The sequence below is a fragment of the Phacochoerus africanus genome, chromosome 1 (assembly GCF_016906955.1).
Source record: "Phacochoerus africanus isolate WHEZ1 chromosome 1, ROS_Pafr_v1, whole genome shotgun sequence".
Lineage (NCBI taxonomy): Eukaryota > Metazoa > Chordata > Mammalia > Artiodactyla > Suidae > Phacochoerus > Phacochoerus africanus.
The window spans coordinates 58,791,761-59,080,118 of NC_062544.1; the positions used below are offsets into that span (position 1 = coordinate 58,791,761).

Genomic DNA, 288,358 nt, shown 5'->3' on the forward strand with positions numbered 1-288,358 from the left:
GCTTTGACCAGTGGATTTGTTTATTTACTGAAGATAAATTTTACTTGTTGCCACCTTGTTTGTGCCAAATGTATTTGTTACACCTGTTAATTACATACTATATGAACTAATGAACTACTAATATAATATACACATTGTTATTTCTATAAAAAGACATTTGAATTGTTTGAAAAAGAAATTGATTCACTCATTGCACTGAAATATTATGATCAAATTAGGTGTGAGACAATTGTTAACGATCGTCAGGGAAAATCATAAACCTCTAAGCACATTTTTCACATAGTTTCACAAATGTCACTAGTTTACTAGTTCTTCTCCAAATTGAGACAGGACTACTTCCCATTTCAGCAGAAACTAGTCAGAGCAGTCATTGCCACATTCCCAGAAATATTTACGGAAGGTCGAAATAAGAGTGGGGATTGAAACCAAGTCCCCTAAAACTGAGTTCTTCTGCAAAGTTTATGATTATCCTCTCCACCCACAATGTTATTCCACTTCTTGTTCAACATCTGTTCTCCTGAAGATGGAGGAGTAGCAAAGAAAAGGGGGGGGGGTGGCAATTGAAACCAAGTGGGAACTTGAGGGGCCCTCCTGGGTACAAAAATCTTTCCGTGTCCCTCATTTCTTATTTGTAGGGGAAAGGCTTCAGCCTCCTAGAACTTCCCTGAGTTCAAAAGGGCAGATTCAAATTGTGAATAATTAGGGAAGTGAGGGAATGCAGAAACAGGAGAAGGAGTCCAACAACAGTGCAATGGTAAAGCTGAGTCCTAGTTCCTCCTCCAGGAATGTACATAACAATATATCTTTGAGTTGTTGTGCAGGAACTAAAGTCCCCACCCAGGTGGAAGATAGTAACTGAGACCCCAAACTGGGTTAAACAAGAAGGCCGAAGATTGAGCTTCCTGGATCACCATGCTGTTATCTCACCACCAACTGACTGGAAGAAAATCTTACCCCCTACAGCTCTGACTCCAAATTTTGCTCATAAAAACCCTTCCCTGAAAACCAGTGGGGATTTTGGGTTTTTTGAGCAGGAGCCACCTGTTGTCCTTGGTTGGCCTTGCAATACATCTTTTTCCTTTCCACACACTGATGTTTGACAAGAGATGCAGCCTTTGAGCAGTGTCTCCAAACCTGGCCCCACGAGGTTAGAGAAGGTGGGTATCTGGGGAAGAAGGAACAAAGCTGTTTACCCTCTGGAGTGACTTTGAAAAGTCAGCTTTCTGCCAGAAGGATAGTATTAAGTAAGCTGTCTTCACTACAGGCATTTATGTCAACACTTCATGGCAGACAAACATTCCCTACATGAGTTTTTATTTGCCCTTCATTTGGTAAAAAAAAATTTTTTTTTCGGTTGTCAGATTGTCAGTTTTCCTGAACTTAGATATATTTCCCCCTCCTCTCTTGTGTTCACATAAATTTTGGCTCACTGTTGTGCTGTTATCGTCCTTTTTGGTCATCAAGACGATAATTCATAGTTCATCACTGTGTTTCACATTCTCAAATGAACTGAGAAAGAAGAATCCAAAAGTGTATTTCACTATGTTGAAAGTTAACATTGTTCAGAAATTTTACATTTCATCACTTGGAAAATTTAACCAAAAATTTAGTCAAGATAATAAAAAAGAATGTTGGACGTGTGTACTTAACACATAACTCCAGACCAAGACTTCATCAACTTGAATAGTCTCATTTCTTCAAACGATTAGTCATAAGGCATCACTTTCAGTCTTTCTCTGATTAACTCTGAAAAGAGAAACCAGTGTCACTACACTTTTCCCTCAACTTTCTAGGTAGATGTTTTGCAATTACAGGAAATATTTGTTTACAAAGTAGTTAAGGGTTGACAGTGATGAAAAATAAGAATCCATTATGAATGCCCCAGACCATTAGGAATTGCTAAGACAATAACAGAGGGTGAAGAGTCCTGAGTACTTTCATCAAAAGAAAAGTCTCAATGTTCTGAAAGGTAAGTAAGTGGAAAGAACCTCAGGCAGGAGAGAGAAATACAGCTCACAAGTAGGAAAGCTACCCAGGAAAAAGCAGTTTCGGGAAGGGCTGCGTTGCTCTGAGAGAAGGGCAAATCTTAACAGCCTTCCAATTAGCAATGGCTCCTAAAAGAGCCAAGTGAGCAGGTGTGTATATTCTGGGCTCACTATCCTATATCCTTATTGTCATCATTTTCTTTTTCACGAAAAGAAACATGAACTTTATTTAAACTTCCCCGAAAACTGAAAACATACTGCTATTCAGAGTATAAAACACTATATTTAAATTTTCTGTTTCTAGGTACCCTTAATATGAGCTAAATAAATTCAAGACTGTGCTGGCTTGGTAAAATCCATTTCACTATTTCAGTTATCTACACAATCGTACAAGTGTATAACGTGGTCGTCTATTAACATTTTTTAAAAATGTACTCCTTAGGATTATTCCCCCTCATTGCTAATAAGGGCTGGGCACCTCGCTATGTCTGTTTAATTATTACACCCTCATTTAGTAGGGAACTGAGACTTTTGAGATGTTCAATAACTTCCCAGGACCACACGGCCGTTTTAGGGAGAATGCAGATCTGTATGGTTCTAAACCCATCCTCTTAACTGTTCTACTGATCTGCCCCAAAGAACACAATCTAGAGAGGATCTATACCTTGGATTGAGCCAAACTCTAAAAGTTAGTTTGGACCTAGAGAGACTCTCAAAACCAGTAAGAGAAAGCGGAATTCCGTCTCAGAGAAAGAGAGTCCATCAACTATTCTGACTCCCAGGCGAGACCATCCTCCTGCACGGAGCAGGTAGTCTCTTCAGTTGTCCCTCTGCTGAATTCCCATTGCCTTCTGAGTGCTCACGGTAAAGGTGAGGAATGACCTGTTTATTCCTCAGTGCCCTTCCCTAAGTCAGGAGTTCCCGAAAAAAACAAACACACAACAAACAAAACAAAGAGACAAAACAAATTTGATGTCTTGTCCACTTCTATATCACTGTCATAGTACCCGGTGCATGACTGGTACTCAATAAGTATTGAGAAAACAAATGCATAGGTGAGTATTTGTAGTATCGGTTGTGAAGTAGGAGTCACAGAATCATAACCAATAGGGAACTGCATTGGAGGTCTGGCCGTTCAACACCTCGTGAACGTTTGCTGAATAAAGAAAGCTTGAAAATTAAGCAAATTCCTTGCTGCCGTAGTTTAGGCTCATTTTCTCTTGTTAAGCCCCGTAAACATCAAGACTGGCTAGGCACTGATTTTTCAGAGGAACCTTCACATACATGAAGAACATAACCAAATTATGTGCAAATCTCAAAATCCTTTTTTTTTTTTTTTTACTGCTGCATCATCTTCCAGCCCCAGCCACCGTGTTAAGGAGAATGCAGGTCTGTATGGTTCTAAACCCATCCTCTTACCTGTTCTAGCCCCAGCTACCTGAATGGTTTTTCAGTGTCTCTCCCGTTTCTTCTGTCCCTGCTTAGTTTAAGATCTCAGATTAGAAAGTGGAATGCTAGCAAATGCCTGTCAGCGCACTAACTCTTTTGAGAGTCCTATGGTAATTACTACAATCTGAAAAAAATACTTCTGTACCTTTCACAGGGGCAAATGCACTATTGTTGATATTATTTTAGTGACACAAATAGAGAACAATCTTTCATTTTTTTTAAGGGGCAAGGTAGCTTCTGGTGTAAAGATTTTGCATATGAAAGTAAATGGGTTGATATCGAGTTTAAAAAGAATTTTGACATGCGTCAACCTGATGTCAAAATGTCCTCTCATTCTTATTTCAATTCATGAAAGCAAGTCATAGTCTTAAACGCATTTTTGTCCCTCTTTCTTCCTCTTTGGCCCCTTCCCTTTTTTTGTTACAGACAATACACAGTTGGCTCAGGTCTGATTGGCTACAACTATTCCTGTCTGGTTATCTTGCTGTGGTTACTGTGCTTTACTATGTCAAAGAAGCAATATTTTAACCATTGCAGGCAGCTTCTTGATTTACCAGCATGCTTGCTGAATAACAACAAAAGGTGTTCAGGTAGGAAACTTTAGAGAGATTAGGTTTTCCTGTTTACGTAGTTTAGACAACAGTTCTGTCTTGACACACTGGCTTTTATTTGTGCGATAAAAATTCATTTGGGTTTAGCTACTTTGAAACAGATGTATGCCATGAGACTGAGTTCATACGTATAGTATTTGATCTTGTTTTCCAGGGATTAAAACCAATAAATATCAAGCCAATTTTGAAATTAAAAGGAGCCCGTATACTTCACTTCTGCTTAGTCTTTGAAGGCCAGTGAATCCTCAACCCTTTATTTCTATAGACTCGCTATTTTTTGAGCCGTTAGCCAGCATCTACCTCAGCACTTTGGGCCAGAACGATGTTGCTGTCAGTTTTTGCTTACGGATACAAATTGTTCTTGAACAAACTGCGGGAACAAAGAGTTTGTTTAATCTGACACTCTGCTTGTGGTTTATAGGTGTTAAAAACATTCTCCCCAATAAGGGAACACCCCAAATGTAATTAGCACTTTGGCAATTATATAATAAAAATGAATGGATGGATGGTTTATCTGGGTAATTCTAGAACTTATAAAGACTAGACTTATAAAGGCCAAAAGCTTATCTAGTGCCATTTTGAGTTATATTTCCATTTCTTAAATAGATAATATTTTATCTATCTACTGTGCATCAGTGTTCAGCGAAAAAGTGATAGCCAAGCAGTGTTTTACGTGATACTAAAAAAGAAAACAAAACAAAACAACCTTGCCAGATAATTTGACCCAGTCCTGCAAACAGCTTTTTAATTCAGGGATTAAAAAAATTCATTCACCTATGAGTCATCATTCTAGAAAGATGAATTAAGCTGGTCACTTAAGAGGAGGTAAGAGTTGACTAAAGGAGAATCTGGTTCTTAAGAATGACTCTTAATGAACCATTAAGAACACAGCAGGAGGAAAAAGAGGAACACTGAGAAGACGTTGCCATCTCAACAGCAGAGTAGAAGAGGCTTTTGTAGCTTCTGTCATTTTGCTCCTGTTTGATTGAAGAGGCAATTCCATAATGGTTTTAATTCATCCTCCCTCTCAATAAACGTTTCAGAGAAGCCCTATATAATTGGAAAGATGTGCCAGTGTTGGTAAGTGATTCGCAATCATGCAACCCATTCCCATCCAAGTAGGTCAGGCCAGTATCCTATAAAGCATAATTCTACTTGTGTAAAGAGCTCAGGTCTTGCAGTAAAAATCTATGTAGGAGCCCATTGTGGCGCAGCGGAAGCAATTCCGACCAGGAACCATGAGGTTTTGGGTTGCATCCCTGGCCTTGTTCAGTGGATTAAGGATCCACTGTTGCCTGTGCGCTGTGGTGTAAGTCGCAGACGCGGCTCCGATCTGATCTGGCATTGCTGTGGCTGTGGCATAGGTTGGCAGCTGTGGCTCCAATTTGACCCCTAGCCTGGGAACCTCCATACGCCGCGGGTGTGGCCCTAAAAGGCAAAACAAAAACAAAACCCACAGAATCTATGTAAATTTGAAAACAAAGAGGAATAAAGTTTGGGTTATATAGCTAGCTCTTCTTTCAAAGGGATGCAGTGTGAGTTGCAATCCATCCAATCAATTGGGTAGAGTGACAAACCCAGCCATTCAGGCTTCAAGCCAAGACAGAAGCAGATAGACAAAAATGGTACCAGTAAATATTACCTTTAAAGAAAAATAGCTTTAGTGTGGCACCAAATACTTCAGAAGGCTGGTAAATTAGATAACCCGGAGGGATTTTAATTAGGTACTACCAATACAGAAAATATTTCCTAGATCAACACGTTAAAAAAAAATGAAAAAACCTGAGATGATTTTGAGAACAATGTATTTTATGAGTGCTAATAATTCCTTTAGAACCAAAAACACTGATACATGAATTTCATATTATTTACTATAATTCACAAAATCTAAATGACATTAATTTTAAGGCTCATTCCAATTTCAGAGATGTTAACTTGTGGGGAAAAAAAAAGTTAATTGTATGAATACTGTCTTTTGCTCAGGAAGCACTTTTGTCACCCTAGTTCTTGTAAATTTATGTCTTCCATATGTGTAAATACCAGGAGTTCTTTTGTGGTTTGACGGGTTAAGGATCCAGCATAGTCACCGCAATGGCTCAGGTTGGTACCATAATGCAGGTTTGATCCCTGGCCCAGGAACTTCCAAATGCTGCCGGCGTGGCCAAAAAATTTTTGTAAAAAATAGAATTGTATTGTTCGGAGAACATGATTTTGCTTATTCTTGTCCTTAGTTCCGAAAGAATGCCCTACTACATCATGTGTATTCCTATATACCAGGCTATGAAGTTACTAGACAGGGAGCACTCCAGTTCAAAGCACATGGCTTGTGTGTGCACCACATCTGATGTCTTACTGTGGGATGTCCTTCCTCATCCATGGATCACCTTCTATTCCCCGGCAATACCATTTGGCTGCATTTCCGGGAACCAGCAACAGGTTTAGAACTGCAAATTCTCAAATAACCTTAATGCTCTTAAGGTGTTGGGGAAGAGTCAGAGTGGGACTTTGTCTCCCTGGTATCTACTCTACCTTTCAAGGCTAATGCTTTGTCGGGGAGGAGTGGTCCTGGATACCTACTGCATAGGGGCTGTTCAGTTTGGCTGGAAAGAGAAGTTATGATGGTTGAGAGGCTATGGTTCTTCCAGTTGCCTTGGTGATGGCTCCTATCATCTTATTCAGACAGGCTTGGGGATTCTTGCTGTACCTGATGTTTCCCACAGATGGAGAGAGTTATTTGCCAAGGAAGACAAAATGCTTTCACCTAGTAGGCATCTGAAGCCCTCAGAACATCAACTTTTACAGATTTGCCTTAGCAAACCATGAGTAAACTGTATGCTACCCATCAACATGATTGTGAGAAAAACTAATGCAGGGACAAGAAAAATGAAGTGAGGAAGACTATTGTGTCCTAATCTTTGACTAGAACTTTGCTTTATGAAGGAAACTTCTCAGAAAAGAAGGAAGCAGAGAGCAGATGTTTCATGTTTGGGATGTCTGGGTGTCTTAGTACGTTTTAATTTGCCATAACAATACATGGTTTGGGTGATAATAACTGGATTATTAGTGTACATATTTGTTTAGGGTAGCTAATTTGTTTAGCGTTGGCATTGAAATCAAAGCCAAACCTGTTCTGCATTTCAGATGGAGAAAGCTAGCAACCTATATCTTGCTCAATGTTTGAAATGGTTAAAGCATTGCCCTGGACTATAAAACCAGGACTGTGGCTTGGAAACAATCTTTGATATTATCTGAAAATCTTCAAAACAAAATGCAAGTGTGGCCCTATTTTTTTTCTCTAGCTGATCTGCCATACGTGTGTTTTAGGTGTCTGTCTGATTGATTGTGCTCAGATGTGGCTAAGTGGTGGGGAGGAAAAAATACTGTTTCTTAACTCTGCGGATAAAAAGACTTGAAATTACGTGCGCTTCACATAGTTTGGTAACCTGCCCCACATTCTACATCATGATGGGGATGGATGCTGCTAATTTGGTGTTTATGTCTTTGGGGGAAAACAAGCTTTGAAAAAAGTGCTGTTATAGACAGGTGACAACTGTGAGCTATAGGAAGAGAAACTGATGAGACTGCTCAAGGAAGACCTCAAGGCTTTAATCAGCTGTGGTGCCTACTATTATGAGCAACCGATTTGGGGACACTCAAATCATGTCCTCTCTGACCACTATTGAGATAACAATCTTCACGACTATATGCTTTTTTTTTTTTTTTTCTGCTGAAAGCAGCGTAACTGAGAGGTACCACATAAATACCAATGAGCTAAGAAAGGCCTCTCAAACATTCATACCAAAGCCATCGTACGGCAATTAAGAAGAGGAAGACCTTGTTAGAAGCACATCAAAGGCTCATGTTTTATCTTGAAACATATGCATAGTTTATTCCTTCTGAGCTCGAGCCTCAGAACAGGATTGCTGGGTTGAAGACTTTCAGATTTTTAACTCTAATAAATATTGTGAGATTACCTTCCAAAAAGCATTTGTTCACATTCACGTTTCTACCAGGATGTAGTAGAGTCAATACAATGTTTTAAATATTGCTATTCAAGGTGTGATCCGTGGACCAGCCGCCTTGGCATCACCTACAAGCTTGTTAGAAGTGCAGAAACTTAGCCTCACTCAAGACTGACTCAATCAGAACCTGCATTTTTAATAAGATCCCTGGGTGATTCACACATAATTTACCATGTGAAAAAATCACTGTTTTTAATCACTTGCAATCTGTGTTAAATTGAGAGGGCTGATATTTATCAAATATCTTCTCTGGAAGGATAATTAAGAAATCACTAACGCTGATTGACTCCTGGGTGGAGCATTGTGGGACTGGCAGATGGAGGTGGAAACTTGCTTTCAACATACATTCTTATAAGCTGTGAACTTTTCCATGCATGCATGATCTGTTTTTGTTTTTTTTTTTAAATTATGAGCAGCTTCTTACAAATATAACGATTACTTTCCACCCACAAATCTCCAGGGAGATGGCAGCCGTGTGCATCCAGGCATTCTCATCAGATTACCGCTGACTCTGTCATGTTAATATGCTCTGGTTTAAGAAGCATGGCAGAAAAGGAAAACCTTCCAAGCCACACAACTCGCTTTTTGAGGATATGAAAATCTAATGATGTCAGTGAGGGTTTATCTGATGGGGGAACATTTGACAGGGCAGACTGAGTGAGTCAGTGTCATAGGGCACCTTTGAATTTTTCCTGTAACATCCCCATAGTTTGAGCTGTGATCACCATCCCAGTGTTCATTTTGCAATAACATGCAAATCTCCAACACCAGAAAATTACATTGAAGATGTTACCGCTGATCCAACTGCTTGAAATACAAGAGTTCTCGGGTTTCTTGTTAATCAGATAGCTGGCCATTAGGTTTGGGACATCTCAGTTTTAGAGTTCACACTGGATCTGCTGCCCCCTCTCCCCGGGTGGGGTCAAGGGTCAAGGACTAGAGGAGGTGCAAGCATCCTCACCCTGTTTGTCCCCAGAAGTTGTCCCAGACAAGAATCCCCTTCTCCTGCAACGAGCCATTGTACAGAGTACAAGTTGCTCTTAGGAAATGTTTCATGCTGGCTAAACTGAAAGGACATGGAAGTGCCGAACAAGTTCCGAAGATTAAAATATGTGAATCTTTTAAATCTAGTTTCTCCAGATGTCGCCACCTAAGTGGCTTTATAGTAAGAACACTAGCTTGACCTTCTCTGCCCTTGAACCCACCTACTCTCTCAGGACCACCAGCCTCCTGAAAAATGTTGCCCAAATATTCTGGGGAACATTTGGGAGGGTGGAGGTGGCTCCTACCTGTGTTCATAAGCAAATGAGGAGAGCCACCAAAAATCTGCCATCCTCTACTTTTTATAGATTTTGGCCCCTTCCTCTGAGCATTACCACAATAGTCAGAAATTCTTTTTCCCTTCTTTTTTTCTTTTTGCAGTTTATTTTCTTTCTCCTAGTGGGCATCTGTCTCCAGCTGCATCTGGGGCACCGGCACCCTAGCATGTGTGGAGGGGATCCAGGCTGCAGGGTTTCTTCTGGATGGAAGGAAAGAACTTTGTCTTCTTTTGATGTCATTCTTTTTTAGAGGCACTGTGTCACAGGGTTTTAGTGAAACAGCCCTTTTAGTACTTACTTTCAGTCCACAGTGTCTTAAGTCCATGGCTGTCACATTATTACTGAATCTAGCTGCTCTAGCTCCTTCTATGCTCAAGATTTTATCTTCTGCAAAGAGTCTTCTGAGTCCCATAAGCCCCAAGTTTACGTTGGGGTTCCTGCTCCACCCCCAGCAGAAACTCTAGGTACCTGATAAATAATGGTTTATTGCCTAGACCTCTCTGAGCCCTAAGACCAGAATAAGAGGGTCCCCTTGCTGAGTAGAAACCACCTCCTTATCTCTCGAGGTGCTTCCTGGGGCAGGAGGCCAGCCAGCTATCAGTCTCTGGCTCCATGGCAAGGCCAGCCCTACCTAATCCTCAGCCACTTCTCTTGCCCTCTCTACCCTGGAAATGCAGATCTGTTCCACCCTGTTTGGGAAAGAGCAGCCCCATCGCCTGGTGGGGGAAGTTCAAGGAGGGGAGACTGCCCTCCATCCTCAGGGCCTACGATGCCTCAGAGCTGCTGTTGTGTATGGCTCAACGGAGGGGATGCTTGGTGTCCGTGGGTGGGTGTGCTGGGACCGAGGTGGGGAACCAGAGGGTGGGAGGAGAACGGGGGTGGGGGTGCCTTCGCCCAGAGGACCCCTCGCATCTGTAACAAGGCTTTTCAAAAGCTGTATTTTATTTTCATAAAGTATCATTTTATTTCTCCAAAGAATCACGGTGCTGTGATGCGGGCAGTGAAAGGGGATGGGGTGATGGGAGCGCGCCATGGTAAACACATCTCCTGACCATATTCTTCTGTCTCTGGGAATTTCTGTGAAGGGAGCGGGGTGCCTTACAAAGCAGTCAGTTTGGAGAGAGATCCACCAGCTGTGGTTTTCCGGATCGATGGTGTGAGCACAAGTGATATGTGGGTTGTTAGTAATCACCACTTTGGTAACCTTGCCTGTTCCCAGTCCTAGGGGGAGGGGTGGCTACAGGAAGCCATGCTGGCTTTTCCATTTCAATTTCATCTTGCAGGTAAAACTGAGAGTTAGGTTAAGAGGTGCAGCTAAGCAACCTCCTCATCACAGGAACAGTTGCCAGGACAGATGAAGGGAGGCGTTTGTGTCTCTTCAAGGCTCAGCCTAGTCTCTCTCAAGCATATTGTTTCTTACTCTCCTGTGTCTAGCATGGATGGGAGATGCAGGTGATGAGAAAATGGGCTGCAGAGAGGGCTGTACCTCTGAGCTTGGTCTAGCTGTGCACTCCTAGCCCCCCCATAGGGTGGGATGTCGGAAGGCCAGGAATGGCAGAAGAAAGCTGGAGAACCCTGGTCACTGACTGCCTTCCTTCTTCAGATTATTTTATTTTTTCATCCACCTGGTTTGAGTGTCCAGGTGTGCTGGGAGGGGCCAAGTCAAGGCTGTTGTGCACGGTTGGGCGGTTTGGGCACTGAGAAAATGCAGCCACTTGAGAGGAGGGTGGGGACTGGACTCTATTAGCCCTGAGCTAGATTTGTCTTGCCCCGCCAGGGTGCTCTATCAGCCTGCGGTGCCTTGTGGAGAGTCACACGGAGGTGAAGGTGCCGTTTGAGCTGGTGGTGGCCCTGGGCATGAGGTTTCATTTAAACCATGAAGCCTTGGGTTTGACAGCCTCTACTTCTGCTGCCACTACCAACCCTCTAACTTGCTTGGAGCGGCCCCATTGGGAAACTGCTGGTGGAACTGATAGGCCACACACAAGGCCCATGGATGTAATCATTTGGCTTATACAGAGTTGGTCCACACAGCCTTTTAAACTATTGGAGTTGATGGTCAATATTTACAACTTAAGAGATTTTGCATAAGGAGCAGAATTTCTTGCCTCCCACTGTACTGTCAGGTACCACTGGATCACAAACAATTAGCGTGTGGACAGTTCTTACAGCACTGTGGTTTTTCCAGCACTGAGGATGAGGGTTAATTGCCATTTATCACAGTACTAGAGCTCTGTTTCCTTGTAGTAAAATTAAAAGAAAAGTGAAATCTATCTTTTGCTGTCTTGAAAAAGCAGGAAAAATAAGGATTTTTATAAAAAATCTGACCTGCTCTGTATTTTAAAAATTGCTGCCATGTCCTTCCCGAATTTGTGTCTGTAGCCAGTGAAATGAAATCGTCTCATAAGCATGCAGTCGAGGAAACTGGAGAAATTCACCAAGAGCCCAGGTTCCTTCATTTGGCTATTAAATGAAACTACTAGGCTGATAGAAGCAGCTTGGTTTATCACGACCCCCCTGCCGTTGAGGGCTTAGCTTGGGAGGTGTGTTCTGGGGGCTTATTTGTCACTTTGTTTCTAGTCTAAAGGGTTTGTCAGGACAGAGGGTTTAAACCCTTCCTACTGAGCCAGGGCACTGGCTGGTGAGTGGACCACGTGTGGTCAGGTCAAGGGCCAGACAGAGGGATATTGTGATCAAACATACGGAAAGATCGGAACGGGAGGGAGGAAGGACAGCGAAGCTGGGAACCAGGGTCAGACAAGCCAGGTGGCCCCCAAAGTGTCAGGTATGTAGAGCAATGGCATCATATGTCATAAGCCATGGTGCTGATGGCAAAGGGGTCCGTGGGGAGGCAATGCTCAAAGGGCAGAGGGTTGAAGAGACCAGTCCTTAACTGAGGAGAATTACTGGGAATTTTACACAGGCGGTTCCACCCATGATGCCTCTACCTGACCCTCATAGGACAGAAAAGCAACCCGTTGAAGGGTCAAGGGCAAAGACTCTGGAAAAAGATCCCATTCCTCCAGGGAGCCATCCTCACCTCTTGCTGGCTGTGCAGGTTAGGTGAGCTCCTTACCCCTTTCATGTCTCAGCTTCCTTTGCTTTAGAAAGAGGATAGTACTATACCTGCCTTATAAGGTTGCCTGTAGTTGAGAATTAACTGAGTTAATTCTTAGAAAGTACTTAGAATAGTGGCTGGCCCACGTCAAACACCCAGCAGTATTTATTACAACCTACTTGCTACCTGTTCCACCTCCCTTAGGAAAAGGCAATATTTAGAAACATGCTTATCAGCTTGGAGGAAGTGGCCCTCTGAAATAACAGCAGCATATTTTTAGGGTAGCAACATTCAGAAGTTGCGAAGTTCTTCTGGAGCACGAAAACCTAAGAGATGTCTTCCAGTCCAGTGCACTCTTCCTGCAGACACTTTTGCAAGGAGCACCGTGGCAAAGGCACTCCCCGATTTAGAGGAACTTGACCATGAAAGGGGCTCAAACGGCGGCGACACGGGTGGGAGAAGAGTCGGCCCTCGCCTTCGGGAGTGCATGGCGCAGTCTGCCGAACCAGAGCAGAAGGATGTTGTGGTTTCAGCCTGGTTTGTGGGGGCACAGTGGGGTGAGGCTGCTTCAGACAGTGTTCGGAGTCGCTGTCTCCCTGCGGTTAGCATGAAGTGAGCAAAGACACAACAGCGTTTGCTTGGAGCTCAAGTGCTGGGGTGCTGCTCTGAGCCCTGTGCGGCCCTTCTGGGGCTTTGAACTGCGGCCACGAGACACTGGTGGCATCTCTTTCCAGATTTGTTTTGACACACTCTTGAAAACAAAATTTCACTCTGTCCTTCTGCTAAGAGTCCAACTGTGAATGTGCTTTTAGATTTGTTTGATGCTAGCTTAACAGAATCTTTGGTGATGCCTTGAGTCACAGGAGATGCCTGCTAAGTCTGTGTCAGAGAACATGGCAGAAAAGCCATTGAAGGAGGAAGGAGCTCTTCCAACAGGCAACACACATTTTTTGAATTGTCAAACATGCCAGCAAAATAGGAGAAGAGATAGAGTGAATTTCAAAAAGTGTTGAGGGGCAGAGTTAAGACAACTTTTGTCTTTTTTTTTTTTTTTTTTTTTTGGTCTTTGGAGGGTCACACCCACGGCACATGGAGGTTCCCAGGCTAGGGGTTGAATTGGAGCTGCAGCAGCCGGCCTATACCACAGCCACAGCAACACCAGATCCGAGCTGCATCTGTGACCTACACCAGAGCTCGTAGCAATGCCGGATCCTTAACCCACTGAGAAAGGCCAGGGATCGAAACTGAAACCTCATGGTTCCTAGTTGGATTCGTTTCTGCTGTGCCACAACGGGAACTCCACAGCTTTTGTTTAGACTAGAAAAGGGTAGGCAGCGGGGAGGGGAGCCCAGATACTGGGGCGGGGTGACCGGGCTGACCTGTTTAGGGTTAGACCAAGCTCCCAGTCCTGAAAGAAACTGAGAAGGCAAGGACACAGCCCCAGTTCCAAGAGTGGGAGACTAAGAACCACAGGTGTTGCCATTAGTACAGATGGGAGGTTGGTGGGAGGAGCTCAGGAGAACTTCAGAAATGGATGGGGCTACACAGTCATCCAGCCGACTGCTGCGTCCACTGTCTGTATCCCCTCTGCTCCCATTGAATCTTTCCTTAGGGAGCCCCAAGCTGGCAGGTGTGGTTGGAGTATGGTACTGGATGCCATGGGTAGGAAATCTAGTGAGATTTCGGGGTGCTCAAACAGTGGGATGGGTCTGGTCAAAGTGCTAAAGAAAGATGAGAGCCATTCGTGACAAAGACCAAGCTGAAAGGGCCCTTTGGGGTGGTGGAAATTGGGGTAGAAGAGCAGAGGAGCTGCTCCAGTAGATGTAGAAACAGAACAGGACAAAGGGGTAAAGTTCTAGGTCCCTGTCATAGCCACCAGCTTCCCTGTCATCTGGGACGTTGAATCTGGCAGAATACTTCTGGCAACAGGGAGCTTGCAGCTTCTCCGGGTCAGCTGAAATCCACCATGCTGGAGTGTTCACCACCAGTGATGGTTCGTCCTCAAGCAACATAGAAAAGCACTTCATCTGGACGGCTCTTCAAATGGTTGCAGATGCTTTCTTTGTCCCTTATTTTGGAAACTTCTCTACTCAAGGCTAAGGCTAAGGGGTTTTTTGAGTTACCTCCCCTCTGAATATATATGTCAGTTCCTCTGCAGATACACATTGTGCATATGTTCAAGTGTGTGGCCATGAACTACACCCAGAATTGCAGGTGAGTTCTACCCACCACAGGTCAGAGAAAAATCAGCACCGCCCTACCTTCCTACATTGATGCTCTGAGGACACTAGATTCTTTATGGGGTCACATCACCCAGCAAATTAGGTTCCATTTATTTTTAGTAAAACCATTTGTTTTTATTTTTAAACACTGCTAAGTCATACTTCCTCTCTCCTGGTCTTGTGCAATTGGATATTTGTACTCAAGTTGAGCAAATTGGGAAAGAAGATGATTTGGGGGTGGGGGGGTTCGTATTGGATTCCTAGCCTATGCCTATAATTTACCAGTTGCATGACTTTGGGCAAGTTATGCAATCTTTCTAGTTGTCATTTTCACTTTGTGTAAATGGGAATCTTAAGAGCACTTACTTCACAGAGTTGTGAGACTAATGCCTGTAAAGCTCTCAGCACAATGTCCTGAAAGTACCACGAATAACCCTGTGAAATGCCACACTGACATCAGAGGAGAGCAGCTACGATTAGATTCAGATCCTTCGCAAAGATGCAGTAGCAAAGATGCATAGTAATATTCAGTGCAAAAAAGGCAAAGAAAAGAGGAGATGGGAATGAACAGTGGGAGATGCTGAAGAGGGTGGCAATTTGGCGGGTGAGCTTATTGAGGATGGAGAGAAAGTGGGCATATGGCTGGCAGGCATGTCCAATGGGCCAAGGTTACATTGGGAGGACATGACTCTGGAAGAAGCTCTTTCAGGCAGTCCATGCTGACACTTCCTTGACCTATGATTTCGAAGAAAAGGTGGCCTCCTTTTGGGCTTCCCCATGAATTAACCTAAAATATCAATAGTCTTTGCTAGAGTTCCTGTCGGGGTGCAGTGGAAACGAATCCGACTAGGTACCATGAGGTTTCGGGTTCAATCCCTGGCCTCGCTCAGTGAGTTAAGGATCTGGCATTGCTGTGAGCTGTGGCCAGCAGCAACATCTCCGATTGGACCCCTAGCCTGGGAACCTCCAGGAGCCGCTAGTGTGGCCCTAAAAAAGAACAAAAGACAAAAAAAAAATCTTCTTTAAAGAGGAAGAAATGAATCTTTGAAATAAGTGGACGTTGATAGCCAGGCAGATAGGAGGAGGAGATCTAGTCAGGGGAAGTAAGAGAAAAGAAATTCATGGCAATGTAGTGAACTTTCCAGCTTAGATGCAGGAACCATGGCAAGTAGTAAAGGAGGCATTTTTTTTTTTTTTTTTTGCTTATACCATATAGGAATGGACATTCTGCTTTTCTTGACCATCTTTTATTCAGGTAATCTCTTTGTTGACATTTTATTGACACATCACTAGTGTTATATTTATTTTAGAAGAAAAACAGCATCAGCTTCCCTTTCTTCTCATTGGAAAAATATCCTATACTATTCTTTTTTGGACAGTTTTAGAATGCAATCTGGGTGATCCCCAAATCTTGTAATCTAACATATACCCAAAGCGCAACTGCATCCATCAGAACCATTGCCTGGCAGAAGGGTTGGCCCAGCTGTTCATCATGGGACATGATGGCCTCTTGAGGACTGGCTTTTCAAGACTGGTATTCAAGTTGAAGGTGCAGCCTTCTTTGGGAGATTTAAAATCAGATTAACTCTTCAGTTTTAAATTAGATGAGGACTTCAGGGGAGCACAGGTGCTACCTCAGGGGACGGTAGATGGTTTGAGGCCCCAGAAGTTTTTCAGGAGGGACAGCGAGGAGCCATCCTCTCCTGGGGCCCTGGGACAGGGACAGCTATGCTGCCATGTAAGTGGATGGTACACAGGTACTGGATGGTGCACAATGGCTCTGAAATCCTAGGCTGCATTAAGAGAGGTATCTTGACGGTGTATCCAGAGGAGAACAACTAGGATAAGAGACTTCAGACCCAGCTCACAAAAGCACCAGCAGGAGGACATGGTAACAGGTAGGGCAAAAGAATGATCTGAAGATGGCTGGGCGTTCACTGGACTTCTAAGACTTGAAAGGCCCTCGGGGAGTTGAGCTTCTAGGGCATTCTTTCTCTCTCTGGCAGAATCCCATGCAGCCTCTGGTTTCAGTGTGAAATTCCACCCTGGCCAACTCCAGAACCTGCAGTGCCAGAGTTCTATCTGTCTCTGGGTCATGCTCCACCACCAGCTAAACTCAATCTGATGATGATTAAGAGACAGACATGGTGGCCAATACCTGCCAGGGAGACCTTTGGTGTGGTGGTTGCCCTCCTCCTGTTTAGATGAGTTCACAGGCCTAGGAGGGAAATTCTGTAGTTTCCTTCTTTGGCAGCACTGTGCAAGAACATTACTACAGCAAGGAATTACAAGGAAATACAAGGAATTATTACAGAGCTGTTCTTTCCTCTTTTCATTTTATTCCCATTGCAATGTAGTGTTGCCTTGTCTTACTCAGTCCTTAATAAAATGTGGGTTGGTTCACTGCCTGTGTCCTTACCATGATATCTGATTTATTTGAATTCTTTTTTGTCTCTTTATCTTTTCTAGGGCCGATCCCATGGCATATGGAGGTTCCCAGGCTAAGGGTCCAATCGGAGCTGTAGCCACCAGCCTACACCACAGCTCACGGCAACGCCCGATCCCTAACCCACTGAGCAAGACCAAGGATCAAACCCGAAACCTCGTGGTTCCTAGTTGGATTCGTTAACCACTGAGCCAAGATAGGAACTCCTTATTTATTTGAATTCTATTTTCAGGTGTCCTCTGCTCCCCTCTCTAGAATAACTAGAATTACATGAGAATCAGCTAAGCTGAAACTGTGAAATCACTGGCTGAGTTTCTTCTCCATCTCCTAAGCCTCTTACTTCATGCAACTTAGAACCTAGTGGAGTGACAGGCAAAACAAAACAAAACAAAAGGTAAGCATGCAATTTGTCAGAAGTTGATAAGTGCAAAAGAACAAAAACATTAAAGTTGGGCTGAGATATGTGGGCATGATGGATTATTTCTATTTTGAATTATGTATTGAAGGAAGACCTTAGTAACAAAGTATTATTTGCACACAGACCTGAAGGAAGTTGGGGGGCAAGCCATGCAGATATTTGCAAGAAAAGAATTCCAGGCAGTGAGAAAAGCAAGTGCAAAGGCCCTGAGGTAGGGGGTGGGTCTTGCATGTTCCAGGATCAACAGTGCAGATTTGTCACATAAGCAGAATGGGCTGGGGGAGAAGAGCAGGAAATGAGAGCAGAGGTAGCAAGCATAGGATCAAGGAGAGGACCTGGACCAGACTCTGCCTGAGATGGATACCAGCTAAGGGTGGGAGCAGAGGGTGACATGAAGGCCACCCTCTCTCTGACTTGGACATGTAGTTTGTTGTGCTGATGAGCCATCCATGTGACAATAAACTGGCCAGGAAGAGAGAAGTTTGGTTTTCTGAGGAAGATGGGAATAGACATTTCAACTTTGGCCCCACAGAGTCACAGAAACAGAGGGCTCATCTGGATTGACTGTGGTCAGGGAAGGCTGAGTAGAAGAGGAGGGGCCAGCAAAGGGCACCCAGAGGGGTGTTTTGAAGAGGCCCAGCCACTGAGGATACATTACTGCTTACTTACAACAACAACAAACAGCTACAAAACAAAAATACCACTTTCAGTATCACTGAATTTGAGTCATTAATCTATACAAGAAACATATATATTCTCTTAAGAACGAATTCTGAAATAGATGACAGGCTCAGGACTGCAGCAGGAGGGGATAATACGGCCTTCTCCTTGGCTGGTGAAACACACACACCTCAGATTGTGCAGAGCAGGGATTACAAACTGTATGCAGCCACGCTGCCCTGATGTGGAGCTTTGGGGGGCTTTTCACTGCATCTGCTAATGAAGACACTTCTCACAGGGACTGTTCACGACTGATGTGTAGATTTATTTTCGAATGTATTGTTCTGGTGCCTTCTGTTTTAAGAATCGCTTTAACATGCATTCCTCCTTACTTTGAATTTTTGCTCTGAAATTTAAGGTTTATTGCAGGCTATTCTCTGAGTTAAGGAAGACTCCCTTTTCAGTGACCTCATGGCCCAGCAGGGGTCATTTTTATACTCACAACAATAATATACCCAGAAAATGTCATGTCTACATTTGACATTTGGAAGATTCATTGCCACTCTCATTCTCATTTCTTTTCCTCGGTAAGTCTTGAAGGGGAACTCTCTCCATCACTTCCTTGGATGTGCTCACTCCTCTGCAGAACTACTTTAATATCCTGAGAGAAGAGATTCAAGAAAAGTTACTAAGTGACTTAGAATTAATGATCATCTAATGTGTGGTGACGATTAAACAGTAAGTCGGTTTTATTTTTATTTTCTTCCTTTGAGAAAATTGTTCTCTCTGTAGTCTGAACCCTTCCCTGCAACTCACTGGTTTCATCCTTGGAAAGATATTGAAGATCTTGGAGTCTCCATTTCCTCATCTAATAATGGAGTTGTCACATCAGATTAAATAACATTTGTAAAAGCAATTACACAGAGCTTGACACAGAATGGGCAGGGCAAACATTAAATAATCAATGAAAAAATAATATTCACCTTATATGTTAAAGGAAAATTCCAATGCCAAATTAATTATGTCTACAAATTTATAGAATTTTAGAAGGGCAGTTCATTTTGGGGAGGTGCTGATTTTCTCATTTCTTCTTTTTTTTTTTGCATTTTCTAGGGCTGTACCCGTGGCATATGGAGGTTCCCAGGCTAGGGGTCTAATTGGAGCTGTAGCCGCCAGCCTATGCCACAGCCACAGGAACATGGGATCTGCTTCATGTTTTTTAATACTAGGGAGAGAAGGATCTATTTTTTTGTCCACTTAAAATACCCAGCTATGTTACATTTTAAATCACAGATATTTTTAAATAAATTGGAAATATTATCACAATGTAGAAAGGGTACAAACACATGAAAATGGAGAATTATGTTTGTGCAATTTCTAGTTTTTTTTTCCTTTTTTTAAGGGGAGTACTTTAAGAGTATAGGTTTCTTTTCTTCAGAGCTGAGTTCCAAAGGTTTCAATTTGACTTCAGTCATTTTACACACAAAGACATGAGTTAGTTCACTCTCTGAACCAACTCCTGCCATGTGACACACACATCGCTGTATCAGTCACTGCCAGGAATCCTAGTGAATCATTTTCTTGAGGGAGGTTGTTCTTTGAAAATACAGATCTTCTACAGCTCAAAGGTCAATCTTTTTTTTTTTTTTTTTGTCTTTTTGACTTTTCTAGAGCTGCACCTGCGGCATATGGAGGTTCCCAGGCTAGGGGTCTAATCGGGGCTGTAGCCACCAGCCTACACCACAGCTCACGGCAACGTTGGATCCCCAACCCACTGAGCAAGGCCAGGGATCGAACCCGCAACCTCATGGTTCCTAGTCGGATTCGTTAACCACTGAGCCACGACAGGAACTCCCCAAAGGTCAATCTTGAGTGAACTAAGTGAAAGAGAAGAGCTGCTTGCCATTGACCTTTCTGGTCCTACCCCTCACAGCTCTTAATAACTCACCTTCTTTGCATAGTGTATTTATAATTAATTGCTAATGCTGACTCTCGGGTGTTAACTTGGGGATTAAGGGATGAGATGACCTGTGGTCATTTGACACTCCATAGCATGGGGGGAAATTATAAGCTCCAGATATTTAAATCTGCCTTGGCTAAATTAATAGCTGAAATCAAGAGCCATAATTGTTAGTAGCAGTTAGTGAAGAAAAGCCTGTGAGAGCCTAGAAATGTTTGACATGGTTGTTTGAAAACACAAAACACTGAAGCAGCCATTGTATTTTGTTATAAACATACAGGGGATGGAAAAGTCAGATACCTTGAAAACTTTACCGTGGGATAAAAGTCCTTTCAAGTCACATTTTTATTTACAGGCAGTTCTTATTTGTTTCTAAGACATTCTCCTGTGACATTTGGATTGTAAAACTAAAAGATTTACCATTATCTCCTGAATGGAAAGAATGGAACCCTTCATTTTAAAGATATACGCTCAACCTCTAGGCGTATTAAAGGAAATTCACATTTATTCAGCATATGCTCACAAGAATAGTTTCTTTGTTGGGCTGGTATGGAAAAATCCAATGTGCCCCTACATGTGTAAAGCTATTTATCAGAGGAAATTGACTTTCCTCACTAACCATCCAGTTACTGTGTCCTCATTGGTCTTATCATTTAGCCAAGGCATTAAAAAAAAAAAAAAAAGTAGGGGAGTTTCCATCGTGGCTCAGTGGTTAACAAATCCCACTAGGAACCATGAGGTTGCGAGTTCGATCCCTGGTCTTGCTCAGTGGGTTAAGGATCTGGTGTTGCCGTGAGCTGCAGTGTAGGTCACAGACGTGGCTTGGATCCCACGTTGCTGTGGCTGTGGTCTAGGCTGGTGGCTACAGCTCGGATTAGACCCCTAGCCTGGGAACCTCCATATGCAGTGGGTGTGGCCCTAGAAAATTAAAAAAAAAAAGAAATTAGGAGCATTCCTTGAAAATAACCTCTCTGTAAAAGGGCTGTGAAAGGAGAAGTTGAATAATTGAGTGTAAACTGATTTACTATAAAATTCAACTCAAAATCTAGATCTCCCATGGGAACTGACCACACAGGGCTTCTTGTGGTCGATGTTTGGACCCTCTGTCATTGCAGCACTGCACCAGTGAAAGCCTCCTTTCTTTCCAAAGAGCAGACACCTGCTTCAAGAGATGAAATGCCAGCTTTTCAGTACATCCAGGTATAATTTTGCCTGGCTCAGAAATATTTCCTATGCACTGCAACCACCAACAGTCCAGCAGTAATAATAATTATTACCATGTATTGAATGCTTTCTCTCTGCCAACCACAGAGCTATGCACTTTATATGGATTAAGTCATTCAATCCACCCAAAGACCCTGTGAGGCTTGTTTAATAATTACTGCTGTTTTTCAGATGGAGAAACCAAGGCACCATGAGGTCGCATGGTTAGTAGTTGTGAACCCAATCAGTGTGGGTCCTGAGCCCACTCTCCTAACCACAAAGCCAGGCCACCCCCCAGCAGGAGCAAAAATAAAACATATCGAAGCAATTCTGCATCCTCGATTTTTTTTTTTTTGCAAATATGTATTTTAAAATGTTTACTGCTTCCCAACACAAACCTTGTAAACCCAGAGCTGTTAGGCAACAACCTTCACTTCCCACTGTTTATAACAGCAAACAACATTTTAACCTGAAAAACCACACTCTAGTTTTTGCTCTACTTATCTTGACAGATCTTCAAATAACATCGCTGTGGTTAAAGTTCATTTTAAAAATGTGATCTATTTACTTGTACATGGATATCTGGAGCAAAAAAATGATGACAGGACAGGACCAGGTCGCACTGGTAACTGAGGCCTCAGAGATTTTTTTTTTCTTTCTTGGCCTTTCTTTCTTTTCTTGATTTGCTTAGTGAAAATGAGACTAGAGCACCTTACTGGAAAGGGGACCTCTTTCATTTGTGAACGTCAGAACTTAGGCTTTTCAGGTCAAAGGCTCAGTCTCCTGGGGTCACGGTCAGACAAATGCATCTGGATGATGGTGGGTGATTTTCCTCTAGAGCGACAGGGAGGAGAGGTGAGGGACGAGGACAGGGAGGGTTGAAGAAGCTGACTTGGCAGAGGCACTCAGGCAGTGAAGGAACGGACTGTCGGACTGACAGACAGACGGACTGACCTACTCCCATTCTGCTGTTAGAGTGTTGGGCGGTACCAGTGCTATGAAGCCAGTTCGTGTGACACCCTCCAGCTGGGGGGTCTCAGCCAGAGGGGGCTGTGCACCAGGGAGGTTTGGGGAATGTGGAGAGGCTGTTTTGGTCATCAGTGCATTCAGGTGCTCCTGGAATATAGCAGGCCTCTCTCCAGAACATTAGACATCCTGCCATGCCTATGTCGAGCCCGTGTTGTTAAAATGCCAGGAGTGCTTCAGCCGAGGTGCATATTGGAAGATGAAACTCCCTCCAAGATGAGGGAAATATGAAAACTAAAAAGAGCCCCGTGGACTCCAGCTTTCCCTGCAAGTTGGAATACATCTTCAGGAGACTGACCTTTGAAGGCATTCAGTCATCTGTTGGCTGGCTTCTTTTTTCAGGAAAAATGCCAAGAAGAATCTTCTCTGCAGGTCAATCATACGTAGTCATTCTGGCCAGAAAGAATATTCCCCCAATTGTCCTGCCTTTGTAGGGAGTTCTCGTCCCATTATAGGAATAACGGTGGCATTGTTTTTGGTTCCTAGTTGTTCTTGGTAATATAAGACGAGTCCTTTTATATGTACTTCTGGTTTAAAATAAGAGGGTTGTTCTTTGAGATGTGGAACAGAATGTGTTGGATGAAATGCAGTCTTAAGTGATGGGCTCTGGAATCCACCCCACATGGATGATGTTTGCCTGGAGGAAAGCAAAAGTGGGGAGACCCCCCCCACCGCATGTGATACCCACTCACCCACCTCTGTCCACCCCTTTGTCTAGTTCTATCCCTACTAATTCCAGGGTCACACTGACTTATCCCCCTCCCCATCCCAAGTGGGGAAGAAAGCTGGTCTTTATTTATTTATTTATTTGTGTTTTTGCCTTTTCTGGGGCTGTTCCTATGGCACATGGAGGTTCCCAGGCTAGGGGTCTAATTGGAGCTGTAGCCACTGGTCTACACCAGAGCCACAGCAACACCAGATCTGAGCCGCATCTGCAACCTACACCCCAGCTCACGGCAATGCCGGATCCTTAACCCACTGAGCAAGGCCAGGGATCGAACCCACAACCTCATGGTTCCTAGTCGGATTCGTTAACCACTGCACCACGACGGGAACTCCAAAAGCTGGTCTTTATGAGTGAAAGTATGGAGTAGAAGATGCCAGGAAGGAACCTGTAACAAATGGGTCTCTGTGAGACTAGTAAATGTTTGTGGGACATATGAGTACAATGCCTTGGAGTATTAATAACATTTCTGCATATTTTGGGTTTGTGTAGATAAAGAGTCACAGATAATTTAAAAATGAGGAATGTTAAAGGTTGAGATTTACTGATAATGATACACTTAAGAGGCAAAGAAACACTTAAGGGTGAAGAAATTAACATTGCAACATGCCCCTCTCAGAAGCCTCAGCCACTCTCCATTGTTTTTCAAATGGAATCTAAACTTCCCTGTGTGACATCTGGGTTCTTTGCTCTCTGGCCTGATCTTCCTAATTCATCACAGTCACTTTGAGCCCTTCAGAGCCTGTTCTCCAGAGTGCTGGGCTGCACCACCAAGCAGCCCTGCTCCTATGCCTGTGCCCAGGCCTTTCCTTCTACCCAGGATGCAGCCTCCTCTCCACCTAAAAAACACATAGGACTTCTCTCCCCTCCCTGACTTTCTTAAACCCCAGCCATCTTCGAAGTCTTAGCTTCTGGCACAATAAAGTCCAACATTTTTGAATTTCTGTTATTTTGTGCTTGGGTGGTTTACCTTCTGTCATTCTATGGTAAATCCTGTGTGGTAAATATTATATTGCAAACAGAAATGGAATTCGCTTGGGAGCAGCAACTGAGTTTGGTGCTAGTGTTTCTGTCTCCCCTGGAAAAGTATACTGGTAGCCTCAACTGTAAGTGCTCCGTGTTGAGTAGTTATCCTCACAGCCATCATTTCAGGAGCACTTGTCATGTGTCAGATACCAGGCCAAGTGATTTAGAGGCACCATCTCCTTCAGTTTCCCCTGCTCCCCTCCACCAGCCCTTTGACTAGGAATGGATGTTAATCCCATGTAACAGATGATAAAGTCAAGATCAAGGGAAAGTTAAGGTCAGGTATCTAATGAGGGGTGGACCCGAGATTCAGTCCCATGACTTTCTGATTCCATAGACTGTGTTCTTTTTTTTTGTCTTTTGTCTTTTTTGTTGTTGTTGTTGTTGTTGCTATTTCTTGGGCCACTCCCACGGCACATGGAGGTTCCCAGGCTAGGGGTTGAATCGGAGCTGTAGCCACCGGCCTACGCCAGAGCCACAGCAACGCGGGATCCGAGCTGTGTCTGCAACCTACACCACAGCTCACGGCAACGCCGGATCATTAACCCACTGAGCAAGGGCAGGGACCGAACCCGCAACCTCATGGTTCCTAGTCGGATTCGTTAACCACTGCGCCACGACGGGAACTCCCCATAGACTATGTTCTTAATGCTATCATCGCACCTCACTATTGGAAGTGCTGAGTGTCTGCTAGCTGGTTAGAAATCAATTTCAGTTATTACCATAGAAGTAATAAAATAGTAAAAGGGTCATCAAGTTAGAATAGACAAATTTAGGTATAAAATAGTTAAGTCTGGATAGTCTCATTTCTAGGCATAAGAAGACTGCTGAGAAGTCAAGAGAAATGCATCTTAGGTCACCAGCATTTTATCAAAGTGAAAGTGCTTTTATCTTAAACTCGGCAAACTCTTTGTAGTCTAATAAGCAACTAACAGGAGCCAAACAGGGAGACTTGATGCTGTTAAGGGTTTGCATTATGTGAGAGGGTTGCAGCGAACTGCCACACTCTGCAAGGGTCACCGCCGCCTTCTGTAGCCTTGCTGCTGGGGACGCAGGGCTTGCTTGGTGGATGTATGTTCAGGGTGTGTAGCTGAGACGTGCATGGTCATGGTTGGTGTGAGCTATGAGATGAAGCTCTTCCTCTCTTCCTTCCTTTCTTCTGCTGGCTTGGTCCAGTCTCTATGGGCTTTGTCCTCAGTTTCCCCAGCTCAAATGGCTTCTCTGATGAAACTGGCATCCATGCTTTCATAAGCACTGTCACTGCAAGCACGACCCAGATGATGTATGCTGTGATTTGAGGACGGTGAAATGTCGGCCCTTGGCTGGGACCACGGTCTCCTTGGTTCTCTTTGGTTGGGGGTGCGGGAGTATGAAGACTATTCTCCATACTCTTCAGTCCTAGGCTAGGGTCACTAGATGGCTGGAATAATGCAGGACACAAATACGCCCACCCAGCCATAGACCTCTAGCCTTCTGTGGTAGACCCAAGTCCTCAGTCCAGTGGGGCAGCTCCATGCATGGAGAGTACCCTCCCTAGGACTGATGGTCCTACTCACAGTACTGACCCTGATATCCGCATACAGATAGTCTTATCTGCCATGGTATCAATGGAGCCACCTCGGCCCTGCCTGATCTTACTGCTCTTTGGGTATCGCGGGCCGGCCTTTCTGGCCTAATGCTGTTACCAGCTTAGTGTCCCCAGACCCTGTTCTAGTCCAGTGCAGCTTCTTCCCTCCTTCTGCTCCTCCACATTTGAGATATCCCATCGAGCCCTGAACCTGAACTCAACTGAATTGGGACTATATTAGGACTTTTGGGTAATACTCACAGGAATTTTGTAGTCTGGATAACTCCGAATCAAGTCTTGAATAAAAGGATGCTTCAGAAGAACAGCAACTTCAATGGGCTCCAGGTTCTTGGAACCTAGGTCCTGAAATACTTTTATGAAATTCTTCAAAGGAAAAAAAAGGAATGAAGTTAATTAACTTTACACTCCTGATGATGTTAAAAATGGTTTTATTAAGAATGTATGTGTACGGTTTCCTTTGCTGTGCAGAAACTTTTACGTTTAATTAGGTCCCATTTGTTTATTTTTGCGTGTATTGTCATTACTCTAGGAGGTGGATCTGAGGAGATATTGCTGTGGGTTTATGTCAGAGAGTTGTTTGGCCAATGTCTTCCTCTAAGGGTTTATAGTATCTGGTCTTATATTTAGGTCTTTAATCAATTTTGAATTTATTTTTGTGTATGGTGTTAGGAAGTGTTCTAATTTCATCCTTTGACATGTAGCTGTCCAGTTTGCCCAGCTCCCCTTATTGAAGGGACTGTCTTTTCTCCATTGCATATTCTTGTCTCAGACTTTGAAAAACTTGTGGTTTTCAAAGGAGACAGGTTGGGGGCTGAGGGGGATGGGCTGGGGGTTTGGGATGGAACTGCTATAAAATTTGGTTGTGATGATCATTGTACAACTATAAATGTAATAAAATTCAGTGAGAAAAAAAAGAATGTATGTGTATGGATAACTGAAGCACTTTGCTGTACAGTAGAAATTAATACAGTGTTGTAAATCAACTATACTTCCATAAAATAAACTTTTTAAAAGCAGTTTGTTTACTCAAGGAATCACCATAATTTCTATACAATGATACATTTGGGGAGAAATGCCATGAATGCTCAAAACTGAGGGAAGCTTTTCTTAGGTAGGAGCTGCCCCTTTTCTAAAATAATCTAACCAACCTCTGAATATATGCTGTCTGTCTTTGGGTAGCTGGCAAATCTGTTTGTGTCCTGTGGGTCGTTTCCCCCTCGGAACACTTTGAGCAGTGTTTCCATGGAAATCATTTCCGTGTTGGCATTTTCAGGGATGTCTTCTTCCTTTTCCTCCCCTTCCTCTTGTAATTCCCTTTCTTCACTTATAAAATTGTCCTCAGGCTCAGGATACTCCTCAGTAGGGCTCATATCAATAAAAGAGGAGGTCTGTGCAATTAAAAGAAGAGAATATGAAGTCTTTCCAGCACGAGAGGTATTTAGAAAATACCAATTTTGTCCCTCGCTTTTTAAGCCCTGCAGTGATAGTGCCACCAACTAGCTAAATAAACTCTAGGAGGAGAAAAATGCTAGCTGTTCTGGAAATCACCTCAAACTCTCAGACCTGTTCCGCAGCAAGTTGACAGAAGCCTCAGTGTGGACTGTGTCTTATTCTTCTTTATACAGGCTTCTGCTTACGACCCCCTCCCTTGCTCCCATTCCTCGTACTCCCAATAAAAGGACATGGAAATGAATTCATGTAATCTCCATCAGACTTCTACACCATAATGTAGATTTTTAACAGGACTTGCTTTGGAAAGTGCCTGCAGTCAAGAGATTACAACAATTACTCAAGTTGACAGATTCTAAGAGCTTCTAGAACATTTGTTTGGCTACTGGAGGTTAAACCTGACTAAACGTTCAGAAGATAAAATAGAAAATAAACTGAATACAAACAGATTGGGATTCTTATTGCTGCTCTTTGAAACTTGGCCAGGAGCCATGAACTTAAGACACTGGCTTTCTGAGTGTGGGAAAGAGTATATGGTTTCCGATGTAATTTCTTCTCTATTAAAAGCCTGAAAAATATGTCTACCATTTGATGTAGTAATTATTGATCTAGGAATTTATTCTAAAGAAATATCATGCACACAAAGACTTTTGTATATGGATGTTCATTCACCCTTACAGCAAAAATAGAAAACCTATGATTCCAAAAATGGTGACATAAATTACAGTATCAGTCCGCCTTAGGATACCACACTTCCGTGAACATTTTGGTTTGGAAGGCTATCCAGCGCCAAGAGAAAATATTCATGGGATAAGTGCAAAAAGGAAACAGAACACAAAGTTATAAACCCTCCAGGGTCCTCACTGTCTTATGTATTTATACTTATTAATGAAAGAAAAAGAAACAGATGCATTAAAGAATCGACAGTGGTTACCTCCGACTAGTGAAATGGGTCATTTGTTTTTCACTTTGTTTTGTACTTTCCAAATTCTCAACAGTAGATTTGTATTTATTATATTTACTGCAAATACAAATTAAAGGCTTTCCTTTACAGAGCAAATTTTGATTCCATCAAGAAACTTTGAGCCAATTTTGGATTTTACTACAAAAGCATTTTTTTTTGGATTGAGAGTCCCTAGTTCTTAATTCAGCTGAGTAAGACTTTATCAAAGACCTAGTAGAGCATTGTGTGAGGAACCGGTGAAAATATAGAGATGAAAAAGAAAATCGTCTTTGCTCTCAGAAGTTTAGGGTCTTCTGGAATCCCCTCTAGACCCCAGTGCCAGTCCATTTCTGGAGGACAGTTACCTTTTCTGCAACAAGAACAGGCGTTTTGATTGGTTGGAAGACATGAGACCCAGTGGCCACACTGAGGGCCCTGTAGACCCCTTCCATACCATCTGGATGGCAAGCAAAATAAAGAAGCATCTCTGTGTAGTCGAGCCGGGGTGGATCTTTGTCGTGGTCTGCAAATAGCCTAAAGAAAAACTGTCACACACAAAGAATTTCAGACAGAGAGAAAACACGTCCACTCGGGTAGTCAGTAGGTGGACAGGCAATGAAGAATCCTTTTGGGAGCTTTGGAATAAGGTCACTTTCTGAGGACTGAATGATTAAAACCAATGTACAAGGAGTAGTCTTAACTGAAGCGTATGCTAAGTTGAAAAAACATATATAAAAAGGAGGGTTAAAAAATGCAGATATTAAAGAAAATCATATGCTAATCAACAGTACCAACAGACTTGGGAACAAATGTGCTAAATAAGGTGGCGGGATGGCATGTAAAGTAGGAAAAGGGAGCCATGAGAACAAGGTCCTCTCTATCTGTCCTCAGCTCCATCCTGACAAACTGGCCCCGGCTCCCAACCATGAAGCCTCTGGTCCATTCCTCTCTGTGGGGACTGTGCAGAGCGGAGGGCACGACGCCCAAAGCCACTGGGACTGGAGCCATTAAGTGATGTGACTTCTCCAGGGTGGACTCATCACTGAACAGCAGATCGCTTGGCAAGTCCCTCCCGTCTCCTGAATGACTGATTGCCAGTCAGATCTATTCTTGAGGAGTTGGTACCTGGGAATCTCAGATCCTCTGCAGCCCTTCAAAGTCGAGGCCATACCCTGGGACCCACAGGCCACACTTAAGCACCTATGCGGGCCTGTTTAGGGAGGCGACTGACACTTCTCAAATGTGCATTCAGTGACCTGGAGAATCTTTTCACTTTTTTTTTTTTTTTTTGTCTTTTTAGGGCCACACTCGTGGCAATGCTGGATCCTTAACCCACTGAATGAGGCCAGGGATGGAACCTGAGTCCTCATGGATACTAGTCAGATTCGTTACAGCTGAGCCACAGTGGGCATGCCTGGAGAATCTTTTGAAAATGTAGATTCTTATTAAGTAGATGGTCCTGGAGCCACCTAGTGTCCTGTATGTTTAACAAGCTCCTACTGATCCTGGTCTACACTTTGAGAAGCAAGTGCCTAGACCCAGAGACACCGTGTGAGTCTCTCTTACCAGCAATCCTTACAACTATGAGCAAATTTCAGTAGATGTCCATGAAATAACAGTTGGAAAAGTAAATTTCTGATTTTGGACAAATCTAAAAAAATGTAAATAAAATAACTTTGATAGGAAAATACATAAAGTCTGTTACACTATGAATCAGAAAAGAATCTTAGAGGCCAGTGGGCTCTGCAGGTTCCTGCATTCAGCCACACTTTTACTGAGTGTCTGCTGTAAATGGGCACAGAGTTGGGCTAGATGCTTCAAAATGCTCGTTGATGGTAAGGCAGCCTTAGATTTTTCAGGCGTCATGACCCAGCTGGTGGCTTCCTTTAGGACCTTGTATTTTCTTCTTCTTCCCACTTGCCTTTGAGTTGCCGCAGGGATTTCCAGCAGGACTACGAACAGATAACCAGGGCATTGTCCTTTCATGCTTATCTTCCATTTCCTTTACACAAATCCTTGAATTTTAGTATTATTTCCATTGAAATGCTCTTAAAAATGCTATGAAGGTGTGCAACCCATTATTTCCATTAACAAAGAGGCTGAATCTGATATACTGAAGGATGACGTGCACAAATCAAATAAGCAGATGTGTGGACTCTTTCTGTAACGACACAGGCTTTATTTTATTTTATTTGTCTTTTTAGGGGTGCACCTGTGGCATATGGGAGTTCCCAGGTTAGGGGTTGAATCAGAGCTGCAAATGTTGGCCTATGCCACAGCTGCAGCAACGCCAGATCCTAGCTGCTTCTGCAAACTACGCTGCAGCTTATAGCAATATAGGCTCTTTAACCCACTTAGTGAGGCCAGGGATTGAATTGAACCTGCATCCTATGGACACTAATCGGGTTCTTTTTTTGCTTTTTAGGGCTGCACCTTCAGGACATGTACATTCCCAGGCTAGGGGGCAAATTGGAGCTATAGTTGCCGGCCTAGGCCACAGCCATAGCAATGCAGGATCCTAGCTGCATCTTCGACTTACACCACAGCTCATGGAAATGCTGGATCCCCGACCCGCTGAGCGAGGGCCAGGGATCGCACCTGCATCCTCATGGGTACTAGTTGGGTTCATGACCACCAAGCCACAAGGGGAGCTCCTGAATTGACTTTCTTGATTTTTGGGAAATGACTACTGGGACATTCAGAGGGAGATGCCCAAACAGACAGCTGCCTCCAGCAGCCTAGCGTTTGGAAGAGAGGTCTGGGTTGGAAATTGACATTTGGAATTTGTATTTCAAACCATGAGCCTGGCTTCAACAAGTATTAACAGCCTGATGTAATAGAAAGATTTCACATGGACAGAAACTGTGGCAAAGAGATTAAGACAAAAGGGCAGTTTAATTTCATCATATTCAAATGCACATCATATTCAAATGCACAGGTTAAAGCATTTGAATATGATGAAATTAAACTGCCCTTTTAAAGGGAATCTCTAAGGATTTTAAAAATACTGAAATAGTTGCTCTTGGTGTTGTGTGGAAAGCTGGGAAAAAGGACATGGTTGAACCTTGTCAGGTATACGGAAGTGCGTTGTCACTGTCAGGGGACAATGATGCGATTATAACCCAACCCTGTCTCAGGGTGCCTTTTGTGGATGCAACTGGACCTTTTACATGCTGCCTGGGATTCTGAGGCCATCCGAGCCCATGGACAGTGGTAATGGCCTGTCTCTGGGAGCTCTGCCGACACTGGATTGTAGAGAATGTAGGCGACAAAGCAGGGGAGCTGCGTGGAGTTAGGGTGTAGGGCAACACCTCTCTTAGGAGGATGCAGAGGCCCCAGGAGGGGAAGGCCCCTGCTCAAGGTCCTGCAGCGAATCATGTCAGAAATGGGAACAGAGCCCAAGTTCAAAATCACGGGGTGATTTTTCTCCAGATTTCGTCTTTACTATCCTAATTACAGACCAAAAAGGAAACTTCTTGTGTTGTTTGGTTTTCCCTTTGTGCTCCTTTAGTTAGCATGTTAACCATTAAGAGTTGTTTCACCATGTAGCGTGGTAGAGTTGGCTTCTGTTTAGTGACGTGTCCATATGTGCCCGTCACTGTTCCACAAGTACCACACGAGAGTTCCCGTTGTGGCTCAGTGGTAAAGAACCAGACTAGTATCCATGAGGACTCAGGTTTGACCCCTGGCCTCGCTCAGTGGCTTAAGGATCTGGTGTTGCTGTGAGCTGTGATTTAGGTTGCAGAAACAGCTTGGATCTGGTGTGGCTGTGGCTGTGGCTGGCAGCTACAGCTCCAATTTGACCACTAGCTTGGGAACTTCCATATGCTCTGAGTGTGGCCCTAAAAATAGAATAGAATAGAATAGAATAGAATAGAATAGAATAGAATAGAATAAGGAATTCCTATCGTGGCTCAGTGGTTAACAAACCCAACTAGTATCCATGAGGACTTAGGTTCGATCCCCAGCCTTGCTCAGTGGGTTAAGGCTCTAGTGTTGTGAGCTGTGCTGTAGGTTGCAGACGTGGTTCAGATCCCACATTGCTGTGGCTGTGGCACAGGCCGGCAGCTATAGCTTCGATTCAACTCCTAGCCTGGGAACTTCCACATGCCCTAAAAAAAAAAAAAAAAAGACAAGAAAAAAGATAAATAAAATAAAATAATAAAAGTACCACACATATAAATTCACTCTGGACAACAACCCCATCAGAGACGGATAAACATCAGCACTGGCAGAGAAAGATTAAGTAACTCTGACGAGACCTCATAGCTTGTCAGACGTGGCATGTGTGCATTTAATCCCAGTTGAAGAGCATTGAGACTTATGTAACAGGGAGCATCCAGTCCTTGAGGCAGAGAGGGATGGAGAACACCACTCTCTTCTGTCCCCTGGGCATCTCTCTCTCGCGCGCGCACACACGCGCACACACGCGCGCGCGCGCACACACACACACACACACACACACACACACACACACACACAGCGCTCTCAGCTATCCTTTGCCCCACAAGAGCGCTTCTTTCACAGGCTTCACGGTCCTGCCTCCCCCCTCACTTTGTTCCTTTCCTCCGGGTCATTTTCCAGCACTTTGTGCAGCAGTAAATGGGAGCCTTCCCCAGTGCCTGAAGGCCCTTCCCAGCTACACTGCCTCTCAGGCCTCAGGGCTGACCATTCCCCGCTGCCTCCAGCCTTTAGGAGCTTCGTGAGCAACTGAAAGGCTCTGCTCTGACTGGACATTCCTAAACACTGCTGGTTGAAAAGGCAAGTGCCTTTCACTTGACATCCTATTTGGACCACTGACTTCTTCCCGAGGAAGAAAGGATCAATTTACGTTGTTGGCAGATCTGTTCACAAAAATCACATAGAGACACCTTCCAAAGCTTTACAGGAGAACTGATCTCAGCCTTCCAATTTCACATTATAGAATAACCGACAACAACCAATACAAAAAAGCACCCCTGCAACTGGCTGCCTCGTGTCTTGGACCTAATGGGTAACTCTCAGACCCTTTTCTTTTATCTGCTCTTCTGCTAGCATCTAGCAGACGTGCTCCAAGAACAGGCGTCCAGTTGAAGGAACTGCTCACTTTCAGGTTATACCTGGAGTCATGTTCAATTTTGCCTTGCAATTTTGCACTGATGGCTGGCTGGAAACTGATCAGTCAGTACACAGTTTGCTGTGATGTCTTAATCTACCGTTTGACTCTTCTCATATGAGTTTGGCTTTGTTAGGTGTAGTTTTATATTTTAAACATTTATCTTGAAGTCAGAGTGGTTTGCAGATTTTAAAGTCTTGCCTTCTACTGTGGCCTCAGGGATAAGAAGGTAACAATAATAACACAACGATATTTTTGATCATCATAATAATCTGATGGGTGGTGGGCAATATTGGATGCAAACTCTTGGAATATCACACAAGTTAGTAAAAAAAAAATCAAAGGGAAATGAGCAAAGACATATATTGGTGAAAGGTGGTTATTATCAAAAGCTTTTACAATTGGAAGGGCATTTAGAGAAAAATGTCTTCAGTAATAGATTATTTGCCAGATGAGAAAAGTGAAACCCAGTGAGCTTACAGATCTTGTCCAAGATCACGTGGAGAGTTAAAGGGACTTGGTCAAAGACGGTGGCCTCTGACTCATCTCTAGACTCCTCTATGCTGTCACATCAGTGAGGATTACACTCTGCACTTTGGGGAGATGGTAAAGGAACATGGGGTAGGGTTGGGCTCTAAAACTTAATGACACAAGTGGAAGAAAAGACACAGAAATTGATCAGTAGTTTGGTACTACATTTTAAAAAAGATCTCAGGAATTACCTCTATAAGATGCTCTTGCCTATTGAATGGCAGAGGTTCAAGAGGATTTGCTGGAATTTTTATATCTTTGTCTCCCGTAAACCACAGACCAGCCTAGACAAAAAACAGAAATGAGAATCATTAAAGTTCGGCTGAGATATAATTATTCCTCTAAAAGCCACAAAAATTACATTCGTCTTTGCAGGTGTCTACGGCAGTGGTCCCCAAAGTAGGGTGAGGAGACCGTAGGGGTGCAGGGGAAAACACTAGAGCTTCCATTTGCATATATATCTATCTTTCTTTTTTGGGCCACACCCGAGGCATATGGAAGTTCCCAGACCAGGGGTTGAATTGAAGCTGTAGTTGCCAGCTTACACCACAGTCACAGCAACGAGGGATCCAGGCTGCATCTGTGACCTACACCACAGCTCATGGCAACGCCAGATCCTTAACCCACTGAGCGAGGCCAGGGATCAAACCTGCGTCCTCATGGACACTAGTCAGATTAGTTCTGCTGAGCCATGACAGGAACTCCCATTTGCATATATTTCATTTCATCCTTTTGTAATTTTTATTTTTAAAAATTTGATAATATCTAGAATGCATTTGGGGAGGAGTACACATGAATACTTTATAAGCGAAAACCCACACACTGGAGGGCTAACTATATTTTGACTGTCGGAGCGTGAAGAGAAGCTTGGAGGTCCCTGCCCATAATGCTGCTTGCATAGCAGCACTTTGGCGGGGTCTGCACCCTCCACCAGCTCACACTGCACACATCCTGGTCCTGCTGCTCTCTGTTCTTGGAGCCTAGTGCGGTGCGGGAGTTGGAAATCTTTGTTGAGTGACGGACTGACACAAGAGTTCAGTGGCCTCTTTTTTTTTTTTTTGGTCTTTCTGTCTTTTTACGGCCCTGCCCATGGTATATGTAGGTTCCCAGTCTAGGGGTCCAATCAGAACTGTAGTCGCCGGCCTGCGCCACGGCCAGGGCAACGCGGGATCCAAGCCGCTTCTGTGACCTACACCACAGCTCACGGCAACACTGGATCCTTAACCCTCTGAGCGAGGCCAGGGATTGAACCTTTATCCTCATGGATGCTAGTCACGTTCACTAACCACTGAGTCATGATGGGAACTCCTCAGTGGCCTATTTTTTAATGACAACCCTCATTCTCAGCCCATGTCTGATGATACCAGTTACTAAATCCCACTCAGCGATGCCTCTCCCTCTCTCCCTTCATTCTGAGCGCACTGTTGCCCACTGCTACAGAGCCTCATTGTCTCCATCACAAGCCACTTGAGTAACCTTGAAGCTGTATTCTCCAGTCTCCCTCTTATTTATGTCCGCTTGTATGATGCAACTATATCAATTTTCTCAAAACTTTGATCTTGTCATATTATTTTCTGCTCAGAACCATTTCCTACTCTTTTTCTTTTGCTCACATCATTACTCTTACTTGGGGTGACTTCCTGTCCACCAGTGTGAACATACTTATCTTTCCTGACCTGGTTTTGATCACATCTCCTCAGGGAGGCCCTCCTTGATTTCTCCTTTAAACTCCATTTGACTTGTTTATACCTCACATTTGCCATTCAGTCCAGTCCTTTGGGCGTTCTCATTTGTGTCTGCTGTTGAACATCAGATAATTTCCCCTGGGTTCAAAGAATGTGTCTTGCCAAGCTTGACTTTCATCCATGGCAAGCACTTCATAGACATCAGCATTCTGTGCCTAGGTCTTGCTCCCTTACCATCTTCCAGAGTGACAACCTGACCTTGGCACTGCCAAGAACGGTTGGCTGGCCTCACCTGACTCTGGCCTATGTTCTGTGCCTCCTTTCATCCCAACAATCACCTGTGCTCTGAGAGAACGATGAAATGGCACTGGGCAGCTTGTAAGGGGATGCAGCCCCCGGAGGTGAGGACTGGGTTTTTTTCATTTAAAGTAGAGCAGCGCTGGTGGCAGACACTTGCCATGAGAAACCTGTAAGGGAGAAGACCCAGAAGGAGCTAAGGTCTGGCATGGGCTTGGGCTTTGAGTGTAAGTGCATGTGCACTGACCAGGAAGAGCCCTTGGCCAATGGCTAATTTATGGATGGTTAAGTACCACTCTATGGCGAATAGGAGATAGGAACACAGATAAGATTTATGTGTCAGGCCATGACAGAGCAACAAGGCTCAGAATTACCCTCCTTCCTTAAACAATAAGGAGAGTGAACAACAGGAAACACAAGACAGTAATTCCTGAAATAAGGAGAGCATATGAGGAGCCTAACTGTTGTTCAAGCTACAGTGCTTGGAAAGGTATCCAAATGGAATCTGGAAGTCTTGCTGAGTTGAGAAGATAGATGTGGAGTTGAGGAGGACTAGAGTTTTCAGGGCAGAATAACTAGAGATGCACTGAAAGAGGGGAGGAGCCCAAGTGATCTACTGAAAGATCTCCTTAAGTCTTGACTGAAAGTCAACCTGTGGATGTGTGTACGGAAACTACCTGAAGGTGGACAAAGAATCACAGAAAGGATTAAACTGAACAATTCCTGAGACTCGCACAGGGCTGGGACTATGCTACCACCAGGGAAAATGTTACCACCAGGCAGCGTGAGATGACCTCCTGATACACAAGGCATGGGTGGAGCCCCCAGGAGGATATTGCCTTAGTAGTGAGGCCAGATTAGCCCTGCACTAGAGGCTGCTCTGGACCCATCCTTACCAATCTTGATGTAACCTTGAAAGAATAAAACTGATTGCAAATAACATTACTGCTTGCTGGACAATATTTAAAGGTACATAAAATTGGGCACCCAATAATATAAAATTTATAACATCTGGCATTCTATATAAAAGCATGCAAAAAAGAAGCCAGAAAATATAACCCACATGTCAGAAGAAATATCAATCTAACTAACACAGATTTATAAGGAGTGCCCATTGTAGCGCAGCAGAAATGAATCTGACGAGTATCCATGAGGATATGGGTTCAATCTCTGGCCTAAATCAGTGGGTTGGAGATCTGGCATTGCCATGAGCTGTGGTGTAGTTTGCAGATGAGGCTAAGATCCCACATTGCTGTGGCTATGGTGTAGGCTGGCAGCCGCAGCTCTGATTCGATCCCTAGCATGGGTACTTCCATATGCTGCAGGTATGGCCCTAAAAAAAAAAAAAAAAAAGAAAGAGGAAGAAGCTAACATAGATTTATACAGATGATAGAATGAACTGGCAAGGATATTCCTTTAGCTATTCTAAATCTATTTCATTTGTTCAAGGAGATAGAGAAAAATGCATATACTGAAGAGAGAAATGAAGGATACAAAAAAGACCCAACTTAAACTTCGAGACAAAAAAATATAATATTTGAAATAAGACCACACTAGATTGTATTAATAACAGATTGGATTCTGTAAAGGAAATGACTGGTTAACTGGAGGACACAGAAGTAGAAATGAGTCCAAAATGAAGGACAGAGGGAAGAAAAACACTGGAAAAAAAATGAATCCAGCATTAGCTACCTGTGGGACACACATGTGACTGGATTTTAAGAAGGGATAGAAAAAATATTTGGGGGAAAAAACCCCCAAACTTTCCAAATTTGACAAAAACTACAATCTCACAGTCAAGAAGCTCAGTGAACCCCAAGCAAAAGAAATATGAAAAAAAAAATAACACAGTGAGGAATACAGTAATCAAATTGCTGAAAACTGATGATAAGGAGGAACTATTAAAAGAAACTAAAGGAAATAAAGAAAAGAGATGGGATTCCTACTCCTCTCCAGTTTCTCAACAACTGCTCATTCCACAGCCAGTTGTTTCAGTGCACAGGAATTTTCCCTGTTTCTTTAAACTAAGAGGTCATTCATATTAGTTTCTTTTTTTAAATAGATGATATTTTATAGATTAGGAAACTGCCTCAAAGTGTTTCACAAACAAGAGGACCATATGGGAAAGAAAAAAGAACCTAACGAGAGAAGAGCTTATGTTTTTGAAAATAGCCATCTGTGAAAATTTCAGCCTTGTAAAAGGTTAAACGTGAACTGTAGGGTTGGGTTTAAAATGATAGAGCAAAAAGGTTCAGTCAACCACATCCTGCCCTGCTGGATAATCAGGTGATTTCTCCTGAAAATGTGGAAATGTCCTTTGTACACGTTTGTTAAAATATGGCCAGAGAACTTCAAGTGAGTTTACTTTTCTTTGGAGACTAAGTGCCGTGCCATTTGGATCTGAGCGCATCTGACTCATTAAGCCTATAATCATGCGCATTCTCACTGCCAGAGGATGAGTCGTGAGTTCAACATCAAAGAATTCTGCCTGAGTGTGACTAAACATCCACAGGCGACAGGGGCCAGCGTGTGACGGCTGCTGCAGGACTGGAACAAAGGCAGATGCACGTTTCTGCTCACATTGCTCAGCTGAGGCACACAGCCCCACCAGCTTCGCAAACATTGTACCTGATTCCCTTTAAGAAGCTGGGGGACTCGGCACACTCTTAAGTGGTAGTTGCGGTGAACTTGCAATTAGTCAAAAGAAAAGAAAAAAGGACAAAATAAAAAGCAGAGTAGAGAACCCTGCCCTCCCCTTTTCCTCAGAGAACTTCATTTCAGCAGTGCAGTTGTACTATTTTACTCTACTAAGGTGGCATTTTCAACAAATCATAATTGTTTGCCCTAGCCACCGTTTTGATATTCCCATCAAAGAACTCCGTGTGTGGAGTTCCTGACGTGGCTCAGCGGAAATGAATCTGACTAGTATCCATGAGGTCCCGGGTTCATTCCCTGGCCTTGTTCAGTGGGTTGGGAATTTGGTGTTGCCATGAGCTGTGGTGTAGGTCGCAGACACGGCTCGGTTCGGATCTGGCATTGCTGTGGCTGTGGTGTAGATTGGCAGCTGCAGCCCTGATTTGACCCCTAGCCTGGGAATTTCCATTTGCTGTGGGTACAGCCCTTAAAAAAAAAAGGAAAAAAAAGAAAAAAAAAGTTAAAAACAAAACAAACAGAAACCCCTCTGTGAATGATCTGGCCAGTGCTGGAAATCTGTAGTCACGTTGGGAGGTCAAGTGGGCCTTTCCAAATGGTCTCCTTGTCCCAGGCTCCTACGCAGTGGACATTGGGTCTTTTTTCTTTTCTTTTGACTAATTGCAAGTTCATCACAACTACCGCTTAGGAGTGTGCTGATTCCCCCAGCTTCTTAAAGGGAATCAGAGCTCAGAAATTCTCCTGCTCCCAAAACCCAGGTGCTGTTCTCTTAGGTATTTCTGATTTTCTATTTAATGCATTAGCCAACTTTCTCTAAGAAATTCACACTTTTGGTGAGGGAGATTTTCTGGTTTTGCTCAGCACCTTGGTACACGTTACTAACACCTAAGTTTGTCTCCTGTTTGTGCAAAAAGATGTTTAAATTGATATCCTGTGTTAATTGGCACATACCATAAACAGTGCAGGTTGGTACTTTCACAGGTGCCCAGTTTTTAAAAATCTGAAGCCAAGAAGATAATAGAGTCAGATGTGCTCTGCTATTTACGTTTTTAAACAAAATCATCTTTACAAGTTTTAAGTCCAGGTCCAGGGCAGTGTACGAATTCACAAATTGCTCTCACTTGGGAAGTAAATCAGAGCCCAATCAGCTAAGCACCCTTCTTGTTCACCTTGAAGGTCCTCAATGTATAAAGGACATTTCCTCTGGCTCAACTGTCGGAGCATGGGAACTGCAGGGCTGTCTCTGAGCATGTCTTCCTTTAATCAAGGAAGAAAAGAGAAATAAGAAGGGATGTCATCTCTCAATGGTGAAATATATATGAGAAACGGGAACATAGAGATGATCGCCCTGTTTCAAAATTGGCACCTCATACATGTTGCTACTTTTCGTGTCTACCAGCAACATGAGATGATCAGCACTGGCGCGAATTCAATTAGTAGACAGAACGTCAAGTTGCCCAGGTCCTTCTTAGTTATAGCATTTCCCTCCCACTCCTTCCTTACTCAAACTTCTTAAAAATGAATCGAGGGGATTCCCTTCATGGCTCAGCGGTTCACGAACCCAACTAGCATCCATGAGGATGTGGTTTCCATCCCTGGTCTTGCTTAGTGGGTTGAGGATCTGGCGGTGCCATGAGCTGTGATGTAGGTCTCAGATGCAGCTCGGATCCCGAGTTGCTGGGGCTGTGGCAGAGGCCAGTGGCTACAGCTTCAATTCGACCCCTAGCCTGGGAACCTCCATATGCCACAGGTGCGGCCCTAGAAAGACAAAAAGACAAAAAAAAAAAAAGAAAGAAAGAAAAAAAAAGAATTGACGGTTCTCATCTTCACCTCCTATTCATTTCACTAACCCTCTGCAATCTGGCTTCTGTATTCCACCCAAATTGTTCTGGTGAAGGTCACCAGGTACATCCTACCCGCAAGTCCAATGGTCGGGTTACGTTACTGGACTATCCATCTGTTTACACATCTCCCTCGGGTGATCTCGTCCATTCATAAATTCAACATCCGCCTATATGATGGCGACTTTCTTCTGCATCTGCCATATCAGATGGGACGTTTCTGTCTGCATTTCCCACAGATATTTCAAACTCAACTTGTCAAAAGCCATCTCATCATGCACCATGTTCATGACCAAAAGAAAAAGAAAAAAAAAAAAAACAACAACCCTGTCCCTTTCCCCGTGTTCATTGTAACTGTTGTGGCTACTCTGAGAGTACTGGGTATTGGGTTTATTAAAAGCTCTGCAGGCGACTTTAACGTACAGCCAAGGTTGAGAACCACTGGGTGAGAGCTCAGGAGGACATGAGGTTCCTGTGACTTCTTTCAGAATCCTTTGCTCTCCAAGCAGTTCTGACTTTTTCAGACCCTTCCATGGGGTGGAAGGCAGACTTCTGCCTGAGACTTGGACAGTGCCTGTGCTGCTTCTGGGTGCTAGACAGGGACCATGAGAGCCGGCCATGTGACATTAGGGAGTAACATATGGCTTAGGTCACAAGTACACTGGTAGGATGTATGCCGCCGGGTGCTGGTAGTGACCTGCAGATACTGCTCGAAAGTGACTGTGCCCAATTGCTCCTCATCCACGGCCTTGAACTGCTGCAGGGTCTCCAGGAGCTCCTCCTCCAGAGGGATGGGCCATGGCAGCGCAGCCACTAATAAGAATTTCCGCCAGTCCACCAACTCCGAGTTGATTACCAGTAATGACGCTAACTCCTGCAGCTGGAAGAAAACAGGAAAAGCCACTGGAACATCTGTATGCCTCCCTCCTGTCACTCTATCTGCTCACGCTTCTCAGTGAGGGGTTCTGATGAAGGAAGCAAGATTCGAGCTTGGCAGATAGAGCCACTTCTGATTTTTGTGCCCTCAGAATCTACCAACCTGTCCACACCAGATAGAACCTAGAGAGTGTTTCGATGCTTGCTTGCTTGCTTGACATTTGCGGTTTTTTGCTGACTATTATACAATGAATTAACACTGGTGACTACAGGACATTTTGTATTTTTCAACAAAGGAATAAAGATGACAGTTATGAATGTGGGAGGGCTCTACAGCTTGTAGGGAAATACTCCTTGTGTTTTCTGATGCATTTTTCAGGAGCAGGATATAATGAAAAGCAAGCACTGCCAGAATCATCGGCTATTACTAGCTAGGATCACTCCATCTGATAGTAATAGATACAAACTCACAGGCTGAGCCTCAGGGTCTCTATGACATTTTGTTGACTGTCAGCATCATCACTCATTTTCAAATCCTGAGCATGAACGTGCCATGTGTCTTACCTTGCAGTTCATTCATTAAGGTTTTTACTGGCTGCCTACTAAGACACTATGCAAGTATTGGTGATTTTAAAATTACTGATTTACTGATCAAAGAAGGATTCGCAAAACTTGAAACCCACACAAAATCAAAGCTTACTTCAGGTTGAGTGAGGTGCATCCAACTACTAGGAAAGTTGTTTGTTCCAAGGTTCAAGGTTACCAAGTCCAGCAGAATGTCAGCAAATGCTTTATTTCCTATGACGCCTACAACACAGTGAGAAGCATTTTTTGGTTTTATAATGTGAAAGGGCCTTGTTTCTTTGGCTAAAATAGAATAAATAATGAATATCTGTATAATCACTTTAGTCATTTAAACTCTCACCCTTAGAGAAACAGAAGACATTTTGAAAATACAAAAATGTTTCAAATTTCCTGATGCTCTCCCATTAGTTTCTCAGCTAAGTCACATGTCTTTTTTTTTTTTTGGGGGGGCTGAGTAATAAATCATTCAAGATTAGGCGAAAATACTGAAACTTTATGTTTTAGTTTGAAATCTTCTTTAACCTTTTTTTTTGATTGGGTTGAATTTTCAAAAAATTCTCCGAGGGTTCCAATTATACAGTAGGGCTCAAAAGTAAAATGCTTTGGTAGATGTGGGATGAAGATGTGTCAAATGCATGCACGTAACCACTGATATCAAGGTAGCATACTTATCCTACTTTCTTTTTATTTCACCGCATCTGCAGCATACCGACGTTCCTGGGCTGGGGACTGAACCTGCGCTACAGCAGCAACTCGAGCCACTGCAGTGACAATGCTGGATACTTAACCTTCTGAAGCACATGGAAACTCCCTCATTTTGCTTTTCTAGGTCAGAATAAATTTGTTTTTTGTAAACCTAGGGAAATTTGAATGATTCCATTACTGGGTTGGAAGTGCTAATATAATCAGCCAGTAGGCTCAAATATTCTGACATATTTTATAAAAGATCACTAAACTTTTAAGCACTTCTTGCTCTTCAACACTAATCTATTTTACCTTGTCCAAAAGAGATTGCTATTTAGGCTGCTGCTAATTGCATGCACATGCATTAAAAAAAAAAAAAAAAGAACTTTAGGCACAATAAATGAATCTAACTCCCACAGCAGAGATACCTTCTAGAGCTAGAAGACACTGCAACGTGTATTCGGGTATCTTTCAGGTCCAGAGTCTATAGCTATTCTTCTTTGTTCAGGAATAAAATGAGTAAAACCTACACGTAGAATCTCAAATGGTTCTTCTCATAGCTAAGTTTTTAGTGTTTCTAAAGTCCAACATAAACTTTGCCATTTCCTCTAACCCTTGGGAAAGCACAATAATCCTTTTAAAATTTCAAACGGTCAAACCAAATATACACGTTTAAGAGCTGGAAGGTAATGTTTCATGTAGCAAGAGCAGAACATTCCTTTCTTTGATATGATTGGTCATCCAGCAGGTTGTTCAGAAATAAATGCTCTGTCCTTTTTGATCAAACCTGAGCATCCAGTTTGAGAGCGATGAGGACACTTTCCTAGGTAGTGGAATTTTTGGCAAAATGATCTTTATGTGACACCATAGTGGTTTTCAGGTAAGTTAGAAATAAATCAGTCATGTTCCTCAAGATCAAATCATAAATAAACTCAACTGAAACCACGGAGAGGCTCAAAGCATTTAAAAATTCTGGTAGATATGTAAAATATGTCTACTGTCTCTAATAGCTAGGGTACAAGCAAAGCATTATAAGAAACTACTGTCACTTTACAGAGAAATTGTTTATCTGGGGACTTTAGTATGAAATGCGAAAATTATTTTAAGACTCGGCCTTGTTACTTAAATGACCAAGGCCTGTAATAATATGGCCTTCACGTAGAATGCAGTAACAGAAAGAGGTACGCTTACACATTTTATGGATCAAAAAAAAAAGTTCTCTTTCAATTCGGTCTTAAGTTAGTTATAATACAACTGTCATTTGGAATTACCCAGAAAATATAGTTAATTGTAAGCCGGGTTTAAAGGAACTCAAATCATAATTATAGTCTGGAAATCCTTAGGAATAACTCTCAGAAAGATGATGTCAAAATAGTACTACTGCTTGGAAGTACACACCTCCCCCAAAGAACGTGAACGAATGTGTGACTATAGAAGCAGAATTAGAAAGAGAGGACAATCACACTTTGACATTTTTGCTTTGTATGTCTGGAAGATGCCAAAAGCCTTTTGTGTTTGATGTGAAAACTGGTGACTTCTACTTTTAAATTTCAGGGTTTTGACAATAGGTTTTTTTGGCTACGATCCACGGTGAGGTCAACACTTGTCACGTTAGTAATCACTTTCGTCAGGGCTTTCTGAGCGGGATGAGCAATCCGAATTAGGTCTTGTGTCACCAGGTGAAGATGGTGTTCTTGTATTCCACAAACGAATGGCTTTCCTGGGGTCAAAGTTCTTAATGTCTGGAGAATTCAACTGAATTATCAGGAGATCCGTCATGTCATCAGCCTTGACCTTGGCGTGCACTTGGGAGTTGGTGCGCTTCATCTGACTGAAGCCGCGTTCTGCCTCAGCAGAACTGGCGGGGAGGCTCAGCACCAGGTCCACCAGGGTCAGGATGTTTGGATACTTGTGCAAATAAACAGAATTCACAAAATCCCAGGTCAGTTTTCGGATATTCTGAAATCTAGGAGGAAAAATGAAAAATGTAAATGTTGGCGACTCCTCAGTGTTACCAGATATGTGTTACGTGTCAACGGGGGCTGCTCAGGCTCACCTAGCGTAAATCTCTAATTTCAACATGCTCCATTCTGTGTCCACTTCATCAATTTTCACCTGAGCAGCTTCCAATATTGGTTCGTAATGTGCAGTCAGGATGGACACCTCTTTTTCTCCAAATTCTGCCATCAACACACAAAAGGGAAAGTCACATTTCTGAAAGACGCTCGTATGGACGATCAAGGAAGCAGAGGCTCTGAGCCCGTGCTTATAGGTTACCTTGCTTTATCTTTGCAGGCCACAGTTTAAAGCTTCCAATCGTGGTTGCCTTCACCACATCTTGGCTAGCATCTCTGAAACAGCCTTGCAGCCTCTCGATAAGATGTGTTAAAACCATGTTTCTCACGTCAGAAATGTTTCCCCTTCCTCCGAGGCAGTTACCATGAAAATGTGTGACGGATTCCACCCGACGTTCTTTTGGCCCTGGTCTGGGTGGGAAAACAAATCCCCCCCAACAGACAATTAAATGCAAAAGCACCTGGCAAATGATTTCCCAAGTTGAACTGTCTAGTTCGACAGACCCTCCGCATCCCTGACTCCTCACCTTGTTTGATATATTCTGAGCATTTCCAGCGTGGACTCTAAGGTGGCAAATATATCAGCAATTGAAGAATTTCTGTTCTGAATGATGTGGGACAGAAGGCTTAGGACGTTAATGACATCCACCAAGAAGTGGACAAATTTAACAATGTCTGCTTGGAGAAGGACATCTAGAAGTTCTTTGGCTTTCTGATGACTCGTGTCACTTCCGCCTTCATCTGTCTGTAACCAAGGGTTGGGAATAAAAGAGGGGTTTCTCTTTCTCACAACTATGATGTCAAATTGCTCCATAAAAGGATTTTCTTTATTCTGAAAAACTAAAATAGTAAGGCGTTTCAAAATTACTTACCGAGAGCAGGTGCTGGACAATTGCTGGATACCCTTTGAGAAAGTTCTGGAGGGCAGCCTGTAATCCCCGAAGCCACCTCCGGCCATCTACTGGAGACGGCGTCCCAGATCGAAGGGGAAGGCTTTTGAAGGCAGTTATCAGAGAACTTGTGGGAACGGGAGAATTGTGATGGAAGCGGTGAAGGCTGTGGAGAAGGCTCGTGACGTCGTTGTACAGGGGAACGCTCTGGAACACCGCCTTGTAAGACAGCTCAAGACGATGGGCAAAGCAATAGACGGCCAGCACACGTGGCTGGAGGTCTCTTAAAAGCAGGGCCACCCTGCGATTCTTCTCTCCCTCCGGGCCAGGGGCACCGTCACTTCCGAAACCAACCAGTTTCTTTGCCCAGTCTTGGTTTGCCAGCCGAAGTTGAAGATTTCTCTCCAGGGTTTTCTCGATGGCCTTTTTGATCCCCGGGGGGTCCTTCTCTTCCACCGTCTGTACCCCAACGATTTGGCAGTGCACCTGCCCTGCGCGTGCAAACTGCACGTACACAAGTTCAGCCTCCTCAACTGAACTGTCTGTCATCCCGTCCCTGATGATGGAGAAGAACTTACTCGTTTGTAATTTCTCTCTCAGAGTTCTCCGTTCTACTTCAGCGATAAAATATGTAAATGTTCTGGCTGATGTGTTAGTTCTGAATACCGGCCCAAGATCCACGCCCTTCATATCATCCAACGTGCACATCCAGATGAAATCTTCGAGGGGCCGTCCGGTCTTGGCGATGGCGTGGCAGGATCGGAACAAGTTCTCCACCCTCCCCAGGGTGACCTTGCTCATGGCCCTCACCATCAGCTCCGTGGGAGCTCTGCTCTCTGGAGAACCGCTTGTCGCTTCCGTGAGCGAAGCCTTGGCGTGAGCCTTGCTGAGATGATGCGCGTTGAGAAATTCAGCCCTGAAGTTGTCGGTGCCGTAAAAAAAGCTCACTTGATTTCCCTTTGACCTCACTCCATGCTTACGACACAGGCCGCAGAACATGATATTCAGTATCTCATCATATGCAAGCCATGGGTATTTTTTAAGCCAGATTTTCAAAAATTGATTGTTCTTCTTTGGAAGGTAGTGGTCAAGCCTCCGAGGCCTTTTCTGCTTTTTGGTGACTCGACACCCGCCTTCTGGAGGATCCCTGTCTTTAAAATAACTCAGTGTTGTTATTTTAAGTAATCACCCCTACTGACCTGCAGTGTTGCTTAATCCCTGTCCCTCCACGTTTGCTCTTCAATTCCGGGAAAATTCTAGCGAATGCCTACTACTTATCAGGTCAGTGCTTTATATCTCTTAATCCTCAGGTTCCAGTATCTCGATTTTATAGCTAAAAAAGTGGACCAATTCCTAGGAACGATCACCATTTTGTGGATTAAAAAAAAAAAACCCTAGGGCACAGAGAGGTTAATTAACGTGTCCAGTGTCACAGCGGCCATCCGTGGGGAGTGGGGGTTCACCAGTAGGCAGTCTCACCCAGCCCCCCATATTTACACACTTCACAGGACAGGTTTCTCCTGTGGCAAAGGCTGCCATGGTCTCCTCTCCTCTAGAATCTGTTACTCTGCTCAGGAGAGGGACCCTGCCTTTGGCTGTCATTTCCTTCCCATGGTGAGAAGAAAGAGTCACAGGCGGGCCGTGCAGGGCACTGTATCTGCTGGGTTTGCTCTGACACCTCATCCCTCCCACCTCAGCCCCACCTTTAGTGGCGGTGGCAGAATCAACTTGCTACCAACAGGTGGTCCTTTTTGGGTGTTTTTGTAAAGGGATGCCTCACGCCTCATCTTTTGCTTTTCCCTAAAGATCTCAGTTTTGATTCTCATTGGATTATGTGTCAGAGAGAGGAATATTGATTTATCTGGATGGATGAAAGGACAAAATAATTACACTTACACAAAACGACATCCTAAAATCCCAGTTTCTCCCTGAAGGCAGGGAGCCTAGACCATCAATTTCCCTTCTCCTACAGCTTCGGTGAGACTCCTCATCAGTAGATGACACAGTACCTATTTCACAGCACAGTGCAACTGGGAATGTGTGTTTGTGCAACGTTATATTAAAGCAGCTCATCTGGACACACACACTTGGTGTTTCGCTTCACTTCACTGCTTTAGGGTCTCAGACTTTCACTCCTTGACTGGATTTTAAGCTCTTCTTTTTTTTTTTTTTTGCTGTTTCTTGGGCTGCTCTCTCGGCATATGGAGGTTCCCAGGCTAGGGGTTGAATTGGAGCTGTAGCCCCCGGCCTATGCCAGAGCCACAGCAACACAGGATCTGAGCCGCGTCTGCAACCTACACCACAGCTCATGGCAACGCCTGATTGTTAACCCACTGAGAAAGGGCAGGGTCCGAACCCGCAACCTCACGGTTCCTAGTCGGATTTGTTAACCACTGCGCCACGATGGGAACTCCGATTTTAAGCTCTTCTGACAGAACCACACTTGCTTATCTGCTCCATCATGTGTGGGATGACCTCTGGTCACTAGGTGGTTGTTTAAGAAAATAAATCTCCTTTCTGAATTGATTTTCTTTTTTTTTTCATTTTAGGCCCACACTTGTGGCATATGGAAGTTCCCAGGCTAGGGGTTGAATTGGAGCTGTAGCTGCCGGCCTACACCACAGCCACAGCAATGCCAGATCCGAGGTGCATCTGCGACCTACACTGCAACTTATGGCAATTCGAGATCCCTGACCCACTGAACAAGGCCAGGGATCAAACCTACAACCTCATGGACACTGTGTCAGGTTCTTAACCCACTGAGCCACAACAGGAACTCCTGAATTGATTTTCTTGATTTTGTATCTCTCAAAATCTTTGAATTGAAAATTTTGCTATTAGTTAATCTGCCTCTGCTTTTCTTAGCCTACTTGCATCTAACTTTCAGCTTGCCTTTTACTTAGTCCTTTTATAGTTGTTGTTAAAACAAAGCCCTGTTTTGTTTTTTTCGCAACTCCTAAGTATTGCTGTTTTCATTTAAACCAAGCCTCCTTGTGGTTGGTACCTACTGCCTCCATCGTCTCACCTCCACTTTGGGTAATTTTCTTTTCTTTCTTTTTTTTTTTTCCTTTTTTTGGTCTTTGTAGGGCCTCATCTGTGGCATATGGAGGTTTCCAGGCTAGGGGTCTAATCAGAGCTGTAGCCGCTGGCCTACACCACAGCCACAGCCAGCACCAGATCCGAGGCATGTCCTTGACCTACACCATAGCTCACAGATCCTTAACCCACTGGATGAGGCCAGGGATCGAACCTGCAACATCATGGTTCCTAGTAGGATTCATTAACCACTGAGCCATGACGGGAACTCCTCGTTGGGTAATTTTCAAGCCTCTCAGCACCAGGCCTTTTGGGCCATGCCTGGTGCCCATACTTCACGCAGGAACTCTGGTGGATCCATGAACAGATGCATGACCAAAGCAGACTCTTGTTGCTAAAGGAGAGCTTTCACTACTGATCTAGCTAGCTTTTATGTTTTTAGTTTTATGGGAAGAATTGTCCAAAGAATGCTCCCTTGAATTCTGAGCACACACTTTCATTTGCCTAAGGTGAATTCTCTGGCTTCATAAGAATATGTTTCCTCCTGAAGAGACAAGAGACACATAAAACTGCCCAGCCTTACTAGGTCCAAAGGCTTCTAGATCTGCTATTGCATTTCTGTGATCTGAACCCGAGCCAGCAGGAGGAGTCTACCCGCTGAGAGAACCACAGGGTGCCTGGAGGCCACACTCCTTTTTGCTCTAATTCCTAGATTTTGCCACCTAGCGAGAGATATACCTGTTACTAACATCGATCTCTATTAGACCTTTTCTAAGAACTCTTTCTGCATTTCTTGATTTGTATAAAGATCAGATTAATTTAATTTCTTTTTTCAGATCAAATTGGGGGCTTTTTTTTTTACCTGCAAATAAATAGTATCATAGTTTGAAAATTTTCTCAGAGATACTGAGCCTAGGAAAACCTACAGAACTTTCTAATTACTCTTTTCAGGCAATGACCCAGGTGCCTCACCCCTGCCCCTCGGTTAGTTGAGGTTTTGGGTGGAGATGGTAGCACCTGATACTCTGAGATACAAACACAGAATATCCTCCCTCTAATCCAATCTCCACATCCTTTGGCCCTTAACGCCTTTGATGATTCTCTCCTGGAAGTCCTTTGGGTGCCACTTGAGACTTAACAACTTGGCCACAAGATCTTTGTGGCCCTCATTTCCTGCTGCCCACCCTGACTGTCTGTTGCCTGTTCCCTAAATATGTCATGCAACCATAAAACCCCAATGTCAATTCCAATTTCCCCCATGCCTGGAATCCCCTGCCTCTGCTGCTCTTCCTGGAAGGTTCTGTCCGAAAGTTTCCCATGGGCTAAACCGTGTGCTGATCTCCACGGGCAGCAACAACTACTTCCTCCTTGAATTCCTGTAAAAACCATATTGCTGGGTGATCTAGTTTGGCCACTATAGCCTAAAGTTCCTGAATCTGTTCCCTCTGTCTCTGATACCAGTTACTGAGTCTAAACATCGCTAAGAGGGGTTTGAAGGAGGGATTTTTGTCAGCTTTTAGAGCAAAGTTACAGGCCATGAAACAACTACACACTGCTTCTCTTGAAGAAGGAGTGAAGGTATAGAATTTTCTGGACTGTGTTTTCTCCAGCTAGCTTCTCAGCAGAAGCCCAATAGCTAAGAACTGAATCTCTACAGACATTACATGGAGTACTGATGAGCTTACAGGGAAAAGGAGTTCTTATGGTTTAAGTGGGGAGATTGGAACTAAAGTGTTCTGGTTTCAACAGACTCCAAATTGCTTCCATTGGTGAAGGGCTGTCTTGCTGATGTGCTTGGTACTTGATGTTTGGGACAAGATGTACCCGCCCGGAGATGACTGTGGTACACACACAAAATGCTTTTGTTTTGGATGCTTACAGTCCCCAGGGAGCTATGTAGCTCATGGTTCAAGTTCCACGAGGTGTTGTGGTTTTTTTCTGGGATTGTTCTAGGGTAACACTGCAGGTGCCTCTTAGGATATGGGTAGCTTCAGGATACAGAGCTAACGTTTTGGATAATAATAAGCATGGTTCGTATCAATATTGTACAGTGTTACTTATGACATTATAATGTAATATGGCTGTTAATTATGTAATTAAGGGATGATGGTTTATATCACACTAAAATTGCACATTCTATGTGCCAGGCACTTTTAAAGCCCTTCAATTTTTAAAGCCTGTAATTGCTTTGATGCTTCAAACAACCTCATGAAATATCCCATTTTCCAGATGAGAAAAATGTGACAAAAAGAGATTAAATAACTTGCTCAAGATTATATCCCAGTCTTTGACAAGAGGTGGGTTTGAAAAGAGCCATCTGACTCTCCTCCCCATGGATGGGTCGTCTTCCTCATCCAGCCACGGGCAAGAAGTGAATAAACACAGAAATGCTAGATGGGGGCTGACCCCATGTCAATATCGGCTATTGCAATTCAGAAAATACTCCCTAAATCCCTTATGGGCTGGGGAGTATGCTCATGAGAATGACTCCTGGGAGAGTTAGGTGCAAAGAACGTCTTGGTGATTCAGGCTGTCTCTTACTTAAGCTGCTCCTAAAATTCCAAAGTATAGATCTTTGCTGGGTGGCAAGAAAAATGCTAGCATGACACGTTGTTTTATTACATTTTGCACGATCTTGTATGATTATCACCTGCAAGGTCATTTTTTTCTGGCACATTCGTGACAATCAACAAATAGTATTTCATGTCTAATCACTACCTTTACCAAAAGAGATTTAGAGTGATCACAAGTGGTAGGAGAGGAGTGATGAATATGAACATGGTCGAATATGATGCATTTTCAATTTTACACGATTTTCAGTAAGGACTGTCTTAATGAAGCTTAATTTTCATGTGGGTTAACCAATGCTCAGCAAAACTCTTAAGCTTTAGTTCTTTCCATTAGTGCCCTGATACTAGTTACTCAAAAGCATTATCCAGTCACTTGTTTTAATGAAAGATTATCCATTTCCCTCAATAATTTTATTCATGTAGCAAGGTTAAAAGTTACAAAATGTAACTTAATGACATTACCACTGGTAAAATAGCTAAAATATCTTGCTGTAGCTATAGCAACATGTTGGCTGTATGTGCAAATATGTGTTTTTCCCTAGAAAAAATTCACTTACTCATCATATTTTAATATATTTTAGTGAAGTTTGCATTTTAGGTATCATAAGTTGCATAGGCATATATGAAATACTATAAGAAAATGCTCATATTTCTTGGCTTAGAAAGAGCAGCAATTTTCAAGGTCAAGCAGGAAGTTTTGTAGGATTACACATTTAGAAATGTACCATTTTCAGCCAGTTGCTCTCCACTTTCGAAACTGTTATCACTTCAACTAAGACTGCCTTTTGAAATTATAGATTTCTAGGGTAATTACCAAAAATTGTTTTCCAATTCTTGGAAGAAATATGACAAAATCTTCATGTGAAAGATGGATTGGTGTGTATTCTTTAAGGCAGTGAACAACAATCACAAGAACGAGGAAGAAAGACCAAAGCCAGAGGATGTTGTTGGGGCCAGGGGAATGGGGAGAAGGATGGGAGGTAATTTTGGGGCTTCCTCGGGGAGGAGCAATGCCCACGTTCACTGCCTGACATCTAAGATGTCATCAGAGAACCTCTAATTCTGTGACTCTGGGATGCAGAAAATGGAATGATTATGATGATGCCTTCCCTTTATACATTAGCCAATTCCCAACAATGAATACTACTTCTATGGATAGACTGCACAATACTGTGCTAAGTATTTCACAAAAGGCACCATATGCAATATATACTCTTTTTTTTTTTCAAATAGTATAATTGAGCTAATAACAAAGAAAAGGGTTTAAACTCTCTGCCTGTAGATTGTAACTCATTTTGAACCATCAAGATCCTCCAATTGCATTATTATCATATAACTTTGTAAGTTCTGTATTAATTACAACTGTGCTTCTTAAATCTGGGTTAATCCTCCAGCTTGGGTGGGCAAAGGTGGTTCCCTGGACAGAGAGGCCTCCTCCTTTCCTACAGTTTATGCAGTTGGGGAAGGAGAAGCAGAGCAGTCCCCAACCTTCCCTTGAACATCCATACTCAGGCCTCCTATCTACTCATTTTCTAGCAGCTGTTCCCCCAACTTCAAATATCCCCTGTGTCCTTGCTGTCAAATCACTCTTTCCTTCTTTTAATTCCTCCCTCCAAGGTATTTTTCCACAATATTTTCCTGACAACCTCATGGCACACCGATTCTCCTTTGTATTCTTGAGCACTTTGATCAAGTTCAGATTCTATTCCAGAAAGAACCTAAATGAAAGTCTATATCTTCTTCTTCTTTGCCTGCTTTTTCAAATTACACTCGAACTCCCTAGGGCAAGTGGTTTTCCTTTTACATCTACTTTTCAATATGTATATATATATATAACTATCTCCCTCCTCCTCTCCTTCCCTTTCTTTCTTTCCCCTTCCTTCCTCTTCCTACCATACTTTGAAAACTGTTGTATTCTACTATACCCTGAAAATAGATAAATGTATCAGTTGTCATCTTTTAGTCCCAATGGTTTCTAGGGCTACTCTTCTAAGACACACACATGTCAAGTTATAGCTGATATTTGCAATTTATTTTTAAACTTTTAGTTGAAATGTATATTCCAATTTTGAGGCTGGACCTACGGATGTACTGAGCCTATCGTCATGAATACCAAAGATCTCTTTTGAAAGGGTTATGTGTGGCCGATCATTTTCCACCTACTCAAATGCTCCCAAAACACTTTGAATTTTGACTTGCTTCCAGTCACCCTAGTTTAGGATTACAGCAAATTATATTTCATGTTTTGAATTTTTATAGCTTTCTTATTATCTGTAAAAAAATAGTATGGATAAAAGAAGAGCAAAAGCATCTCTGAAGAAGGAAATATGTAATAAAAAGATATTGTGATGCCCATGCAATGGAAAAGAGGATGGAATCTGCCTGACTGAAGGACTGGTGGGATCTCATGCTCTGGCTTTATAATCTGGGATTTTTCTGTACCTGCTGATGGCGTTTTTTGTTTGTTTGCTTGTTTTTTTACCTGCTGCTTCCTTCCCAAATGCTGTCAACCTGAGTTGGTTACACCCACCACTGTAGTGTGTGTCTTTCTGTCTTGGAGGTATAGACCCACCCAAGCTGATAAACTGAACTGACAAGTGCCAAGGTAAGGGTCTATCCAGGGACATATGGTTACCCCTATTTTACCCATTGGGCTTAGCAAGGAAGTCTTCAGGCTTAAAGCCAAGTTTAGACTATTGAGATCTCATGTGGTTTTCTGGAAATTCTGAATTTTTAAAAATCAAGTGAAATACAACCATTATGAAAGTGGAATTGTGTTAGAACTAGACTATTGGTAGCTGATAATTCTCTAGGGAAACCTAATGATTTTTTTTCCAGTAAGTAGAAGATGTTGGAAGATAAACCTCTCTATGAGAGGCAACTTAGTTCAGTGAGAAGAGGCACGACCTTTGAACCTGAAGAGTCCTGAGTGATATGTGACCGTAGGCAAGTTCTCATGTGCTCCGTGACTCTATCCTGACCTACAAAGTGGAGATGATTACTCCACATGTTCTGTCTGAATTACTTGTGCTATCAATTGATGGAATTCATTGATGAATATCTGTGAGTGGAAAGATCCTGATTTTTTTAAAAAAAGCCTATGCAGATGCTACAGAGCCATAATGATAAAATACAAAGGGAATAAAGAATTTGTGTGCAGAAAATAACAGGTACACTTACACGTGAACAGATTTAATCAATTAAGCAAATAGGTGTTAGTAAGTGTTCTGCTCCTGGTCAATGAGATATTGAAGGAAAAGGAAAATATAAAAGCGAAATTCTCTACTCTCTGGTCTCCCTGGACCAGTGCAGGAGAGAGAAACACAAACTCATAATCTCAGTAAAAAACCTAAACTAGAAGTATGCACGGAGACTGTCTCTCAATGCGAGATGGAGTAATTCTAAAATTTACAAAGCAGCCTGCGGTGGGGGTGGGGAGCAGGAGAGGAGAATGACCAGGACTAAGGACCACCATCCTGCCAAAGTAATAACCACTGGTTTTCTTGAGTTAATTCAGGTCTATGTTGTATGATGCGAACATGAGATGGACTAGAATGAAGCAAGAGCTTATATTAATGCCACACAACAGTGCTGTTTGCCATCTTGGTTAATCTTAACCTTTTTTTTTGTGCTCTTTTCATAACAACTACTTCTCCTACCTTTAGGTGCTATATCTAAGAACTGATCTCGAAGGTTGTCAAGCTGCTCGATGGTCAGGGTGCCATTCTGCTCCTTTTCTACAGGTGGAGGACGAACAGGAGGAGGCGGGTCTGGAAAGACCTTGATATTGCCGTTAATGGAGAAGTCTTCTTGATCCAAATAAAGCTCATTCTGAATTTTGGTAGATGTTTCAATGTGATAGCGAGCTACCTCAGTTAATTTTTCCACACTGAAAGTGGAAAAAGGAACAGGGTGATCCCCACTAAAGATACTGTCAGATTATTAGACATACACACGGAGTTAACACATAACATAACTAAGTTAGAAAATCAATTAGCATGTTTAAAAGTTCTAATTTAATCAGTATGGAGATACCTTAGAAATCTATACATAGAACTACCGTATCACCCCGCAATCCTACTCTTGGGCATATATCTGGACAAAACTTTCCTTAAAAAAGACACATGCACCTGCATGTTCATTGCAGCACTATTCACAATAGCCAAGACAGGGAAACAACCCAAATGTCCTTCGATAGACGACTGGATTAGGAAGATGTGACATATATACACAATGGAATACTACTCAGCCATAAAAAAGAATGAAATAATGCCATCTGCAGCAACATGGATGGAGCTAGAGACTCACATACTGAGTGAAGTAAGTCAGAAAGAGAAAGACAAATACTATATGATATCACTTGTATTTGGAATCTAATATAAGGCACAAATGAACCTTGCCACAGAAAAGAAAATCACAGACTTGGAGAATAGACTTGTGGTTGCCAAGGGGGGAGGGGGAGGGAGTGGGGTGGTTGGAGAGCTTGGGGTTAACAGATACAAACTATTGCCTTTGGAATGACTTAGCAATGAGATCCTGCTGTGTAGCACTGGGAACTATGCCTAGTCACTTATGATGGAACCTGATAATGTGCAAAAATAGAATGTGTACATGTATGTGTAACTGGGTCACCATGCTGTACAGTAGGAAAAAAAAATTGTATTGGGGAAATAACTATTAAAAAATAAACAGAATAATAATAACAAAAATTTTCTAATTTCTCCTCAAGTCCATTTGTAAAAAGGTAAATAAATGTAAATTAGGAACAAAATATATGCTTTCATTACAAGGCTAATAGTCACACATTTTATATAAAGCTGAACAAAAAGAGATTTTACTAAGATGGTTTCACTAGTATTAGAACATATTTTACTATAATAAGCAAGATTTTTTCAAGAGATAAATATATCATTCTAAGTATTAACTGAAATAAGGTTATATAACAGAAAAACCTGTAAAATATGGTTGTTAGAATAACACATGTATTTGGAATCAGGACAAATTATATGTAAAGTCAGTCAAATTTGATAATGGGTTTCTAGAAAAGTGGCTTTTCTCTGACTTTACATCAAAGAGCTTGATGCTACCCAGGATACACCTGACAGAATGGACTGACGAGGTAGTCCATTGACAGTGCTTTGCTACCTTCTTGGAGAATAACAGTGCCCAGCTACATCGTGTGGTATGAGCAGCAGTAGTTTAGAACCACTGTGCTATGGTGGGGAGACGCATGGAAGCTGAGCTCCCATTCCAGACCCCTCTCCAGCCAGGGGTCCTTGGGTGTGTGACTCAAGCTGACTTCCTCATCTTTGCAATAGAGCCAGCAACACACAACTGCATACCTATGGTTATTAATGTGAAATCACACAGGGCATGGATTGAGGCTCTACTGGGGATTATAGTAATGGCCCTAATTAAAGGGCACTTTAAAGGCCAGAGAAGTTTTATACATGATCTTAAATACAATATCATTGTGTTATAGAAAGAATCTTCTTTACATCTTGCAATCAAGTTTGAACATGGCAGAGAAAAATGCCTATTTAATCTGCTCATATAGTTTAGGGATGCCAAATATTCATACACTACAAACCTTAAAAAATAGTATTAGTTGTTTTCTTTCAAGAGACTATCTTGATGTCCACTCCAATATTCTGTATTTGTGAATGTCCACATAGTATGTTTGATCTAGGTAGTTTTGCTTGATGGTGTTTGTGTGCAGAGGAGAGGGGCACTGGGTAGCTGTTGAGTTCACAACCCTGAGTGAGGAGGGACCCAGCCACAACCAGAATATCAAAATAAGTGCGCCATCTAGTGGAAGGTAACCAAGAGTAACCTCAAAAAGGGCTAGGGAAAAAAAATGCCAGGAAAATGAAAAGTGGAATTATAAATTCAAAGGATCTCCCCTTTTCTTTTTTTTTCTTTCTTTTTTCTTTTTTTTCTTATCGCTGGAGAATTTTTGCAAGAACCAGAACAGAAAGCATAACTGAACGGTTCTAGGTTTTAACTTCCTGTGGCCACATTCAGATGTCAGAGAGATAGATACACGCAAAATAGATCTGAGAAACATGAGTCTCTCTGATAAAAAAAAAGAAGCATTTAAACTCGACCACCACATAGATGGGCACTGCGAATCCTAAGGAAGGAAGGAAGATATGTTTTCGCTTGCAAGTGGCAGGCAGAGAACAGAACTGAGCATCACGGCTCCACGATGCTGATGAGTAACTGACCTGGCTCTTCCAGGAGTCAAATCATTTTAGGCATTACTGCAGCGAGGGCACCAGGCTGAGGGGTGTGTGTGCATGTGTGTGATTGCGTTTCCCTCTAGGGCAACAGATATAAAAAACTAGGCTGAGGATTTTAGAACAGAACTTTCATTATGAGACCAGGATGGAGAAAACAAACCACAAGGACCTTCTTCAAGCTGCCTCTGAGAATACTTGTCATTTGCATCCTAGGTTATGCAGCAGCTTCCAAATTTTCAGTCAATGTTTATTGCTAACTGTAGTGTAGCACAGAATCTAGGTCTAGTAGAAACCTCTAAAATAGTCTGGTTGGAGTGTTTTCTTTCGTAGATGAGGCCCTGTGGGGCCCAAAGCAATTATGCGTGCTGTCATTTGCGGACAAGGACAGAATCCCCATCTGTCTCCTGACTCTCTGATGAGAGCTCCTTCTGCCCTGTTGACCTGCCTCTTTCAGGGGAGAATGAAGAGGATGAGACTCACTGCCCGTCACTAGCAAAGAGAGTCTGGAAAGCCTTTGGAACCCGACAGACGAGCAGAACTGGCTGTCACAAGAGAAGCAGCCTCATGGGTCAGACATTCCAGTGAATGACTTCATCTCTCATTAACTGGCCCTGGCTAACAATACATCTTGCAGTAGCAAGATGTGGTACATTATACTAGTCCTAAAAATTCTTTTTTAGTTACCAATAATCTCACCTTGCAAACCAAGGTCCTCATTGAGCAGTGTGAAAACCAAACTCATAAATCATGTGCAAAACCAGACATTGCAGCAGCACCCTTTGATACACGATTTACTAAAAAGACTCAATACAAATGCAGATATGGTTTGCCAAAAGGTCAACATTTCTATCTGTGAATATAATTCACATTTGTAAACACCTTAAAAAATCTTCGTCAACTTTGGTCTTCGGGAATTAACAAAGTAAACATTTTTAAAAAGTTAAGTCACATGTCCTTTACCTGGCCATTTCATTCAAGTACCTCTCACCGAGCCACTTTTCCATGAGTTTGTATACATCAACCGCCTTCGTTACTAAATCTTCCAGGAAAGCCAACGCTTTTGTCTTTATCAGCTCAAGTCGGAACTGTGTGGCTCTCTCTATTTAGAGAGGGAAATAAGGATTTTTAAAATTGTATTATAAGTCATGCATTTTCTGATGAACCAAATTCAACTTTGAACCAATTATGCTTTAATTGGTGAAGTGTTAGGCACACATTTAACACACCAACACGGATAACTAATACCCTATCCCTCTCAGAAGCAAAACAAGTTGTGGTAGAGTCACTTGCCAGTTTATTTAAACTAAAATTATAACTCCGCTCCACATGTATTGCACTTTAGAGCAATATACCCTTTGGTAAATTGGAATGGTAAAGCACAAACAGATCATTTCTGAATTTCAAAGAGGGGAATGCTACTGAGTCTCTTGATTTCCCTTCTTACAACCTTGGGAAGGTGATGCTATTGTATTTCTTAGCACTGCGGAGAGGAGCGTGAAGCCCATGGTCCCAGGGCTCATTGCTATTCTGGGCACACAGCGAGGTCTGCAGATTTTCCTCTAAAACACGTCTGATCTTTCCGCTCTGCTTTTTCTAGTGCCACGTTTGGGCACAGATTTATGTCTCACCTTGGCTACAGCAGTGGCTTCCATCCTGTTCGCTTTCAGTTCCCTTCCCCACCTCAAATCCAAATCCACCTCCACCCACCCTAGAGTAACCTGTCTCACCTGCACGTGTGCTCACAGTTGCTTTCTGCTCAGAAGTCTTTGCTAGCTCCCAGAAGCCGTAAGAGGGGGAATGCAACTTTCTTGGCAGGGCCTCTGTCACCCTCAGCCTGCCTAATCACTCACCCCTTCCCAGGATGTGCCTCCGACTCCAGACCGGCTCCTTGATGGTCACCGAGTTCTTCTCCCATCCCTGCCCCATTCCCCACGTCCTTCCAGTTCAGCTCGAGCATGAATTCACCTGCTAGAAAGCCCCCCCTTTTTTTTGTCTTTTTGCTATTTCTTTGGGCCGCTCCCATGGCATATGGAGGTTCCCAGGCTAGGGGTCGAATCAGAGCTGTAGCCCCCGGACTACGCCAGAGCCACAGCAACGCGGGATCCGAGCTGCGTCTGCAACCTATACCACAGCTCACGGCAACACCTGATCGTTAACCCACTGAGCAAGGGCAGGGACCGAACCCGCAACCGCATGGTTCCTAGTTGGATTCGTTAACCACTGCGCCACGACAGGAACTCCTAGAAAGCCTTTCTTGACTCTTTCTATGTTCCCTTTGTCCTGTCTGCCCACATCCAATGTCACAACATAGCATAAGTGCTTGTTTGTATTTCTCTTCCTCTAGATTGGGTTTTAGTTTTGTCTGCGTGTTTTGGTTTGTGTATTTATGAGTATATTTATTTCAGCTACTATAGGACCTGACACATAGTGGAAACTCAGTAAACATTTACTGTGTGAACAAATGAAGTTAGCTACACTAGGAACCATGTACAGAATGAACTGAAGAGTGAAGTAGGCTTGGCTACTGAAAGCAGATGTGGCAAGGGGCAATGGGGACAAGTAAGTCCGTAAGATGAAACCCAGTATCAAGAATTTGAAACAAAGTAGCTTGTGTGGAAGGAACAGAAAGAAAATGTTGGTAGTTTGGCTAGGGAAGTATTAGAGCAGCATATTGAATTGTTATACAAATTTTTGATGTGCTGTTTCAATTTTCAGCAGCAAATAAATGTGTGCATAGAGGATCTTACTAAAACTTGAGGCTTTTGAGTACTTTTAAAAAATGGGGAAGTCTGACTTCCTGTGTTCAACATCCTTCAGATTTTGCTCTTGGGATTATGAAAGCAGGTGGTAGGAGGATGGAGAGAGGGGGCAAAAGGGGAGACTCAAGGGATGGATAGTATCCTCAGTGGTTAATTGTCATTGAGTAGTTCATGGGTTCGAGTTTACCCAAAGCTGCCGTTTTCTGGTTTTGTCCTCTAGCATATGGACCACGGTTTCTTTCCAATTAGGATACTTTGTCTCAGTTTTTTTATCTTTTCAAATTCCATTTTGAATTGTATTATAAGACAGCAGGAAGAGCCAGAAGGAGACTATGTCTTGTAAAATTTTTGCTCTCTATAGAGAAAGAAGTCCTTGAACACTGTTGATCCATGACTGGCTCTTCCACAGTCACTTTCAGGATTTGTGAGCCATTAGTCAGGACTTATTTTCCTGATGAGAGGCCTAAATTATTATAATAGAGAACCAGCTCCTTAGGCAGCCCCAAGCCTTCTTTCAGCCTGTAAAATCATACCAACTCTAAAATATTCCTTTTGTTTCTATTCTCTGAGATTCGAATGACTGCTGGTGCTCTCTGAGACTCTTCTCAAATTCCCTTTTTGCGATCCCAGCAGCCAATCATACAACAGCCAGATCTAGTCTTTATATGGTCATATGAAAATAGCCAACTGAGTGTTATACCTTTTAGTTGGTTGGCTTTGTGTCCTCGTAGACACAGTTTGAGCCAGTTATGGGCTGTTTGCCTCCTGGTCTCTTTTCTACCAAAAAATATCATCTGGAGTTCCCTTCATGGCTCAGTGGTTAGCAAATCCAACTAGCATCCATGAGGACATAGATTCGATCCCTGGCCTTGCTCAATGGATTAAGGATCCTACATTGCTGTGAGTTGCGGTGTAGATTGCAGATGCTGCTTGGATCCCACGTTGCTGTGGCTGTGGCGTAGGCCGGTGGCTACAGCTCCAATTGGACCCCTAGCCTAAGAACCTCTACATGCTGCCGGTGTGGCCCTAAAAAGACCAAAAAAAAAAAAAAAGAAAGAAAAGTATCATCCTAGTCCTTTCCAATTGCTACCTTCAAATTTCAGGGCAGCGAGATGTTCTTCCTTTATTCTGAGCCTCAGTTCGTTTTTTATTTCCATTTCGGCAATCTCCTCTACTGTTATTACAGGAGCAGATTCTGCCATAGGCGGGGATTTACCTGAAAGGGCAAGGAAATGTGTTGAGTTACGCGCCAACGTACAGGTATGCACAGGGAGACTTGGATAAAACGAGTACAAAGTGGAGTGTGCAGAGCTCTACATGTGTAGCGACTTGGAAAGAAGAGACCCTGGTCCAGACAGTGTGAGTGAAGAAATATTGGTAATCTTTCCTTGAGAATTCTCCAGGCGGTATCTGGCTGGGCACACTATAAAAACACCCCATTCGTATAGCATCATGGAAAAATGAGGCGGGTAGCTAATGCGGGCACGGTGACATGAGGGTGCAACTCAGAATCTGGGGACAGGAATGAGCGATCCCCAGCATTCCGTTAGCCACCTGGAGAAGCACTGCTCCAAAGGGATACCTGCACTGACCCAGTGTTTCCCAGGTCCTCATCTAGGAAAGGCCAGAGAACAACCTCAGATATGGCGCAAATGCAGCTGATGGTCAAGCATTTCTCATCTACTTCATTAACTTTTAACTAGTACTTAACTACAAGTGCTTACTGATTACATAAGAGAATTGGAAAATAAGAGTTTGTCAGTGTTTGTCTGAGAATTTGCCCATAGGAAATAGCGGTGTGATTCTTTTGCAGGCCCAGCTTACACGATTCTACTTAGTTTGAAACATCTTTCTCAAAGGTCTGATCTCTAGGGATGCAAATTTTGGGAAGAAGATACAAACTTTATATAAACAAAGAACTTATAAGAACATGTGTTCACTGCAATTGTGGAGGCAAGAGTAAGTTACCGAGGAGAGAGCTGTTAACCTCTCTGGGTTTCTGCTTTAACATTTGTAAAATTAAGAGATGGGACCCAGTCGATTATTTCATTAAAGTAAATGGAAGCATTACCTTCCAATGCTGTTTATTTCCTTTATGTTTACCATCTGAGATGGACCAAATTCACCTGTTTTTTTTTGTTTTTTTTTTATTGTGGTGCTACTCTTTCCTCTGCTTTAGGAGCCACCACTGCTCCCACACGCATCCTCAGGGCTTTGTCTGAACCCTACTCTGGCTGCTGGCGTGGACTGCATCTGGGAAGAATTTCCTCCCCTCCTTAGATGGTGACCGTGCTCTCCAGGGATCTGTACCTCCCGTGCTAAAGAATAATGATCGGTCCCTTGTCTGTCTCTGTTGTTAGACTCCAGCTCTGTCAGGGCAGGGACCACAGGGTTTTTTTGAAGTTCACCACGGTGGGTCGACACCCATTTTCATGGTGAGTGTAGCTAATAAACACATCATGAGCAATTGATTCATGGAGTGACTTTTGCTCATATGCTTGCATCTCTTCCTCACTGGCTTCAGGTCACAGCTATGAGCAGAAACATTCAGAGGGAGGGTAATGTTTGCGGTAGAGCTCACCCCTAGGGTTCTTTGGAGGTCTCCCCCAACCTAAGGTTTCTTTCCTCTAGATGTTCCTGGCTGCCTCCGAGGCAGAGTTTCAGGCAGGAAGCCTCCAGGAGATAAAGCCTTGTTTGAATTAAACCTGAAACCTGAATTTAAACCTTGACTTAAACCTGAAACTCACCTACATAGAATTAGCTTTTAACCTTCCCCTGGCTACACTGCAGCTGATGTCAGGCCCCCTTGCACACACTGTTCAGATGACATAGTATCATTTTAGAGATTTTTTTTTTATATATGTGTAAAACTGTCTTTTGGTTTAATTTATCCTGGATACACCTGGCTATTTGGATAAACAAATTCGAAGGGACTGGTATGCAGTATGATTTGCCAGCTAACAATGTGGCTCACAGAAGCCAGCGTCTCTAAGTATAGCCTAATGAGCAGCGTTCTAGTAGCTCAGAGGCTTTTGTGCCTGGTTAAGTGCTTGCTTTCTACCAAGGAGAGGTTTAGGCAACCAGCGTTCTGGATATCAAAGACATGAATACCTTTTCCTTTTTTGTCCTCTCTTTTTTTCTTGGGTGGCTCCTTTTTCACTTTTTTATTTGCAGCCGTCTGAGGAGGTTTTTCTTTTGTGTCTGCAGGCTGGTTTTCCTTTTCTTCTTCCATGAGCCTCTGATGAATTTCAGCAGCCACCTGGTTGTATAAGAGCAATATTTCAGTTAGTGCAACATTTATGAAAGATGATAACCATTCGGATTTAGCATCAACCAATTCTACTGAAACCTCATTCCACTGTGAACAATCATGCTACGTACTCAATCTTTACGGAACACACTTTGATGTTTTGCTTAAATGGAAACCCGTCTCTGTCCCAAGACATGATGTCCCCAAGGCATTTCCTTTTACTCTCAGACACTATGAATTTAATACTATTTTTCCAATTTCCTATTATCTCTTGGCCTTCAGTCTGGGGCATTCCACCACATCAGTGTTTCTCAATCTTTTTTTTTTCTTTTTTTTCTTTATTGGTTGTTTTTAAGTCAGTTTCTCCTAATCACATTCTGCGTCAGGAAACATTAATACTGCAGAGGTGTACCTGCCTGTGCATTTTATGTCTGCCTGTGCTTTATACATAAAATTGGTAAGAATGTTTCATGCCTTCCAACCAAGTTTGGGGAGTACATGCCCTGTATTAATTGGGCTCACAGACACTTGAATCCTGGGCTTCCCTTTTATTCTAACATCCCCCCCAGGAAGGTGCCGTGTTTAGGAGGATGACCTGTCCCACAAGCTAAATGCATTACTGGTTCTTAACTTCCTCTCCTTGGGGGACTTTCAGTTTCTCCCCATCTCAGCAACCCCATCCTTTCACTCTCAAAGGTTTCCTGGTAGGAGAGATTAGCTGTGTGGTCACTACACAATAGCTGATGAATGGGGGTCAGGGGTGGGGGACATGCTGCTGGGATCCCTCCTTCTGGCCTGTGAGGCTGCCTCTGTGCTACAGGCAGCAGGAATACCTAGTCTTAGGGCTCCAGCTGGGCCTACAGTTAGAAAGGCTGGACCTGCTGAAATAAGTCCAGCTTCCCCTCCCCCTGCTGCAAGAGGTGAAGGGTGTGTAGGGGTATAAATCTGAGAAAGGAGGGCTGAGATAAGACTCTCCAAAGGAAGAAAGAAAACACACAACACACCATGGGGGGAGTAGCTACATATAGTTGAAAACTTAAAATCTCAATCAGGCAACTGGTGAGGAATTGGAGGTCCATAGTCAGTTATTTATTTATTAGAGCATTTACTGTGTCCAAGTCTGAGGTTATTTCTGGGGAGAACTAGATGAGGGGTCTGGAGGAGAAAGAGGAAGTTGGATAGAGGTGAACAGAAAGGTGAATAGGGGAGTTCCCATTGTGGCTCAGTGATAACGAATCCCACTAGTGTCCATGAGGATGTGGGTTTGGTCCCTGGCCTCGCTCAGTGGGTTAAGGATCCGGAGTTGTGGTGAGCTGTGGTGCAGGTTGCAGATGATGCTCGATCCTGTGTTGCTGTGGCTGTGGTGTAGGCCAGCAGCCACAGCTCTGATTTGACCCGTAGCCTGGGAACTTCCTTAAAAAACCAAAAAAAAGCTTGCAGTGTGTTGGGGGTGAGGGGCTTCGATGTACCAGCCAATTCCCACCCTCCCCAGCCTATCACACTTCCTACCCCGTGGCTTAGCATGTCACTGTCGCCAGCGGTTAACTTAGCTGAGCATGAAGTCTCATCACCAATCTCCAAGTGGAGGCCATGCTCCCGAGAGCTGAGCCAGCCCTGCTGCTTGGTTTTCTGCAAAGCTTTTAGCATCTGTGCTAGGCTCATAGAAGATATCTAGGAAATGCCCATGTTCTTTTAAAATAATCATGTGCCACAGAATACACCCACAGCTCCTTCAGTATCAGCAGGATCTTGGAGGGATATAGAAAAGTTTCAGAGAGCAAGCCAGTTTCGCCCGCGTGCGCATGTGTGTGTGTGTGTGTGTGTGTGTGTGTGTGTTTACCAGGTGCACTTTTGATAAAAATGGATTTCATGGCATATGCTGTACTTTGAAATTCCCGGTAAAGCTGAAAGCAGACTTATTAACATTCTCCCCTAAATTGCAAGCAATTCATTTTTTAATCTGTTCCTGCGAAAGCACAGTAAGTTAGCAATTTCCTTTAAAATTGGATTTTTCTCCGGTGTAAACAACCTTGTGATGATGATGATGATGATGATGATGATGATAATTATTATCCTCCACTTTTCTGGCCCACTTCCCTCAAATGTCTCTGAGTCTCTTTCCAAAATTAACATAATTCACTGTACACCCAGCAACCTAGCTTGTAAGGCTGAAGAAACTCTAGAAATCAGGTTTTGACATTGTGGGTATTAAACAGGACTTGTTTTCTGTGAAATCTTTGCAAACCTGCTAATTAGAAGAAAGTTTTGCTAAAAACTGACATAATATATGAAGTGGCTAGCTCTTGGTAAAAGGCCTGTGTAGAAAACAGCTCATGTTAAACTGCTCTCGTTTCAATTGCCCTGATCTCAGCTAGTCCTGTTCTCCCTATAACCATTCACTGAATCAGGCCTGTCTCGTGTAAAACTTAAAGTTCTGCTGAGATCATGTAACATCAAAGTCAATTCAGGAACATAAAATCAGGATTCAAATGTAACTATTAGGAATATTAATTACTAAATAATCCTTCCTCCTATGCTTTCTAAATGGTTTTTAAAAGTCTACAAGCAAAGTGATATAATTCTGGATACATTTCTTTCTTTTTTTTTTTGTCTTTTTGCCTTTTCTAGGGCCGCACCACGGCATATGGAGGTTCCCAGGCCAGGGGTCTAATTGGAGCTGTAGCTGCCAGCCTACACCACAGCCACAGCAACACCAGATCCGAGCCAAATCTGTGACCTACACCACAGCTCACAGCAATGCTGGATCCTTAACCCACTGAGCAAGGCCAGGGATCAAACCCGAAACCTCACAGTTCCTAGTCGCATTCGTTAGCCACTGAGCCACAATGGGAACTCCTGAATACATTTCTTAACATAAAGATCTATTATATTTAGTTTCTAAAAACTTGTATATGTACTATTTCACTGGATCTTTTCAACCATTCAAGGAAGGAAGGATAGGTAGAATTTCTCCCTTGTTACATATAAGGTATTGAAGACTCGAGAGAGGTTGAGTGATTTTCCTCAAATCACACTGCCTAATCAAGAGATGTAGCCAATGTCCCTTGTGCTGTATGATAGTTTCTTTCTAATAATCTAATATTTAAAATCTCATTTCCCCAGGTGACTTTTTTTTCTTGCCTTTTTAGGGCTCTATCTGTGGCATATGGAGGTTCCCAGGCTAGGGGGAGAATCAGAGCTGCAGCTGCTGGCCTACGCCACAGCCACATCGATGCAGGATACAAACAGCATCTGCGACCTACACCACAGCTCACAGCAATGCCAGATCCTTAACCCACTGAGTGAGACCAGGGATTGATCTCGCATCCTCATGGATACTAGTTGGGCTTGTTATCTCTGAGCCACAGTGGGAACTTCCTTCCCAGGTACTTTTTAATGGGACTTATAAGACTGGTAAATTCTGTTTATGTTCAAGTAAGAGTAAGAATAGTAATTCACTTTTTTTTTTTTTTTTTTTTTTAGAACTTCTAGATCTGGTTTCCTACTCTCTGGTGCTTAGTAGTTGTGTGTGTGTGTGTTTTCCAGCTCTACCCAGAGCATACAGAAGTTGCTAGGCCAGGGATCAAATCCATCTGTGACCCATGCCGCAGTGACGGCAACACCAGATCCTTAACCCACTGCACCACAGAGGGAATTCCCTGTAGTGATCCTCATTGCCATTGCCATCACCATTAATATGAACATCCCTGTCACCAGTACAGTAGCAGCAGCATCTCAACAATGTACTGAGGACCGAGTATTATGTTAGATGTGGGCATTACGCTAGGTGCAGTGTATACAAAACATTTTAGAATCTAATTAAGTATTCCGGAAAACACTAATGAGATAAAAAGTAGAAATGGTAACCTAGATACTAAAAGCCAAGAGTGGGAGAGACAATAACTGCTATGAGGATTGGAAGCGCACGTCATCATGGAAGGCTAGTGTTTCGGGCAGGTAGGAACTAGGTCTGAAGACTTAAAGAAAGTAGGATTGAAGCAATTGGAAGGAGGAGCTGATTTTAAGAAGGGAAAATGACATCAGCCAAGGCATTGAGATTGGCAAAGCCCTTGGAATGTGTAGAAAGCAATATCTAGTCAGTTTATAAGAGGGTTTGACAAGTTGGTACCAGTTAAGATTTGGAGCTCAAGTCAAGGGTTCAGGATTCCACGCTGGCTACTGGAGGTCATCTCACGACCCCATTCTCCTCTCAGGCCAATAATGGAAAATCATCTCTGTATGCTTATAAGCATCATAGGCTTTAACGAAACAATCCTTTTCCTTTATCTGGATTATTCTGTCCTTTTAAATTTAATGTAGATATTTTTGGGGTATAAAACTACCATCCTATTTTGTGCCTTTTATTCGTGTTGCTCGACATGAATCTTTTTCTGTCTTCCTATTCTTTTCTTATTTTGGATTGAGTAGTTAAAATTATTTCATTTTTTTCTTACATTAATTTGGAAGTAACACCCACTAATTCACTTAATGGTTACTCTAGGAATAATACCATGAATTATTGACTATAATATTCAGACTCAGATGACTTAATAATTCATGATGTAATTCCTAGGGTAGTTACTAAGAGAATAGTAATGGAATGTGTTGTTTCCAAACTTACAAGGGGGAGAAAAAGAGCAAGAAATAAAAGATATAGAAAGGATTAAAGCATATATAATATATAAATGATATCTAAAAGTATAATTCCCCAAAAGCATTATAGATAAAGACTATCCCATAATGAGAAAATGTTCAATTCACCAGAAAGATTTAACAATTTAAAATTTGTTTATATTCAATTTCATGGCCTCAAACATACAAAAAGCAAAAACTGATAAAACTGTAGAGAGAAATGAATAAATACACTCTCACAGTAATTTTATCATACCTCTTTTAACAATTCAAGGAGAAATTTCATGAGGACAAAGAAGATTTATGTATTTATTTTTATATATTTTAAGGTATAGATAGATAATAAGTAAGATTATATGCATAAAACAGTATATATTTATAATGTTAAAATATAAGATATAATGCATATGTATTTTAAGAACACACAGAAAACATTTCCAAAATTTACCATGGAGCAAATTTCAAAAAATTTCAATGAGGAGTTCCCATTGCGGTGCAGCGGAAGCAAATCCAACTAGTATATTTGAGGACGCAGGTTCCATCCCTGGCCTCTCTCAGTGGGTTAAGGATCTGGCATTGCCATGAGCTGTGATGTAGATTGCAGGCACAACTTAGATCCTGGTTGCTGTGGCTGTGGTGTAGGCCAGCACCTGCAGCTCTGATTCGACCCCTAGCCTGGGAACTTCCATATACTGTGAGTGCGGCCCTAAAAAGGAAAAATAAATAAATAATTCAATGACAGTGTGATCTCTGATTAAAATATAAGTAAGCTTAAAATCACTATACAATTTTAGAAATTAAAAATATACTTCTAAAATGCTTTGAAGTGGATGATAATGAAAGTAACATCATTTCAATACTTCTGAGATGGAGTTAAAGCAAGTCACAGAGGGAACTTTATAGCAACAAATGCATATATTAAAAAAGACTGGAAATTCACAAACTATCATCCATCTCAAAGCTCTAGAGAAGAATGACAGAAGAAACCCAGTGAAAATAAGCAGGAACCAAAAAAATTAAGGGAAAATCCCACAGTAAAGTAAATCAATGAGGTTTAAAGTTAGTTCTATGAGTGATAAGCAATGCCATCCTGCTGTGTAGCACTGGGAACTATATCTAGTCAGTTGTGATGGAGCATGATAATGTGAGAAAAAAGAATGTATACCTGAATGTGTGACTGGGTCACTTTGCTGTACAGTAGAAAATTGATAGAACATTGTAAACTAGGTATAATGGAAAAAATCAAAATCGCTATAAAAATTTTTGAATGGATAAGCAATGAGGTCCTACTGTATAGCACAGGGAACTATATACAGTCTCTTGGGATAGAACCTGATGAAGATAAGAGGGGGAATGTACATATATGTATGACTGGGTCACTTTGCTGAACTGCAGAATTAGTGCAACATTGTAAATCAATTATACTTCAATAAAAAATTTAAAAAATTAGTTCTGTAAAATGACAGATGTGATGAATAAACTTCTGGCTAAGCTAAGTAAGGAAGGCCAAAAAGCACCAAAACTCAATATCAGAATCTGCAAAGGGGGGCAACAAATATATACAGTAAATATTAAGACAAAAATAAGAGGATATTTTAAGCAACTGCATGTCAATAAATTTGATTAGAAACAGAAAATAAAAGTTATGGAAACCAACCCAAGTAGGAACAGAAAATAGTAAGTGGTCATACTGGGCCCCATTCTTTTTTTTTTTTTTTGTCTTTTTAGGGTCTCACTCAGGGTGCATGGATTCCCAGGCTAGGAGTCAAATCAGAGCTGTAGCCTATGACCTACACCACAGCCACAGCAACGCCAGATCCGAACTGTGTCTGCAACCTGCACCACAGCTCATGGTAACGCCAGATCCTTAACCCACTGAGCGAGGCCAGGGATCGAACCCATATCTCATGGATACTGGTCGGGGACGTTAACTGCTGAGCCACCACGGGAATTCCCTGGGCCCTATTCTTAAATGGCAGAGTCGGCTAGGGTGGAGAAGCAGATACCTCTCTAGATAGGGGTGCTACTTCACTTGACCACAGCCCTATTTCTCCCCATTGCTTATTCTTGACCTACATTTGACTGACATTTCCTGCTTGGCCCTTCAGAGCCCTGTACTTGGAACCCTGGTCCAGCAGAGAAAATAATCCAAATATTGATTCACTCCTTTCTTGACCCCAGTGAACTCTTTTACCTGCTATTTCCAAAAAACAAACAAACAAAAACAACAACAACAAAAAAAACCCAAAACAAAAACCCAAAACCTTCTTGGAGGTATACATTTATGATGTGAATACTGTGCACATTTTCTACTCATAGCATATTACCAACTTTGGAGTTTAATGAATGGGTATTATTGAAAGGAAATGTAGTAACAGGCATTGCTTACCATGTGAGATACTGCTAAGGAAGCCTGCTGCCATGTGTCCATCACCACCTTCTCATCAGCCTCAAAGTTCAACTCGACATTTTCCAGTGAGTAATCAATGTTGCCCTTCAGCATGGCTTTTATTTTGGGTTTGGATAGAGCTGACTCTGGAGAAATGGACCTTCGAGGAACTAGGGGAATCCTTGGGAAAACGAAAAAAAAAAAAAAAAAAAGGGAAATTTAAAGATTTGATTTAACAGGATTCTATTTTTATGACCATGTTACTTTGTGAATTTTGTCGTCTTGCTTTAATTGCAACTTTCAAAGTTTTCTTGGAAGAACTCTTCACATGGAGACAAGACTATGAAAGGTCTGTATTCAAAGTTTGATGGCCTAGAAAGTCTTACGAACAAGAGAGAACTAGAGACAAGCAATGATAAAACATAATGTTTAGGTTTAATTCTCAGTCATTGTGAAGAGGGGGATCAAACAATGGTAATTGTGAAGAAATGCAATTTTGAAATGTATCCAGGGCACAAACTTCTGACAAGAAATACATGTCATGAAAAAGCAAACCGAATAGAACTGGGAATCACTTCTTTCAGATGATCAGTGCTTGGCTTTCAGAAGTAGAGAGTTAATAAGGAGGGTATGATAGATGTGAGGTCTGCCAGGAGCTGTCCTGTAGAGGCAAGGAGAGCTCCAGTGGCGTCCCCAGCCTCGTGTATGAATGATGAAGGCTGTTTTCTGTTTTGTAAAGTGCTGTGGGAACAGAGAGTTAAGCTCTCTCTCCTCCTACTCTCAACTATATGGCTGCTCCTTTGCAGAGATTTTAGAGCTGACCCTGGGAATGTTCTATCCCTGAAGGATCCTGAGATCTCAGAAGCTAGCTGCAGGGAGAGATCCACGGAGCGGAACGGGATCCCGCTCAGTGACAGAACGTAGGAAGAGCTTTCAGTCTGGGCAAGGAATGGGCCGAGAGGAGCTCCAAGATGCCTTTGCTGAAACTTGAGAAGGAGCAAGCATTTGGCTTAGCAGACTCAAGTTGCTGGGGAACAGAGTGGTGACACAGTAATCTGGCTGTGAACCCCTGCAAACAATTGGTGTGACCTTGTTTTGAAGCATCAGATGAGGTTTTCTGAACTTGGCTTTTTGATGCTTACAGTGCTTGGATTTCTGACAGTGCACGGTGCCTATTAAGGCAATGTGTTGAGGGTTTACTACTCAGGATCCGTCTGCCCACAAGGACAGTTGGCATTTTAATAAGTAAGTAATGCTCAGTCTCAGTCACTGAGATACTTGAGATTCATGTGCTTAATAGGTTAAGGTAAAGGCTGTGTGATCATCTCTAGATGTTTAACATGGGACAGCAGGCATTTCCTAATACCTTGCTTTGGATGTCAGCAGTGGTGGTGTATCATTTAGAAAAGGAATCTGGGTTTAGAATTCATTTACTAGGGAAAATTCTGGTCTAGCTATCTCTCTATGGGTAGGTATGAACTCGGGTATGGCACCTGACTTTCTGAGTCTCCATTCCTCCTAGAATAATACAAGTATAATAATAATAGTTGTAGTACTATCATTATTACAAATTACTGATTATTAGTGAATCCCATCATTATTATCATTATTGAGTTGTTGGAAGAATAAAATAGATAAGCTATGTGAAAATGCTTAACACTGTACTCGCCTCCCTATACATGTTAAAGAGATTGGTTGATTGGTTGGTTGGCTGATGCATCGATTGGCTGAGAGTTCCAGGAGAGTTTGCAGTGATTCGAGGTTGAGATTGGTGCAGAACTGTTTTGCAGAAAATAAGAACTGGCTGTTCTTTTGCCTGTTTCATTCCACTACCCAACATGAATAGCCTTCCCGTTATCCCCAACTTGCGATTTTGTGCTAAGAACAGAATGTACTCCTGCTATAGACATTGAAACTTGGCCTCTTTTGATGGCTCTGATGGTTCATATGCTTTGGGAATTTTGTATTGTGTTTAATTCCAAAGTTCTCTTTCAGCAGTTTGCTGAGTTAAACATTTCTCTTGTATTTGTATCAAGAAGAGAGTACAGACTTTCCTTCTTGTGTTTTCTTGCTTATACATGGTCCAGACAGGGACATGACGGGACCAGCTGGAAGAAGCCTAGAGAGAAATGGGCCTCAGATCACTGTGGAATCCTACTGTGTTCATTCCTTTTTTTTTTTTTTTTTTTGGGAATAAGGGAATGTAAAACAAGCAAAACAAGAAAATGTGATGCAATTAAAACAGTGTATGTAAGGACAGTGTGTTGTCACATGATGCAATAATACAATAGTCACCACTTATTAAGAATTATTGGGACTAAGTCTCAAGCTTTCTGGCTCCCAGATGGGGAGCTATATGTTTGAAGGATTTCATTTCTGTAATCTTCTCAACCCTACTTTAGAGATAAGGGAAGGAAAGCTTAAGAGAGTTGGGGTGACTTTTCCAAACAAATACACTATTTTAGATTACTTACATATAACTAGTAAATAATAGACTGAGGATTGAAACTGAATCTATCTGACTCTAACACCTATTTACATTTAATTTGTGCAATTCCTGCTAGCTGCATTGACTGAGCAAACTACTAAAATAAAGTATGTACACTACTTTCAGTCTATAATATGTAACTCATCTCCTTGGAGATTTAAATTTAAGGTTCAGTGCCTGTATATTAATATTTTAAATCTAACATCTTTCTTTCTTCCCCCTCTTTACATCTGTGGTTTCTCATTTTCTCATGACCTGCTTACTGGTCACTAAAAATATTACTTTAATTCTTGGTTCTATTTTATTAATTTATTTTTAATTAGTCCATTTAATTTTTAAGGATTTGAGATTTTATTACTTTATTTTAAAAATTCTTACTCTTTGCTCTCTTTAAAGGTTTTATCCTTGGGAACCATATCACAAGAGTGACCATCACTTCCCCCTGCCCCCTATTTCTTAAAGATAATTTTCTATCTAGTCATTGCTTCTCAAGGTTTGGAGTTTTACCCCTCCCCTGCCCTACCCATTGGGTTTATAAAAGAAATGATTTACTGGTAGTTTGGGGTTAATAGATGCAAACAATTACATTTAGAATGGATAAGCAATGAGGTCCTACTTTATAAGGGAACTATATCCCATCACCTGTGATAGAACATGATGGAAGATAATATAAGAAAGGGAATGTATTTATATATGTATACATATATATATATATACACACATTCTGGGTCACTTTCCTGTACAGAAGAAATTGGTGCGACATTGTAAATCAACTATACTTCAATACAAAAATTTAAAAATTATTTACAAACTTTTGTCTTGCACAGGAGTGTTTGGCTAAAAATATAATTTTCTTCCACCCTTACCACCAAGTTTATTTTCTTGCTGGCGGGAATCTAATGTTGGACCATTAATAAGTTTCAGTTTCACAAAGTCATAAACATATATGACTGAGTCTTTATGGTTTCTCAATTTCCTGACCTGTAAAAGAAGATTCATAATGCCTTCTATTTTCGTTTATATAAGTCATACACACACACACACACACAGAACAGCTTGGGATCTTTCATAAAAGTGATGGAGGGTCATGATCCCTTGTCAGAAACTCTTGTGGTCAAAAGTGTTCAGAATTCAGAATCTATATGTGTATACTCCCCGAGATCCCCTGCAGTCTATTGGAAGAACTCCATAACAAAACATACTATATCTCCTGCAGAAAAAATGAGTTAATATTCACTATAAGTGGGATAAATAATGCATATCAATTGTCTTAAGTCAAAATTAGAAAAAAAGTTTTAGTTTTTAGAGCTTTTTGTGGATTTTGGATTAGCAGATACAGGAGTGTGGTTTTTATTAGTGGTATTCAATTTAAAATCATAAAACTTTAAGTTCAGACCAATTACAGTGCAACATGATAGCCTGCCTTACCTAAGCTGGAATTCCAGAGTATCTTTATTATCCAGTTGGACCAATGGGACGCGAGTAAATCTCTTAGTGTCATCTGTCGGGATTTTACATTCCATTCCCCTGTAATAATCTTGAAGGAGTCTCTTTGTGTCCTGGAAACGGTTCAGTTCTGCCTTTAATAGCAAATGGGAATGTTAATACCCAAAAAAGAACAAGCTGATCTGTACATGTTTTCCATATAAGCTCTGTAAGTACTATTTTAAAACATTTAGGTTGAAGTCAGTTTTCTGGAAATTAAGAAAGAGAATTGGCTTCAAGTATATGTCTAAAATTTCATAAAAACTAAAGAAAATTGGAAAGTTTACATTTTCTGTCCTTATTGAGCATGATTCCACTTAATAAAAAGATGACATTCAATGCCTTTTTTTTTTTCTTGTGTCTTTTGTCTTTTTAGGGCTGTACCCTCAGCATATGTAGAATCCCAGGCTAGGGGTCTAATGGTTGCTGCCGGCCTATGCCAGAGCCACAGCAACACCAGATCTGAGCTGCATCTGCAACCTACACGACAGCTCCCAGCAACACCAGATCCTTAACCCACTGAGTGAGGCCAGGGATCGAACCCACAACCTCACGGTTTCTAGTTGGATTCATTTTCACTGTGCCACCACGGGAACTCCCCTCCATGCCTCTTTATATTGTGGCAGAAGATTACATGATGTCTGAAGTGGTGTATCTTATTCTTTATTATTATTATTATTTTGCTTTTTAGGGCCAAACTTGGGGCATTTGGAAGCTCCCAGCCTAAGAGTCTAATTGGAGGTGCAGCTGCCAATTTATACCACAGCCACAGCAATACAGGATCTGAGCCGCATCTGTGACCTATACCATAGCTCACGGCAACATGGATTCTTAACCCACTGAGTGAGGCCAGGGACTGAACTCACGTCCTCATGGATACTAGAAAGATTCATTACCACTGAGCCACAACAGGAACTGTCTTATTCATTATTTTGACATTAGGAATTTTCCTGTCCTATACTCAATCAACCAATACAATAACAAACATTTGAGTGTCTTCTGTCATAGACAACACATTGGTTGATTTGGGAGATACAAAAAATATTATACATACAAATACATAATACAGAGACAAAAAAATGCAATACAAAATAAGACTAGGTTTTGGTCCTATGGGATTATGTAATGTAGTTGTGTAATGTAATAACAAATGGTGAGGTAGAGTGAAAATAAAAAGCTCTCTTTTCACAGTTTCTATTCTTGCTCAGCATTGAAAAGAAGGGAGATCACTCCTCCATGCTCACAGCGAAACCCCTTTGCTGGCTTTGCAGTAGGCATCTTGAGGGAAACAGAGAAGCACAGAGGAGCATCAGTTATTCGTAAGTGACTCCCTACCAGCCAGGTTGCTTCCATTTGCAGTAACAATGACATGCGTGCACAGTGAGACCCTGTGACCTGCTCTCCCAATAGGTGTCAGGTCAGTTGCCATAACTGTGGTTCTCTCCGGTGGAGTAAACATGACCTCCATCCTTTGCCTAAGTTAGTGGGGCTACTTAAACCAGTATCTGAGGCTTTAAAGATGAAAGCTTTTATGCAGATCTATCCCAGGACAGTTAGTTATAGAAAGCATCTTTTCTAAAAAGAACAAAACTGAGCTGGTGTTCAAAGCCCTGTGCTGAACATAACCCAGGATATTTATGAAGAGACCCCTATATTCATCAAACAATTAATGTTGCCATTTACTTAATAAAACATTAAGAATAGTCTTAAACTGATAATATTTTCAGTTTGGAATAAATAAATGTCTGCTGTGCATGGTAGTCTATGACAGAAGACAAGGGCAGTTTCAATAAATTTGGAGCTTTCTGTCTTTTTTGGGGGAGGGGTTGTTTATAGCATGTGGAAATTTCTGGGCCAGGGATCAAACCGGCACCACAGCAATGACCCAAGCCACTGAAGTGACAACATCTACTCCTTAACCTGCTGCACCACAAGAGAACTTCTCAATAGGTTTGTTTTTGATATGGAAAAGGGTACGCCAAATTGCTCCCGCAAGGCTATTCTCTAGCTAAACTTTTCTACCTAAAAGACTGAAACAGGAAAATATTCATTTGGTTAATCTGAATCTGTGTTATAAATAAAATTACCAATCATATATTGTCTTAAATTATAGAACATGTTTTAAGCATTTGGCTTTTAAACACAGATATATGTTTAGGTAACTTTTCAAACTAGCATTTTGAAATGATTAGGAAAATGAAACATTTTTCTCTCTCCCTGCAGACACACCAAACTAGCTCTTAAATATTCATATATGAACTAATCATGTAGCTTGATAATACATATTTACAACTTCATGTTTAGATTTGATAAAACAGTAGAGAGAAAATGATTCTTGCAAACTATACTCAAGAGAGTCTGCACAATACCACATTCACAATATGTAGCATGCAAATATAAACCCAATTTGTACAAATTGGGTATTGATAAATAACTTTGGGGAATTGAAGAGAAGGTTTGTGAGGCTATAAAAAGTTATTAGTCATCAAGTCATAGCATTGCATTATTTGGTAAAGATATTTAGAAGTCAGAAAATTATCTTGACTTAAAGAACTGAACTCTTTAATTATAATTAAGTTTATTACAACCTATTTTATACAATTGGTATTTGAGACAGTACTGGTATCTATACCTTAGGCTAACCCTGTTATATGATTTTATGTAAAATTTTAATTTATTTGGGGGGACCTAATTTGATTCATTGTATAGCTAACTATGAATAAGATGCCACTATATATCCAGTGCTCTCATATAAGCAGAACTGATCAAGATTCCGCTCACATTTATAACAAGTAAATAATGCTTTCTTACTGTTTCTCTTATCACAGATTCTCACTTTTGAAAGAAATCTTAGAAATCATCTAGCATAGCATTTTACGAAATTTATTTTGTAGAAACTTTGTCCTGTAGGCTGTTAATGAGCACCACGCTGAGGATAAAACAGACAAAAACTTTGCAAAGTCAAATAGTTTCAGAAATGCTGGGTTAACACACTGAAAGAGTTTCTTTATTGCAGAGCATCTTAATGTCTTAATATATCAATACACTTGTTGGTCTCCCAGGGTGAGAGAAGGGGAGTAGCGTTTTACAAAGTCTTTTGATTGCAAGTCTTTGTTTTATGAAACATCTTGTAGGACTGATGTTCCATGGAACCCCCTTTGGGACCACTTATTTAGGCACAAACCCTTTATTAAACTGAAATCTACTACTCTCCTGTACTTTACAGCTTTGATTTTTTTTTATAGGATCCTGTCAATCAGTACAGAACAAGACTTTTTCTGCTCTATATGGCTAGCCTTTACCTAAGTGAACAATGAAAAGAAAACTCAGGTCATCGTCTCTAAAGAAGACAACAGATAGCTGAAAAACACATGAAAAGATGCTCAACATCACTAATTATTAGAGAAATGCAAATCAAAACTATTCTGAGGTACCACCTTACACCAGTCAGAATGGCCATCATGAAAAAATCCACAAACAAATACTAGAGAGGGTGTGGAGAAAAGAGAACACTCTTACACTGCCAGTGGGAATGTAAATTGGTGCAACCCCTATGGAAAACAGTATGGAGGTTCCCCCCCAAAAAAATTAAAAATAGAACTACCATATGATCCAGAAATCCCACTCCTGGGCATCTATCCTGAGAAAACCATAATTTGAAAAGATACATGCACCTCAGTGTTCATTGTAGCACTATTTACAACAGCCAAGACATGCAAGCGACCTAAATGTCATTGACAGATGAATGGATAAAGAAGATGTGATATGTATATACAATGAAGTACTACTCAGCCATAAAAAAGAATGAAATAATGCCATTTACAGCAATATGGATGGACCTAGAAATGATCATACTAAGTGAAGTTAGACAGTGAAAGACAAACATAATATGCTATCACTTAAATGTTGAATCCAAAAAAAAGGATACAAATGAACTTATCTGCAAAACAGAAACAGACTCATAGACTTTGAAAAACTAATGGTTACCAAAGGGTACAGGTGGGGGGTGAAGGGTTGGACTTGGAGTTTGGGATTGGCATATACACACTGAGATATATGGAATAATTGGCCAATGGGGACCTGCTGAATAGCACAGAGAACTCTACCCAATATCTTGTGATAATCTATGTGGGAAAAGAAGCTGAAAGAGAATGGATATATGTACATGTATAGCTGGATCACTTTGTTGTACAGCAGAAATTATCACAAACTTGTAAATCAACTATACTTCAATAAAACTTTAAAAAATAAAAAAGAAAAGAAAGCTTAGGGTTTTGTCTAAGTCTAACCCAGATCAGGGGTTAAACTTCCTTGGTCCAAATCCCAGCTCTCCCACTTACTAGCGTGTGGCCCTGGGTAAACCACTGCATCTGTGTTTACCTGTTTCCTCATCTCCCAAATGAGGATTTGATAGAATTTACAGCCTAGGGTTGTTGGGAGGTTTAATGTGTTGTACATGAAGAGTCCTTAGAACAGTGCCTGACGAGTACAGAGTAAGAACTTAATATTAAGAACTTCATAAATATTAGCCTTTGTTTGCAGCCCTTTCTTTATCCTCTTTTTTCCTAGTTGGTTGTACATGTGGGTTCTGTTTCTCAGGGTGAGGGCCTGAAATATCAGTACTATGGGGTGTAGAGTTATATGGTTTCCAAAAGAGGCCCATATTGCCTGGACTAATGAGAACGATTCACGAAAACTCTCTAATCCCTTTGCCTTCACTATTGGATTTCAGTGATTTCTACCATAAGGTTTTTGACACACCTGTTCCAGCGGTCAATCTCTGCTTGTCCAAACTGATATTGAGGATGTTACCCAGGTGGATTTAAGCTGCTGGGTGTCTCACCTTGACCCTCTGCACAACCCATGCTTTGTAGCTCCCACCCGGATCCCAGAGCTAGCAATTAAAGAGGCTGCTCCCACCTCCCAGGTCTCTGCCTCCTGTGATCCAGCCTGTCCCTCAACCAGGGCTTTGCCCCTTTGAAGGCTGGAAATACATTGACCCCACCCCTGCAATTTTTGCTGTACAGAGAAGTGACTCAGTTACACACACACACACACACACACACAGACACACTCACATATACGTACATACATATAAATACACATTCATGATTTTCAATCATGGTCTATCCCAGGAAATTGGATATAGCTCCCTGTGCTACACAGTAGGACCTCATTGCTCATCCATTTTAAAGGTAAGAGTTTGCATCTACTAACCCCAGACTCTCAGTCTGTCCCACTCCCTCCCCCTGCTCCCTTGGCAACCACAAGTCTGTTCTCCATGTCTATGAGTCTGTTTCTGTTGTGTAGAAAGGTTCATTTGTGCCCTATTTGAGATTCCACGTATAAGTGATATCCTATGGTATTTGCCTTTCTCTTCCTGACTTACTTCATGTAGTAGGATAATCCCTAGTTGCATCCACGTTGTTGTGAATGGCATTATTTCATTCTTTTTATGGCTGAGTAGTACTCCATTGTATATGTATACCACATTTTCTTATGGTGATGAACTTTGTTGAGCAAGGATTTATTGAACACCTACTATAAGCTAGCTCTGGTGATTGTCAGCTAAATACTCTCATTTTCTGCAGTAACGCCTCCTGAAAGCTGATCAGTTCAAGACCAGAAATGTAACATTTTCTACTCTATCCTTACTGCTTTTTTCTTAGGAGAAAATACTCATGTAGACACAGCTGAGCTAAGACAACCTTCATATTCCCTCAGTGTGACTAAACTACAGACAGATTTCTTCCTAACTCCAGGCTTCTGAACCCCCATTTTCTTAGAGTATTTACTTTAGGAAACTTGTCTTTGCAAGTTCCTTCTCTGTCTCTTTGAGATGTAAATCTTTTCAAAATCTTCCTGTGGGTTTTAGAAACCAGAAGGGTCTCTCTCAAGGACCCAGGAAGCTTCTCTTTGAAATGTAAGCATATGAAGTGAAAATAAATGGCACCCTTATGTCCAGGTCTTCTGGGAGGAGAGGAGCCTGATTTAGGAAGACGCCCTGCTCCAAGTTGTAAAACTACCTGTGTTAAGAAGAGAAAGTTTACCTTTCCTTTAGGTGAGACCAACCAAGAGAGCATGACACCCACCCCGCCCCTGGAGAGTTTAGAAACTCTCCAGCCCTTATTCTTGGCAGAGCTGGGTATTCAGACTTGGTTCGTGATTTCTCCCCTATTGTTACCGGTATCTTGGGATAAAATCAATGTCTGTCTCTTTAACTTGTCCAGTGCAATTCTTTATTGTAACAGGCTGCAAAAATAAGTTGATTGGGTTGTTCTGACAAACGGTCTGTTTTTCCAACCTGGACACAAATTTTCAGGAATCAAGTGCCCACTGAGTCTGATCAGCCCAAGCTTTCATCAGGGCTGTCTTCCCAGGTCACTTTGGCTGTCCATGACCCTCTCTGCTGCCCCCTCCATATCTCAAGGCCACCTGGAAACAGCTGGTGAGCTGTTGCTTGGGATGCTCTCAGTTCTGGTGCTTGCTTGGTGGGGACCAACATAGTTTATTTCAGCTAACTTCCTTGGAAGGCTGGAGCTCAGGCTGGGCAGAGTTCTGGGGGTAAAAGGAGCCCTGAATGGTCCCTCACACTCCCAGAGGAGCGGTTCCAGGAGTGGCTGTAGGGGGAAGAGTCTGTGTCATCGTGACCGGCCGCTCTTACCTGCATTAGGGAGAAGAAATGGTTCATTGCTATTCCTGTTGAGTCCTGCAACCAGCTCTCATTAATGATGTCCAGACGCTCCTGCTCCGCCTCTTCCTTGCGGGCATCACAGATGTCCCACAGGCGGTCCCGTAGATCCTGAACAGAGAGAAACAGCGCTGGGAGGCTTTAGCCTCACAGCTCAGAGGACCTCCGTGAAGTAAAACTAAAATCCTTTGCCTATCCGAAAAATGTTCCTGAAGAAAATGTAGACCTAAAGCACTCATGTATTTTCTTTCTTTGCTCAACAAATACTCACTTTGCTTCTACTCTAGGTCAAGTCCTCCCTTCCTAAGACCCCCTACGCCCATGTCTACCACAAACCCACTGCAGTTCATGTCATTCGTGCCTATGTTTCATGTCTTCCAATCCTTCCTCACAAGATTTGTTTGGTCCCAAAAGATTGTTCAGGGAGTTTTTGAAGAAATGGGGATCTGGGTGGTGAGAGAAATACACAGCTTTATTGAATAAAAGGGCATAGGCTTGTTAATTGATCATGAGTGGAACATGTCTTTCACCAAGAAATGGTGTCTGAGCTTGACGGGATTGTCTGAAAATAAGCTTTGTACTACAAAGCTAGCAGTTAAACAAACAAACAAACAAACAAACTTTTAAACATCCAGCCCTGCCACTTACCAGATTCTGAGCCATAATGATTAGAATACCTTTGTATGTGTGTCAATGTGTCAGAATAAAAATTAACTACACTTACATTGACTCATCTAATGCTTCACCAAAACCTTAGGCATTATTATTATCTTCATTTCGCAGATGAGGATACTGAGTCACAGAGAAGTTATTTTTCCTAGAGCCACCCAGTGAGTGGGCAGCAGAGCCAGGATGTGAGCCTGTGGTCTTGACTTAATAGACACCACTAGATTAGGGCTTAGTTCCTTTATTTATAAAATGGGAATATTACTTACCCTTTGGAGGTGTTACAGTTAGCCTAAGCATGTAAAACAATTAGCACAGTATTTAGCACACAATCATTCCTCAACGATGAAAACTATCATAATCTTATTCATAGCAATAAAATATCTGTTTAATAAAAATCCCATGAATATGAGTTCCCACTGTGGCACAGTGGTTTAAAAATCTGCCTGCAGTGGCTCAGGTTGCTGAGGAGGCTTGAGTTTGATCCTAGGCCTGGCTCAGTGGGTTCAAAGTTCTGGCATTGCTGTAGTTGTGGTGTAGGTTGAAGCTGTGGCTCAGATTCGACCTCTGACACAGGAACTTCCATATGCTGCAAGTGTGGCTGTAAAAAAATAAAAATCCCATTAATAAAATAGAGGTAGTCCAGTAAAACTTGACAGTTTTCATAATCATCATAATTTGCTGAATTTACTATGTGTTGGGCATTGTGATTACCTCACTAATCACCATTAATAACCAAGAGGTAAGTTTGTGAGAAGAAATGTGATGCCCAGAGAGGTTAAATCATTGCCTATGGTTTCAGTGTGGTAGAGACAGGAATTTGAACATATGTAGTTTGATTCCAGTGCCTGTAGTAGACTGTATTTCTGCGATGCTGTGTTAATGGAACACTTCGTGTTTTGGTTTGTTGTCTTGTGGGGGCTGTGCAGGAAAGGAAAACATCCCAGCCATTTGTATAGCTGTATGCTAAGTATCAGAACTATACACCATTATTTTAGAGCTGATCTTGAGAGCGCCACGGTCTTTCCACATATGCTGTCTCAGACATTCAGTGAGTACCGGCTTGTGCTTATCAAATATTTATACATTTTAAAAAGATGAGGGGGGAATGCAGCAGAGGAGAAACTACAGAAGCAGGAGCCTGGGGCTTTGTTTCTAGTTCTCATTCTGCTCCTAACCCACTGTGAGGGCCTAGCAAGGGCCAGTGTCTCTGTGGCTTGGTTTCCTAACAGTAAAATGAGGACGACACAATAGCAGAACCTCTCCATTAACTTCTTAGGATTGAACTGAAGCCAAGAACAAGGACCGTGCCCAGGAATAAAGAGGTTAACTATTGGCAAATGGGATTATGGATTTGTCATGTTAAATTTTGCTTCTTTTAAATATCCAATTGAAATACGATAAACAGGTGGTGCTTTTAGAATGAGCAAAAAAATCCACATAAGATATTTTAAAAATCTAAAAACCTTCCCATTCTACCAAAAAGCACCTGACCATTATGGGGAAGGGGTTTACAGGAGGGCTGGCATTAAGAATAGGGAAGAGGAGTTCCCATCGTGGCACAGTGGAAACAAATCCAACTAGGAACCATGATGTTGCAGGTTCGACCCCTGGCCTTGCTCAGTGCATTAAGGATCTGGGGTTGCTGTGAGCTGTAGTGTAGGTTGCAGATGCGGCTTGGATACTGTGTTGCTGTGGTTGTGGTGTGGGCCGGCAGCTGTAGCTCTGATTTGACCCCTGGCCTGGGAACCTCCATATGCCGTGGGTATGGCCCTAAAAAGCAAAAGAAAAAAAATAGGGGATAAAGAGACAGAAAAGGCAGATATATTTAAGGATTCCTGTTTGGGGAATGTCTAAGAACAGGTAAAATTCTTCAGTTTCCTAGGACATTTGTTAATGCAATATCTCCTAGATTAAACCTGCCAGCACCCGCCTCATCCACGTCACCATAACCCCTTTGCTTCATTTCAACAGCTTCGCAGCTGGATGAATGCTCTTCAGCTATTCTGTTTGTTTGTTTTATTTTGTTTTACTGACAGATTCTTTTTAAACTAGAAGCAAGCCTTCAACTCTCATTCAGGTGGACACCAATAGCCTGATAATGACCTCCAAGGCATCGGGTAATCTGGTCCCCTAGGACCTCTCTGACTTCATCACCAACCACTCTGGCCTGTGCTGACTCTGCTCCAGCCACACCAGGCTCTTTGCTGTTCCTCACACAGACCAAGCATCCTTCCCCCTTCAGTGCCTTTGCTCTTCCCTATGCCTGATACACTCTTCCTTCCCCGATCTGCATGGCTCAAGCAATCACTCCTGTCCTGAGTTTGCTCAAATATCACCTTCTTGGAGTTCCTGTCGTGGCTCAGAGGAAAACGAATATGACTAGCATCCATAAGGACGCCTAGCTCAGTGGGTTAAGGATCCAGCGTTGCCGTGAACTGTGGTGTAGGTCACAGATGTGGCTTGGATCCCGCTTTGCTGTGGCTGTGGGCCAGCGGCTACAGCTCCGATTCGACCCCTAGCCTGGGAACCTCCATATGCCATTGGTGCAGCCCTGAAAAAGACAAAAAAATAAAAAAATAAAAAATCACCATCTCCTTGGGCCTTTCCACAATCACCATATAAAGTAGGCCGGTGTTCTTTTCCCACCAGCCCTACCTTCCTTCTTCACATGCTCTTATTGCCAATGACATCCTCACGATATGTTTACCTCTTTATTGCTTATTTTTTGGCTTCTGGCTTCCAAAACATTAACATCATGAGGTAGAGTCTTTTTGTTCACTGTTGCACCCAGAAGCTTGAGCAGTGCTAGGACCATGATAGATGCTCAGTAAATATTGACAGAACAGATAAATGGGGCATGGGATAGAGATGGCAATTTTTTGGTTGTACAAATAAATATTGAGATTATAATCAGATTTGGCTACTAGTAGCCTACACTTAAGGTTAGTGAATGGCAAGGGAAAGAATTCCCCTGACAGGATAGGGGGCTCTGCAAATCTACGCCAGAAAGATAAAAGGTTAAGAGACTGAAGTCAGCTTCTAGAACATCAGAGGACCTTTTATTTTCTCTTTAATTTTTTCCTTTTTATAGCCATACCTGTGGTGTAAGGAAGTTCCTGGGCTAGGGGTCGAATCGGAGCTGTCACTGCCAGCCTACACCACAGCCACAGCAAGGTGGAATCTGAGATGCATCTGTGATGTACACCACAGCTCACAGCAACACTGGATCCTTAACCCACCGAGTGAGGCCAGGGATCTAACTTGCATCCTCACGGAGATTATGCTGGGTTCTTAACCCATTTGGGGAACTCCAGAGGACCTTTTCTAAAGCATCAGGGTAATATACTCCATTTATGAATTTATGAAAATAATCCAGGCACTCTGCTTGCTGGAGATAACAAAGATGTCTGTACAAGACCTGGTACCTTCCCTCAAGGGATCTATTCAATGGAGGCAACACCTTAGACTTTCTGTGATGTTCCCTCATTCCCTTGCTCCCTGACATCAACCAACCATAAAGCTGCCTCAAAGATACTTAATACCAGCCCTGGACACCCTTACATGACCCAACAAAGGGGTAAGGAGTCCACATAACAGGTGCCTAGAATGCTCTTGTGCTGGCCTTGGCTCCTCCTTCCAGAACATGGGCATTGGAATAGGGTGGCATCGGCCACCACATTCCCATTTGGAACTCAAAGTGCAGAAGAGCCATTGCTATTGAAAGTTGGCAGGTAAGTGTTCAAACCATTTCCCTCCTCATCCTCCCACCCCAAGAGATAAGAAGGGGATGGATTAGGCTTTTTCACTACAAGATATGAGAGTGTGGCGACCCTGGCCCAGCAGGTTACAGATTCCCTTACATTCACTCTTTGGTGCAGTTCCGCCTTCGTTTCCTCATCTTCCCACAGGTCATCAGGAAGAGAGTTGAAATCAGCCTGCCACTGAGACACAAAATTTTGCTTGTGGTCCGGACGCCTTAGAAAGTGCTGGAAACCTGTTCTGTAAGGGATTTGGAGAATGAGATGGAGCTTCCACGTCACATCTGACAACAACGCAGTTGTAACTTTGGAAACATGACTTACCTGGTATCATATAAGTAAGCAAGCACGGTGTGCTGGCCTTCTCTCAGGTGCCTGAGTACTGTTTTGATGGAATTTATATAGGAATTTTCTATCAGTTTCCAGTAAGGTACTAAAAATAAGGGTATTTCCTGTTAAATGGTAAAGCACAAAAATCATAATTTCAAAGTGAAAATTCTTCTGAATAATTGAGTCAAAAGGGCACTACAAAGCGAGAAGATCAAGACGGAACTGCAGCTACTGAAAGCATTTCTGTGAAACTTTTCTCCTCCTTCCTCCTGCTCCCCCAGCTAAATCCTATTCCAAATCATTCTTCATGTCCCAGCCCAGACACAATTCTTCCAGAAATCCTGCCCTGATCCAACAAGCCTGTAAGGACATCCTCTGAAGTTCTGAAGTTCCATTTTTGCACCCTGTACTTCTCCCATTAGAGTATTGATGACATTAATTGTAATTGCTTATTTATTTGTCTATGTTCACCTCTAGAATAGCAGTCTCATAAAACCAGGAAGAACGGTTGTCTAATTCACCACTATTCAGTTTTTCCTATAATTCCCATAGGGTCTGGGACACGGTAGGTGTTCAAGAAATATTTATTGAATGAATGAATTGAATGGTCACAGATGTCACACTTTGCCTCACTGAGTGAGGCCAGGGATCATGCCGGTGCCCTCATGGATACTAGTCAGATTCGTTTCCACTGAGCCATGACGGGAACTCCAAAATCTGGGCTAACTTCCTCTCTAAGAAATGCTAAGAGATCCAGAGAAGAATAGCCATTCTCTCTGTGGACCTCACTCATGCATCAAGCATGGCATTTCAAGGCAACCCCCTCCAGGGTCACACAACCTGGGTTAGTGGAAAATTCTTTCTCATTGAGCAGAACTCTGCCTTCCTGCAGTTTCCATGTATAAGCCCTAGCTGTGCCCCTTGGAGAGGAAGAGGCTACATTCGTGCCGTCTTCCCTATGACAGCCTGCTAAGTATTTGAAGACATTAGTGAGGAGAGGTAGGCTGGAATTCAGGATGAAACTTGCTTATTTTCATATTCCCAGCATCTAGTACAGCATTGGCAAAGAACAGGTACTCAACAAATGTGAATATGGGTGTGTGTAGACTCATTTGAACCTGATTTTATCATCGGTTACATTTTTAGATGGAATGGCTCCATCAAATTCTAAAGACCCATGATTTTACATCCAACCATCTTCAAGTATTCATTTATCTAAATTAAAAATTTACAATTCCTGGAGTTCCCGTCATGGCTCAGTGGAAACAAACCAGACTAGTATCCAGGAGGATACAGGTTCAATCCCTGGCCTCGCTTGGTGGCTTAAGGATCCGGTGTTGCCATGAGCTGTGTGTAGGTTGCAGATGTGGCTCGGATCTGGTGTTACTTGGCTGTAGTGTAGGCCAGCAGCTACACCTCCTATTCAACTCCTGGCCTGGGAACTTTCATATGCTGTGGGTGTGGCCCTAAAAAGACCAAAAAAAAAAAATTACAATTCCTTTAATGCTCCTCTGACATTAATACCTTTAAAAAACAAACAAACAAACAAACAAAAAACAAACAAACCTAGATTCCCCCTCTGGTTTCAAGTTTTTCATGATCTCTCTACAAAATGTATATCCAGAGTGATGCCAAAGATCATTTTAGTAAGCCCTCTACTAAGCCTCCATCCCCGTGACTTCAAGCCATTAATTTACACCCTGTGTGTGGGGAATTACCACTGAAGAATGGACCTTATTGACTTAACATCCTACTGTCAGCTCTCATTTATCTGCAAGAATTTCACTGAGAAATACTATTTTGAATTCAAGATATACTCTGTTTATGGTACTTTCCTGCCCCGACTTTGCTAACAAGGAAAAGAAAGAGGCCAGTTCAGCAAGGCTTAGCCTAGGGGACCTGTCTGAGCTCTGAGGGATCGTTTTGTATTTTGTAAGTGCTCAGAAGGCATGTGTTTAATCATTTCCTTCAGATTTTGTCAGGGATTAATGTCTAGATTACTGGTCTTAAATGCTACTAAATCCCATCCACCTTCTATTAAACATTTAGGCATTTGCCCACATCTGGGCTTCCAGATTCTCCTGGATCCTCTGTGATTTCTATGATTTATTGATGACTTCATATCTGTAGGTTTTTTCAGTCTCTGGGATATAATGTTTCTGTGTCTGGGGATTCGAACTTTATGCGATGTGACTAGATGTTCAGACCTATCCTTTCCAATTAAATAGTCTTCCGTTCTTTGGAGAAGACTGAGCATAAAAGGAAATTGGTAGCCAAAGCAAATATACTCCAAAGCTTCAGAAGCTGGAAAGCAAAGATCTCTCACATGATTGCCTCCTTGGTTTTCTCTGCACCTTCCCTGGTGGCCAGAAAAGGGAGAAGGTCCCAGGCTCTCCTCGAACTTGGCTGCTGACTCCACCTGAGAGAGCCAGGTATGGAAGCAATTTCTCTATCTCTCTTTCCCTCTGTCTCCTCCCAAAGGCCTACTGAGGTAAGGTACATCTGGGGCCCCTGGAGGGCCTGGACCTGGGATTACCAGGTAAGGTATAGGATGCCTGTATACACACACACACATATAATGTGTACATAATATATATACATTTTTTCATTGATTATCTGAAATTCGAATTTATTTAACTAGGTACCTGCCTTCCCCCTCCCTTGCCATGTAAGCTCTGCAGCTCAAGTGTGAGAAGCTTAGAGGAAAAGGGCTAGAGTAGAGCCTGTGGTTTGCTTTGTTTCCAGGTTCTAGGCTCCTTCTAGTTGTAGCAAAAGGTGTTCTCTATATGGTTTCACTTGTGTAACTAGCGATCCAGGCTGTGTACCTTCCCATCGTCCCTCCAAACCAATTTCTCATCCTACTCAGCGCCCTGGGAGGCTAACTTACTGAACTACTTCAGGAAACTCCCTTGCCCTCCACCTTCTGGGCAAGAGATGTGAGAGCAGGGAGGGCATGAGGTCTGGTTATGTGCTTCCCTGCTCCTCTATGCTGGGCCATTGTGGGTGGCTGGATCCTCTGGGAAGGCCACAGCCCCTGGCAGATAGCCCTCTCCATACACAGGCACACAGGCTTTCTTGAGGTCCCAGAATCTGCTCCAGGTTGGTCCTCGCCTTCTCAAGACTAGGGGCCATAATAGTTCCTGGCTATCCCTTGTTTGGGGGTAATAACCTCATCCTTGTAGGTTTCGTTATTTATTGCCCATCTGTATATGGATACATAGTCCTTTATTGAAATATATATATATATACACACATATATATTCAACTCCCCTTAAGTTGTCATCTGTTTTCTGCCAGGTCCTGACTGCTAGAAGATCTGCAATGGAAGCTGGTACCCTATCTCAGCGTGAATCTTTATTTTTCACTCATGTTCTCTATTTTCCTCTTGTCCTCTATGAATTTATTTCTCTCAAGCGCTTCAAGGTTTGGAGTTAAGGATTAGATTTTAATATTTTTGCCCCTCACTCTACAAGTCCTGCCAAATAATATCATTTTAATTTCAACTCCTTCCCAAGAAATACTTCTGTATTCTGTATTTTATATCTATATAAATTATATATATATATATAATTTTTTAAAGTAGCTGCTCTTTGGCTGAGTGCTATTAATTACACACACCCATAATTACATCATGTAATGGTCTCACTTTTAAATATTTTCTGTTCTAATTTCACCCTCAGTGCTAATGAATTCATCAGAACCCTGTCAAGAATCGCTAATATCCTCTTCACTGCATTCGATTCTGTATTGAATACAGGGAATTATCCCACATGTTCCTATCCTTGCCCAAAGAGCTTATAATTTAATCAGGGAGATAAGTGAGACATTACCCTAGGAACATACAATGATAACTGCAATTCATGATTGGGTCTCAAATGCCTGGCACAGATGGTCAGGGCTGAGAGTTTATAAGAATAAGAAACCACAGAGGACTGAAATTGAGAAGATACTGTCTTTTTTTTTTTTTTTTTTTAAATCTTTGTCTTTTAAAAAGTTTGAAAGAAAGACTGTTTTGTGTGAGGTTTCCAAGGTGATTTTATCTATTTAAGCAGCCAGATTGGCCTGGGGGCATCCGAGCTTTGCAGCTGTCAGAGAAGAAGGAACTGAATGGAACTTCCAAGGCTCACCTGGGCATCTCCTTGCCTGACACTTGGGGACCCATTTAAAGAGCTCAGACCAGACAGCTCTCTGTTCCTTTATTCGTTTAGTTAGCATCAAAATTTTCCTTCTGGAGTTCCCGTCGTGGCGCAGTGGTTAACGAATACGACTAGGAACCATGAGGTTGTGGGTTCGGTCCCTGCCCTTGCTCAAGTGGGTTAAGGATCCGGCGTTGCCGTGAGCTGCGGTGTAGGTTGCAGACGCGGCTCGGATCCCGCGTTGCTGTGGCTCTGGTGGAGGCCGGCGGCTACAGCTCCGATTGGACCCCTAGCCTGGGAACCTTCATATGCCGCGGGAGCGGCTCAAGAAATAGCAAGAAGACAAAACAAAAACAAAAAAACAAAACAAAACAAAATTTTCCTTCTATTGCAAAAAGGTCAGGGGTTAAACCTTCATTTGAAAGCATTATGATGTGGGTATGAGGACCTGGCTGGAGGGCTGTAATTTGCTGAATATGTGTTCTCGGGGAGTCATTCTTCCAGGAACCTGCATCTCTGCTTGTCCTTGGGGACAAAAATTGGTCCTCACAAAACCCATTTGTTCCTCTGACTGCAGCACTCAACAGCTGCTCAAAGCATGACTCAGAAACTCCAGGGAATAGAGAAAGCATGGGACGTGCCTCAATGAATATTCTCAAAAGATCATCTCAGATATATATGTGTGTGTGTGTGTATTTATATGTAAAACAAGCTATGAAAGGCCTTTTGGATGGTGCAAATGATGGTGTAAATCACTACAAAGAGGACAAAGAATAGATTCTATTAGCTGGACTCGAAACTGCCATACCTCAGGAATTGGTTCATTCACGAACACCCACTCTTCTGATCCTGGCTTAGATGGGGGTGGCACTACAGGAACAGGTGACACATCTGTGGAGTCAGCGGGTGATTTCTTTACTGGCGCCTTCCCACCTGGCGATTTTCCTCTAGGAGAACCTTAAACATGCATAGTAAACCATTCCATTACAAGGAGATGAATGGGACCAGATTCTGGTGGATGAATAAATCTATGACTGCCAGTGAATTCAGGCAATTCATTAACTACTTTTTAAGCAACTTTGGGCAACCTTATCAAATAATAAAAAAAATCTCATTCTCTACACTCCCCAAATTAACCAAAGAATACCCATAGCAGCTTATTTTTATTTTTTTATTTTGCTTTTTAGGGCTGCACCTGAAGCATATGGAGGTTCCCAGGCTAGGAGTGGAGTCAGAGCTACAGCTGCCAGCCTACACCACAGCTCACAGCAACGCCAGATCCTTAACCCACTGAGTGAGGCCAGGGATCAAACCACAACCTCATGGTTCCTAGCGGGATTCATTTTCACTGTGCCACGACGGGAACTCCCCAATAGTAGTTTTTTTGTTGTTGTTGTTGTTTTTTAAAGCAATACTTCTCTTGTCAAATTAGCTATGGAACTTGATATTTTATGTTCATCTCTGTCCTTGCTTCCACAAGGAACACATGATTTTTTACAAAGTTTAGACTCCAGATAAAAGGGTATTTCATTTCCTACTGCAAAGACTGGCAAATGAAACTTTCACCCTGAATGAGAAAGAGCGTAGCTATAACAGGAGCGGTGCTCTTGGGTGTTCCTTGAAACCCAGGGAAGGAGCAGGGAGAAAGGACCCTATTGTAAGAGTCAGCTGGAGGCAGTAAGGGCTGGAGGGGAGGGGAGGGGTGTTGGAGCTCCTGCACATCCCCACATATATCCCCACATTCCCTGGATGAGACACAGGGTTTCTGAGTGGGCAGCTATGTTTCTTGCTACAGTCAGGGTGTGTATGGATGAAGGCAACCGCTTTGCTATGAGTTTGACTGAATTAAGGCATGAGAGACAGAGAGAAGGGGTGGGGGGAGAAGAAGAGAGAAAGGAAAGAGAGAGGAGGGAGGAGGAAGAAGTGGAAGAGAGGGAGGTGGGGAAAGAGGATGAGAAAGAGGCTTCATTTCAGTTCAGAATCCAGAGGGGACATGTGCTCCACTATCCGGAGGATATCGAGAGGGGAATCCAGACCAGTGAAGTGGTACCCTTATGGTCTGAAAGATCTTGCGACCAATCAAAGTACCTAAACTCAGGAAGCACCAATATTTCCTCAGAGATCCCCTTGTGGCTCAGCGAGTTAAGGATCAGACATTGTCTCTATGAGGATGCGGGTTTGATCTCTGGCCTCACTCAGTGGGTTAAGGATCCAGTGTTGCTGCAAGCTGCAGCGTGGGTCCCGGAGGCACCTCGGATCTGGTATTGCCATGGCTGTGGAGCAGGCCCCAGCTGCAGCTCTGGCCCAGGAACTTCCATATGCCCCAGGTTCTCCCGGAAAAAGAAAAGAAGAAGAAAGCACCAATATCTCCTTAAAGGATCAAAGTTATTATAGTTTAGAAATTCATTCAGTTTAAATCCCCTTACTCTCAGATTACTTATGAAGCTTTCAGATACAGTTTATAGATGCTTATGGAATTTGCAGCACTTTCTTTCCTCCAAATATATTTCTTTTTATGAGTATTAATGAATGATAATGCTGTTTAGAAAAGTAAATAATCTTCCACATTTAGACCAGTTAAAACATATGTATTATAAGTAGGGGGAGAATTCTCAATTATGCCTTGTGGACAGCTTAGGTGACTTCTACTTATACATTTAAACAGTTTTGTTGTCTACTGTTTAATGCTGTTTAAAGCTGTATCCAGATTTTTATTTTTATTTTATTTTATTTTTTGTTATTATTATTTTTTAAATATTTTTTCCCCAATACAATTTTTTTCTACTGTACAGCATGGTGACCCAGTTACACACACATGTACACATTCTATTTTTGCACATTATCATGCTCCATCATAAGTGACTAGACACAGAACTTCTTTGTTCAGGCAATAAACCAAAAATGTTCATAATTTGATATATTTTTCTACGCAATAATTTTTTATTCTCTGACCTGAATCTCTGGTGAAATAAAAGTGATAACTCTATAGCCACTTCAAAATGAATTATCCTAAGGAGGATTTCTAGGGAGATGTTGTAATTATAAATGTGAGATTGGAATGAAATTCTCCTTTTCTTACCTATCATGACCATTCAGTGAAAACTAAGAGAGCCAGAGAATAAATTTGGAGTGTATGCTTTGGTTTCATTTAATTTTATATAATTTTTAACAATGAAAATGCTAAGGGAAAAAGATTTGAATGAATAAAAATGTATCCATGTCACAGTGAGGGAAAATAGATGTCACTTTTGAATAAAATCTATCAACATCTCTTTTCTTTGTCTTTTTTTTTTTTTAGGGCCACACCTGCAGCATATGGGGAGGTTCCCAGGCTAGGGGTTGAATCATAGCTGTAGCTGCCGGTCTATGCCACAGCCACAGCAATGTGGGATCTGAGCCACGTCTTCAACCTATACCACAGCTCATGGCAACACCAGATCCTTAACCCACTAAGCAAGGCCAGGGGTCGAACCTACGTCCTCATGGATACTAGTCAGATTCGTTTCTGCTGAGCCACGATGGGAATTCCTCTATCAATATCTTAAATGTCACAAACCTATTCAACCATATGAAGGCTTCAGTTTCTAATAAGATATTTGTTTTCATTTGGAAGTTGGATTTTTGAGTCCTCAGTGTCCTTATTCTTCATGCATAAAAAGAATGGAGGATAATCTATGCTTAGCACATGGTAGTGATATATTTTAGCCATTTTTTTTTTTGGTCCAGATATAAGAACCTAATGGTATCACACAGAAGCACATGGAACTAGAGCAAGTACAAATAAAATAAGGTCAAAAGAAAAAGTGCAATTTTAGGACATGGGGTTGATTTAATGATGTTATCTGTCAAAGCTGAAACGACCAAACTACAGGTTTCAGCAAAGAAAATAACATAGGAACTCAGTAAAGATAAGAATAAAGTTCATCAATTGATGAGAGGACATTAAGAAAACTACAGCACTTTCAAATTAAGTTGGCCCTTAAGAGTATAGGAAGAGAAGATGAGAAGATTGTAGGAAGGAGGAAAAGATATGGAATGTCCTCTGATTTTTTTTTAAAGAAAGGCATTATTATTACTTTTCAGTCCTAAAATATTTCCTACTAGTATCTGATTTAATTAAGAGCTTCACTAGGTAGATGCTAGAATATTGGTTAACAATGATGGCTTTCTTCCTGCTTTGATTCAGAAAAACAAACAAAATCAACTCCACATCCAGCCAAAGAACAAAAAACGGGCTCTTTGTTATTAACACATGGTGGTAATGGCCACCTGGCTGCAAACAGTGACAAAGGAAGTAGTGACTCAGGATGCCTTGGATAAGATGAAAATTTTAGCTCTGAAGCAACGTGGCCAGGAAGAAAAGGGAGTCAGTGTCAAGTAAGAAGCCAGTGATGGAACATGAATCAGCTCATTCTTTAAATCTCTACTGAGAAGCTATTTGGGGAATATTTCCTCTGCTCTGTGTCCTAGCATTCATGTTGTTACTCTCTGGGGAGCTGGAGATGGGAAATGTGGACAACCATAAAGTAATGAGGACTGATGATCTGGGATTACCTATCGGAACTGATTTTAGTATAACTATATACTAAAGAACAATTTTAGTATGATTATACAGTGGAAAGCTTTGGGAAGTCCTTAAGCAAACTTTGCTATAGATTCCCCATTCTACCCACAGTCTTTAATAATTCGGTCTGGAGCCAATAAGTTACATTCCATATGTATTCACTCTGAGCAAGATCCTGTTCCATCTACTTTTTGTGTATTTACTTATTCCTTGCAATAGCCACAGAGGAGTTACTTTTTTTTTGGTTTTTTAGGGCCACAGGGTGGCATATGGAAGTTTCTAGGCTAGGGGTTGAATTGGAGCTGCAGTTGTCCACCTATGCCACAGCCACAGCAACGCCAGATCCGAGCCTCATCTGTAACCTACACTGTAGCTCACAGCAATGCCAGATCCTTAACCTACTGAGTGGGGCCAGAAATCAAACCTGTATCCTCATGGATAGTAATTGGGTTCATTACCTGCTAAGCCACAATGGGAACTCAAGAGAAGTTACCTTTATTACTTTTATGGCCTCGTTTTACATATGAGGGAGCTGAGGCCTGCTAATGTCAAGTGACCTGCCCTAAGTCACTCAGATGGTAAATGGCAGAGTGAGAATTTCATCCAGGCAGGCTGGCTCCAGAGCCCATGCACTTGACGGTCACACTTTATTGACTTAGTGTCTATTGATGATTCATATTCAAAAGTGTTCATTAGATTGATACTTGGAAATCTGTATGCTTAAGAGTAGTTCTTTTAATACTATTGACTTGGCTCATAAGTTCATTTTAAGACTGTATTCCATGCACATTGCATTGCAATTAAATTACAATTTAATTTTTCTACTCAGGATGACAAATTTATTAAAAACTATTGTCTGAGAAATCACTTTATTGAAAGACTTATACTTAAGAGTACAAAATAATATTATTTAATTCATTTAAATCAGGTAATGGTATTAAGGCAAAATCAAGGGGAGCGATAGTGCTGAGAGTTAACACAGCGGGTAGATTACAAAGTGTGAAGATGCTCTAGCTTTTCCTTTTCATAGGTTAATGATTACTATTAACAAAACACTACCTTATCTATTTTGACTCTCAGTTCCCTCATTTTGAAGCAGGAAATGATCATTTCTACTTCAGAGGTGATTATGAGGATTTAGTGAGATTATAGATGAAAACTATCTTGTATAGTGCCTGGCACAGGGTGGGTACTATGTAGTGTGTTGTTAAAATTATAAATTATATTATTTTATTATGATTATAAATTATATTATAAAATTGTTGAGTTTTGCTATCTGAACCATGATTGTAAATTAATCATCAACTTCTTGATGCCTAGCATCAATTTTCAGATGAAAGACATTTTGCATTTGCTATAAAATCTACTCAGACCTTGTACATGGTACCACATACTGTCAAGGCTCTAGGTGATAAAAAAATGTACCTTAGAAATTAATCTTAGAATATCTCTGGGCTTTTTATATCTATTTCAAAGTATTGTTATATACCTGTTGTGCTCTAAATTATTATCCAACTTAAATATTTTGGGGAAGAGGGTGTATTATAAATAATGCATTGGAAATAGCAATGTTTCAGATAGTCCAATGGCTAGCATAGTGCAATAAGCCTTTGGTTCCAGAACTATACTAGTTCTTCTTCAACTTTAGTGATCAGCGGAATTCCATAGAGGGCTTATTAAAACACAAACTGCTGGGGCCCTCCAGGAGTTTCGGATTCAGTAGGTCTGGGGTAGGACCAAGTATTTGTATTTCTAATAAGTTCCCAGGTGATGCAGGTACTGCTGGTTCAGGACTGCACTTTAAGAGCCACTGCTTTAGTAGTTGCATCTAGGTATTTCAATTTCATTTCACTTTCATCTTTTTTTTTCTCTGTTCTTCCAAGTCCTTCCAATTAAATATCTTTAACATATATAACATTGACATTGCATCTATTGCTAAGTGGCCTGATAGCACCTAAAATGTAAGTCACATCAGAAGGCTAGCACTAGAACAGCACCAATGCTAATATACGGGCAGGCCAACAGAACTGAAGAGGACATGATTTCCAAACATTTGTTCCACAGAATTCTAGTCCTAAGGTCCACTCCCCCAAGAGAGGATGCTGCAGCCACAATGTCTGGGGATGTTCCACAGTCTCCCATGGCCTTAGAGAGACACATGGAAAGATCTATAGATATGTATCTCCTGTAATTAGAAATATTTTAATTTGGTATAACACAGCATTTTCTGAAGTTGATTGATTAAAGAAAACTCTCCGTTTAGCTCCTAATTAACACCTTCTAGGTAAGGTCACAGAGTTGAAAAGCCCTTATTTAATGAAGGAATAAAATGGGATAGTGGCAAATGTTGAAGATAGTAAGAAATATTTAAAGTATAAATAAATAGAGTTGTAAATGGCATTTCAGTGTCAATATTTTTGGGGAGAAAGGATGGGATTGAACTAATATGCAAAGAAAAATAGAAATGAGTCAAAGATGTCAACAGCAGGAAATAATAAGTTTGAAAGAAGAGAAAAGGAGATGGTTATTCAAACCATAAGACATGCTTTTAAAATAATTGGCACCAAAGAGCCTATGAAGTAAACAGACAACCGATCAATGGTGTTCACCACAATGGTGTTCCAAATATTAAGAATTAAAATCATTTAGACTTCCTCTTGATGAAGGAAATTCTGCTATACACGCCAAAACAACAACAGCATGTTTATGTAACAGAAAGACTTTTAAAACTTGATTGAAAGTTCACCAATTTCCACTAGTTTTAAACACAACAGAAAATGAATTTATGGAAATAGAAACAATAATAAAAGCAAAAAAATGCTTTAAAGTCCTTTCAGTTACTTAAATTGAGCTAACCGCATGACTTCAATGAACATATATTTCACTGATTGATCTTGTTTTTGCTCATGGTTTATTGGAGTGCGTATACTTTTATCTAAGGACACTCTTAAAACATGCACATTATTATGTAACTTGATGATTCGGTACCCTAATATGCATGGTTATATTTAATTCCTATTTTTGATGATTCTATGTTGATTTTTCCTTTGCTTTTGCTGATCACAATAAGAAAGCAACACATGCATAATGTAAATGTGAAAATTATTCTCCTGCTTGTAAACAGGTGAGAACAGAACATAAATTATAGCCAAAATTTTAGCTAAAATTTTCAACTCAGTGTTAACTCACCAAATGACACTAGTTATATAAAACTATAAGGTCATATAATAAGAGAATAGTGAGATTCTTTGAGAATCATGGTTCTGTATCTTTGGAATGCCAACATAAAGATCCTTTTTAGCCATCGTTTCGTGAACATTGCACACTCTAGGACTGCTACTTTAATTGGTTATTTATAATGAAAAATTAAACAAGGTATATACTTCATGACAGCTCTATTTCCACGGACCCTGGAAAAGTCAACTGTATGTGTCCATAATTGCATTCCAATCCTCTCTTAATTGGCTGCTATTTGCAGCTTCAACATACAATATACCATTCAATTTAATACGCTTTTTTTAGAGCCTGGTATTTTCTTCTACCAACTATCAATTATTTAAAGAACTTTTATCCCCCTTATTTCAGAGAAATAGTTAAAATGAAAATAGGAAAAAAAAAACAAAAACCACCGTAAATGAATTCTGGGTCAGGAAAAATACAATCTGACGCAGAAGGTCAAAACCAGGAGAGGAATTAGAAAGCACTGATGTCCTTGCCCAGATACTAAAATCTGAGATATTAATTTGGTTTTGAACTTCTAGACAGCCAAAATAGAAAAGGAATTGCTATCACCTCGAGGTGCTAATTATCTAGCCGCTCAGAGCAAGAACGATTTTCCAGTCCCTGGAAAATTCTGAATGAAATTTCCCACCTAGGATTTCACATAGGGGCCACTGAATGATGTAATGGGCATAATATCCCTTCAGAAAATAAAATATCCTGTTATTATTGGTATAAAGAAAGCTTCACCTCCACTGCTATGTTAGATTGAGAGCTTTACATCAAAGTGCTTATCAGTGAAAGCAATTCCATGGGTGGGGGGCAAGAAAATATAGTTTAGTACGTAGATTTCTGATGGCATAGCTTAACTCAAGGATAGCACCTATACTATCTATAATGAATTCTGTATATTAGATATTTTCTAAATGATTCCCCACAAGCTTCAGTTTTCTCAAGAGGACTTTTGCTAAGAGCCAGGCTGCAGGAAGACTGAGGTTCTGTTTTTTTTTTTTTTTTTTGTCAAGGGCTGATGTACAAATATCCGAGAGGAGTAGTCAATGCATATTACTACACAAATCTAGCTATTTTCAACTGAGAGTTATACAGTGCAGAATTATATTTAATCACATCTATCTTGATCTGTACCTTTTCTTTTGGGTGAAGTTTCACTTTTCTTCCCTTTTCCTTCCTGAGGAGATTCTCGATTACCATGGGGGGGTTCTAAACAAAATTCAATACATAAATATCTTTGATGAGTTTCTTCAATACCCTGGGCTATGATTTTAAGCAATCAAATGTTATTTCTCAAACAGTTGTATTTGTGACCTGCGTTAAATGGCTCAGGCCTTTACTGTGAGTTAAAATCGATCTGAAGGCAGGCTACGGATTGAAACTTCTCGAATCACAACCCTGATAGTACTCTTCTATTCTGTCACACTGAGAGGTTGAGTCCTCAGTTTACTATCAACATTTGGGAGTAAATTTGATTGTAAACTCTTTAATGCAAAATAGCTGAGGAGTGTTAACAGTTAGTCATAAGTCCATTTGACGCAGATGGCTCCATTTGGATATAATTTACTGGAATGATCCTTATACAATGAGACAACTGGATCTGTAATAAAAATGATACCCAATCACCTTGGAGAAGCATTAAATAACCACATTGTTTTGATCTGGTGCATCCTTGAACTTCTCTTGAACCCATGTTTGGTTGCCTTGGGACTTCTACATTCTATTGTGCATTGACTTCAACTTGTAATGCAGGAGTTCCCGTGGTGACTCAGTGGTTAACGAATCCGACTGGGAGTCATGAGGTTGCAGGTTCGATCCCTGGCCTTGCTCAGTGGGTTAAGGATCCGGCATTGCCGTGAGCTGTGGTATAGGTTGCAGACGTGGCTTGGATCCCACGTTGCTGTGGCTCTGGCATAGACCGGCAGCTACAGCTCTGATTCAACCTCTAGCCTGGGAACCTCCATATGCCATGGGAGCAGCCCTAGAAATGGCAAAAAGACAAACAAACAAACAAAAAAAACAAAAAACTTGTAAAGGATGGTTTGGGTGTGTGTATATATATATGTTGGATTCCCCAGAATCTAGTTAAAAACACAGTGGAAAGGGGAAAATGGGAAACTGATAACCTAAGGGTCAATAAGATGTCCCAAATAATAGTTAGTTCTTTGAAAATATCATTACATCCCACATAATTCACCAAATAAATTCAATCTCTTTGTCCTGGGCTATATTTGTTTGTTTGTTTTCCTTCATTGGAAGAATACACATATGGGGTAATTTAAACGCCTGTGATGGAAAGACTGTCTGACCTATTCTTTGTATTTAGAAGTGATAGTTATAAGAATGCGTAAATGCATAGCTCACATCACTTACATTTAAACATCTCAGATCCAAAAACCAAGATTCCATTGAAATAAGTGAAGGAAAGAATCAATCTTGAAACTTTGTTAACCTCTATAAAAAGAACTTTTAAACATCCAAATAGTCCAACACCAAACTCATTCATAAATAAATAAATAAATAAAATCTTTTCGTTGCCTTTTTTTTTTTTTTAGAAATAAGCTTAATAAAAAGTCTAGATATACTCTTAGTTGTTTTAATGACAATATTCTGGGTAAACAACTATTTTTTTAATGGTAGTTTTTAATGGAATGATCTTTTTCTGCTTTTTTCTATTTTTTGGCTGTGCCCCAGGGATTGAGCTTGAGCCACAGCAGTGACACTGCCGAATCCTAAGCTGCTAGGTCACCAGCAGCTCTAAACTGTAGCAAAAGGCAACAGAAAAGGTAAAAACAGACACCTAAGACATCTGAACTTATAAAGTATTGTGAGCAAGCCCAATTTCTGCTGGGGGTAGTATGTACTCTGACTATTTTTAAAAATTGTTTCCAAAAATTTATTCTGAAATGTCAAAATATATTCTTTTTTTTTGTCTTTTTAGGGCCACACCCATGGCATATGGAGGTTCCCAGGCTAGGGGTCAAATCAGAGCTGTAGCTGCCAGCCTACGCCACAATTCACAGCAACGCTGGATCCTTAACCCAGTGAGTGAGGCCAGGGACCGAACCCTCGTCCTCATGGACGCTAGTCGGGCTTGTTAACCACAAGACACAACGGGAACTCTCTTTTTTTTTTTTTTAAATACATCCTTAAATAGCAGCATGAATAGCGCTATTATACTTTGCCATACTCAGAACTTCAGTTTTAAATTGCATTCTGCCATTTATTATTATTTTTTAAAATATTTATTTATTTATTTTTGTCTTTCGTCTTTTTAGGGCCACACCCATGGCATATGGAGGTTCCCAGGCTAGGGGTCCAATCGGAGCTGTAGCTGCCGGCCTACACCACAGCCATAGCAACACCAGATCCGAGCCATGTCTGCGACCTACACCACAGCTCATGCAACACTGGATCCTTTACCCACTAAGCGAGGCCAGGGATCGATCCCAAAACCTCATGTTTCCAAGTCGGATTCGTTTCTGCTGTGCCACAACAGGAACTCCCCAATTCTGCCATTTAAATTAAATTTGACATTAGTACTTGGTCATTAACCCTTTAATGGAACATAACTGAAGCTTTCCAAATTTAATCTCAACTGCATCTGAAGCAGATATAAAATGCAGAACTGTAGAACATTAATAAACAGAAACCACAATTATAGAGTTTGGAGACCAGAATGGGGAGCTCTTAGGCCCTAAGAGGATAGCATTGTCTATACAGGGGGAAGAAAGACTCTTTTTTTCTTGGCAAGAACTCAGCCAGTGAAAAGCACCATTTACTTTGTCCCCCCAACTTCCTTTTCACTCTATAAAAGCATTCCCCTTCCCTGGCCATACAGGGACTTGTACATGGCTCCTCATGATTGCAGACCCTGCAGTACAATTCTCTGCTATTTTATTTTATTTTATTTTTTGCTTTTTAGGGTCGCACTTGCAGTATATGGAAGTTCCCAGGCTAGGGGTTGAATCAGAGCTGTAGTTGCCAGCCTACCCGACAACCACAGCAATACAGCATCTGAGCCACGTCTGTGATCTACAGCGAAGCTCACAGCAATGCCAGATCCCTAAGCCGCTGAGTCAGGCCAGGGATGGAACCTGCATCCTCATGGATACTAGTCAGGTTCATTACTGCTGAGCCACAAAGGGAACTTCCAATTCTCTTCTAATTCTAAATAAACTTATCTTTTTGGAAGAAATATCTGACAGTCTGTTTCAGGTCAAAGACCCAGATACAATGTACAACTATATTTGCACAAAATGACTGTTAGTACTCAGTATACTGTGCCTCCTTCTTTACCCTAGTTCTCCTCTTTTTGTTTTTTTTAGTAAAAAATTTTTCTCTTCTTTTTTCTCTGCTTTTAAAGAAGATGATTGGATATTTGCATTGGACTTGTTCAGAAGCCTCAGGGTTTCAATTCTTAAAATGTGTTCTTTGGAAAAAAATTGTTATTCATGCAAAAATAACTAATCCAAGCTCCCTAAAATAACTAGTCCAAGCTTCCCTAAGCTGTAAGGGCAGCGCAGCCTGCTCTGTTGCCCCATCAGTGGCTCCCTGTGCCAAGATCACCTTCCAATATGTGCTGCAGATGGAAGGCAGTAATTGGGCTTCTGGGTGGGGATTAACTCTGCACATTTTAAAAGATCAGGCACTAGCCCTGCCCTTGGTGGGAAAAAAGAGACGGATACAATCACTCTTTGAAGCAACAATAGCTTTATTATTCCTCCAGTGCATAGCATTCAAGAACACAATTTTAAATTCACAGGCAAACTTAAGAAACTTAAAGACTGAACTGTGTTGTAACCAGAAAAGCTAAAGATTTGTTTCAGGGAATGGCTCAAATACACAGACACTCCTGATGTTGAGGCCAAGGAGAGAAAAGGGAGGGGAGGCCAAAGCCTAGTTGGGTAATTCCAGGCTCCCTTTGAGCCTCTGTGAAAACTGTTTTCCCAGTTCTAAACAGCATTTTATTTGCTTTTGTTTTTGTTTGTTATCTTTTTAGGGCTGCACCCACGACATATGAAAGTTACCAGGCTAGGGGTCAAATCAGAGCTGTAGCTGCAGGCCTACACCTCAGCTACAGAATCTCGGGATCCAAGCTGAGTCTGTCATCTACACCACAGTGCACGGCAATGCCAGATCCTTAACTCACTGATCGAGGCCAGGATAGAACCCAAGTCCTCATGGATAACAGTCGGGTTCATACCTGCTGAACCACCAGGGGAACTCCTAAACAGCATTTTTAAGTTTTGCATTTGTCCTCCAGACCTCTGACTTTTTTTTTTTTTTTTGTATATCTGTCTTTTCTAGGGCTGCACCCTTGGCATACGGAGGTTCCCAGGCTAGGGGTCTAATGGAAGCTATAGCTGCCAGCCAACACCACAGCCACAGCAACACGGGATCGGAGCTGTGTCTTCAACCTTCACCACAGCTTACGGCAACGCCAGATCCTTAACCCACTGAGCGAGGTCAGGTATCGAACCCGCAACTTTGTGGGTTCCTAGTCGGATTCGTTAACCACTGAGCCAAGACGGGAACTCCCCTGATTTTTTTTTTTTTAAACAGGAAAAGTGTGTATGTTTAGTTAATTGTTTTAAGGTTTATTGTTCATACGATAATTTTTTTTTTTTTTTAGAATTTGTACATTTTGCCTTTAGTTAAGCCCAGTTTTATTGGAATACAATGGTCTTTAATGGACCAAATATATGACAGTAAAGTTTTCAAATGTATTTGTTTAATATAAATAAATTTAATTAAAAATTCAGACCCATCTCGAATCTCCATGAAGCAGAAAGATTATGGAGTTTAGAAATGCATTCTAAATCAAGAACACCTAGGTAGTCTTGTGTAACTGCACAACCAGCTACTTACAAAGCTAAAACCGGACCCTACAGCCACATTTGTTTCCTATATATAGCACCAAACTGAACCTGGCATTCTTCCGCTATCACACATTTCAACAATTGAGCATTTTACCTTTGTCATTATATTGTCTGCTACCTAATGGTCCTTAGTGGTTAAGGGTCTAGAAAGAACAAGCTAAAATGCAGTTTCTACACAAACTCCATCTGTGTCTGTTATATACTATAAATGTACACGGTTACTGAGGTGTCAGGTGCTTGTTTCCAGCTGATGATAATCACACAGCACTGAAGATTAACAGTTACATGCAAATTCTAGTCTCCAATGAATTCTATTGATTTGTACCATTCTTCTTATGGACAGCTGGGTATGCTAAATCTCATTTTCTTAAGATGGTCTCACTCTTCACATAAATTCAAATCTACTGCTCAGCCAAGAGACGTCTGTCCTCTTGATCTGCTCTAAGCTCCTTCTGCTTATGCTCTGTGCCTCCCTCCTCTCATCTGTGGTCTTGTTCTAATCAGCAGATCTGGGTGTGAGGACTCTGGCTTCCCACCCACACAGTCAAGTACCTGTGCTTTGTGCCAGCCCTGCTCTCAGCCACTACCGCTTTCCCCTCCATCTGAGCTTTCCTGTGATTGAAGGCACTCTAAGCCTGAATCTAGACATATGGACTGCTACTGTAATTAAGAATTCTTTTCTAAGTGAAAATAAGAAACGAGCAAACAGGATTATAAATCATTCGGTCAATCACCTGATGTGGGTTTTCCTTTTGCAGTGGGAGTTTTGGACCGCTCATGCGGAGGATGGGCTTCCTTCTCTTTTTCTGGTTCGGAAGGAGGAGGGGCAGGTGGTGTGGGAGGTGTAGCCTCAGGCAGAGAAAATTCTTCTTTTTTCTCAGCTTCCTTTTCTTCTGATTTTTTTTTCGCTTCAAAAGGATAATAATAAGGGCCTTTATTAGCGAATCCAGACAACTACTATTTCACTTGAACAAAGATAAACCTAAATTAATATAAAATTGCTTTTACTCAGTTAAGGCTAAATTCATGTTTTAGGGCTTTCCTTTCAACCATCCAGTCCCTAAAGCTAAGATCTGAAGTCTTCTCTGCTGAGTTAGAAATGCTTTTTCCCCTGCCTCTGATGGTGATGATGATGATGACAATGACGATGATGATGATGATGATGATAATGATGTTGATGATGACAATGATGATGACAATGATAATGATGATGACGATGATGATGATGATGCTGCTGACAATGATGATGAAAATGATAATGATGATGATGATGATGATGATGATGCTGATGACAATGATGATGACAATGATAATGATGATGATGATGATGATGATGTTGATGATGATGATGATGATTATGATGATGATGTTTGTGTGTGTATGTAGTTGGTAGAAAGGCTTGTTAAGGGGGTGCCAAATGTAAAACTAACAGTCTAGAAGTAGCTGATATATTGGAATAGGAAAATAAAGAATTATTTCAAAACTTTCAGTGGAACAACAAGGTGAAAAAAGCATAAAGACAAGGTGAAGAGCAATGTGACAGAAGAGGTGGTGGTACGGAGGAAATGACAGGGAAAAGAAATGTGGGACACCAACTTGTAGGAGCACATACACATGAGCCATTTAGAATGGTGCTCAGGGCTCAATTCAGTCCTAGCGATTCACTCCTTCATGCAACAATTATTTATTGAATCTGAATTGTGTTGCGAAGGAAAAGAAGAGCTATAGCGACAAGGTAAAACTACTACCAATACTGTCAATAATAATAATAATAATAATAATAATATAAACAACACCAGGCAGAGTTCTGGTTGCCAGAGATACAAAGGTAAAACAAAAGAGAAAAATCACTGCCTTGTGAAACTTGTGTTTTTAGTGGTGGGAGACTCACTGTAAATATGATCATCAAATTAATTCATGTAAGAAGTTGGAGGGTGGTAAGTGTTATAAGAAAATAAATAGAACAGAGCAAAGGGGATCAGGAGTGCCATGGGGCAGGTTTTAAACAGAGTGTTTTGTAGGGTAGGGCCACTGATAAGGTGACATCCAGCCAAGACTTGAAGAGATTCAGGGAGTGAGTGTTCTGGGGTCGGAGTGAGGCTGATTCCTGATTATCTAGTCTCCCATTTTTGTTTTGGCCCTTTGTCTTTCAGGGCTCAGGCTCACCCTTCCTGGAATACCCTCCCTGCCCTCCCCCACTTCCCAGGGCTCCATCCTAGAAACGGCCGCAACTTGACTACTGTACCACTGACAACCAATACTTGCACCCTTGTATGGCTATTTTCTTTCATACAGACTCCCTTTGCCCTTGGATTATTCTTTTCAATTCAGCAAGCCAAGGAGGCTTCTTTCTGCAACTGAACAGGGGCCTGTGGGGCTCCGGGGCACAAAAAGCCTTTGTGTCCCTCATTTCTTGACTTTAGGAAATGTGCCTCCTTAAGCCTCCATAGACTTCCCTAAGTTCCCACGTTCAGACAGGTTCAAACAGTTGCTGGTCAGGGAAGGAAAGGGATGCAAAGACAGGGGAGGAACAGTCAAGCAACAGCAGTGCAGCCTTGGGGCAGATCCTGGATCCCCAAGGAATACACATAATAATACAGGCATCTTACACACCTAACAGAAAAGTTATATTCCTTATGCTTCTTTTAGAAATGAATATTTTAAAGTGGAACATCTTAGAGTCCTTCCTTGTCCTTCTTCCTGACTTAAGTGCACCCTAAATACAATCACTTGTAAGCTAAAGATTAGGAACCCTGAGCATAATTGCCTGTGGGTTAAAGATTACTAGCACATAACCTTTTTCAGGAACTTTCCTAGTTTGTTCTAATCCCTGATCAATACGCCCTTTTCGAAAGTACTGTTATTCCAGGCAATAATCCAGGAGACCACCACCAGGATGGTGCCAAGATCTCCTGACTCCAGCTTTGATGACTAAGACTCACCCCCCAAAGAAAGAAGAATGTATGTTCACCCCAAATGTGATTGCTATTTGAAAACCAAACCTGTTTTTCTCCTTTTTACTGTAAAACTTCCTGCAATTCTTCCCAATGGAGAGCACAGTCTTTAAGGCATTAGCCGGCTGTGGCCTCTTTTGCCTGGCAAAGCAATAAAAGCTATCTTTTTCTCCTTCATCTAAAACTCTGTCTCTGCATTTCTATTCGGCACCAGCAGACAGAGGCCAAGTTTCGGCAACAATCCTATTTGATGTTTTTCCGAAGTGGAAATTAAGGTTTTTTTTTCTGATTATAAAAGTAATACATAATTATTAGTAGTATTTATTTATTTACTTATTTTTGTCTTTTTGCCATTTCTAGGGCAGCTCCCTTGGCATATGGAGGTTCCCAGGCTAGGGATCGAATCAGAGCTGTAGCCGCCGGTCTATGCCAGAGCCACAGCAACGGGGGATCCAAGCCATGTCTGCGACCTGCACCACAGCTCACGGCAACGCCAGATCCTTAACCCACTGAGCAAGGCCAGGGATCGAACCCGCAGCCTCATGATTCCTAGTCAGATTCGTTAACCACTGAGCCATGACGGGAACTCCCGCAGTATTTTTTTAAATCCAACAATTTAGACAAGTAAGCAGAAAGGGAAATTTCCCGTTGTCTCTTTGTTCTTTTCCCTCTTGCACCCTAAAGGGTTGTATTATCAAAGAGAAAACCACAGGCCTAAAATGGTGTTGCTGCTGTTAAAGAAAGCCCATGATACCAAACCTGGACTTGCTATCTGCTTCAACAGCAGTTCCTCTTTTCTCCAGAAACATAATCTTAATCAACCAGTTTGGAACCTTCTGGTCAGCACCAATGAGGTAATCTATCATGTGGGGCCTCTCTTGATCCCTTTCCCCTCCCACCCCACCCCCACAACTGCACCCCAAAAGAAGAAAAGACACTCTGCAAGGTAAAGACCCCCGTAGTTCCCTTCCTCGAAAAAAGAAGATGTTCTGGGCCCAAATAACTTTTTTTTTGGCCTTTTCCTTTTTTAAAATTTTTTATTTTTTTTGTCTTTTTGTCTTTTTAGGGCTGCGCCAGCGGCATATGGAGGTTCCCAGGCTAGGGGTCGAATCAGAGCTGTAGCCGCTGGCCTACGCCACAGCCACAGCAATGCAGGATCCGAGCCACATCTGTGACCTACGCCACAGCTCACGGCAACGCCGGATCCTTAACCCACTGAGCAAGGCCAGGAATTGAACCCGCAACCTCACGGTTCCTAGTCGGATTCCTTTTTGCTGCCTCACAAGGGGAACTCCTTCTCTTGCTTTTGTTAATGACATCCCTGGCCCACCCTCCTGTCCATCAAAGCCTCCCCTTTGTACTGCTCCTTGGAGAGACAGGATGGGGGGTTTGATGGGATGGTGGCCAGTTTAGGAACAGCTGACTAAGCCAGTTAGAGCTTCAAATGTACTGGGCTGAATTTTGTTTTTCAGGAGGACACACTGTCAGACTCTTCTCTGTGCCCATTTTCTACTTAACAGTATGCTAGGATCATTTTGAAACAGCAGGCTATACCTAGAAGTACTGTATGCTTTTTTAAATTTTATTTTTAACTTAATCAGGATGTGTAATACACAGTACTAGGTTAGGCAAATGTTTGTTATTTTAATTATAAAATATTTGTTAAAACAATTTCCTGATTGGAATGTAAGTCTGAAACAAGTGGCAGTTGAGCTTGTTAATATAGTGTGATTAGAATGTAAAAGCTTTAGGAAAATGTTGATGTGAGTCTGACAGCTGGCAGAGGCACTGATTCTGATCTGTAGATGTTTGACACTACAGCTTTGAATCCGTTTGTTTTTGCCTCCCAAAATTAAGACTGAGATTTCTGTGGGAGGTTTCCTCTCTCCTCTCAGCCTAATGTCTGTCAAATAACACGTTAAGCCTCTTGTATAATATAGGGTTGGTTTTTGTTTTGTCTGAAAGCTTCGCATAGGTGTTCTGGGAAATAGACACTTAGATGGGAAGCTTGTCTTTCTGAGTGTGAGCTCCTGGGTCCCCAAGGTGACTGCGGCTTATACGTATGTGCTACTTTGGTGTCAGTTCACTGAAGTGTTACAGCAGTTAGGTCATCAATCTAAGGATGGGAGACAGCATACTCACAAGGCAGTTTTAGAATCTTTGTGAGATTATTAGTTTTGGTGATGTTTTATTATACCAAAAAACTGTAGTTAGCATCGTAGTTGGGGTGACTGATAAACAAAAGGGAAATATTTATTTCTGAAATCACTTCTCCAAGGTAAGATCTCAACTGAAGTCTGGCATTGGCCATGTATAAGCCTAAGATCTTGTTCAGTAATAAATTCCGATAATACTATGAAAAGTTAATGGGCAATTACTATTGGTTGAATAAAGGGGGAAGGAGGTCAGGACGGCTTAATGAGGGTAAAATACACCCCAGAAGTAGACTAATAAATAGTCAATAGTAAATTCATACCAAAACAAGAAGATTTGGGGGAAATACTCTGCCTAGTATTTTCAACCTATAAAGATATTTCACTCAATGTTTCCTTCTAATGTTGAGGTCAACAGATTTAAATCTTTACCCTTCTCTAGAAATCCTTAGTTTTAACTCTTTTTTTTTTTTTTCCAAATGAAAACAAACTTTTAGCAAGGTAACCTCTTTTGATTAGATTAAATTAAAATGAAGAGAGCAAAATCTTTTATTTAGAAACATTTCCATTGGAAAGCTAAAATCAGAGGTAGAAGACACTGGTAGATGGGATAACCCAAAAAGAAGAGAGAAATTTGCAATCACACATTCATTTCCTCCTCAACTCACTAAAACCACACATTTTTGTTATGTAAGCTCAAAATTATAAAGAACTGTAATTACCTTTATTCTCTTTTTTCATTATTTCTGCCATAAACATTTCCTTTACTTTTTGGCATAGGGACTGTTCATCTACTTCAGCGTTGATTTTTATCAAAATGTCTTCTGGCTCTGTAAACCATTGCTCCAATGAAGGCCAGTGGTCCCAGAAGCCTATAATTCTGCAAAATTCAAATATTATATGACTAGCACATACTGAGTGAAATATTAGAGTAACATTAAGCATGATTTATCTAATTACATGATGAAAAAGTAAGCTGCCAATATAGTTAAATCTGAAAAGTCAACTTCAAGAAATCTACAGGCGATGAAATATGATCCACTTTAAATGAGAAATCGTTAATGCCGTCAAGCCATATATTTTGAGATACATGAAAGAGTAAAAGAAGATTTGAAAGTTCTACCATTTCAGGAAATCTTTGGTGTGGGTTCACTTCTCTAAGTGGAAAGCTAAGGAAACAACCTCTACACCTCATAGTAGACAAATTCTGAGCACCCTTTTGATGGTAGCTACAGTCTGGGCCACTGAGGTCATCTCTACAGTTGAAGAGAATTTTGAGTAAATGTAGATGATTCTGACTTACTTGCTTTACTCAAATATACTCTTGGAATGATTTTTGAAACTCTCCTATCTTCTGAAAGTAGATAGGCTTAATGTAGCTCAAATTCCTCTTCCCTGGCTTACTTCATATTTTCTGAGTTCTCAAAGTTTCAGTAAACGAAGTTTTCTTTTCCAGTGAACAAAGTGCTTACAACATAAATAAGGCCTTTTTTTTTTTGTCTTTTGTTGTTGTTATTGTTGTTATTGTTGTTGTTGCTATTTCTTGGGCCGCTCCCGCGGCATATGGAGGTTCCCAGGCTAGGGGTTGAATCGGAGCTGTAGCCACCGGCCTACGCCAGAGCCACAGCAACGCGGGATCCAAGCCGCGTCTACAACCTACACCACAGCTCACGGCAACGCCAGATCCTTAACCCACTGAGCAAGGGCAGGGACCGAACCCGCAACCTCATGGTTCCTAGTCGGATTCGTTAACCACAGCGCCACGACGGGAACTCCCAGGCCTTTTTTTTTAAAGGATGACTTCATTTTAGTAAAACAGAAGCACTAAACCACTATAATCTGATGTATATATAATTTATATACATAATTTATAATCAGATTATATAATCTATATAATCTGAGGTAAATAATCTATATAATCTATAATCTGATGTAGAAACACTATAATCTGATGTATATAATCTATATAATCTATAATCTGATGCCTAGCTCTTTGAAAGTCCATGATCTTCACTGGCATTTGTTGAATGGGGGCTGAATTTGGATTCCATATAACAAACTTGTAAATTCATGTAGCTATAAAGGGAAGTGTTGCCTGATTTAATTCTTTTCTTCTCAAACTAAGATGACTTGTGCTCTCAGCATAAAAACTAGCACAGGAGTTCCCTGGTGGCTTAGTGGTTAAGGACCTGGCATTGTCATTGCTACAGCTCCGATCACTGATGTAGCATGGGTTTGATCCCTGGTCTGGGATGGCTCAGGAATGGCCAAGAAAAAAAAAAAAAAAATCTCACCTTTGGAGTTCCCGTTGTGGTTCAGTGGATTAAGGATCTGACACAGTGTCCATGAGGATGCAGTGTCAATCCCTGGCCTCACTGAGTGGGTTAAAGATCCAGTGTTGCCACAAGCTGTGACACTGGTCACAGATGCGGCTAGGATCCAGTGTTGCTGTGGCTCTGGTGCAGGCTGGAGCTGCAGCTCTGATCCCCCCTCTAGTCTGGGAACTTCCATATGCTAGAGGTGCAGCTGTAAAAAGGGGGGAAAAACATCAGCACATAAATATTTCACTCAACATCAAAGCTACTTAGTTTTCTTTTACCTGTAAAAGACTGAATGCTAGGAAATACATTTTTTTTCCCCCTGGATCTGATGATTCTAGAGTGACTAGCTGTCAGTCTATTCAAAGGATAAGAAACAAGAAGCAGGACATTGAGCTTTAAACTAACCTGTGCTGTATTTGGTCTCTTAAATTCTGGTCTTCATCCATATCTTGGTTTTCATCAGCTACACGCTGACTGATATTTTCATGAGGAGTTTCACTTAAAAATGCTTCAGCTATGATATGGAAATGACTTCATTAGATAATCTGCTCAAGAGTCAAAATTGCAGTGCCACTGCTAAAATGTACTGATTCAAGAAAGCCAAACAGATATGGTCCTACCATTGGTCTGATATTAATTAAAATGCTTAACAAGATGTGGAAAAAGTACAGTTTGGGGATCAGGATTCAAATTTACCTTGGCAATTGGGGAAAATGGGGTGAAGTACAACACTATAGAGAGGAACTATAATTTCAAGCTAAAAGGATCCCCTATGAATTGATTAGGAGGAGATGAGAATTAAAAATGATGGTTCATTATGAATAACAAACTAGGAAACAATTAGAAAATCAACACTATGATGTAAAACTAAGAATGAAATAACAGAATGGCCATAAAATCAACTATGCATGCAAGTTATTTGCCAATAGTTTATTATAATAAGATAAAATAATTTCTTTCTAACTTGATTTTTCCCCATAGAACAGACATAAAAGAGACAAATGGAGTTCCCTTCGTGGTGCAGTGGTTAACGAACCTGACTAGGAACCATGAGGTTGAGGGTTCGATCCCTGGCCTTGCTCAGTGGGTTAAGGATCTGGTGTTGCCGTGAGCTGTGGTGTAGGTCACAGAGGAGGCTCGGATCCTGCGTTGCTGTAGCTCTGGTGTAGGCCGGTGGCTAGCTTCAATTGGACCCCTAGCCTGGGAACTTCCATGTGCTGCGGGAGCAGCCCTAGAAAAGGCAAAAAGACAAAAAAAAAAAAAGAGAGAGACCAAAACCAAAAACAATCTCAACTCCTCTGTCTGAGTCTTATTCAGGATTAATGTACAAAGTCCAGAAACTCACAAATTCAGGATAAATGGAAAATCGTAAAGAGGAAAAGAAAGACTTGACCTGGATTAAAAAGAATTAGAATTAATCAATACAAGAGGACATTGAAGAGTGAGTTAATAGTGTTCAAGAAAATGAAGGACCTTCACAAGATATGACAATCAATTGTTCTCCATCTACATTCACAGTAGAAAAAGAGGAAATTAATTTAGGACACAGAATATGCTTCTAGGTTATTTATAAAACCCAAAGACCACTGACAGTAATGGGTGATTGATGACAACTGTGGGAGTGCATCTCAGGAGATGTCATCATGCACAATCCCATGGCCACTATCTCATGTCTGTCAAGGACTCCAGCACAGGGATCAGCATCCTGTCTCCTCAAACCATACCCAAGCATTGGCCCCTTCCCCTCCTCTCTGCCTCCGGCCCTCACTACCATGGCCACATCCTGGATTCTGGATCCCTTGCAATGGCTCCATCTCTGCTATTTTAGTGACTTACACTCCTTTTATTTGTCTTCCCAGCACTCCTGTATAGCTGATGAACCTCTAAGGCATCATCCAGCCCCCCAAATTCCTATATCCTTTCCCCCAAATTGACCAGCATTATCGTGACTTCACTTTATTTCATGGCAAATCTGAGTTGCATGGTTGAACAGTTCAACTTCTCTCCTTCATCTGACAACTTCAGTTTGTGTCCTTCAGCTACACCAGCCTTAGATGACATTCAAATCTCTTTCTGGGGCTACACTTACACTGTAGACTTCTTTGAAGATAAATACACAATCTTTTGAGTTGTAACCTCACTAACTCTCTGGCTCAAAAATCAGGTGAACTCTTTATATTCACACTTTGCTAAAGTAGAGAGAGACAGAGACACATAGAGAGAGAGAGAGACAGAGAGAGACACACAGAGAGAAAGGATGCTAATAATGATGAGAAATATCCTGTTGCCATGGCACTTTCTTTCAGAGACAAGCTTCTTGAGAGCTATCTCCACTCACACTCCACCTCCTCTCCTCTCATTCACACCTCCTTCCAGTGCAGTCCATGCTTCCCTGTCTCCTACTCCATTGAAACAGCTCTTATTCTGGTTTCCAAAGATGTCAAAGCCAATAGACATGTTTCAGTGCTTATCTTATTTGATATCTCTGTCACATTTACGAGTAATATTTAGCACATAGTTCTTGAATGTTTTTACACATATAGTCAGTCCTCCATCCATGGATTCGACCAAACATGAATTGAAAATACTTGGGGAAAAAATTCCAGAACGTTCCAGAAAGCAAAACTTGATTTTGCCATGTGCTGACAAGTATTTACATGGTATCTACATTGTGTTTGCAACTATTTACGTAACATTTACATTGTATTAGTCATTATAAGCAATCTAGAGATGATTTAAAGCATAAGAGAGGAGGTGCATAGGTTACATACAGACACTACACAATTTCATGTCAGGGACTCGAGCATCCACAGATTTTGGTTCTGCAGGGATCTGGAACTAATCCCCTCTGAAAACTGAGGGATGACTGTTTTACATTGTTTTATATTCACAACAAAACTTGTGAAGTAGGATTGTGATTCTATAACTGGCCCAAATTACATAGTTCATAAACCACAGAGAAAGCATTCGATTCCAGTCAATCTGATTCCAGGCTCTGAACTTCTTTTTAACTGTTAAATTGTTTATTGAACCATAACTGCCAAAAAGAACGCACACATGAATATATAGCTCAGTGGCCTCACCAAATGAATGCAGCATCCAGATCGAGAAACAAACATTACCACCTCATGTTTCTGTTCAGTCACTATACACGACAAAAGTTAGCCAGTAGCCAGGCAGAGCTTGAACTCAAAACCTCTCGGTATCTCTTATCATTTTATGAACACTGCTGTTCCCTCTCAGGCTGACCAATGGCTCAAGGCTCTGGCCAAGAACCAGGCAGCTACTTACTCTTCCATTCTGACAGAGGCTTTTATGCTCCTACATTGACTATTTCCTCTCCTTAGGTCTCCTGGTCTCCTGCCTGCTGACTTTGAGTCTGGTCCATTCCTCTCTACCTAGCTTTGGCTGGACTGATGTTCAGCCTCTGAGCACCCCCCGACTTTGGCTGTAAGATGCTTCCCAGTGATGATGTTCTTTAGGCTTCTTCACAGACCCCAAGCACTGCAGGGCCACATGCTATAGCCAACCCTAGTGACTGGGCTCCCACACCCCAGCCAGACCTCAGGACCCCACTGGTCTGACACCCTTATTTTGAAAATCTGTCCTCCCTTGGTTTATGCGATATTAATCTCCCTGGCTTTCTTCTTTTCTTTCTAGCTGCTGCTTTTAAACACTTCTTCCTTTGCTCTCCCTGTTAATCTGAAGGTTTCTTGGCTGTCATCCTGGATATTTTTTTAAATGTTTTTTTCTTCCTAGATGATTTGTCTTACCTTCGAATCCTTAACTTTAGTGCATGCTTCTCTCCTGACATCTAGGACCATTTATAGAACTGGTCTCTGAACATCATAGCTTAAAAGTCCCATAGGTGCTAGGTACTTCAAGTTCAACATGACCCTAAAGAATTTCCATGTTCTCTAAGTGAATGGTATCATCATTCGAAAAGTTGTGCAACTCCAAAACTTGAAGTCATCCTGTTCTCTCTGTACTAACACATCCCCCAAACCAACAGTTCTATGGTTGTCCCCTCAAATACCACTTGGAGCTGACTCTTCCTACTCACTTCTCTAGCTGTCTTCATGCCTCTGCTGCTTTTCAGATGGTAATAGTCTTAACAACTCATTTCATTGCTTGCAGTCTCACTCCTCCACACTCCAGTTAGAGTGACCACTATGAAGAGTATATCCAAGTGCATTAAATCTCAGCTTTAATAGGATTTAGTGACTTCACACCGCTTTAGGATTAAGTTCAAACACCTCAACCCAGGAAAAGACTCTTCAGCTGATCCCTGCCTGCCCTCCAGGCTCATTTCTGCCACTCCTCCACCCCTGCTGCCTCTCAGTCCTACTGATAATCCTGCTGTTCTCTAGATGGACCATGCTCACTTGCCCAGCCTTGCACATGCATTTCCCTCCACCTTCCTCCTGATCTTCACCTGGTAAATATTTTCCCATGCTGGGCTCACCTACTGTAGCTCATAAATGATGATATTACAATAATCAGCTTATTTTTGTTTCTTCTCCCTCTATATTGTCAACTATGTGAGGATAGGGACTTGCCCTTCATTTCTCTATCATCAGTTCCTGGCATATTATAAATGCTAGATCAATATTTACTAGGGGCACCATTTTAGCTCCCATCACTCTATACCAATGTTATCCAAAAGAACTTTCTGAGATGATGGAAATGTTCTATTTCAGTTCTGTCCAGTATGGTAGCCACCAGACACACACGTACATGAAATGTGGCCAGTGTAACCAAGGAGATGATTTTTTTTTTTTTGGTCTTTTTAGGGCTGCACCCATGGCATATGGAGGTTCCCAGGCTTAGGGGTCCAATAGGAGCTATGGCTGCCAGCCTAGCCAGAGCCACGGCAACACCAGATCCGAGCTGTGTCTGTGACCTATATATACTACAGCTCACAGCAACGCCAGATCCTTAACCCACCGAGCGAGGCCAGGGATCAAACCCACAACCCCACGGTTCCTAGTTGGATTGGTTTCTGCTGGGCCACGATGGGAACTCCCTGAATTTTTAACTTATCAATTCTAAATTGCTTAAATAGCCACATGTGGCTATTGGCTGCTATGTTGGACATAACTCGATTCTGTAATTCCTTGGTTCCTTATCTACAATTTCCACTAAACTCTTTGAAGACAGGATCCATTTCTTTATCATTCTATCACCAGTGCCCATCACAGTGTCTAGCATTTAGCAAGCAGGCAATATATAGTAAGGGAAAGTTTGGATGAACAAGATACCTAGAGGGATACAAGTTTCATCTGTCTAAAAGAGTTTGGGTGGGGTCTTGCTCAAGATGAGGAAAGTAAGTTGGCAAAATGATCTTTCAATGGCCATTCAAGTTTTATATTCTAAGATCTTACCCGTGGAGTTTGGAGTTTGGGGTGTGCCAGACTCCTGGCATGTGGATGCTATCACCAACCCACAAGCTCTCTGAACTCCCTCTTTAGAGTTTTCATGGTGGTTTCATCATGTAGGCATGATTGACTAAATCATTGAGTGCTGGTGAGCAGTCTTCAGCACCTTCCCCTCCCTAGAGATTGCTCCCACCCATGCAGCTTATGAACTTCATTAGGGCGACACACAAAGATGTACTATGTAGCCACAAGAAGCTCCTTCACGCATGTGAGTCTCTAAAAGGGCACCTGTGTGCCAGAGGAGCTGCCAAGTGGATGGAAGGGGTCAGTGAGGTGCCTGTAGTAGGGATGGAATTCTCCACCAACTCTGGGCTGGGCATAGGCTACAGTGCTAAAACTGAGAGAGCCGTGGGCAAACGAGCTATCCTGGATAATTCTTGTTTTCGGAGGGGGCTGTACCTGCAGCACATAGAAGTTCCCAGGCTAGGGGTCGAATCATTACAGCTGCAGCTGCCGGCCTATGCCACAGCCACAGCAATGCTGGATCCTTAACCTGCTGAGCGGGGCCAGGGATCAAACCCGCATCCTTGTGTATATTAGTCGGGTTCATTACCACTGAGCCACAGTAGGAAATCCATGTGCTGGATAATCCTTTGGAAATCCAAAATGGGTTCTTTATTACCCACTGGTAATTGTAAATTGGAATAGTCACCATTTCAGTCAAAGAAAAATGAACAGTTTTGAATTATCAAAAGAATGTTTTAAAAAAGGGACAAAATGTATCCAACTTACCCATGATGTCATTCATGCGATTCAGTGAGGTATTATCTGAAATATCTAATAACATGACAAAATCAAATGCAGAAGGGGGAAGAGGCACTTCTCTGGAAGCTGTAGGATCAACAGCCAACGTGGATATTTGTGACTTCTTTCCCTCCAGTTCTATGAGGTTTCTGTTGAAGCCTGTGAGAGCTTCTTCCAGAAGCTTTGCTTGGTTTAATGTCATTGGAAAGCCATCAAGGATCCAGCCTTTGTATATAGGTATTTGACTAAATTAGGAAAAGCCAAACCATCAACATTTTGATTACAATGAATCTTGCCTTTATCTTTCAATTCCATAGTAACCTCCTTCTGCATGAATTTTACTTTTTTTTATCGTTAAAATTAGGTTTGCTAATGTACCACAATCACTCCCTTGTTCAACTTCCTTCTGTGGGTCCTTGCTATGGTCCAAATCTATTCCAGAAGCCACAACATGGTATTTAAAATGAACTGGCCTGGGAGTCTGGGGTTAATAGATACAAACTATTGCATTTGGAGTGAGTAAGCAATGAGATCCTGCTATATAGCACAAGGAACTGTATCTAGTCACTTATGATGGAACATGATGGAGGATAATGTGAGAAAAAGAATGTGTGAGTCACTTTGCTGTATAGTAGAAATTGAAAGAACACTGTAAACAAACTATAACGGAAAAAAATCATTATACAAAAATAAAATAAAATAAAATGAACTGGCCACAACTTACGTCCCTATAACTTCTTCTCTCTGAAAGTTTTGAACCACCTCACTTTGAACACACCAATCACCTCACTGTTAAAGTGAGTATAAATTGCACTTTCTGTGTTCATAGGCTGTTCTTCTTTGGAGCCTCAATTTCCTCACCTACACAGCAGGATAATGTAACATACATCACAAGGTGCCTGTGAGGATGAACTGAAACGATGCATTTTAAGAACCCAGCACAGAGTTAGCATGTGGTGGATACCCCCTACTAACTTGGAGAGTTCTTCCTACCGCACCCAATTGAGTCATAACAGCCTGATCTGAACTCCTCCAGACCCTCATTTAATTCACCATACAATTGAAAATTCTTATATTTCTTGACTTAGAAAAAATTCAATTAGATTATATGTTGCTGAAGGGCAAGTACCATTTCTTTAGGTTTTGTATTTAGCGCAGCATCCTCTACACAGAATTGGTGCTCCAAGAGTTATGATTTTAGTTCTTTGAATTGGAAAACAACTTTAACTTTGCTCTTCCAAAACCCTTAAATTATGCAAAATTGATATTTTTATTTTTGCATGAAAAGTTATGATTTCATTGCTTTTTCTGTTAGCATGCATATGAAACAATTAGAATCCCCTTTCCAAAGGTTTGTCAGTCTGCTTTGGTGCCTGTACATGACAGTTGGCAAGGAAGGAGTGTGTGTGGGGGGGCGGGCAGAAACTGAAGTTCAGAGAGATTTTTATTACTTGCTCAAAGTCACAAAACTGCAAATGACCCCAATGCCAGTGATCCTTCCACAGTATCAAGCTATCTTCAGGTCACTGTCTCTATTTCTCCCATTAGTCTACAAGGAGCAGCGAAAGCCTGCATTTTGCTTTTATAACTTGTCCAGAGCTTGGTAAAGTATTCTGTACAGAATGGGTTTGTTGCTCTTAGATGGAGAAGAGAGATTTCTCGAGAACTTTGCCAGCTCTGGGGGATCCCCTTCTCCCATCTCTGGTCTCAGCAGCTACTTCAGATGGGGGAGGAGGTCAGGGCCACACTTGCCCAGCTGTAGCATAAAGACACCAGATGACTGGGATTGAGGGGACCTGGGCTTTGGCTCTGGCTATGTCACTAACTAGATACATGACCGGCTTACCTCACTGAGCTGCCATGTGCCTTCCTTTCCTTGTTCAAAAAGGATGCCTTTGGACTAAGTGAAAAGATGGCAAACTGATGACAGTTCTCTATGAGGGCCTCAGGGTCAAAAGGGATGATGGCAGTGGTGGCGGTGGTGGGAGGGGAGAGGGATCCTGAGTGTGGGGTGTAAATGCTCCAACTTCACTGAAACCAAAGCTAAAATCTGCTTTATAGCTGATATTTTTCATGTATGGCTTTCTTTGAATAAGGAGTCCCCCAGCTGGAACATGCTTTACACCAGTTCTGAAAAAGGTTGCAACTATTAGAGTGAGATCCTGCCCAGCTCTGAGGAAAGCATCCCTGTGGCCCAGGTTTTTCGGTGTTGTGTTCAAAGACAATCAGCCCAGGATACATCACAACTGAGAGGCAACTGAAATCTTTAATGAGGTCTCTTAGGAAAACTCTAAAGGGGGGAGTCCATGCCAGACTCACAGTAAACCGTCTCTAAAAGCTCCTCGCCTCACATCTCTCGGTCTGAATGTTTCCCACACAGCACAGCTACCCAATTTCCTCACCTGCCTTAAGCTCTGCAAAACTCTTTCCCAGTAGCCTTGTTGATTCCCTTTTCCATCCTGCTTAGCCTCATTTCTTTAGGACATGGACCAACCTATGCCCTATGGCCTCTTTTAATTTCTCTCTTCTCTGTATAGTAAAAGAGAGCGGAGGAGAATCCTTTATTCGTAGAAAGGAGGAAAGGAGAGGCTACAAAATTACAGCTCATTTAAATTTTTCCTTTACCCTCCGTTGCACATCATCTCTGTGCTCTGCATATATGTTATTCCTTGACTGGGCAAACTTTGCTTTCTCATCACCTTCCTCCCCAGCATTGCCCAGCCTTTGGCTCTCAGGGTGGGGGTGGGGGGGTCACTCCATCTTCCCGAAACACAAAATGAGGAAGCACGCTGGCCTGTGGCCATGCAGTTAGGGTTCTCCTCTCATAATCTGTTCCTTGGCTTTTCCAAGCATGTAATTTCTCCTTGAATTCCTCACAGAGAATAGAAATCAACCTGAATTCACTTCTGGGTGAAGGAAGTCAGGGTTGGTGGAAGGTAAGAAAGTGAGATATGGGTGTGTAAATCACACGCTATCTGTATCTTGCTGTATATTTTTTCAAATAGGTGAGTGAGTGGTATTCACTAGACATTAAAAATAAAAATTACTTCTATATCATTTTTATGCCCCTCTATCTGATAAAGAACCTATTAAACAGATACAAGAAAGAAAAGCCCGATACATACTTAATAGCATTTACCACAATGCTGACTAGCAATGTATCAGATATGCTCTTTCCTTTCTTCAGCAGCTTTTCTGATTTTGCGCCAAGCTGTGCACGCGTAGTGAGCTGTGAAAACAAGCAATGCATAGTAGAGAAAGGCTAATTTAACTATGTACAATTTCCTGGGATAGACCATGATGGAAAATAATATGAAAAAAGGATGTGAATGTGTATATATATATATATATATATATACACACACATATATGTATATATATGAATATATATATATATATATATATATATATACACATATATGTATATATATGACTGAGTCACGTTGCTGTACAGCAGAAATTGGCTCCGTGTAAATCAAATATACTTTAATAAAATATTTTTTAAAAATTAAAAAAATACTTGTAGCCTTTCTGCTATTTTATATTTCAAATGCACAGAGTAAAAATTATAAGTCCCCCTTTATCACTATGTCTAAACCTTCTTCTCTCCCCATAGATCATCGTGTTTGCAGTTTGGTGTATATTCTTCCAAAACCTTTGCCATCTTTAAGCAGTTTTGAGATCTAAAGTATAATATTTTTTTCTTGTTGAAATACATAATAAAAGGAATCAAATATACTTTTATTTATTTACCCTATTTTTAGTTAATAAAATCCCACTTGATTAACCTGACCATTCTATTTGATGACCAAAAAAGTTTCCATCTACACAGTAAAGCAATACTATATTTGGAAATGTTAATTTCCATTAGAAGCAATAGTCTGTCTATTGTTGGAAACATTTTTTCAAGGACTAGTGAAAAATTCTGCAATGTCACCAATAAGTCTAAGGATAAATTCTGGGAAATCTTTAAAGGTAAAGAGATTGTGAAAAGAAGGTCACAAATTAAGGGATAAAGAAAAACACAGAGATATCAATTTGGGATAACTCTAAAATTTTTAAAAGCATGTGTTTACTTTCTTACCTGGCAAAACTGAAAGCAATTTCCACTGCTTCAGATATAAAGACTATTAAGAATACAAAAATATCAAGTAAACACATGATTAGCTAATATTTCACCATCAGATTTATTATAAACCCAAGAGCACACTGCCGCTTCATTTCATTTGAAGATACACCAAAAGTCTATGAATCATAACACAAAAATTAGATTATAGTACTTACTTCAGAAAGACTAGTACTTGCTATAACTTCTTCGGCTTTTGGTGTTTTTTTGGTACCTGGCAATAGGAAAAGTGAGAACATATTCTGGTATTTACAAGCAACAGCCCTGTTAGTATTTGACTGACTACGGTTTTGGACATGTGGGTTATTGGATCCAGCTCTGCCTGAGATTCTCAGAGGACGGAAGTACAAGTGTCAGCAGAGCTTGGCATTTATCTTCATTCCACAACATTAAGGTCCTGGCCATCGTGTGGCTTGGTGTTTTCTACTTCCTTCCTTCCAATATGACTCACTCATTACAAGGTCATTAGAAATACTTGAATACAGCTTGGGTTTTCTTTTCGGAAAACAGGCCAAGATCTCAAGAGCAGTTGCTAAGATGTCAATTCACGACATTTTTACTTTCCTGGATTATCACGTTAGAGGTAATAAACGTGTCTGAAAGTGGAGGATTTCAGAAGACAGAGAGTTTTTGAGTTAAAATTCTAATGGAAAAAAAAGTTCTCAGAGTCCGTTTGTAATTAACTGAACTTTCATTGTAGAATATGTCACAAAATACTTATGATAGTTTAAAAAAATCAATTAAAATTAGCTTGCAAGAAATAACTGAAACAAGGGGCAAGCTATATCTTTTTAAAGATGGGACACTTGACTCCTCTGAGAGAGTTGCCTGTTCATGATAAATGCACACATTGTCTAGTGGTGATGGATAGGAGCAACCAAATTTTATGCTAGACTATAAGGCCAGGTATTGAAAATGGCAAAGCCTTGCTAGCACAAAGAGGAAAGATATTGAAGACTTAAGACTGTTTTCTTTCGGTGGTTCTACCAAGGAGCTGAAGCACTAAAACCCAGATCCTAAGGGAGATAATTTTTGTTGGTTTGGGAAGCTTGGTTGTATTTGCTTTTCCCAAGGCTAGAAACAGACGTACTATCTAAGGGACCACTGTTCTGGTGGGTGGAAGAGACAGACCCACAGCCTCCGTCAGCATAGTGAACACAGCAGCAGCATGCAGAGAGCACCCCGAACTGCATGGGTAAGAAGAAACAATAAACCACTGGCTCCCTACAAGGCCAGGAAGAGTGACGGTGATTTAGCCTGGCTGTTTCTAAAACCACAACAAACCTGAGCAACTACTTGAAGGGATGTGAGTAGATTCCTTTGAAATTCTCATCTCTCGCCCCCAGTTGCAGTTAGGGACGGGTGTGATTATCTTGCTTTCTCTGTCACGTGACCATGTAGACACTGTGTAAACCGTCCCCTCTTTCTTTCCTTGAAAGCTTGGTGCTCACATCCCTGTGCTCTATCTGGCCCTCTTATGTAAATGATGGGTGAGGTGTTTTGATATCTTACTTAGTCTGGCTTCATCTTCTGTTTCTGGTGTTCCTTCAGCTGACAATACATTGTGCAGATTCTTTGGGGAGAAAACACATGTGCACACACACACACACAGAGAAATGTTAAAGTTGCCACATTTTAACAACATTCTTAATTTTATTTCTATAAGTAAGGTAAAAAATAGACTATTTTGTCCAAAACATTAATGATATTAAGAACTCAAAGTGTTCTGCATACGAACAAAATTGGATGATAACTGCACTTGGAGAAACACAAAGTAACCTGTGGTGTAATATGTCTTTCAATGGGCCTTCAGTTTCTACATAAAATACAGCAACTGCTATTTTGAAAAAATAATGGGGGCTGAGAAAGAGGTAGATTTTATGGAAAACCATCTTAGAAAGAACAATCGTAAGGTGTCAGTCTTAGCTATAAGGCATATAAAGAAAAAAAATGTCCATTTTCTATCACCCTAGAGGCAGCCCACAACGAAGACAAATTCTCCCAGTTATTTTCAGAATTCAACGGTAAAATGGCCTTATTTTGCAGCCTATATGAGTGGCCTGGATTTGTTTGTCTGCGAATGTATTCCATTTCAGAGATAGCAGGAGGTGGGGAAAAGAGTACTGATTTTAGAATCTGGGATCCTAATCAAGGTCTAGCCATCGACAAGCTTCCAATCCCAAGCCAATCAGTTCATGCTAAGGATCTCTACGAAGAGGGGTTTGGATCACATCACGATTCTCAAGGTGGGGCCATAGTGTCCCAGTTCCTACTCTAGAATCTTTGTGCAATAATGTAGCCAGACACCACACTCATGGGAATAGGATGCACGTAAACCATACAGAGACCTTCTCCCAGTCATCTGCCCCTAAAACTGAGATGTATGAGTCTGTAACAGAGGTCTGCAAACTACAGTCCACAGACCAAATTGGACAGGTGGCTGTTTTCACATGGTGTTTGGGCATTGTTCCATGGAGCATTGTGAGGACCATGCCAGGCATTCCCCCCACCCTTGGCTCCTGTCTGCTCCTCTTCAGCACCCACCTTGGCTGCTGCCTGGGACTCGTGTCGGGTGGCATCTACATGGTGGGGATGTGCTGTTGGCTACTGCCAGGCTCTCAGTCGTGGAATTCCACTCTGGAAGTCGGTGGCTTGGTGAACTTGTCCTAAACACCCACTCTACCCCTCTCTAACCCCTCATGCTTTAGCCCCCCGCCTCCCTGAGACCCCAGCCTTAACAGCTGGTGGGTCTTTCCTCAGGTGAGGAAAGATCAGCCCACCACCCTGGATGACCCACCCAGGCAAACTGGAGTGTGTGTGTCTGGTGGAGGGGTGGGGATTGGAATTTTCTCTCTTGTTATGTAAGTACCCATATGTAATATCCTTGATGTTGCCTCTGGGCCCATAAAACTTAAAATATTTACTCTCTGGCCCTTCACAGAAAAGTTTACCAACTTCTGGATCTCTTACATGCCATCCAGCTGTCAATCTTTAATACACAAGGTGCAGAAAAGAAAACTGAAATCATACTTGCCTGGCTCCTATCACCAGACTCCTGCCTAACTGGTGAAGCCTTTTCTTCAGCTGCTTTTTGAAGCTGTAGGGCCCCACTGACCTTTTCATTGTTGTGAAATGCCTGGATAGCTTCTTGGACAAGAGTGTCAATAGAAAGTACTTCAATAGGAAAGTCTAAAACACAAAAGACAATTTTCTTAACAGCTTTTCATTTAGGACATTGACATCATTGTCCTGTGCTGGCTTCACCCTTAGAACACTCTCTACTCTCTTTAGGGTCCCTTAAAAATGTCTTTGGAAGCAAGCATTTTCTTTTTCTTTTCTTTTTTTTTTTTTTAACACTGTGGTAAAATTCACCATAAAATGAAGCATTTTAACTATTCTAAGGGACACAATTCAATAATATTTAGGTCATTCACAATTTTGGCCAACCATTACCACTATCTTTTTCCAGGAAAGTTCCATCACCCCAAAGGAAATCTTGTACTTATTAAGAAGTCACTCCCTATTTCTCCAACCCTGATCCTGGCAACAACTAATGTGCTTTCTGTCTGTGGATTTGCCTGTTCTAAATAGTTCATAACCAGACTTCTTTCACTTCACATAATGTTTCCAAAGTTCATCCATGTTGCAGCACATGAGAGAACTTTTCTCCTTTTATGGCTGAATATTGTTGCTTTGTATAGATAGACCACATTTTGTTATCAATTCATCACATTTGGATCATTTCCACCTTTAGTCTATTATTAATAGTGTTGGTATGAATCGTACTATACAAAGCGTTTTTCCGAACACTTGTTTTCAGTCTTTTCAGGTATGTACTAGTGGTGGGACTGCTGGGGTCATATGGTAATTATTCGTTTAACTTATTGAGGAATCACTAACTACCTTTCATAGTGGCTACATCATTCTATATTCCTCCAGCAATGTATTACATACAACTTCTCTATTTATCATCACCAACACTTGTTATTTTCCATTAAAAAAAATTTATACCCCTCCTAGTGGGTATGTCGCCGCATCTCATTGTACTTTTATTAGGCTGCTTCCCAAGGCGGTCTTTTTAGCATCTCAACAATGACCTACCCTTCTCTATTTCGAACTTTAACAAGACAGATGGGTCTCAGGGCAAATTTTGAGTTTCCCAGTGAAAACAGTAATAGGTAAATATCATTGAAGAAAAACTAATTAAACAGAAAGAAACCTGTTATTTTACTTATAAATGAAAGCGCTTCTACAGAAAAAGCCAACAGATCATTAAAAAGGGAGAACTCAATCGATGTGAAGAATTAAAACATTTAGAATTTTAAGTGGATTTCTTTTGTATTTGTGACAAGCTACTATTTGCCTATCTCATCTATTGGTAAAGTAAATAAAATCTATGATGAAAAGGATAAGACTTTTTAAGTATAAAGAGATGCATAGCAGTGCATCATCATCACATAGCATGTTTATGTATCCCACTTCCCCTGGGACCATGCCAGTTTGTGACTCTATACCCTAAAAGTGTCTGTCTTGGGCAATAAATTACATGATCATTCTATTATAAAGTTCTTGATGACATAATTTCCCAAAATATTAGCAGACCCTTGTGTATGTTTTCTACAGGCATAGCTGTTTATAGATAATCCGTGTAAACAGAATCCAATAAATAAAAAAAAAGAAATTTTACATTTTTGTAGAAACTTTAGAGCAGTAGTTTTTCCACTAAATGTTTTCCCCAACAAGCACCCTTTTATAGCAAATGAAGGTAACTCAGATGCTGTTGATTCAACTTGAGGAGGAAGAGAATGTTCAATTAATCTGTGAATTACATGGCCCAATATACGATTATTGGAAGGTGGTATATTATCAACCATTTCTTCTGGTAAGGCCCATTCTCCAACCATGTTCTGCAAAAATAATAATGAAAGAAACAAAGTAGAAATATTATTATGAGACTGATACACTACCTATTGCACTAACGAGGCACCCTAGAAATATTATTAAAAAGTGGAATTTACACATGCAGGGACTATGAAAATTGAAAGTAAATACAAATTATAGCAAAAGCAAGTCAATACTCTAAAATGATTATATTACATAAATGAGTAATATGAACAACACTTTTATATTAGAATGAAAAATGAGCTTCCTACTTAAAAGTAAAAAAGAAAAAACTCTAAAATAGTTAACAGTTTATGAAAGTAGTTATATTGAGTTAATTAAGACAAACTGTAATCCAAGTTGAGCATTAAAACACTAAAGTTGATATTATCATTAGTAGATAGATAAAAGACAGTGACAGTTATTCAGCTATTCTAAGTAAGTACTAAGCTTATTTTAAAATATTTTAAAGAGAGAGAATGAGAATTTTCATGCCCAGTATGTTGTTCTCTAAGTCTAGTATGTTTGGCTCCCAGTTTCTCCAACTTTCTTCCTTAAATGATCAATCGGTGGGAAAGAAAAAAACACACTGTACAGACCACATTCTCTGACTTCTGTGTAATAAAACTAGAAACCAATTTTACTTTTAAATATTAAAAACATTCCTTTTGAATGATTCTTGGATTAAATAAGAAATAAAAACTGTAAGTGTCTATAAATAATACATTAAAACAAAAGAGTAAAATAATTTGTTAAAAACATAGAATGGGATCAAACTGTACGCAGAGGAAAATTCACAGTCCTTTAGTCCAAAATGCTTTGCTCTAAAATAAAAGAAGAAGGAGTTCCCGTTGTGGCGCAGTGGTTAACGAATCCGACTAGGAACCATGAGGTTGCGGGTTCGGTCCCTGCCCTTGCTCAGTGGGTTAATGATCCGGCGTTGCCGTGAGCTGTGGTGTAAGTTGCAGACGCGGCTCGGATCCCGCGTTGCTGTGGCTCTGGCGTAGGCCGGTGGCTACAGCTCCGATTCAACCCCTAGCCTGGGAACCTCCATATGCCGCGGGAGCGGCCCAAGAAATAGCAACAACAACAATAACAACAACAAAAGACAAAAAAAAAAAAAGAAAGAAATATAAAAATAAAAGAAGAAGAAAAATAAATGAACTAAAAAGGGAAAAAAATTTAAAATAAATTAAAAAGAACAAGGAGGAAGAAACTCATAACAATGGAAGATGATATATTAGAGAGCAAAACTATTGAGATACTTCTATTGATATATTTATATAACTTATCCATACTAATCATAATGAAGTTTCTACTGGAGTTCTCATCATGGCTCAGCAGAAACAAATCTGGCTACTATCCATGAGGACGCAGGTTTGATCCCTAGCCTTGCTCGGTGGGTTAAGGATCTGGCATTGCCATGAGCTGTGGTGTAGTCAGCAGACGTGGCCAGATCTGGTGTTGCTGTGGCTGTGGTGTAGGCAAGTAGCTACAGTTCCGATTTGACCCCTAGCCTGGGAACCTCCATATGCTGTGAGTGCAGCCCTAAAAAGACCAAAAAAAAAAAAAAAAAGAAAGGAAAGAAAAAAATTGCTACCAGTTCTGAACAAAGGTAAAGAATAGCAAGTATCAATTCTGTAACATAATAGGAAATAAGGTAACAACAGATTTTTAAGGAGACTTAAAAACCCTTAAGAAAATATTACATTTATATTATATAACTGATTCACTTTGCTGTACACATGAAACTAATATAATATTGTAAGTGAACTACAGTCCAATAAAATTTTTTAAAAAAGAAAATATTACGTAAAACTCTATTATAATACATTTGAATTTATTAATATGGTAAAAATGTGTATTCTAAGAAAATACAAATAATCAACATTAATTTAAATGGAATCTGTAAAGATGAAAGTAATGAAAATGTTGTCAAAGAACTATACCTAGGAAACTTGAAGACACTGATTTAACAGAAAAAATTTTATTCCTTAATTAAATACAAATTTGAATGCTGTTTAAAGATCTCTGGGAAAAAACCTACATGTCTATTGACAGATGAATGGATTAAGAAGATGTGGTACATATACACAATGATATACTACCCAGCCATAAAAAAGAGAGAAATAATGTCATTTTCAGTGACATGGATGCAACTAGAGATTCTCATATTAAGTAAGTCAGAAAGAGAAAGACAAATACCCATATGACATCACTTATATGTGGAATCTAAAATAGGGGAACCTATCTACAAAACAGAAACAGACTCACAGACATGGAGAACAGATTTGCGGTTGCCAAGGGGAAGGGAGGAGGGAGTGGGATGGACTGGGAGTTTGGGGTTAGTAGATGCAAACTATTATATTTAGAATGGATAAGCAAGGTGGTCCTACTGTATAGCACAGGGAACTATATCCAGTCTTTTGGGATAGAACATGATAAAAGATATTATGAGAAAAAGAATATATATATATATATATATGACTGGGTCACTATGCTATATATTAGAAATTGGCACAATACTGTAAATCAACTATACTTTAATAAATAAAAGTTTTCTGAAATCTGGAAGAAGACAGAAAGCTTTCCAGTTCACTTGGCAAGACTCACATAACCCTGATACCAAAAAGATGTCAAAGATAATTGACAAAAACAGCATCCAAAAAGAAAGTGACAAGCCAACCTTATTTGGAAATATATTGCAAGAGTCATGCATACAATATTGAAAAAAATCATTACTATGTTGAGACTGACATTAATTGACATTTATTACACACTCACTATATTCACTGTTATTTTCATGAATTACGTCGAATGAGTTTCACAAAACTGTTACTTAAATATTATTATCTTCCCAATTTTGCAGAAGAAAAATCTGACAACTACAGAGGCTGAGTTATTTGTCCATAGTCACAATAAATAATAACGGTAGAGCCTAAATTAGAATCCAGACAGATTCTAGAACATGTGCTCATAACTCTATGCTATATTGAAGTTGTCTCTCCATGACCGAAAAAGAATTATTTCACAAATACAACAAAGGTTAAATATTAGAAAACCTATGATTATATCACCTTAGTACATTAAAGCTAAAAAATAAAAAGATATGATCATTTTGAGCAAGAAGCATCTGATAAAAATCAAAATTCACTTCTGATAGGAAAAAATGTAAATGAAACAAATTTCTTAATATGCTATGAATTGAAGATGACTTGCCTAACATTTTTACTTATTTTGCCAATGTACAATGCATTTTTTCCAATAAAGGCAGGAATAAGAAAAAGATGCTTATCATTAACATGAATAGTCACGTTACTCTGGAAGTTCCAGCCAGTGCTAATAGGGTAAAGAAAGAAGTCATAGGTTCCCTAGAAATAACAGAGGCTGCTGTAGAGCAGAGGGAGCTGCTGCAAGCTGAACTTCCAGTGCTCTGTGGTGGTGACAATTTTGGGAATATTCTCATCAGATCTTGCTGTGATGGTTCTGATCATTTTCTTTGGAAGTTTAACCTTAAGCCTGGTTCTCAAATCTACCTACCGATGTACTCAACTACCCAACATGTTTTGCATACTTTTTTCTGCTTACTCATCATGTCAACTTTTTTGCTTACAATTAAAAACTTTGATAAAATCATTGGAACTGACAAGACATATAGGGGGAGCTGACACATAGAAAGCCTCATAATTCTACTGAGGAGTATACAAAAAATGTCTTAAATAATGGGAAAGTCAAAAAGATCCAAAATAACAAGCTTTTTTTCTTTTTTTTTGTCTTCCCCTGTGGCATGCAGAAGTTCCTGGGCCAGGAATCTAACCCTCACCCCACAGCAGTGACAATGCTGGATCCTTAACCTGCTGAGCCACGAAGGAACTCTATTATAAGCCATTTAATTCTTCCCTAAATTAATCCGATTTAGTGTAATGAAACAAAAGTGCTAGTGTCACTTTTTTTAATAGGGTGATATCACAAATGGTTCTAAAATTGAAGCTGAAGAAACATAACAAATAAAAATATTCATTTAAAAACTTTAAAAGGATAATAATAAGGGAGTGCTCCCTTACCAGACATTAAAGCACTTAAAAACATAATGAAAAGAAAGAGTTGCAGAAAAAAGAGTATTCAGTGGAAAAAAAAATAAATTCTAGAAATAGATCTAAGTACATGAAGAATTTAGTACCTAATAAGCTTTCTATGTCATATTAGCAGTTTAAGAACAGATTCTTTTATGTTAGTATTGTTTGGGTTGGTCCCAGAATTTCTGATATGACAACACAAGAGATAAATACTTTTTGGAACAAATAAACAAACTAAAAAGTATTTATAATAGGTTTTTCTTTTCAATTAGTAGAATTTATTAGTATATACATAGTTATATTTAACTGTCACTTCTATACAAACTATCTTTTATTTGCAAAATTTATTTTGTTTTAGTCTAACGCCATTGGTTTTTTAACTGTGCATAATAATTACATGCGTTGTTCAAAATTAGGCAAATACTGGGTTGATTTGCATAATTATTGAGTGCATTATAATTGATTACTTATTTCTGCTTTCATTCATTGAAACCATTTATACTTGTTTTTTCTTTTAGGGCCACATTCGCAGCATATGGAAGTTCCCATGGTAGGGGTCAAATCCGAGCTGCAGCTGCCAGACTACACCACAGCCCAAGGCAATGCTGGATCTCCAACCCACTGAGCAAGGCCCGGGATCGAATCCGCGTCCTCATAGATACTAGTCAGATTCATTAACCGCTGAGCCAAGACGGGAATTCCAGAAACCATTTACACTTCTAACTAGACAAGTGATCGTTATATCATGTGACCAATCAGAAAATAATACAATAAAAACAGAAATAAGAGAAACTGTATTATTTTAAAATAAAAAAGGCTGTAAGTTCAAGACCAAGTTTAAGTGGAAAGTTTCCAGTATTCTAATGATTTTGTGATATACAGTCATTTAATCTGGTCTGAAGGAAACAGTCTAGGACTTATATCAATTGACCTAGGTTCCCATAATAGTTCTCCTACATGTTTTGTACCCTGTCAATTCCCCCCTCTTCATATGATAATATCTATCTCACTGGGTGTTGTCAAGATTGAATGAAATGCTTGTGTGAGTAGCCTATGTATAAATGTTTGACTAGAAGTTCTCAGGCTGCTGCTGGAGGCAAGAGAGAGTGCCCTATATGAGGGCTGACAGCCTCCACACTTCTACCCAACAAGAGAAACCACATCCAGCTGGCGTCACAATCAGAAAGGCATGCTCCCTCACAAGGGGTCAGAATAAACGGCCTTCCGTTACTGAATTAGCTGTAGAATGTGGCCAAACACAATGGAATAGAATGTTGACCACGGTGAGAACTGAATGCTAAGGTCAGGGGAAGGACTGAAACCTGACCAGTGGAGATAAGCAGGTCGAGGATTTGGTAGAATACATTTTACAGAATAAAAACTGCACTTAAAAAGGCCAAATAAAGACCAAAAGTTAAAGGGTTAGTAAAGGGAAACTTGTCACGTTCATTCAACTACGATGAACTAGAGATTATACTAGTTCATTAGTGAAGAGGAGCCAGAACTTTTTACCAGATCACTATTTCATATGCTTTTTATATATAATTACATAAATTGTGTGATAAAGTTCTAAAATATGTAATTCTTACTCCTTCAGATATTGTTAGAAATAGACATGTGACTATTAGTTTCAAAGTCTAATAGAATGGGCAACACCAGGTTAAGTACCAACTGGTCTAAACTCTTGCTTTAGTAAGACCCTTTTCCGTGTAGAAGTGCTCCATGACACCAGCACTTGCCATGCATATGTAACAACTAGTTATTATCTATTTATTTTAATATTAATATTTTACTATGCCTGCATCTGTATGCATTTTTGAGAATGTATAAATGCAAGACTCAAGATCCACCATCACGTAGAGAGTCCACCTGTCCTTGTGAATTCTTGCCTGCCTGCACACAGAGATCATGAAATACAACAAAGAGTAAACAGCCTCTGCTCTTGGCCACGATCTGTTCACCAGCACTGTTTTTATTAATTTACCTACACTGAATTTTCTGGAGACTGACTCTTGAATCCCTAAGACCATGGTATCCACCCATCTCCCCATCTTCATAGACTATGTGGACCTGACACTCTGCTTTCCAGGCTGGACCCACTACACTCACATGCTTCCCTATATTGTCTTGTAGGCACCTCATGGTTACCTAGCCTTCTGATTCTGCTTGCTTCCAGTATGTCATATTCTTTTTGTTGTGTATGGCCCGATGTGTCAGTATATTTGGTCCCCTTGGACCATGGCTAAGGCACCATGAGCACTTACAGACAGCATCTGCTTGGAAACGATGAGCTTGAATGTGGGCTGAAGTGAACACTTTAAGGGCAAGCCTAAGATCTTCCACGTGTTAAGTCCACTAGATTCCTCCTCGACTGTAACACTGCCCAAGTGTGCTGCACTGTTTTTTCGACAGATTCTGTTTATTTCTCTGCACATGATCATCCTTGGACCAAGGTAAATGCACCCCATTCTCATTTCTTGCCACTTCTAAAGACCAAACTGGGAATACGGCTCCCCCATCTACCCCCCTCCTTTTTTTTTTTTTTGGTCTTTTTGCCTTTTCTAGGACTGCTCCCACGGGATATGGAGGTTCCCAGGCTAGGGGTCTAATTGGAGCTGTAGCTGCTGACCTATGCCAGAGCCACAGCAACGTGGGATCCAAGCCGCATCTGCGACCTACACCACAGCTCAAGGCAATGCCGGATCCTTAACCCACTGAGCAAGGCCAGGGATCGAACATGCAACCTCTTGGTTCCTAGTCAGATTCGTTAACCACTGAGCCACAATGGGAACTCCCCTCATCTACCCTTTTAAAGAGGGAGGAGACATGCTCCTCCTTGATTAACTTAAATAAACAGAATCTGGGCCTTGGGAGATATCCATCAGTCCATAAAACCTGAGTGCCATTAGCACAACATTCAACAAAAAACAACATTGAGTTATGCCAATGATACTTAGCAGTGACATTTGAGTGTGGCTTTTGTAGAGTGGTGGTATTGATTTGAAAGTACGCACAATCTAGAATTTGTCCTCATAGATTGCTAGAATTTATCAATATCTGCATGGCCTGTAGTGCCCCAGATATTTCCAGTTTGGTGGACTCCAAATGTCTCATAATTCAATTATTGATGTGCTCAGAACAAAAAAACAGGGAGTTCTCATGGTGGTGCAGTGGATTAATGATCCAGCTCATCTCTGTGGCTTTGCTGCTTCAATCCCCAGCCCAGCACAGTGGGTTAAGGACCTGGTGTTGAACCAGCTACAGTCGGTTGCAGATGTAGCTTGGATCAAAAAAAGAAGACAAAAACAAAAACAAAACAGACAAATGCCTTTTCTCTTAAGACAGAGAAAAACCTCCTACAAGATACAACAGATCGTTTTTGATATCTGCTCCCTGGGCTTTCCTGAAATGCAGTCTTTTTACTTATATATAATAAAACCTAACAAGAGATTATCTTGATACAGTGACCAAAGGACTTAGAGTGAAAGCTTCTGATAAACCGACTTCAAGAAATAACACAGGTAGCAATTCCACAAAATGAGGCTTTGCCTTTTTTTAGAATACAGATTACCAAGACATTCAAGCTGCGTTAATTCTGTTTCTATGATGGGTGGATTGCTCTTGGCACAGCACTCTGCAGGCAGGGAGGAAGAGATAAACATCTGTGATCCAAAAATACAACTAGGGCTCCTACTGGCAGCCTACAATGGTTGTTGTAGCCATTATAGCCCTCAAGTTCCAGGGATATTATACTTAACATTCATGGTCACGGACCTTCCTTTAGCCATTTAAAGCTTCTGCGCCAACCAGTTCACCACATTTTCCCATTTTTATTGGTCTGAACCTCTGGGAGCACTCCTCAACCTGCCCAGCTTCTCTTATTGAGTGATAACCTCTTGTACTACATCTTCTAAGACTTTTTCCAAGACCTTCCATAAGAATACATTTTTGCACTGTTACCTAGTACTTGTGTACAGGTATATATAGAATAGGAAAAAAATTTTTGTGAAATGCTTATCCTCACTGCTGGGTGACATGCTTTATTTTCTATTGCATTGCATACTGTATTTCTCTTATTTGTTGTGTTTCCATTTAAAAAAATAAATAATAAATAATGATTGTGATCCATAAATTAATTTCATATTCTAGCCTCTATCCACTGTTTGAAATACAAAAAATAAAGAATATTTTATTCAACAAGACATCAGGAATCCTCAGTTCTGATTTCATGTCTTTAAGTTATCATCTTGGATTCATCTCATCGATAAATCTGCAAATAGGAAGAGTAAATGCCTAACTTTAACTTAAAGCAGAGACTTACAGAGTAGATATTTACTTATCAAGCATATTTTTAAAATAATATGATTCTCAGAAATTTCTCAGAATTGGTAATAATTAAAGAGCCAGATCACTCACATTTGTAGATCTTATTTGTGTGTTTTGAGATATTAATTTTGGGTTGCTTATTTTATAGCATCTTAGAAAATAGTTTTTTCTTTTTTCTTTCTTTTTTTTGTCTTTTTTTGCCATTTCTTGGGCCACTCTGGTGGCATATGGAGGTTCCCAGGTTAGGGGTCGAATCTGAGCTGTAGCTGCCAGCCTACGCCAGAGCCACAGCAACGCAGGATCCGAGCTGCGTCTGCGACCTACACCACAGCTCACGGCAACGCTGGATCATTAACCCACTGAGCATGGGCAGGGGTCAAACCCACAACCTCATGGTTCCTAGTCGGATTCGTTAACCACTGCGCCACGACGGGAACTCCAAAATAGTTTTTCGTACAATTCCTGGTTTTGATTTTTTTCCCATAATTTAAGTCTTTAAAAACTATTATCAATTCTTACTATTACTCCAAATGCAATAAAATTTAGGTCTCTTGGAAGACAGACCAACTTATTAAATTGTATCCAAGAAAAAGTTTCATGAATGGGAGATGAGGTGATTTCTTAACTCACATCCAAAACGTCAGGAAATGATGTCTAAAGCAGGTATAACTCAACTTCCCATTTATAATATTCTAATTCACCAAGCAATCAACATATTTCTCCTTAAAGTTCTTTGGACATACCCAAGATGATATCTTCAGCAGTTACTGAAAAATTCTGATGGGGCAAGGGACTCATAGTTAGGACATCCAAAATACATCCTCAGCTTACTTTGGCTTACATGCTTGAAATTAAATGAAATCATGGAGAAAATGCAAAGATAGGGAAAGTATATGTACAAGCTCACAGTTCACAGAATTAGGTCACTATTGAGTTAATACCTTTAAACCTATTGGCATCTACTCATATTTCACAATTCAGTAGAAACTCATTCCTTCTAATGAACCCTCCCCCATAGCCTCCCATGCTTATCCTAACTTAACAGCACACTCTGGAATGGTTTTTCTCTCATCTCCACTAAAGAGTGAGCACCAAGAGGGGAGGATCTCTACCTTCATCACATTATATCCACAATTCTTAAAACAGTGCTGGCACATACTAGGCATTCAATATTTATTTACTGAATTAGTCAATCAGTAGTATAAGCTCAATATAGTAAACTGAATAATAATGAATGAATGAATGAATGAATACAACACTTTAGTAACTTTAAGTATAAAGAGGATTTAGTTACCCAAATAAGATTGGTAGACACAACCCAACTCCACATCTGGGAACAAGGTCAGAGACTGTTATCCTCACAGAGAGCAATGAGCAAGAATCATGAGTATGAAATTAGCTAACCCTGGAAGCATTTCTAGAAGTAACAGCTTGTTACTGTTACTACATCAAGGCATCCTTTTTTAATGGCAGCAAAATGCATCTCAGTTACATTGGACTAAATTATAAATAATTTATAAATTGGGACTTTACATAAGAAGTTCTGCCAGGGGTTGTAATAGGATCCCCGCGGGGTAAGGAGCAGCCTTTGTGAATGGATAGATGAGGTCTGCTCTATGGTGAGCTGTTTGTGACCTGGTCAATTTCATATTCCTAACTGGCCATTTGTCTTGGGTCTCCTAAATTAGACTGACCCAATGGTGTACCCAAGACTGGCAGGTATTAAAAATAAGCTTCAGGCATTCCAGCTGTTTGTGGCAACTGCCCTGGGCCTCCTCACTTAGCTTTGTTCTGTCCCAGTACTGCCTTGCTTCCAAACTGCTGGCTTCATTCTCATTTTCCAGTCTGGTTCTCACCCAATCTCAGCTTTGATCATTGGCCTATACTTCTGCCTCTTCCTGTTTCTGGCTACTTCAGGTAAATTAACTTGAGCACCTTAGTTCCAGCTCTGAACTTAACCCCTGCACTAGTTCTCCTGGCTGACCTTCTGTTGGGGGGCTGTTCCATCTCCTGCTAGGGAGAGGGAATCAGATGTTATAAAAACATATCCATTATTACGGCAACATGGAAAGTCTAGTAGCTATATTCCAGTTACCATGCCTGGGGAATCTAGCACTCAGAAAAATACCATACTCCACAGGGAAGACCTGAGATAAAACTTGGTAGCTTTCACAGCCTCTGTTCTTTGCCTTCCCTTCCCAGACTTTGACTCCTCCAACCACCCAACCAACACAAGAGTGGCCGGATATCCAGCCTGATGGGGAGTGGAGCTCCCGTAACCTGGCAGCCCTACAGGGCTTCCTGACCACTGTGTGGGTCCTGATGTTGAGGCAGGTTCCGGGGGAAAGGATGGGTGCGCCCCTGTGCCACCTTTGACAGGAGGAAGAGAGGGGGACCCTTAGCAGATGTGACTCAGTTCTGACTTCTCATCAGGAGCTGTTGTGGAACAGGCTCCGTGTCAGGGCGCTGGCCTGTTTCAGCGCTGGCCCTGCGGAGTGAATCTGGCAGCCTTCCTAAGTCACTGACCTCCAGACAGGTCAGAGTAGGGTCAGCTGGCTGGCCACACCCTCCTGCCAGACAGTCTGGCCTTCAGGTCCCAGAAGAGGCAGGGCCCTGGTGATGTACGGTGCTCACACACTGGCAGGCTGGGTGCATCTCTGTATAGAATGTATGCCTTCGCGCCCCTCTGTGCCAGAGTGCTCAGTCTGGACCACATCTTCTCACCCATGGTAACGAGGGAAAGGCAAACGTTAAAGCTACTTCACCTGCCATGCTCAGTAGAAGACTGTTCTGGCTAGAAGCAGAATTGTGAGTAGCCAATGCTTTTCTATCAGTGGATCCTATGGTCAATTCTGGCTCACCGGGAAATCTGAAGAACTAGTCCTCATCCATTAACAGCTTTGACACAGAAGCCTGATCACTTCGATCCCAGCAGTAGCCTTCCCCAGTCTACCCTGACTTAATGCCACAGAAACAGACATGCTTGATTCTAGTCTGTCACAAAAGATGATGCAGGACAACAGCCTCCAGCTGCTGTATGATTACTTTTGGAGGGAAATTCAAATTGGTCATCGGCTAGAATGTGGCAAAGATCACTGTCAAAGCCTACCAGCTCACATTTGAGGGAGCCTGGCACCTCCCCAGGCAATCCAGTAACTCTAGCTTCTAACAAGTCCACAAGCTCAGAAAATTCAGTACTCGTGAGTGGTGGCAGGCTTCTTTTTCCCAAACTCTGATCTACCGATTAGTTTTAAGTCAGGCAGCCAGAGTTGCCAAGCTGATATTTTGTCTTACAGGTTTGATTACCAGGGGTAACTGAGACTAAGCCACTCTGAAAGATGCTCTGTCCTGAAAGCTTTTGTTTCAGTGTTTCTGAAATTCAAGGACAAATCAGAGGCAAACAATGGGTAGCAGCTTCTGCTGAGCATTCCCATTTGATACACTCAAAGTGACTCACTGATATACCATCAGTGGAAGAGTAGCTTATTTGCCCCCAAATGACAGATTCCTACCCTGCTTCTGGTTCTCTGTTCTGGCAACCCACATGGCACACTGGGAGTTACAGCAGCTATGTGGCTAGCCCAGCTTTTCAAAACACAATTGCCTGGGTCTAAAACAAATTCAGATTAAGGCTACTGCATTTCTCCTGACCCTCAAAGTCAGGACTTTCTCCCATGTCCCCCTTGGGACAGCAGCACCCTAGACTTTACATCAGATCTCTTCTTGTGCCACGGCCACCAAATAATTCTGGTGCTAGAGGGAATCTTTAGGAAAACAGTAATCGTCATTCCTTAGTTGCACAAATTAGCCTTTGTCCAACATCAGGAGGTAGCGGTCTCCCTCAAGATCAATTTCATACAAATTTCTATGGTCTTGGTATTCAAAGAGCTTTTTCTATATCCAGATTCACCTGTCTGCTGCCATTGCCCAACCAGGGACAGTCAGACAGGCTTGGTTAGAATTTCTCTGATGTTACAAAACATGGAGACACTATGCCTTGACCATCTTGTCACTGCAAAATTCACACAATTTTTCCACGCAGAATACCCTTTCTCAGAGTAATGATCATTGTCACTCCCTCCATTTTCTTTGTTTCACTGCTAAGGTTGATACTTCAAAGAGCTATAGACTACCCTGGACTAGCTTAGAAATGGCACCGACCAAAGTAGGAAAGACCACTTATTCTGGGTCCAACGTACTAACAAATATAGCTGACAAACCCTGGGTAGTGGACAGGATTGGTGGGGTGAAGAGTCTTTCAGATGAGAGTTTCTCTAGTTCTCAGCCCAACGCATCTGCCCAACACCAAAATCCAAAGACTTTCTTGGATCTGTTCGTGTGTCTTGAGCTTACCAACCCCACTGTGTTCTTGCTACATTTATCTACCAAGACACAGGTTTAATGTTCAGATCCTTAGAGCTGGCTCTAAGATACTAGATGGGAAATCTGAGCAATTGATTGAAAAGCAGCCGGGCATGATGCATAGAAGCCGGCTCCTACAGCTGTCAAGTAGGTTAAGGAGGAACCAGAAAATCAGTGGCAGGGAGCCCAGAGGAGACTCGCGTATCCTCCGTCTTGCCCGGCCCCAAACAAGAGGGAGCCTGGGAGAGGAGTGGATTCTCCCTAGTCTACATGATTTAGAGCAAATACAAGTGAGTGGTAGACATTCCCCCTAGTCTTGTTCCTATCAGTCATCCAGGACGCTTCTCTTTGGCTATATCCTTCTCACTCCTCTTTCCATTCTACTTCTATGTGGGTGCCATTTCTTTAGCTTTGCAAACCATTTCTCAATTCAGGTCTAATGCCTTGAACCTGATGTCTTAATTCAACTATCCCTACCATGGTTTTCTAATGAACTTAGATTGTCTCACATTTGAAGAAATTTTTTTTTTGTCTTTTTGCCTTCTCTAGGGCCGCTCCTGCAGCATATAGAGGTTCCCAGGCTAGGGGTCTAATTGGAGCTGTAACCGCTGGCCTACGCCAGAGCCACAGCAACTCAGGATCTGAGCTGCATCTGCAACCTACACCACAGCTCATGGCAATGCCGGATCCCCAACCCACTGGGCAAGGCCAGGGATCAAACCCGCAACCTCATGGTTCATTTGTTAACCACTGAGCCATGACGGGAACTCCACATTCGAGAAATTTGAAGCCAAATATCCTTCCTATGACCCAAGCTTCCCTTTCCTTACACAGAAAACATACCCCATAGGCACAGTCCCAGCCCTCTGCCAAGCCTGTTCCAGCACTCTGAAGTCTCTGACCCGCAACTGTTAGAAAGTTTCGTTTCTTGGGAACCACAGACCTAGGGCAACTATAGCTCCATTTGAGAACAAATACATAATATTTTGCTTTGTAAGTTAGTATCGTTATGCTTGATTATCATTCTTATTCTAGGGAATAACTGTCATCCCACCAAGACACAGTCAGACAATAAAGCCTAGCCTCAGAAAGCCAGCCAGAGTGCCTTACCATTACAGCAGGAATTTAAAGAGTTGTAGGTAAAACTCTAAGCAAAAGGAGAGGAAAATTATAGTTATGAAATGCATAAACCTGAACTTAGACAAACCTGGAAACATTCCTTTCAGTACCAAACTTCTTTCTTAGCTCCTGTTTTGGAGGCTGATCATGGCCCTTGTGACCTGTCTTGGGAAATGTGTTACTGTAGCAGCTGCCTCTGAGGTCTCCATCCATGCCTTTACCCCACATGATAATGTGGGGCATCAGGTACATGGGCAGGCAGAATTGCTAAAGCCGAATCGCCTGGTCGAAAAACTCAACCACTATCATGTAAGTAAACTGTGTAGCCTACCTACTTAAAAGTCACATATATCCCTGCATATCTGAAAATAAAAGATATAATCATCATATCTTTATAGTCAAAAGGTGAGTCATTAAGACATTCTCAGCAGGGCACACAAAAGAGGCCATGAAACAAGCAATTTCATTTGAAATTAAGGGTTCTGTACTTAGAGTTTGTACTTGGAGACATTGAAATATGTTTCTCCAAAATTCACATGGTGTGACCCCAACACAACCCCCATTGTGATGCTATTTGGAGGTGAGGTTCTAGGGAGATAGTGAGGTTTGGATGAGTTATAAGCGTGAAGGCCCATGATGGGATTAGTGTCCTTTTAAGAAGAAGAGGGACCAACATTCTCCCTCTCTCTTCTTCACGTGAGGACATGACAAGAAGGTGGCTGTCTATAATTCAGGGAGAGAGTCCTTACCAGGGAACTGCATCAGCTGGGATCTTGATCTTGGATTCCCTAGAACTGTGAGAAATAAATTCCTATTGTTTAAGCCACCCAATCTAGACTGTTTTCTTAAGGCAGCCTAAGTTAATAATATACTGGATATCTTTAAGTATACACATACAATGACAACAATAATAATAAAGAGGAATGATCTATTCACAAGACTTTAAGACTCGTCTACTAAAATCTATCACTATGCTTGAGTCAGTTATCCAGTGGCATTACTTGAGCGGTACAGGCTCCAAAGTGATCTGCCCATAGGGAACTGATTAAATACTAAATCATGAAGATTTGGATTATTTACTGGGAAGCCAGGGAGTAAGGCAAGAGCTAAGCTGGAGATGTCAGATGTCAAATCTAAAAAGGCACTGGATCAACACCAAAGGCTGGAATTGGAGAGTAAGAACAAAACAGTGTCTGGAGCCTTTGGGTCAAACAAGTCAGATGAGACTTACATACGAAGACATACGACCCTGTGGCCCATTTAGTCCCACATATACCTATTTCCCAGTGGAAAAAGATCCAGTAATAGTAAATGTCATAGTATAAATAACTCTGGGGATGGGTATGTATACATCTGCTTTAGTGACAAGAGTATGAATGTTAAACCATACATATACAATTACAATTACAATGTATACAGGTTAATGGAGAATCACAAGCCAAAAGTGCTATTAATAAAAACATGCATTACAGCACACTCTGTAGGGTTAACCCAACAACCACAACAAACTCAAGTGACTATTAACCTAGCTGTTTTCATTAAAAACAAAAATAGCAGCAATTAAAAACTATGACTAGTCTTAGACAACACGGACGATGTGCTAGACACAAAACATCCTTCCTCCAAACTGTAGGAATTACAGCTATGCCGTGCTTGTGGGTATGCACAGGAGAGCCCTGCAAACTGCCAGTGCTTTGTAACAGAGACTTCTTAGAAAAATCTGCTTCTGCAGGAAACCATGGCCATGAGCTAATTTTAGTTTATGAATACCCAATTTTAGTAACTCAAACTTATTCAGTAGATAACTGCTAATAAGCAGCTTATGTAAATATGAAATGTTATGGAACTGTGAGTCATTTGCCAGTAAGAACCATGAAAAGTACTTGCATCTGGGGGAGTCTGGGGTTTACCAGGAGGAGTTCACAGCATAAGCAAGAACCACTGGCTGCTATGTGGGGGCTGTGCTGTCAGTTGAGTTGTAGCAGCTGGGCTCCTGGCTTAGCTGGATGCCCATGGTCCATAGAATTTGGGGGTTCTTCCCTACTCTCTACTAAATAACTTGTTATCCTACAGCAGTTGCCTGGGAATCCCAGTAGGGTCTGGCTGCTTCATGATGCTGATCCTGCCTCCTTCTTAGGAGAGACAACTGACACTTTTGGCCACATCGTTCCTGGACCAGAGCTCTCTCACATGTAGCCATTCTATAAAGAGAGTATAATGACGGGGAAACAATGTGAAAAAAGAAGAATCAAATTTTTGGCAGCTCTCTATGACATGCATATGAACAAAAATTTGTTTTTATGCTAATTTCTAGGTGTAACATTTAAAATTTTTAAACATGATAGCTTAGTCTAACAGAGCTTTAGAAGTATGAGCTCAGGAGTTCCTGTTGTGGTGCAGTGGGTTAATGATCTGGCTTATCTCTGTGGCATTGCCGGTTTGATTTCTGGCCCAGTGCAGTGAGTTAAGGATCTGGCATTGTTGCAGCTGTGGTGTAGGTCACAGATGCAGCTTGGATTCAAAAATATGAGCTCAAAACCAGGAAATATCAGTTCTATTAAGGATGGTGGCTCTGAACATTAATAAGGTATGATAAGGATGTAAATGTTTTAAAGATTAATTTCTAAAGTATGTGTTTGAAGGATTAAAAATCCTGAGCAGTTAGCAATGACAAATGTGGGCAACTATTCTACAGTTAAGTCAGATGTGTAGTTAAGCCAGATTTGTTGACCGTCTGCCTCCTGTGAAAGCCTCCTTGAGCCATATAACATATTTTACAAGTTGAAATATCCATTTTTTACTTATGTGCAGGAGCATTTAACAAATATCTGAAGAGACAAAGGCTTTAATAGTAGGGAATGATAATAGGATAGTTTGCAATCTACCCTAATACCTGTACATGGTATATTTTCCATCACAGAATCAAAAAGAACACAGCATATAAACACATTATAAGAAAGCCTAGGAGTTTCCATCATGGCACAGCAGAAACGAATCCAACTAGGAACCGTGAGGTTGTGGATTCAATCCCTGGCCTCGCTCAGTGGGTTAAGGATCCAGCGATGCTGTGAGCTGTGGTGTGGGTTTCAGACACGGCTTGGATCTGGCATTGCTTGCTGTGGCTGTGGTGTAGGCCGGCAGCTACAGCTCCAATTAGACCCCTAGCCCAGGAACCCCCATATGCCGTGGGTACTGCCCTAAAAAGACAAAAGAAAAAAAAAAGAAAGCCTAAGGTAATATTCATTTCTAGGAAAACAGCAAAGGCCATAAACAAAATAAATTGCATTACCAGATGTTCACACACTCCTAACAAATGTTTACAATTTCCTGCAAAAGAAACATACTGGCTGCTTCAGGATGTGGGTGAGACAAGCATGTTTTTGTGGTAACAATTTCCCAAACAAGAAAAAAATTAAAAAGACAAATCTTTGCTAAGCTGCAGACAACCAGGTCTCCTGATATATGAAAGCGACAAGAATATAGTAGATAGAGATGGTTAAGAAACAACTTAGAAATAAATATTTCATGAATCAGCAAAAGCTGTCAAAGAAAATGACTTGTAACTCACAATAGAAAGAAATATCTTCACAAAGTTTGATATTGTCAAAGCCTCTTATTATGTAGCATGGTTCTTTAGACTGACCTACTAGATCTGGTATATTTACAGTTACATAAAATAAATATGCACATATATCTTGTAAGGTTCTGGTCAATCCTTAATAAATAATAATTATTTTAGTGATACAAATATAGATTCATCCAATTAAAATATGGTGTACATTTAATCTCATTTTCTTTCCTTATCTTTTTATCATAAGCTCATCTTCTTTCAATATTTACACATTAGTGTTATTTTACCCTTTGCCCCAAAGTTCATTGTCATCCATTCATTTTCTTTGTGCATCCTTTCAACAAACACTTGTTGAGTATTTGCTAAATACCAACAAATGATTGGGACCAATCATCTTTTCTTTTTTTCAGGTTGCACTTGCTACCCTTCCGGAACTCTCTCAATAACATTTCTAATAATAAAAAGCCTCATCCTTTACTTCATTGCTAAGGAATTACCTGGGACTCCTCTCCAATCACTATTCATTTCACATCTTTCCTACTAAAGGTGAAATGAAGTGGGATAGGGATGGCAGAGTGGTGAGGAAAGAAAGGAATACATATTATTTGCATCCAAAATGCAGTGCACTTGACTAAGTGTTTAATGCATATTATCTTAAGTTTCATAACAGTAAAATAACACAGTCATATTATTATCCCCATTTCATAAATTGTAAGACCAATTCTCTTAGCACTTAAAATACTGGTCTTAAGTTCTCACAGTTAGCAGTTAGCATATTCCAGTAATGGGACCTTGGTCTGTTTATCCCTAGTTTTTAGCGATTCTTCTTCTTCTTTTTTTTTTTTTGTCTTTTGTCTTTTTAGGGCCACACCCTTGGTGCATGGAAGTTCCCAGGCTAGGGCTTGAATAGGAGTTGTAGCCACTGGCCAACACCACAGCCATAGCAATGCGAGATCTGAGCTGTGTTCACGACTTACACCACAGCTCACGGGCAACGCCAGATCCTTAACCCACTGAGCAAGGCCAGGGATGAACCCACGTCCTCATGAATACTAGGCAGGTCTGTTAACCTCTGAGCCACAACAGGAACTCCCTCAGTGGCTCTTCTAAGAAGCACGGTTGGCACCCCATACTTTTTAAAAATTGTTGAATAAAATTTTGTTTGCATCTATGCTACTCAGAAAATTCGAACTTCCTTCTCTTCCATTTGCCTCCAAAAACAAGATGCTATTTAGATAAATTACTAGAGAAATACATTAAACCAGGGGTTCTAAAGCAAAGGTAGCAGCTTACACAAAGAAAATTGCTAATTGAGAAATTAAAACCTGTTTAAAATTCTGAAATCTACCTACCCAGACAATGTACTACATTTGGCTTTTTTCAGACCACTCTTTAATATTCCTGGAAGTAGCAGATAATAGATTATGAATAGGTTAGGCCTTTAAAAGTTAGCACTATAAATATAAATTAAACCAAGGGCAGATGCAAATATAAAATGCCCAGTTTTATTAATATGGATGAAAAATAATATCACAAAATTAATGCTAAAGAAACATTTATTCTTTGCCTTCTAATTATTTCATATATACCTTATATTCTTCATAATCATTGTTATCTAGCAAGTCCCTTTTCTCCAGTTCTATGAGCTGTTCTGTAGAGGGTTTAGCTGATAGATGCTTAAGAGAGGCTTGCTCATATATGGGCTTTCCATTAAAAAACAATTCCTTCCAATCGTGCATCAACTTATATGGAATCAGGCTATATAGCAAGGGAAAAAAAAAGGTAGAGATGAATCAGTGGTTAGTTAAATATACATCTTAAATCTCAGTCTATTACTATATTCATTCCCTGTGGTCTAGTGTTTAAGGTTAGAGGCTCCACTTACTATGACATTCCTAAAGCCAGGAAAATGGCAGAAGCTTAGTAGGTATGAATAGATGAATAAAAGCCACTGGTTCTTCAAACTTTCTTGGATTGTGCACTAAAAGCAAAAAAAAAAAAAAAAAAAAAAAAAATCCCAAGACCTAAAAATAATGAGCACTATCACAAAACTTTGGTCCTTTGATTTCCAGCTGTGATACTGAATGGCTCGGTAATGTTTGGAAATCATTTAAATGCTCCAGTACCAGTCTCCACCTATGCAAAATGAACAGACCTTCCAAGGTCCCTTTAAGATGACAGTTGATTTATATATTTGCAGATAACTTGTGACAGAAAAATCTAATGTATGGTGGTCTTATTGGCACTGCACATCTGATAACCTTTACAATTATTTTTTAGTAACTTTTCTATTTAAGTCAGATGAATGACTTGGAAGTAACAGGATGCAGAGATGGGAAAACAGTTCCAAGAGGAACAAAATGTGCAAAGGAAGGAAAGCACTTGACATGATTCAGATGCAGTTCTCTAAAAATAGTAGGGCTGCAGCTTGAAATTACAACCTAAAAAGCAGCATTTCATTTTATTCTGATAAACCTTGAAGACAGTACACTAAATGAAATAAGCCAGACACAAAAGGATAAATTTTGTATGACTCCACTTACATGAGGGACTTAAAACAGACAAATTCGTAGAGACAAAAAGCAGACTAGAGGTTACCAGGGGCTGGAAGGCAAGGGAAGGGGGAATTATTTAATAGATACAGCATTTCAGATTGAGATGATTGAAAAAGTTCTGGAGAGGGATGGTGGGGTGGTTGCAAAATAGTGTGACTGTACCTAACGCCACTGAACTTACACATGGTTAAAAACCATGAAAATAGTTTAAATGATGAATCTCACATTATGTATGTTTCTCCATGATGAAGTAGTATTTCAATTAAATGTAAACTTCACATATAATTATGTTTTCTTTTAATAAAATATTTATACTTGCTAAAAATTATTTTATAAAACTATGGAAGTTTAGAAGTTAATACGCTCTGGCATAGAAAAATTATAAAATCAGAATTATTGAAATGGCATTGACTCCTGCAGTGAAGTAAACAATGAACAGCTTGTATATTGTCCAAAACTTGATGTTGCAATTACTGAATTAATATCCTATGATCCGAATATTGAGAATTTTGTTAGAAAGCAATCCTAACAAAGGTCAGTTCATGTAAGTAAGCTGATACCAAAAATATTCTTGGGCTTTAGAAAAAAAATAACATCTTGTTTAGGGAAGTACATAGGAGATTAACATGAGTTTATTTGGCTGTTAGTAGTGCAGTCTAAAAAGATCTTATTAACATATGTAATTGTATTCTGTCTCAAATAAAAGACATTTAAAAGTTAATGATATCAATACTTTTGGAACTTTAAAATTCTATGTGCTTTTTCATTAAAATAAAAATGCCTTCATATAACCAATATATTTTCTGTATTAATTTTCATGAGGCAGGATTTACAGAGTAATAAAAGACAGACTAGGGTATGCTTCTGTGAAATATTCCAATAATCAAAATAAAAAATCCTCAGTGTACTAAGTTGTGCTGTGTAACTTGATTTTTAAGACACCTATTCCACATACAAATAATATTTTTTGGGCGAAAAGGAAACTCTAGGTTGCCTCAAGGACAGGTGGTTACATCTGGTTCCCTTCATGCTGGCCCCCAGCCAGAGCTCTTGGGACTATTTCCACAACCTCTCCCAACAGAGGCGCTCACAGAAATGCGATTCGATGAAACTTTTCCCACAGTCTTCTTTGCAGGCAGGCTCTTTGTCATTCTCTGACTGGCAGCTGTGTGACCTTCTGTCTTTGCAGGCACATGGCATTCTCCCTATGTGTCTCCACTTCTTATAAGGACACCAGTCATATTTAATTAAGGTCCCTCCCTACACAAGCGGACCTCATCTTAACCAATCAATCGGCAATGACTATTTCCAAATAAGCTTATACTCTGAGGTTAAGGGAGTAGAACTTTAACATATACTTTCTTTTTGGGGAGACACAATTTCAACCTCTCTATAGGAATGTACATATTGCCTTTTGAGACAATTCGAATTTCCAAATAAAAGCCCACTTAAAATGTATGATATCAACACCTCTAGAATTTTAATTTTACATATTCAGTTTTTACATTCAGTTTGAGCTCTCCCTGGTTCTTTTTTTTTTTTCGTCTTTTTGCCTTTTCTAGGGCCACTCCCTCGGCATATGGAGGTTCCCAGGTTAGGAGTCTAATTGGAGGTGTAGCCGCCGGCCTACACCGCAGCCATAGCAATGCCAGATCTGAACCGCGTCTTTGACCTACACCACAGCTCACAGCAACGCTGGATCCTTAACCCAATGAGCAAGGCCAGGGATCGAACCCTCAACCTCATGGTTCCTAGTCGGATTCGTTAACCACTGTGCCACGAGGGGAACTCCCCTGAGCTCTCCCTGGTTTTTGGTATGACTCCTTTTTCACTGAGTAACATTTTTGGATTCTGTTGTATGACTCCAGATCTTGTGTAAACCTTCTGTTTTAGCCAGGTTTTGTCATTGCTCAGGCAGGGGAGAGAGAAGGAGCCATTCTGTTACTGACAGGTCCAGAGGTCCCCACTTGGCCTTCCTTGCCACCAGGGGGAGGGCATCCTCTCTACTGCTGGGAGAAGGTGGCAATTCTGGCTTCCCGTGTTGGTCTCCACTGAGGTGACGGCTGGGCAGTGGTGAAAGTCCTGACCCTCCCTAGGCTCCTGTAACACCCACTCCCGTGGGGAGGGGAGGAGTGGCCAATACATTGCTTTCTACTTGGCCTCTGGGAAACCACACTGGTGGGGGTGATGGAGTCCCACATTACTGCTTTGTGAGGGTGGAAGGTAGGCTCCCTCCTTGGTCTTTTCTTGCATGGGTGGGAGGGGGGCTATATTTTTGTGTGTGTGGTATTTGGAGAAGGGCAGTTATTTTTATTATTATTATTTGTCTTTTTAGCGCCACATCCACTGCATATGGAAGTTCCCAGCCTAGGGGTTGAAACAGAGCTAGAGCTGCCAGCCACAGCCATGGCAACAGGGGATCCAAGCGGCATCTGCAACCTACTAAGAAGCTTGCAGCAATGCGGGATCCTTAACCCACTGAGCGAGGCCAGGGATCAAACCCGCAACCTCAGGGATACTAGTCGGGTTCTCAATATGCTAAGCTATGATGGAACTCCTGATTACTGTTTAAAAGCTTTCCATCCTGCTAGGGTGCTCCTTAACTTGTTCTTTGACTGGAGATAGACAGTGGGTTTTCACTGAGGCTATTTTTTTGTCGGCACCATTGGGATTTCTGGCAACAGAGGCATTCTGTTGCCAGAGTATTCAGTTCCAATTTGGGACGAGTGAGGCAAAAAGACCATCCAGGGAGCTCACTCCTGTGTCGTTCTGCAAGTCCTGAGGTCACCAGCCAGTCTGACTTCTTCTGTTCACCTTCAGAGTCTTCTTAGGTTTGATTCATATACAATGTCCAGGGCTTTTCATTGGGGGAGGAGCAGGGAAGAATGCATCTACTCCCTTTTCCCAGAGCAGAATGGGATTGGCATTTACATCTTAATTTTGAATTATGAGCCTTTATTTGTTAGGGAAATCAATCTGTACTTTGTTCCCCTGTGAACCATCTTATACCATGTTTTTACATTTACTACATTGACCGTTTGCAATTTTGTCTACTTTCTACCATTAGAACATGCTGTTATCACCTTTCCTTTTTAACCTTTTGTCATTTACCTTCCTCATTATTTTGTTCTTATGATTGCTAAACTTTCTAATTTCTATTAATCTAAAAAGTACTGTTAAACATTTTTTCTTTAATTTCTTTCACTCTGCAGTGTTATTTATTTTCTTTTTCTCAAATGTACCCTTAGAGCTTTATCTTCAAAATGGCCTCATCATGGTGTCATTTCGTTTAGCAGTTTCTATATGGCAGTCGGGGAGAGAGCTATGGAGAAAGCACCCATCAAGTCCAAGGTGATTAGATGCTTTTCCTCCCTTCTGTCTGACCCTGAGGATCACCTGACTTTCCTTCTTTTCACTGTGGGTTCTCAATCAGATCTCAGTCTAGGTAACATTAGAGGTGCACAAATTGAAGTGGGGTGCCTTATGCTTGACCTCGTGGAACTGCTTTCACTGAGATCCACTGTGATGCAATTCTCCACCTTTCAGCAAAGGACATCACAAGAAATAGGTCCCCGAAGCCACATCCATATTTGCTTTAGAGTCATTGCTGCGGTCATTCTCTACTAGAGCTACTGTGCTACTCAGGTGTACCTCATGTGAGGCCACATGAGAAAACTATTATTATGAACTGAGGACCAAGAAGACTTTTGTATCTGTAAAGAATTAGAATGGAACAGGACATCATCAAAGTGTTTCCCTTTTTGTTCCGTCCACCTGGAAGTGCCAATAAAATTTGCAGCTCCATTGTAGTAACTGGCAAATATACTGCTACATGTATAACTGTGTTTAAATAATCCTAGCTTTCTACTTCATTTGGATTTTCCTCTGTTCTTATTTTGGCCTGTTCATAATATTTTTTGCATTATTGAATGTTTCCTTACAAATAGGTTGACTTCTTTTAGAAGGAAAGTGCAATGAAAATAGATTTAACAATTAGTAAAATAATCTTTAAGTAATTCCAGTCTTCTAGGAGGTTCCTAAGGTTTGAAATAGATTATTATAATTTATTGTCTGTAAATTATAGAGGCTTTAGATACAAAGTTTAAATGTTAAAGACATACAAACACACCTTAAATAAGGCTAGCCAGTGGGTGAATTATGTCAGTAATCAAGGTATCCTGGACTCCACTTCCTGGTCTTCCTTTTATAAAATATTGTTGCCTCTTTTACTTATCAACTTAGCATCTATCTACAGTCTTATCCTTTTCTCATTCTCTGTGGTGCCTTTATTGTATTAACTATTCAAAACTAATACTTACTTATTTGTCAACATTCGATAGTCTGCCACTTTAGTGGACAAATCAAGTATTTGATCCAAAATTTCTGCACATATTGAATAATGCTTTTTGTAACGAGCTTGCACTCTTTCCGCAGCAATCTGCTCATGCATTTCCTTCTCTCTGAGAGCTTGTTCTTCATAATCAATCTTGGCTTGTTTGGCCAAAGCCTAAGAAGGCAAAGACATATTTTTAAGTCACCATCACTGTGCAATGATTCAAGTAAAAAACAATGTCATCATTTCAATAGCAAAAAAAAAAAAAAAAATTCTAAAAAGGATGAAATCTCCTCTATAGCAGGAATAAAAATAAATCATGAGAGAGTACTTTCTCCTGAATACATTAAGTACAGAATATGATGACAAAGACAGTATTGAAAACACCAGCAAAACACAGTACAGAGAAAAGTGTACTCTCCGGATGTACAATAAATTGGATCTTAAGTATTTAAAAATAAGTCCTAAGTTCTAGGCTCACAGAGAACCAGGTAAGCTTGTGCAGGACCCAAGACGCTCCTTTGTGCCCATTTGCAGAAGCCTTAACCCGACACACCTGCTCTGGCCCCCGCCCTTTGTCTTTTAGTGGGAGACTACTGATTTATACTTAGGAAATTGTTTGCAGAGTCCCCAAGTATTCTGGCTTAAGCCTATCACACATTTGCCAGCAAATGTTAAATGTGTTTAGACAACAAAACCTTCTGCTGTTAGGGCCTTAAGAAGTGGGTAACATCCATTCTGCAGAAAGGAAGGAAATACTGAAACAGTTTGGCATCACCATCTGCCTGGTTTGCACTATTATTTTGTTTAGGGAATGCTTTCTTCGTGCAAAGTGCAAAGGTCAAACTCAGCATGGCCAAATGTCTCTTTTCAAATAGTTGTGCCAGCTCCTTGAAAATTCTATCCTGGGTGAACATGCTCCAGAAACAAGACTTGCCTCCTGGAATTTACCAGCAAGGGTAAAATGGAGGTCACCTTGGGTCTGGAGGAGTTGTGGTCAAATACAAGCCTCAGCCTGTCAAGAAGTCAAGTACTTGCTGCGGTGCCTCCTTGGCCCAATCGGAGCCTCCCTATGTCTCCACTGCCTCAATATGAAGCGAGGATAGTGAAGACTTGGCATTAACAGAAAAACTGTCAGAGAGAATCCCTCTTATCATGAAACTATTCACTAGTGACTAAATGAACGATGCCGGGCTGCTAGCGTCCACTGAACTGAGCGGAAGGTCCATTTCTTCTGTTACTTTTTTTTTTTTTTTAATTTTGTTTTCTTTGTGCTGCAAGGGGAGTTAGGCTGAGTGACTTCTAAGGTCAATACTGTACTTTTGGCTGGTTCAGGATTATACAATTATTGTATTGTTTTGGAGGCCCTGTTTTCATGCACAAAGTATAGAGTTTAAATACAGTGCTTTATGGCTTGCTTCTTAAAGTGTGAAGAGTTCAGAGGGAAGAGGAATCTAAAGAGTAGAAGCAGTTAGAGGAGAATTTACATAAAACATAGGATGGGTTTGGGGCCTGGGTTTACCAGAGTTCCTGTAAAGCATGTGGGGATATTTAGGATGCGATGAAATCAACACCTTGAAGTGAGCCTTGACTTGCAGATGCAGGAATATAGCAGCCTTCTCCCTGCTCTTCACACCAGGACCTTCTTCTCTCTTTCTAGCCATTCAGGCTGCTACTTCTACCCACTCTGTGCCCCCTGCTAAACCCACCACAATTTCCGGTCCCATTACAGCAAAGTGAGTTGCAGCCCTAAATAAAGAAAGAAAGAAAAAGGAAAAAGGAAGTCTGTGGGAGGCAGTAAATCTCAGCGGTGATGAGCCTGGACTCTGGAGTCTGAGTGCCGCTGTGTTTCCGGCTACACCACCGACAAGCTGTGTGACTCTGAGCTTTCCGAGTTTCATTTTCCTGACATGTCAGATGTAGAAAAGGAAGGACACGGTCCACTGCAAGTGGCCGTTATAAACATGCATGTAAGCATCACAGCCCCGTGCTGGACTCAAAGTGAATGCTCACCAATTCCTTACTGCAACGAATTATTGCTAATAATAGTAGGTGGCAGTGAAATTTTGAAACTGGGAACTGTTTTAATGAATATAGAATAGATGTCCAATTGCTCTCAAAGATCAGCAGGTTTAACCTAAAAACAAAACAAAAACTCCAGATGGGGAAAAACACTAAGTTCTCTCTCTCTCTTTCTCCTTCCTGTCCCTCCCCTCCTCTTCCTCTCTCTTTCTTTCAATGTACCAGACATTGGCCCAAGCCCTGGGGAAACAGCGATGGGCAGAAGCAAACACAGCCCTGGTCCTCAGGGGCCTTACACCCGGAGGGAGAGGTGGTCAAAAAAGCACACAAATACAGGTATAGTTACACACCCCGACAAGAGTCACTAGGAAGAGACGGGGCATGGGTGTGACACAATAGGAGGCTGGACTGGACCTAGACGAGGAGTGGCATGGGCATGGTATGGGCAGGAGCTCTGCAGGATGGGTGTCACCTGGGGCAAGGCATGCGGGAAGAAGCCAAAGGCGGGAAAAATGACTTGTTCGGGGATGTGAGAGCAGAATAGTGTGGCCAGAGTCAAGGGGATGGAAGGGACAGTTTATGAGCAGAGATCTGGAAGCCAGGGATGGGTTTCTGAGTAAGAGGGCAGTGATCAAATCTGAGACTCTGGCTGCAGAGTGGAGAATGGTTGGGGAGACGAGAGTAGGGTGGACATTTTGGATAAGTTATATAGATATAGATAGATATGGATATGGATATGGATATAGATAGATGTCTACCTTTCCCCTTTCATCATTTTAACAGCTAGACAGAAGCCCTCGTTCCCTCCTGCTTCAGGGACTTTCTGCAGGATGCAAAAGCAGAAACTAGTGGAGGCTCCTGCTTCACATTAAAAGGCTAAATTCAAAGGCAAATTGGCCCAGGTCACTTAAAAACAGAAGGGAAGGTTTGACCAAAGAGGAAGAGATGGGCAGCCCACTCACTAGCAGCTCGTGGGGAGCAGCAAAGCCGCAAAGGGGGCATACAGGGACGGATGACAAAGGCGGGACTTGTGCCACAGACGGAGTGTGTGGCTGGAAGCTGGGCTGCCTGATGCCTGGAGTGTCTCCCTGATGACTTGGGTCTATGAACTGGGCCCCCAGCGGCTGGGGGGAGAGGTGGGCTATCAGAGATCAGCACAGGTTGATTTAAAAGACAAAGAACGTTAGGTGCTTGCACACCGCACCTGTGGTTGCCACTAAAAATGGATGAAGGAGACCAAAGCGGCAGTGGTAGCAGAGACTAGGTGGTGGTTAGACATGGAGAAAAATGGACAAACTGAAGAGCTATTTAGTACATGAAACTGATAGAACTTTGTGATGTTTTGCATCTGGAGGAACGAGGGTAAAGCTGGCATCAAGTGGACGCTGAGGTTTTGGACAAGTCCAGCTGAATACATGGTGATGCCATTTGTTGAAATACAGAAAGTTGAGAAAGTCCAGTTTATTCATAAGGGTTTTAAATCTGGCTTAACATGTTGAATTTATACTTTCTCTGAGATCTAGGAGCAGCGATATCAAGACGGCAGTTGAACGTATGGATCCACACTCAGAGGCAGAGTCATAAGCATTTGAGATGCCCAGCTCTTGCAGTAATTACATCCCCCTGGTTGTAGGTAAGACGGTTTTCTGAGGAAATAACATAGAGGAGAAGAGAAGGAGCCCTAGGACTAAGCTTTAAGGAACCCTGACATTAAATGCTTTGGTGTTTGAGGAAAATAAGCCTACAAAGAAGGCGGAGAAGGAGCAGCCAGGGGAGGAGGAAACCAGGAGAGTCTTTTCCACAGCAGAACTCAGCAGAAAGCAGCAAGCCAATACTGTTAATATTAATAATAATATGAAATATTATTCTTAGCTTGTGAGGATCATGGACAAACCTTAAAAATCTCAATTAATTTAAGATTACTTCTAGAATGTTCTCCCTTCTCCCAGCACAAGCAATAATCAAAGCTACAAGAATAATAACAATGAAAAATTCACAGCAATTTAAAAAATGTCTTTCTTTAAAAAAAATAAAGCAGCAGAATCACAATGCTGTAGGTAGTAAGATTTATTTATTTGGCGCCTACTTAGGCACCAGCCACTCCTGCTGGAGGAGGTGATACATTCAAATTGAAACCAAGCCTCCTCGAAGGAAGAGGTGGGGGGGATGCTGGAGAAGCTGATCCCTCAGCTTTGAGAAAAGGTAATCATATAAGAGGCAGGGATGCATTTTTTTTCAGGGACTTCGGAGCCTCACAACTCTGGCCTCTGAAGCTCTAGCGGATGGAGCGTCCCAATCTCTGAAGTCAGCGCGAGCCCAGCTGAAGCAAGAACAGGTCGTGTTTCTGATCACAGTGAGACCAGTCCTACTGTAGAGACCAGTGCCCTGCTATTCTGCACTGAATTAACCGGATTTGCAAAGCAAACATATTTAGCAAGTAGGCACTTATTTCTACTGTAGGCAAATGCCACTCAGTCCACTCCAAGTTTACTCTTGTAAAAAAGGAGGGGTGAAACAATTATTCAGCTAATTCAGCTCTTGAGGACACTTGAGATCCTGCTGCTCAAATCCATGGGGTTTGGCTCCCTGTCCTACTCCTAACGTTTCGGCTATGTCTGTTCTGCGAAGGTAAAAGCACCATTTTCCAGACTCTGGAGATGACAGTACTTTCCAAATGACATTTTCTGAAAATTGCATAATTTTAGCAAAAGCTGTATTTCATTTTCTGGACTATCACAGTGGAAACTATGAAGCTGATAAATAAAGCATTGCCTTGCTATTTGCTGTAAGCTTTTCTCTTCTCCTCAGCCTGGTTTTATGAATTTTTTATGACAGTAAAGACAGGCCATCTAAAATGCCACTCACATGAGTTTTATATTTCTTCAATCAAACCTGGACTAATGGATTGAATAAATTTGAAACAACCCCAATAGGAAATAGACAAGGACTGATCCCTATACATCCCATGATAAAACAAATGTATTGTGGTGAAGGGACATATATAAAGATAAGGGAAAATGTTAATGTATTAAATAATTAAAAGATTGGTTATTTTGATCTTTAGAACCATAAGAGGCCCAGACACAATGATGTTATGGTGGCCCAGAGAGCATACCTGGCCCCACATCTTGTCTTCTAGAAATAGAATGACCACAGTACTCTAGATAAATGGCTTATTCTAGTTCTAAGGAAGGAATAATACAATATGGGCCAGGGAAATGTTGTTTTATCAGAAAGCAAGGAATTGCTTACTAAAGACTAATGGTGTCTAATTAAAAGGGGGAAGCTTAAAATTCTTCTCACTATTCACCTAGAACACTATTCTCCGAGTCACCTAGAATAAGGAACACCAATAACATTCCAGGAAACTTAGTGGACTTAAAAGAAAAGTCTTTTATGCATCTAGAAAAAAGAGTAATGACTCAAGGAAACAAAAATTAGATTACCATTAATCTTTCTTAGAGCAACACTTTATACCTGAGGAAAGTAGAATAATGTAATTAAGATGTTCCAGGAAAGAACATGTGAACTCAGTATTTTCCATACAGCAAACCAAATATAAAAGGTACATGCTTTTCTCAATGTACAAGCATTCAGGGAATATTGTTTCCATGGGTCCTTCTTGAGGAATATACTGGAGAGTTTCAGATACACAAAGCCAGAGATGTGGACCTAAGGACTAGCGGTGAAAATTAAATGTGTGTAGAATCAAGACAAAAGGGAGAGGGTACAGTATGCAGACGCTACGCGCATTGTCAGGACAGTTGCTCAAAAGTAGAGGCCATGAAGGATCACACAAAAAATTAACGCGTTAAATGCTTGGCAACAAAATGCAGCCTTGCTTACCCTGACTTGGTAGAAAGGATCAAAAGTAACCTTAGAAAGATTTTTAAGGGAGGTCTTGTTTACCGCTTCTCGATCGAGAGCATCCTGGAAATCTTTGAGCCGTCTTTCCTCATACTGTTTTTCTCTGAAAATTCTGTTTTGCCATAGAACTTCCTTTTCATGACGGACATGCATGAGCTGCACGGCGATCCTGCGCTCCTGCTGGGACTGCCGCATCAGCCGGCTGACCAGCTGCTCCTCCCGATAGGCCTCCTGGAAACACCAGCAGAGCCAAGTCTTCGTTAGGGCAACAGATACCCACATTCCCCACCCAGCTAAGAAGCCTTTACATCAATCATGTGTAAAAGGCATAGTATTCACCAGCATCAATTTCTGCCACTTGATTTAAATTTGAACACAGCAGAAATCAAGCTATAGAAACGAAAACTTCAAAAAGGTGTTGTAATTCTGATATCCAGAAGCATAGGGTCTTGCAAATCAGTTTTTCAAAGTGAATTATCACTTCCTTTAAAATAGGACCAAATATAAACTGGGCAATTGTGTTCAAGGTTTTATAAACAAAGGGTGTAATTCTCAATTTATAAGCATGTTTTCAGGATTTGGAATTGTGCTATATGTCCTCTTAACATAAACACTAGCTGTAAAAACATGTGGGTGTTGTCTGGCTGAAGCCAGCAGATCTAATCAGTTCCCAGTGGGGGCATCTCAATACCCAGGTGATAGAATGGGGAGCTTGGAGAAGAGGCTAAAGAAAAGTGCCCTCCTGCTTATCTTAAAAAACAGAGCAACTATAATCTGAGAGAGAAATGAGATGCCTTCTCTTGGCTTCCCTGGATATTTTAAGAGAACAGAATGGGAATCAGTAAGTAAACAATGGAAGAAGCGTTAAACTGGGGGATGAGGGGCCCTGGCCACTGCAGCCCTAGTTGCACCATTAATTGCCTGTGTGGCTGTGGGCAAGCGATTTGCTTTTGCCCGGCCGATCTCTGGACAGGTGAAATGAGGGGTTTAGGTGGAAGAGGATCTCCAAGACATCGTCAGCCTCTCTCACTCTGTCTAAACAGAGACATCATGTGGAAGGAGGGGGTATTAAAGTTCTCAAGAGGAAGACTTGGAGGAATTTGTAAACGTTAAGAGTCGTCCATTTAACACTCCCCAATCCAATTGCTTAGGAAGAAAATGTGGCATCATTAGCGATACTGTTTCAGATTATGGGAGAAACACTGTAAATATATTTTCAGAATCAAGACACAATAACAATAGTGCTCTGTGGTAAAGGCCAAAACCTGAACCTGGGAATTAGATGAAAATGTGGATGAAATAACAGTTCAATTGAAAATAGACATGAAATTTTTTCTGTTAGTAACATATATCAGATAAAAAATAAAATCATAAACAACTTCAAAAGATATGTCTCATCTAGTTATAACAGTCTCGAGGCTTTAATGTTAATCATTTGTTTCCTCTGAGATCCAGTAACAGAGGTGAAGCCGAATGTAAAAGTGGCCACAAGTCCTTTGGTTTTCTTCACCCACAGCCTTGCAATGCTACCCTGCAGATATTCCCAACAAAAGCAATATAATCTATTTCTCCACTCCTTAAATATGGGTATGGGGGGGACCTGTGACCTGAATTGACCAATGGGATTGTAGCCAAAACAAAACACTTTGGGTCTGACTTTCTTAATTCTCTTGTGACCTTTGCCACTGCCACATTTTCTGCTCAGCTAGAAAATGAAAAACTGTAGAGAGGCAGAGACACCAGCCTTCTCAGCCAGAGTTGATGAAATTCTCGCCTCATCTGGCTTCAGCCGACTCACCAACTGACCTAGACACCTGCGGGAAGCCAGGTGGGACCAGCAAAAGGCACAGAGCTGAGCCCAGCCCAAACGGTTTACCATATTTTGGGGTGCTTTGGGATACACAAGGCACAGTCACAACCATATTTTTTAAAAGTACAGCCTTGATTTACCATTCCAACTGAGTTCTATATTTAGTATGGGGTATATTCTACATTTGGCTGTGTTTATACAGCAAGGCAATCTGGCTGCTGAGATTAGAGCCGGTCGTTCTTATCCTTATGAAGAAATGGACAAGTAGGATATGTTTTGGTGAGTGCTTAGATGACAACACATTGTGATTAAATAGGAAAAGAAAAGGAAATTACAGTGGAATGGCTGAGTCAGTACTATGTTTATGAAGTTTCAGTATGAAGAACCATCAAGTGTATTAAGGCCCGCACCCGCAAGTTTAGTGGAAAAAATATTTATGTTTTTGTTCCATTGTACAACAATTTCATGTTTAGAAATAGACTTTTCCCCAAAGTTTTATTAGAATTTAGGATCTATTTTCTCAGAGAAAGAAAAATATGTTATGGTTAGGTGCTCAGGGCAGCCTACAGATGTCTGTTTAACCCATAATATAGATGAAATAAAATAGAAATGATGAATATATGCACTGAATAAAACAGAAAATAATAGAAGTTACAGTTCTCTTTTAATTATATTTAATCTTATTTGGGAAAGACTTACACAGATACATAATCCCAAACATGCTCAATGTGATCGCCAAGACCTCTGCCTCGCCCATGAGTTGGAGCTAAGAGCTTACTCTGGTCTATACCACTGCTTAATTCTCCAAAGATGCCCAAGCAGCTCTCCTGGAAGAACAGGGCACTGCAGGAATGACCTGGAATCTTCAAGCATCTTTTAGTTAAAAGACAGGGGAGGGGCCTGTTGTCCGAATGCCAGTTCCAAGGACATGATCCAGAAAAGATTCTGGGAAGGTAGAGATACTTGGAGCAAATCCCAAGAACTAGCCAAGATGCTGGCCAAAGGATCACAGTACCAGTTGGGAGCCAAAAATGAGTTGGCAGTCTGAAAATCTCCATTGAAATGCCTATGGAATACTTGAAACTCAGCAAGCCCTAAACTAAACTTATTAACTCCCCTTTCAGACCTGGTCCTCCCCTGTATTTCCCTATCTCCGTTGATGACCCTATAAACCCATGACTCTGTGACCTAAAATGTCAGGGCCATCCTAAGTTCATTCCTCTTGTCACTCCTAATACAACTCTTGAAAGAGTAGTCTATTTTGCCTCCTATTTTTATTTTTCTTTTTATGGCCAGGGATTGAACCTGCATCCTCACAGAGACCACATTGGGTCCTTAACTCGTTGAGCCACAATGGGAACTCCCTATCTATGTTTTTAAAGCACTGCCTGCCTACTCCATTCTGTCTCCACTGACACTACCCCTCCACGGCACATCAGCCTCTTACCAGGCCTTCCCCCCAACCCCTCTCCAATCCTCTGAGAATATGAAAGTGATCTTTCTAACTTTATATCTCATCATTTCATCCACATAGTACATTTCTTTATGGATAATTAGGCAAGACAGCAACCTGAGCCCAGGTCTCTGGGTCTCTCTTCACAAGCCCAACTAAAACAAGGGTCTAGAAACTCCAGGAGGAAACCATGGCAACCTGGAAGCAAGAGCAGACATTATGAGGCATTTCTGATAGATCCGGCACAAATGGCACCAGAATAAGAATATCCAGCAGTGACATGAGATGATGTTATGCTCCTGAAAAGCAGCAGGTACTGAGGGAAGCAGAGGAAATCCTTGCCCCGACGAAGCCCATTTTCCCTTTGGAGGAGAGGAGGATGGACGGAAAAGCAACCCTGTGGCACATTCCACCTCTGTGGAGCAGGGGCCCTTGGGGTCTGCAGCACAGGGAGGTGGGGACACTCCATTTAATGGGAAGGAGGCATCTGGAGAAGAGGTCCCTTTGCTCAGGGCCCCAGGCTGGTTCCAGGGATGGCAGTGTTCCAGACACAGAGAAAAAGCAGCACAGAGATAGTGTTCCCTTGCTGGAAATAGCCAGAGCATTGACTCCCTTTAATGGTCCTTAGGATGCTGGATCCCTGAACAGATCTCCAGCTAGAGCCTAAAAAATTGAAGCTACGAGCATCTTGGTGGAAAGTGAGGAAAGCCGGAAAGAATTCATTCACTCTATTTTCTGGGTACATATCAGGCCTGGAGTATAAGCAGAAAAATAGAAAGAAAAAGCCTAGCAGCCAACACACATGGATGTTTTGTAATATAAATGGAAGGATGTTCAAAAGTCCATTGCTAGTTAAGGCAACTTGAAATAGACAGTTACTTTAAAATCTACCTTTTAATCATCTAAGTTTCATAATTTGTCATTCTTCTAATTAAAAGAGTGACTCTCAAGCTGACTGAGTAAGGAGACATGTGAATCTGAAGAAAGAAATAGCCTTTGGGCACAAAGAAGTGACAGTTATTCTTTGATTTTTCACTAAGAAAGGAGTGACCCCAGGATAAACAGTTTCACTTCTTCATGCTTATAGGAAGCCTGGATTTCCCTTCGGTTCACAGAACCACCAGTACAACTATCACCAGATTTTAGTTTCTTTAGCAAATGTTTTATGTAGATTTTTTCTGAGTGCATTTGCTATTTTGATGTGAGAATGTGACATTGCTTCAGAGTAGCGCATAATCCATACATAAGATACACATATGTGCATATAAAAGACTACATTTTATACAAATCTTCCAGCACTATTATTTAACCGACAACTAAGTATCTTACCTCTTGGGCTTCATGGGCTATTAACTGGTCCATTAAGAGTCTCCTCCGTCTTTTCTCCCTCTGCTCTCGTGCAAAAGCATCTTCTTCGAGGCGCTTTTGGATTTTTTTAATGTATTCATCATCCGAATAAGTGTTTAACAAATCAGTAGTTGTCTGGCCTGCTGCATCTAAAGAAGTCTTGGATGCACTAAAGACAATAGTTTTTATTTAGATTTAAAAAAATAACTCAATCATAGGCCACTACCTGTGACTGTGGAGGGAGACCTCAGGAGATGGCTCCCTTGTGTGCTCTGTTCATTTATTGACACAAGCATTAAAGCAAATGTTGGAACTTCAGTGTGAGACCCTGCTTAACAATGAATTCCATTCGCCTCACCCCATTTCTGGACTGTGTGAGGTCTTCAGCAAAGCCTTCTTTCTAAGCTCAGTGCCTACTTGTGCTTTTACTTCTCATGACCTTCACTCTGCCCTAGGCCCAGAGATACTGCTTTTTTCTCCCTCTTCTTCCTGCTGGCTCTTGGCCTCCTACCTCCTCTGCTTTGAGTCAAGACTAGGGCAATACTGATAACCCAGGTGTCAGGGAGGGGCATCCACTACAAAATTCAGCCAGGTACACTCATGCCAGGACCCTGAGAGGACATCTATGGATGGATCTGTCCACTACAGCTCTTCCCTCACCCGTGTGTGTACAAGTTGCTCAGTGAACTCCCAGGAACTTCCCAATTCCTCAGGGCAGCGGCCCAGCTCTTGCTGGAAGCCCAGCAGTGGAAAGTTGACTTGCTCACCATGCCAAGCACAGGTTTGATCTAGCCTCTCACCCAAGCCCTGGAGACCCAAGTGAGATCTACCTCAGGGTTTGTGTCCTACCTCGTGTCCAAAACAAAAGGATCAGGAAGAGCAGGGGGCCTCACCAACAGAAAGCAAACACACTCAACCTAGACACATGGTAGCTCAGTACAGAATTTATAGATTCATTCAAAAGTTGTCTTTCACAGTAAAAGATACATTTTATGTATATAAGGATCAAATAATCAGTTCTCACCTGCATGCTCTTTAAAAAGCAAACAGAATACAATGGCGTAAGATATGGAGCCTGATAATGTGAGAAAAAAGAATGTGTACGTGTATGTGTAACTGGGTCACTATGCTGTACGGTATAAAATTGACAGAACACTGTAAACCAGCTATAATGGAAAAAAAAGTCTATATATATATATATATATATATATATATAAAAGATATGTCATGATGCTACTTGCCAAGAAACAATGAATTTTAATATTATGCATAATTATGTTTAATGGCATTATAATTACTGATATTTTCAGTTTAAAATATAACTTACAATCTTATTCAAAAGACAAGGACACATTATTATGGAATGCAGGGATTAAGTAGTCATCAATTCTCAGGTAGATGGAAGTACTTATAAAAGCATTGCTAATTCATGTTCAATGGAGTAATAATCACAAGTGCTTTTTTTTAAATCTGAGGCTACGCAGTTTCATTAAATCAGAGATCCAAGTAATATACACAGTTGAATTAAAAGTCTTAAGTTACAATTAGTTCTGTTTAATAATCACATATTTACAGTGCAGGTCACATCGTATTATAGTTCACTATTGGTGGATGTGCTGCTTCCAGCTGAACTCTGAGCTCATAAGAAAAGTATCCCATTTTACTCTTTGGTTATACTGTGCCTCATAGTTCTGACATGCAGCTGATGTTTGCTAACTTTCACATGACATCCTATGAAGCACTATAAAAGTGTAATATAATTTTTAAAGTCACACAATGAAATTTTGGTTATCTCATCAGCAGGAGTCCAATCTTCCATGGCATTCTGTTATCAAGAGTCATGGAGCAGAAATTGTGTAACTAAAAAAGCCTCAGTAAGGTCAAAAACAAAGCAGGTTGAACCCTATTTATTTGTTAAGACTTAGTACAATTAAGTATTTGGGAAAATTGTGTGGCATAACTTTTTGAGATTCTTCATCAAGATTCTTACTATGTTTTTACTGAAATGTGTTGTTTAAAAGAGTTTGCCTTGGATTGAGCATGGGTTAAAAAATAGCTTTCTCAACACTATATTGATGCTGCCAACAAAATACTTAAGACATTGCTTCTCCTTTGTTTATCAGTCAGTTCATCCAACCTTTCATACAGATACCCATCTGCTGTCTTAGGCCAATTAAGGCCTGAAGAAAGCAACATGATACTAACCTGAATAAATATTCATTCTACAAGATGTGGGTTTCTTGAGGACAATAATTCTGTTTTCATTATATCTGTTTACTTGCCAAGCCTCCACAGAATTAATATTTGTACATGTATTAATTATTAGTGCTAGGAGCAGCCTAAGGTAAATCTATGAATTGAAATGTCAAATAACATTAGCCAACAGCCTCAGCTAAAGAAATAAAAAGTAAATGGCATTTATTATTTGTCTTAAAAATGAAGAAATAGTACATGTGGGGGAAAAAGCAGCAATGGTTGTTCTTGCATTGCTCTTGCTGAGACATCATTCCATTCTTTCACAAAAGAAAAAAGACTTTGAGGTGACATCTTTGAGAAAATGTCTTAGGAGCGGGCTGTGAAAGAGGCAGATGCAGAAATTTCTCCTAAGCTTAACCTAAGAGACGATTCTAATGCTTTCTGGCATCGAGTAGTATGAAGTTCCTTGAAAAGCCCAGAATATGCTTGGTTGTAAATTAAGAATTCAGAATGATTAATAACAAGGACTAAGAGAGCCATACTCTATTACAGCTTTTTTTTTTTTTTTTTTTTCCCTTTAAAAGTTAGCTCTAGGGAGTTCCCGTTGGTGCAGCAGTAAGAATCCAACCAGGAACCATGCGGTTTTGGGTTCAATCCCTGGCCTCACTCAGTGGATTAAGGATCCGGTGTTGCTGTGAACTACGGTGTAGGATGCAGATGTGGCTTGGATCCCGAGTTGCTATGGCTATGGAGTAGGTGGCAGCTACAGCTTCGATTCGACCCCTACCCTGGAAACCTCCATATGCCACAGGTACGGCCCTAAAAAGACAAAAAAGACTTAAAAAAAAAAAAGTTAGCTCTAGACTATTGCTTTCCAACATTTTTTTATTTGGGTCCCTCAGAAGATATACTCTCTATAAAGTACACTGGAAGGGATTTGGAGTCCCAGATGGGGCTGCTCACAGCCAGAGGTGACTGGTCCAGGGACTCCAGCTGTCCCAGGGCCTATCCTGCTACTCTGAGAAGAGAGGATTCTCAATCTTGCGGGCCCCCCAATGGTAAATCTCTGGCAAGACCAAGAAGCTTCTGCAGAGAAAGGACCTGCCACGGACACTGATGTTTCCCTCCTTTTCTCTCAAAACAGAGCTTAGTTTCACACAGGAAAACTGCTAAAGACTACAATTCCTAGCCTCCCATTCTGCTAGGTGAGGCCAGGTGACTGAATTCTGGCCAATAGGGTATAAGCTGAAATGTTACATGGGACTTCTGGGAAGGCTTGCCTGGAGAGCTAGTTCAGATTGGAGATAGTCACTTTTTGCCTATCCTCCTTCTTGATGTTGGAACATGGGCCAAATGGCCAGAGCCCCAGAAGCTATCTTGTATTGTGAATGTGACCTTGAGGTCAAAGACCACAATCAGGACAGTGGAGCTAAAGGGATGATCTTGGAATAGCAACACACATTCTGGCTGATGTTCTGATTTCTGTTGTGGGAGAGAGAGGTAAATGTCCATCTCATTTAGCCCATTCTTGTTTTGGGTTTTCTAAGCTAACTAATAGAAAGGCTTAGGTTCAGGTTGGGTTGGGAAGGCAACGAGGATCAGATTGAATGTTTGTACAGGGAGGATATTTAAAACATTTATCCACTGACATGGCAAGGACACTAATACAAATGGATGCTGGTGCAAGGACTGGAAGGGTGCTGCTGTTCTTGGTGTTAATTCTGGTTGCTGAAGTGCGTGGAACACAAGGGGTCCCAGGAAAGGGGCTGGCTGTGCAGCTACAAGAATACCATGCACTAAAAATATCAAAGTAGTTCATTATTTCCAGACAGTCCTTCTAGTGGACACCATCTGCTTATTACTCCAGCACATGTGGCTGGTGAGATGAGTGAAAGAGTGGGAGTGGTTTTTATGGGACAAGGTCAGGGCAGGTGTGCTGGGGTTCAGGTGGCAGTTGCATGGGTGAGTAGTGTTGGACGGTGGTTATTTCAGGAGTTGAGGAAGCACTGATAAATGTGAGCCAGGCTCAGAGTAGGGCAACTGGGGGCCCTGCAGGGGTGGGAGGAAAGGCAGTTCATGTATGTATTGTTCGTTCTGCTTCATTTTCCTTTCACACCTGCCTTCTTAACCATTTCTAGTTTTCTTATTCCTCCTCATTTGACTCTGCTCCCTTGCCTCAAATATGTTAATATGGAGCTGAAGTACATAATATGTGTCTATCTTCTTTAATAGTGATTTCATATTTTATAAAACATAAATGAATAGAGTTTGGATAGTTTCCCTGAAAAATGCAAGTTGCTCCTTCGCATATATATAGCCCCTAATCAATTGTTTTCTGTGATTCAATGACCCCTAATAGAAAACAAGAGGGGAGAAAATCTTTATCTTTAGGGAAAGGAGGCCCATTAATTTATCAGGCACTTTTTGTAAAGGACTCACTGAACTGCCTTAGTGACATTCAGTCAACAAACTCATCCCACAAGGATGAGGATGCAACATGGGAGAAACTAAACTAGAGTCTAATAAAGGATTAATTGTGACAAATATAAGTTAACCATAACAGAATGTTTAAAATATATGTGTGAACTTAGAAGAGGAAGTATAGCATAGAAAAAAATTAATTAACCTCACATCTCAAAATAGCAATTAATCCTCTTGCCTTAAACAATTAAAACTTGTTAATGAATGATTCATCTGAATTTTAGCTCATTTATCTTCCTTATTATATTCTCTTATTGAAGATTCTACAGGTGAAAACATCTTTGGAAGAGCTATTTCAGGCAAACTATTTCTAAATAGTCAAAAGTTAAGTAGACCAGAATGCAGTTTTATGATTATTAAAGTAATTTGCAACCCACCTTTCTTTTGCCTGGAGATCCTTTTTTATTAAAGCTTCAAACTTCTTAATCTCATTGGCCACATCCTTTAAAGAAAATTCATTATCAGTTTTTTACCTCTAAAGAACTTTAAAAATTTTCATTGACCACATTCATTCAAATTTATAAAGTGACACACATTGCTAACTCAAGCTGATTAGGAGACAGGGGCAGAAAAGCAGCATTCTAGAATATTTTTCTGTTTTGACTTGTTACTTTCAGACTAGGCTAAATATACCTAAAATAAGTTGAAAACTGCCTGACCTGAACCATTCAGTTCACAATTCTAACTCTGATAGTACATCAAAGGGCATTTAATGAGAATCAAGATTATCAAAGAGCCAGGACATGCATTTTTAACTATAATTCTCTTAAAGGAGAATAAGCATTTGTTTAGATATAAATATTTCTTTTAAAATTAAATTGGGTGTTTGAAACATTTCTTGTTGCACCTTATTTATGCTATGAATTTGCTCCCTGAAAATTAATTTTAGCTGATCCTCTGCCTACTGCAAATCCTAATTAATAGACTTTAATCAAACCAGGGAAACATAAGAATTAAATACTTTTATTAAAATGGGGTCAGAAAAAAGCCTCTGTGGGTAGTATTTTTTAGAATCTAACTAAAGGATTTTTTTTTTTTTAACTTCTGCACCAACAGCATATGGAAGTTCCTGGCTAGGGGTTGAATCAGAGCTGCATCTGAGGCCTATGTTGCAACTTGTGGCAATGCCAGATCCTCAAACCCACTGAGTGAGGCCAAGGATGGAACCCACATCCTCACAGAGACAACACTGGGTTCTTAACCCACTGAGCCACAATAGGAACTCTGGAATTTTTAATACTAAAAAAAGAAATTGTGAATTAATAAAAATATAATGGATTTTTTAAAATCAAAGAGACCTGTCACTCTCAGCATTGGGAACTTGGGTAATACTTGTCAGTTTTCTGAGTCTAAGTTATCTACCAAATGGGGAAAATAATGCCTTACTTAGAGAGTTATCTATAAATTAAAGATAATATGAATTGCCCAACCCACAGGCTGACATGTAACAGAAGATCAATAAATGGTAGATATTAATCTTTTTTCTTAAGTCACAGGAGAGAATATCACTAACAATCATTGCATCACTATGCAGCATAGATTGCAAGAACTAGTATCAAAATGTAGTACTGCTCCCTTGTGATATATAATCAGATTGCATCTACTGGAATGATGGACAGTTGGTACTATCTAGTAAAATACCACCAGTGTAGGTATTTTAAATTAAGATATACTGATAGCAAGCAAATCAATGAACATTTCTAGGATGCCTAGAAAGATAGTGCGGCATGGTGAGGAGGAATTGAATAGAAGCAAAGAGTGGGAATGGCACATACATGGTATGGGTACCTGGACTGGCCCCTACCATGCCCATGGGTGTCATGACCCATCATGACAGCACCCACTCTGCCTTAGCTTGTCAGTGACCACAGAATCCATCACAGGAGTTCACACAGATACTGTCATTTAATGGGAATTTTCCATCCTTGTCTTAAAGCTGTATTCTCTGTTTCTAAACAATATAAAATGGATTTGATACGCAAACAGTGGAAGAGTTTTGAATAAGAAGGGACAACATCAGAGATAAGCTGAAAAGGAAGTAGGAAGTTTGGGGAAGTCCCTCTATATGTTTTAGGAAAATAGCATCCTTTCATTAAGATAAACACAACACAGTAGGTAGTAAAGGATTATTACTTACCTCTGCCTCTTTTTTCTTTTTCATCATTTTTTGGGCATCGAGTGCTTTCAGAGTACGATTTGATGCAGGCTTAGGAATCTGTATGATGGCTGCTTGGATTTGGGCCATTATTTCATTTTGTCGTCTTCTGCTCAAGCGTTGCTGAATATCCCATATACGTTAGTTTAGTTATTCAGTTTGTCAAATAATACACAATGTTATATACTCACAGGTACACATATACGCAAATTTTCCATTGAAATTTTCCAAATTCAGCCATTAACCAATGGATTAGATGTGTTACAACTGTGTAACATTAGGAAGGAGGTACCAATATAACTTAATTTGAAAAGTATGATATTAAGACAATTTTGGAATCCTGAAATTAGGCCAATCAAATGTGTGTCTTTTCATTCCAGGTGGTGACACAAAAAGGATAATAAAGGTGTCCCCAGTACAAAGAAGAGTGTGATTCTTTCCTAGTTCCAACTTCATGACCTGCCCAATAATGGGAAGAGAAAACTCTGTCTCTGAAGATGGTCTGAAGAAAAAATTCAATCTAGGACATGATCTCTAGGAGGAATCCCAGGGAACCCAATAGAAATGACAAGCTCTCCCCAAACTCAGTTACAGTTACAACAATGAGTTCAGAGGCTACCTCAAATCTTGGATTAACACTATTGTTACCATTATTGGATCATCTCTTCTCTATGTAGGCAGTAATTATTTTAAGAAGAATATAAGCAGGGGAGTGCAGCTGAAGGAAAAAAAATCCAGTAAAAGTTACATAAAACATTTTAAAAATGAATGACTTAAGAGGTAACGTGAAACGAATCATGACTTTGCTATGAATGCATTAGACAGAATTAATAAGATCAATAGTTCTATGTCTACAGATAAGAAACTTCAATTTACCACTAAAAGGACAGAAACTGTAAATAATTAAAAATGCTTCTTCATTTCATTCCTAAAAATATGGCATTTTTAAGTGCCATATGTTTTACACTTTTTCTTAGGAAAGCTGGGAAGACATAGGCTCTACCTTTTGTCCTATTTGCTTCCTATCATATTTTATTTCAGAATATTTAGGGGGGTCATTCTTCCTTCTACCCAACTTTCTGCAGAGACTTTCTACATTTGATGTGGCACTTCAAAGTCAGACAGGCCAGTTCCATAAAAGGAGAGCCCCAGTACTTGGTATGGACTTAAGCCTTATGAGTTGAGTGCCTTGTCTCTCTCACATGCGACTCTGGGGGAAGCCTAGGGCTCAATCCACTTTCTGGCAAGTAATGGGATCAGAAGGTCTTCCATAGTTGGTCTCTCATCTTTCCCTCCCTCCCTACAAGATAGGTTCATTGCTTGGCATTCTAAATATGTGAATTTAAAAAGTGCTTTACCATGCAATTAGAAGAACTATAATTCGTTGACCTGTAGTTTACACATTCCATACACACAGCTGCCTGAAAGTCTCCTAAAAGTTTTTGATGATTCCACATATCACTGTCTTCTCCTATACTTAAAGGCACAGGAGATCACTAAAGATTTTCAAAGGAATCTGGAAAGCAGCAGGGAGTTAGTCAAAGAAAGAAGCAAGAGTCAGGGAAATGCTAAGTGATGCTGAAGGGGATTAGAACATTGTCAGAAAGACAGAAATGGAGCAGGATGGGAAGACCAAGGGGTTGCAAAGAGGAAAACAAGACAAGGAAAGATCCATTCTGTATCCTTTGGTAGTGACAATGGCCATGAGCCTTCATTGGAGTAGCTTGTAGCAGCCCCCATCACTAAACCATGTGAAGCATTCATTTCCACTAGACAGCTTAAAAAGGGATCAAGTTGCCCTACTATTCCAGAGAAGGCAGTTCTTGTTTTAGCCCCAAGGAGAGACGACAGCAAGAGCGGAGATGGAGAAAGGGAAAATTGAAGGGAGAGGAAGGTAAGAGCAGGCCGAACTGAGTCATGCATCAGGAACCTGCAACTCATGCTGGATTCATGCTTATGCAATGTGTACTACAGGCAGAAGTTGCAAACAGTATACTATGCAGTTAACGAGTTTCTCAAAAAAATTGTTCTATAAAACCTTTTCGATATTAAAAGATCTCTGTTCTTCCTGGAGTTTTTGAAAATTTTCAAGTTTCTTCAAATGTGTGTGGACAAGATCTTCGTCCTTGTATTTATACTTTTCTTGAAACCTGTGTGAAACCCGCATCAGACTGACATCAGTTTGACGTGGTATCAGGTTTCTGAGTCTCTAAATGAAGAAAGCATTTCAAAAAGATTCCATTACTAGAGGATAGAGACTATAATGTTGTTATAAGCACACATAAAATTTCAATGAATTACTATTACTTCAAAATAAAATTTCTATGAATTACTATTGTTGATAGTTAAAGTAAATTCAAGCCCTGTACCAATCACTCATATCCTTAACTGAGTTAAGGACAATAAAAATGCATGATTTGAATTCCTTCTTACAAAGAGTCTCACATATACTTTAATTCTAATTTATAAAATTAAACATTTTGCCAAGTTTAATTTTCAATGAATGACTTTTTTTTTTTTTTTTTGCTTTTTAGGGCCGCACTTGCGGCACATGGAAGTTCCCAGGTTAGGGGTCAAATTGGAGCGACAACTGCTGGCCTATGCCACAGCCGCAGCAACGCAGGATCCGAGCCGTATCTGTGATCTACACCACAGCTCATGGCCACGTCAGATCCTTAACCCACTGAGTGAGTCCAGGGATTGAACCCGCAACCTCATGGTTGCGGATTTGTTTCCGCTGAGCTATGATGGGAACTCCATCAATGAATGGTATTTGTATCTTCAGAAATACATTATCATAAAAATCATTGATAAAACCAATTTCAACACATAGAGATAATATAAGAAGCTAGATTCTTTCCATTATGTAAGCCGCCTCCTAGTAAAAAGTGAAGAGACAATGAAAACTTCCAAGCCACTGGAAATGAGGGTGCAACAGTACAAGAAAATGAATTCTCAGAGATGATCATAAAATGGGACACAGAGAAACACGGCTAACGTATTTCACTAAAACTTTGTTATCCAAAAGTAATCTAGGAGTTCCCGTCGTGGTGCAGTGGTTAACGAATCCGACTAGGAACCATGAGGTTGCGGGTTCGGTCCCTGCCCTTGCTCAGTGGGTTAACGATCTGGCATTGCCATGAGCTGTGGTGTAGGTCGCAGATGCGGCTCGGATCCCGCGTTGCTGTGGCTCTGGCGTAGGCTGGTGGCTACAGCTCCAATTAGACCCCTAGCCTGGGAACCTCCATATGCTGCGGGAGCGGCCCAAAGAAATAGCAAAAAGACAAAAACAAAACAAAACAAAACAAAAAAACAAAAGTAATCTAATTAGAAGCTGATGACTTACCAAAAACAATTTTTTTAATGGGACCATTGCCCAAACCACTCTAGGTTCTCCTTTTCTAAAGCTCCCTTAGTAGATACCTGAACTTAGAAGAATATTTAAGGTCCTTCAAGCTGACTTGATGTACTTAAACATCCCCCTGCTCCTTTCATTGTTAAAAGTGGCCTAGTCTCTGTCTTCACGGTGGCAATGAAATTGTAAGGTCCTTGAACATGCTACGTCTCCACCTCAACACATACCTATATCTTCAACTTAATTCTTATTTCCTCCCCAGCTCAGGAAATATCTGTTGAGCTGAGTTTATTCTGCTACCAGGCTCATAGGATGTCCATCAAGAACACACAAATCTGAAAGTGAAGGCAGCCCTCATACCTATTGTCATTGTTGCCTCACAAATTAAGTTCTATTATCTCCATTGCTAATTAGTGTGTTTCATCAGTACAGTACTCATTACCCTATAGGCCTGGAAAAGTTAATGCCCTTCACTTATGAAAAGGAAATAGCACAGGAATTACAGAGATCTGTCAACTAAAAAGTTATGTTAAATAATCAAAAGACATTTAGCGAGCACTTGCAATGTTCAAAGCATTGTACTAGGTATATATCTTGAACCGGAGGAACTAAAAAATCTTGTGAGGCTATATGACAAATAATGAAAGTCAGTCATTAATATCAGCAGAAGCAAGTTAACCCCAAAGCGGAAGAATTACTTGTGCCCTAGGAGTCCTACAGAAAGAGTCCAAGTGGACAGAGCAGATGGAGGAAAGTTTGGGGGAAGAGGAGACAGAAGGGTGAGCTTGGGTGGAAGAGCAGAAATTTGCAAGTCCTATTCAAGGACAGGCTGCTGATCAATGTAGAAGAACAACTTTATGCTGAGGGTTATGAAGAAATCAGGTTAGAAAGACAGGATGAGACCGTTTAATGAGAGAACTTGAATGCAGGTTGAATTGAGGGATGAGATATATGTAAAATAGGTTTCTGAGCAGAAGAAACCCACAAAAGTGGAGGTGAGGGCAGATTCATCTAGCAGTTGATTAACCTCTAGAAGAAAGCCTGAAGATGGGGAGATGGGTTGGTAGGTTGCTGGGTAGTTCAGCAGGAGATCTGAGCAAATAATGATGGGGTTAGAAATGGAAAGAGAGGAACAGGCATAGGTATGGGACTGGCACTAGGTATTAGGCACTAGGTATTAGGGACAACAGAATTTGGTTAGTTATTGATGGATCAGAGAGAGGGAGGCATCAACAATGGATAAAAGAATTGAAAATGTCCATATGAAACAAAACCCAAATATGGCCTATAACATACATCAGGGACAAATATGCTCAATGGGGCTTCTTTGAGAATGCAACATCACTGTCATGCCTCTTTATCAGGTTTTATATTGTGATTTGCTTATGACATTATGTACTCACATCTCGAAAAGCCTCACTTTTCATGTTCTGAAGTTTTGTGTTTGTCAGGGGTTGCATGGTTTGCAATTCCACACCAGTCAGTCCACTCCTCTTCTTTCTCTGAAGAGCAATGTATAATTGATATAAGAGTTTCATGGCCACCCCAGGCTTTTCTGTGATGATATCATGGGCCACATTCTGATCAAACTGCACACCCAGAAGGTGAAGTGTTGGCTCCAAGCGAGAAAAATTATTAAGTTTGGCACTTGAAATCCTAGGCATTAAAATATTTTACATAATTAGACACTTATTTAAAAGCAAACAACAAATATCAGAGGTATTATCATAATCCAATATTATGAATTATCCTATATTCTTTTAAATATACCATTCCTTCCTAAAACCACTCAGTCATGTAGATACATTGAGATTTTGTCAATTATCCTCTCAACTCCATGCATTTATTTCTCTTGAATGGCTAAACTAAAACTCATTAATTTCATATATTTTTCTACTTAAAGAAGTGCTAGAATTTCTACAAAAACATAACTTAATACCTCCTTCTAAATGGAAAAACTAAATATTTACTCAGAAGGCAAAATTGCAATTTAAATGTCCATTTCTTTAGATGATATTATGACTGGATCCTGGAAATAACTCTATTTTCAGTTGCAGTGTCAATTTTCACAATAATCCTCTCAGGTACTGACAGAAATATTTAATTAAATAATATTACCTTTACAATTGAACTAGTTATGTAATCTTCATTGTACATTTTTATTACTTCAAGAATCACTAAAGATTTTCCAAGTTATATGTATTACTGAATTACCTGTTATCAAATTAGGCTCAGATTTCAGAAGAAATTCATGAATTCATTTGCTAATTTAGTCTCTCACTTCTTCCAAGAATTTATTTATTAAATTTTTATAAATTAATTAAAGTCTTACAAAGATGCATAAGACACCCTGACCTTTATGAGTTCATAGTGGGAAAAATAGATGAAAAACAAGTAGTAATAGACTGCTATAACTGTTGTAATTAACATTTCAAGTGGCCTGTTAATAAGCTTATGAATCCAGAGACAGAAAGAAGGCAAAAGATGTTAGATGCATTTTCAACTTTTGTGCCTCTCTATGATCAAACTGGATGCAAATATCAATTTTAACCTATTTTCTCCATATTTTAACTTCCAAACATTCAGTGACATTCTTTAATGGAAAAAAATACACTGAATATATACATTGTACTGACTTAATTTGAATATAAGTCCTATCCCCCCTCTGGAAAAAAAAAACACCTTAGAACAGAAGGAGTTGGCAGAGTTTCTAATATTATAGGGTTACTAACTCCACACTTTATTTTGGACTATAAAATTATCTGGGGAAGATACAACGACCTTTAATGACCTTAACTGAACTTTTAGAAGCTGATAAAGATCCCTTAGCTCTTCTTAAACTTTATATACTGTACCTAGTATACTATTTATCAAGAGATTGCTCTCAAGCAGTGGCTATAAATCTTTTTTTTTTTTTTTTCTAGTCATAGATACCATTCTTTGGAAATCTGATGAGAGCTATGGAACCTTTTTTACAGGAAAGAAAACATACATCCATGCACCTACACAAAATGTATAAGATGTGTATACCATTTTGGAATGTTTGTGAACCTCCTAAAATCTAGCCAAAAAAGTGCCTATCAACTGCAAATGGGCGGGGCTGGGGAAATATATGAATGATTTCTAAATAGAAATAAGGAGCCAGCGTATCATGGGAAGGCCAACGTCAACAAATATTAGTGACACAAGACACTGAAGTCCTTCGCCAGTTGTGTGGTGCAACTTAGTGTCCTATGTGGCAAACTGCATCAACCAAATCTGGAATAAAATATATATATATATTTTTTGTCTTTTTGCTATTTCTTTGGGCTGCTCCCGCGGCATATGGAGGTTCCCAGGCTAGGGGTCGAATTGGAGCTGTAGCCACCAGCCCACACCACAGCCACAGCAATGCAGGATCCGAGCCGCGTCTGCAACCTACACCACAGCTCACGGCAACACCAGATTGTTAACCCACTGAGCAAGGCCAGGGATCGAACCCGCAACCTCATGGTTCCTAGTCGGATTCGTTAACCACTGCACCACGACGGGAACTCCTGGAATAAAATATTTTAAATTGAGAAAAGATAAATGCCCATAGAGGGGATCAGTTGAGAGAAGGAATGTTATAAGGCAATCTTATCAGCCACAACAGGTAAACATTTTTTTGTAGGTCTTCTCATGTCACGTCCAGTTTTGCAATGTGTTCGTCCACAAATGACCTTATGGTTTGAGGTAACAAACACTGGCCTAAAATGATTAGGGTAGAGCACACCATGTTTTGAAGAGTGTGCTTGTGAAAGACGATGATCAATGAGTCATGTTCACTTTCCCTGGAAAGGACCTGACACTCCTTTTCGATCTTCCATGGGAGTTAATCCTGCCTATCCTAGGAGTCCTGTATGCCTTGTCCACTGCACTTATTTGGAAAGAAATGTCCCGAGAGCCACTTTGCAAAGGTTTTGCCAGAGTCAAAACTTTGGGCTACATGGGTTAGAGGCACTGTAATTCAGGAGGGGGAATCCAAAAGCAAACACTATTTATTTCCAAATGGTATCAAACTTTAGCCCTGTGCCCAATAACAGTGAAGAACATTTCTCCTCCTCTTACTTCTATTAATGACCCCCCAGAAGGTAGCGTGAGCCTGGTAGTAACACTATGGTTCAGTGACACAGCAGGTTTTAAAATTTATGGTCTGGCCAAGGTATCCAGGTGTGATAGTACTTCTCACTGGAAGTTTTTAACATATATTCTGTATTTCCAACCAAAGTTATGGAAATACAACTGGTGCAGCAACTGGTGAAAGTCCATTCTTGTTACAGTATGAGTTTAATTGGTACAGCATGATAATCAACAGTTGTTTTTGAACACCGAGAAACCACTGGGACATCTGTGCTCTGGAGACAGAACTTATGATGTAAATGATGACCCCTGAGGGAATAAGGGATGTGTTGGGGGAAGAACCTCCTCCCTCCCTATTTGCTGTCCTTATTTGCCAAGGGATTACCTATCTCCTCCCCTCCTTGCCACCTGCTGAGGGAACACAGTTCACAAGGTAATTAGAAGCTGCCCTCCCAAGGGATAGCCATGCTCCTTTACTTTTTATTCTTTTTAAACTAATCCGCTCATTTTTCACCTTCTGTGACAGACTAAAGACATCCTGAGACAGAATTCTTTCAGAGTTAGATGAGTCATTCTTAGGATTAAGGAATTCCCAAAGCAAATAACTTCAAATTATTAGCAACATAGATTTAGTTTACTGTTTGCATTTAGACTAAAGAAACTAAAAAATATTACATAAGAATCCCCAACTCATGAGCTCTGGCACTAGAGAGCTGTCTAAAAAAAGACTTGACTTTTCCCCACTGAATACATTATGACAAAGTTCAGATCATCGGATTCACTGATTCTTGCCTTCTTTATTTTATTATTATTATTATTATTAGTAGTAGTAGTAGTAGTAGTAGTAGTATTTGTCTTTTTGCCTTGTCTAGGGCCGCTCCTGTGGCATATGGAGGTTCCCAGGCTGGGGGTCTAATTGGAGCTGTAGCTGCCGACCCACACCAGAGCCACAGCAACTCGGGATCTAAGACGCGTCTGCAACCTTACACCACAGCTCACGGCAACGCTGGATCCTCAACCCACTGAGCCATGCCAGGGATCGAACCCGCAACCTCACGGTTCCTAGTTGGATTCGTTAACCACTGCGCCACGATGGGAACTCCCTTGCCTTCTTTAAAATACCATGTTCCCTGGACAAAAACTGTATTCTTCCAGGAACTAAAGATGGATAGTATTTGGTTATCAGGACAAGTGGGTCCCTCTCCCTATGTCAAGAAATGTGATGACTCCCAGTGGAACAGAAATTTAGTCCTCCGCAGTGAGTACAAGGCAGGGCCACTACACACAATGATGTCCAGGGCACACACCTGTCCAGGCGAGGCAAGAGTGTGAAATCTACTCTGTGCCCAGCTTGCCAAGCCCTGCCTGAATCTAGCATGAGGCTGCTTCATCCAAGAAGGGGCTTCTTTTTCTTTGCACAAAGGCCTCTCCGTCCACTAAGACCTGTGTCTTCACAGTTGCGTCCATCCATATGGAGTCCCTTTTTCCGTTTCACACCAAGGCCTTCTATGGCCCCACTAACAAGAGACAGTTTGGTGCCCCTGAAATACCGCATGCATGATCTGATCAGTATGGTCCCTTAAGTTTTCTAAACTAACCAGGTACACTTTCTGAAATCATTCATTCACTCAACAGAGAAATATTATTGTGTGCCTGCTATGGGCCAGGGGCAATGCCTGTTCATACACTGACCTCTGTTCATTGGCTCTGTTCACTAAGCTAATGAAGCAGAGTCCTTAGTTGCTGTATGTAATAAGGAATACAGACTTTCCAGAATTAATGTGGGATAGTAATTAAACAAACAAAAATATGCAGCAGCAGCAACAAACAACAAACAGCAACAACGACTAACCCTGGGGAGGTGGGTCAATCTGAGTTAACTCATTATACTATTTTGAATGTCTATTTTCAATAAGTATGAGACATACAGAGAAACAGGAAGGTATGGTTGATACACAGGGGGAAAAAGTCAGTAGAAACCTCTGAGGAAGCCAAGACATCACATTTATTAGACAAAGACCTTAAATCAGCTATTATAAATGTTAAAAAAAAAAAAAAAACTAGGGAGTTCCATTGCAGCTTAGGGGGTTAAGAATCTGATCGGTGTCCATGAGAATGTGAGTTCAATTCCTGGCCTTGCCCCATGGGTTAAGGATCTAGCATCACCATGAGCTGTGGTGCAGATTATAGACTCAGCTAGGATCTGGTATTGCTGTGGCTGTAGCATAGGCTGGCAGCTAGAGCTCTGATTCAATCCCTAGCCTGGGAAATTCCATATACCACAGGTACAAGCCTAAAAAAAAAAGAGGAAAAAAAAAAAAACTAAAAGAACCCATTTTTTTTGAAAATTAAAAAAGAAAGCATGAGAACAAACATTTCAACAAAAAATAATATCAATAAAGAAATAAAAATTATAGGAGTTCCCATTGTGGCTGAGTGGGTTAAGAACCCAGCTAGTATCCATGAGAATGCAGATTTGAGCCCTGGCCTCACTCAGTGGGTTAAGGATCAGGCATTGCCGCAAGCTGTGGCATAGATTGCAAATGTGGCTCAGATCCGGCATTGCTGTGGCTGTGGTGTAGGCCAACACCCGCAGCTCCTATTTGACCCTTACCCTGGGAAATTCTATATGCCATGGGTGCAGCCCTAAAAAGAAAAAAAATAAGTAAATAAATAAAAATTATAAAAATATGAACCAACTTTCTAAAGTTGAAAAGTACAATAACTGAAATGTAAAATTCACTAGAATAGCTCAACAGGAGATCTGAGATGGCAGAAGAAAGAATCAGTAAACTCAAAGATAGATAAATTGAAATTATTCACAGGAGAAACAGAAAGGAAAAAGAAAAAAGAAAAATGTGAAGAATTTCAAAACATAGAAACTCATTCCACTCATGAGGAAAACATCAGACAAATTCTAACTGAGGGACTATGTACAAAGAACCTGACCAGTTTTTAATTCTCCAAAACTGTAAAGGTTATCAAAAACAAGGAAAGTCTAAGAAAGAATCACAGCCAAGAAGAGTCTTAGGAGACATGACTACAAAATGTAAGGTGCTATCCTAATGGGTCACTGACACGAAAAAGACATTAGGTAAAAATTATAGCAAATCTTTAATCCAAAATGTGCCACACCAATATAAGATGCTAATAGTAGGGGGAAACTAGGTGTGAACAATATGGGAACTCTCTGTACTCTCTTTGCAATTTTTTCTATAAATCTAAAACTGTTCTAAAATAAGAAGTTTATTTTAAAAAAAATCAACAGAGATCTGTGGGATATCATCTAGGAGACCAACATACACACAATGGGAGTCCCAGAAGGAGAAGAGAGAAAGAAATGGGCAAAAGAACTTTTGGAGAAGTGATGGGTGAACACTTGACAAACTTAATAAAACACAGGACTGCAGGGAATACAGAGATATTAAAATGGGGCCCATCTAGAGATGAGAGCTTGCTGCAATCATATAACTTTCTCTCCTATAAATCATATAACTTTCTCCCACAGAAAATGAAGTATGTATATGTGAGGAAGCCACAATTTCCATACCCAGTGGTGGGCTTGCCTGCTATAAGTTTGGAAGAATCTTGTGATAAATGATTCTTTAATGTTAACTCTGGAGGCTAAAACCATCCAAATGGCAAAGGAATTGACCTTTTTTTTTAAGTGAGGAAGAATCTCACTAACCTCTTTTCTGAAAATTCTGCAAAATCATCCTGAAGTTCATACTTGTGCAAAACTTCTCCAATTAGATAGCCACTGGAAAATGCCTTTGCAAATGATTTGGGACCTGAATTTTAAAAACATAGAGATGACGTCAATATAATACTGTACATGGAGCTCATATATTTTCATTGTATATACATAGAGTAAAACTCCCTAATTTAACTTGAACTTATGATGCATGAAAATACTTCTAAAAACATCTTTTAATAACCAAATGAAAATACTGAAGTTTAACATCAGAAATAAAGATTCCTGAATAAATGTAAGTCAGTACTTGATAACATATGACACTTTGAAGGAAAAGACAATTTTTGATCAAAGCAAACTAACCAATCAATAAAATGTATAACTTAGATCTAAAAACAAACTTTGGGTACATTTTATAAAATTATACTCTAATATCTCAGTTATCGAGACAACCTGTGGATGACGATCACATATTTTGGCCAAGTGAGGCACAATCTAATCTCTTTAAGCCTCAAAACTTAATTTTCACCTTTCCACACTGGAAATTTTACAAAAATCTTCTGCACATGTTTTTTTATTTGTTTTTTCCTTTTTACAGCCACACCTGCAGCACATGGAAGTTTCCAGGCTAGGGGTCAAATTGGAGTGGCAGCTGAAGGCCTGCACCACAGCCAAGGCAACACTGGATCTGAGCCACATCTGCAAGCGACGCCACCACATATTGTGACAGCACTGGATCCTTAACCGACCGTGCGAGACCAGGGATTGAACCCACATCCTCACAGACACTATGTCGGGTTCTTAACCCGCTGAGCTGTAACGGGAACTCCTGTACCTTCTTAAATAAAGTCCGCTGGACACGCTCGAGCTTTTGCTTGGTGGTTGAGGAGTTTACTCCAGTCTAGTTGCTGTTCCATGCAATGATGGAGACAGCCCAGAGGAAGACAGATTTTGGAGCCAGAGTTATCTATGCCGGAATCTTGGTTCTGTCCTTCACTAGCTGTGTAACTTCTGCCAAGCTGCACAACCTTCCTGAGTTCTTGTCCCCGCATCATATCTGAACCTATCTCAGAGAGCTATACTAAAGATTAGAGGTAATATATGAAAGTTCCTCGGGACCATGCCTGACATATAGTATACACACAATTCTGAGTGCAGAAAAAAAAAAACAGTGTTAAATAGAATTTGCTTTCTTTAAAAATATCCTTAGTTTGAAGGTCACTGTATTTTTTTTTTATGAAGTGAAGCATATAGGGTTACATGATATTCAAGAACGATATACAAAATGATACCTAAAATAAATTAGATTCTCTTGGAGTTCCCATTGTGGCACAGTGGTTAATGAATCCGACTAGGAGCCCTGAGGTTGTGGGTTTGATCCCTGGCCTTGCTCAGTGGGTTAAGGATCCGGCGTCACTGTGAGCTGCGGTGTAGGTCGAAGACATGGCTCAGATCCTGCCTTGCTATGGCTCTGGCACAGGCCGGTGGCTACAGCTCCGACTGGACCCCTAGCCTGGGAACCTCCATATGCCGCGGGAGTGGCCCTAGGAAAGGCAAAAAAAGACACAAGAAAAAAGAAAAAAAAAAGAAAAAAAGTTAGATTCTCACAGGAAAAAGCCATCATCTCTCAAATGATTTCAAAATCCTCCAGAAAGCTTCAACATCATTTAATAGGGGTCCTTTAGACAACAGCAATTGAAGGACTGTATGTTATCACAGTGTCACAAACTCATTCATACCATATTATCCTCTCTTATCGATGACTAACAATAAATGGGTAATTGAAAATGAAGAAAGAACAAGTTTTTCATGATTTGTAGAACTGATGCTTGGTGTATGGTTGCAGGGGGGGTGTTGAGGTGTGTTGCTCCATAAAGGCCACTGCACAGAGACCTTACTCAGATGACTTCACATTATCATAAGACTCTTGCATAGATGACACCAGCCTGTAATTATGCCCAAAGCTTTCTTAATATCTGTTTGCAAAATATTTTACACTCTTCATAAAACTAAGATTCTTAAGTTAAATCAATATAAGTAATCAAGTAGTTTAAATAGATGTCAAGTATTCTCACTGATTCTGTTTAGCCAGGGTGAGCTCCTGAATTGTCCAGCACTAGACCTATTGACTATGCCTTCTGGCATCATACAGCAGTGATCACTGAAGCAAATGAAATTGAACAGCTCCTTCTGCCTCCAAAAGGCAGAGGGGTGCCATCTCCTCTTGCTGAGTCAATGTTGCTTTCTCCTTTCCTCAAAGACCCACCACTGCTGGCCTCCAACACTGTTCCCTGGGTCTCGTCTGCCCTCAATGCCCTCACTGTGCCATCTGGGCGGCTCTGGCTGTGCCTTACACCTCTCCTGCCTGTTGCTTTCTTCTTTCTGCTGCTATCCTTTCTTTCTTCTATAGCCCGTCTATATTCCTCTCTTAGTTTTCTGAAGAGCCACTGGACACACAGTCAATGTCAGACTATGGATTCCTAATAATAGCCTACAGGCTATAACTCAGTATCCAGGAAATGCCTCTATGTTGCCTTCAGGTGCTCACGTCCCCTCCCTTTGGATTTTTTACTTTGCCTACTGTTCTTGTTGACTGAAGACCAGAAATCTAGTCTGTGAATAATTGGGGAAGAACTGTATCCTGTTCTATCACTCTCAACTTACAGGCAAATGGTCTGTGGCAAACCCTTTGCTACATAAGGTCACTAGAAAAACCAAATCATAATCCACTCCCTTTGAAATGGCAAAGCTTAATTAATAAGGCAATACTGATATGGATAAAATAGAGGTATTTTGGATAGAAAAGTCAAATAAGAGTGAACACTTAGTATTTCATTGTCAAGTAGTATACTATAAATAAGCAAGTTAAAAAACATGTCTGGGGCTCTGTGTGCACAAGACACTTCAGGTTTACCTTGTGCTACAGGAGCATAAAAGGAAACAATGAGTGAAGGACCAGAGCAAAGGCAAAAGCAACAGAGTGAAAACATGCAGAAAACAGGAAAGAGGAGAAAAAATACATGCAAGAAATTAGATGAAGAAAAGGATGAAAAAGCATATAAGCCAGGGATATGTACCCTGCAAAGTATGAGAAGAAAGATAAGAAGCCAGAGAGAGAAAAAGAAAAAAAAGGGAAATGGAGAGAAGTGTGGGGAGAAACATAGGAAGAAAGAAAAAGCAAAGAAAAGCTCATTTTCCCATCTTTGGTTTATCAAAGTTTTCTTTCCAGTAAAGGTTGCAAAATAGCCAGACAAACTGCATGACAGCCATCTCTATGAGTTAATTTGCATTTACAGCTGGAATTTCCTAGAGGAGAGAAGAGGTGGGTTGACTCTAGGACAAGAACAATGAAGGCCATGAGAGGTAAATGAACCGTGGGAGCCCAAGGATGATCTTCACCCTAAGCTCTAAAATTATCTACACCTGAAAAAATGTTCAGCAACCACTCAGCCATGCCTCCAGTCTTCCAAATCCACATGTCTGATCCCTGTGGCTAAAATTTTCATTTGCTGAAAACTCTGATGCAAGCCTTTGTGCATGATCTTCATTAGGCTGTAAAGCGGGTGGAAGGGTCTACTTGCTTCTCCACTAGGATGGCCCTGAGCCGGCTGGAGGAAGCACAGAAGATAAGCCTTCTACATTCCAAATGGTAACAGGGAGAGCACAGGCTCTGGAGAGATAGTCTTGGGTTTGATTCCTTGACCCACTTATATGCCCCTGGACTTTGGAGAGTTTTACAGCCTCAGTTTCTTGTCTTTAAAAGACAGGGAGTGGTGGATTCCACCTCCTAAGAGTTGGTTTGAAAATTAAATGAGATGATCACATGCAAAGTGTTAAGCATAACTCTGGGTATAGAGTAAGAGCTCAGTGATCATTTTATTATTATTACTGCCTCCAATTTAAGACAATAGTTTATACAATTCATAAGCTCAGTCAGAGACCCTTAATGACTACAGTACAAACATCCTTATTTGCAGGTAAGTCAATCCTGTGAGAGCAAATATTCGATCCTGTCTTTAAAATTCAGACACAGGCCTACCATTGGGGCCAGATAAGCTATAACATGCTCACTAATCAAGGAAACACAGGTAATCAAACACAGTTGATTTTTATGGTACAAAAAATGTTGAGTGGGACAAATAAAGGCTAAACATAGTCTCACAGCATTTCTGGTCAAGTTTTGCTATTAAATGACTAAGGAAATGTGGGGATTTGAGAATGGCAGATAAGGCAGTATAGACCCATACATTCTATCCTAAGTGGCCTTTGCTCCTCCTTTACCAGAAGAGCAAAGACCTAGAGCCCAGGTTATCAACCACATTTAAAAAGCCAAGCAAATTTACTTCATTTGAGAGAGACAGAAGCAGCTGCTGGGCCTGGGCACTGGCCTGACCCCATTATGCCCTGGTGTTCCTAGGAGCTGACCCAGCCTCCACAGCTAGACCTTGGCCTTTTTCCTGCTAAACATAATCATTTTCATACCACATCAACACCAAACAAGGCTATTCAGTGAGCTTAATTAATCAGGACAAAAATAAAATCCCTCTGTAATCATATCTGAACTCAGACCAGAACAATATTGCCCAAACACAAAAATGACCAAATATCACCTCCCTATTCTGACTCATGTGAGTGGTTGCTGCTTTTCTTCCCCCTTGCTTTGTTTCCCCACTTCTTGATATGATTTATTTAAGATAAACAGCCATGGAATTGCCTATGTTTCTTTATAGGAGCCAATTCAGAGCAAAGCACTGCTTCCTGGAGCTCCACTCCCAAAACACCTACCACAAGCCCAAATGCTATAAATCTTTTCTAATATCCTCTTACTGAGATGCCCACAGTTCCCCATGGTACGGTGTTGCAACAAATCAATGAACTCAATTTTGTTCAACTACAGGTGTAACCTGTGCTCTTTGGCTGGAAGACATGGGCAATTTCTTTTCTTCCAGTATAAGAATAAGATGATCAGCTTTGACAATGTTCTCCTTTGAAGACTCTATCATAATTCGCAAGATTTACTACCTAAAACAAAAATCTCAATTACTATATTACAGACTTCTTTAATGGTTAAAATATTGAGTGGGATTCTTTTCTTGGGACTGCATATCTTAAAATTTTGACAGTGATTTATACAACAGCCTTCTACTATTAGATTTGCTGTCTCAATTTCTAGTCAACAGAAGCCAAGTTTCAATCAAGGAAAATGCTGCTGAGCTAAATCAGGAAATAGCAAAAAATCTGTTGCATTACATGACAAGCCATACATTTCCTAATGACCCCGAAGTATGAGAAAATGTGTGATTTAATGCTACTTGGGAAAAAGAGGAGTGAACTGAAAGTCAGCAGACCCAGAATCTACTACTAACTTGACATGATCTAGTTGTATAACCCTAAAAAAAAAAATCTCTAAATATATCTGATTTACTTTCCTCATATGCCAAAGAAGAATTAAGTATGCCTAAGTTTCTTTTTCAGATCTAAAATTTTACTTTATTTTTTATTTATTTTTATTTTTTTTTGTCTTTTTAGGGCTGCACCGATGGCATATGGAGGTTCCCAGGCTAGGGGTCTAATCGGAGCTGTAGCTGCCGGCCTACACCACAGCCACAGCAACACCAGATCGGAACCACATTTGCGACCTACACAACAGCTCATGGCAACGCTGGATCCTTAACCCACTGAGTGAAGCCAGGGATCAAACTCTCAACCTCACGGTTCCTAGTCGGATTCGTTAACCACTGAGCCATGACGGGAACTCCCAAGATCCAAAATTTTAAGTCTCTATAATATGGTAAGGTCACAGGCCCACCAAGGTCACCGCAATACATCATATAATATTGAATATAAATAAATACACAATAGGATTTTTAATATCTCTACTCTTTTCTTAAAATAAAATTCGACACTTTTGAAAAAGTGTGGACATAAGACCTATTCAACAAAGTACAGTTAGTGCACAAAGGGAATCCAAATTAAGGGTGCCCCTAAAATTTGGGACAACATAGAAAACATCATGCTCTAAAACAAAAACTACTATGATTTAATACAAAAGGACCAAATCAGCCACCTATGGAAACCCACTAATTAAAAAAAAAAAAAAAGCCCGGAGTTCCCATCGTGGCACAGTGGTTAATGAATCTAACTAGGAACCATGAGGTTGCAGGTTTGATCCCTGGCCTCGCTCAGTGGGTTAAGGATCCGGCGTTGCTATGACCTATGGTGTAGGTTGCAGATGCGGCTCGGATCCCACGTTGCCATGGCTCTGGCGTAGGTCGGTGGCTACAGCTCCAATTAGACCCCTAGCCTGAGAACCTCCACATGCCATGGGAGCAGCCCAAGAATTGGCAAAAAGACCAAAAAAAGAAAAAAAAAACCCAATTAACAAGGAACATGGAATATCTCTTAAAAACTCACAATAATTTATCTATTTAAATTTTTTACACATCATGTAAATAACCTCAACATACATATTAATTAAATTTATTCAGAAAAGAGATATGCCACGGTAGAAGAAGAATATACAAATATCATGATTTTGTAGTAACGGTGACACTGAAAAACATCACTGAACCCTATGCTTTCCCCAGGCAAGGGATAAGAAGAGGAGGGAATATGACTTTAACCTAACCTGACCTCATCTAACCACTCACTGATATCAAGATAAAGCATCTCTAGAAAAGTGAAACACAGCAAATATTAGCTTGATTTGGGGGTTCTTTCGGTAATATCTAATTTCTAATTGTCAAGGAGCAACCTAATCTATAAATTTGGTCTTCTCCTGAGTGTACCAGCTCACCAGCATGTGCATCAGGTTCCATTGCCATATAGGTTATTCTCCTATCCTTCTCCACATGATGGTTCTGTGGCTTTTGTGTGTGTGTGTGTGTGTATTCGTTCTAGGGCCGCTCCCACGGCATATGGAGGTTCCCAGGCTAGGGGTCAAATCAGAGCTGTAGCCGCCATCCTACGCCACAGCCACAGCAACGCGGGATCCCAGCCGTGTCTGCAGCCTACACCACAGCTCATGGCAACGCCAGATCCTTAACCCATTGAGCAAGGCCAGGGATCGAACCTGCAAACTCATGGTTCCTAGGCAGATTCATTAACCACTGCACCACAACAGGAACTCCTCTGTGGCTTATAAAATCAGCAGAATGCAATTTCAGTGAGCATGTGACAATTCCTAAGATGCTGCTTAAAGTAATACAGCAGAGCTTCTGAAATCACAAAGATGAGGATCAAAGTACCCAGGGTGAACTTCTTGAGATGAACAAATCCATAAGGTTCAGCCTAAAACAATATTTTACCTTACTTCTGCCTCACTCATACATTCTCATGTAATAAACAAAAAAACAGGCATTCTTCTAAAGTGAGAGACAGAAAAGTAGTTGAAAAAATATCTATGGAGTATCTAGACCTGGTACAAATGAGAGACACAGTGGTAGATATTTTCCATTTGCCATCTCAGTTGAAGCCCCCCACATATAAAACCATTATTATTATTACTACTTTTCAGGATATGAAATTAGGACTTAAGATTTTTAGGTCCAATTTGGACACTACAAAGTCAAGATTTAGGGATCCTAAACTGTCTCATCCCAGTTTTCTCTTTATTGGTTCTTCGTTTCTATTGATAACAATGTTTGTTTCTATTGATAACAATGTTTAAGACTATTGAAGCAATAAAAATATTTATAAATATGTATATATTTTTAATACAGCCCCACCCAGAAGCCAAAAGAATATGGACTGTCTTGCACATCCATCTTTACAAAGAATCTGATCTGTACAGAACATGGAATTCAAATGCTTCCACTCATTTATGGAGAATGTTCAGTTATGATATTCTGATACTAGTTTCCTCTTATGGACAATTCATAGGAGTTTTTTTTTTTTTAAACATAGGCAATGCTTACCCTTGAAAATAACTGAGAGTTCACAAAGAATTTTACAGCTAATCTTTTAGTAACATTACATTGCTTATATTTTATTATAAAAATAATTGCTTGAAATTCAGATATAATTTTGTGTTGAACAACTTCTTGCATTCTAAGACGTTTCATTAACATATACCTCTAAACATTATCTTCCAGGACAGATAGTCTAGTTAAATTTAAGTCACTGGAGATTTTTAGTTTTAGTGATCTTTATCTGAATCTTCATATATTGACACTAATCAGGCCTCTGGTGATTCCCAGAAACCTCATTAAGTGGAGGGAGACTATTCTCAACTGAGGGTCACTGGAATTCATTTTCTTACTGCTGACATTCAGGGTAGTCCAGGCAACACAAAATCCAATATTATAAGCTTTAACCAAATCAGTTGAAAACCAATAAAGAGAAAACTTCTACCTTTCAGAAAAATCCAGAAATCAATCAGCTTTGGCTGTCTCTCCAATGACTAAGTCATTATTGAGCCTCACCATGGCAGTAAATGCATTCACTTGGCATTTTCATTGTTTTCTTTGTCCCAGCAAGAAACACATGGACTGAATTTTGTATATTCCCTAAGTATAAACTCTAATACATAATACAGTGCCTAAGAGCACTAGTCAAAGATCTAGCCTCAAATTCTAGCTCTAGAACCTACTAGGTGGTTCACCCTGATAAATTACTAAGCTCAGAGTTTCCATCATGGCTTAGCAGTTAATGAACCCGACTAGTATCCATGAGGACGCAGGTTCAATCCCTGACCTCACTCAGTGGGTTAAGGATTCGGCGTTGCCATGAGCTGTGGTGTAGGTCGCAGATGTGGCTTGGATCCCGCATTGCTGTGCCTGTGGCATAGGCTGGTGGCTGCAGCTCCAATTGGACCCAGGACAAATAAGAAAACTTAGGTAAAAGGTTTAGCACAGGGTCTAGTGTAAGTGTCTACGTCCTAAACAAGGGATTACATTTATTATGGTTTTTCCTTCATTTATAAACTTAATTTGAGTAAATAACTCTTATATATCACCTCCACAATATTTTAAGACGCTTACTATAGTTCAACTACAGTGTTAAAACGCCTATCTTGTCATGTGAAGTCTGATCTTTTCTTTTTTGTTTGTGAGGCTATATCGAATTTTCCTTTCAATTTATGAAGACAATAAAAGCAAAAAGCAAAATAACAGAGATGTATACCGAAGAGCCAATAATCTTCTCCTTTCCCAAGGTAACCAATACCAAGACACTGGTTTATATCCTTCCACACTTTTCTCTATGCTCACACAAATCACAAAATGAAGAGTCTTGTGTGTGTGTGTGTGTGTGTGTGTGCGCATAACTGAATCACTTTGTTTTACAGCAGAGATTATCACAACATTGTAAATCAACTATATGTCAATAAAACTTATGTAATAAACTATATGTCAATAAAATTTCCCCATGAACTGTGGGGTTTTTTTTTTAAGTTTTATTGCACGCACACACACACAAGACTCTTCACTTTGTGGTTTGTGTGAGCATAGAGAAAAGTGTGGAAGGATATAAACCAGTGTCTTGGTATTGGTTACCTTGGGAAAGGAGAAGATTGTTGGCTCTTCCATATACATCTGTGTTATTTTGCTTTTTGCTTTTATTGCCTTCATAAATTGAAAGGAAAATTCAATATAGCCTTACAAACAAACAAACAAAAAACAGTTCAGTATCTGCCTCTCCACACATTCCTCTCAAGCAAAAATGGAATTAAACTAGTCCCAACAGGCTAAAACTTGTTTTTATTTTATTTTATTTTATTATTTATTTATTTATTTTTTGTCTTTTTGTCTTTTCTAGGGCCGCTCCCGCTGCATATGGAGGTTCCCAGGCTAGGGGTTGAATCAGAGCTGTAGCCACCGGCCTATGCCACAGCCACAGCAACGCGGGATCCGAGCCGCATCTGCGACCTACACCACAGCTCACGGCAATGGCGGATCGTTAACCCACTGAGCAAGGGCAGGGATCGAACCCGCAACGTCATGGTTCCTAGTTGGATTCGTTAACCACTGTGCCATGACAGGAACTCCTAAAACTTGTTTTTTATTTGACTAAAACAGATGAACATCCTTTTAGGTCAAAAGTTACAGTAACTAACTCATTCTAACAATGGCATAAAAATCCATAACACGAACACAGCATCCTTTACTCAAGTATTCTACTATTGAAGGGTATTCAAATTGTTTCCATTTTTTTTCCCTCTGCAATTCATGTGGCAATAAAAATCTTTTTTCAAATGTCCTTATGCACTGGTGATTTTATTTTTGTATAATAGTTTCTGAAAAGTGAGATTTAGCATTGGCTATGTCCTACGGGCTATTTTAAATGCTTTACATTGATTATGCAACATAATCTTGACACAACTCAATGAAGTATTAGTATATCCCTATTTTGGGTATGGCATAATTTAGGTAAATAAATTTGCCTCAGGTCATTAGCTAGTAAGTGTGGGTAAGGGATTTCAACCTAAAGAATCTGGCCTTCAAATCCTTGCTCTTAATTCTTCTGCAGAAATTGCCTAATTACTCTCCCCAGAGGCTGTACCCACTTACAGTCTTTCCATAACAGTTCCCTATAAACCATGCAAAAGTCCTCCATTCTGCATCACAGAGTGGCTTATCTAGTGACAGAAATCAAACGGCAGTGTGCTGCTTTGGTGCACAGATCCTATCTTGGTTGTTTTTAAACACAGTTGAGTATGTTTCTTGTAGTCTGAAAGGCTTTTCAATATGGGATACAGTTACGTCAGGGACTGTCTCTCTCTTTAGATTCCCCTTAGCAGTTGGGATTAAGAAATGAACATGTATTGCTAGTGAGTGGGATGCAGAATACTGCAGCTGTCTCTGCTAACAGCTTCCAGATTTATACTCGGCAAAACAGACATCAGGAATTTTCCATTCATAGTTTACGCTGTTAAAATTCTTATTTAAAAAATCCCCAGTCTTTTAATTCCCACAGAATGAAGGAATTCCTCCTCCTCCTCTCAAAACCAAAATTCCAAAAACTGATTGCAATTAGAATAGCATACTACTGTTTTTCTATTTCTTATTAATTTTATTTACTTTTCTCAAAAGTGTTTCAATAAGAGTCTTAGGGACTGGAGCAAAAGATGTAGTTTTTACAAAACAAGTAAATGAACCAAATTAAAGCCAGTATTCTGTAATTGATTGTCTTTGTAAGAGTATAACTTAGGGGCATGATATAACATTTTGGCTCCTAGGGCAAGAAAGGAATAAGGAAAGAAAAGTGTTATACACCATCCTGAGATTGGCATCATATTTTAGGTGAGGAACAGTCAGAGACACATGGGATGATCATAGAATCCTGAGAAAAATATATTGCAGTTTCCAGGAAGAGTATAGGTGGTGGTCTGGCAAAGAGAAAGTCCTGGTTTTATGTCTCAAGAAAGGCAACTGGAGGTGCTCCAAAGTTAAAGATTCTACTGCTGATAACAAATATCTTGCTGCTGCAGGAATATTACTGGTCTAGCAAATTCTGTGGTTGACCTAAGCTTGAGTTGGCACCATTGCCCCTCTGGTAGCAAGGTGGCATTATGCAAACATGCTTCTGGAAAAACAGACTTAAATGATTTGCCTGAAAACCTCTTGCCTTGAGCAAAAACCATATCAAGTGGAAAACGAATTCCTATTTAAGAAAAACAGAAAGAAGCGGAGATGGGCTAAAGAGTTATGGTGGAATCACTTGGCTGTCATAGAAGTTGTCGGCTTGTAAAACTCCCTCTGTGATGGTGGAATTTAGAAATTTTGGGTGGCAATATCATGGCTGGGATAAAATCAGGTTAGGAATAAGGTCACCTTTGGGCAAGAGTGAAAAGTTGTCAGAAGTAATTAACGTGTACCTTTTGAGCTCAAACTGCTGAAATTTGTAACATATTCTGCATTTAACTCATTTCACACACACCTCTCTCCGCTGGGCAGTTAGGTATGGCAGGTATGATTGGATCTATTTTGTACTGGAAGAAACACACTCTAAGAAGGTCTTATTAACTTGTCCAGGGGCACACTGCTAGTAGTGTGGAAGCTGGCCTTCAGGCTTCATATTTCCATGGTTTGCCAGCACACTTCTGAGAGTGTGAAAGGAGCAAAGTCAGGGCCAGACTAGAGAGTCCAGAAAATTCTCTCCATAGGAACAAGGGAGACCTAAGGCCTGTGATTACACAGAAGCACAGTAGGTCCCACCGTGTGGGACGGAGTAGTGGAGTGGAGATGGGAGAAGCCCTTTGGTGGCTGAGGTGAGTCAGAGAGGGCATACTCGAGCCTCCCCCACCGCCTTCCATCAGTTGCCGCGCTCCCGGATCCGCGCCCCGCTCGCCCCCGGCCAGCTCTCCCCAGGTTGTGTCACTCACTCACGGTCTGGGACACTTTCAACTCCTGGTTGAGCCAGTGGCACAGGATCTCCGACATGGTTGGGCCTGCGCCTCCCACCGCAGGCAGGCCCCAGGAACGCGCGGGAAACCCGGCCCGCCTGCCCGCGTCCTCCTGTTGCCAAGGGCAACCCGTTGCTAAGGAAACGTATCCAGACTAGAGTTCGCGGAATGGCGAAGAGGGGCGCCGGAGCCCGGCCAGGAGGACAGAAAACAGTGGCTTGCCCCCTGCTGGCGGGTAAGACTGGGATGTGCGCAGGCGCAGTGGGCTTCAAAGGGCTGGAGGCGGCAGTGCGGCGGGAGTGCTCAGTAGTCAGCGAAGAACGGTGTGCAGAGGGGGCGAGGAAGCTTCTGGACTGAGCAGGGAGTTCTTGGGTGAGCAGAAAGAGAAAGACTCTTGCTTGAAAGGGAGTTGTTTTCTTCCTGTTTGTCCTTTAAAGAAACCTTTGGAAGATCTTGCGCTAATGGCAGCAGTTTTGTCATTAGCTTACAAATTGCTAGTTTTAAGTGCCGTGTAGTGTGGTCTACTCAGGCAGGGATAGAATGTGTCTTACTCATCTTTTAGTCCCAGAACTGGTATAGGTCCTGACCCCCGGCAAGTATTCAGTAAGTTTTGTTTGTGTTGGTGGCGGAACTGACATTTAGGATAATTCGTATTATCCTAAATACGATATTGTTTTGAGATTGTTTTGGTAGTATTTTAAGAGGTGAATATTTAATGTATTTCTTTTCTGGTCAGTTTTCCCTTCCAGGTAATTCTTTTTCCTTTTTTTTTTTTTTTTTTGCCATTTCTTGGGCTGCTCCCTCGGTATATGGAGGTTCCCAGGCTAGGGGTCGAATCTGAGCTGTAGCCTCCGGCCTATGCCAGAGCCACAGCAATGCCAGATCCTTAACCCAGTGAGCAAGGCCCAGGATCGAACCCGCAACCTCATGGTTCCTAGTCTGATTTGTTAACCACTGAGCCAAGACGGGAACTCCTCCCTTCCAGGTAATTCTTTAAAATTGTATTTTGAGAAAGATTCCCACCTTGACCAAACCTAAGTCCTCTGAGTCCACTTCTCCCACAGGCTTCACCTTGAACTTTGGCTTTGGCCCTTGTCAAGTTTTAGCAAAAATCCTGCTGGTTCAGTTGAATGAAACCCCCCCCACCAGCCATACCTGATCCATTTCCTCACACCTCACCCTTGATAATCTGATCATCCTGGCCTGTCTTCAGCAAGAATCCTTCAAATCAGTTTACTCCTTATCCCTGATGCTTCCATTGACTCCCAGCCCTGCTCCTTGGCTATAAAAAATCCCTGCTTCTCTTTGTGTATTAAGAATTGAGCCCCAACTTTTTCTTCTACTGCAAAAGCCCCTTGCAGTAGTCCCTCGAATAAAGTCTTCCTTATGCTTTAACAAGGGAAAGAACATTTTTCCTTTAATAATTTCTAAAAGTTTAGATAGAATAATAGGAAAAACTATATACATATAATAGTATATATATTTATGTCACAAATATAAGAAAATCTCCTCCCCAAATCCTGTACACATCAAATTATGATTCTTTTAAACCGTAAGAAATACCTGGAATCTAAAATATGGCACAAACGAACCTATCTACAGAACAGAAACAGATCCACAGACATGGAGAACAGACTTATGGTTACCAAGGTAGAGGGGGAACAAGGCACTGGGAATTTGGGGTTAGTAAATGCAAAATGTTACATTAAGAATGAATAAGCAATGAGGTCCTAATATATAGCACAGGGAACTATATCCAATCTCTTGGTATAGACTATGATGGAAGATGACATGAGAAAAATAATATATATATGTATGACTGGGTTGCTATGTTGTGCAGCGGAAATTGGCACAACATTGTAAGTCAACTATACTTTAATACTTTTTAAAGTTACTAAACGACAAAAATAATAACAGTAATGTCTTAGTAGAAGAAATATCTGTTAATATTAATCTGAAATTGATCTGTGTGTGTGTCCTGTTTGGATAAAAGTTCAGTCCCATTTTACGTTGGCTTAACTTTCAAATATCCCATCCCATGAATTTCCCCACACCCAACACAGCAGGGGTAACTACAGTGGGAATTCTCAGGGAGATTTATTGTCAATAGAATTGGAGTCTGATACATTTGATATGTCTCACCTTAGAGTTAGCCAGATGTGGAAGAGTTTAAGATTCTGAACATCCTCTATAGCTTGGGGAATAGGTCTAATAAACCCTTATCCATTGGGAACATGTCATCCCTGAAAATGCTTCTAAGGGATGAATACCTGCCTAGAAGTAGATTCCAAGACACTCCTGCTTGTTGTCATCCCAGTAGTATTTAAATTGATGACTAGTGCTATGTTTAGTAAGAGGTTCCAAGCTTTAATTTCAGTCTGTAGAGCCTGGGGGATAGAAACCAATGTTTTCTAGATTGCTGAGAAAATTGCTTTTGGGGAGGGCTGTAGAAGAGAGTGCATCTGATTCCCCAGCTGCACCGGAAGAGAATGCCTGAGCTCCTAAACCACCCATAGATATGTGTTGTTATCCCCACATCAAACATAATATTTCTGTGCCTATCCATAGGAGATGTTTGGTTATTTGTTGTTTGTTTCAAAGGGTTATTTGTAGTATTTATCTTTGGAACCCAGCTCCAAATAACATAATCTGCCAAAGTGGTGTTTTGGAAAGGAGGTTTAAATATAGGATTTAGATAAATGAAGATACGGATACTCTACAAAATTAAGGCATAGTCTTTCATTTCACAAAAAAAGCATGATGATTCTTTTACTTCCCTCAGCATCCGACTTAAAAATGAACAGACATTAAAAGATTAATTACAATGTTGAGCTGTTACTGAAATACATGCATTTTACTGTGTGTTTTTTCTTAAATTACTAGTTTAGGTATCAGCCCAAGTTTACCATTAAATCTGTTGTCTTCCCATTGAAATCTCAGCTCTGGGTAGAGTCTCTAGCACTGTCCATATTGGTATTTTATGTTAATTTGGTAAGAAGATTTGTTTATTCCCCCATGTGGAATCACTTGGAAGAGGAGGCAATTAAATAAATGGACAGTTTCCCATCTGTTCCTGAGATGGCATCCTTATTGCTTTTTAATTAAAATGTTTATGAATGTTCCCATCGTGGCTCAGGGGAAACGAATCCAACTAGGAACCATGATGTTGTGGGTTCGATCTCTGTCCTCACTCAGTGGGTTGAGGATCTGGCTTTGCTGTGAGTTGTGGTGTAGGTAGCAGACGTGGCTCGGATCCTGTGTTGCTGTGGCTGTGGTGTACGCCACAGTTGGACCCTAGCCTGGGAACCTCTAGAACCCCTAAAAAAAAAGCTAAAATAAATAAGTAAATTAATAAAATGTTTAGAGTATGTGGGTGCTGCATTTAATTGTAACTATCACATCAATTTTAAAACGAAATTAAAAAATTATTTGTTAAAACATTACCTGTCATTTAATTATAAGTCTTTATTTCTCCTTTGTAAATAGTCTAGGGTGGATTGTAAAGAGTTATTTTGAGATCACAAGTTGGATTGAAAAGGCTTGCCTGTACTGAAATGAAATCTACCTTATTCTTTTTAAAAAAATTGTAACTTTTTTTTTCATAAATGGAGTTTTACATTTTCAACCAAGCCCAAGCTTTGGAAGCAGACACCCCTAAGTCCGGACATCTGCTTTTGATCCAATTAGCTCTTCGACTTTGGCAAAACTATTTAACCTCTCTGAGGCTCAGTTCCTTATCTGTAAAGACAGGACTATTTGTTTGACAGAGTTGTGAGAATTAAATGAGAAATTGCACATATTAGTGCCTGGCTAACAGTTTCTTTCCTTTTCTCCCGAGGCTATATGAATTTTTCCATTGCATGCTGGTAGGCATAGTTTTAAGGTGCTTAGATTTGCTCAAAATATTTCAAAAAGTTTTGAGACATTTATTTCTTAAATCTACCTTGATTTTACTTATGAATATTTTAATATTTATACATACATAAGTACACTTACATAGATAGATCTTTAGAAAACCATATTTGGTCCCCTACATATCTCTTGCATGCATTTTTTCATTTCCCCCTCCCATCATCTTTGATCATTCTCTCGTTTCCTCTCCTCAGCATTTTTTGCAATAGACTTGCTCACTTTGTATTGATTAATTCAACAAATATTTCCCCTAGTGTTCAGTAAGCATCCAAGCTGGATTTTCCCATCTCTTCCCCTCTAGTCACTCTGTGCAGCCAGTCCAGTTCCTATTCCTCAACTCAGACACTTGCATGAATTTCACTAGAGCAGCATTTACTGACCGTGGATTTTGACCTCTTAGCAGAATATGCTATTCCTATAGTGGATCATGCCAGAATTCTTTATAAACGAAACAGTGAAGAATAAAATGGAATAGAAAATATCAGAGGCATATCATGTAGAAAGGGTAAATATGGAGTGGGGGTGGGAACATGTTTGAAGCTACTGTCCTGGAAGATAAAGACCCCATTGGAGGCTCTTTACCATCTGGCCTCAGTTTAGCCTTCACTGTAAGCCGCACATCCCTTTGCACAACTTGCTCACATTTCTTTCTTAGGTCCCACTCTTCCCATCTCTACATCTTTTTGCCTTTGCAAAAAAGGCAACTTCGTATCTCAGCCAGTCCTACCTGTCTTCAGGATTCATTCCATCTGTCACCACTTTCACGAAACCTCCTATTCTCTCTATCTTCCCAACCCCTTCTCTCTTCTGAAACCTCAAAGTAAGTGCTTTCCTTTTAACTTTCATCCAAGACACCTAACTCCAACAACCCACATGTTGGCCAACAACTTAGTTTTACAATCTTCTAATGTCTTTCTCAACACATTTTCAAATAAGTGTGGATTTAGGTTCCATATATTGTTTGTGGAAAATAACAATAATGCAGTAGGTTACAGATCCAGCATTGCCACAAGCTGTGGCATAGCTCACAGATGTGGCTTGGATCTAGCATTGCTGTGGCTGTGGTGTAGGCCTGCAGTTGCAGCCCCAGATTGACCCTAGCCTGGGAACTTCCATATGCCACAGATGTGGCTATAAAAATCAAAATAAAAAAAAATAAAACTGCAAAAATTAACCTTTTCCTATTAAGAGTATAGGCCAGACTTTTCAGACACTCCCCAATCTCTAATTCTACACATTCTATTATGAATAACAACATACTATTCTAATTTCTGGCTCTATTCTTCCTAACCAATTTCACCAAAGCCTACTCTTTCATTCAAGTGGGATTTTTTCCCTAAAATTATTATAGACAGCCCTAATTGGCAACCTTTCCTCAATTCCAGTGGGCTAAGAGGTACCAGTAGCATCCTGAGTATCTGAATACACGAACTGCTTTTTATTTTCACACATCCGGAACCTAGAACAAATTTTTACAGACCCAAACCTAGAACTGTCAAAGATGCTCACAAAATGTTGTGGCATGCATCTATGTATTCCCACAGGATGTTTAACCTGTACCACTCATTTTAGCACCTGTTTATCATGTTGTATAATTTATTGTCTTTTAGTGTCATAGGCTCAGTCCTACTCCTCTGTACTCTCTGGACAGTGATGATCACAAAGAGACACATGAGAATTGCTTCTTCCCATACTCTCCATCTGGTTATGGCCATGATGGAATAAAGAATATCACACTTCCCATCCACTGTAATCAATCATAAAACTGGAACCATATATTAAGCAAAATTTAAGGCACTGCACTGGACATATCATGCACATTCACTCTGCTCCAGATTTCTTCCTGATGGAATTTTCCTGACTGTGACTTAAAGAAATAAACACCAGGAGTTCCCGTCGTGGCGCAGTGGTTAACGAATCCAACTAGGAACCATGAGGTTGCGGGTTCGGTCCCTGCCCTTGCTCAGTGGGTTAATGATCCGGCGTTGCCGTGAGCTGTGGTGTAGGTTGCAGACGTGGCTCGGATCCCGCGTTGCTGTGGCTCTGGCGTAGGCTGGCAGCTACAGCTCTGATTCTACCCCTAGCCTGGGAACCTCCATATGCCGAGGGAGCGGCCCAAGAAATGGCAAAAAGACAAAAACAAACAAACAAACAAACAAAGAAAAAAAAAAGAAAGAAAGAAATAAACACCAAACAGCAAATGTCTCACTGGAGAAAGGAAACAAAGATTGGAATTTTGGGATGAAGAAGCAGCTGGGATTCATGGGATAGAGTAATGGAGAAGAAGAAACCATGTAGAACAAGAGCTCTAGAGATTAGCTTGCTGTTTCTTTGAATCTGGTGAAAAAAACAAGTCTTCCCAGGAGATTGGGAGCTGATTGGACCTACTGGAGGTTGCACACATCTAGAAATAACTGGAGTTTTATTCAGCCAAGGCAGAGAAACCTCACTAAAGACTCAGAACCTTAGGGTGAGAACCCAGAAAGAAGAGATATTTTTTATTGTAGAGATATTTTAACCATAACGTAAGAGCTAACGAACCTAAAAAGAAACTCTAGTAAGATAATGTTGATTATCTCATATATTAACTGCCAGCCAAGGAAAAAATCTTCTTCTTCACAGGAAGATAATGAATTTTAGAATCTCAGCAGTGTAGCATCCATGATGTCAAGCACACAATCAAGAAGTAGAAAAATATAACCCATAACTATGGAGAAAACAATAAAAAGTAACAGATGTAGCTGTTGGAATTAGTGGGCAATGGCGATAAGCACCTGTACAAAACATTATAAATATTTTAAGGATATAAATGAAATTATGGATGTAATATGTAAACAAATATGGAAGCTAAGCAGTGCAATGGAAACGATTTTTAAAAATAGGAGGAAGGTCTGTATCAGGAAAAACTTTTGTCTAAAATGTGGAATGCATTGAATGGACTTAACAATAGACTGGAGACTTTAGAAGAAAATATAAATGAACTTGAAGTAGGACACTAAAAACTATCCAAGTAAGATAAAGTGTAAAAAGTCTCAAAAAAATAAACAAAATTCCAGTGACCTGTGGAACAATATCAAATGGTCTACTATGTTTGACTGAAGAGTCAAAAAAAAAAAAAAAAGAGGCTAGAGATATTGGTGCAGAAAAAAATCTTTGAACACACAATGGCCAAACAGTTTCTGAAGTTGATTAAAAATATATGTATGTATTTTTAGTGTGTATTTTTCCCACAAAAGAAAACATAAAAACTACTCAAAATCTTATTGTCAAATTTCTAATGTCAAATTGCCACACTGTCAAATTGTATAAAATTAAAGATTAAGAGAAAATCCTAAAAGTACACAGAAGAAAAATATTACATATAGCAGAGGAAAGCAGTGACAAGAATGGCAACTGATGGCATAAAAAGCAACGCAAATCAAGAGACAATAGAATATCCTTAGATTATTGAAAGGAAAAATCTTTAACGCATAATTCTATATCCAGCAAAAATAATCCCTCAACAGTGAAGGCAAAATAAAGACATTTTCAGATGACAAAGTCTGAGGAAATATGGTATCAGTAAACCTGCATTGTGAGGATGGTCAAGTAAATTCTTTAGATTTAAGGAAAACAATATTGGAAGGAAACTCATAGCTACATAAAGGAAAGAAGAACACTGGAAATGGGAAATGCATGGGTTAATATGAAAGAATTTTTTTCTTGTCTCCTTGGTTTTTTTTGTTTTTTTGTTTTTTTTTTAAATTTTTGACTCTTTGCCTTTTCTAGGGCTGCTTCCCGCGGCATATGGAGATTCCCAGGCTAGGAGTCTAATCGGAGCTGTTGCTGCCGGTCTAGGCCACCACCACAGCAAGGCCACCACCACAGCAATGCCAGATCCAAGCTGTATCTGTGACCCACACCACAGCTCACGGCAACACTGGATCCTCAACCCACTGAGCAAGGCCAGGGATCGAACCCGCACCCTCATGGTTCCTAGTCAGATTTGCTAACCACTGCGCCAGGACGGGAGCTCCATTGTCTGCTAGTTTTTAAAGGCAATCAATGAATGCATGTGTAAACAAAATGTATTTTGGTGTTTTTAACATAAGTAGAAGTAAATATGTATGCACAGTGAACAAGAGGCGAGTGAGTAGAATTATGTTGTTATAAAGTACTTGCATTAACTTAAGGCACTGTATAAAATTAAGGTATATATTAACCTGGCTACATAAAACAATACACCTAACAATATGTATTCAATGCCCATTTTGAAAGGAGGCAGCCACCGAAGGCTGATTAACTACACTGTAGTACAACTAGAAATAGAGATAGTATAGATTGGGTTGACTCTTTAATAACTTCAACAGTCATATGGAGAAAGTTGCTTTTTATGTTTCTTCCTGTTATGAATCTGTATTGTCTTCATAATGCATTAGGTTCTACACATTAAACTCTCACTGATTTTTTCAAACTTTGCTTATTCACATTTTTCTTGGTACCTTTTCAAATATGTTATCAAAAAAATACTATTTCATAGTCATTTCTCTAGATTACTACAAGAAAAGTGTATTGAATTATGTGATACTTTTACTTCAAGGGAAATTGCAGTACAAACTTTATAGGAAATATGAGATTAGAGGGGAAGAAATACGTTATTTGGCATCATTTCAGTCATATATGTACTTCATGAAATAGGATATAACCATACTATAGTTACATTCCCTCTTGATTATTTATTTACTTTTTAGCATGTTTTTGGTTGTTTTTTGTTTTTTGTGGATGAGGTGGAGGGAACTTCTCTGGCCAGAGCAATAACATAAAACTAAAGTGATTTGGAATGGCTTAGAAAACCAGAAAATTCCCTTTCATCCTGCAAGAATGAATGAAATATGTGTGCTCCATGCTCCAAATTTGATAGCACTTTCCAGACTCTTGGATTTTGCCAGCTGGTCACATTTCAAAAACAAATTTGAAAGCCAGTGTAAGGTTGCCAGTTTTTTTTCCTCTCTCTCTTTTTTAAAAGTAAGAACATAAAAACAAACACCATATTGTCTCTGGTCATCATTTCACATAAGAAAGAACATTTTATACCAAAAGAAGTGGGAATCACAAAATTTGAGAGTGAAGAACCATACGTTAAACTGAATATGCTTTATGAAAATCCCACAGTATGTCATAACAGACTCGTGAAAGTCTTTCTAGATTGGACCTATTGTTGCCAAACTCTGTCCCAGAATCTGATACGAGGTATCACTTGAATATGGTTTCCCAGTCTCCTTGGTGTTTGCAACCTTTCCACATTGGAATGTTGGAGAGTTTGAAAGGGTGTGAGTGTACATGTTGAAGACAAAGTATCTGTGGATACTTTTTTCAGCCTAAGCCAGTTTCTTCTTTTTTGTCTTTTTGCCATTTCTCGGGCAGCTCCCGCGGCATATGGAGGTTCCCAGGCTAGGGGTAGAATCAGAGCTGTAGCTGCCAGCCTACGCCAGAGCCACAGCAACGCGGGATCCGAGCCACGTCTGCGACCTACACCACAGCTCACGGCAACGCTGGATCATTAACCCATTGAGCAAGGGCAGGGATCGAACCCGCAACCTCATGGTTCCTAGTTGGATTCGTTAACCACTGAGCCACGACGGGAACTCCTAAGCCAGCTTCTTTTTTAGGCTGTTGTCTATCTTCCTATATCCTCTGAAAGAAGAAATACAGTGTAAGATGGTGGGGGTGTATTTTTAAGACCTACATGGAGATTACAAACTTTCGTAGAATTTGAACATCTTCTATTGGTTCTGTAGACTCCACACCCACAGTCTTTACCTGAGAATTCCACAGTATAGGAGACAATTGCTTTAATAAGTCAAATCCCCAAGGAGAAAACATTTACCTTCAGATTGTATGCCCCCTGTGTGACTGCTGAATTCTTGTGGTACTAATCTGGATGCTTTAAATCATGCTATTTTGAATTGCAGAAGGAAGTCCAGTCCAAAGTAAGCTCTATATGTGCCCTGGCTACTAGCAATTTTATACTGTATTCGTACATATCTGATCTCAGCATGTGGTTAAATTGTCAAATCCTCTAAAAGTTTGAGAAGATCGGATAGAGCTGTACCAAAGGGACCCAGACATTTAAATGAAGCATGAAGTTAACTTCACTTTTCTTCTTAGTTATCATCTATGGTGTTTCACCAAGTTAATAACAGGTCTTCAAAAACTGTATTCATTCCAAACCACTCAGTTGTGAGGAAAGCAACCTGTGATGAGACTGTAATGAAAATGCATATATATTTGTTAAGAAACTTAATTTTTATGCCTCATTAGCGTTTGAAAAGTGGAACTCATTGTTCAAGTACTGTTAATTTGATATATTTACCAGATGGATATCTTCTTATGTTAAATTCCTACTGGCTGACCAACTAATTCTCATTAAAGATGCTTAGGGCATCTCCAAAGACAACACAGAATTTTAACAGCTATCAGGAAATTAATGATTATAATGTATGCTAAAATAGTGGTTATGTGATGACCAAGAATTATATTAAGTTGCATTGCTCTGAAAGTCTCATTATTTCATTAGTGAAGATGGAATTTTTCTTCTGACAAAAGGTTCATGAGAACAAATTTTTTTGCATATGAATTTAAATTATTTGTCAGTTGAAAATGGAAATATCCTGTATCAGGAAGTCATATCCAAAGAACAGATTCTATTTTTGTTTTTTCATATTAATCACTAGCAATTTCCATGCTATATTCTTTGGTGTGTGTATAAATACACACACATATTTTTATATATACATGCGTGTATATATGCATTTATAAAGCCCTGCATAAAAAGTGGAGAGAAAGGAAATCACTGTGCTTATTTCTAGTACAGGTTGTAGCATGGGATAGGCTGCAATTACACAAGAAGACTTTTAAATTATAAACCCAATGTCTGTCATATAATTCTAAAATCTGCCTGTCTTAAAGTGTTTAAAGCTATTGCAAATCAAGAGCCCTCTATTAACCGGAAGGCCATTGGAGAGTTAAGGGATCACATCTCATACCTTATGCCGTTACACCATAGTTTTATGTTAATTTCTTAAAAGAGATTTGCAGGAAAGGGAGACGGGAAGTTGTGGGACCTGAGTATGATGAAAGGGATTATAATCCTGGAAATGGAAGAGGGGCTGATGAAGGGAAAAAGAGTACAAATTTTTATTAACTTTTATTCATTGTAAAATTTACAAAAGGTTAAGTTTGATCTTTAGGGTGAAATCTGTGGTCAAGAGATGTTATATGATGGGAAAATCAAAGAAGTTTTGAGTTCTGTATAATACTGAGACTCCCAGAATTGATATCCATGCTGAACTGTCATGAATGACCACACACAGTGTGGGGTGGGAGTGAAAGATGCGGCAAGAGAGGTAAAAGTCAAGAATCAGATGGAGGAAATAACACTTCGATTTTTTTTTTTTTAATTCACCCAATTACAATTGGATGTTGACTTGGTATTTTTCTCAGTTGTTTTACTGATATTATGGAAATAGCTAATGAGGGGAAAGACCAAAGATGGAAAATTATTGATATGGTGATTTTTATTTGCTAATTATGCGATTATAGTCAACAAGAGAACATGACAGGTGACTGAATTCCTTTATAGAATGTGAATTCTTGCAACTGCTCAATTTTTCTTAGTGAGTGTTTCATCTGCCCATGCCTTCCCCGTCAAACCTATAAATCCATTGGCACTTTTGCAACCAGACGTGACTAAGTTGATTCCATGTCTGGGCTTAACAAAATTTGGGATTCTAAAGCTTCTGCTAAGTGGAAGAACTGAATCGAGCCCCTGACATAAAGCCAGGAGCATCAAAGTATGCCCTCATAGGTTAGAAGACTCCACTGACCACCTCAGTAATGCTGATAAACTTAGGTGCTTTTGTGTGTTTTTAATCTTCCAGAGAGCTGGAGGTATGGGCAAAGTCATCCCCCCTCACCCCAAATCCCAAACAACAACTAAAAAAACCCCAAGCTTAATGACAATACTGTGTGTCAGATTTTAATTTATACAACCTGTGTGGTGCTATAACTGACACAAGGAAATTAACATAAAAACAAATGAAAGGCGCCAAAACACTATATGATTCACATAAATGGCATCCTGAAAAAGGGAAAACTATGGAGACAATATAAAGATCAGTGATTGCCAGGGGTTTGGGGAGGGAAGGCCTAATAGGTGGAACACAGGGGATTTTAGAGGCAGTGAAAATATTCTACATGTTGCTATAATGATGGATACATGTCAGTATGTATGTATCAAAACTCATAGAATGTACAACACAAAAAAATGAACCCTAATGTAAGCTATGGACTTTGATAAAAAGCAAACAAAACGTATACTTGAAAATTAATCGGAGGTGCTCAGTCACACCCACACACACTCACAGGCACTTCTATATAATCAATGCATCAGAGACAAAGTCACAACAAAATTATGAAATATTGGGAACTGAGCAACAATTAAAGAACTACACAGAAAAAACTGTGGGATGTAACTTCAGCAACATTTACCAGAAAATGTATTGCCTTAAATATATGAGCAGATAAAAAAATTGAAAATCAGCTAGCCTAGGTCTTTCTTAAGAACTTAGAAATATGTTTTTAAAAAAGAAGAAAATGTGTTAGAATTGAAAGAAATTATTTTTTAAATGGAACTGATCAAATTAGAAGAGTGCCTGCATATAGCAAGGTGGGACTGTGAGCTGTTGATACAGTCAAGTGTAGGAAGGTAATGGAAACATCTTTTATCTACTTAGGGTCTGGAGATGTTGTGTCTTTTGTGGTGATTCCCTTCACTCTTCTGGACCTCGTTTACTTAGTAATGCAAGATGAAGCATTTGGAGGAAAAGTCACACCCAGCTCTTTCTGGATTCTACTTGTCCAGGGACTTTGTTGAGGCAACACCTTTTCTAATGTAAAATTCAGGTTATAGACAATTGTTTTCGTATAGACCCCTGGTGCCTTTTTGGGAATCTGGAAACTGTGAAACGGTGAGTTATATCTCTATAGTGCACAATATTACTATTTTGATTGGCAGTACTAGTCGTGGTGATAGTGGTAGTAATGTCTAATTTATAGTAAACCTGAGTCTCTTGCTACTCTTATTTCCTTTGGGTGTGGTTCTAACTAAATTTTCTAAATTAGTCTATGCACTTAATTATTCTTAACTAAATTTCAGCACTAAAACCAAAAGCCTCTCTTAACAATAGTTCTGATAAAATTTATAACTCTCTTCCAAGGCATGTTATAGAAGTTCCAAGCTGCTGCTAAGTGTTCCTAGGACAAACCGACTGACAGTTTTCTTGTTAAATCCATATCATGTTCACTTATTCAAAGAGATTCTGGTCTTGAAAAAAAAAAAAATCTGGCAGGCTCTTTCATTTATCTTCAAAGCAGAATAAAATAAAAATCTTTCTTTTTCAAAGTTAGGGAAAAAATCACAGTACATTTTTGCTCATAATGTATAGGAAGGTCTCCCTTCACTTTCTCTTGCTCTTTCCATTTTGCCACATTGTCAAAAGGATGAATGACAGGCTGCGAACAGAATACCAGGGGACCCACTTTTTCTCTCTTGAAATCAGTGGTTCTCAAAGTGTCATCAGAGACCTTTCCAGGGGGTCAGTAAAGTCAAGACTGTTTGCCTAATAATGCTAAGACGTTATTTGCCTCTTTCACTCTCATTCTCCCATGAGTGTACCACAGAGTTTTCCAGAACTTTATGGCATGTGATGTCACAGCATGTTGAATATGGAAGCAGATATGAGAATCTTGCTATCTAATCTTTGTTTAATACCAAAGGTTAAAAACATTTGCAACAATGCAAACAATGTCATTCTTCCCACAGAATATTTCTGGCTCTGAACATATATTGTTCACAAAGACATGTTATTTATGTTAATATGTCAAGGGTTTATTATTATATTATACATTAATGGATTATACATAATTTTAATATATTAGGCATCTATTATATAATTATATTTAAAGTAAATAACTATAATTATGTGCAATTATGAATTATATAGTCATACATATATACCCTGAAATATATTAACAACTAATATATATGTTAAGCTAATATATATGTAATATATATGAATACTTAAAAATTCTCCGTTTTAATTTCAAAGGTGGTAAATATTAATAGATACAAGCCACATGAACAAAAGCTCTTTATAAAGAGTGTAAAGAATTCCTGAGATCAAAAATCTGAGAACCACTGCTTTGAGTAAATCCTTCTGTAAGCAAAGAGGAAAAATAGGAAATAAGTGAACCTAAAATCCAGAGAAAAGGATAAGAAGCACTTAGATGCTGAGCTAACCCCAAAGATGAGAATAAAACCCTTGGAAAATCTCTCCCAACCTCCATAGTGGTTTAGACTCAATGCAAGTAACAAATGGCTCTTCAAAAGCATGTATGACATTAGACTGGGAAAAATAAAACAAAGGAACAGTTAAGGATAAGTGGGCAAGGAATCAAACTGGATTCTAGATTTTTAATGCTTCATAAAGTGCTCTTACTGTTTATCTTAAACGATAGTATTTGGTTCATGCTCCACGAATCTATGTGTCTTAAATGTTTGGGTTGTCACATATCTGGCATCATGTGTATGGCTTAAACTTGACTGTTTGGAACATGTCCTGTCCTCCAGTCCTGGATGGGAATGGCGGTATAACCTGGAAATGTTCAGAGCAGAGATTCTGGATCAGGCTGCCTGTGAATCCTAGTCTTTCAAGTTTCTTAATGTCTTCATCTATCATATGGGCTTGATAACAACAGCAACTCTGCCAGAGGGTTGCCATCATGATAAAATGAGTTGATATTTGTTAGTACTTGGTAAGTGTTTAGCACAGGGCCCAGCTTACAGTGTGTGCCATGTACGTGTTGAGTTAGCAAATAAGTAAAACCAGAGCTGCCCAGGTGAGACTCCAGGAAAAAGCAAGGGCCTGGATTGTGAAACACAAAATAGGGAGCAGGTCAGAGTGAGGTGCTAAGGAGGAAAAATGGACAGCAGCCTTTGGGGTTAGAATGAGTGTGTGTGGACCGATCCCACAGCAAGCTGTCAAACCTCAAGGAGCCAAAGAGGCTTTAAGTAAGGGGGTGGCGGGGGGTGGGGGCTAGAGTTGGTCCAGATGCACTTTCATGAGAAATGTTTCACAGAGATTGAACATCCTGCGAAGGGCTGAAGGAGGCTTTGCATGCCCTAGCCGACTTCCTCAAGGCCAGAGGCACAACCCTCCAGACCCAAACAGCTACTCCTCTAGTTATAAACAATTGGCACCACCGCTTGATGGCAGTAAATTCAAATCACACACATAATACCATTTTCTGTTACTAGATCATTTCCAAATGCTCTACCAATGCACTGAGAAAAAATATGATTGAAATATTTTGAGATCGAAAGAAGGAAGAGAATTTTTTTTTAAATCATGCCAAATTTTTTTTTCCTGGGGAAATTTAATTAAGTTTTGAAAAAAACTTTTATTTACTCTGGCATTTATATTAATCTAGTCTAATCTCATTAATCCAAATGCTTTTGAAAGCACCCTTGTTGAGTACTTTATAATTGTTTGATTTTAATTAAATGTCTTATTTATTTAACTAATCTTTTTCAGAAAATAAGGCCTTGCTAACATATGTTAAATGTGTAATTCATAGTTTGACACATATGGTTGTGTTTTTTTTTAAACAACAAAGACTTTAAACCATTGTGTATTCAGAAGTAAATAATGGGCTTATATTTTAAGTCAGTCACATTTTAATTTCCTATAATTAAATGTCACAATAGCTAAACTTCAGAGTTGCAATGGAAATTCCTTTGTCTCTCTGAAGCTTTAGATAGTTGAAGTAAAAGGAATTATTCTCTGACTGCAAAGTGCCTATTTTCTTTTCCACCCAAATACAAGATCAAGTCACCATTTTAAAGCTTATTATGAGAATTCCCGTTGTGGCTCAGCAGTAACAAACCTGTTTAACATCCGTGAGGATGCGGGTTTGATCCCTGGCCTTATTCAGTGGGTTAAGGATCCAGCGTTGCCATGAGCCATGGTGTAGGTTGCAGACATGGCTGGGATCCTGCGTCGACCCCTAGCCTGGGAAGTTCCATATGTCACAGTTCCTGTGGCTCTTAAGAAAAAAAAAAAAAGTTTATTATATAACTCCAGGATTTCAGGAGTAAACTTTTGGAGAAAGATTAACTTTCTAGTCATGTAGTAGGAACCCAGGAAATGTACAGATAATGATTTATAATGGGCACTCTTCTTCTAGAAGCAAAGTAGAGGAGCACAGCCTTTCAAAAGTTCCAAACCAATTTCTTCTCAGTGGTATTATATAAAGGAACACTGATGCCAGGTACTGGGGTGTGGCTTGTCTTCCTTTTCTTCCTCTTTTAAGAACAATGGGGAAAAGTAAACAGACACATTTGCTTTTGTTGGGAGACTGACTTGAATTGAATACTTGTACTTCTAAAGTGGCATCTCTGCTGAGAGCTTGTGAAACATTTTGCATGTATAAATGTTTAAGCAGCTTCTGGAATAAATTGTAAGAAATACAAGGATTGTGCATGTTATGGATATGCCCCCGATTCTTTCAAGAGAAAACTTTTATAGAGAGCTTAATAATGAATTCATAACCCCTGAGGACAAAGTTAGGTTTTTTCCCCTTATTTTTCATTTTATGACATATGGAAGTTCCCAGGCCAGAACTTCCTGCCAGCCACAGCTGTGGCAATGCAGGATCCTTTAACCCACCCCAATGAGGATCGAACCAGAGCCTCTGCTGTGACCAGAGCTGCTGCAGTTGGGTTCTTAACCCACTGCATCACAGTGGGAACTCCAAAGTTAAATTTATTTTTAAAGGAAGCTTTGAAAAAGGAAGTGTCTGAGGAGAACATTGTAGATCTTCCTTCCCATTCCTTTCTATTCCTTGCTTGCCCTTTCACCTATCTCCTTACCTAAGGGGTATTAATTCATCTATTCAACAAACATTTGTTGGGTGCCTATTCTATGGCCGCCACTCTTTTAGACACTGGCTGACAGTGTTGAACTTTACCCAGGCCCTGAAAACAGGCTTCTCCCTGTCAACTTAAACATATGCACAAGTTAGGAGTTCCCGTCATGGCTCAGTGGTTAGCGAATCCGACTAGGAACCATGAGGTTGCAGGTTTGATCCCTGGCCTTGCTCAGTGGGTTAAGGATCTGGCGTTGCCGTGAGCTGTGGTGTAGGTCTCAGACACGGCTCGGATCTGGCATTGCTGTGACTGTGGTGTAGTCCGGCAGCTACAGCTCCGATTAGACCCCTGGCCTGGGAACCCCCATATGCCGCCAGAGCGGCCCTAGAAATGGCAAAAAAGACCAAAAAAAAAAAAAATGCACAAGTTAAAAGTTGAGAGTTAAGTTTTACTGGGGGCAAAATGAGGACCATGGTTTGGGAGGTGGCATTTCACATAGCTCTGAGATACCACTCCTAAGAGGCAAGGGGGGAATTCAGTATATATCTGATTTTGGTGAAGTGGGGAAGTGTGTGCAACTAAGCACGCATTTTACAGGTCACGGCTAGTCTCATGAAGGTTATACTAGTCACGAGGAGCAGACGTCACTGTGAAGGGTTTTATTGCTTTTCTAGGCATGAAGAAATGCCATAATTGGGCTCATAAAATCTTCTCCTGCAAATATCTATCCGAAAACCTGCTCTGCCAGTTTTCCCAGAGCACAGAGGGCCTCACTCCTGATCTCCACCCTGAGCTCCTTCCAGAGGTCTAGCAGCTGCAGTGGCTCATGATTCAATCTGTGTCAAGAAAGATGGCTAAGTGCCAGTCGCCTGTTCATACCCCGGACCACAGTGAGGATTACTGAAGAGAAGGCCCTGACATATGTGGTGAGACCTAAGGAGTCAAATTCTTGTCTTCAGGCCCAGGAGTAGTGAAATGAGTCCTCCTGAAACTGAATCCCTCTGCCAAGTTTTGACTAAGCTCTCTATCCAAAACTATTCCCTTTCTTGTCTAACCCCAGAACCTCTCAGGATTGAAGTGTATTAAGAAAAAGGAAGAATAGACGCTAAGTAAGACTCTATGGGCTCCTCCTGGTATATAGTGCCTTTGTATCTTCCATTTCATGCTTGTAGAAAAAGACACAAGTCTCCTAGTCCTTGCTTGACTTTCAAAGAGCAGACTCAAGCAATTACTAATTAGGGAAGTGGAGGAATGCTGAAAGAAAAGAAAATCAGTCAAGCAAGTGAGAAATAAAATATTGCCTGCCATATCAGGAAACAAAGGATGTCACAGTCATTAGCAATTGCAGCCACCTGCAGCGGTGAGCTCTGAGGAAGCTCAGGTTGTGAAAACAGAGAATACTGGCTGAAGAGAGCTGAGGTGCATATCAATGGAATAATTTCAGTGAGCCCAGCCTCTTGCATCTTCTCATATAGAATTGTACTAAATTCCTTAACCTGAGACATCTAGTTTTCTTTTATTAACAGAAATCTACAGTCATCTTTTGTTTTGACTACCTCCCCTTTGTTGCAAAACTCCTATATATCCTAGCTTCCCCCTTGCCTCCTGGGAGCAGTTTTCTCAGGGTTGCTTGAGATGCTGCCTCCCAAGCTTGAAGCCGTAAGAATGTCCATCGAATAAAACATAACTCTCAACATTTAGGTTGTGTATGTTTCTTTTGTTGACACTGGTGTCAGTAAACTGGCTTTGCTGAGTGATGGGCAAGCAGACCCAAGTTCAGTTCGGTGATGTTGCAGCCCTCAAGAGTGGGCTCTTGTCTAACACTGGGAAATGAACTGTCTGAGGAGACGCACATGCTGACGAAGCAAAAGACTTTATTAGGTAGGGATGTCTGGGTGGAGAGCAGTAGGGTAAGGGAACCCAGGAGGACTTCTCTGCCAAGTGGTTCACAGTCTCAGGTTTTATGGGAACGGGGTTAGTTTCCTGGTTGTCTCTGGCCAGTCGTCTTGCTCAGCCCATATTTGCTCTCAGGGTCCTTCTTGGTGGCAAACGCACCTCTCAGCCAAGATGGATTCCAGTGCCAAGGATCCTGGAAGGTTGGTTGTTTTCTCCCCTCTATTTGTTCCTCCCAAATTCTCCCTTTTGGGAGCACCAGGGACCTCCTGTTGTGAGACAACTCATGCAAGTGTCTAATATCATGCCTGGCCAAGGTGGGCAGATTTAGTCAATGCTCCCCTAATAGCACCAATAATACAAAGCCAAGGTTTTTGACTTGCAAGGGCCTGAAATTATATAACTTGACCACAAATGCTAGGCTGGAAAGAAGATAAGTGAGAGGTTAGACGGTTTTGCCACCACAGTCTAGATAAAGGCCTCCTAGCTTGAGAGAAGATGGCAAGTGAATAAGGGAACACAAACAGAAGAGTCCCTGCACCTGCCCCTCTTTCTCTTGCCACAGGGTTGAGGCCCTGTGTGTGAGTATGAGAGATGATAAAACCTTTACATGGGTTTGGGACTCTGTGATCAGAGGCTACTTCATTTCTTGTGTGAAGCCTAGAGGGATTGTGGACATTTTGGAGTTAGCCTCTTGTTGTAGGAAGTCCTGATTTCACTGAATTCATTCTGGAAACAATGGAAGCAAAATCCATTTACCCTGAATTGATCAGACTAGATTTTATGCTATCAGATGAAACACAATCTTAAATAGAGATTAAGCTGTGTATGTGGTCTGAAATATCAACTAGTTCCATTATTTCATAGTATTATTTTACTTAGTATTAAGAGGTAGCGAAGCCATCCCAAGGTGTAGTGCTGTTTTTCTGATTCTATATTTTGTTTCTCAGTACCTAGCTCTTTATTTTGGGCATTCAGTAAACATCTCCTTGTTTGGCTGTTAGTCTTTTTGTTTCTTCCTCCTGAAAATTCCCTTTGGGTATCCCCTCATTTAGCCTCTGTCTGCTAGTCAAGAACTACCATTTGATCCGGCAATCCCACTCCTGGGCATCTCTCCAGAGAAAACCATGACTCACAAAGACACATGTATTCCGATGTTCATTGCAGCACTATTTGCAATAGCCAAGACATGGAAACAACCTAAATGTCCATCAAGAGAGGAGTGAATCAAGAAGATGTGGTACATATACACAATGGAATATTACTCAGCCATTAAAAGAAACAAAATACCAGCATTTTTAACAACACGGATGGACCTAGAAATTATCATGCTAAGTGAAGTCAGCCATGCAATGAGATACCAACATCAAATGCTTTCAATGACATATGGAATCTGAAAAAAGGACAGACTGAACTTCTTTGCAGAACAGATGCTGACTTGCAGACATTGAAAAACCTATGGTCTCCTGAGGAGACAGTTTGAGGGGTGGGGGGATGTGCTTGGGTTGTAGGATGGAAATCCTGTGAGATTGGGTTGTTATGATCATTATATAACTACAGATGTGATAAATCCATTTGAGTAATAAAAAAAAGAGAAAGAAAAATTCAATAATCTCACTTGTGTCACTTCACTACACAACTCCAGGGGGTGACACTTCCATTGATGCTATGTAAATGTCCCTTTTTTGAGTTGTGGAGTGAGAATTGCACCACTCTTTAATGACCAGGGTATATTCCCTTCCACCCAGCCTTTTTATATGTCTGCTTTACACTCTTTGTAAATATTTATTTTAATCCTTGTATAATAATTTGAATAGAGGCCTTAACATAATTATTTTTAGACAATTATTTTGTTTATTGGATTTTGCTACTAAAATACATGGATAATCATTCTCGTGTACAGTTATTTCTTCACATTTGGAGTTGTTGCTTTATAGACTAAATTCTCAGAAACAGGTCAAAGAGTATGGACATTCTCAAGGCTCTTAATACTCAACTAAAAATTGTTTTCTAAGAATATTGTTCTGATTTACTCCTCCATTAACTAACTGTGTACGATAATGGCCTTTTCACAGCAACTTTGCCAGCATGAGAAGTCTCATTTATCAAATGGTAAATTGGCAGAAGTTAAGATAGTGACCCACAGGGAATAAAATTTTGTACATTTCAGGAGAATAATTTGTCATTATCTTTCTGAAAGGATGTGTGCAAGGAGGTTAAAAACCTATATACACCATTTGAACTAGTTATGCCAATCACCAGACTTTTTCCTAAGAAAAAATGGACAGCATGTGAAAAAAAATGAACACTTAAAATATTAATTATGCCTGTGGGCCAATAAAGGCACAGACTTCTCTAAAAATAAGTAAATAAAATAAAATGTTGATTGCGATGTTGCAAAATAGTGAAAGATAAAAGCAACTTATACAGTGTTTTGTTTTGTTTTTGTTTTGTTTTTTTGCTTTTTGGTGCTGAACCCAAAGCATGTGGAAGTTCTCAGCCTAGGGGTCAAATTGGAGCTGTAGCTGCTGGCCTACACCACAGCCATAGCAACGCAAGATCCAAGCCACCTCTGTGAACACCACAGCTAACCACAATGCTGGATCCTTAACTCACTGAGCGAGGCCAGGAATTGAACCCACAACCTCATGGATCCTAGTGGGGTTCATTCCTGCTGAACCACAGTGAGAACTCCTATAGTGATTATTAAATAAATTATGAAATAACTCCATAATAAAACGTTATAAATCTACTAAACATGTAGAAAAATACTTAGCATGGAATGTTAATGGGGTACTAAGCAGAAAAACGATCATCTAACTTATCAGTAAAAAAAAATTTAAAAATTAAAAAAAGCCATATGTTGATTATTTTTAAAAAGTATGGAAAGAGATACCAAAATGTTAACAATGGTTTTGGGCTGTTTTTGTTTTCTTCATTTTGTCTGTCTCTTTCATTATGCTTTGCTTTACATTTCCTCTTTGTAGAATACATATTTTAAAGGAAAGACATGTAAAGATAAAATCCTTATTTCTATGTCTATAAAACAAACATTGGTCCAGAAACTTGCCAAAATCCATTATAATTAATACTAGCATTTTAAATACTGTTATTTTCAATATCAATCAAAGCCAGGTATTGTAATCAGTTTGTTTTTATTGTCAGGAAAATGGATTTTCTTCCTCAGAGCTACTAATGTGTTGAATTATTTTTTTATTGTGCATTTAACTGCAATTATGAGTGAATGCAATGCTTTATATTGCACCTAATTTGTTTCATTAAAACTCATTAATTGAGTTCCTATTGCCGCACAGCAGAAACAAATCTAACGAGTATCCATGAGGGTGCGAGTTCGATCTCTGGCCTCACTCAGTGGGTTGGGGATCCAGCATTGCAGTGAGTGTAGATCAGACGTGGCTCAGATCCCACGTTGATCCTGCGTTGCTGTGAACTTCCTAAAGAGCAAGCAAACAAACAAACCAAAAACTCATAAAGCCTGACAGTATTTCCATATATGAGTATATATACATATTTTACCATTAATAAAGATTAATTGGCTATTTAAGAATCAAACATTTAAGATTTTTAATTTTTTTTTTTTGCTTTTTGCTTTTTAGGGTCGCACCTGTGGCATATGGAGGTTCCCAGGCTAGGGGTCTAATCAGAGCTGTAGCCGCTGCCTGCCTATGCCACAGCCATAGCAATGCCAGATCTAAGCTGCATCTGTGACCTATACCACAGCTCATGCAGCTCACAGCAACGCCAGATCCTTAACCCACTGAGTGAGGCCAAGGGTCAAACCTGAAACCTCATGGTTCCTAGTCGGATGCATTTCCACTGTGCCACAACAGGAACTCTGAGATTTTTAAATATTTTAATGTGCGTTGCTCTTGGCAGTCCATCTAAACAAGGAACAAGTCTCTGCCAATTCTCTTGCCCAATGTCTCCCTCCCAGTCAAATCTAATTATTGCTATTTCAGTGTACCTCTATGATGCTCCACATGTGGTCTGTTAACCAGTGGCATGGACCTCTCCTGGGAGTTTTCGAAAATGCAAAATCTCTAGCCCCATTCAGGACCTACTATTTGAGAATCCGTGTGTTAAGTTCTCCAAATGATTCCTATGCACGTTAACATTTGAGAAGCAACTGGCCAGAAGTGATGAGAATAAACTCTTTGTCTTTTTTGTTTTGTTTTGTTTTTGACTTGTTGAACCCTGTTTAAGCCTGACTTTGAAGGTAAAAACAGCTATTATAGTACTTTTATGCCCAGCCTGAAACAATCCTTTTTCTTTTCTTTTTTTTTTTTCTTTCTTTGACTGACCTGGGGCAAATGCCACTGCATGATTTCAAACCAAACAAAGCTGAAGTTTCCCTGGAAAATTCAAACGTGGGGAAAAAAATTGCAAAAAGACAATCATTTAAGTCTACCTGTTGAAACTATATATATATATATATATATATATATATATATATGTATATATACATATATATATATATATAGTTGTTGAAACTAGATATATTTTTGAAGTGATTAGATTCCTTCTTTCTATCCACAGATCTTATCAAACAAAAAACAGAGTCCTATATGTAAGCAACTGCTGTATCACACTTTATGGATAACATTTTCTGCTGGCAGGACTTCTTTTTGATGAAGGTGAGTTATTTCAAAAATATGTTTTAAAAACATGAATATTTCACCTAAAACAATTCAGAAAAACAACATGACACTACTTGACCGCTTACACTAAACACATCTGGTGGAAAATAATATCCCTGGTGTGAAAGAGCAGATGGAAAATTTTCTCCTGGAAATCAATGTGAATAAAACAATCTTTTCAAACTTTCCAAGAATTTCATTGTGTGTACACCTATAAACAGAGTAACAAAGAGAAAAAAGATTATTTTTTTTCCTATGATCCCAGTGGAAATAATCATTCTACTCAAGCTATAAGGAGTAGATAGGTAAACGAAAGTCTCTGAAACAAATTCTTCCAAGGATTGTATCTTTTCTGAAGAGGATTCGTCTCAGCATTCTGAGAGGCTGGATTTTAGGTAGCTAATTGACCAATTGGGGGCAGATTAAAATGTCATAAATTCTTTGACACTCCTTTTTTCAAATAGTGAGGTCTTATGTCTCTCTCTTGGCAGCTGGGGTGACCTTGTAACCAATAGAATTGAGGGAAAATGACACTGTTCCATCCAGTGCTGGATCAGAAGAAACCACCCAGCTCCTGCCTTGCCCCTTAGAACCTGGGCTGTCTAGATCCTTCCCAAAGGGTCTCCTCTCTCAAGACTCAGAGGCCACATTGCAAGAAGCCCAGTATACAAAAAGGCCTTGTTCCATTGCTCCGAGTGACAGCCCCAGCTGAGACCTGAGGTTCCATCATTTTGACGTCCTTAACAGTCAGATGTTCAGATGTTCAGATGACCAGGACCCCAGCCAGCATCTGACCACGCATGCCGTTACGCGGCCACAAGTGAGAACCACCCGCTGAGCTCTTCCTGAATTCTTGACCACAAAATTTTGGGCCAAATGAAATGTTTATTATGAGATGCTAAATGTTGAGGGAATGTCTTTTATAGCAATAGGTGGAAATATTAACAAATGGTCACGATCCTCGAATGCAGAGACCTGGGTTTCCTTTCCTTGCTCCGTATCTCCTACAACATTGACTATTTCTTTAGCACTAATATTAACCTAGCTTTGTCTGCTCATGAATAATTTGATAATCTCGGGTTGCTAAAATATCATGTGCCTAATTTCATTTTGTGTTTCAAAACTTAATAAACTGAGTTAAATGATGGCAAAAATAAATGTAGAGAGCATTGTTGCTCTTGCTAGAATTGGATGGTAGAATGAAGGTAATAACTATGGGTACCTGGATCCATAAAAAGTCTAGGTACAGGCTGAAAAGGATTATCTAAGAGGTAAGCAAAAGCTATTAAATGAAAGAATAAAAACACTGTTGGCTACTTTTGCAGAAGACTTTTCTAAATATGATGTTGTTCCGTAATTTGTTCTAGAGCAAAAGTGTTTTCCCAAGAACTTTAACATTTATTTTTCTGGAAGCAGGCCAACTATTTTCAAGAACTAAATTCTGTTCATTTCTAATGCATAGAAAAATGAATTTCAAATTTTAAATTAAAGTTTGTTACTTAAGTGGCAGGTTAGTTTAAGGCTACAGCTTGGCCTTTTTGACTTAAGCCATAACTGAATGAAATATTAAAAATAAAGACCTCCATCATTTTATGCAATTTTAAGCCAGAGACTATTTTTCCTGCCCCTGAAGGCCAGCTAATTCATCTACTCTGCTATCTAAATACAGAATGTACTAGAGGCTTATCATCTAAAATTGTTTCTTCTTTTGCTACTCACCTGGACTATGTTTTGGTATATTTGACCTTGGCAATCAGTGGGGTGACAGATGTCAAGCCTGTTCACATCCTGTTTTGGCATATTCAAATAGGGCATAGGAATCCCAAATATTGGCTGTAGCTCTCTATATATCTCTTTTTAGAGCTGTGGAGTGAGGGGAATTCAAGATGTTATTATGGCCAGGAGATCCAGAAGTAACTCGTTTCTACTGTGGCGTGTCATGCCTTCTCTCTAGGAGGGACCTGTGGGATTTATACACTCAGAGGGACAATGACAAATGGGAAATCAACTCATCACTTTACTCTGAACTAGACTACTTCCTGATACCATAATATAAGAATCCTTCATAAAGTTGGAAGATGCAACTTAGGTTTAAGGCCCAAATATCTCCCTCTTTTCCTTCAAGGCCCTTAGGTCTACTGTCAATCCTAAAGTATTACAAGCTCCCCAGGGTCCAAGCAATGTTTAAAAAGAGCAAAGAGGAAATATGACTAGGTCCTTAGGATAACTCATCCATCCTATTTCATGTAAGCAAGAAAGGAGAGAGAACCAGAGTGAGAGCAAGATTCAGGTCCATACCATCTTAATGAGCACATAGACGCTGGAGGTCAAAGGCCGTGAGCTACCACCACTTAGTCACTCACAGTGGCCATGCCAACTGGAAAATAGGAAAAGAGAAGCTTTCTTACTTTAACCCATAGCAGGAAAGTTTTTCTTCCTTCTAAACTTGTGAAGAAAGAGCCGGTAAATGTACTGATCCTCATCCTCGTCTGATAAATACAGTTAAGAAAATCTGTATGGCATAGCTGTGAAAATTAGCTTTGTTAGAGGCATTTCTGTCTATGACTATTTATACTTCAGATATAGTTTGTCTTCTGTTTTTTACTCACAGTTATGACTTATTATAGCAAAGACTATAGATTAGGATAAGCCAAAGGGAGACACACATAGGTCAGAAACTGATGGGTTTCAAACACAAAGTTTTCATTTCCTATTGCCTAGGAGTCAGGACTAGTTGTCCTCCTGGTGTTGACATGTGACAGCACATACAGAGTATTGGCAACCAGAGAAACTCACCCAAGCTTCAATATCCAGAGTTTTTATTGGGACTTTGTTCATTGGCATGATTGATTGATTGCCCATGAGGATGAACTCAGTCCCCAGGTCAAGTAATAACTATGTGACCCAACACCCCCCTACTTACTCATGTGGTTGGTCTTTTCTTATTTTATTAATTTCTGTTTTATATTGGAGCATAGCTGATTTATAATATTATGTTAGTTTTAGGTGTACAGCAAAGTGATTCAACTATATATGAATATATATATACACACAAACACACACACACATATATACTTTTTCAGATTATTTTCCCATGTAGGTCAGTACAAAATATTGAATAGAGTTCCCTGTGCTACAAAGTAGGTCCTTGTTGATTACATATTTTATATGTAGTAGTGTGTATATGTTAATCCCAAACTCCTAATTTATCTCCCCCCACCTTTCCTCTTAGGTAAACATAAGGTTGTTTTCTATGTCTATAAGTCTGTTTCTGTTTTGTAAAAAAGTTAATTTGTATCATTTTTTTTAGATTCCATATATAAGTGATATCATATGATGTTTATCTTTTACTGTCTGACTTACTTCACTTAGCATGATAATCTCTAGGTCCATCCTTACTACTGCAAATGGCATTATTTCATTCTTTTTTATGGTTGAGTAATATTCCACTGCATATATGTACCATATCTTCTTTATTCATTCTTATGTCAGACATTTAGGTTGCTTTCATATCTTGGCTATTGTAAATAGTACTGCAGTGAACATTGGAGTGCATGTATCTTTTCAAATTTTGGTTATCTCAGGATATATGCCCAGGAGTGGGATTTCTGGATCAATATGGTAGCTCTATTTTCAGCTTTTTTTAGGAACCTCCATACTTTTCTCCATAGAGGCTATGCCAATTTACATTCTCACCAATGAAGGGGAACAGAGAGTTCCTTTTTTCTACACCCTCTCTAGCATTAATTACTTGTAGACTTTTTGATGAGTGGACCAGTATGAGCTGATACCTCATTGCAGTTTTGATTTGCATTTCTCTAGTAATTAGCGACATTGCCTATCTTTTCGTGAGCTTCTTGGCCATCTGTCTGTCTTCTTTGGAGAAATGTCCATTTAGATCTTCTGCCCATTTTTTGACTGAGGGTTTTTGTTTTGTTTTGTTTTGTTTTGTTGGATGATGAGCTGCCTGAGCTATTTGTATGCTCTAGAGATTAATCCCTTGTCAGCTGCACCATTTGCAAATATTTTCTCCAATTCTGTGGGTTGTCTTTTTGTTTTGTTTATTGTTCCCTTTGCTGTGCAAAAGGTTTTAAGTTTAATTAGGTCCCATTTGTTTATTTTTGTTTCTATTTTTATTACTTTATGAAGTGGATCCAAAAAATATTGCTGCAGTTTACATACTTTCTTTGATTAAAATATTGATCCAATGGTAAAATTAAATGATACTTTAAAAACTGCTTTTAAAAGTAAGTACTTAATAAATGAGTAATTTTTGTTATGGGCGGTTATGCTGATCATATAAACATTAGACGGCTGGCCTTCCTAATGGGATGTGATGTGTGATGTTATAGAGACCACAGATTTGTCTGTGTTTTCACTTGTCCCTTAATACCTTTGACTTTGCAATTAAGTATTACTTAATGTTCGATTTTGTCACTTTTATTACTTTTTACTTCGTTAAATTTTATATGAGCATATAAGATCATAGTGGGATGAAGGACAAAAGGAGTTTAATTTTATGACTTTGACCGAGGTCTTTGATTTGTTTCAAAATTCTTTTTCTTGTTTTTAATATATAAAACCAGGGGCAAGCTTCTTGGCTACCCCTTGCCTGTATCTCTCCTCATCAAAATGAGAAGGAAAAAGCTCATCATTCTGAAAATATTTATCTAAGGATTATTGCAATATTTCAATTAGACCATCTGAGGCAAGTTCAGTGTCAGGATGCTGAAAAGGTAGTACATTTGTCTTGGAATCTATGATGCTAGCAAAGATATGCAAACAAAAATGTGTTGCTCTCAAAATTCCATGCAAGGAAATATAATAGAATGCAGAATTTCTTCCTTGTTATATTTTTTTTTTTTGTCTTTTGGTCTTTTTGTTGTTGTTGTTGCTATTTCTTGGGCCACTCCCACGGCATATGGAGGTTCCCAGGCTAGGGGTTGAATCGGAGCTGTAGCCACCGGCCTACGCCAGAGCCACAGCAACGCGGGATCCGAGCCACGTCTGCAACCTACACCACAGCTCACGGCAACACCGGATCGTTAACCCACTGAGCAAGGGCAGGGACCGAACCCGCAACCTCATGGTTCCTAGTCGGATTCGTTAACCACTGCGCCACGACGGGAACTCCTTGTTATATGTTTTAATACAAAATTTCTTATGGTGAAGAACAGCTATAAAATTTTAAAATTGTATGCATTTATTTTGTTTACCTGCTTACTCATTATCCATTTAATTATTAACCCATTCTACATCTGAAAAGAATTTAAAGTTGTTTAAAATAAAAACAAATGCACAATAGGAGAATACCAAATAAAAACCGAAAGACCAGAATCAACACAGTGGTAAGAAACTTAGTTTTAGTTAAAAGTTGAAGAAATCATATAAACACTGGGTGAAACTGAATCATTGCTTGATAGAATCAACAAAACTTGCCCAAATATTTACAGTTTGGTCCATGTCTTAAAAGCAGATGACCTTGCTTTTTTATCTCATGGAAAAAATGGAAACCACCAGAGGAAAATGTCCCTGTCTACCCAGATTATATCTGAACCCATGATCTACTTTTCTTTGTGTTTCCGTGGGCAATCTGTCCCTCTCATTTAAGGGCACTCACTTTTCTAGTTCTCTGGATTCCATATATTCCTTTCATTTAGTGAAGGACCCGGTCTCTGCAGTTATCAAGTGCAGCCGAGTCTCTAAAGTTCAAGAGCTGTTGGAGGGAAGCCCTGGCAGTAGGGGGAGATGGCCACATTTCCCAGAAGGAATTGTCATCACAATTCTTACCAGCGCTAAGAGCAGAACCTGAGCTAGACACACCTGAGCAACATCTTTAGCAGGGATAGAGGCCAGTGCCCAAGGGCCAGCTAGAGAAAGCAGAGAGTTGACACCTTCTCCAGAGCAGGTAATATATATTTTCTCTATACCAAGAAACCATCTTATGAAAAAAGGCAGGGTGGTCACTTCTTGAGACAGGCAGCAGTAGTTTTCATAAAGAGTCTGAACTTTGAATGAACTTCATAAGGACTTTAACTAAACATTTACTTGAAAAAAGTCTTTAAACTAGAAGAGATTGAGTTACATAGTTTATTATATTAAAGTCCATTCAACTATTATGGAATAATAGGTATTAAAGAACAAGTCAGCTCACTTATATAATGTAGAGCTACTCTTCTGTACATTTTGTAGACATATATTCTGAGCCCTCTGTAACTGTATATACCTCCTAAGTGGATGCTGAGCTGAAATTGTTCTCCTCTGTGTGAAGTTTTGTTTCAGAAAATAATGCTATCATTTGCTAATCACACTGCTTCACTTTTATATCCAGTTTCTACAGATGAGAAGTTGTAACATCTAAAACATAACCACAGGTTTAATTAATGAGAAAAGGAACAAGAAATACAACTTTTAGCAGAAAATGATTCACACATGAAAATGTGGTACCCCTGAAATTGTTCACAAGTGGCATTTTTAGTATCATGGCTTCAACTCCTTTATTTATTTAGGAATCTAACAAGAGAACATGAGGATTTTGGCAGGAATTTAGACATGTCCTCATTATGACTAACAGGATCAGACATCTCCCATTAAGGGAGAGAGACTTGTCATGGACCTAGTGCAAGTAGGAAGAAGAATTTCCAGACTCATAGCGAGGTGAAGAGAAAGGAGAGTTTCTTGAATTAAGAAATGCTGTTAACAGAGCAGGGCAACTTTCTGATGGTCAGGGAACACCGACCCCGATGGAAGTTGGCTGCTTCTTTTTATGGCCAGAGGGTAAGGGAAAGGGTGGTGGGGCTTTGCTGGGGGTCTGAAACTCTCCTTATCCTAATAAGCATTCTCTTTACAGAGAGACAGAGAGCTTGCTGGGGCAGGCTACTTCCTTATCAGAAGAGAGCCAGGCCTGTCGTGAGCATCAGCTCCAGGTTTTGTGTTTGAGCTGATACCCTGCTGCTTCAATTCTACACTTACTTGTGAACCTCTTTTCCCACATGGACAGTTATTCTGGATTTATATCACATGGGAACAACTAATAAGTGCTCACTGTACCCTTGTTGTTTGGGGAGAAGTGTTGATTTTCTCATGAACAATGCTGCTGCTTTGCCCAGGATTAGCCTTGGGAATAATTGGATTGGATCCCACAGAAGAAAGGTTAAAAGTAAAGGTATTGCCCTATAGGGCATTGAAGGCAAAGTGACTCCCAGTATCATGACTTATAGCAATGTGCTATAATTACTAATAACCAGGAGGTTGCAGCACTTTTGAACAAAGTGGGGGAAAAGACATACTCAATTAAGATACCATCTTTATATCAGTTAGTCGGAGCTAGAATTGCAGAGCAAACTCAAAATGTAGGTAATGAGGGTATTGAGCATGTGACAAAAACTTTCCATTCACAGTTATCTTAAGTTTAGATGCCAGGTCACTTGTTTTTGAATATGACTACCCATAAAACAATAATGCAAAGGAATGCAAGAAGCAATGTAATAGAATACTAAAATAATTCAATTGTATATATTTGTTTTAGTTCCTTGATATTCCTAATACAAATAATAATCTCTAAATAGTCTATTTTATGTTGTCATAAAATGAAATTCTGATTTTGGCATTTGATGATATGATGTTAAATGCTGCAAATGGGTAGGATCTATGATAACGTGTACTTTAGAGAAGCAGAGTAATGAATTTTTCCTCTCTTTTAAGGACACAGACATATCTGCTTTATTTTAGATGACTCATAGGCCCACTTCTGCTTAGGATCAATTTGTCCATTTGATCTTGACAACTGTTCTAACTGTTCCTTGTAAGCACTCCTACTTGAGGTTATTCATTGAACCATTCTATTCTTCAGTATGTCTATGACTTGATCTTGCCCATAGCGTGTTCAAAGAATGAAAATCTTCACCTGAAACGGGGGAGAATTTGTCTTCAGTAATCATATCATTCACATTTGACAACCTGGCTGCCTCTTTTGTCCCTGAAGCTGTTAAGTGCTATCTTGGTTGATAGAAAGGTGATTGGAACATATCTCCTGAATTTATATCACAAATTAGGGGTGGCCACATCATGTCCCTTGAAGGTAGCTATGCACCCAACCACAGAAAAACTGAGGGAAAGGGAAGTATGGGCGGTAAGTTTGCTTGTTTTTTTCTAATGCAGTGCTGGGGGTTGAGATGGGAAAAGGCCAAGAGTCTAAGCAGATGGGACAAATGTAATTCAGTGTATCTGCATTTCAGGTTTGTAGGACTCCAAAATGTATGTTGTGAATGATATAGACTTTTTATAAAAGTTCTTATTTAGGAACAAGTTACAATATGATACAGGGAAAGAGTTCATAAAACATTAGGGTGCTTGTTTTTAGATCCAGGCTCAAGTCCTGGCTCTGCCATTCATAAGCTCTAACTTTGGGTTATTATTATGAATGGGTAAATAGGTAAAGCCATTTGTTTTTGGACTCCTGTTTGCTCACTTGTTAAGGTGCAACCAGGGCTCTCCACCTCTGCTTCTATTCGGCTATTGTCAAGGTATGTTTTTTGGAAATGGCTGAGCTTCTCCTTTGCTCCAAAGAACAGTTGGATTTGTTCTGATGAGATCATGGTAATTGAATACCTCTTGCTGGAGATCATTTTGGAAATGGACATGTTATCCATTTATGGCCAAGAAAATATAAACAAGGTTAGCGTGGGAGAATTATGCGGACATTTTCCTTGCTCTTGAGATCCATGGGCATAAATAACCCCTTTCGCTAATGCTCATCACTGTAATAGGGTGTGATTTTTTTAAACAGTGGAAATCATCTTGTGGGCAGAGGATCAAGCTAGAACAATCAAAGTCTACAGGTGAAGGATGGCAGAAGAAAGTGGTGCCAACACTGTGGCCCCTGGGAGCCCTTGAGTTACTGTATTAACAGAGCTTGAGACTTCTTCTAGGAAAAACCTCCTCTTAAAATATATATCAGTTGAATAAATACAAATATATCAGTTGTATAAATCTGTTGAATTAGGTTTTCTGTGGGACTTGATACCAAGTCCTTTTAACAGATATACCAGTTCTATAAAATGGGAATTTGAATACCTAAATCACCGTTTTTCAAGAAAAGAGTATGAAATGTATGTGTAGCATTTCACACAGTGTTTGTCATGTGCTTGGTAAATGTCACCATCCTTATTATAAACATCACTATTATTATTATCTCAATATTTTGTAGGTGTGGAAAATGTTCTCCGTCTTTCCTTCTGGGTTTTTTGGCTGCCCTCACCAGGCATACCTTGGAAATACACAGGTTTGGTTTCGGACCATCACAATAAAGCAAATTTGCCATAAGGTGAGTCACACAAATTTTTGGTTTTCCAGTGCATATAAAAGTTGTGTTTACACTATACCGTAGTATAGTACGTGTACAATAGCATGATGTCTGAAAAAACAATGTACATTCCTTAATTTGAAAATGCTTTATTACTAAAAGTGCTAACCATCACCTAAGTCTTCTGTGAATTGTAATCTTTTTGTTGGTGGATGGTCTTGCCTTGATGTTGATGGTCACTGACTGATGAGGGTGGTGGGTGTTGAAGACTGAGGTGGCTGGGGCAGTTTCTTAATATAAGACAACAATGAAGTTTTCTGCATCAATTAATGCTTTCATGAACAATTTCTCTGGAACAAGAGATGCTACTTGATGATATTTACCCACAGTAAAACTTCTGTAAAAATTAGAGTCAATTTTCTGAAACCCTGCTTTGCTTTATCAACTAAGTTCATGTAATATTCCAAACCCTTTGTTGTAATTTCAACAATCTTCATGTGAAACCACTTTCGTCGCTCTGTAAGAAGCAACTCCTCATCCAGTAAGCTTTATCTTGAGATTGCAGCTGTTCAGTCACATCTTCAGGCTCCACTTCTAATTCTAGTTCTCTTGCTATTTTCACCACATCTGTAGTTATTTCCTCCACTGAAGTCTTGAACCTCTCAAAGTCAACCACAAAGGTTGGGATCAAATTCTTCCAACTCCTGTTAATGTTGATATTTTGACCTCTTCCCATGAATCATGAATGTTTTTAATGTTATCTAGAATACTGAATCCTTTCCAGAAGTTTTTTCAGTTGACTTTGCTGAGAACCATCAGAGGAATCACTATCTATAGCAGCTTTAGCCTTACAAAATATATTTCTTGAATAATAAAACAGAATGTCAAAATGGCTCCTTGGTCCGTGGGCTGCAGAATGGGTGTTGTGTTAGTAGGCATGAAAACAACATTAATTTTGTTGTGCATGGAGTTCCCATTGTGGCTCAGTGGTTAATGAATCCGACTAGGAACCATGAGGTTGCGGGTTTGATCCCTGGCCTTGCTCAGTGGGTTAAGGATTCGGCGTTTCCATGAGCTGTGGTGTAGGTTGCAGACATGGCTTGGATCCCGCATTGCTGTGGCTCTGGCGTAGGCTGGTGGCTACAGCTCTGATTGGACCCCTAATCTGGGAACCTCCATATGCCACAAGAAGTGGCCCTAGAAAAAAGGCAAAAAGACAAAAAAAGAAAAAAATTTTGTCGTGCATCCCCATCAGCACTCTTAGGTGACCAGATGTATTGTCATTGAGCAGTAATATTTTGCAATAGGTCTCAATAGTGGGCTCGAAATATTCCATAGCCATGTTTTAAATGGATGTGCTATCATCCAGACTTTGTTGTTCCATTTATAGAACAAAGATAGAGTAGAGTTAGCCTCATTCTTAAGGGCTCTAGGATTTTCAGAATAGTAAATAAGCATTGGGTTCAATGTGAAGTCACCAGTTGCATTGGCCCCCAAAAAGAGAGTCAGCCTGTCCTTTGAAGTTAGGCTTCTCTCCCCTAGATGGCATCTTCTTTCAATAGAAGACAGTTTTGTCTGCATTGAAAATTTCTTGTTGATTGTAGCCATCTTCATTCATGACCTTGGATCTTCTGGATAACTTGCTGCAGCTTCTACGTCAGCCCTTGCTGCTTCACCTTGCACTCTGATGTTATGGAGATACCTTCTTTCCTTCAACCTCATGAACCAACCTCTGATAGCTTCAAACTTTTCTTTTGCAGCTTCCTCACCTCTCTTAGTCTTCATGTAATTGAAAACAATTAGGGACTTGCTCTGGATTAGGCTTTGGTTTAAGGGATATTGTGCCTGGTCTGATTCTTTATTTAGACCACTAATACTTTCTCCATATCAGCAATAAGTCTGTTTCACTTTCTTATCATTTATATGTTCACTGGAGTAACACTTCATTTTCTTCAAGAACTTTTTCTTTGCATTCACAACTTGGCTAATTATTTGGTGTAAGAAGACTAGATTTTGGCCTATCTCAGACTTTCAACATGCTTCACTCACTGGCTTAATCATTTCTGGCTTTTGATTGAAAGTGAGAGGCATGCAACCCTTCCTTTAGTAAAAGGCCATTATACAGTTCTTAACTGGCCCAGTTTCAATAGTCTGTGTCTTGGGGAATAGAGAGGCCTGAACAGAGGGAGAGAGATAGGCAAACGGTTGTCAATGAAACAGTCAGAACACGATCAATGCTTACTGATTAAGTTTGTCATCTTATACATGCGCAGTTCATGGCATCCCGAAAACAATTACAATAGTAACATCAAAGATCAGTGATCACCATAACAATTAGAATAATAATTTAAAAGTTTGAAATACTGTGAGGATTACCAAAATGCAACACAGAGATAGGAAGTGAGCAAATGCCGTTGGCGAAATCTTGTCAGTAGACTTGCTAGATATAGGGTTGCCATAAACCCTCAACTGGTAAAAACAAGCCAATATTTACAAAGTGCAAGAACGCAAAGCACAATAGAATGAGCTATCCCTGTAATTAAATTGACATAAGACGGAGTAACAGGAGAAAAGCAATTCAATTCCATATGTATGGGAGCCTTATAAAAAAAAATATGAGACTCAAAGTAATGAGCAAAGCAGGAAGTTTTTATACCTTTTAGACAAAGAAGCAATACACTTGTGAAAAATTGATAGGATGAAGACATTAGTTAAGAATGCCTGTTATATAGCCTTCCTGGCCCTAAATTCCCTGTTTCTGGTGATTAGGAAGCTGGTACAGGGAGGGTTCCTTTCGCATCTGAGAGTTACTTCCTGATCTCAGGGAAAAGCAAAGGAGGGTCGGAGTGTTCTGCTTGTACTGCATGTTTCTAATTTCAAATAATCAATATGCCAAAATAGCATATTTTGGGGGTGGACTCTTCTGTCCCCCTTCGATTTCAAGTTAAGGAAGTTCAAACCAGAGAGGTTAAGTGACTCTCAGTAGTAAGGCAAGAGACAGATTCAAATTTCTAATCTCGCACCAGACATTATGCTTTATACCTCCTCGCGAGGCTGCCTGTGTCAGAAAAGTATTTCTATCAAGTCACAATCACCTTTAAGAACCCCCAATTTTATAGAATTTCTTTTCCACTCTCGAAAATCATGGAACATCAGCCAGTATTTTGTCTTGGGAGACATTTGTTTTACTTTTCAAATCCTCACATTCATCTTTGTCATTGCTGTTATTTTGGTAACACAAAATAACCCCCCCCCCCCAAAAAAAAAACCTCTATTTTAAGAGCTGGAAAATTGAAAGCAAAAAAGAGTGAAGGCTGTATGTTTTTGTTTTTTTTTTTTCAGATAATAAATATTCTGTCTTCCTAACTGTCAATTCACTTCCTTTTTCATTTCACTGTGTTTTCTTACAATGAGAAGAGAACCAGAAAGTGTGGAGCTATGCCCTAAGAGGAGAGCTTGGAAAATGGGAAGGGATAATTCAGAAAATATTAGGGAAGAAACCATCCCATTTTTCACCCCCACTTGCTCCAATTTCCTAACTTCTCCACAAATTGAAGCGACAAGATACTTTTTATTATTCCTGGTGATGTCATAGATGTCTGGAAAAACTTATTTCACATGAGTTTTGTTCATAATAGATTGAGTTGCTTTGATTTTTATGTTTTGTCCTGACCTTTTGATTTAAGGACGAGACTCGTTAAATCTCACAGCATTTCCTAGCAGATCTGTGCTCTGCAAAGAAATGAAGCTTTCTTTGTCAACTCTGTGTCATTGTGCAGTGGAAATCATGAAATGTGGTATTATTCTTTGGTAGAGTCATCTCCCAGAGAAGTCATGTTCTCCCATTTAAATTTGAAAAATTGCTTTAGAGGCTTAGGGCATTGGAACTGCCTAAGAATTAGAGAAGCTGGACAAATACTGTTTCTCTAAGATTACCAAGAGCTTTTTCAGTTAAATAAGTTAATGCCTCCTCATCCTCATTCCTGGCAATTTCAGATTCAGGGTGGGGGAATCAACACAGAAATTGACTTGCCAGGAAACCATGGGAAGAATAAAATCCTCCTACAGAGCTGAGCACATCCATTGATTTTTGGCAGTGGTTTGAATGATTGATTCTTACAAATCATTCCATCTCAGACACATAGGCTAAGGTAATATTAGTCATGCTATTTTCCTTACTGGTGGTTGGTCTAGACATGGATATATGATGATGTTTAATGAGGCAGGAAGGGAAGTCAGGGGGAGGTAGGGGGTGGTTCTGGGATGAACAAGCTATTGAGATTGGATCTTAGACTATGTTCTCTAAAGAAGAGCCTGAGATGTGGATTTACTGACACAGATTAAGGCATTTATGGACAGTGTGGTCTCTGGAGAAGAGGTATGAGGGAAACAGAAGAGGCTATAGAAAGCAGCGAGGTAAGAATATCTTCTCAGTTGGTGGAGGACTTCAGTCTGGTCCTTGGGTAAAATCTGGAGCTAAATTGTTCCATGGAGTTGCTCCTGCTTTGAGGCAAAGGGTGGAGGGAAACAAGCTTGGAGAGATAGTCAGGGGTCAGATGGTGGAAGGCTTTGCTTGCCCAGCCAAAGAGTTTGTTATTTTGTAGTTGATGGGAAGCCACTAAAGGTTTAAACAGGTCAGATATAGCTACTAAGTAACTACTCTGTTGCAAATAGAATGGATTTAAGGGGACATGTGCAGAGTCAGACAGATACAGTTAGAAGACATTTTATTGTACAGGTTTGAACTCATAAAACACTGACTCAGAACATGGCCTGAGGAGTAATGAGGGAGAGAAAGATTTGAGGCACAGCTCAGAAGCGAAATCAGAAAAACATAGTGGTTGACTAGAGTGGGCTTAAGTGAAAAAGAAGAAACAAGTAACATCCCAAGTTTTCTAGCTAGAGACCGCTGGTGGCCACTGATGAGCCAATACCAATAAGAGATGGAAGTGACAAGCAGAGGTGATACATTCAGTTAGAGATACCCTGAGTTTATGGTATCTGTGGGCATTTAAGAAGAAATAGACACCAAAACATTTCACTCTGGAAGTCTGAAGATCCATGAGGATAAATTTGTGCTGAAGATGCCTGTGCAATTGTCATCAGAGTATTTATTGTAGGTGGCAGGCAATAGATTCTAGAAGAGGTTGTGAGACTATTATAGACAAATAATGGTCCCCTATAAGTGTCCATGTCATAATCCCTGGAATGTGTGAATATGTTACTTCAGATGGCAAAAGAGACTTTGCAGTCATGATTAAATTAAGGATCTTGAGATGGGGAGACTATTCTGGATTATCCAGGTGAGCCCAAAGTAATCTCAAAGACCCTAATAAGAGGAAAGCAGGAAGGTCAGAGTCAGGGGAGGATAGAGGTCAGAGAGAAAGAGAGAGCCGGGAAAATGCTATCCTATTGGCTTTGAGAGTGGAGTATGGGGAAACTAGCCAAGGAAGGCAGGCAGTAAGTAGAAGCTGAGCAAGACAAGAAAGAAAATCCTCCCCTCGGGTCCTCCAGAAGACATCAGCCCTGCCAATGCCTTGTTTTGAGCCCTTTGGGACTGATTCTGGATTTCTGCCCTCTAGAACTGTAAGACAGTAAATTTGTGATGACTTAAGCCACTCCATTGTGGCAGCAGCAGGAGACTATGACAGCGACCTTGTGTGAGTCAGTTGACCTCTAGAGATGGTAGTTAATTCTGCTCTTCCAAAAGTACATACCAAAAGCTACTCTGTGCCAATATGTAGTCTTTGGCAACCGACATACTAGTGGAAGAGAAACAGAAACAAATAATTGTAAATACAGTGTGAGAAGGGCTGAGATAAATGGAGCTTTGTAAAGGAACCATGAGGTCGAAAAAGTGGAGGGATCAAGTCTCTTAAGGATAAGGAAGGCTCCACCAAGGTGGTGAAACTTAGCTGAATCCCAAGGGATGCCATCAAAATTACAAGATGATCTCTGAGACTCCCCAAAAAGGCAAAACAGAACTCATTTTAAATAGAGTGGTTGATTGCAAGCCATCTTGGGAGATAGGCAACCATTGTGGACTGAATAATTGAGTTCCTCAGTTACCCCATCTGAACTTCTCTGATGAGCATGACTCACACTTCTGTTCTCCAGATGATCCCTTTGGATAGTGACATTTGATATAGACTGGCATTCCTAAAAACCCAAATAAGTAGAATTTATTGTACTTGTCTGTCTAGTTGTTTGTGTTTCTTTATTTATTAACGTATTAGTTTCCTACCAAAAAAACTGGATGCCTCAAAACAACAGTATTTATTTTTGGTCTCACAATCCTGGAGGCCAAGAAATCCCACTCAAGGTGTTGTCAGGGCCATGCTCCCTCTGAGGGGTCCTGGGGGGATTCCTTCCTTGCCTCCTCCAGCTTCCGGTGCTTGCTGGGAAGCTGTGACATTCCTGGGCTTGTAGATACACTGTTTTCTCACATAAACAACTTTTTCCTTCACTTTTTTTCTCTGTGTCCAAATTTCCCTTTTAATAAGGACCCAATCACAAGGGATTTGTGCCCACTTTAATGGCCTTCTTTTAAAAATTTGATTATTTCTATAAACATCCGCTCTCCAAATAAGGCACATCTTGTGGAACTGGGGCTTAGGACTCAACATATTTTTGAGAGGGGACACAATTCAACCCATCACAATTAATGGCCTTAATTCATTTTATACTTGTCAATCAATGGATTAGGAAGAGCTACAATATTAAAAAGCCACTTTGTCATTTCCTATGCAGAAGAGAAAACTTAGGATAGAAATTTGGTATATTAAATAAGATTAAGAACGGGGAAACAAGAGTCAGGAAAAAATATGCAAATAGTGACAAAATAATTATGTTTTGTTTTTAAATTCATATTAAGTTTTCTGTTTAAATATTAAATATCAATTTCTATTTAAATAGAATTTTAAAGTTCTACTTAAATATTAAATTTTCTATTTAAATAGTAAAACAATTTTTTAAACTCTTTTAGAAAATGATTTGTGATATCACCCAAGATATTTATAAGTAGGAGTTATTTCATAAAGTAATCTGAATATGAAATCAAACTAAAAGAAATAACAGAGGAGTGCAGAATTTTCTCTTATATAATGAAAGAAAAAGTTCATCATGAGGTTGGGAAGTTAGAGAAGGAAAATAGGAGGAGATGATCAGTAACATCAGGTTATTCTGCTGCTTTTCTTCCCCTAGGTTTTCCCACAAGAATTCAGAAAGAAGTTAACTTAAAAAATTTTTTGTTTGTTTTTGTTTTTTGCCTTTTAGAGCTGCACCTATGGCATGTGGAAGTTCCTGGGCTAGGGGTTAAATTAGAGCTGCAGGTGCCAGCCTACGCCATAGGCACAGCAACTCGGGATCCAAGCCGAGTCTGCACCCTACACCACAGCTCACAGCAGCACCAGATCCCCTATGCACTGAGCGAGGCCAGGGATCAAACCCACATCCTCATAGATACTAGTCAGGCTCATAACCCACTGAGCCACAAGAGGAACTCCCAGGAAACTAAACTTTTAAAGAATGTACTTTTTCATCAGGAAGTTATTAAAGAGGCTACCAATATGACACCCTATAGTAAACTGGCCACCATCACAGGTGCAAGGAACTCTGAGGGGACTGCTAATCAGGGGTGCTTCTCAGGCACTGGACCACCCTGCATCATCAGAGCATGACCAAGAAAAGAACAGTAGCTCTAAGGACATCAAATACAAGTTCCAGACCTATGCTGATCAAGTGTGCTTTAGATAGGAGTTAAAATGAGATAAGAAGAGTTAGCCATCAAAGACAAAGATGCTTATGTTTTAGTTTTCTTCTTCCAATCTGTTCTCTAGAGTTACTCATTTTCACTATTCAAAGGGTATACCTTCCTTTTGTAATAAAGGAAAATATGGAGCCAACTTCAAAAAGTATCAGACTATTTAACAGATGATTTCCATCACCAGAGCCTCTTCTCACTTCTGTTAACAGAATTATCAGAAGAGTAACACATGGTTTTTTGAATATTTATTTGTTTCCTATGGCTTCTGGCATTTCCTGCCTTGTGGCCACATTGCTGAGATATATGCCTCCATTTTCACATTTCCTTCTGTCTGTGTCTAATCCCCTCTACCTCCCTTTTATAAGGATACATGTGATTGCATTTAGACCCCTTTTGGATAATCTGGGATTATCTCTTTTATCTCAAAATCCTTTACTTAATTACATCTGTGAAATCTCTTTTTCCATACAAGGTCGCATTTACAGGTTCCAGGATTAGGATCTGATGTCTCTAGAAGACATAATTCAGACTATTACAAATATAGGGCTTACAAAGCTAAAAATACTGCTCAATGATAGTAAACATGCGGGAGTTCCCATTGTGGCTCAGTGGCTTACAAACCTGACTAGTGTCTGTGAGGATGCAGATTCTATCCCTGGCCTCACTCAGTGGATTAAGGATCCAGCCTTGCCATGAGCTATGGTGTAGGTTGCAGATGTGGCTCAGATCTTGAGTTGCTGTGTCTGTGGCATAGGCTGGCACCTGCAGCTCCAATTTGACCGCTAGCCTAGGAACTTCCATATGCTGCAGGTGCACCTCTAAAAAACAACAACAAAAAGACGGTAAACATGCAGGGTAGTATAAGGTCCATTCTAGAATCATCCAGACGTGGGTTCATCCCCATTTTGCATCTACCACCTGTGTGACTTTGAGCAAACGATTTAACATTTCTTTATACCTCACTGCCGTCATCTGTAAAGTGGGGCCAGTACCACCCCCATAGAAAGATTGTAGGAGGAATAAATATGGTAAATGTCCACAAAACATTTAGCAGGTGATTTGCACATAGCAAGCTTTCAATAGCTGTTGAAAAAAACTAGCAAAAAATAGAGGTGGAAAAGCAGAACTCAGTGAAATGGCCAATTATGTTCTTTAATATTTAAAATTACTTCATCTTGGAGTTGCCTTAATCCATTGGTTAAGGATTTGGCATTGTCACTGCCGTGGTGCCAGTTTGATCCCTGGCCTAGGAATTTCCACATGCCATGGGCGTAGCCAAAAAAATAAAATAAAAACTTCTCAAATCTCAGGAAAAGGGAGAGATTAGCTGAATAGTTTTACTCTAAGGAAAAGACATTAAAATAACCTTTATAAAATAGTGAAATTTATATATTGGGAGCAAAACATGCCACGAACTGAAATACTGAATACAAACAAATGGGAACTTTGATCTAAATCATTTGCTTCATAGCAATACAAGTACAGAATCGATTTTCAAGAAAAAGCACAAAGCAAATAGTAGAAAAGCTTCTCAACTGGTAGACATTAATTGCTTAAATGATGACTAAAGGAGAAGCCATAATTTTGGACTTAAATAGATTGAAATGGATATGATTATTAGTCTAAAGAGCAGTTTTTAGTGCCCACAGTCATTATGTTTTTTTTTTTTCAAAACAATTTAAAAAATAGTATGATGGGAGATAAAGATCCTGTAGAATTCTGTCTCTTTTTTAAGACAGCAATTTATGAAGCCGCTTGGGATGGCGAATGTTCTCATCAGCAGGCAGAAGTGTGTGGTGTTTTCATTCTTGTGAAAATAATTTCCTGTTCTTTATTTTTAATTTAGAGTTGCAGACAAGTTTGAGAGAAAATGGTCCATTTCACATAAGCTGTAAATGTGATTTTGGAGAGGAGGGGGGGTGGGTGAAGTTCCGGGTAGATTATAAATGACATCTATTTTAGGGCAGAAATTCTCCAGGACCACTAAATGACCAAATCAGCTGAGGACCTCTCCCTGTCAACCTTACATACAAAAGGGTTGCATTAAACAAAGTCCAGTTTTTCTCGCTGAAATGATGTGTGAATAGCAAAGTTTTTCTGGGAACTGGATCTATACGTGAAGCTTTACTTCCTCCTTGCTTATGCAGGAAGGAATACCTCAGCAGTCCTTTTCCAGCCTTGTCTTTAGCAGTTCTTATCAATTTCCTTGTTATTCTCAATCTATCACAACCATTTCTCTGACACCAAATTTTAATAAGATTCTTCTTGTTGCTTCCCTATACCTGAATTATAAAACGCCTCTGGTTCTGACCATCAGCACACCTTTTATTATAATCCACATTATTATTCATTCTAACAGAGGAGGCCAGGTTGTGAAAACCTTGTAATAACTTCCCATGGTGGGAGAATCTGATTCAATAGATTTGTCCTAGGCTCGGGAATCTGGATTTCTTAAAATCTCTTCAGTAGCTATATTTATAAGATGTTTTCTGGTCATTTAAGTAAATCAATGTACAGGTTAGTTTAAGTACCTTCTGTCTAGAAGCATGACATGGACTATTTTGTTCCTTGTGGCTTCTGGTGCTCTAGACATGGTAATGTTTATACCGTGTGTGTGTGTGTGTGCATGTGTGAACATGTGTTTATTTTAGAATGTATATAATAATACCTATTTATTCCAAACATTTGGAGAAATCTTGACTTAGACTATTTAGTGGAAATGAGAAAGCAAAAAATTAGCCCCTTAGTAACTCAAAACCACTAAAATCACTCAAAAATAGATTATAATTCCAGTGACAAAGATAGATACTAAAGATGCAATCAAAATGTGAGTGATTAGTCTAGAATAACAAAACTATCCATATTCTTTTTTTTTTCCTGTATTTTTAGGACTGCACCCAAGGCATATGGAAGTTCCCAGACTAGGGATCGAACCAGAGCTATAGCTGCCAGCCTGCACCACAGCCACAGCAACTCCAGATCCGAGCCGCATCTGTGACCACAGCTCACAGTAATGCCAGGTCCTTAACCCACTGAGCAAGGCCAGGGATCAAACCTGCATCCTTATGGATGCTAGTCAGATTTATTTCCGCTGAGCCACAGCGGGAACTCTCACTACCCATTTCTTAATCTTTTTCATTTCCTTCTAATTAAGACTCTTATTCTATGAACTTTATGCATCTTTGCAGCACTTTTACATATTTTTGAGCAAATTTGCCAATAACTAACAATAACAGTAATAACAATTCTAGCAACAACCAACATTCATTTAAAATTTGTTAACTTGCAGGCAAGATAACAAGCTCTTTGCATGTAGTTTAAGTTCACAACTAGCTTATCAGAAGGATATTATTACTCTTCCTGTTTTATGGATGAGAAAAAAGTTAAGTCACACAAATGGAAAGTAGACAACCTAGAATCACCCAAGAAATCTGATTCCAAAACTTAGCACTTCATTAAATAAACAAAACCATTCATATTTAAGGAAGTGGCATTTTAGAGCACAGGTTTATTTGCAACTTTGCAGAGTTTTGTCTCAGGACCTAAGTCACTGAGACTAGATTTTTATTACTTCTTTCATTATTCATACTCTGTCTGCTTCCCACGGGCATTTGAATTGGCTTACAAGAGTAGACACATACACACTGGACTGAAACAATCCAGAAACCAGAAGCTCTAACGACGGGAGGGAGCAGGAAGAGTTCCCACCAGAAGGCCTAGTTGAAATGAAGCCACTGATTCAAAACAAAGTCTTGCAACTGAGGCACAGAAACAAACAGCATGTGTTTGCAGATCAACTTTCTTTTTTGGTTTGTTTTCCTTAGTGTAGTGGGAAGAGTTCTTGTTTGTTTGTTTGTTTTTTCTGTTTTTTTTTTTCAATGAATTTATTACATTTATAGTTGTGGAGGTGTTCTTGAGATAGTAATCCTAGAGATTTTTTTTTCTTTCTGCCTTTCAAATTTTTTTTCCTTGTCAGTCTGAGATATGCTTCCACCCATGGCTTTGAAGAGAATGGGGGTTGTTGCAGGATAAATGTAAAGAGAGAAAATTATTTTCAGTAATTATTTAAATTCCCACACTGGGCTTTTGAGAATCAAGAGGGAAGTCTGACAGGAGAATTTTTGCTACTGAAATGATTAGGAAGAAAAGAGAATTGCGTCCCATCTCCGGGAAATTTCCCAAGGGCCTTCGTCTCGGGGATGGGCATCATGAACTTAGAGGAGGCCAGGAGTCTAAGGGGACAGAGCCTGGTGGGAGCCTGGCCACTTGCCTCTGCTCCTGAGCAAAGGAGCCACGTCCACTCTCTTCAAAACCCTTTGGGTGAGGGCCTTCCATCCATGTGGCTGCCTACATGTCTTCTATAGCCTGTCCAGCCGAAGGACCCCTGCCTGTGCCACAGGAGACTTGCCCCATGAAAACAACAACCTAGGACAAGATGGGTCCTCAGTCCTTGGAGGGGTTGGGAGTGCTATGGGATTAAAAGCCTTGACATAAGAATCAAGGGAAGAGTTTCCTTCATAACTCAGTGGTTAACAAACTGGACTAGGATCCAAAGGATAGTGATTTGATCCCTGGCCTAGCTCAGTGGGTTCAGGATCCGGCATTGCTGTGAGATGGGGTATGATTCGCAGACACCAGATCCCAACTTGAATGATGCTCTAAAAAAAAAAAAAAAAAAAGAACTAAGGGAAACCAATCCTACACTATCACTGACACAGGAGAAGCTTAGTGTTTCAATACACACACACCACACACACACAGTGATTTTTTTTTTTTTTAAAGACATTGGACATTGCCATAAAATACATCCTTTTATGTTGCATTTTTCACTTAAAAATACTTTCATGTAGGGCTTGAATAATGTAATAGAAGGCTTAAAGATGCAGAAACATTTTTCAATAAATAATTTATCAGTCCCCGTTGTGTACTGTAGTTCACCAGAGGCCTTTGTATAATAAGTTAAATCAGTGCAGTTCACCTATGTTTCTTTCAGGCTACTGGATTTAATGAGAAGTTATTGCTTAGGGCAGTGATTGCGCATCGGAATCTCTTGGAAGGCTTGTGAAAACCCTGATTGATGGGCCCTGCCTCCAGATTCAGTAGGTCTGGGATAAGACTGGAAAATTTACATTTCTAATAAGTACCCTAGTGTTGTTGCTGCTGCTGGTAGTCTGTGATCATATTTTGGACTTGGGGAATTTAGAAACTTGCATATGTAGCATTTCCTTTAAGGTTTATCTCAAATACCAATGGCCTCACTTTGAGTGGGTATTTTACAAGGGTTGAGATTAAGCAAATGTTTAAGTACTTCCTCTGGGTCAGGCGATGATAGCCCATGACTAGCCAATATTTAGATTGGCCAAGATTGTTTTTTCTGCAGAACAATATGCAAGAAAATTCTAGGGCAATTAGGGAAATGTGACCAATCATATTGTCCCAGGACAAACTGAATATCATGAACAAAGTCAATTAAAACTTGCACTCATATTTTGGAGGGCTCGTGGGGATACCATTCATTTATTCACCACTCTTCAATAACTTGAAGACATATATCCAATAGTCTAGAAATAAGATGAAATTAAAATCATGAATAAAGAATGAGTATTTTTAATATGATACCTTTTAAAATTGCACCTCACAAAGTCAAATACCTTGGAATACACCTGACCAAGGAGGTAAAGGACCTATATGCTGAGAACTATAAAACTTTAATCAAAGAAATCAAAGAAGATGTAAAGAAATGGAAAGATATTCCATGCTCCTGGATTGGAAAAAATCAATATTGTAAAAATGGCCATACTACCCAAAGCAATCTACAGATTCAATGCAATCCCTATCAAATTACCCATGACATTTTTCACAGAACTAGAACAAACAATCCAAACATTTATATGGAACCACAAAAGACCCAGAATCGCCAAAGCAATCCTGAGAAACAAAAACCAAGCAGGAGGCATAACTCTCCCAGACTTCAAGAAATACTACAAAGCTACAGTCATCAAAACAGTGTGGTACTGGTATCAAAACAGACAGACAGACCAATGGAACAGAATAGAGAATCCGGAAATAAACCCTGACACCTGTGGTCAATTCATCTTTGACAAGGGAGGCAAGAACATAAAATGGGAAAAAGAAAGTCTATTCAGCAAGCATTGCTGGGAAACCTGGACAGCTGCATGCAAAGCAATGAACTAGAACACACCCTCACACCAGGCACAAAAATAAACTCCAAATGGCTGAAAGACTTAAATATACGACAGGACACCATCAAACTCCTAGAAGAAAACATAGGCAAAACACTCTCTGACATCAACATCATGAATATTTTCTCAGGTCAGTCTCCCAAAGCAATAGAAATTAGAGCAAAAATAAACCCATGGGACCTCATCAAACTGAAAAGCTTTTGCACAGCAAAGGAAACCAAAACGAAAACAAAAAGACAACTTACAGAATGGGAGAAAACAGTTTCAAATGATGCAACCGACAAGGGCTTAATCTCTAGAATACATAAACAACTTATACAACCCAACAGCAAAAAAGCCAATCAACCAATGGAAAAATGGGCAAAACACCTGAATAGACGTTTCTCCAAGGAAGATATACAGATGGCCAGCAAACACATGAAAAAATGCTCAACATCGCTGATTATAAGAGAAATGCAAATCAAAACTACCATGAGATACCATCTCATACCAGTCAGAATGGCCATCATTAATAAATCCACAAACAACAAGTGCTGGAGGGGCTGTGGAGAAAAGGGAACCCTCCTGCACTGTTGGTGGGAATGTAAACTGGTACAGCCACTATGGAGAACAGTTTGGAGATACCTTAGAAATCTATACATAGAACTTCCATATGACCCCGCCATCCCACTCTTGGGCATCCATCCGGACAAAACTCTACTTAAAAGAGACACATGTACCCGCATGTTCATTGCAGCACTATTCACAATAGTCAGGACATGGAAACAATGCAAATGTCCACAGACAGATGATTGGATTCGGAAGAGGTGGTATATATACACAACGGAATACTACTCAGCCATAAAAAAGAATGGCATAATGCCATTTGCAGCAACATGGATGGAACTAGAGAATCTCATACTGAGTGAAATGAGCCAGAAAGACAAAGACAAATACCATATGATATCACTTATAACTGGAATCTAATATCCAGCACAAATGAACATCTCCTCAGAAAAGAAAATCATGGACTTGGAGAAGAGACTTGTGGCTGCCTGATGGGAGGGGGAGGGAGTGGGAGGGATGGGGAGCTTGGGCTTATCAGACACAACTTAGAATAGATTTACAAGGAGATCCTGCTGAATAGCATTGAGAACTTTGTGTAGATACTCATGTTGCAACAGAAGAAAGGGTGGAGAAAAAATGTAATTGTAATGTATACATGTAAGGATAACTTGATCCCCTTGCTGTACAGTGGGAAAATTAAAAAAAAAAAAAAGAATGAGTATTTTTAGAGGAAGAGTATAAAACACTAAAACTAATGTTTTATTAAAAATCTGATTTTTTCTCTGCCATTTGTAACAACAAGGATGGACTTGGAGGGCTTTATGCTAAATGAAATAAGTCAGGCAGAGAAAGACAAATACTGTGTGATATCACTTATACATGGAATCTAAAAAAATACAACAAACATGAATACAACAGAAAAGAAGACTCATAGATGCAGAGAACAGACTAGTGGTTACCAGTGAGGAGAGAGAAGGGAGGAGGGGCAATATACTGGTGGAGTATTAAGAGGTGCACACTCCTAGGTATAAAATAAATAAGCTACAAGGATATATTTTATAACACAGGGAATATAGCTAATATTTTATAATAACAATAAATGGAGTGTAACTTTTAAAAATTGTGAATCACTATTCATATGTCTGTGACATATAATATTGTACATCAACTATATTCAACAAAAAAAAACATTGAATTATTTTAATATGTATGCATGGTTCAATGGAAATTGCAAAATTTATTAATTAAGGAAATGTAGCAATTTCTCTATAAGTAATATACTCCAAAGAAATGAATGTGCATTTGTGAAAATACATAGTTAACAAAATGTTAAAGATCTATATATCATGTTAAAAAATAAAATATACATCCACCAATAGGAAAAATAATTAAATCCATTATGATGTATGGCACTATGATATGATAAAGTTCTTAGACAGTCAACTAGAAAAATACTTGACAGCATGGGGAAGTGTACAAAATATATTTTAGTGAAAAAAAAACTACTTTAAAACTGCAGGCATAAAGGAACCAGTTTTGTGAAGATAATGCCTATTTGTGAGTAAAAGGGTACTGATTTTCCACCAATGAGCTTTTCTTCTAAGACTTCAGAAAATCTTTGTTCTTTTTCTCCTCCATCAGACCAAGGATACAGATTTTTCTTGCTTCTTTCTTTTTTTTTTTTTTTTTGTCTTTTTGCCATTTCTAGGGCCGCTCCCCCGGCATATGGAGTTTCCCAGGCTAGGGGTCTTATCGGAGCTGTAGCCACCGGCCTATACCACAGCCACAGCAACTCGGGATCTGAGCCACATCTGCAACCTACACCACAGCTCACAGCGACGCCGGATCCTTAACCCACTGAGCAAGGCCAGGGATCGAACCTGCAACCTCATGGTTCCTAGTTGGATTCGTTAACCACTGCGCCATGACAGGAACTCCTCTTTTTTCTTTTTTTGATTTTTGTAGGAGTTAGATTCCATTCTCAGATTTGTATCTGTGGCAAAGATATAGACAAGTCCCAGCACAGCTACCAATTTTTGTCTAACAATCTTTTTTTTTTTTTCAGTTTTGTCTTATTCTGCTTTTTTCATGAATGATTGTTTGATAGTCTAAACAATTGAACTAGATGAAACATGATGTAGAGTTACTGGCTGTTTTTCCTGTCATTACCCGAATGTATCAATTTTTATACCCGGAAACTATGCTAAATTTTGAGTTGCTGCACTTAAATGAACCTAGAATAAAGGAGTGGAGGCAAGACACATTTCTCTCTTGGTATCCTAAGGAGGAAAGCCTTTGTGGACAAGGAACTAATGCCACCCCAGTCATGGTGTTAACATCCTGCGGTGGAGTAAATGGCTTGATTATCTTAAAGAATGGATGACACATAGTGCACATTTCTCCTTCTCTTCTTTTTCTTTTTCTCTGAATACCGCAATACAGACAGTCTCCAACTTAGATGTTTCAGTTTATGATATTTTGACTCCCCAGTAGTGCAAAAACAATAAGCATTCAGCAGAAATCGTGCTTTGAATTTTGAATTTGATCTTTTCCAGGGCTAGTGACATGCAGTGTGACACTCTCTCGTGATGCTGGGCAGCTGAGCTCCCAGTCACCCGTGCCATCATGAGGGCAAGCAACTGATACACTTACAACCCTTCTGAACCCATGCTACCCCGCTGTTTTCACTTCCACTGTGGTGTTCAATACATCACATTAGATATTTGACACTCTGTTATAAAATAAGCTTTGTGTGAGATGATCTGCCCAACTGTAAGTGAATTGTAAGTGCTCTTAGCGCATCTAAGGCAGGCTAGGCTATGTTGTGATGTTCAGTATGTTAGGTGTGTACATGAAATGCACCTTGACTCTCAATATTTTCAATTTATGATGGGTTTACTGGGATGTAGCTCCATCATTAATCAAGGAATATCTGTACAACATGGAGATTTTTTTTATCATTAAGGTAAGAATATAAATTCTAGCACACAATTTTTTCTCCCAATGGATTAATGAACATTCTGACGTGAAGAATTCCTGTGCCCATCCACCAAAGAAAGTCTGTCAGTAATAATTCATGTTGTTTACTCACTGTGTGAGTTCTACCAGGTAGGTTCCTCATCTTAGAAAATGTATTTCTGACATTTAAAGACAGCATCTTATGTCTGTTTATACACCATTACCTTTTATTATTAAGGAAATAAAACAGTACACTAGGAAGGAAACAGCTATTGGTAGTTTGAAGATAGAACCATAAAATCATAGACACACTCACCCAGTTGAAGTCAGGGGTGAGATTTAATCTCTGGAGAGTTCAAAGGGAAGTGAGACAACATGGTGATTGTAAATGTTCTTAAATCTAAATGTGAGTAAAATGAATCTTACATCAGAGCTGTTGGTTAAAAGCTTGAGGAGAAGAATGACATTCTTTAAATTTAAGGAGAAAACTACTACTTGTAAATAGAGGCACTTAAAATTGGCAAGTAAGACAGTGCATTGGCAAAAAGGTCATGTGTCTATATTCTGAGTTTAAGAACTTTTGCAGATTTTTTTTTTCTTTTTTATTGGAAAGGTTTAGTCTGTTCCTATATTCTGCCTGTTATCTCCTTGAATTATTCAGGCTGCAGTTGCCTCCAGCCACAGGGCAGTCAGTACCTTAGGAGAAAATGACTCTGTAATAATACATCACTTCCATAAAGTCAAACATTTTACCCTCTAACTGCTATAAGTTCTAGTTTCCCTGTTGGGTCCTAAATATACATCTCTAGAGAATGGAGTCTCCTAACTTGAGTCAGCTATTTTCTCTTCAACTAATCTACTGTGGCAACATGTGCAGGGCACTAAGGGTTGGGGTGAGGGGGTCACACTATACTAAAATGGGTGCCATCAACTATGTAAGTGAAATGAGGAGGAGGAGGAAGGGAGGAATTTCACAAAAGGGGTCTCAGAACCCAGAAAAAGATGAGTTTGGATATAAAACAAAATTTCCATTATAGCATAACATTCTTTGAAATACCTGAAGATAATTATCAGTCTTCCTAGGAGTCTTCCTTTTCCCAATTTTCACACCTTTAGATATTTTTAACATCCCTGTACAATTTTTGTTCTCTTTTTTATTCTCTTAAAAATTTGTGAATATTAGATATAATGTACAGTAAGATAAACAATTAGCACAATGCGTAATTCTATACATCGACCTAACCACTGCTCAAGGCAAGAAGCCTTATTTTGCTTTAGAAGATGGCTTTATCTCATCTAGTAAAGCTAAAGATATGTATACCCTATGACACAGCACCCTTTGGTCTTAAGTATATAGCCTGGAAAAACACTTCTTGTTTATACCCCCTACCCCTGGCAGGATCTGAGAGTTCCTCTTGCTTCACATTCTCACTGTGACTTAGTTATCAGCACATTTTCAGCCTCTTTGTGGTTATAGTTTACAGGTGTTCCCCAACTTAAGTTATGATGCTTGAAATTATGCCCAGTGTTTTAGTTGTGATCTAATTACATCAATAGTGAACTTGTCTAAACCCTGAAGTCTTTTGTTGGTAAATCATGCCTCTCTATATTATATTTTTGCAGATAATTTTTTTCAATCTTACCTCAACTCTTCATACTTGTTTTTCTTCATCTTATCAGATAGGAACTCTGATTCTAGTTATTAAAATCATTTAAGATAATGGCTCAGTCACCAAAAATACTCCCTGTCTGTCTTGAAGTTTCAAGCAAGTTATATGTAATTTATGCCTCTATCTTGATGTAAGTCAGTGGTATGTTGAGAAGAACAGGGTCTAGAAGAGAGTCTTGGAAAATGCACAGAAAATTTTCCCCAGGTTACGTCCTACCCACTATCCAGCACTCTCACAATTTGGTTCATTAACATCCCTATTATTTTATTATCTGGGAGATTTCCTTTATACCTATAATTCATTAAATTTGGGCTTCAATCCTTTTCTTATTCTTGTCTTATAGGTAAAAAAGAGCAACTTGTGTGTGTGTGTGTGTGTGTGTGTGTGTGTGTAAACTTTTCTTTCTTGGTGTTTTTCTAAACTACTGTAATATCTTCTGACATTTCCCTTTGGATATAGGCTCCTATTTTTATCTTACACACAAGTCCTTTAAAATTTGAAATCATCAGGGAGTTCTCCTGTGGTGCATCAGGTTAAAGATCTGGCATTGTCACTGCAGAGGCTTGGGTCTCTGCTGTGGAGCAGGTTTAATTCCTGGCCCAGAAACTTCCACATGCTGCGGGCACACCAAAAAAAATTTTTTTGAACTCATCTGGGGGGAGGTGGTTTGTCATATACCCACCCTCATTTTCTCACTTCTAATTATGAAATCAGAATTCAATTTTCAAGAACTTTGCAGCTCTTTAAAATTGACTTTACATGGTTTCATAGATTCATGTCATAAAGTCCTATCGACCTTTTCTCTGATTTTTTTTTTTTATTGCCCATCTTTCTAAAATCTAACACATAGCTTTCATTGGCTCTTATGAACTGTGAAGTGAATAAAGGTCTTTTCCCAGGCCTTAGCATTTCTTCTTTGGTATTTAAATTGTTCCTCATTGGCAGGACCAGTTTCATGGGGCCTGAGACCTGTGTTTTTGCACAGAATTCAGTGCTCAGAAGGGTCCCACACTTTTCCTAATGCTCCGCTGTCATCATCTTGAAATTCTTAGTAAATTCTGAACAAGGGACCCACATTTTCATTTTGTGTGGGACTCTGAAAATTGAATAGCTGGTCCTGCTATTGATCTGCATTCATGATAGGAAATCATCAATCTTCTGATTCCATTTCTTAGATGATAAAGTTGACTATAAGCCAAGTTAGGACATTTTTAGGTTTTTGTCACTTAACAGTACTCTCAGAGATGTTCACTCTGTTTAACAACTTACTCGCAAAACCATACCTCAGAGCTCTTGATCAAGAACCATGTCCAAAATATTTCCTTAAAGAAAAAATCTAAATTCCTTCCAACATGTTTTTTTGGGGACTGGGAGACATTTCCACAATCCATAAACAAACAGGTCTAATATTTTATTAATTTTCTAATGATCCAGCTTCTAACATAATTATGATTATTCAGCATCTACCAAATATTGTAAATTAATAATTTCAGTGGTATCATTTTATTATAAATATACATATGCTCAATTAAAAAAAAAAACTAAATCCAGACTACCAAAGATATTTTAAAAAGTTGAAAGATTTCCCTAAGACTCTTCCACTCAGAAATAGCAACTCTGGCATTTGGAAAGTTTTTCCTATACTCTTTTTTTTTTAAATCTCTGCAGATTTTTAAACAGATGAAATCATGTTGTGTAACTGATTTCTAAGCAAATAACTATTCACAAATAATAAATCTAAAAGCATTGGAAAGGGGCTCAGTAATGAATTTATACCCTTCACAGAAAACCTACCCTTTAGTATTCAGCTTCCTAAGCTATTCCTGTCCCCTTTGCTTTCTTACTAATTTACCTCTAACTCACTTTTTTGATCACATGCTGTTGCTACTTGCATCTAGTGGGTAGAAACCACGAAAGCTGCTAAATATTCTACAGTGGACAGAACAAGCCTTTCCTCCTTCCATAGTAAAGACCATCCAGCCCAAATGTGAATAGTGCTAAAGTTGAGAAACTAAGGTTCAGTATAATTCTGGGTGCACTGCTCATTAGAATTTGAAAGGAGAAAGAAACAAGAAGTATAACTATTGGAAAGAAGACACTTATTTTTGCAGGTGTTCTAGTCAACCCAAGGAAGTCTTTTAAAACACTGTTCATTATAATATGTAATAGAAAAAGAAATCCTACTGAAATAGTCCTAAAAAGTAATGTGCATTATAACTTGTGATATTTTAAGATACCAACTGCAAACTAGATGTGTATAAATAATAAGAAAATGTAAACATTTTATTTCTTTTTATAACTTGTTACTTTCTGTGCTTGCAAAATTTAATTTTTAATCAACTGTGTTTTTTGTTAACAAATGTGATTTGGAATTGAAGTTTTCTGCAGGAATATTCTCTCATGATGAAGCTGCAATAATAAGAAAATATTCTGAAGTAATTACCCATATTAAGAAGCTGTGCTAGCATGTAAATCAACATAACTGCTTCCTTTATGAAGAAAGTCTTGCTGTGAAAAGCATTAGCTGATGTAAATATTGCACCAACTGAAGCATTGAAAACTATGAATTACAGAAGGGCTAATGCATTAACTTTGAGTTTATTCTCCTTATTTACCATATGAGTTGGCCATAAACAACTGTTACTGCATACTCACATTCAAGGGTTATCAAGGGGGACGATTCTGTCAAAAATGTTTGAGCTATGGAAAAATATCTTAGTGGTTTTGGTCCTAACATTTTAAAAAGCAAAAGAGACATCCAGGCTTACTTTATTTTTAACAAGTTCTGTACCTTCTGCCTTTTCAACAACTTTAATACTTCCATGCAAGAAAAGAAGGCGACATGTTTTTCAATGACAGTTAAAATAATAGAGCAAAAATGAAAACTAAAAGCTTGGAAGAATAGTTTCCACAGACCATTGTGACGTTTTCCGCAATTTAACAATTAACCATGAAATAGGTGACGATTTGAATGAATATTGCTCACTTACAAGAAGTAATCACTGAAAACTTTTCAAATTTAATAGGAGGTTTGCCTTTTATTTTCTGTTCAAAGAAGATTTATCCTAGGGAATTCACAGTTAATTCATTTCTGTCATCAAAAGACATTATCAATTTATAACCTTAAAGAATAGTTTTGGAACTTTATATTTATGAAGAATTGACAATAGATTTTGAATATATAGCTTCTTTTTCTTCATTTTGGGAAACAGTTATAAATTAATATTGTAAAGTTGATGAAATTCTATTCCCATCAACATACCTCTGAGGGTTGTATTGCTCTACTATGACTGTTATAAAGTTTGGATATATCTATCCCTCTGTGAGTAGCATTACTGTCAATCCAACCCAGAGAAGATACAATGAAGAAGCAAGTTGATTGGTCGTATTCAAAACTTTAAGAATTGATATATGCAATGTTCATTTAAAGTTTTGTATAGTTATTTCAGTGGGATATAAATGGTGGTGAAGGACTAGATTTTTTTTCTATTTTAATGAAGCCCTGATCCAATAATTCTCTAAAAGAGTAAAAATTAAGAAAATTATTCAAGAGGTTTTCTCTCAAAATGTACTAGGACCAGTAGAGTTTTCAGATGAGTTCTTTTCAATTCTTAAAGCACATTTTAAAAATTGATGTGATGTTTAAATAGTTCCAGAGCATAGAGAGAAAGAAGCCATGCCAATTCTTCTTATGAGGTCATCATAACCCTGATATAAAAACCTAACAAGACAAAATAGAAAATTTCATCTAAAAGTTATGCAAAAATCACACATGATATGGATTAGTAGGCACATATTAAAACAACTCCACTGTGTAAGGATAATTCAATAATAAGAAAACTATTAATACCAGTAATATAATTAGTGTATCATATTAATAGGTTAAAGGAAAAAATAAGAATTAGAGTAGATGTCCAAAAGACATTTGACAATGTTGAACATCCAAACATGTTTAAAAATTATAAAATAAGGATAAATGAATAAATTTAAGTATATATATTAACAGGGAATCAGACACACGACACACATACATACACACACGCACACACACACACCCCTCAAAAGTCAGCATCATGCTGAAGAACGAAATGCTAAAAATGTTCTCATTAACCTGGAACAAATAAATCAAGATCTTCTATCACCATTATTGTTTTAATATTTCCATAAATATCTCTTAGATGTATTTGAAACTGTGTATATAATACTTAGATGTATTTGAAACTATGTATATAATACTGTGGTAAACTGAACAATGAGTCCCCAAAGTTTTCTTTGCTTTAATCCCTAGAAGCTTTGAAGATATTATGTTTCATGACAAAGGGGAATTTGCAGATGTGATTAAGATTACAGACCATAAATCAGGAGATTATCCTGAATTATATAGGTGGTGCAATCTAGTTACATAATCCCCTAAAACACAGAACAAGAAGTCAGAGAGATTTCCAGTATGAGAAGGATTTGAATCACCATCGCTGTCTCTCAGACAGGGGGGCCCATGTGCAAGATGTTAGGGTGGCTCCCAAATGACAGCCGCTAGGAAACAGGGAACTCCAAATGCAGGAACTGGATTCTGCCAACAACACAAATAAACTGGGAAGCAGATACTTCCCACAGATTCTCATTAAAAATCCAGAGAATGAAACCATGATTTCAGCTTTGTGAAACCTGGAGCAGAGAAACCCACTGAGATTTCTGACCCACAGAACTATGAGATAATAAGTTTGTGTTGTTTTAAACTGATAAAGAACAGAAACAGACTCAAAGACTTTGAAAACAAACTTATTGTTATCAAAGGGTGGGAGGGATGGATGGACTGGGGGTTTGAGATTGGCATATGCACACTGAGGTACATGGAATGACTGGCCAATGAGGACTGGCTGCATAGCATAGGGAAATCTACCCAGTATTCTGGGATAACCTACATGGGAAAAGAATCTGAAAAAGAATGGATGTGTGTACATGCATAACTGAAGGACATTATATAGCAGAAATTAATACAACACTGAAAGTCAATGATACTGCAACAAAATTTTAAAAAGGAAAAATATGTGTTATCTCAGTGTCATGGACTGAATTGTGTCTCCCCAAAAGTCATATGTCAAAGCCCTCATTCTTAAAGTGGCTGTATTTGAAGATAGAATCCTATAGGACTAGTGTTCTGATAAGAGGAAGAAACTCCAGAGATCTCTCTCTTTCCACGCATGCACAGAGAACAGGCCATGTGAGGACAAGCAAGAAAGCAGTCATCTGCAAAGCAAGGAGAAAGAACTCAGCAGAAGTCAGCTTCGCTGGCACCTTGATCTTGTACTTCCAGCTTCAAGAATTGGGAGAAAATTAATTCCCCGGTGGTATTCTGTTATGGCAGCCCTCGCCAACTAAAACAGGGAACAACAGAAGACTAGCATAGTTTGAGAGTCAAGAGGGGACTGACCCTGGCAATGTGAAGTATTTGGGTTTCTTGTTTGTTTACTTATATTTAGTTGACAGTATAGATTTGCAATCAAGTATTATTCATGTGGTCAAGTTTATCGGTCGTTGATGGCATCTGGATTTTGCATCTTGCTTAGAAAGGACTTCAAATCTCTCTACCCACCCTTGACTCTCTCTAGAAATTTTTTTTTTTTCATTTTTGGACGCCCTGTGACATATGGAGCTCACAGGCCAGGGATCAGATCTGAGCTGCAGTCGTGACCTAAGCTGCAGCCACAACTTAAGCCGCTGCTGTGGCAATGCCAGATCCTCAACCCACTATGCCAGGCCAGAGATCAAACCTGCATTCCAACGTTTCCAAGATGCCACCAATCCATTTTTCCATAGGATCCATTTCTCTTCTTCCCGGTCTTGCTTTGCTTTTAAAAAATCTCTTCTCTTAACTTTCCCTTTCCTGTTTACAGTTTCCCTGAATACCTAGACACAGCTCATGATGTATGATAGGCACAAAATAAATTTATCTTGATGAAATAGTTATTTCTGAGAGGTGCTCTGCTACTTACTGTGTCCCAATTTTTGATGATTTCTTTGTAGGTTATTTCTTCTCCCCACAGATTGCCATAGGCAAGAAGAAGGGAAATTTCACCACATACTTCTTTCCACCATAACTTAAGATTATTATATTAATTAGTGTTGACATTTACCTGTTGAGTGGACGGTTCACCCACTCAGGTACTATGTATCCAGTGGCTGATTAAAACAAATCTTAAAGCAATACCCAAGATATCTCACTTGTCCTTACCTTTGAGTATTATTTCAGATTTTGAATGTCCTTTTTCTTTTCTTTTTTTTTTAAATTAGCACTCATTCATGGTTCTTTTGACAACTTTCCATGCGGTCACATGGGTACTGTCTCACCCCAGACCCCAGACAGTGTATTGAGCCATTTTACAGCCGCTCATAAGAGCTAATTGTCTGCATCTTTTCCCAACACTGTGTTCAGTGAGGTCAGGTTGGTCACTTGAAATTAGCCTTGGTGGGAGTATTGACACCAAAGAAAATTTGCAAATGCTACAACTAAGAGTCTTTTTTTCCCCAGAAAGCACTGGCTCTGGGATCCAAACTGCAACACTCATTAGTCTTCGTGCTTCAGCAAGTCTTACCTGCCCCTGTGAGGGATGAGGAGACAAGAAGCCAAGACAATCTACTTGCCCTCTAATTAAATAATATTTACAAAATGTACTTAGAAGATCTGGATGGCCCTGGAAGGCCTTTTTCAACATGTAGATTATTGCAATCTTCTGTTAGCAATTATTTTTGGTAAAATAGAGATGAAAAAGGATGACTTTTATTTTGGTAAAGAATTGAAAACTCTGAGCTTGAAGTTTTATACAAGATCATTTTAATAAATGAAATGTCTGTTAATAGGGTCTTGTTAAAAAACTTATGTTAAGCCCATACTAAGGAATATTATATATAACAAATATATATATATATTCTTGGCATAAAAATATTCTTAAGTGAAAAAAGTAAACAGCAGAAAATGTGAATCTTATGTACAAAATTTATGTGTAGATTGCTATATAGGGGCCTCCGAGGCACTGATAATGTTTTATATATTGATTTAGATACTGGTCATATTAGTACATTCCATTTGTGACAATTCATTAAGCTGTAAAATTATGATATGCATACTTTTGTATATATGTGTTATACGTACGGTGGATGTCGGAGAATACTTTTCTAGGAGTTTGATGGTGTCCTGTCTTATGTTTAAGTCATTAAGCCATTTTGAGTTTATTTTTATGCATGTTATGAGGGTGTGTTCTAGTTTCACTGATTTACATGCAGCTGTCCAGTTTTCCCAGCACCACTTGCTGAAGAGACCACCTTTCCCATTTTATATTCTTGCCTCCTTTGTTGGAGATTAATTGACCATAGGTGTCTGGGTTTATTTTCGGTTCTTTATTCTGTTCCATTGGTGTCTATGTTTGTTTTTGTACCAGTACTACACTGTCTTGATTACTATAGTTCTGTAATATTGTCTGAAGTCTGGGGGAGTTATTCCTCCTGCTTGGATTTTTTTTCTTCAGCATTGCTTTGGCAATTCTGGACCTTTTATAGTTCCATATAAATTTTTGGATTGTTTGTTCTAATTCTGTGGAAAATGTCTTGGGTAATTTGATAGGGATTGTATTGAATTTGATTGTAGATTGCTTTGGATAGTATGTCAATTTTAATGATATTAATTCTTCCAACCCAGGAGCATGGAAACCTCTTTCCATTTCTTTGAATCTTCTTTAATTTCCTTGATTAATGTTTTATAGTTCTCAGCATAAAAGTCTTTCACCTCCTTGGTCAGGTTTATTCCTAGGCATTTAATTTTGGGGGGTGTGATTTTAAAAGATATTGTATTTTTATATTCCTTTTCTAATATTTCATTGTTATTGTACAGCAATTCCACCAATTTCTAAATGTTAATCTGGTATCCTGCTGCTTTGCTAAATTTGTTGATCAGTTTGAGTAATTTTTGTGTGGAGTCCTTAGGGTTTTCTCCACCGTATCATGTCATCTGCATACAAATGTTTTCTTACATCAGTCTCCCAAGGCAACAGTAATAAAAACAAAAATAAACCAACGGGACCTAGTTAAACTTACCAGTTTCGCACAGCAAAGGAAACCCTAAAACGAACCAAAAAGACGACCTACGGAATGGGAGAAAATAGTTGCAAATGATGCAAACAACAAGGGCTTTATCTCCAGCATATACAAACAACTCATAAAACTCAACAGCAAAAAACCCAAACAACCCAATTGAAAAATGGGCAGAAGACCTAAATAGACATTTCTCCAAAGAAGACAGATAATCAGCAGGCACATGAAAAAATGCTCAGCATCACTAATTAATAGAGAAATGCAAATCAAAACTATGAGGTATCACCTCACACCAGTCAGAATGGCTATCATTAATAAGTCTACTTCTGGGGAGGGCGTGAAGAAAAGGGACCCCTTCTGCACTGTTGGTAGGAATGTAAATTGGTACAACCACTATGGAAAACAGTATGGAAGTTCCTCAGAAAACTAAATATAGAACTACCGTATGATCCAGAAATCCCACTCCTGGGCATATATCTGGACAAAACTTTCATTCAAAAAGATATATGCACCCCTATATTCATTGCAGCACTATTCACAATAGTGGAGACATGAAAAAAAATCTAAATGTCCATCAACAGATGAATGGATTAAGAAGATGTAGTACATATACACAATGGAATACTACCCAGCCATAAAAAGAACAAAATAAGGCCATTTGCAGCAACATGGATGGAACTAGAGATTCTCATACTAAGTGAAGTCAGTCAAAAAGAGAAAGACAAATACCATATTATAGCACTTATAACTGGAATCTAAAATATGGCACAACTGAACCTATGTAAGAACAGAAACAAACTCATGGACGTATAAACAGCCTTGTGGTTGCCAAGGGGGAGGAACTGGGATGGACTGAGGGTTTGGGGTTAGTAGATGCAAATTATTACATTTAGAATGAATAAACAATGAGGTCCTGCTGTATAGCACAGGGAACTATATCTAATCACTTGTGATAGAACATGATAGAAAATAATATGAGAAAAAAGAATGCATGTATATGTATAACTGAGTCACTTTGCTGTACAGCAGAAATTGACAGAACACTGTAGATCAACTATAATAAAAAATTTTAAAAACACACAAAACCAAAAAAACTTCAGGGCTACAAAAAAACATTGGAACTAGAGGGAGATTAGGGGCACACCTCCCCCTACTGGGTACCATTTGGAATTTCTCACTTGTGTGGTACGAACTGACAAAAATGTGGATGGTGGATGGTGGAAGATTCGCCTGGAAACAGGAACCTTGGGATTCTAACCCATGTTCAGAAGGTGGGGAGAATAACTTAGGGGTGTGTATATGTGAGTTTTCTACCAGACAGGAAAAACATAAAAAAAACACATGGAACTCAGCAAATGGACTATATCAACTGATAGAAACAGCTGAATGTGTAAAGTAAACATCAGTTTTAAAGGCAAAATGAGTAGATGTGTAGCTAATTTTTAAAATAGTTCTTTGGGAGTTACCGTCATGGCTCAGTGAAAATGAATCCAACCAGGAATCCTGAAGTTGTGGGTTCGATCCCTGGCCTTTCTTAGTGGGTTAAGGGTCCAGCGTTGCCATGAGCTGTGGTGTAGGTCACAGACATAGCTCAGATCTGGTGTTACTGTGGCTGTGGTGTAGGCCAGCAGCTCCAGCTCTGATTCGACCCCTAGCATGGGAACCTCCTATATGCCGAGGACACGGCCCTAAAAGGACAAAAGACCAAAAAAAAAAAAAAAAAGAGAGAGAGAAATTGGAACAGGGCTGGGCTATGTGTGTTAACCACTATTGTAAGTGTTCAAAATAAAATAAAATAAAATAAAATAGCTCTTTCAGGGAATTTTTGGTCCCTACAAAATAATGTATACTCATTGTAAAACATTCAAGCAATAGCAAATATTAGAATTCCCTTCACTATCCCCCAAATGCCACGTATCTCACCAAAGGAAAGCACCATTATTAATTAATTATCTCTAGAGTTTTTTTCAAGGAAATTATACAAACACACGTATATATATGTCATGTCTTTTGATGTCGTTCTTTTATGTCTAGGAGATTCATCCATATTGTTGCATAAGTCAGTAGTTTGTTTTCTTTTATAGTTAAATGTATTCCATTGTATGAATATACCAAAATTTGTTTATCCACATTCATTCCATACATAAAATAACCTAACTCATTACATTATGAAGTTACATATCTTCAGTACAAGATATGATATAAAAAATTTCGATAGCCTTTAAAATCGATGTTTACTTTACACATTCAGCTGTTTCTCCTGTTCTACTTGAAGTTCCAGATGGAGGGAGGGCTACCTCCTCACCTGTGTTTTGCAAACACATTATCAAGGGAGACACATCTGAAAAGAAAATCTGAGTGACAGCCTCCTTCAAAGGAGTCCCATTCGTCTTTGAAAACAAAGTAAATTACCTGAGTGAATACAAATTCCATCTTACGCAATCTTTGTTGAGATATAAGTGAATAATTGGTCAGGAGCCTTCAAGCCCAGGCACCAGCCCTTCCAGCTCTTACTCTCCCTCGGCGCATTGGGATAAATATTTTAGTTTTAAAACGTTCTCAAATGTTAGCATGAGGAAGTATTTGAGGAGTATAGACACAGAATATTTAAGTGATATGTCCAAGAGTGGTCCTGATGAAGCCTTCAAGGGGACTAAGTGAGAGATCTTTTTTTTTGGCTGCACCCAGGACATATGGAAGTTCCTCGGCTTGGGATTGCATCTGAGCTGCAGCTGCAGCTTACACCACAGCTGTGGCACCACCAGATCCTTAACCCATTGCACCACAGCAGAAACTCCAGGAGGGAGTTCTTCATGGGCCAAATTGTACATGTTTCTGGAGACTCCCAACCTAGATTTCAACCCACTGAAAAATAGATTTTTTTTTAAACCTGCTTTAACCTAATCAGAGCTGCTGCATACAGCTGTACAGGTATGTGCTGAGTCCAAGATGATGAGAGGCTGAAATCAGCTGTTGCCCCACCGAGGCTGCTCCATGGGGGAATCTCAACCCAGAGAAGGCATCATTTTTAAATTCACTCAAAGCCACTATGTAGGCTAGTGGTGGTCCTGCCTGGACCATTCTTATAGAAAGCAGGATAATTTGTTTTCATTGGTCATTGCAATACACTTTTTTCTTTCTCCTTTTTTTCTTATATGTATTTTTCAACATCATTTGAAGCCATTGCTTAAAACAATGCTAGATTAGGCTCATCTATAATTCTGACACTTTTGGAGTCTTCCTAAGATTTTTGATTACTTAGCTCAGCATAAAGTGAAAACACAGATCTGTAAGCATTCTTTTTTACTCTGGCATTGTTAAGTTTTAAAGTTAACTCAGGATTGCCATTTTAAATCTTTGATGTCTAGACTGGTAAAGAGACATATTATACTTTTAAATCTCCTTCAGGTACATCAATAATGAATGCATTTTTTATTAGGCAGCACTGGGCTAGGAGTCTGTAACTTGCATTTTCATTCTTCTTACCAGCCCTGACTTTAAGTTTGGGGGGAATATCTTTACTCTCCAAATCTAAGCAATTCAGCACCAACCTCTGGCTATTTGGAAACTTCTGCAGATTCAGCTGTTGGTCAAATCCTAATCTGTGGAGAGGATACCACAGAATTTATATCCACTCCAAATACTAGCTAAACTTCCAGGCTTATACATATGAAGCAAGACTGCAGAGAAAAGCAGAAAGGTCCTTTGGAGTCCTCGACAGCTGCAAATGAAACCAGTCATAAGAATTTAAGGGGCGAGCTATTGCCCATCAAACTTTTCTATCTTTCAGGATCCCTGAGAGAAGGCAAGGGGTGGCCAAGTAACCCTCCTTTTGGGGAGAAGGACGTGAAGCTCTGGTCTCAGCTTAACATTCAGGATACAGACAATATTTCCCTAGGCATGGAGAAGAATAGGTAAAAAAAAAAAAACCCAAGAACCATAAGCATTTTAGTCATTCTATCATCCCCCTTCTGTCCAAAAAAGATGTTTGTGGGAGTTGGGAGATTGAGCTCTGGAGGTCTGATAATTCTCATCTCCCTGGTTTTCATGTGTGTCTGGATGACCAGAAAATGTGTGCCCCACTCAGAGAAGGCATGAGCTGCTGTTCCATCACTGAGCATGCAGCTGCATCTGGCCCTGGGACTCTAAGCTTCTTCCCCCATCTGAGGCAGGCCACTTGTTAGTAGGAGCCATGGGAAGATGATGGTTAGCATAGTGTGATAAGTGAAAAGGTGAGTATTCACACCATATTGACTATAGCTTCTTCTTACCACTTCCCTCCACTTGATGTTGACTCAACTTTGGACCTGGGTCAAAGTCTGTAGATCTCTCGATTCCTTTAATCTGTGCCTCCCCCAAGACCCCCATTTTTTACATCAGGCAACCTTTCTTATGCTTTCCTTCTCATCTAATTATTGCAGTCTTCCCTTCATTTATTAAGTCATCAGTTTTTAATCTGTATTATCTTTCCTTAAAGTCAACTTGTTCAGTTTCTCATTTACACCAACCACCTGAAGCTCAATTAGAAGACTTTGTAGAAGTTTTGTGCAGTTCTTCAAAGCTTTCACTTCAGTATCAAAAGTCTCAAATTTGAAGATTTGAGAGTGAAAATTTAATAGTCAGGAATTCTTGTTTTTCATGAAACCTGACAAAAATATATATTATACATGTTTATATACAGTGCTCATGGACATTTTTAACTTCCATATTATCTCTATTTGTTTTTTAAATGGCAGCATTTTATAAAGACAGTTACTCTGTGGTAACAAAAATCTGCTTTAAAACCTTGCTTCTTCCCTTACTTAGTTCTGTTCAGTTAGAAGGGCTACTTGCTGGTCTTAGAGTTCATTTCCTTATACATAAAATGAGGTTGTAATACCCATTTTAAAGACTTTTGAATCAAATGAAATAACATGTAAAATACCTGGCATACAATAGGTGCTAAATAAATGTTAGTTTCCCTAGTCAGCCTTCACCCCAGACTATTTTTGCTTAAGTCACTTCCAAAGTGGAATAACTAGAAAACAGATGGCCATATATATTTCTGAGTATGTCACTCATACCTGGCATTGTCATATATTTTTATCAGCAAGTTGACTTGCCCAAAGTTAGGCTTCAAACAGTGGTTGAATTTGTTGCCAGAATTTGGCCCTCTGCTCACCAGTGCCAGATAGAAATGTGGAGACAGAGTTTTGTGCAAAGGAGAAAAAAATAAAGCTTTTTTTATTAATAAATAAAAAAATAAAATAATTAAAGATTTTCCAGGGAAAGGAGGGCCATAGCAGGCTAAAGCCTTAAAGACTGTGCCCCCCTTTGAGGGAATTGGGAGGTGGTTTTATAGTTTGGGAATAGAAAACAGGGCCACAGATGAGGATCGAGGTAGAGGCAAGTTTGCATTGTTTTCAAAGCTGGTGTTCATGGGTCTGGTGGTCTTTTTTCTTGAATGAAGAATGCTTCGTTAGCATCTTCCATTTGTTGGAGGTTTTAATTCTGCAGAAGAACTCAAAGATATTGTTATCTATATTCCTTGAATGGGGACCAGGACCCTGACCCAAAGCTGCACTATTTTTTTCTTGACTGCTCCTCTCAGGTCTCTGCATCCCTTCGCTTTCCTGATTAGCAATGGTTTGAACCTGCCCTTTGGGACTCAGGGAAAGTCAAGGAAGCTGAATGAGGCCTATTTCCTAAAAATGGGGGACACAGAAAGGCTTTTGTGCTCAGGAGCCTCCCAGGGCCCTGCTTGGTTTTAGTTCTGAATGGAAATATCTTCAGAGGTCTCAGAGGGAGGAAAAGAGGTTTCAGAGGAAGGAGATTGAGAGAAGGAGAAGAACAAAAAAGGTGGCCTGATTGTGGTTAGGGTGCAGTTAAGCCAGGGAGAGGCACAAGGAATATAACTTTGGTTCTTAGGTGTATGAGGCACCTGCATCAAGTTCATTGGAATCCATTGTTTCATCTTCTTTCCTTGATCTCAGCTTAATAACATTTTATAGGCATCAGTCCCTTTCTAGGACCTGAAACTCTCAATAATCAGTTTCATTCACCGCTCTTTGACAAATAACATAAAGAGTATTTTTATAAAAAGTGTTTTTTTTAATTTTTTTCTCAAAATTGGGAGTGAAAGGAATATTGGGGGCATAAGTACAATAAGAATAAGCATGAAACTCATTTTAAATACAAATAAGAAAATGTTAAAAATAATTACAGACTCAATATGTTGTAAGCAGAATAAAAATTGATGTCTCATTTTGTTAATTAAATCAGCTTTAAATTTTTCTTCCTGATTATCTCTGCAGTTCATAGCTGATGAGAATGAAATCGAGTACCAGGAAAGCCCTGTATTGATAACTGTAATATGTACAATCAACATTTAAATACATCAAGGACTTCTATTTTTTAAAAAATATTTTAAAGTAAGGCACATGGATACAGCCAAATGTTCTGATTTTTATTTTTCTCATTTCGTTGTCTTTTTCATGACATCCAAATGTATTCAGTATCCCTTCTCCATACTCAAACCATACCATTTCCTTTGCTAGCTTTATGAGATTCTATTTTTATACCATCTTTTAGGACAACAATTCTAATACTGACTTTCTAATAAGTACATGTGTGAGAAGTAAATTAAGACAGTCCTCAAAAGTTTACAGATCACCTATCACTCAGAGATGTCTCTGATCAGGTTCGAGTGAGGCTGGAGGAGGGTTAAGTGTTTGCATATCAAAGATCTGATAGCCTTCCAGATGCTCCACAAGATAGATTCAGCTGTCTTCTTTATACTCAGAATCCAGATGTTCCCCCACATCCCACCCAAGTCTAGAAACTGAGTAGGAGCCAGCTAGAGAGCAGCCTAACACAGATGAAAGAGGACTCCTAGCTTACAGCTACTACTCAGTTTAGGTATGGTGAATGAATAAATGAGTGAATAAATGCATGCATTTTAAAGTAACTTCTTGCTTTCACAGAGATCAGAGAGCCAGCTTCCTCATTTTGTAATGAGAGGAGTCGGGCTTCTTTATCTCTACTTAAATTCTCTGAACTTTAATTACATTTGTTAGTCGTTCTCAGCCCCAAGGAGAATGTAAGGTCTCTCATCAACAGTGGCTTGTGGATAGGGTGAATCTAGGCTGAAGTTCACATGAATTGAGGTCTTCTCTGAGAAAAAAAAAAATACCTACCTATAATTCCTGGTACATAATATAAGCTTTTGTTAATTTGTTTTTACCAAGTGAATTGCTGATGTTTTACTTTTTCAAATGTTAGAAAAACACATGACCATGTAATACATTGCTGTGAGTGTTGGTTGCTAACCGATTCCTTTTTCATGTCTGCTGAGTCATCTGGGATGACTTAAAGGTTGGGTTCACTGTCACCTGAAAAGCATTCATATACCTCTTCATGAATCTCAGGCCTTTGCACAGCATGGTGGCCTCAGGTTATCTGGCTCCATAAAGTAAGTTCAGTACTCCAAAGGGAGCATCCCTTTGAACAAGGTTCTTTTATAACCTAGCCTCAGAAGTCCTGTAAGTGTCATTTTCATCATGTTTTGTTGGCCAAAGCAGGCACATGCTCAGCCAGATTCAAGGGGAGGAAACACAGACTCAGCTTCTCAAGGGGAGTGTCAACAAACATGTGGTCATGTGTTCAGACAGCCACAGGGAGCTAATTAGAAACAAATCATAATAAGCAGTAAGCAGATTGTAGAAAATGTTTTTGTTGTTGTTGATTGTGTATAACCTGGTTTGAGTCCTTATTGTGTAGCTCCTTGCAAATCTTAGTTGTCTGTGAAATCATCCTTAATTTACTGATTCTATTTTCAAGATGCTGAAGTTATTTCATGGTTATGGAAGTGCCTTGGAAATACAGTAAATGTGAAATCATTAAAGGGTTTGACTCATCAGCCCTTGGGCAGTGGTCAAGTCAATTTTTCTATAAGCAATTTTTCTGAAAGCATAAGTGGCTAAAATACTAATACCAAAGTGATCTACTCTTACTAACAATAAGATGAATCTGGTAAGAGATTCCTTCAATGCAGATATTTGCTTCCCTAGAGAAACAGAGAAAGTTGTTACACTCAAATGTCCAGTCTGTTAGAAGATTTTTTGGAGTAGGGAGCAGTTCCACAAAGCCAGTTTATGATTTTTGTGCCATTAATATTTTTTTAAATAGGTAGGAAGATAGTTAGATAGAAAAATAGAGAAATATAAAGAGAGAGAAAGAGATACAAAGGGAGACTGTATAATGTGTATGTAGATTTGTGCATATGCCAAAAACATTAAAAATGAATGTTTAACACATACAAAATTTCTTATTTTCCATTCCATTCATTGACTGATGGACATTTAGGTTACTTTCACCTCTTGGCTATTATGAATAATGCTGAAATAAACATCAGTGTGCAAATACCTCTTTGAGATTCTGGTTTCAATCCATTTGGCTATATACTCATAATTTGGATTGCTATTCTTTATGGTGATTTTTAGTTTTAGTTTTTTTATCAATCTTATGCCATTTTCCATAGCGGTCATACCATTTTACATTCCCACCAACTGTGTACAAGGCTCCCATTTCTTCACATCTTTGCCAATACTTTTTATTTTTATTTTTCAAAGATGGCTATCTTAATGAGTGTGGTTTCGATTTGTATTTCCCCAATAACGAATGATGTTATTATCGTTATTAGATAAAGAGATTATCTTTCCCCATTGTGTAGTCTTGACATCCTTTCCAAGGACTGACAATTTACATGAGGGTATATTTCTGGGCTCTCTATTCTGTTTTGCAGCTTATATATCTGTCTGTATGCCATTATCATATGGTTATGATTGTTATAGCTTCGTAATATGTTTTGAAATCAGGAAGCTTAAGTCCTCAAACTTTATTTTTTAGTCTCAAGATTTTTTTTTTTGGTTATTTGGGTTCCTTTGAGAACCCAGTGCCATGCATTGCTGTTTATTAAAGTATAACCAAAAGATCATCTCACCTGAGTAATTAAAAATGTATATTCTGGGACCTAATACAAAACTTCTTTGTGTCAGCTTCTCCCTGGTTGGCTCTGAGGTAGGCTGAATCTCATATACATCTTGGCTTTTGAAAGTAAAAAAAAAAAATTATATTCTTGGACATTTCCTTCGGAAAATGGCTTCAAGCAAACAGAAAGAGGCGTGTTTAAAATTATGAACCAAATTCCCCAATTGTTCAATGTGGAGGGAGATATCAGTCACACTTGACAAAGAACAATGAAGACTATAAATTAGGTGTTCAAAAACCCTTGCTCCATAAATTAAATTCTGAATCTCTTTTCAGTAAGTGGATTTACTAAATAAAAATGGTTCATAAAATGGATACTTTTGCTTCTTGGTTCAAAAACCCTTGCTCCATAAATTAAATTCTGAATCTCTTTTCAGTAAGTGGATTTACTAAATAAAAATGGTTCATAAAATGGATACTTTTGCTTCTTGGTACCTATTAGGATAAGCAAGGTCATTTGTTCCTTTGTGATGTTCTCACCACTGGTTTCTAAAGTTCTGAGAAAAAGTGAAAGAAAAAGAAACTAATATTTATTGAGTTCCTAAAATATGCCACGCTCTATATTAGGTACAATCCCTTATGTTATTGCTGATTTGATCGTCACAAAAGCTCAAAGGAATTTATTTATTATTATACTCTCCATGAGGAGAATAGCCCAAAGATTTCACTCTCCTTGTCCAAAACCACACAGGTAGTAAGTTACTGAATAGAATGCAAGATCATCTAACATAAGCATCTTGTTCTTTAGGTACTGGATCTTGTTGATCCCTTAGATTACGGCACAAGCCAGTCTGAGGAACATTTGTGGAGATACTCCATCCAAAAACATAGTTCTCTTCATGTAAGGAGATCTCTTAAAATTGATAAATATGTATAAACTCCTGTGTATTGTGAAACATGTCATTTGGGTTATTTCTGTAGATATCTGAGTTAATTATCCTTTGTCTTTCAAAAGTCTGTGTGAACCACTGTGCTGAACTATTCCCTGCATTGTCGCATAAAACCCAGACATGCTACGAAAGAACAGAAAGAGTCTGGAGAGGGCCATTGTAATAGATTTCACTCCTCCTGGAAGGAATCAGAAGTATAAATGAATAACTCCGAAACAACTGCATGTGAACTGGCTTATACCAATTGTCCATCTCTAATTAGATGTGTACTTCCATTTAATGGGAGTTGGAATGAAGGATTAATATTTGGTGAGAATTGCCCTCAGGAATAAAGCAGGCAGTCTTTAGCTGCCCACATGCAAGACATAAAAATAATTAACCACAGCTTCTAAAGAGTGTAAAATGTATGAAGTTTTGTAACTTCTTATTCTATGATAATTTGCTATTCTTTAGCTATTTCTCCATGATGATTAGTAGGAAAACTCATAAAAGACAAAAGACCTGGGTACTTGTATAATCTATACTATGGTATCTTCAGAAAAATTTTGACTCTTACAGCCCTGAACTTCTACTCCAAGGAAATAACTAATTATGCTCTCCTGGGAAATAGCTCCCTTGTGATTTCTGCCAAAACACTCAAGATGAACCCCACACTATACTCTTTTTACACAAAGGAGAATAATTTTGAACAAGTGCATAAGCAAAGCCTAAGAAATTTTTGCAGGTCATTACAAAGGCCCTAAGTAAGGACCAACATACTCTTGCGGATTGGTGAGAGTGGAAAATAGTGTAGGACTCAAAAGAAGACCATGGAAACTCAGGGAAAAAACTTGGACCAGAAAAATCAGACACTATTTTATTAATGGTTAAGTGTCCTTACCAGTTTCTTATTTGGAAATTAATATCAGACATTCCTATTATGGCTTAGCAGGTTAAGAACCTGACACAGTGTCCATGAGGATGTGGGTATGATCCCTGGCCTCACTCAGTGCCTAAGGAACCATCCTTGCTGCAAGCTGCAGCGTAGGTCACAGATATGGCTTGGATCCTGTGTTGCCATGGCTGTGGCATAGGCCTGCAGCTGCAGCTCTGATTCAGCTCCTAGCCTGGGAACATCTATATGCCACAGGTGCAACCCTAAAAAGAAAAAAAAATTAATGAAATTAATATCAAATGAGCACTATATTGAGCACTATATTAGTTTACCATGAAGATAAAAAACATACAGAGTTCTATTTTTTGTTGTCTTTAACATGTCTTGCATTAAAGCACCCCTCCAGGTATTCCTGTAGATTATTTGACTTTCTTCCTATGCTTGTTTAAAAAAAAAATCTTCAAAGAAATAATCCTTCAAAATGTTGCTTTAATGGGTTTATTTCTGCTTGCATATGCTTCAAGATAGAAAGAAAATCAAGAGCTGCAGAGAGTGTGCTTATACCCAAATTCCAGAATAGAGTTGGAATAGGAATCCTAAGAGATAGAATGGTTCAGGTGAGCATTAAAAGACGTAGAAAAGCAGACTGTGTTTCTGGGGTAACATTTCAGGGTGGAAAATAAATCTCAGGAAGTTGTCCTTGATCTCAAAAGTGGCCTCAAAGACTTAACAATAAAATGGTCACTGGATTTCAGCCATTTTAAAGCCAACCAAATAAACACTGGAGGATTTTGAGGCAAATTTGGCCAAGTCAAATATTTTGATACTTATTACAGTGTTGAAATCAGTGGACTATCCAGATATTCTTAGAGATCATCATATGTAGATTCTCACGAATGAGTTCAGGTTTGTTTTTGTTTTTGTTTTTCCTTTCATATCCCACTGACAAAAGATGGGGGCAGGTCAAGTATTCATTCATTCAGCAAACTTTGGATAAAAAACTCACACTCCACTAGCTCAGCCTGGATTAAGCACCCATCCCTGAATTAAGTCAGCTTAACCCTCAAGGAAGTGAGGGTTACAGTGTAGGAACTTGGCTTTGGTCTCTTACAAAGAGGATAAGAGAAGGGAAGAGGCATTTCCTACATGATGCTAAGAAGGTTACTCCATAAGTATCTGATATAGCACATATGATTTTTTCAGCTGTCCAGGTGGCTGAATTTTTGACTATTGCTCAAATTTTTTTTTTTTGTAAATCTATTTCCTAAGGCCATGCAAATAACCTGTTAAATGTTCTGCAAGTGTTGGTTCAGTGAATTAATGAAAAGTCCTCCATCTTTTCTTTTGCCAATTCCATAACCTGAATTTCAAAGATAACACGAATCTTTTATCTGACCCTGCATTTATAGTGAATTCTAAAAAAAAAAAAAAAAATAGCATTTTGTTTTCTCTCTACACTTTCCTTCTCTCAATAATTTGACCTCTTTCCATGGCTGTAAACATGTTGACAATTCTTAAATATTTATCTCTAGTAGAGATCTCTTTCCTAAACATGAAAGCATGATGAATGATACTTGAATAAGAGTGAGTGATCAATAGAAGAAGAGAAGATTGGCAAAGGGCAAAGTTCTGAGGAAAAATATTTGGGGTACCTTATGCCAACTGGTAGTAGCCCCAGATCACTGTCCCATGAAAGATTCTGATTCTGATTCTGATTCTACATCTGGGCTCTGGCGGAAAGGATGCCTGTTGTAGGGGGCAGAGCAAGAGGTTAGGATCAGTGGTGCCATATGTTTGAGCCATTCAGTAGTTATCTCCAATGAAAAGGCTGTACTGAGGGAGACAAGCCAGCAAAGAAGACAGAGTAATTAGGTAGGAAGAGAATTAGGATGAAGTCTTCTCAAGGAAAAACACGCTTATGGCAGGAAGGGAGGCTAAAATATGAAACACCCAGTATTGATCAAGTATTATAAGGTCAAAAGATATGTCTCCTCATTTGGTAGTAAGTCACTGAGAATAGCTGTTTCAGTGGACAGTTCATTAGGCAAACAGAATGAGTGGATTGAGAAGTGAGTGGAAGGTGAGAAAAAGTGGACAACAGTGGCAGTCTACTCAAGGAACTGCCTATGATTGAGAAGGGAAGGTGGTGGCTGAACTGGGTTACAGGGTTTAGAGAAAAGTTATCTTTTTTAACAGGAGAAGTGAGCAGATTTGAAGCCTGTGTAGGAGCAAGGGAGTGGAGTATTATTGGAAATTTACTTTGAGTCTTTTATTTTTGGGTTTTTTTTTTTGGCTTTTTAGGGCCACACTTGTGGCATATGGAGGTTCCCAGGTTAGGGGTTGAATCAGAGCTGTAGCTGCTGGCCTATGCCACAGCCACAGCAACACCAGATCCAAGCTGTGTCTGCAACCTACACCACAGGTCATGGCAATGCTGGATCCTTAACCCACTGAGCGAGGCCAGGAATCAAACCCGCATCCTCATAGATGCTAGTTGGGTTTGCTAACCTCTGAGCCATGATGGGAACTATACTTTGTGTCTTTTAAAAAGATTTCCCAAGGAGTTCCCGTTGTGGCTCAGTGGAAACGAATCTGACTAGTATCCAGGAGGATGCAGGTTCAATCCCTGGCCTCGCTCAGTGGGTTAAGTATCCAGCATTTCCGTGAGCTGTGGTGTAGGTCACAGATGTGGCTCAGATCTGGCATTGCTATGGCTGTGGTGTAGGCCAGTGGCTACAGCTTCAATTCGACCCCTACCCTGGGAACTTCCATATGCCATAGGAGCAGCCCTAAAAATAAAAATAAAAAAAAGTAAAAAGATTTCCCTTCTAAATTAAGAGGAGGAAAGTCTAGCTTCATGAATGCATTACTCTCTTTGAAAATCTTGAGGCCTCAACTATCTATAAAGGGTAAGAGAGATTTGGGGATAATGACCCTTAAGAGTTGGCTGCTCATTTGAGGAAGTTGCATTGGCCAGATAATCAGGTGCTCAACCCCTGAGCATCTGCTTGTGTCAGCATTTTGGGGAAAGCATCAAGGAAGAAGGAGTATTCAATAGATAGAACTTTACTGGTAGAAATGATTGACTGAGATGATGGCAGAGGTAGAAAGAACACCTGGAAGCAAACATACATAACACACATAAAGATGTGTTCAAATTATGATCAGTTTGTTTGGAGTTGAGAATGAATGCACAGGATTTGTGGGCAATAAGCCTGGGCATATTTAGGAAAGCTCAAGTCAGTGCTGGCTTACAGGCGCTTCCACCTTGGAATGCGCCCAAACATCTCTGCTTAGGACCAGTGACTCCAGGATTTCCATATGCCAATACCAGTGACAAACATAGGGAGATCATGATAAAATGCTAGGTATAGATAAAGTTGATTTCCAATTCAGATACACTGAATTTAAGTGAGGCATCTAGTTAGGAATGTTAACAAAAATTTGAAAATGAGAGATTGAGCTCATAAAAGGGATTAAATTCTGGTATTAATGAAGATGATCTACAACTTAGGTGGTAAATGAAGCTGAGACTCTATGAGTTATTATGGTGGTATAAATAAGAGGGTGATTAGAACAGTATTGTTTAGATATACAGAATCCAGGACAAATAAAACCAGAGACAGTCATATAGTGGACTACAAAGAAGCTATTGGACATGGTAAGTTATCCATAATACATGAAGTTGCCAAAGTAGGTTGCAGAATACATATAGTATGATCAGTTTTGTAAACACTGACACACATAAAAACAAAAAAGTTAATATATGTTTGTATAGGGGTAAAAATCTAGAAAATATACAAATAGTAATAATTTACATTCATTCATTTAACACATACTTAACCACCTACCATGTGCCAAGCATTCTGCCACGTGGAGGAAATGTGATAATAAATAAGACATAGTCCCTGCTCTTGCAAAGCCTGTGATCCAGGGAGAGAGAAAGAGATTGTAAACGAGTAAACAGATGAGTAGGTTATTAAACACTGTGATATAATCAGGCACTATTCTAAGCACTTCAGATTTATTATCTCATTTACTCTCTTCAGCAATCATAAGTGTTACTCTTAATAGTTTCATTTTATCCATGAGAAATGCTTAAGGAACTCATTCAAATTCTTGTTTCTGTAAGTATAAGAGATAAGCCCCAATATAGGAGAATAGCAGATACTGAAAAGATTAAAAATTGTGGATTTTTTGCAGTAATTTTCACATTATTTATTGTCAAGATAAGTGATAGATAGAGGAAGCTAATAACAATATAAGTTTCTTAACTTAATAGGTAATTATAGAAATGCAGATTTAAATTATGGTAAACTAATACTTCATAGCCGGTAGATTGGCGGTATTTTCTTACATGATAGAATCAATTTTTTTTATTATTACTCAGTGAATTTTATTACATTTATAGTTGTACAATGATCATTACAACCCAATTTTATAGCATTTCCATCCAAAACCCCCAGCGCATCCCCCCACCCTGCAACCTGTTTGGTTTGGAAACCATAAGTTTTTCAAAGTCTGTGAGTCAGTATCCTGCAAAGAAGTTCAGTGTGTCCTTGTTTTAGATTCCACATGTAAGTGATAGCATTTGATGTTGGTGTCTCACGGTCTGACTGACTTCGCTTAGCATGATAATTTCTAGGTCCATCCATATTGCTGCAAATGCTGTTATTTCTTTCCTTTTAATGGCTGAGTAATATTCTATTGTGTATATGTACCACATCTTCTTTATCCACTCCTCTGTCAAGGGACATTTAGGTTGTTTCCATGTCTTGGCTATTGTACATAGTGCTGCAGTGAATATTAGAGTGCATGTATCTTTTCAAGTCACAGTTTTCTCTGGGTAGATGCCCAGGAGTGGGATTGCTGGATCAAGTGGGATAGAAGCAGTTGTTGATAAGTTTTGGAGCAAAAGGTACTCTTATGCCCTGTTTGGAGGGAATGTAATCAGTACATCCTCATGGAGAGCAATTGGCCATATGTGATAATGTTGGAGATGTACATGATCCAGAAATTCTGTTTTTAATCTTTAACTCTAGAGAAACTTTCACATCTTCTAAAAGGGAAAATGTACTAGAATCTTCATCGCAGCATTGTTTATAATGACAAAAAAATGGAAATGATAAATACCCATCAATAAAAAAGATAGTTTTTATATAATCATCTATACAGACACACACACAAACACATGCACATTCACACATGGTTGAATGGTGAGTTTCTAACTAGAATAGTTTCTATAATTATTTATTAAATAAAATAACTGTATGCTAAAAGATCAATATTTGGTAACCTAAATTTTATTTAGTGTCTGTCTCCATGTATTAGACTATAAGCTCAATGAGGGAAAGGATCTCTGTTTTGTTCAGTGTGATAACTCCAGTATCTAGAACAAAGAGTACTTGGCTCACAGTAGGTGCTCAATAAAGATCTGTTGAATTAGTAATATGGAAATCAACAAACCAGAGCTACACAAATGAATATAGACAGATTATATATAATTTAGAATGAAAAGAATGTCTCAAAAGAAATATATAAATGATGCCATTTATGTAAGTTAAACTTGTATAAAGCACATTGTTTTGAACATTGTTTTGAGATAAGCACATACCAAATGTGAGATATAAATATATGATATATGCAGGATAGACATATACAAATAAGTGTGCACAGATACATGCATATATACATACATACATATGTGTATACATATACATGTATACATGTAAGTTGTTTTTCATCATTTATAATAATCATGTTGTATAAAGTTATCACAAATACTGATGTGGCAAAGTCTCAACTATTTTTCCCAGGGGAAATTCAGGGTTAGGTGCCTGTGAGTCTCTGGTCACAACATTTTTGTCAACTGATTGATATATAACCTTCTTTAATATGTGCTTTATTTAAAGACCACTTATTTATTATACATTATTGATTCATTAGCATTGAACTCACAGCCAACAGTACAATAATGCATGCCTGAATGAAGCTTATCTAGCTCAAGGGTTTTCTCTGTAAGACATTTCAGCTTGCTTGCCCCTAGGAACTTTAGGCTGCACTTGAGCACTAGACTTGGAGTCCCATTGCAAACAGTGAGATCACTAATAAAAAGCACAAAAGTGCACAAAGAATGGACTAAATAGACCACAAAAAGGTCTCTTGTTTATAGTTTGAGAGCTAAAATGAGAAAGCAGAGTATTGCCTGGCTCAGCAGCAGCTGGGAAATGACTCAGAAATTATGGTGTTCTCTGCATGTCCATGAGTAACCTAAAAAGTGCTAGGGGAATATTGATTTGTTCTTACAAATAAGTTTTAGCAAGTAGACAAATTTACAAATATGGTAGATTCTGTACATGATGGGAATCAACTGTATATATTCGTATATCTTGACTGAATTATTGATTAGATTATTATTCATGTATATACACATATGCATATACATTTATACTATATATTGTTATTTTATATAGTATGGTATATATTTATGTACAGTATAAATAAATATGTGAAAATGATAAAAAGAAAATTAAGGCATAGTGGGAGTGACCTTGAACTATGGGAAAGAATAAGGAAAAGGGATTGATTACAAAAGTAGATTAAGAATATTTTTGTTTGAGCCAAGCAGGAGATACACAGGTATTCCCTGTGCCATATAAACCTTTATTTCTTTTGTTTATTTGAAATAGTTTATAATATATTTTAAATTGTTATTTTTAAAATAAGAGAAAATAAGTATTGATAATTCTCATAACAAAACAAGCAATGTCCCACCTCCATCCTCACTTAGAATCCTACTTCCTACTTCCTAGAGGCAATTCTATTCAAGTCAGGTTTTTTTTTTAAGAATTTAACCCCATTAAAAAAATGCCTAGTTCTTGATCCTATATGGAATTTAGAATTGCACGTAACGAATGCATTATCAAAGGAAGAGTGTAGATTCTCCTTTAGAGAAATGGAATCCTGGAGTTCCCGTCATGGCTCAGCAGAAATGAATCTGACTGGCATCCATAAGGATGCAGGTTTGATCCCTGGCCTTGCTCAGTAGGTTAAGGATCCTGAGTTGCCCTGAGCTGTGGTGTAGGTTCAGATCTGGCATTGCTGTGGCTGTGGTGTAGGCCAGCAGCTACAGCTCTGATTCAACCTCTAGCTTGGGAACCTTGTATGCCATGAGTGTAGCCCTAAAAAGACAGGAAAAAAAAAGGAGAGAGAGAAAGAAAGAAAGAATGGAATCCATTGCCAACATAGAGTCATGGCTCAGGTTCATCACCAATTAGCTTTCAGATCAGTGTCACCCTTGGGAATTTAAACTGAGTGGCATATGCAGCAAAATTCCTACCATATTTCAAAAATTGTATACTCAAAGACTTTGTTATTCAAAGCCTATGTATGGAAGTGAGGAGGAAGGAAACTGGAGATTTGATAGTGGAGGGAAGGATGGAGAGCAGGCTGCTGTTTAAGAGGCACTAAAGGAAGTCAGAGAGCAATTGTTATGGTGAAGAGGGTAAAGATGAAATACATATGAAAAGGTGGCCTAGAGAGCCTATTGCCAAAATATATTCCATACATTTTGTCTGCCTTCACCTACTTAATGAACATGGATTTGTCTGTTATATTCATTAATTCCTGCCACATAGTAGGCACTTACGTATTTGTTGATTTAATAAGTGAATGAATATAAAAGTAGATGGAGTGTGGCAAATGTAGTAGAGTAAGACAGCCCTGGTGTTATGGATGCTTTCCCCTGAAGCATTCTTCCATGAATATAAATTGAAAATATTTCTCATCCAGGTTGGAGAGCTAAAGAAAAATGAACTTTGCTTCTGGCACCCTTATGCTGTTGGGGTCCCAGTGGAAATCTGATAGTGTAGGGTCAACAGCATGACTCTTCCTCTCTCAGGAAGTTACAGTCAGAAGAACTCATTTCCCAAAGTACTTAATGATAAGAATTCATTTAAAATCAGAGGATGAGGGGGGCTTCATTTGGAGAGAATGAAGAGGTTCTTTGGGGTGCTCAATTTTAGAAACTCGTACTCAGATCTTCTCCTGTTTATCCTTCCTGGGGAGTCTATTTGCTTTGTTTCTTCCTTTACCCTGACTTCCCCACACACTTGGGCTGATGTTTTCATACTTGAGACATTTTAATTATTTAAAGAAGGATCTATTGCTGAAGAACTGGCTTAGCTGCTCATGACTTTTTCATTAGCATGTTGATTTTATGTTTTTTTTTTATGTGCTACATTCTGGGAGTTCTCACCGTATTTTGTCAGTTTATTTATCACCCATCTTTCATTGCCAGAATTGGAATTAGCAAATGTATTCTTCCGTTTAATCTTATTGGGTTTTTTCCTCTTTTTTCTCTGTACTTAATTCTGAGTAGAAAAGTCATTGTAGTGTTTTATTCTTTTGGTTCTAATCCATTGCTAACATGACTATAAAGACCCATGAATTCCCTGCTCATGCTTGTTTTGAGGATGATCAGTGTTCCATTTTTTTTTTTTTCATGATATGTCACAGCCTGTTGTGGAAAGAGTTGGGATTAAAAGCCCTGGTTTTCATCCAGGTTCTGAAATGTGCCAGCTCTGTGAATTTAAGCTAATCACTCAGATTCTCTTTGCCTTAATTTCTTTATCTGTCCAATGAGTTTAAGAATCCTATACTTGAAGGATAGTTATTAAATCAACTGAAACAAAAGGCTGGTAATAGCTTCTGGAGCCAGCAAAGCCCTTTATCAGTCTACAACACTATTGCCAGATGTGCTGACCCAGAAATATTAGGACAGGCCGAATCATAACCAACCCCTTGGTAGAACTGAAATATTGTCATTCCTTGAAACATTACTGAGCACCTACTATATGCCTGACAGTTTTTGAGGCATTGAAAATACACTGGTTAATGTTACAGAAGAAGTCTTTACTCCCATGAGTTTATATTTGAGTTAGCACAAGAGAATAGAAAAAGAATAATTATTGCAGAATGGATATGCACAGTAATATTTATATTATACTGCAGAAGGGATGTTATGTCATTAATGTCATAAATTATGCATTTTTATAAGAATTAAATGAATAATGCACCCAATCAACAGAGAATGGCAGTGTTATTTCTAGACAGGGTATTTCATCTTAGTTTTACCATAATCTTCTAACAGAGAGCCTGGTGGCTTTGAGAATGAAAAAGTTTTGTTAGATAAATGTAAGCTCAGATTGGATCATGATTTTGAATGTAGGAAGCTGTATAATAGATGAAATGTTTTAGACCCTGGTATGTGTGACCCCAGGTAATACGTTTGATTTCTCTGGGTGATCATTTCTTTGCTCACTAATTACGCAAAAGGGTTCATTTCAAGTTCTGAACGTGATCTTGGAAGGAAGAGTTGCAGAAAGGAAAAAAAAAATTATAATGAGGACTCAAAATTATTCAGAGGTGAATCATGAATAAGAATCAAATGGAAAAGGTTTTAAGTTGATGGACAAGAAGAACAGAGAAGAGTACCTCAATTCATATCACTTGATACAGCCCCATGACCCAAATAGAAAAGGTAGTTTGAAAGGCTTCTGGATCATGAAACCCATGAAAGATAGAACAATTAGCTCTAAGTGTCAATTTCCTGAATTGTTGAGTGGATGAAATGACAATTAAAGTGCTTTGAAAATGATAAAATTGCTTCTTTAAAAATGAGAGACCATTTTAAAAATAGGCACATATGCTCTTTCAATAATAGATATTTAGGGCCAAAAAACAGGATGCTGTGTTGTGCTCTTTCCGTCAGCATCCTCTTGGTTTGACAGACTTAAGGTATAGAGTGTGTAACCCATCATTCCTTATCTGCCACCAACTTGATATTTGAAATGACTTATTTTGTGTGTGTATTCTTCCACTTCTTTCAACAGGATTTTTGACCTTTGCTGTTGTTATAGAATGAAAAATAAATGTTCTTCAGTGCAGCCTAGAGTATGACTGCTCTGTACTCTAAAGTCATTCTGATAGGGATGGAGTAGGGTAGTTACACAGCTAGTTGTAGAAGTCCCAATAAGGGACCATGGATAGAGAGGGAAATCTAGGGAATTTTGGGAGACCACTGTAAGTTAAGGATTGCTGAAGAAGGCCATCAGAACGAGGCAGCCAGCCTAGTGGAGGCATGAGATATGCCTCAGGTCATTGGATAGGGAATGGGGTGAGGCCTGCATTCATGTTCAGAATGGCGGGAGTTTAAGGACCACCTTTATGCTGATTTGAATAAGCACCATGACAGTCCTAGTTTGATCTTATAGGGTCATATACTTTCTTACCAGATATTAAGGAGGGGCTACTACTCAAAGAAAGAGGAAGAGGTGGTCTTTTCCCACCCCTATCCCCCTTGGATTATAAAACTGGATTATTTGGATTATTAGCCCACCTAATGCTTGGGGCAGAGCTTCCTTGCCTGCCCGCTTGCATCACTCACAAGTGTCCTATCATAATAAATCTACTTCTTGCCTATCACTTTGTCTCTTGCTGAATTCCTTCTGCACTGAGGCATAAAGACACGGGGTAAGTGATTCTAATTTAAAAACTGTGGGTTCAAGTCCCAACCTGTGTTCTGGCTAGGTTCAAGTCATAAATGCTGACAGTTTCGATTCTGTAGGTTTAGGAAAACTTGGACTTACATTTGGAATAAATCTTTATAATGGGACAAGGAAGGAGGTGAAGAGGGCAATGAAGGCAAATACCACAGGACCCTGGAAAATCCCAGACAGTTCATTAGCTAAAAAGAATTTGATCAGCATTTTGACAGTTGTGCATTTATCCATTGATGTCAGACTCACTTTTATGTCTTAAAATAATTCCTAAAAGTGTCAACCCTTGGTGTTCAGTGAGGGTTTGGTTATAACCAAAGATGACGATCTAATTATGTTTTTCTTGCAAAAGAGCGTTTTCAGTTCCTAGGACAGTATTCTTTCCCCAGAGGCCCTATGCATGCATGCATTTTTAGCAAACAATAATAATTTTTCTGTATGTCTAAAGCTGGCTTGTGAAATTCATGCACACCCAGGAGGCCTGGAAGGGAGATTTTCTCAAGATATGAGAAAAGGCATCTAACAAGAAATAAATTCTTACTATGTCAAAATGCCCATTATAGTAGTATTCCTTGAAAAATATTTTTAAATCTGAATTATCCTTTTGATTACCCTTTTTATGTCTCAACCCTCTGTCCTATTTCCATCTAATGCGCATGGGATCAGAGACTTTGTTTTTCCCTCTACATTAAAATTATGTTGATATGGAAGGAACCAAGAGAGAATGAATGAAAATTTTCCAGAATGTTTAAATCATTTAGAGGAGAAAACAGTGAAAGGATCATGTGACTTGAGACTGCTCTTGAACAACTAACAATCCAAATGGTTAAGATGAGCACTAAGGGTAAATGGCAGTTGGGAGGCATGACCGAGGTGGCCCCAGTGATGCCCTCCTCCTGGTAATCACACCCTCCCCTCGGTATCAGGATCGGTCTGTATAACCAACAGGATATAATGGGGTGATGATGTATGAGGTCTGAGATTAGGTTATGAAAGATAAGCTCCCATCTCTGTGGCTTCCTTTTTCTACCTCTTAGATAACCCCCTAGAGGGAAAGTCAGATGCCACACAGGAGCCACCTTCTTATAGAGAGGCTTACAGGTGAGACCCTGGAGCCTCTGACCAAAAGCTGACAAGAACCTGAAGCCCAAAGCTAATAGCCCCATGAGTGAACTTGTAAAAGGATCCTGCAGACCAGTCAAGCCTTCAGAGGATGGAGCCTAGCCAGCATCTTGACTGCAACTTCCTGAGATTCTCAGAGCCAGATCTACCTAGCTCTTAGAAACTGAAGTAACACATGTTTATGGTTTCAAGCCTCTACATTTGAAGATAATTTCTTATGTAGCAATATACAACAAATGAAGGGTTCTTCCAGACTAAAACTGCTCTCAGAATTAGGAAAAGGTAGAGGGCAGTGAGGAGTCAGCTCATGTGGATACGCAGCTTGGAAGAAGTGTGGCAAAAGTGAAAGGCATTTCAAAATGAGACTAGATCCTTCTTCCTCTCACTCCTGGTCCTACAGTGCTTCTCTCCAGGAGAAGCACTGTTACTAGTGTTTTGTGTATTTCTAGTATATTCTGGACATTTCCGATGTTCATTTTGAATATATTTGACCTGTATAAATACTAAGAAGTTCTTCTTAATATATGTGGAAGAGAGAAACATGTGAACTTGTGAAAACTTTATACTGTGTTTTTAAACCCACCTGCAAAGCAGTTTTATTCTTCAATCCTATTTTTTCACAACTATTGTCTGAACATGCTTCCTTTTAGTCTGCTTGTTTATGTTGTTCAGATCTATAGAACAGACTATTCAAAGTTGCATTTGTACTTGGGACAGTTTCAAAATCACTTGAATAATAAACTTTTGCTAAATGATCACTTTCCTTCATGCCGCAGACTGCTTTCCATTAGTTAGTCTTTTTTTTTTTTTTTCTGGAGCTCTTTAGTTGTTAATAATTCATTGTCGGTTTTTAATAAAGGTGATGTTGGTTCTTATTAATAATTCACTATTTGTTTTAACAGTGTGCTCAGCTGAGGGTCCCTGGGTATCAAATTTATATCCTCTTAGAACTGTGATGCTATCTTGTTCTTATGAAATTCACACAGTGATCAGTAGAATTTTATTCTGTCAAGCTTCCGAGACTTTCCAAACACAGGCTGACCAATAAGTTATACTTTTCTTTTGGGGAACTTCACTTGTATTTTATGTCAGCTTTTGGAATCACATTGCCTGCATTCTGCTTCTTTTTTAAGCCTAACTTTTTAAAAAATGTTAAAGATTACCTGAATCACCATTTGCAGATGCAATGATTCATTACAGTCTCAGGCACATGAAAGTTCTCTCTTTTCCTTTGCTAACAATTTTTTCTTTCAATCATGACATGTCTATGTTTCTTTATCACTGTTTCCATGGTTATGCTTTAGGTCTTCTTTGTAATCCCAGTTTACTTTTTCACGTGCTTCAGTTCATTTTAAAATTGGCTACACACTTTATTTTAACCCGAGTCCACAAAATGTATTTGCCTGATTTAAAACACACATTTACACACACAATAAGTAACATATTTTAAAACCATAAAAACCATAGCAGTCATGCTGTTTTTCTTGGTCAGCAGCGTGTACTTGTTTTTATTTTTATTTTTTAGAAGGTTCGTGTTTGCCCTCAGCTATGTGTTTCTGGAATTTGTTCCCTACTTTAGTTAATTTTAACACAGCTTTGCAGAATACGCAGTCAGTGATACAATTCACAGAACATTTCTCCAGCTCGCCCTCATTTGCTTTGTGACGCCGTAAGAATAAATATTTGCTCCCAGGCTCTCCTAATTTTCTCCATCCAAACCTGAACTGGTTGTTTTCTGTTTCTGGTCCCTGCCCATGAAGCCAATCCCTAACAGTCTACTGAGAATGATTTTCCAGGTGTTCCAACTTTGTCTGTCTTCATAGTCATCACTGTTCAATATCGATCCCCCTATCTACTAACACACAATGCAAATCTGTCTTCCTCTGTGGAAACTTACTGGATGGAATGCACTTTGGGGCTTGATAAATTATTGTCTTTAAAAAATAGTAAGCAGCCAAGAGTCTTCTGATAAGGCATGCTGCATCAGTTCAAACCCATAGAAACAGGCCTTGCTCTGGGATTCTTGGAGGTTATGACAAAGGTGGCAGCACATGGAGAGAGAGCCTACAGATCAGTTGTTCTCCACATTTAGAGCACACCCTGGGATGCTTGTATGAGTTGTGATGTCTGGGCCCCACTCCCAGAGATTCTGATTCATGCGTCTGAGGTGGGAACCAAGAAGCTACATCCTACAAGATTTCTACAAAACCAGGTTTAGTCTTATGTTTTGAGGACCTTTTCAGTGAGTAACATGGAAAGCTCTTACAAGATCAGTATGTGTATGTTTGTATATTGAAGCAAGGAGGAAGATGAATTAAGTGTCTGTCATGTACGGGACATAATCATCCCTTTTATCAGATTTTCTAGAAAGTTCGTTAAGGAAGGTGTAATTAAAGGAAACTTTTAAGGAATTCAAGAGAAACATACCTTTATGGGAAACTGTCTTGCAAGGAGAATAAGGAACCGGCTTTGAAACATGGAAAGACAGAAAGATCTAAGGGAAAGCAGGCATTGTTGACAAGGAAGAAAATTTTGAAATAACTAAGATGAAGGCTAATTTCAACTTTACAAGGTCCATTAATTGGAGTTCAGCCTGCATCATTAGAAGTTATGAACATACAGTCAGCTCCCATTTAATCTAGAAAAGATATTTGAATTGGGTCTTTGCCTGGAGAGAAATGACTCTCATTGGTGGCTGCCAAATAGAATTATCTGGGAACTTTAATAAATATTTATGCCTGGTTCTCACACTCTACGTATCAGGCTTTAATTGGTTTTAGGCATGGCCTGGGCATCAGGATTTCTGAATGCTTTTAAGGTAATTTTAATGTGCAGCCAAGGTAACAACTACTGCTCTAGTTAACTAGGTGAGTAATGCAGCAGAATGAAAGTAACCTAAGACAGACTGATCCTAGAGCAATTTACACACAACAAATAGGGCTTTGTAGCTCATGATCTCTGTCTCTTTTGACTCTTTCTCCCTTTAGATTACTGTTGTCTAAAATAAAAAACTCAGTAGTGCTACTCAGCACTGTACACCAGGGGAGAGAGAGAGGGAGACTAGATTTAGGAGAGAATGAACATCGATCACTAGAGGAACCTTTTATTCTCTGAGTAGAGATGAGTTCCCAGGTTTCACCACGAACAAGAGGACGCATTCTCAAGACTATCTTAAGGCTCTTGGCTCTGGGTCCATAATCACTGCTCAGTTTTCTGACTCTAATTTCAAGTCCCTGGAGATGTGAGTACAGAGTGCACTGGCCAGAAAACCTATGTATCTCAGTGCCCCTAGTATTTCTTTTTCTCATCGTGAATTCATATGTTGACCTGAGGTTTCTAATATTTTCGACATTAAGTCTGGAGAGTATTAGCTGAGCCTGTGGTTCCAACAGCCTCTCCAGTTATGGTGTCAAAATAAGTTTCTTGACTGCAAACTTGAGCATTAAGACTCTGTGCAACTCAGCTTAATTGAGCAGCTGGACTCTTTCAAAAACATTTCTGGGTTATTTCTCAACAATCGTAAAATATATTATAGACTTTTTGGAAATGTTAGGAGTTGATCTTTTCCTACAAAGAAGGAAGAGGTCCAAAGAGGTAAAGTGATAAGCCAAAGACACAGGGCAAGAACATGGAATAGGGATGCAAAACTTTTTTTTTTTTCTTTCATTTTTCAAAGTGTTATGGAAGTCCCGGTGATTTACAAGGTTGTGATCATTTCTGCTGTAGGACAGGGTGATTCGGTTATATGTGTACACACAGCCATTCTCTTTCAGAGTCTTTTCCCACACAGATTATCACAGAACACTGGGACGCAAATCTTTTGAATCTAAGGGCAACATTGCTTCCACGGCATTATAGCATCTCTCACAAATGATCTCTGTCTTGCCATAGTGATTTGTTTTCATCAGCTTATAAGACCATTGGGCTTTTAATGACAGTATACCTTTGTTAGAAAGCAAATCTCTCCATGGATAAAATGACTTAATAAATAGAGAAGTTTCACTTGGGATAGTTTTTCCCAAGGACTTACTTACAGGTTCCAAAACCAATTTGTGTTGATATGTGATGATATTCTTCTTAAGCCTGGTATGGATTTCTTCCTTTCTTTGCAGTCATCCAAAAGTACCCCTGCCTAAGCGTACTAAAAACCAGATTGAAAAAGCGAAACAAACTCACTTGCTTGAAAACATGATCTTTCTTACTTTGAAAATAACTCTCAAGCTTTGACAAAAATGCTCATATTCTAATAAACAAAGCCATCATCCATTAAATTGATTTCATACTTAAGAAACGCACCACCAAGAATTAAAAGGGAAGGTCAGAATGCTCCACGGATGGGATGTGATTTATTTCCTTCAGTGTGTTTAGACAGACCTCCTACAGAGTTTCTTTCCAAGGTAACAGCCATATAAAATTTATTTTATCTGCTTTGCTTCAAATTTGTTACACTGTGTTTGCCCAGTTCTTATGGGGCTAGAGAATAACAGAAACCAGACCAGAAATCACTATATTTTTGCTGGGCTCTAAATGTCATGTGTCAAAAAAGTCACTGGACTCCTACCAGTTTGCTAATTGGATTCAGATTATGACCTCCCCACTCATTCCATTTAAATTACCCTGAAGGCATGAGCTCACCAGGGCTCTGAGACGGTGTTGGCACAGGCTGAGTCAACAGCCCATACTCAGAACTCAGGAACATGTCACCAATAGCCTAAGGAAACCTCTGTTATAAAGCAACTTCTGCATTTGATGTAAATTATGCTTTCAATCAGTTTGGGGAAAATATCTACATGATATATTGTAGTTTGAACTGAAGAAAAAAAAAAAAAGGTTTCAAATGATTGTTCAAAACCCCTTTAAACCAATAGTGCCTCCAAAACAGTGTATTGTGATAAACAGCTATTAAGAACTTTTAAACGTAGTCTGTCCCTACTTCTTTTCATAACAGTTTTTCAGGTAGTTGCAACCCTCTCAGGCTAACAGCTTTCTATTGTAAAATTGATATGACAGTGGGTGTCTCTGTGTACCTGGATTATGCATGGTGGTGAAATGTATTACTGGGGTCAAGTTCAGAGAGGAAAGAAGAGAGTTATAGAAGATACAGAGGTCAGGATTCTACAAAAATGCTCCCTTGGAATACAAGATAGTTACATAACTTCCTACCTGTTGAATGTCCAGAAAGCCAGAACATAGAAAAGCTAACAACGGTTGGTCATACTACCCAACATCTGCATATGTTAGGAAACGTATGCAAAATCTGGTCGAGGTCTCTGAATTGCAAAAAGACCATCCCAACCAAAAATAGGTGTGGCCAGAAATCTACTATCTAGGTTCTACCTAAGTGGGCTTCAGAGCAGAGAAAGCAAAGGTGCTTTATTAAGAGAGAACAAATCCATCTGCAAAGTAAATTAACATGTTACAGGAGTTTTAATTATTTAAAAACAAGAACCGCACCTGCTATTCACATCTTTGTTCCTAATAGCATTAGGAAGGAAAGAAGGCAGGGGAAAGAGAGAGAGAGAGAGAGAGGGAGGGAGGGGGGGAGGGAGGGAGAGAAAGAGAGAGAGAGAGAGAGAGAGAGAGAGAGAAAGCGAGAAAGAAAGAAAGAAAGAAAGAAAGAAAGAAAGAAAGAAGAAAGAAGAAAAAAGGAAGAAGGAAGAGAGAGAGAGAAAAAAAAAGGGAACAAAGAAAGGAAGGAAGAAAGAAAGAAACCAGAGTTTCTTGGATAAAATGGCTTATCCTGGGCAATAAATATAATAAAATGAACTTGAAACATTTTTAGTGCCAAAAAGTAAGGAAGTACCCAAAAAACCCAAACATATTGATGCAGATATGTCCAAGGGACACAGGAGCCAACAGAAAGAGCTCCTGGTAGCCATATCTAGAAAAATTTGACCCCCAGAAATAAATCCCTAGTATTAAGCCAAAGTAGAAAATAAATATCCATCAGATCATAGTGACATAAATGTGAATTCCAAATGATATAGGTTGATACCCCACCCTCAAGGAAGAGGATCATAACTTTTCACTGTAAAATGATGCCCTTTCTCCCTGCATTTTCATTAGCAGTGTGTGCTGTACATAGTAACCTCCTTCTACCATGGAAGTGTGGGGGGAAAGGCATGGTTTTACAGTGGAGAAACCTGACAAACACTGCCTCAGCCAGGAGACCAAATTTGATATCACCAGTGTGAACAGTATGAATCCTTGATGTAATGTGATGAAAAGGCATTTTATTTCTGTGGCCCTTCTTCCCCAAACCCACCACTGTGAAAAAACAACACATTTTGCAAAATACCTGACTAGTGTTTCTCAAACAAATCAAGGTCATCAAAAACAAACCAGAAGTTCTTTTGTGGCTCAACAGTATTGAGCCCAACTAATATCCATGAGGATGCGGGTTCGATCCCTGGCCTCACACAGTGGGTTAAGGATCTGGCATTGCCATGAACTGCATTGTAGGTCACAGATGCAGCTTGGATCCAGCATTGCTGTGGCTGTGGCATTGGCTGGCAGCTGCAGCTCTGATTTGACTCCTGGCCTGGGAACTTCCATATGCCGTGGGTGTAGCTCGAAATAAAAAAAGACAAAAAACAAAAAAAATCAAAAAGTATGAGAAATGGTCATAGCCAAAAGGAGCATATGAGGGCCTAATGAATAAATGAAATGAGGTCTCCTGCATGAGGTTCTGGAACAGAAAAAGAACATTAGGTTAAAAAAAAAACTAAGGAAATCCAAATAAAGTGTGGACATTATTTAATAATTATGCATCAATATTGGTTCATTGAGTAGTTCCTGCCATGGCTCAGCAGAAACGAATCTGACTAGCATCCATGAAGATGCAGTTTCCATCTCTGGCCTTGCTCAGTGGGACAAGGATCTGGCATTGCTATGAGCTGTAGTGTAGGTCACAGATGTGGCTCGGGTCTGGCATTGCTGTGGCTGTGGTGTAGGACAACCGCTACAGCTCCAATTCGACCCCTAGCCTGGGAACCTTCTTGTGCCGCCAGTGTGGCCCTAAGATCAAAAAAAAAAAAATTTGGTTCATTGTGAAAAATAGATAATGTAATATAAGAGGTTAAAAATAAGGGAATTTGGGTGGGGGGTATATAAGAACTCTATCATCTTCATAACTTTTATGTAACTTTAAAGCTATTCTAAAATTACAATGTTATTAAAAATAGTAATTTTTAAAAACCCAGAGTCTTGGAGTTCCCTGGTGGCTCAGTAGGTTAAGGACCTGCTATTGTCACTGCTGGAGCTCAGGTCACTCTTATGGCACAGGTTTAATCCCTGGCCCAGGAACTTCCACATGCCCTGGTTGTAGCCAAAAACCCAGAGGAATAAGATGGCTGGGTAAGGAAAGGAAGGAATAAAAGAACAGACTTAGGTAATGTGATTGAGTTTGTTGTGAGGTTCTAGAAACTTGGAGACTCTTTCTAGGGACAGGGGCTGTGACACTCAAGGTCCACGTAAGACACTGTCCCTGTCCACTGACGGTGCATGTTTGCATGTTAGAAGACAATGAAGAGGAAGAGATGGATGCCTGAAACAGGATCTCTGCCTGGGAGTTCTTGGAGGGAAGACTTGCATTTACTGATCCTTAGATTATGGGAAGAGGGTTTCTCTTAAACCCAATTATGGAGAATTTAAATCTCCATGATTCTCATTTCTGCAGGCTTGTCCTATTCTAGAGCTGTGAGCCTGATTCTGGGAGAGAGCTTCTCGGGAGCCCTTTTCATAATCAAGGAGCATCTGCTGAGCAGCTGCTATGCATCAGGAATCAAAGATGCAGAGATGAAGAGGATGTGGTCCGAGGTCCTTGGTGTCAAGAATCTCCCTGAATAGTGGGGATAGGTCCACAGGGACATATGAGGATCGCTAAAGTAGAATGTAGGGTGCTAAGGGGGCAAAGAAAATAAACATCTAGATTGGCCTTGGGGTCGGTGAAGACTTGAGCTATATGTGGAAGGATAATTTAAAAATAGGCCAGGTGAAGGGCTGGGCCTGGAGACGAGAGCGAGCAGCTGAGCAACATCAGGGAGGCAGGAAACAATACTGGAGGGAAGGCATAGGTAGGATGGTGGCAAGAAATGAGGCCATGAGGTTAAAGGATGGGCAGGATAATAAGGTCTTGAGGAATGACTTAAGGACATAAACTTTTTCTGGAATATTACAGTCAAGCTCCTCAGTCTCTCATATACCACTTCCAGGTATCCACAGGTGCTTTGTAATAATCTGTCAAATAATCCTACCAGGCACATGGAGAGATGAATGAAAGATCAGACAAGGCTGGGAGACGGCAGGCTGCAGATTGATGCGTCACTGCCATTTTTGCTGTACTGTAGATCTCGGTTCAATCATAGGGCCCATATTTTAAAGGAAATAAAAACTCATATGATGAGGGTGCCAAATCTCTACCTCATGAAGATGATAAAGGAATGGGAGGGGGGAGTTCCCGTTGTGGCTCAGGAGGTTAAGAACCTGACATAGTCTCCGTGAGGATGCGGGTTCTATCCTTGGCCTAGCACAGTGGGTTAAGGATCCAGTGTTGCTGTGGAAGTGACATAGATTCTTCCCCTAGCCTGGAACTTCCATATGCTGCAGGTACAGGCCTAAAAAGAGAGAGGAAAAAAAAAATTAGAATGTGAGGGGAAATTCTAAACCAGATTGTGCCATAGAACATATTTGGACATACCCACCTGACATTCTCAGGATGAAGCACTATTTATTCATCTAACCATAGATTTAATTTGTCCATGATCTGCACATATTCTTTGAGGGCCTTCCGGGAACAGAATGGAAATGGCTTGAGAACTGGAAATGTTTCACTTGGAGAAGAAAAGGCTACAGGGTGCACGTTTAAAGAAGAGCTTATTACCAGGGTGGCATTCCATTGGCCAAGGGAATACGAGGATCACAAGAGCCCTGTCTTGTTTGCCGTGTGTCCCCAGTGCCTCACAGACAGCCTCGTAAGAGGAGACACTCAGAACTGCTGGGCGGAGGGCAGGATGGAGGGATGCTGGAAGAAGGGTGGGTGGAAACGTTTGTGGTGATACTGCCGCCCACACAAGGCCGGCACTCTTAGGAGAGCCAGTGGAAGTTGGCTGCTGAAAGCTGAAATGGGCACAGTGTCACCTGGTTCTGAGAGCCCAGGGTCCGAGACCAGGCCCCCTGGAGCTGCTTCCTGTCTTTGCGACTTTCTAGCCTGAAATGGGCAAGAAACATCACCTCTCTGTCCTCGGCTTCCTCATTGGTAAATGAGGGACCTTCAAAGATGTAAAAATTCTGTTTATATCACACAGTTGTTGTGAGGAATAAGAAACATATAGCACAATATATATGAGATTTTAATTTATATGTAAATTTAATTTATATATAGTGTATATACTATATATTATATATGTAGTTATATATGGTATGTGTGTATGTGTGTGTGTATTTTATATATATATATATAAATATATATATATATATATATATATAAAATCAGCCTCTAACAGCTCAGTTCTAACAGACCCTAACACCCAGAAATCATTAAAATACCATTTATCTATTCATTTTCAGGTGTCTTTTCTCTTTGGTACTTAAATTTTCAAACACTAATAACAAGAAAAAAGGAGAGACAAGATAGGAAATAGTATACCATGTTCCATCTTTTTAAAAATCTTATTCTGAATTTTTAAAAAATGGAATGAGAACTATGGAGAATGATCATTGTTGAAGGAGTCTAGTAAGTCCAAATGAACCTACAAAAATTCCCACAGTGTAGCTTGATTAACCTAATAAAGGAGCTTTTCAGTTTGGTGAGCTGGGTTGACCTCAAGTTGAATTCACTGGGACAGGAAAATGGGAGGAAAATAAGAGGTGGAAGATTATTCAACCCAAACCGGGGCGTGGAAAATGCATTCCCACCTAACAAGGAATCTTTTCTCTGCTCTAATCCTCGAGGAGAAAGAGGGAAGCAAGCCCTGAGGGTTGAAACCCAGCGCTGCAGCTGCTCTGTGCTTTCCTGCAGTGGCTGAATTGCTGCCTGGCTTACTCATCCTGCTGCGGGATCGTCCTCACATCGCACGGATTCCAGGAACTTCTCAGGGTCACTAGTTGGGGAGCAGATTATCTGCAGCAGGTGGTGGTGATGGGCTCCGCAATGACACTGGCTCTGGGCCATCCCAGAGGACGCCCCGTCCCCACTTCTCTGTGCCCCTCCATCTCCCCGCTCTCTTCACACCCACCAGACTGACATTACCTGTGTCAAGAGGATTCAAGAGAGAAGATGGTGATTCTGCCTTGGTGACAAATCTCTGATTCTTGGAATTGTTTGCCCAGTGGATTTGCTGAACAAATTTCCCTGACTTGAAAACAAGATGAGAAAATTGCAAGAGCTGAGATGCGTGACGTTGCCTGGCTTTGAGAGGCAGACTCTCCCACCGGGGATGGGGCCTGGTGCCTTCGGAAGGGGCTGCCATGCGTGAGGCCACCTGACTGTCAAAGCGAAATAAGTCCACTTGGGTGTTTGTTGCGTACGTGTTGCTTTGTCTCCCACATACCCGATCCATTCATTTGAGAAAATTGGGGAATTGACCTTCGTTTTTAAAGGGGCCTGATCAGTTTATAAGGTTTTTCTCATCCCCTTTACCAAGTTATTGATGTAGAAATAAACACATGACCCTATCTGGCAGAAGAAGCTTTTGCTGGAGGCTGTGGCTTCACCAGACATAAACACGGCAGGCATCCTGTAACTCCCAGGGGAATCGGTGATGCTGTGGATGGATTGCTGGCAGAGGGGAAGCTGAGTCCAGAGCAGTGTTGTTAAACCCGAGTGGGTCCTACCTTAGGACATCCTCCTGTGAGACCTAATAAAGGTCTTTGCTTTTCCAACCATTTTCAGTTTTCTTATTTGCTGCTGGAACATCCTAAAATACAGAAGTCAACTTAAAATATGTGTCTTTTAAATTGCTACTTTTTTTTTTAAATCTTTTTGCCATTTCTTGGGCTGCTCCTGCAGCATATGGAGGGTCCCAGGCTAGGGGTCTAATCGGAGCTGTAGCCGCCGGCCGATGCCAGAGCCACAGCAACGTGGGATCCGAGCCGTGTCTGCAACCTACACCACAGCTCACGGCAACGCTGGATCCTTAACCCACTGAGCAAGCCCAGGGACCAAACCCGCAACCTCATGGTTCCTAGTCAGATACGTTAACCACTGAGCCACGATGGGAACTCCCTAAATTGCTACATTTTTATGTCACCATATAGGATCAGCTTTCTAAAGAACACAGGATTTCTGAATGATTAAATGATTTAAAGCAGGTCTAATCATCAAATTTTATATTATTAATTCTGTAAGTCTTAGTTGAGTGTCCACTTTGGGTCTAGCACTATACTTAACAGTGAAAGTAAGTGGATAAATAAGACCCTGCCCTCAAATTGCTCATGTCTACTAGAAGATACAGACACAGGAAAAGAACATGGCAATACAGTGTGATAAATGCGGTGAAAGAGCTATGCAAATATTCCTGGGTTCCTGAAATGTGATGATGCCAGAGATGTGTCTTATAAGATAACTGGATCTAAGTCAGGGAGAGAGGAAGCAGATGAGCATTTTAGGCGTTGGGGACATGAAGAAAGGCAGGGCATCCATCACTCAGACTGTAAGACAAATGGTAACCCTTAGACTTGTGCAGTGCACAACCTGCCCTACTCTAGGCAACGACCCACAGTGAAGACAAAGGAAACGAAAAACTGAGAATTCACAGAACTGTCATTATTGCTGCAATAACAGAACTGTCATTATTGCTGCAATAGGAGACAGGGTTAGAAAGGCATTCAGAAACATGCATTCTTCCTGTAGAATCGCCTTATATAACATATTAAGGAAATGGAACTTTGTCCCATGGGTTAGTATTTCCCCCAAAGTGTTTGCACTAGCAGCACCAGGTGAATATTTTTCAAGTGCAGGCTTACAGGCCCAACTGCTGCAGATGGATTTCATAAGTCTGGGGAAGGGCTAGGGATCTGCATCCTTAACCAGATATCCAATTGATTCTTTTACCTCCTAAAATTGGGCGGAGGGAGGTGAAAGCAGGAGTTCCCAATTTGTCTCGGCAGTGATGAACCAACCCGGCTAGTGTCCATGTGGATTCAGGTTCGACCCCTGGCCTCACTTGGTGGGTTAACGATCAGGCGTTGAGGTGAGCTGTGGTGTAGGTCACAGATGTGGCTTGGATCCCTAGCTGCTGTGGCTGTGGTGTAGGCTGGCAGCGGTAGCTTCAGTTTGACCCTAGCCCAGGAACTGCCATATGCTGCAGGTTTGGCCCCAAAAAGCACACACATGCACACACAAAAAGTGATGAGGGCAACGTGATATCACTGATGGAGATTCTTCAATTAGAGTGGCATGAATTTATTTAAGAGAAGACCATTTTGGCTGCTAGGTGAGGAGTCGGTTGGGAGCTGGGAGGGTGGAGACAGTGAGGAAGACGTGCAGTCATTCAGATGAAACATGAAGAGACGGGCAAGGATGGTAGGGTTAGAGAGGAGGCCGAAGATTTATGCAGCTTCTCAACTATGCCTGACGGCCTCCATGCCAGGGGACCCTCACTCCTTTTCCAAATGAAGAACATTTTTAGGAAGTTCCTTGGGAGTGGCAGACAGTGACAGAAGCCTGTGTGTCATGTCCTGAAATTGTTGCAACAATTGACTTTCTGGTTCCAGCTGAGAAGGTGCCAGTTCCAGGAGTTGAGGCTGAGGGGGTCCTTAAGTGCTGTGATTCCAGGCACCATAACCCTTCTCAGGGACAGACAGACAGATCGCATACATGCCCCCAAATAGTGGCAAAATCCCCCTCCAGCTACCCATTGGAAGAGTACAAACTGAGTGGTTAAGTCTTAGGAAGCCTAGAGGCACCAAGCAAAGAAAGAAAGGGGAATGGGGAGATAGGAAGAGTTGGGAAACCCTAAGTTTTCATCAGACCTTTTCTCCCCCAGGAATCTAGTCAACTGCTTGAGGAGAAGAACATGCACATTCAGTGATCCTACACCCCGTGTTTAACCACAACTCCAAACACCATCAGCCACACACTAACTTTATGGCCATAGGTGACTTATCTAATCTCTCTCTTCCTCAGTTTCCTCACCTGTAGAATGGGGATAATAATTATATGCCTCAGAAGTTTGCTCTAAGGGAGTTCACATTGGAAAGCTCTTGTAAAAGTGTAAGCACATTGCGTAACAGCAGTGCAACACTTAGCCTGCCCTCGCAAGTGCTTATTTAAATTTAACTTCATTGTGGCTCAACAGAAACAAATCTGACGAGCATCCACGAGGAGGCAGGTTCAATCCCTGGCTTCACTCAGTGGGTTGAGGATCTGGCGTTGCCGTGAGCTGTGGTGTAGGTCACAGACATGGCTCGGATCCTGAGTTGCTGTGGCTACGGCATAGGCCTTCGGCTACAGCTCCGATTCAACCCCTAGCCTGGGACCCTCCATATGATGCAGGTGTGGCCCTAAAAGACAAAAGACAAACAAAAATAAAAATAATTTTAATTGGGGTACAATATATTTAATAAATCATATTTAAGATACATTAAATTTAAATTTGAATAAAATGCAGCCCAGCCCATCTGCAAAGACTGGCCAGGGCCTGTATTAAGCCCTGTTCTCTGCATTTTGAGGCTTCACTTCCATGCTGAGACGGATGCAGTGGCTCATACATTCTAAAACCACAGTTAACTCTGACAGTAGCTATAGAGAAATCCATGGCTACATTCACAGTACCACTTTGCAGCCTCTTACAGAGGCTCCTCTGTCATTATTGTTTGCTTAACATTGCTGAAAGCTTCTGACACTTTCGTTTTCCCCTGGGAATCTATCCTCGTCTATTTAAACCTGTGGTTTCCAGCCTTCTTTCCCCCACTGATTTAATATCCGAACATACAGGAAAAAACATTGGTTAATGTATTTCTTATTTCAACCTCCCCAATGAGATTTTTTCATTCTCCCTTCCACAGTGATGTTTCTATAGAAAACTATTATTATCTCTATTTATGGTTCTCCTCAAAGGTTGTGTTTATATACACAAGGCTTGGCAATACTGTTAGAAGAAAAAGCTGCCTGGTAGACCAAAGGAGAATCTTAATTTAATAGTTTAATTCTTGGAATTCCCATCGTGGCTGAGTGGATTAAGGTAAGGACCCGACTTTGTGAGGATACAGATTTGATCCCTAGCCCCCCTCACGTGGTTTAGGATCCACTGTTGCTGCAAGTTGCAGCAAAGTTTGCGGCTGTGGCTCGGATCTGGTGTTGCTGTGGCTGAGGTGTAGGCCTCAGCTACAGCTCCGATTTGACCCCTAGCCCTGAAACTTCCGTATGTGACAGGTGCAGCCAAAGAAAAGGTTAATTCTTAATTCTTTTCCAAAGAAGTGTGAGTTGGATCAGAGTTGATTCCCACATTTCTGAAGGAGAGTTCGATGATAAGACACAGTCTGGCACAGCTACCCTTGACTTTATGAATGTATTTTATTACAAGAAAGAAAAAGCAACAAAACATCTAATGCCTTTTCCGGCTGAAAGACATTTGTCACGCTTGGAGGGAGCATTCTATAATATAAAGTTCCTCAAACTGTGGTCTTCAGACTATGAACATGGGACACTCCTAAGGTACTTATTAAAATGTCCAAGGCTCTCGCATCGACCTAAGAAAGCAGTTTCCTG

The 288,358-nt window shown here is 40.1% G+C and overlaps 1 protein-coding gene and 1 long non-coding RNA gene across 3 annotated transcripts; one reads left to right on the forward strand and one right to left on the reverse strand.

Annotated features, from left to right (window-relative positions):
• Window positions 1-17,302: 17,302 nt before the first annotated feature.
• SPEF2 (sperm flagellar 2) lies at window positions 17,303-191,374 on the reverse strand. 2 transcript variants are annotated; one of them, XM_047767236.1, is made up of 42 exons: window positions 191,195-191,374; window positions 178,867-178,969; window positions 172,481-172,733; window positions 169,761-169,931; window positions 167,705-167,845; window positions 165,945-166,009; window positions 160,873-161,059; window positions 156,323-156,511; window positions 150,378-150,565; window positions 145,093-145,261; window positions 125,856-126,075; window positions 124,203-124,357; window positions 122,681-122,741; window positions 121,327-121,382; window positions 120,168-120,271; window positions 117,031-117,287; window positions 111,266-111,374; window positions 109,262-109,419; window positions 104,167-104,340; window positions 98,685-98,759; window positions 90,564-90,712; window positions 85,614-85,741; window positions 85,392-85,530; window positions 80,836-80,973; window positions 74,115-74,266; window positions 70,199-70,379; window positions 63,039-63,186; window positions 61,018-61,143; window positions 58,129-58,267; window positions 54,586-54,815; window positions 45,303-46,471; window positions 44,958-45,175; window positions 44,633-44,841; window positions 44,412-44,535; window positions 44,139-44,321; window positions 41,787-41,895; window positions 40,908-41,090; window positions 33,927-34,019; window positions 28,475-28,654; window positions 26,866-27,105; window positions 25,958-26,080; window positions 17,303-18,851 (listed from the first exon to the last, which is right to left on the reverse strand). In XM_047767236.1, exons 1-42 carry the CDS (start codon window positions 191,250-191,252, stop codon window positions 18,762-18,764), a joined length of 7,344 nt encoding a protein of 2,447 aa, XP_047623192.1. In that variant the 5' UTR covers window positions 191,253-191,374; the 3' UTR covers window positions 17,303-18,761. The 2 variants fall into 2 exon arrangements, with proteins under 2 accessions (XP_047623192.1, XP_047623181.1); XM_047767225.1 differs by lacking the exons at window positions 44,139-44,321; window positions 44,412-44,535; window positions 44,633-44,841; window positions 44,958-45,175; window positions 45,303-46,471 and having other exon boundaries at window positions 17,304-18,851; window positions 41,787-41,893; window positions 191,195-191,334.
• A 120-nt stretch (window positions 191,375-191,494) lies between these two features.
• Window positions 191,495-223,964, forward strand: LOC125111857 (uncharacterized). The gene is made up of 3 exons (XR_007130962.1): window positions 191,495-191,587; window positions 214,545-214,642; window positions 223,854-223,964. It is a non-coding gene; the product is annotated as an uncharacterized LOC125111857 (long non-coding RNA).
• The last annotated feature ends 64,394 nt before the right edge of the window (window positions 223,965-288,358 follow it).

Bases quoted from the DNA above. Each gene is read 5' to 3' on its own strand.
- SPEF2 (XM_047767236.1), bottom strand. From the start codon at position 191,252: ATGTCGGAGATCCTGTGCCACTGGCTCAACCAGGAGTTGAAAGTGTCC. The intron at 63,187-70,198 runs GTAAGCAATGCC...TTATACAACCAG, and splicing joins CCTTAGCAGTATCTCACATG to GTGGCTGCTGAAATTCATCA. The intron at 46,472-54,585 runs GTAGGAGAAGTA...GTTATTTTAAAG, and splicing joins CTTAGATATAGCACCTAAAG to ACAGGGATCCTCCAGAAGGC.